At 53.2% G+C, this 243,793-nt stretch overlaps 3 protein-coding genes and 1 long non-coding RNA gene across 9 annotated transcripts; 3 read left to right on the top strand and 1 right to left on the bottom strand.

Annotated features, from left to right (window-relative positions):
* Positions 1-2,438: 2,438 nt before the first annotated feature.
* On the bottom strand, positions 2,439-17,444 carry LOC129506765 (uncharacterized). Its single transcript, XR_008663857.1, has 3 exons — positions 17,321-17,444; positions 9,653-9,766; positions 2,439-2,582 (listed from the first exon to the last, which is right to left on the bottom strand). It is a non-coding gene; the product is annotated as an uncharacterized LOC129506765 (long non-coding RNA).
* On the top strand, positions 17,437-41,741 carry STARD10 (StAR related lipid transfer domain containing 10). The gene is made up of 6 exons (XM_055320749.1): positions 17,437-17,656; positions 37,657-37,804; positions 38,396-38,499; positions 39,130-39,247; positions 41,020-41,072; positions 41,322-41,741. The coding sequence occupies exons 1-6, from the start codon at positions 17,450-17,452 to the stop codon at positions 41,565-41,567; spliced, it is 876 nt and encodes a 291-aa protein (XP_055176724.1). The 5' UTR covers positions 17,437-17,449; the 3' UTR covers positions 41,568-41,741.
* A 1,965-nt stretch (positions 41,742-43,706) lies between these two features.
* On the top strand, positions 43,707-112,134 carry ARAP1 (ArfGAP with RhoGAP domain, ankyrin repeat and PH domain 1). 6 transcript variants are annotated; one of them, XM_055320742.1, is made up of 35 exons: positions 43,707-43,850; positions 61,614-61,697; positions 66,870-67,421; positions 80,595-80,764; positions 81,298-81,365; positions 81,925-82,061; positions 82,203-82,358; positions 82,746-82,815; positions 83,115-83,235; positions 83,645-83,835; positions 84,396-84,502; positions 89,666-89,865; positions 92,025-92,110; positions 93,310-93,492; positions 94,562-94,736; positions 95,904-96,038; positions 98,111-98,246; positions 98,522-98,624; positions 99,425-99,620; positions 99,892-99,943; positions 100,054-100,217; positions 100,312-100,524; positions 100,826-100,931; positions 101,376-101,523; positions 101,611-101,697; positions 101,785-101,853; positions 102,167-102,284; positions 103,652-103,765; positions 103,976-104,121; positions 104,653-104,685; positions 108,513-108,595; positions 109,331-109,381; positions 109,560-109,623; positions 111,066-111,215; positions 111,500-112,134. In XM_055320742.1, exons 3-35 carry the CDS (start codon positions 66,913-66,915, stop codon positions 111,515-111,517), a joined length of 4,359 nt encoding a protein of 1,452 aa, XP_055176717.1. In that variant the 5' UTR covers positions 43,707-43,850; positions 61,614-61,697; positions 66,870-66,912; the 3' UTR covers positions 111,518-112,134. The 6 variants fall into 6 exon arrangements, with proteins under 6 accessions (XP_055176717.1, XP_055176719.1, XP_055176718.1 ...); XM_055320743.1 differs by lacking the exon at positions 43,707-43,850 and adding an exon at positions 56,696-56,711; XM_055320744.1 differs by lacking the exon at positions 104,653-104,685.
* Positions 112,135-122,330: 10,196 nt separating this feature from the next.
* On the top strand, positions 122,331-215,507 carry PDE2A (phosphodiesterase 2A). Its single transcript, XM_055320572.1, is given in 30 exon segments — positions 122,331-122,946; positions 150,708-150,792; positions 183,354-183,443; positions 187,269-187,357; positions 194,741-194,850; positions 195,688-195,743; positions 200,745-200,804; positions 201,422-201,554; positions 201,740-201,792; positions 201,956-202,030; positions 202,140-202,181; positions 202,726-202,794; positions 203,040-203,170; positions 205,932-206,043; positions 206,526-206,565; positions 206,711-206,774; positions 207,189-207,261; positions 207,395-207,572; positions 207,754-207,866; positions 208,518-208,595; positions 209,463-209,649; positions 210,638-210,791; positions 211,146-211,233; positions 211,490-211,537; positions 212,562-212,636; positions 212,765-212,864; positions 213,113-213,225; positions 213,606-213,644; positions 213,780-213,886; positions 214,127-215,507. Coding segments are annotated over 30 exon segments (2,844 nt in total). The 5' UTR covers positions 122,331-122,875; the 3' UTR covers positions 214,338-215,507.
* Positions 215,508-243,793: the final 28,286 nt, after the last annotated feature.

Genomic DNA, 243,793 nt, shown 5'->3' with positions numbered 1-243,793 from the left:
TCAGGCTCCTGGTGCATGGAGCCTGCTTCTCCCTCTGCCTATGTCTCTGCCTCTCTCTCTCTCTCTCTCTCTCTCTCTCTCTCTCTCTCTGACTATCATAAATAAATAAAAAATTTTAAAAAAAGAATAAATAAAAAGAAAGAAAGGAAGAAAAGAAAAGAAAAAAGAAAAGAAAATGAGAAGACAGGGCAGCCCCAGTGGCGCAGCGGTTTAGCGCCGCCTGCAGCCGGGGGTGTGTGTGATCCTAGATACCCTGGGCCAGGTCCCACGTCGTCGGGCTCCCTGCATGGAGCCTGCTTCTCCCTCTGCCTGTGTCTCTGCCTCTCTCTTTCTCAATGTGTGTGTCTCTCATGAATAAATAAATAAAATCTTTTAAAAAAATGAGAAGACAACTTACAGAATAGGAGAAAATATTTGTAAATATTTATCTGATAAGGGTTTAGTATCCAGAATACATAAACAATAACAAAAACAACCCATTACAAAAATGAGCAAAGGATTTGAATAGACATTTCTCCAAAGAAGATAAACAAAGGCCAATAAGCATATGAAAAGATGCCTAATTACTCATTAGGGAAATGCCAATCAAAATCATAATGAGATAGCACTATACACCTACTAGGATGGCTATAATAAAATTCTAAAAAATAAATGGAAAATAACAAACATTGGCAAGAATGTGGAGAAACTGGAACCTTCCTGCTTTGGTGCAGCTGCTGTGGAAAACAGTTTTACAGTTTCTCAAAATATTAAACATAAGGGGTGCCTGGGTGGCACAGTCCGTTGAGCATCCAACTCTTGGTTTCAGCTCAGGTTGTGATATCAGGGTCATGGGATTGAGCCCTGCGTCAGGCTCCAGGTTTTGCTTAAGACTCTCCCTCTGCTCTTCCCTTGTTCTCTCTCTCTCTCCCTCTCTCTCTCTCTCAAATTAATTAATTAATTAAAAAAAAACCTACCATCTGACCCAGCAATTCCACTCCTAGGTATATATCCACAAGAACTGGAACCAAGGACTTGCTTACATACCTATGTATACATAGTAACATTATTCACAATAGTCAAAAGGTAGAAACAACTCAAGTTGAATGGATAAACAAAATGTGGTATTTACATACTAGGAAATATTATTCAGCCATAAAAAGGAATGAAGTTCTGATATGTACTGCAACACGAACCTTGGAAATGTAGACTGTGAAATAAGCTATACAAACAAGGACAAATATTATATGATTCTACTTACATGAAATAGAAAAAGGCAAATTCATGGAGACAGAAAGATTAAAGGTTGATTACCAGGGGCTGCGGAGATGGAAGAATGGGGAATTACTGCTTAATGTTTGCAGAATTTCTGTTTGAGATGATGAAACAGTTTTGGAAATAGTAGTGATGGTTGCATAACACTATGAATGTCGTTATACCACTGAACAGCACACAACGGTTAAAATAGGGGCAGGGCAGCCCCGGTGGCGCAGCGGTTTAACGCCGCCTGCAGCCCGGGGTGTGATCCTGCAGATCCAGGATCGAGTCCCACGTCGGGCTTCCTGCATGAAGCCTGCTTCTCCCTCTGCCTGTGTCTCTGCCTCTCTCCTTGCTCTCTCTGAATGAATAAATGGATGAATCTTTAAAAAATAAAAAAATAAAATAAAATAAAAAATAAAATAAAATAAATAAAATTGAAATAAAATAAAATAATAGGGGCACCTGGTGGCTCAGTCAGTAGAGCATCTGGCTCTTGATTTCAGCTCAGGCCATGATCTCAGGGTCGTGAGTTCAAGCCCCACATGGAGCCCCATGTCAGGCTCCGCACTCAGCACAGAGTTTGCTTGAGATTCTATCCCTCTGCCCCTCCCCTCTGCTTTCTCTCAAATAAATAAAATCTTTAAAAAAATGTATATATAAAATTTTAAAAATAAAAATGGTAAAAAAATAAAAAATGGTTAAAATAATATTTTTGTATATATATTTTATCACAATAAACAAACTCTAAAAATAAACTAAAATAAAAATAAAGGACACAAAGCAAAAAGATAAGCAATAGATGAGGAGAAAATACTTGCAACATGTATATCAAATTAGTAAAATCTAGAAGATATAAAAAAAATTCCAGGAGTGCCTGGGTGGCTCCGTCAGTTAAGTGTCTGCCTTCAAGTGTCTGCCTTCAGCTTAGGTCATGATCCTGGGGTCCTGGGATCAGCCCCGATTTTCCGCTGTCTGCTCAGTGGGGAACCTGCTTCTCCCTCTCCCCCTCTGTCTGCTGCTCCCCCTGCTTGTGCGCTCTTTGTCAAATAAATAAATAAAATCTTTTTTAAAAAATAAAATAAATGAAAATAAATAAAAATTCCACAAGTCAACTAAGGGACAGAAAACTCAATATAAAAGTGAAACGGACAATGACTCTTTATTTATTTATTCATTCATTAGAGACACAGAGAGAGAGAGAGAGAGAGAGAGGGAGGCAGAGACACAAGCAGAGGGAGAAGCAGGCTCCATACCGGGACCCTGATGCAGGACTTGATCCCGGGACTCCAAGATCAGGCCATGGGCCCAAGGCAGGCGCCAAACCGCTGAGCCACCCAGGGATCCTGAAACAGACAATGACTCTTATCAAAAACAAATGGTCCACAAAAACTAAAACTATACATAACAGGGGAACTATAAGTTAAAGTATGAAGGAAATGTCATTTTTCACTCATCACATTGGCAAAAATTAAGAAATTAGGGGCACTTGGGTGGCTCAGTCAGTTAAGCGTCACACGCTTGGTTTGGGCTCTGGTCATGATCTCACGGTCTCAAAATCAAGCCTCAAGGTGGGCTCTGTGCACAGCAGGGAGTCTGCTTGAAAATTCTCTCCATCTGCTCCTCCCCCAACTCATGCTCTCTCTCTCTCTCTCAAAGAGAGAAATAAGCCTTTATAAAGAAAGAGATTAATATTCAGAGTTGGTGAAGGTATGGGACAATGGAGCCATCATTCCTCTGGTGGGAGTGCAGATAGGTCTAACCTCTTGGGAGAGCACCTGGGCCACATAATACACACACACCCACAGACCCTTGGACACAGCTATTGTACTCCAATGTAGGATAGGCTGAATGGCTACATATGTCATGGCACATCCACAAGATGGAATTCAATGCAATCCAAAGGAGGAGCCAGATAGGTATTTCCTAACATTGAAAATATATGTCTGAAAGACTTCATAATGCTTCTTATAATCCAACAGATTTATTTTTTGTTTCTACTGTTTGTTTTGTTCCTAAGTGAGAGAAAAAGTTCAGACTGCAGTTTGCAAGCAGTTTTCACAAATGACACCTGTGGGAATGGGTTGGCTTTATTCTTGGTACATGGAAAGCCAAATGGAATATGATCATCACACCTTTTTTTAATTTTTTCTAGATGTAACTTTGCAATCGTAATGACATCTGGATGTACTGTGTATGAATTTTGATTGGATAAATGCAAGAATTTGTTAATCATCTTGAGGCAAAATTACAGCTGTGTTTTTTTTAATATTTTATTTTTAAGTAATCTCTATACCCAAGTTGAGTTTCAAACTCACAACCGTGAGGTCAAGAGTGGCATGTTCCACAACTGAGACATCAGGCACCCTTATGGTTTATTTTTATGTTTCTCTTTATTATTTTTTTAAAGATTTTATTCTTTCATTCATGAGAGAGACATAGGCAGAGGGAGAAGCAAGCTCCCTGCGGGGAGCACGATGTGGGACTCCATCCCAGGATCCTGGGATCATGACCTGAGCCAAAGGCAGACGCTCAACCACCCAGCTACCCAGGCGTCCCTTTATGCTTCTCTTTAAATAATTGTTTATGTCTATAACCAATGGCTTACCAAAGATTATAAATTAGAAAATAAAAAGAACTAAAAATGAGGAGCACCTGGCTGGCTCAGTCAGGGGAGCATGAGACTCTTCTTTTTTTTTTTTTTTAAGATTTTTATTTATTTATTCATGAGAGACAGAGAGAGAAAGGCAGAGACACAGGCAGAGGGAGAAGCAGGCTCCATGAAGGGAGCCCAACGTGGGACTCAATCCCAGGTCTCCAGGATCAGGCCCTGGGCCGAAGGTGGCGCTAAACTGCTGAGCCACCCGGGCTGCCTGAGACTCTTCTTTTCTAAAAGGTCACATGAAAATGAAGGAGAGAAACACAAACTTCTTTGGCAGATGAGATACGGCAGAAGTAGGGTGGCAGGAAGTGGCAAGAGGGTCCTTCATAAGGAAGTTAAATCCTCAAGATGTTGAAGTATGTTTGGCTTCAGATGGGTTCAAGAAAAAAACCAGGCACAGCCCTAGAGGAAGCTTCCTCCCACGGTACTCACCTTCCTTCCCAGTGAAGGCAGGTGGCTATGAAATTCCCAAGGCATTTGAAGGGACTAGGGACGGAGGGGGTAGAGATACCAATTGGAAAGGCTTCAAGGGAAGGGACCATAGGAGAAGGAGAAGGAGGAGACAGTTGGGAAGACAGTGGAGTCTCCTCTACGGCCTCATTGAGGGGCCGCCCTTTATTGAAGGGCCAGGGACAAGGGACAGAGTAATTCAGGCCCAGTTTTTACCTGCACCTCCCTCCATTCCTCCCAACTTTCTAAGATTTTAGGATGCTGACCCATGTGAAATGCAGCTGATTCAGTGTGATGCAGTTTTGAGGAGATATCTGATCCAGGTGAGGAGTGTCCCCACCCATCTTCTTGTCAGAGGTATTCAGAGCCTAGTTCTTAACTTGAACACAGCAGTGAGGAGTGGTTTCAAAACCGAAACCAAAACCAGAAGCAGATGTCCCAGAAGCAGGAGAAATTCTTGAGCTGGAGGGGTTTTTTTTTTGGGGGGGGGATCATCAGCATATGGATGGAAATGAATGGGGTCATCCAAAGAGTATGCAATGAAGAGGGGGCTTGTTGCAGCATCTAGAGAACTGTATTTCAGGGTGTCCTAACCCAATCAGCCGAAGACCACCAGAGACAAACCCATAGTCCAACGAAGTCAGGTTTATTGACCCATGCTATGAGGAAGACAATACACCAGAGGAACCACAGGGTGTCCCACCAAACACAAAAGAGAGAGTCATCATAGGATTTGGGAGAGACATAGCAGTAAGTGAAATTTCAATGAAGCAATATTCTGATGGCTCAAAGCAAGAGAGAGCTATGTGTAAAGGGGCCAACACCCACTGCTACGTGGAGGCAGGGGCCTGTCTCCTTAGAAACAATAGTTTAAAAAGATGTGATTTCGGGGGATCCCTGGGGGATCTCTCTCTCTCTCTATATATATATATTATGAATAAATAAATAAAATCTTTAAAAAAAAAAGATGTGATATCTTATGTTCAGAAATCCCTTATCTGAATCTCTGCATCTGGGTTGTAAATCTTGTCCATTTAGTGAGTTAGATACTCCAGGCAGAAGTTTCATTCTTACTTACAGAATTTCAAACAGCAAAATTCCTGATAGTCTATGATTTTTTACTTTTTTAAAAAGATTTTATTTATTTATTCATGAGAATACACAGAGAGAAGAGAGAGAGGCAGAGACATAGGCAGAGGAAGAAGCAGGCTCCATGCAGGGAGCCTAATGTGGGACTGGATCCCAGGTCTCCAGGATCAGGCCCTGGGCTGAAGGTGGCGCTAAACCACTGAGCCACTTGGGCGGCCCAGTCTATGATTTTAGAAAACAAAGTTGCTCAGTGGGTAAGAAAGAGGTAGTTACCCAAAGGAGGGGATTGTTATCACATTTTATAGCTGCAGTATGTCCTTGGGAAAAATAGTACCTCCTGTTAATTTTGCAGCTGACTTATCTCTGTCTGTTATTCTGGCCTGTTAAATAGCAGGGTAGACTTTTACAGTCCCAACTAATGTTTAGGTTTCCAAGGCACAAACAATGGAAGAGGAATCTGAATGAGTAGGCAGCAAGAAAATCTAAATTGTAAGTTTCATAAAGCAGGAGGGTGATTATTGTATTGGTGTTGAATGCTGCTAAAAGGTCTGCTACTATCCAATACAGTAACAACCAGGTGATTTAAATTTTAATTCAAAGTGATAACTGCAGGACTGCCTTTCTGGCTAAGTCTGTAGAGCATCCGGCTCTTGATCGCAGAGCTTGAGTTTGAGTTCCACTTAGTTATAGAGATTACTTAAAAAAAAAAAAAAAAAAAAAAAAAAAGGTGGGAGAGCCTGGCTGGCTCAGTGGGTGGGGCATGCAACTCTTGATCTCAGGGTGTGAATTGAGCCCCATATTCATTGTAGAAATTACTTAAGAATAGAATCTTTTAAAACTGTATTTAGGGGCAGCCTGGGTGGCTCAGCGGTTTAGCGCCGCCTGCAGCCCAGGGTGTGATCCTAGAGACCCTGGGTCGGGTCCCGTCGGGCACCCTGCATGGAGCCTGCTTCTCCCTCTGCCTGTGTCTCTGCCTCTCTCTTTCTCTCTCTCTCTGTGTCTCTCATGAATAAATAAATAAAATCTTTAAAAAAAATAAAGCTGTATTTAGTTAATTGTTTGGAGGGGGGGGAGCAGGGGAATAGGAAGAGAGAATTTTAAGCAGGCTCCCACTGAGCAGGAGGCAGGCTCTTACTACTTTGAGATCATGACCTGAGCCAAAAAATCAAGAGTCCCAGGCTCAACCCACTGAGCCACTCAGGCGCCCCGAAAAGTAATTTTTAAAAAAAGTAATTATATTAAACTGAAATTATTTTTAAATTAATTAAATAAAAATTGTTATTCCTCCATGGCACTTAGTCACATGCCAAGTGTTTGCGCTAGTTTGTGGCTACCATAGTCACCGGGCAGATACGGAGCATTCCCATCATCACAGAAAGTTCACTGACCAGCAGTGAGAGAAGTGGGAGTCCCCGACGGGGGTGACCCCTAAGTGCAGTCTTCCAGGAGTGATGGGATTGGAAGCCCTAAGCGAGGTGCAGACAGTAGTGAGTAGTAGTCTTTCTAAAACCCAATCCTAAGCACTATTCTCCTATAACGGCTACTGTGTAACTCACGCGTGCCTGGAGCCCACAAGCCTCCGACCACTGGGCTCTCCTGCTTCACCGCATCTCCCTGCTCCCGCAAACCCTGGTCGCCAAACTCCATCCCCCAGCATGCCCCGAGCTGTCTTCAGCGACTCTGGCTCTTTTGGCTTCTGGGAAATGTAGTTTTTAAAGTGTTCCAACTCCAGAAGGGTTCTAGGCTTAAACTACGACTCCCATAAGGCAGCGCGCGGGTCTCGGCGGTCCACTGTACCGTGTCCGCCATGTCTGCCGTGACAGATATCAGAGCTGACTACCGAGGTTTAGCGGAGCGGAGGGGGGGCTGAGATGCTGGAGTCCCCAGAAAAGAAGGATAGCAGCCGCGCGGGGCCTCTTCCTGCCACTTCTCAAATCGCCGCCGCTCTGCGGCTGCGGGGTTGCCTCACCCAGAGTGGGACGCATCGGGGCGCCAGGGAGCCCTTGTGACCGGACTGCCACAACCGCTATGGAGGCGCGTCCTACTGAGAGCAGCCTAGGCCATTGGACGGCCCCTGGCGGCAGGCGCACGCGCAAAGGCTGGCCCTCGCGGCCCCTGTAAACACCGAAGAGCGCCTGCGCTAACGTAGCGTCTCGGGATCAACACGTGGGGGCGCCTCGGCGAAGAGAACAGTGAAATAAGGGGTAGCCTAAAGGTTTTGCGTTCTTTCTGTTGTCCTTTTTATTATGGTTTATCAAGCACAGACCCCGTCATCACCTCCCTTATTTTGATCCTCGTAGCAGGGTGGTGGGTTTTGTGGGTGTTTTGGTGTAATGACATTCTACTAATTTCACTGCAGGGTTTTTACAAATGGGACAACAGGTCAGAGAAAGTCACACAGCCAGAGTCCTAGCATAATAGAGTGTGACAGGTGAGGGGGGTAGTGTTAAGGGGCTAGACCCTGGATGGGGAGGAGTGGGAGGACCTGGGGCTTCGTTTCAGAGCCTTGCAGGAATTGGACATTTGGGTGACCAGCTGGGGCCAGTGGCAGCTGGACTGGCTGGATGATGAGGAGAGGGAGTGATGCTCACTGAGCTGAGGCTGTAGGAGCCACTGTCCCTGCCAGGTGGAGCGGCCAAGTGGTACCCCAGGCATAGCATCCCACCCACCAGCATCAGGCAGCTGCCCACACAGAGAAGTGAACGTTTCTCTGTCCCTTGTAGGGGTGGAGCTGGGCTCTTCCCAGCTGTTTCTCTCTGCAGTGCTTGCTCTTAGAGGTTCTGGGAATAGGTGCATGGAGGACCTGGGAAACTCAGTTCTAGTTGCAGACGGAGCCTTCTCAGGTGAGTCATGAAAGGCAAATGTTTGTAGAACTAGACATCCAAGATTCTTCTCACTTTCAAGGATCTAGTTCTCTGGGAGAGAACTTACTTTAACACTTACCTGTTTTCAGCAGGGGCAACAGGCTAAAGGAGAAAAGGACTCTGTTAAGGACACACAAGGAGTTGACATAGAACTGAACTAGGATAGGGATCTTTCCATTACACTACAGTGAGCAAACGTCTTCATCAAACATTTATTGAGTGTCTAATGTATACTCTGAGAACAACTACCTTGGGGTAGCAAACAGAAGCCAGGATTGCAGTCAGACCTGGCTTTTAATCAGTATTCAACGTGACTGTTACCCTGGGTGAGTCATAACCTCTGAGCCTCAAGTTGTCTGTAAAGTGGCAGTAGTAAGACTTATCCAGGGTGTAACTATGAATTAAATGAGCTATAAGCTGTTTAGCATATAGAACACCACCAGGCACATGGCACACGCTCAGTAAACATTAGCCACTGTTGTTACTCATAAGTGCAGGTTGAGAGCCAGGCAGGAGGAGAGAAGCTGCAGCCCCGGGTCTGCTCATCTCCAAGATACTTCCCCTCCATGCCCTGGGAGCCTGTGGTTCTGGAGGGGGTCAGGGGACGATGGGGACCCACATCCCCATTTCCTCCTCTGGCACTGAGAACCTGGCCATGAACAAGAGCCTCAAAGAGTGTTTACACCTCCACATACAACATGATTCCCTTCCCTACAACCCGGGATCCAGAGTTAAGGTGATTCTTGCTCAAAGCTACACATTACATACAGCCCTGGACAGTCAGACCAGAACCAAACCCCACAGTCTTAACTCCTTCAGAGTTTGGGGTCTTGCACAACCTTTCCTCCCTGACTGGCAGGGGCTTGACCTGTGTTTCCCTTGATCAAAGCAAGAACTGGAGGGCTAGGAGGGGCCTGGGCAGGCCTGACAGGTACCCTGCCCCCAGCCCAGCCTGTTAGATGATAGAGGCCTGATCCAGTGGTCATTTCAACTCTGGCCCAAGGCTCCACAGTGGAGGTCTCCTTCAAACCCCTTATTTAAAGAGGAGGAAAGAAAAACCCAGAGAGGCCAAGAACTCACCAAAAGCCCCACAGTAAGGTAGGAGTGAGTCTGGACCAGAACTCAGGTCTCCTGATATTATTAGATCAGGGTTCTGGCTGGCAATCAATTTGGAGCCGGTAGAGCTTGGCTCCATCTCTCCCTCCCAATGCCCCCTCAGCCCTGCTGGACCAGCCCCAACACTGCCACCTGGGTGGGCTCTGGTTGGGGAGTGCCAGGGTGGAGGTGGGTGCCTGGAGAGGGAAGGGGAGGCAGAGTAGAGGACCTGGTCAGAGACAAGCCCAGGGCTGACCTGGGGCAGGTGTGCCGGGGAAGCTCTTCTTGGTGTGGTGGCTGCTGCAGTATTCTAGGGCCGTTTTCATCAGTCTGAGGCAGCAGAGGATAAAAATACCGTGGGAGCACACTCCTGGAGGAGGGGAGCAAAGCAGATTCAGGAATGAGTCACAGAACCCAGCCCTAAATTTAGAAGGTGCTGAAGGAGGCAACCTCCCCCAGGGGAGCACCGTGGAGATGCTCGCTGACCCAGGGCCCCAGGGACCCAGGGTGGGGGGCAGTGGCTGGCAGCAGCTGCCTGCACAGCCTTGCCCTGTAATGAGAAAATAGACATTTTAAGTTGCTGCTTAGGCATTTTACTGTACGACAGCCCTGCTCACACCCAGGGTCTGGACGTTTAGATGAGGACCTCAACTTAGGATTCCCACCACAAATTCCTGCTTTGCTCTTCCTGGTCATTTAAAATGACCACTCAGAGTCGAGCCCATGAATAACCTAGTGACCTCAACCCTGACCACCTTATAAGTAATAGGTTCTTGCTAGCCTGCTCTCTGTCTCCTGCTTGCCAAAGAAAAGGATGGAGGATTGCCCTTTCCCTGGCTCACTGGGCCCTTTCTGGGATCTGAAAGTAAATCTTGTAACCCAACTTCCTTTGTATGAGTATATTGAAACCGTGCCTTCAATCAAAAGGGGCCCAGGGTTTTCACTTTCCCGGAGTGGGAATTCAGATCCCGAGGGAGCTACCAGGCAACCCTGTGTGGGTGGCTCATGCCTCCTCATTCAGCAGATCATAATCTACATATTCTTGACACACCAGCTCCAAGTTTTCTAACACATGCCCCATGAAAGCAGAGCCTGTCCGAGGCCTGTTCTACCTATGGATTTTGACCCCAGAATGAACCCCAAGCCAAGACAGACCCTTCAGCCCCATTCCCAGACAGAGTTCCTAGTTGATTGGGGAGTGGCAGGGTGGAGGTGGCCTTCCCCACATCAGCCCTTCCTGTGGTCCTGAGAACCAGCCCTTGGAGTGTGGACATCTCGGTTCTGTCCGGCCTGCTGCCTGGTCATAGCCAGGGTCCCCATGTCCTGCTGCTGTCCTAGTGTATAGCTATCAGATACTGCAGAGGCAGATCTTTGGATGCAAGGAGCTAATGTCATTGAGCAAAGGCCTCCCAAAGGAGACCAATCCAGGCCTTTGCCAGCTGTTTCGGGATGGGAGTGAAGATGGGAGACAAATTGTCATAGTGCTCACCTCTGCTTCATTCCCAACCCCCAGGCTCCAGATGAACCCAGGCGGCTTCTTTTACTCATGTCAGAAGAGAGGGGCCTTCAGGTCAAGGAACAAAGGAACAAAGATGCAGGAAAGAGGTCATGCCTTGGGGAGAGATGTCAGACCTCAGGGGAAGGTGGAAGGGGGCTCAGGAGCTGTGGCACTTATTGAACACTCATTGCTTGCCAGGCACTGTGCTAAGAACGCCACATGCATGAACTCACTTCATCTCCATTGCAATGATGGAGACCCTACTAATCCACCCATTTTAGAAATGGGAGAACTGAGATGCAGAGGGGTTCAGTAACTTGTTCTCCGTTGCACAGTAAAAGGTTTTAAGCCAGACAGCCTGGCTCCCTGGCTCCCTGGCTCAAGCTCTAAGCCATCATGCCAGACTGCTGAGCAGGTATGTCACTGCATCTGCCCTGCTTCCTCTCCCATCCTCCCTCCTCACCCTCCAGTCCCTGCACCTAGTGCTCTGGGAGCTGCCCTCTGGACCTGTGCGGTCTTGTTGCCCAGGGTACCCCCAGGCTTGGTGGAAGGAGGAGCCCAATCATACCCCCACACCACGTAGGACTTCACAATATACAGAGCCCCTGGCCTGCCTCAGCCTGTCGGGGGTGGGGAATTGTGTGCTATAACCACTTTGACAGGATAACAGGCCTACAAAGGTGCCCAGGGTAGGTAGAGTCTAGAGTAGAACCCTGGGGACACCCTCTATGGGAGGGCCCTAGACCCAGATGGCCGTGCCCACCTCTGCACACTGAGTCCCCTTCCTGAAGATGTCAATTGGGCACTGCCGCCTGCAGGAACCCAGTTCGATTGCTGGGTCAATGCAGTCTTCCAAATGCCCTGGAATTTCCTGCCAGAGGCTCCTGATCCATCTGTCTGACCCCAGGCCCTACCCGAGGCTCTGCGCTCAGGCCCACAGCAGTGGGGGTAGAGGCGCCCTTGTGTGTCTTCAGGAAGGACAAAGTTGTCTGGCCCCAAGGTAAGGAATCCATCACTGGGATGAGAGCCCCTTTCCTGGCAGCCCACACAACTTCCTTCTTTTGGTTTCTTCTTATTTTTTGATCTGAGAGCTGGGCCCTCAGCATCCTGACTCCGGATAGTTTCTACCTGCTGGGACTAGAGGGCCTCTGGGGAGCGCTTAGGATCACCCTTTGGATGGTGGGAAGGGGTTATGACTTTTCCTGAGTGGGGAGGCTCTTCTGATAGGCCTGCCTGGGGAACTGGGACCTGTCCAGGGACATAGCCTGGCCCATGTATAACATAACTTCCCCCACACCCCTTCTCTCCCACACTCAGGGGACCTCCACAAGGACACCAAGGATGGCTTCTGTTTCTTGCTGAGCCTTATTTTCTTCATCTGTCAAATGGAGCTCATGGTCCCAGTCTGGCCTTCTACCTAAAGTTATAAAAGTCAAATAAAATGAGTGTGGAGGATTCTTACTCTGGCCCAGCGCCTCTTCACAGAGAGGCCGTGTGTGTGTGGTGTGTGTTGCGTGCGCGCGCACATATGCATGCACATGTAACCACTGTGACTCCCCGGGTGCTGTCCATGCATCCCTAGGCAGGCCAAGGACTGAGGTTTGGGGAGGACTAATGTGCCACTGGGCAGAGCTCCGAGGCTTTAGGCTGTGGTTGTGGCAGGGCCTCAGGTCACAGGTTGCCAGATGACGCAAATATTGGGGGCATACTTATGCTAAAAATGATTCTTTGCTAATCTGGAAATCAGATTTCACTAGGTGTCCTGTGTTTTATCTGGCAACTCTACTTCGGTGCTCTGGGTGACCTGGTGGGCCCCAGGGTGTGTCTCTGTGCCGGGCTGGCCAAGCAGGAGACTGAGATGCTGTGTGCTCGTGTGGGACTGTGACAGGACACTGGTGTGATGGTATGTGGCTATGACAGTGTCACCAGGAGAAGCCAGGATGTGGGTGATTGCCAGTAAGCTCTCTGTGACTCCCTCAGGCTCCAGCTGCTTCCTCAGGGCAGGGTTTGTTTGGGCTGTTTGCTAATGAGGCCCAGCGGGGGTAGAGACCCACCCTGGGCAAACACTTAGATCCGGCTCCAGGTGGGACTAGTATGCCTATTGCCTATTGCCACCTGCTGAGAGACTACTGTAAAGGAGGTTCCCTCTTAAGGCGGAGCCAGCCCTGGGGGCCTCAGAGCGCTCTGTCCTGGGCCCTTCCAGAGGGGCCTCTGGAACCACCTCTCTACTCAGCTGCTTTCTGGTGACATCACACAAGTCACTGGCCAGTCTTCTAGAACAGTGCCCCCAGGACACTCCCTCGTTGCCCTGGGCAACCTGAGAATTTCTCCACCCAAACTGGCAGGCTGGGTTACCCCTAAGGAGGGGGTGGGGGGAGAAGGGGCCAGGGGGGCCTTCTCCTCATCTCCCAGAGGGGAGATCGGGGCAGCCATCCGTCTGTCTGACTAGATGGTGAGTAGGAGGGAGCACCCATGAACAAGTCAAGACTGGGGGGTCCCTCATTGTCCAGGAAACTGGGGAGGGTGGAGGGCCTAGGCAGAGGTTGAATTTTAAAACAGAGAGAATGGTGACTGTTGCCAATATCACCCCCAGGGGAATGACAGGGGTGGCATATAATGGGGAGTAGGGATGAAGCCTTGGGTTAAGAGAAGGGAGACCTAGGTTCTTATCTCTGCTTTGTCCCTGCTAGCTGGGCCTTTGTTTCCCTGTCTGTACAGTGAGGGGCTGCGGACAGATGACATTAGTCTGAGGATCTTTATTTCTGATGGGGACACAGGGAATTTGAGGGGAGTTTTAGGGACCAGGTCATGGTCACTGACCCCTGTTCCAATTACTGTCAGAGGGTGGTGAGCAAAGTCCAGTGTGAATCTCCGAATAACCCACTGCTCCCATTCCAGGAATCATAGTCCTGAGGTCCTAGAGGTCCCCATAGGAGTTCTGACTTCTTTGTGACTCAGGGGTGTCCCTGTGCCTCTCAGGGCCTCAGCTGCTCTCTCTGGGAGGGGCATGTGTAAACCCCAGCACTTGCCCAGTGCCTGAGCTAATGATTCCTCATGTTCCCATGACACCCCTCAGTTTGCTAAGCACCTTCTCCTCATACAAGCTCCTGCCTTCTACACCCACTCTGACTCCTGCTCAGTGATACCCCATCCTGGGTCTTGGGATCCAGACAAGAGACAGACCTGGGCTGTGCCTTGGGGGCCCAAAGAAATACCTCAATCCACTTCTGGTGGAGAGGGCCCTAGGGCTGGGGCAGGGGGCTGCAAGTGGCAGAGCAGGAGTATGCCTTGCCAACCTTTACTACTGTTTAATCTTTCATGAGAATCTTAACCACCATCATATCAAGTATGTTAACACTTTTTTGTTGGAAACATGCCATTTTTGGACAGTATATCTCTCTACCTCCCCTCCCAGTTGCATTTTGGGTTATTTGGGGGTGAAACTGCTACATGTACAACTCTTTTCATTGCAATAATTCTCAGAGAGTAGGTATTTTTCTTTCAGATGAAGAAACAGAATTAGAGGACCTGTCACCTGCCCCTGGTCACACAGTTAGGAAATAATGTAGCTTGGATTGGACCCCAGGTCCACAGGCCCTTCACACTGCCAGGCTATGGGAAGCTGGCGTGGCCAAGTTCTAGAACTCCTCTCCAGACTCCTCCCCTAGGTAACCTCTCCCAGCCCTCTTGGGCTCACTGTTCTGCCCTTAGGCAGAAAGGGCCGTCCTCTCTGGCTAAGGGGTATTTGCCAGTCATGGTTGGGAGGCTGTCATAAACCCCTGAGCCAAAGATGCCTGAATTTGGGGGGGCATAAGGGAGGACTTGCAAGGGCAAATGATGAGTGATCCTGCCCATCCACTGACTAGTTAGCCAGGCCCAGCCATCCAAGTAGGGGTAGTAGGCCACTTTCTTCTTCTGACTCAAGACCCAAAAGATTCATTCTTAGTTAATCTACTTGGTTTCTGCCATCTGTACCTCCCTGAGTTTATGTCTCTCTGACTGGCAGCTGCCCGTTTGCCCTTGCTGCTGCCACCCCTGGACTGGGGGATGGGTATGAAAGGTTTACTGCCCTGTTAGTGCCTGCTGTCTGCTGAGATGTTATTGGGGCCCTAGGAAGGCAGGATCCACCAGGCTGGTGTTCCCATCTCTTTTCTTTATGATAGATCCCGGAGGTTACAGTTCACAAAGGCGGCTCTGTGGACTCTTCTTTGTGTCTCCCACCAGCCTGGGTGTGAGGCTGTCAGATAAAACCACTGGGGCTGGGGGAGGGGCAGTGACCTGCGTAGAGCTGGGGTGTATACAGAGGAGTTACATAGCAGAGAACCATAGCCCTGGCCTTCTGAGCTCACAGCCAGCTCCCCTGCCACTCAGTCCCACACATTTAAAGAATTTGGATTAGAAGGGGTGGGAGTAATTATCTGACTATGCTACCCACATACTGGGGATCTAAGGTGATCACACCTCATGGGGACCTGCAACTCAGTTTACAGGATTTACTTTGCAGAATATCCCTTGAGGTCACCTGCCATCATGGCTCCATGCTCAGCCCCATTTGCTTGTAAAATTGGGCCTGATTCACAAAGTGCTTGGAGCGATAACCACTATAGGAAGAAACACTTCTATCTGTGAACCCACTATGACAACTCCTCATCTTTCTCCAGCACCTTTAAGGAAAGCGATTCCATCCCAGAGCTCTAGGATGGTGAGCCTAGGAGGTTATACATTCTGATTCCTTCATTCTACAGATGGGAGGCTAAGGCCCAGAGAGGATGGAGCAGAGCAGAGAAAGGAACCCTGGGGTGGGAGGAGGCTGAGACCTGGGTACTGTATAGGATGGCCATGTACTCACTGTGTGACACTGGGCAAGTTAGCTGCCTATCTATGTGAGCTCCATGGGCCCCCCTGCCCCTCTGTGGTCAAGGGCCACTTGCTGGTGTGAGTGAATGCTCAGCCTTGGGCCATCTGCCACACTCATTCTGGCCCGGCTTCAGAGAAGTTGAACCATTGACCTCAGTTCTCTAAAAGTAGCTTCAGGCAGAGCTGGCACTAGGACCCAGGGGCCAGATGTCAGCCTCCCAGGCTGGAGGGGGTGGCTAGAGTGCAGGTGGAGGTATCTCCTTCCACCCCCCACCCCCCCACCCCCGCACCGCGGCTTTGGAGCTCTGGCCAGCTCTGCCAGCGGAGGGACAGAGGCTCTTGAAAACCTAGTCTAGTCCATGGGAGGTGTGTGGACAGGTGCTTGGGTGCTCAGGACAGGTGGTGGCAGACAATGGTCAGTGTCCTGGGCTGGAGGGGGTCCTGGTTAAAGCTCCCAGCCTCGAGTGACTGGACAGATGTTGCCCAAGTCTAGTCAGTCTGTGAACCTTGAGGCTAGTGGGTTCTATCAACTTCCGCCCGGTTTGCGAACCTCACTGGGAACTGGGTTAGAAGTGTGTAGGCTTGACGAGCCTCGTGGTTGGTGGGGGATGCAAGCTTCGGCATCTCTGAGTTGCTTTTGATTGTGGCGGGGGTGTGTACCCCTGTTTGGGTCTCTGGAGTGCCGTGCGGGGGTGTCTCTGGGATGTCTAGGGAAAGCGTGCCCGTGTGTAAGTAGGTTGTTGCAGGGGTGTAGAGCTGTGAGTATGGGAGGGGGGATGGAGAGAAGGGGCTCACAATTAACTTCCAGAATCCCTCCTCAAACACCTCAGGGCCCCTCCTCCCAAAGTCCACCCTCACTTGACCCCTTTCGGCCCCGACCCAACCGCGGGTTGAGGACTAGCGCTCCCGGGGCGGGCGGGGGCGGGCGCTAGGACCCTGCGGGGCGGGGCGGGGCGGGGCTCTGAGCTCCGTCAGCGGTACCTCCGCAGCCTGGAAAATACCAAGCCCCGGGGAGCGGAGCCCCCGAGCCCCCAACCTAGCCCGGAGGGAGGGAGAAGGGAGGGGGGAGAAGGGAGGGGGCGCGCGGGGCGGGGGGGCCCGGGGCGGGGCCCGGCGGCGGGACCCACTGCTCCTCCCCCCGGAGCCCCCGCGCGGCCCCGGTCGCCTGGGCAGCGGCGGCAGCGGCGGCGGCGGAGGCGCTCGCACCCCCGGCCCCGGCGGGCCCCGGCGCAGCTGCGGGCACAGGTGAGCGTCCGGCGGGGCGCCCCCCCGCCCCCCGCCCCCCGCCGCCCGCCGCCCCGCGCGCACCCCGCGCTGGCGCCGCTGCCGAGTTAGTTGAGCCGCTCGCGCCGGCCCGCGGGTCGCCTGGGGTCCTGGTCTCCGCTGGGTCCCCGAGAGCCCTCGCGGAACCCCGCTGCGGCCCCAGGGGGGTCCGGGGTCGCTCCCGGGGGTGCCCCGCCGCTGCCCTGTGCTAGTGCGCGCTCGCCAGGGGGCCCGTCTCTGCCCGTCTGGAACTCTCCATCCGCGCAGGACCCCGGACCGCCCCACCCGCGCCCCCAGCGCACTGACTCTCGTCCTCAAACCGGTCCTGCAGGTCCCAGGAAGGTGGCGTCAGCATCTGCAGCCGCGTCGACGTTGCCGGAGCCTCCGCGGAGGACCCAGGAGAGCCGGACCAGGACCAGGGCCCTGGGCCTCCCCATGGAGAAGTCCGCTGCCTCAACAGAGCCCCAGGGGCCTCGGCCAGTGCTGGGCCGCGACAGTGTCCAGGTGCCCGACGATCAGGACTTCCGCAGCTTCCGGTCAGAGTGTGAGGCCGAGGAGGGCTGGAATCTGACCTACAGCAAGGCCGGCGTGTCTGTGTGGGTGCAGGCTGTGGAGATGGATCGGACCCTGCACAAGATCAAGGTAGGGTTGCCCCGACCCACGTGCAGCCTCCACTGTGCCCTTCCTGCTTCGGACAGGGAGTCTCCTGCTCCTCGCTGGGGCCACAGACACCTCGTTGTGCCCCTGGACTCAGAAGGAGTCTCCTGCCAGGGACCAGGAGGAGGCACGGTTTGCAGGGCAAAGGCTCATCACGCAGATGGGCCAACTGAGGCCTGGAGAGGGGCGTGTGCCTCACTCTGGCTCCCTCAGCCCAGGCTTCTTCCCGGGAGGTGGGCTGCTGCCAGGCTTGTCTAGGAGAGCTGGCTCTTTCTGGGACGCTCTGCCCCTGCAAGTCTTCACCAGTCCCTGACTGCTGTTATCCCAGACAGGGAAACTGAGCCCTTCTTTCCCTAATTCCTGGTTCTGTCCCTACACTCTGCAGCCCTGGGTGCCAGGGGCCTGATTCCTTCCTGCCTGATGCCCTGCTCTTCCTTCTTCCTTCCCTGGCTACTCCCAGAGTCTCCTGCAGGGACTTAGGACTGTGGTTGGCAGAGCCTTTAAGTCAGGGCTTGGATGTCTCTTCTTTATACAGGGCCAGGCTTGGGGAGGAGGGGGTCAAGGGAGGCCAGCAGGTGCAGGGCAGAGGCAGGTACATCTCCCTCAGGACCTACAACCCTACTCCTCACAGCCCTGTGATTGTCCTCTTTGCCCATACAGGATGGGCTTAAGGTATGGGTCCCCAGGAGCCCACCTCGCCTGGGGGACTAGATGGGGCAGAGGCTGGTGAGGACTCTGGTCTAGAGACCTCAATAGCTGCCCCCAACACATCTGGCATTGCTATGAGTGCCACATTTCAAGGGGAGCAGGTCTCCCTTCGATGGGCTCCTGGCAATGGGTTGTGCCCTTCACCTCCCTTGCCTTTCCCTTGCTGTCTTTTTGCTGCCCTCCTCCTCCACATGGAGAAGTGTATTTCTGTTGGGGAGGGGCGGGGGAGGGCACTGGACTCAGAGGGCGCCTCTGCCCAGGACCCGCTCTCAGACTTAGCTCCGGCATCTTGACTTCACACCAGGGCTGGAGATGTCTGACTTTCCCTCTCTGACCCCATGTCTTTCTGCTGCACTATATCCTCGTCATTTACAGTTTTGTCCGTCTGTCCCATATGGCCTTCTGGCTCACACTTTCTGCCTTCCTTTCTCCCCTGCTGTGAGTCTCTATCTGCATCCCAGCTGTCTATCTCTTTTTCTCTGGCTTTCCATGTGTGTCTCCCCGTCTGGGACTCTGTCCAGGCTTGAGGGCCCAGGGCTACAGGCTTCCTTGGTCCTGGCCTATGTCTGAGGCTGAGGAGCAGGGAAGCAGAGGGCAGCTAGTGGGTCCCAGCTTGGTGCTCTCTGAGGGCAGAGATAGATCCTACCCCTCTTTGCATCCCTAGCATCCAACACAGATATAGCAGGGATGTTGACTGAATGAAGGATAGAAAGAAGGAAGGGACAAACTGAAAGGCAAGCAAGGTTGTTGCAAGAACAAGGTTATTTTCCAGACTGTAACCTGGGAAAGGTGTAAGGTTGTCCAGAAGCAGAAAGTCTGAGCTAAGTCCAGTATACTCCCACCCTCTGTGTCAATAGGGCGGAGCTGCCTCCTCCATCTGGCTTGGTTAATGAATAAACCCAGCCCAGTCTGGGACCAGAGCTGGTGGGTCTTGGGGCCAGACCGCCACAGTTCTGACCCCCTTGTGGTCAGCTCAGACCTCTCAAATGGCCTTTAGGAGAGGAGGGGACTTGGGAAAACTGGATGTTGTGGTCCCTAGCCAGGACCTGGATCCTCCTTCCCTCTCAGACTGAGCAGAGTTTGGAGGTGCCAAAAGGCCCTTTGCAATCCCTGTTTCATACTCCCTCTTAACTGGGGTGCAGGTGAGGACACTGAGACCCAGAGAAGGACAGGGGCCAGCCCAGAGCCACATAGCCAAATCTTAGAAGAGCCAACTTGGAACCCAGATTTCTAGTCTTCCTAGCCTGTCTCTGTTCTGCTCCCCACAATGGAGGTAGAGTTGGGGACAGGAGGTGAGAAGAGCTGGGGCCTAGGATGGAGGCTGGGGCCTTTGCTATGGGCATCCTAACGGGCCAGCCGCCCACTCCTGATTCCCTCAGCACAGCCCAGTGGGGCTCTGAGAAATGAGCAGAGGTCTCTGGGCACTTTAGCCTTAGGTTCCAGGATTCCCAGGTTCCATGCAGTGAATCTCTTTTCTGGTAGGAGCCCCTACCCTGAGCCAAGCAGAGGCTGTGTCTCTCTCCACCTGCAAGTTTACCCTCTGACTAATCCTGGGCAGCAGTAGACTTGTCTTCATGCTACAAAGAAACTGAGGCCAAGAGTCACTTGTGTCAGATCACAGAGCAGTGGAGGCAGAAGTAGGACCCAGGCCAGCCTGGCTCCAGAGCACCTGCCCCACTCTGCTTGGGCTCACAGTTAGTCAAGATCATAGCATTTGACCCCATCAATGACTCTTTGAAGTACGTAGTGTTCTCATAGTTCCATTCCTGTTTGATAAATGAAAAAGCTGAGGTCCAGAAAGGGGAAATGGCTTGCCAAGGTCACAGCAGTTCTGAAGCCAGAGTCCCCAGGGATGATTGGGTCACTCCAGGCGGCCGGGACCCAACCACAGGTGTTTGTTGATCTTTTGCCCCCTTACCCCATCGTGCCCCAACCTGTCGTGGGCCTGCCCCCTGAGCTGGGAAAGTAGCCTGCCCCCAGGGCATGCCTTGTTCTCGTGATCCCAGGGTGAGGGTGGGGGCGGGGTTCCGCCTGTCTATCTGATTGGTTTCCTCCTCATCTCCCTTCCCCTAGATTTATCTTCTCCCTTTGCCTGTGTTGAGTGGCCCCTGCAAGCCTCTGGAACTCTCAGCTGGGCATTTGGAGCCAAGACAAAGGGAAGGGGCTGCTGGAGGCCACCTCTGCCCTTTTCCTCCCAACTGGCCTCCAGCCTGGCCTGGCCTCTGGTCTGCATTGTGCCTTGGGCCCTGGAGAGGAGGCTGACACCATGTCCTGAGAGGGCAGGCCTTGTCTCAGAGGCACATGCTGAACACAGATCTTGGGTCCAAGGTAGAAAGCAAACCTAGGTTTGTCAATGCCCAGGCCAGTATCTGGGTATATGAGAAATGCAAAAAGGGGGGGGGGGTGGTCAATGCAAAATTAATCAGGGCCAGCTCGGGCCCAGTCCTGGTGGTATCCTCTTCTGTGTATGACCTGCCCTTCTCTGGGCTGTGTCTCTGTCTGTGTCATGGGCTCTAGGAGCCTCTGAGCTTAACACCTGTGTTGGGGCCCATGGGAGAGAAATGAGGAATGAAGGGACAGAAAGCAGGACGTGACATGGCCTGCCAAGCCCTTCCCTGGATCCTCATGTGCTCAGGCTCTCTGATGTTGCAGCCTGCCGAGCATAGTGCTTGGCTAGCCATGTGAGAGCCAGAGGAGACCTGGCCCTGTCCTCAGAAGTTTCCAGACCCTGGTGAAGAGAGAAATGACCCTGGTGAAGAGAGGAATGACAATTCCAGGTGACCCCTGCCTACTACACGGGGCAGATGTTCATAGGCAGACCACAGAAGCAGGGGCGGGGCCTTGAGGGGCTTGGTGGCTAGAGCAGGGGTGGGAGGTCTCTTGGGGGAGTGTGGCTGAGAACCTGAGGTTCCTCTTGCTACAGGAAGCTGGGCTGTGGGGACCTGTCTTCTCTGACTTCCTGTCTTACTGCTCCTCCCCTTCTGCTCTGGAGAAAGATCCACGGCCCCTCCCTTCCCTATCTCACTGTCCCCTTGCTCCCACATCACAAGACACCCCCACCCCCACCCCAGGTCCGTTCCCTCTAAGTACCTCATTAGCTCCCCATATAAAATGTGGGATTATCTTATGGATCCCTAAGGTCCCTTCTCATTCTTAACAGTCTTAACACTCTTAACAGACTCAAGAGGGTCTTGGAGAATATGGGGGCAGGCGCAGATGTTTTCTTTCTGGCTTCCCATTGAGTCTTCACAGCTGTGTTGTGGTGTGGGTCTTATTAACACCATTGAACAGATGTGGAAACTGAGGCTTAGAGCAGGAACTCACTTGTGCAAGGGAAAAACAGAGGTGGCTAAGGTGCAGGATCAGAATTCAGATGTTTGGGTCTCCAAAGCTGAGCTCTCTCTGCTCTCTTGGGCTTGCTTACAAGCACCATTGGGCCCTTTTGTCTTCAGGACCCCATGGCTCCCAACATACCCAGCTCTCCTGCCTCAATCTCCCTATGCAGTGTCATTGTGGGAGGGCACCTAACTAAGCAAGAGCCCAGGTCCTCAGCGTGACCTTAGAGGTCACTTCAACTTTCTGAGACAGTCTTATCTGTGGTGGCAAGAATGTGGGTTAATCTGGTTTTAGGGTTTTAGACTCAGTGAGTTCAGGTTCAGGCTGGTACTCTGCCCATCTGGGGCTCAGTTTCCCCATCTCTACAGGAAACTGCTGGGCAGGTGGTTTGTAGAGGCCATTTGGGCCTTAGACCATGATTAGAGGGGTCTATACTGCTGGACATAGAGTAAGAAAGCGAAGGCCTGGCTACTCTGTGCCCTCAGAGAGCTCTCTAGATGGGGCACTTGAATTCAGGGTTTGGACCTGAGGACCTGTCCTGGCTGGCTCTAGCTCTGACTTGGCATGGGGGCCACTGGAGGAAGGAACTCCAGAGCTGTCCTCAGCAAACAGGCTCCCGGAGAGCATGACTCCAGAGCCAGGGTCAGGATCTTCAGGTGGGGGAAGCTCAGAGAAGGGCAAGGTCAGAGGTGATTGGAAACTTCAGGGGAGTCTTAACTGGAGGAGGTGTCTGGGCAAGGCGGAAGCGGTATGGGAGAGAGAGAGCACATGGTCCAGAGTCCCGGCCACGTGGCCCTGAGCAGGTTGCTACCACCAGCGAGGCTTTAGCTTCCTCATGTATCAGATGAGGATAGTAGTGCCACCTGCCTGTCTTTGGGTACTTCATTCATTTGTTCGCCAATTCAGTGAACATTCACTGATAGCCTCTGTGCCTGGCCTGTGCAGAGGTTAGGGACACAGAGGGGAATCAAGGTCCAGTGCTGCTTTTAAGAAGCTCCCTCAGGGTTGGGCAGACACTTATTGCAGGAGCTATGGAGATGCAGCAGGGGCCTCTGAACTGGCCTTGGGGGCCAGGGAAGCCTTCCTGGAATGCTCAGGTGATACCTCTGGAATTGGGTGGAGAATGAGATGTACAAGTTCGATAGCATTGGGAGCATTCCCTACAGAGGAGCAGCCGTGTGAGGCCCGAAGGGGAAATAGAGCAGTGTATTAGGAGATTGGCAGGTGGTTTCCTAGGGAGCTTGGAACTGGGGGGGGGGGGGCGGGGGGGTTGGAGGTGATTAGAGAGCTGGACTCAGGCTCTAGGACGTGCATCCTGAGGTACCAGGGGAGGGTTTTCAGTAAAGCAAGTAGGAGGATGCTGTATTTGTGTGGACAGAGATGCTGAGGCCCCTGCTAAAACAGAGGCTGTGGAGAAGGGATCCAGAAAGCTTTAGGAGGGATAAATGGATGGGACTTGGCAGCTTTAGCATAACCCTCTGCAATGTGTTGTGCAGGCTGGGGTGTGAGATGGTGTGGATGTGCAGCCCCCTTGCTGCCTGCCTTGGGGATGAGGAACCTTGTGAGATGAAAGTGGGTGTCCCCCAGGGGCCAGAAGAGCCCTCAGTCCCCACGGGCTGGCTCTGTATGTCCACGCCCATCTCCCCAGGCTCTGGCTTTTAAACTTTAACGAGCCCCAGCTCAGTTTCCAGCCGAGAGTCTTTAAAGTTTCAGGAGATGAGAGAAAGGAGGGAGTCCTGGAGACAGATGGGTTTTTTTTCTTCTCCTGCTCTCCATGCCTGGCTGGGCCACCTGGAGCCAGGGCTGTGGGCACAATGACTCCAGAAGCCTGGCAGTGTTTGGTGATCTGGGACCTTGATTGGGCCACTCCAGCCTGTTCCTGAGGGACCAATGGCCACAGGCCTGGCAACCAGGTTGCCACAGTAAAAGACAGGCTAGAAACCTCATTCCAGCCGCAACCCTTTACCTTCATCTCTGACCACCAGCAGCTGGGAGGAAGGCTGTTCAGAGCAGGTGTTAGGTTAGATGGGGCCCCTACTCCTCTTGGGGTTTCCCTTTTTCCCCTCCAATGTGCTTGGGCTGCCCTCCATGTTCTGGGACCCTGGACCTTCAGAAACACAGATGGTGAAAGAAGGTGGCAGGCCCCGGACTTAGTGCTGGATCCTATGCCAAATACTGGCTCCTCTCACCTGTCATGAGAGAGTGTGGGGTAGGTGGCACAGGGCAGCTGGAGCTAATCTCTGAGGCTTTAGCCTAACACACTGGCCTCCCTGCTTTTCAGCCTGGGCTCCTGGAAGGCAGATACTTGGTACCTCTAATGTCTTTAGAGTCCTTTTGTCCTGGGCAGGTGAACAATGCCTGTACAGGCACTCTGCTCCTGGCAGCACACACACAGGGCAAGGGATAAGTACTGTGGTCCTGAGCCATTTAATCTCATCCTTTGGGTTTCAAGCCACAACCTGCATTTGCTCCTCTCCGATATCCCATCTATAATCTGGACACCTGCTCCCCAATCTTTGGTCCTTCCAGATTACTTGGGACCTGATTCTGGACTAAAGAAGGCAGAGGCCTGACAGCCAGAGGGGATGGAGTTCCCTTGTGTGGCTCCAACTTTTATTCATTCAGCACATTTTTATTGAGCACATACTATATGCCAAGTAGTATGTTCTATCCAGGAATTTAGTGGCAAATCAGACAGATCAGACCCTGCTGTTCTGAGCTTACATCCTGAGGAGGAGACTAGAGAAAACAGAAGCAAACAGATAATTAAATAAGATGCCAGATGGTGGTTGTGTGTTATGAGGACAGGGTGATGTGATAGGGCTCATCTGGCCTCTGTGTGCATCTTCTGTGTGTAGAGCTGGATTGAGGATGACTGTGTGTGTGATGTGAGCCTCCTCCCAAGTGCCCCGGTGACAGCTCTGGGCAGATACCTGCTGAGGGTCAGTAAGTCGCCCTGGGTGTGTGTACGTGTACGTATGTATGCGCGCATGTGCCTGAGCGTGGGACTGTGTGTTTCTGTGTCTGGCGTTCCTGTGTGTGTGTGAGTCACGCCCCCTCACTGCAGCAGGGTTGTTTCTGATCCAATTATGTCTCCTCAGCTGTCTCCTGGCGGCTCCAGCCTGGGGCTCAGTGCTGGCTCCACCAGTTTTCCCCTCCCTGCCTCCAGCCGGCCTCCTGGCCTGCCCTCTGGGCCTACCTCTGGGTCGCAGAGTCTCCTCTTGGGGTGTGTTCTCTATTCTTGTGTCTGATGGCTACTGCCTCTGCCTTTTATGTCTCTACTTGTCCCTTTTCTTCCATTTCCCCCCACCCTGTCCCAGTGATTTATTCAGTCAACAAACCTCTTTTCATGCCTCCCACCCATGTTACCAGCCACTGTGTGGGTGCTGGAGACCTGAAGGTGGATCAGACCTGGGCCTGCTCCTGAGGCCTAGTGGGGAGACCGATGAAGATGAGGACAGCCCTCCAACAGAACTGGGGCCGCAGACTCCAAGGCTGACAGCATGGTGGGGGCGGCATGTGGGTGGGGCCCTTGGAGCCCAGCAGGAGCCAGGCTGCAAGCTGAGCAGTTCTCTGTGAATCCCTCAATGCTCTAGGCTCCCAGAGGTAGGAATGTGGACTGAGAATGAGGAGTGGAGGTGGAGCCAGAGTGAGGAGGACATTTTGGAGTTGGGATCTGTACCAAAGGCAGAGAAAGAGACAGCAGGGACTTTCGAGCTGGGCAGTGCCACCATCAGCTCTGGGTGGTAGAAAGCTCCCTAGCGGCAGGGGGAGCACTGTCCTGGGAGCCAGGAGACCAGAGACAAAGATGTGGCTGCAGTGGTCCAAGCAAAGATGAGAAGGCCTGCCTTGGGTTGGAGAAGAGGAGCTGTTGGAAGGTTGTGGCCACGCAGAATCCCAGGGATGGGAGTGAGGGACGAGTCCAAGAACCATGCCTGGGGTCCAAGCTCTGGAGGAGAGTGGAGGGCAGTGGGCCCTGGGGTAGATAATACGGCAGTAGTGACCATGGTGAGGGGGAGCCTGGGGGTGATGCCCAGGAGGCTGTTGAAGACCGAGTCTGGAGCTTCCTAGAGAGAGTGCTTTGGGGGCATTAGGCCCCTGGCAGTCTCTGAAGCCCTGGGAGGTGTTTATCCAATTTGTCTTTGTCTTGGTGTCTGTGTGTCAGCCCTGGCCCTTGTCTTGTCTCCCTAGTCACCCCCTATCCCTCCCACTTCCTACAGGCCCATCTACATTCTGCCTCTCTCAGCTCTCCCGCCTCCCCTAGGGCAGGAGCTCCAGACCAGGAGCTCAGCTTCAGTGATGTCAGAGCAGGATGCTCCTGACTGCTGCAGAACTGGGACCTGCTGGTCTGGAGGCTGAGGGGTGTGGTGGGGGTCCAGGGAAGCTGCTGGAGACCAGGGATAGGGAAGGGGCAAGGAGGCAGAGCAGCACTGAGTTGCTCAGCCCTCGATGGAGAGCTGCAGACTCAGGAGCCAGGTCTAGGGGAGGCATAGCAGCACCTCCCTCCCCAGTCTCATGGGGGCCCCACTCTTGGGGAAGTGGTTTGGAGGTATTTGGTGCCACATCCCCTACCCTTCAGCAGAGAGGGACACAGAGCTTGTCTGTTCCTTGTGCAGGTGGGAATACTGAGCCAGAAGGTGGGGGAAGGAGCCTCTGCACTGGGCCCATCCCACGTGCCTATGTACTTCCAGCTTCCCTCACTCCAGACACAGCCAGCCACAACAGCCCCAGCCCCAGGGACTGTCCTCACCTGGCCAGGTGCTTGCTCACCTGGGATTCCTTGGGTCCTCCACAGAGCAGAGCCTGGCTTGGGTGGGACTGTGGTTCCTTTACTTTTTTGGTACACCATTTGCAAATGGATATAATCTTCCCTTCTCCCAGGTAATTGAGAGGATGGAATTAAATGAATTTGTAAAGCTCTTAGCACAGAGCCTGACACACCATTAACATGTGCTGAATGGATGAATGAATGAAGAGTCTGAGGTACCCAAGGGACAGCTCCAGTTTCTCCCGCGTCCTCCTTGTTCACTCAGGTTACCTGGTGGAACCACTTGAGCCCTCTCCTTCCTCCAGCCAGTCCAGGCTGTCTCCAGTCCCCAAACTCATGCCAGGATCTCTGTCCGGAGCTCTTAACCTCTCCTTTTCATCTGAGTGCCATCTGCTCCTCGTTTATTCTTTAGGACTCCACTTAAGTGCTCTGTCCTGTAGCTGCCTCCTGGCGTCCCTCTTCCCCTGCCGGCCCCCCATCATTGCCTGTGCAGTCTGAGGGCAGAAGGGCCCGGGTCCCCTCTGGTTCCACTCTCAGCATGATCAGGTGATGCGGAGCATTTCCAAACTAAATCGGCTTCAGCATGGGCAGTCTTAGGCCCCAGCTCAGCTCAGCCCAGGCTTCTGGGTCCAGGGAACAAAGACCTCTGGATTCTGTACAATACTTTCAACTCATGGGAGAAAAGTATAGGTTCTATGTCTTGTACAAGCTGTGTTGTATCAAGAATCCAAAGTGAGGGGATCCCTGGGTGGCGCAGCGGTTTGGCGCCTGCCTTTGGCCCAGGGCGCGATCCTGGAGACCCGGGATCAAGTCCCACATCGGGCTCCCGGTGCATGGAGCCTGCTTCTCCCTCTGCCTGTGTCTCTGCCCCTCTCTCTCTCTCTCTCTGTGACTATAATAAATAAATAAAAATTAAAAAAAAAATTTAACAAAGAATCCAAAGTGAAAAATAAGCCACCCAGAGCTTCAGTTCCTGAGTAAAACTTTTCCTTGGTTCCTCCCAACTCATTCAAGGGTGTAGATAATTTATACACAGTTTAGACCTTGGCACAGGTACAAATTTGTATCCTCTATTGTTCATTTAATGTTGCAACGGTGCATCTGTAAAAGTTTCTAATATTGCTACAGAATTATTAATTCACAAACATTTCCTGCAGCTGCTCCCTGCCTGTCATTATGCTAGGTTCTTAGAGTTTAGAGTCAGCCTTGCCCTGGGGGAGCCCACAGTTCTCAGTAGCTGGGCAGTCATCCTCCAGGTGATGTGGCTTAACCCAACCAGGCCCAGCTGTGGGTGGTGTTCTGAGTGGTTCTCAATATATTTTGCTAATTACAAATGCAATAATATAGTCATGAATATTGTAACAACTTTTTTGTGTGTTTTTTCCTGAGATCCTGGGGTTCCAGGAACTGAGTTAAAAGGCATTTTTATGATTTTAAAAATATATGCCAAATTGTTTTTCAGAATAGTGGAACAAATTTTTGCTGTCTCTGTGTAAACTGTTTTATCATATATTCTCACAAGCAGTGGGTGTGTTCTATATTTTTGCTAATTTACTAAATATAAATTGGCACCTCAGTACAATTTCAGTACAATTTCAGCAAGTCCCAGAATCTTCCCTGAAGCCTATCTCTGACACCCTCTACCCCTACACTGCATTTTATGCATAGATGATGACAGAAGGAATAATCAGCCTCAAGAGCCACAGAGATTTTAACAGGAGTCCGGGAGGTGTTCATAATGACTCTTCCTTCTGAATCCCACAGAGGCACTGAGGATCACCGGCCATGGCCCCTGCACTTCCTCTGCAAGTCAGAGGAAGCCTACACAGGCACAACTTCTTTGTTGGCTCATCTGTCCGTCCTATTCAGAAACAGTTCTTTACTAAACCGTACCTGATACAGGGGATGCCAAGATGAACAAGGGGGCCATAACACTGCAGGCAAATCACTGTAGATGGAGGGAAGGCCTGGGAGTGGAGGAGACAAGAAGTAGCCCCCCCCGCCCGCCGACCTGAAGGATTTAAGGACAGGGAGGCCTTCAGCCTGGCTAAAGCTCAGAAACAAAATAGGGCAGGAGCCAGAGAAGGAAAGTCCTGGGAAAGCAGGACTGATGGGAACTCTCTCCTCCTGCACCCCACTCCCCACTTTCTCTGACCCCTTGGGTCAGTGCCCTTGAGCTATTCTTGAGATTTTGGGGGGCCCTGGAGGAAGGTCTTAGAGATCTCCATTCTGGGAGCCCCAGAAGCCCAGAGACAATGCAGGGGCTTCATTGGCTTGGCTTGATTCTGGCCTCTTGGGGCCTTTGGGAGAGAGAATGGGGGGCCCTGTGAGGGGACCCAGAGCAGAGAGAGTAGAGGGGCTGCTGAAACTGAACCTCTCACAAGCTTATGACCCAGCTCAGTCTGCATCTCTCCGCCCACCTGGGGCTAACATGGAGTCGGATGTGCCTGGCTGTGAGGGCTGTGAGTGGGGAACTGGTACGTTTGGGTTGGGCCCTGGTGGAGGAGGGCCGCCCACCCCACTCTCTGCCCGTCCACTCTGTAGAGGGATCTAGGACATTTTTGTTTTGTTTTTTTTTAAACTTTGTTCCCTGGCCCTGTCTATCCTGCCCTTTGGGGATTAGCAAGAAGGTGCTCCCATTGGCAGGGCCTGAGAAGTCAGGGGGAAGCTGCTGGGCTTGGGCTGGAGGAAGGGCAGCTGCTCCCTGGGCTTTATGTACGAGGCTCATTTAATCCTCATAGCTCCATTCCAAGGGGAGGATTACCCCTCTTTGACAGAGAAAGATATGGGGACTCAGAGCTGGAGTCCTTTGCCCAAATCAAGGCCAGAAAGGCAGGACGCCTCAGGGCAGAGGTCTGTGTGACCCAGACAGGCTGGACCTGCTGAGGATACTGAGCCGCTCAGGGCAGCGCAGTAGCTGGAAGGTTCTCGGGTGGGGGAGGGGTGGGGTGGGGTGGGGAGGTGTCTTCTAGGTGCAGAGCTCCAGGGCTGAGTTTTGGAAAATTATGACTGTCTTTGAGCTCATTGAGGTTTGAGGGAAGAGTCAGGAACTCTGTTCCTCAGAAGAATGAATGAGCTTTGCCTTCCTGGTCAGCAAGCCATCTGAATCCAGGGAGCTCTGCATCATAATCATCAATTCACTAAGACATAAGACAGTCTCCAGTTGCCTATGAGTTGTTTGAGCTGGGCCAGTCCTGCCCCTTGATGAAGGTAGCAGAAAGTCTTGACACTTTGGGGTCAGGCACAACCAGGTCCTGGTTCCCTGCTTCAGCACTGTTAGCCTGGAGGCCTTGGCCAATCCTTAAAACTCTCTGGGCCTCAGCTTCTGCATCTGTAAAATGGGGATGATGATACCCACTGGGGTGTTGGGGGGATAAGAGACAGTATTTGTACAGGATATAGCTTGGTGCCCGTGACAACTGGCAGAGGCAATTTGACCTAAATTTCTGGTCCTGTGAGGTTCGTGAGCCAGGTGCTGTTGTCTCCTCTGTGATGATGAATTAGGTAGTGATGTTGAACAATTACTACATGGTCATGGTTATTGAAGTTGTGGCTATTGTTCAGGGCTATGATCAATTTGATACTGAGTGCCCCACCTGCTGTCAGGAACGCTTCCTTTGATTCAAATATGGTTCTGTTGGGAAAAGATGATTTACCTAACAGTTATTCCTTTTACAACACTGTCTACTAAAATGCAGCTTGGTAAACAGCACAGCCTGGGGGATGTTACAGAGTCTGCACGAACCTTACCTTCCCTGGGCCTCACTTTGCCCAGTGGTCACTGAAGGATAGTGGAGGAAGAGATCACCTCCTGGGTCCCTGGAACTTGGGGACAATCCTTGGGTTCCACATATGCTATGGGCAAGGATGCTGGATGCCTGCTGTGTGAAGTCTCAGGGTGAGGGCCAACCTTGGGTCCCCCTGTCTGCCAGTTTGCATGTTACTGCCCTGGCCTTTGGCCCTGAGGGCTGAACCGCAGCCCGATGGAGGTGACCTGACTCCCCCCGTGTTGGGTCAGCCATCTCCCCGGATCTTGGGAGATACTACAACCCCTTTCTCTACCACTTCCCTCCCTCCCATAGAGATTTATCCTTCTCTACAGCTGAGCCCTGGAAAGGCCTCCAGAGGAGCACAGGACAAGGGGTGGGAGAGAAAAGGGGGGCAGCATGAGATACAGCTTGACACCCAGCAGTCCCTCTGCTGAAATGCCCTCTCTCCTCATGGTACTTCCATTCCTTTTCCATTTAGGCTTGTTGCCCTCTGCTCCCACAGTTACTGTGCCCCTCTCCCCCATCCCTGCTCCTTTCCTACTGGGACTTTGTGTTCTTGTTCCTTATGCCACTCACTCATTGGGGCCTCTGGTTCACTTCTGAGTCCCTACTGCCCGGTTGCAGGCCTGGTACACAGCAGACTCCAGAAAGTGGTGAATGGGTGGATGGACAGATGGGCAGGGCCAGGGTGAGAAGCACCCAGGGCACAGAATATGAGGTGGCACGTGCAAACGGGACCTGGTGCTGTCTTGTGGAAGGGTGCTCATGGCAGCCTGCTGAAGTCATGGCAGCTACTATTTTTTGAGTATTTACTATGTGCCAGGCATATTATGTACATTATTTAATTTGATCACAATGTCCCCATGAGAGGTTCTATTTTATCCTCATTTTTCATGTGAAGAAACTAAGACTCTGAAGTTGGTGCCCAAGGGGAGGAACTGGAATTGGAACCTGGGAGTGTCAGACTCAAAACCTGCTTGAGTCTTCCCCAGTGGCCTTCCTCCCTCATCCAGTCCCTCCACCATGGCTCTGTGGACTGAGGGTGCTGACGGTTGAGGGTGTGCAGATCCCAGAGGTCTTGAGCACTGCCAGTTTTCTATTTCCTAGGGCTGGGGAGAAGGGAATGCAGGGGACACAGTCTGTGGTTTCCCTGGTGTCACCTGCTCCCTCTGGGCCTCAGTCTTCTCAGCTGCAAGTCAGCTTCCCTGCTATAACAAGACTGGGAGGGTTTTGCAGCTCAGCATGGCTCCTTCACTGAGCAACCAGGAATAACCCCCCTCTAGTTCTGGTTCCCAGGGGGAGCTTCCCAGGTGTCCAGCCCAAATGACTGATTGCCTAGGTCCCAATGGCTGTGGGTCCCAGAGCACCTGGCCTGTCCCCCAGGTGCTCTTCAGTGACTCACCCCTCCCCCACCACCCCTCCTGAGGCCTCTTAGAATTACACCTTGCACATGTGGTGGCTTGCCACTGTAGGCAGGAACAATGCTGTATGTAATTTACCCCTTTTGGCACAGCTGCGCTGCCTCCTGGGGGCTGTGGAAAGAGCACAGCTAGGAGCCAGGCGGGATGAGGACGCCCATGGCCACTCTCCACTCTTCTCTGAACCACCCACCCAGCCTGCCTGTTTTTTCACCTGCAGTGCCACTGCCCTAGGCCAAGTTTCCCACTCTGCCAGGAGGGCACCACTGCTGGCCTTCTTCTCCAAGAGCCTGCCACCAGCCTGGGAAACCTTTAAAGTTTCCCTATTGTTATGTTATGTTATGTTATGTTATGTTATGTTATGTTATGTTATGTTATGTTATGTTATATGTTATGTTATATGTTATGTTATGTTATTTTTAAGTAAGCTCCATGCCCATCATGAAGCCTGATGTTGGGCTTGAACTCACAATCCTGAGATCAAGACCTGAGCTAAGATCAAGAGTTGGATGCTTAACTGAGCCACCAGGCATCCCTCCCTCTTTATTTGTTTATTTATTTATTTGAGAGAGCGAGCCAGCATGAGAAGGTGGGGGGCAGAGGGAGAGGGAGAAGCAGGCTCTCTGCCAAGCAGGGAGCCCAATGCGGAGCTCGATCCTAGGACCCAGGATCACAACCTGAGCCAAAGGCAGATGCTTAGCTGACTGAGCTACCCAGGTGCACCCTTCCCTCTTTATTTAAAAGATGAAATGTCACGCAGAGTTTACACTTACCTGCCAGGTCTGTCTCGTGGTCATGCATGCCCCATCTACTGCCTGCTGTCTGAGGGGGAGGCCTTTGGTCCTGAAACCACAGCAGCCCCTAGCCCAGGGGAAAATGGGCGTGGGCCACTTCTCAATGTGTACCTGCCTGCAACCATGAGTGCACCTGGGCCCTGGGGGCGCTGAGCTTGGCCAGAGGGAAGAGGCAGTCCCAGGTAGGATTCTCATCTAAGCAGAACTCTGTTGACTCTGCCTCTCCACACACTCACTGCCCAGGATAACACCTCTGAGGACTTGCAAAACCAAATCAGCTAGCAAACTTGGCTTTAGAGAAGTTCTCTTTCCTCAGAGGCCACACTTGAGTGCTCCTTGATGGCTAAGAGTACAAGAAAATCCGGTTTTGAATCCCTGCTTGGCTGCTGTCTTTGCTGTCTGGTTCTGGCAGGTTGCTTCATTTTCTGGGTCTCAGGCTCCTACTCTGCAGCACAGGAGTGATGCCAGCTCATAATTTAGGTAAAGAATGAGTGTGTGTTGAATGTCTGCTGCAGCTTCCAGACCTCCATGCGGCTGTTTGCTAGAGGCTGTCTGGATGCTTCTGCTGCTGCTGCTGGTTTGACTTCTGCTTTTCTTCTCCAGCACCTTTCTCTTCCTCGCATCCCTTCCACCGCTTGGGTCACTCACTCATTCATTCGTTCACTCCTGTGTCATTAGTCTCTTTCAGGTCGAGAGAGTTCCTGAGTCCTTCCTTGACTTTCACAACCCTGACACTCAGCAGGGGGGACTTTTGTACAAGTTCCTTATTGGGGCTTTGTCTGATTTTCCTAATGATTAGATTTTGGTTATGCATCTTTGGCAAAAATGGCAAATAAGTGGTGTGTATATTCTCTTCATTGTGTCCTGTCAGACAACACCCAGTTGTAACTTGTGTTGTTACTAATGATGTTCCCTGTAATCGCTTGATTCAGAAGGTGTCTGTTGTGCTTCCCTACAATGAAGTTACTCGTTTTCCTCTTTTTTTTTAATTATTTATTTATTTATGATAGTCATCACAGAGAGAGAGAGAGAGGCAGAGACATAGGCAGAGGGAGAAGCAGGCTCCATGCAAGGAGCCTGACGTGGGATTCGATCCCGGGTCTCCAGGCTCGCGCCCTGGGCCAAAGGCAGGCGCTAAACCGCTGCGCCACCCAGGGATCCCTCGTTTTCCCCTTTGTAATTAATAAGTATTTGATGGGAAGTTACTTGGAAGCTATGTAAATACCCTGTTCCTCATTAAACATTCAATTTATTTACTCATTCATACCTGTGTATACTTTGGTTTCCTGTTTTCTTCAGTGGCATATAATTGTTATCACTATTTTAATACCTAGGTTGTCCCAACGTCAGCCTGTCGTAGGTGCCCAACTGCCGAGGTTTGACTTGGACTGAGGGGTTCCCCAGGATGTGGGATTATTGATGCTGAAACTGGGAAAGCCTTGGGCAAACCTTGACCAGTCACTCACTGAGCCAGCGGGAGCCCCTTAACGCTGGATCCTGTGTCTGCTGTGCAAGGTCCCTATCTTTCTGTGAGTGTGTCCTTACTTTCTGGCACAGTAAGAGGTTCTAGGTTCTGACCTAGAACCCATCCCCAGAATCATGCATTTCTCCACAAAGACCTGGAACCAGGGCCTTTTGAGTATGAGGCTACACTGCCCCAGGGAGACTGGAGCAGATGGAACTTGGCTTGCCTATATGCCTCTCTCTCTCTCTCTCATCTGCCTCTGTGCCTGTTTGTTGGCTGCCCTCTCTTCTAGGGCCATCGGCAGACACTTACCTTCCAGACAGCTTCTCTGTGCAGCCGAACGCTCCCTCCACCTGGCAGAGCCGACCTCTTCCTTGTGCCTTCCCTGGGCAGTTTAGGGCACCTCTCTGCTGTCAGTTTGGAGTCAACTCTGATTCTTCAGTGCTCTGCATAGGGCTGGAATTGGGGCCTGGTAGTTAAATGATTGGACCTAGAGTCATACCCCTTCATGGAGCAGAAGAGCAGAGAGGGAGGAGGATTTAGTGAATCTTTGCAGGCTGGAGCCTGTCCTTGAACTTCCTTGTTTGTTTTTTTCTTATCTATGTTTCTGTTCTTCTTCTTCTTCCTCTTCCTCTCCTCTATCTTTTGCTATTTTATACCTGTATTTGACAATATTTAGTTCTCATCCACATTAACTGTCTCTAGACTTTCGAAAAGTGGTGACAGGTACATGGGTAAACAACATACAGAGCTTGTCTGATAAATCTTCATTCTTGTGTTTTCTGCACAACTGTACACCAACACAGTAGGGAACATTCCTTATTCCCTTGGCCCAGGCAGCTTTGTTGAGCCTGGTGTCCATGTACACATCTTGAGTGCCCATCTCCTTCATGGCAAATTTCTGGATCCCTTTGGGTGCCTGAGGGGCAGGCTTTTTGAAACCCACTCCATGGATGCGCTTGTTGATGGTGTATTCTCTGGTCACTACCTCGTTGATGGCAGAGCCGCCCTTCATCTTCTCACCGTCCTTCTTTGCAGGAGCCACTCTGCCAGACCCAGATTGGAAAGCGAACTTTGATTTTCTTAATTCTAACATGAGGCTAGCACCTCAGAGCCTTTCTGTGAGAACAAAATGTGGTAATGTGTATAAAGTACTTAGGCTAGGGGACCTGGGTGGCTCAGTGGTTGAATATCTACCTTTGGCTCAGGTCATGATCCTGGGTCCCAGGATCGAGTCCCAAATTGGGCTCCCTGCGGGGAGCCTGCTTCTTCCTCTGCCTGTGTCTCTGCCTCTCTCTCTCTGTCTCTCATGAATAAATAAATAAAATCTTAAAAAAAGAAAAAAAGCACTTAGGATAGTACCTGGCAGGGAAAAAAAAGGATGAGTCCTCTGCTGGTGGCTGGAGGAAGAAGGGAGCTGAGGGTAGAAGCCAAAAAAAAAAAAAAAAGGATAGTACCTAGCATGTGGTGAGTGCACTTCTCGGTATCTCTGGGGGACCTTTCTACTTAAATCTTTTCATTTTCGCAGAAGCAGTACTAGACATTTTAGAAAGATAGAAATACTGCAAAAAGAAAACCATCATATTCTCATCTAGAGATTGCTGCTGTTAACACTTTAGTGATTGTTCTTCCCAAGCTTTTTCTGTGCATATATTCCCTGCCCCCCAGTGAGATAATACTGTGCATTGCATTTCATAGCCTGCTGTTCTTCAGGCAGCAATCCACTTCTTAGGTTTAGTCAATTTTCAGCACATCTAATACTCAGATCATATTCATATTTCTTCAGTCATCTCCAGTATACCCTTTATAGCTGTTTTGTCCATGCCAGTATGCAATCCAGGACCACACTTTCTATCTGGTTCTTGTGTCCTGTCCGTCTGGTTCAGTCCTTCTGTATGATACTGACCTATAGAAGAGACTGGACCCGTTGCCCTGTAGAATGCCTCACCATCTGCCTTGGGTTGTATTCTTGTGGTGAAATTTAGCTTGTTCTCTGTCCTCTGTATTTTCTTTTTTTTTTTTTTTTTTTTTTTTTTAAAGAATTTTTTTTTTTTAATTTATTTATTTATGATAGTCACAGAGAGAGAGAGAGGCAGAGACAGAGGCAGAGGGAGAAGCAGGCTCCATGCACCGGGAGCCCGACGTGGGATTCGATCCCGGATCTCCAGGATCGCGCCCTGGGCCAAAGGCAAGCGCGAAACCGCTGCGCCACCCAGGGATCCCTGTCCTCTGTATTTTCTGCAAAGTGAAGCCTATCCAGGGCTTGACCCATTCATTGGTGCCTGGAATACCCAATAGGTAGTGATGTGCCCTTCCTGTGGCCTTTCATCACCATTAGTGGTGCCAAGATTAGAGAAAAGGCAATGTGACTCTCCCTCATATGGTTGCATAGATCTCTCTCTCTCTCTCTCTCTCTCTTTTTTTTTTTTTTTTTTAGTAACATGTGTGGTTCCCTTGGCACTGCCTGAATGCTCAGCTCTGGGAGACCTTTTTAAACTACATGAGAAAACTTGTCCAGTTGCTGAGGGGAACTTGATCCTGGGGCTTTGGGCTGTTGGGTAAAAAAAAAAAAAAATCACAGAACAAGGACATGAACCAAGTTTTATCTTGCTGAGTACAAACTTAACAAAACCTAGTTCTGTTTTTACTTGCTCCTAGACATATGATCTGGGCTATATCTCAGCTCTGCTGTTTACCAGCTGGGTGACCTCAGGCAAGTTACTTAACGTCTCTCAGCCTTAAGTTCCTCCTTGGATTTCTTGTCTGACAGAGTTGTTTTGAGGGTTAAAATATGTATATATGTATATTTGGCTCTTTTCTCCCCTAGATGGAAAGCTCTTTGAGGTCAAGGCTAAAAATTAAGAAATTCAAAGATGTTTGGGGTGCCGGGGTGGCTCAGTCAGTTAAGCATCCAACTCTTGGTTTCAGCTCAGATCATGATCTTAGGGTCCTGGGATCGAGCCCTGCACCCTGTATCTGGCTCCATACTCAGTGCAAAGTATTCTTGTCCCTCTCCCTCCCCATCTTATCCCCCCTCCCACATGCACTCTCTCCTTCTCTCAAATAAATAAATAAAGTCTTAAAAAAAATCCAAAGATGTTTGTTGGATGAAAAAAATAAAAGAGTATAGCGATGCCTGGGTGGTTCAGTGGTTGAACGTCTGCCTTCAGCTCAGGGCATGATCCTGGGATCAAGCCCTTCGTAGTCGGGCTCCCTGCTCAGTGGGGAGTTTACTTCTCCCTCTCCCTGCTTGTGCTCTCTTTCTCTCTTGTTCTCTCTCTCATGTGCAAGCCAGGGGAGAGGTGGAGGGAGACAGATTCCCCACTGAGCAGGGAGCTTGATGCAGGGCTGGATCTCAGGACCCTAGGATCGTGATCTGACCCAAAGGCAGATGCTTAACTGACTGAGTCACCCAGGTGCCATAAAATCTTAAAAAACAAAACAAAACCCTTCCCTGAGAAGGAGACTGGGATGAAAGGGGAGCTTTGCTGGGGACCGAGCTGGGACGAGATGGTCTCTGGACACAGGAGCTATCTGTCTCCCGGCACAGGTGGCTTCTGGGAGGGCTGGATAGGACTCATGGCAAGAGCTAAGCCCATGCTGGCTCAGAGGTTGCCGTTCTTCCCCGTTCTCCTTCTCCTCCCCTTCTTGCTGGTCCCCCCTTTGGTCTCCTGGCCAGGGCTCCAAGCCTTGTGTGACCCTGACAACCCATGTGTCTGTCTGCAGTGCCGGATGGAGTGCCGCGACGTGCCTGCTGAGACACTCTATGACGTGCTACACGACATTGAATATCGAAAGAAGTGGGACAGCAACGTCATTGAGACTTTCGACATCGCCCGCTTGACAGTCAACGCTGACGTGGGCTATTACTCTTGTGAGCAGGCGCCCGCATGCTGATCCCAGCCAGGCCCCTAGCCCAGCCCATCTCCCAGCTTTCCTCTTTGTGGGCACCCCGCAGCCAGGTGGCTTGGAGACCTGAGTGCTAAGATGTAGAGCCGCCCTCCCTGACATTCCTGTCCATTCCCAGGCCCTTGGGCACACACATACACTCACATATACACATGCGCTCCCACGTGCATGTATACACACTCCACACATGTGTACACAGTCGTGTATGCACCCCATAGCCGCAGGCTACACATGGTCTCACATTTTCAGATGCACTCACAGTAATATTGTTCGCCCACATACTCACACTCGCACATACAAACAGCCTGGCCAGCCAGGTAAGGGCCATGGGAGGTTGTGAGCAGGAATGGCCGGAGACAAGAGGGGAGAGGGTTCTGCTCCGTCTCTTTCCCAGTATCAGCTCTGAGACTGTGGTCTGGTAGGTAGAGGGGTGCCTGTTTGGATCAGCGAGAGGTGGCAGCTAGCTAGGCATTTCTGTGTCCCTGGCCTCAGCTGTGCCCTCCCTTGCAGGTAGGCAGGCCAGTGGCCTGGCTCAGCTGTCCCTTGTACTCCACAGGGAGGTGTCCAAAGCCCCTGAAGAACCGTGATGTCATCACCCTCCGCTCCTGGCTCCCCATGGGCACTGATTACATCATTATGAACTACTCAGTCAAACACCCTGTGAGTCTACCTGCCTTCCCCGCTGGGTGGGCAGGGGAAGGTACCAGGTATGGCGGGGCCAGCAGGCCTAGCCTGGAAGAGGCCTCTGGCTGCTATCATGACTTTCATGTGACTTCAGCTGAGCATGAAGCTCTCTGGCCCTCAATTTCCTTCCTATATAGTGAGAAAAATGGCTCTTGTCTTCCTGCTCAGCTCTCAGGCAGATGAGAAGAGGGTGATGTGGGCCATCACTGTGGGCGAGTGGGATGGGCTGGCTGGGAAAGGGGGTGAACGGGGTGAGAGGCAGGGTTCTCTGACACTCCCTGAGGCTAGGCTGCCTTGCTCTCCATGGCAGCAGGACAGGCAGGTAGAGCTGGCCTGGGCAAAGATGAGTGTGTGTGTAAGTGCCCATGTGTGTGCTCATGATCCCTGACTCCAGATTGGAGGCTTTCCTGGGGAGAACAGGGAGACCTGGTCTGAGTCTTCCCTTTCTCCTCACCCTGGCATCAGGCCTGGCCTGGAGCAGATGCCAAGGATTGTGAACTAATTAAATATATGCGTGTGTGTGTGTGTGTGTGTGTGTGTGTGCTCACAAAGACACTTCTTTTGCCCCAACCCTGAGTCTCACCTCCCTTTGCCTTCCATTCCCAGAAATACCCGCCTCGGAAAGACTTGGTCCGAGCTGTGTCCATCCAGACGGGCTACCTCATCCAGAGCACGGGGCCCAAGAGCTGCGTCATCACCTACCTGGCCCAGGTGGACCCCAAAGGTGAGGGCTCGGCCCTGGCAGCCTATACCACAGAGGTTGCAACCCCATCTACTAGGGATCATAAGGGGCCTCTGTTAGGAGCTGTTTTATATTTTGGGGCATCTTTGTCCAAAATATCATTTGAACCAAGGTTTGAGACTTTATAATGGTTTGAAAAGCAAAGGCCACGATGATCGCTGATGCTCCACGACAAAGCTTGGAGCTCTTTCCCTGGACGCACACGTGCCCATGCTCTGACTTGCTTACTGCTCACTGGCTGCTCTCACTCCATTCACCTTGCTGGCTCCTATCCTCTGCCCATCTTGGAGGCCTGAGTTTTCCAGGCCTCAGTCCTCTTTCCCTTGGGAGGGCTCGCTATTCCCAAGGCTTCTGTGGCCAGCTAACTTGTCTGTCTGCCGGGATCCAGAGTCCTGTGGCCATTGGCCCCTGGACTCCTCCTTCTAGGTGTCTTCCAGGACCTGAGACTCATTGTATCCCATGCTGAACTATCTCTCCCTTGGTTGTCCCTTCTCCTGAGCCTCCACCCCCTAGTCACCCATGCCAAGAACCTGGGGGTTGACCTGGGTACCTTCTACTCAGCTCCAAATCTGGCCATCCCTTCTTATCAACTCTACCTCCTCAATAGCTCCTGAATTTGTCTTTTCTCTCCATACTCAGCCACCTTGTCTGTCCATACAGCTACCAAGGGATTTTTCCCAAACCTCTATTTCCTCATGACTCTTCTGATTCAAAATCTGTGACTTTCTATTGCCTACAGAGGGAAGTCAAAGCCCCCTGCCCAGGTTTCCCAGGTGCTCCCCACACCTTACATGGTTCCACCTCTCTGTCTAGGCATCGCTTTCCCTCAGCCTCGAAACACCTCTCCTCCCTTGCTCATGCCCCCATGGCTGCTTCAGATGTCCCTGCCTTTGTCTCTGATACCCACAGTCACCCCTGGCTCCCTGCTTGGTGGGCCCATCCCCCTCTAGTAGTGCCCTTGGCACACCATTGGGCCCCAGACAATGAGTTGTTCTTTGGGTCCCCAAGACTGTCCCAGAGTAAGTATCATGGAGTGGATGTGGAATGAGTGAGTGAATGAGTGAAGGTCTAGAGGATGGGTAAGCCCTGAACATCTTTGCCCCGGTGTGCCCAAGCCCCACCGAGGGTCCTGTGACCCAGGCCCAGGGCCCCTCAGTACCTCACTGACTGTGTTGGGTATCAGAGACAGAGTAGACACTTGAGAATGAGAAAGGGCGGACAGCTGGGCTGTGTATTCCAGGTCAGGCCAGGGTGGGGTGTTCAGCCAACAGGCCTATGTAGTAGCTAGACTGCCTGGGCAGGGGGGCTTGGAAAGTCAGGTAGGTGAGGGGCTGAACATTAGGGGCACTTACAGGTTGGATATGAGAAGGGATGTCAGTGAAGATGAGGTGGCAGGTGAGGGCTTGGTGGGTCAAGATTTCAACCCACTTGGGTGGCCTCTGGTCACCTTGGACTCTGGTTTTCTTCCATGTAGTCCTCTGGGGCTCAGCAGAGGGACAGGTGGGTGTAGGGGCTGGGTTTGGGAGAACACAACAGAATTGAGACTGGAGACCTTGGGCTGAAATGGAAAGAGAAAATGAGGATGATGCTGTCTAATAGGACTTGCTCCACAGCCCCCCTCCCATGGAGAAGAGGCTGGCCTCTTCAGAAGCCCCAGGTGGGAAGGAGGGGGCTGGTGGTATATGTTTGGTGAGGCTGGGTCCCTGAGGCGGCTGCTTCCCTTCTCTCCTCATTGCCCTTCCTTGCTCTCATAGGCTCCTTACCCAAGTGGGTGGTGAATAAATCTTCTCAGTTCCTGGCTCCCAAGGTGAGTGGCCTTGGGACTTTAGGGTATGGAAGCTGGGGGAGCCGGTTCCGCTGGGGGGGGGTGGGTCAGGGACATAGACTGGGAGTCAGGGGGCGGAGTCAGGGCTTAGGGGCGGAGTCACGAAATGGGCCTGAGTCAGATCTCCCGGGAGCTGGGGACCCAGCCTCTGGAGGGCGCAGGCCGGGACGTGGTGAAGACTCAGTCCCGCTCCGCGTGCACCCCTGACTCGGCTGTGCGGCGGCCCCGCAGGCCATGAAGAAGATGTACAAGGCGTGCGTCAAGTACCCTGAGTGGAAGCAGAAGCATCAGCCGCATTTCAAGCCGTGGCTACACCCGGAGCAGAGCCCGTTGCCGAGCCTGGCGCTGTCGGAGCTCTCGGTGCAGCACGCGGACTCGCTGGAGAACATCGACGAGAGCGCGGTGACAGAGAGCCGGGAGGAGCGCTTGGGTGGCGCAGGCGGCGAGGGCAGCGACGACGACACCTCGCTCACCTGAGCGTGGCGCCACCGCAGGGACCGAGACAAGACGGAGTGGGGCCAGGGGTGGCGGGTCCTCCCGCGCCTTCTCCCCTCCCCCACCCCCTGCGCCTCTTAGGGACGCTGGGCTCGGGCCCAGGCTGGCGCTGCGGCCTGGCTGGACACAGCCCCAATAAACGATCCCACAGCCTCAGGTGGCTCGTCGCTGTGCCTGCTTCCCACCTCCCCGGTGCACGACCACCGACCACCGCCGCCCTTGATCCCCTTGTTGGAGAATTCATTTTGTTAATTTTATTGTTGGTCACCTGGCCTTTGCTCCTTTAGGCAACCACTCATTTCCCCATGTGTAGCTGGGGATGTATGTCAGGTTGTCACTCCTTCCTCCTGTCCACGGTGTGTTTTCTTGTGTCTAGTCATTAGTTCACGCGTCCATTTGCCAATCCTTGTTGCCTGTTTGTTCTGCTACTTGCTCCAGGCTCTTTGGCTACCTTTAAATGCTCTAAGTAGATCTGGCCAGAGGCCCTGGATCAGGGGTCAGAGGGTGAGATTCCACCATGTGACCTTCAGCCTAAGGCCCCATTGGTACAACCTGTGGAAATAGAAGGTCCCTCGCTCTCCAGCCATCACAGAAGGAAGGGGGAGAGGTTCCGGGGTCTCAGTCACAGGGCTACGGGCCTCAGAATGGAGATTGGGGCAGCATGTTCTGTGGAAGGAAGGTTGTGGGTTGAGATGAGGGTCATCAGACTCCAGTGCAGTGGAAGGACCAGGTCCTGTGATTCGAGACTTCCTAGGTCACTTTGAAGACCTCAGGCCTGCATTAAGAAAAGGTGGGGCTCCCAGTCCTTTGCAAATGGTCAGAGGCCAGTCGCCTGGTACTGTGTTCTACTTGGCTGCTTTGAAGTCTAGGCTTTGAGATATGGAGGGATTCCTGAACCGCACCTGTTCTCTGTGGCCTTCAGGTACCCTCTGCTGCCTGAGAGACACTCCTGCTATCAGGTTGGGAGGAGGAGGTCTCTATGCATTGTCCCTCTCTAGTGTTTTTGTACCCCATATGAATTTGGGGCTGGGGAGTTTTCTCCAAGGTTTAGCCCTGTCCTCCCCTCCTGGAAAATGACTTGCCTCAGCCTTGTCAGGAAAATACAACCTATTGGAGTTGACTTTTCTAGAGAGGCAAGGTGACTGTCCAGTGGAGGGTGGGCAGGAGAGTCTGTAACTCACCAAGACTTGAGTTCCATTCCCAGGCTTGCCCAATACTGGCTTTGTAACTTTGGACAAGTCCTGGAACTTCTTGGAGCTTCATATTCTAATCCCTAACCTGGGGTGATGATTTTTGTCTTCAAGGAGAGGTATGAGGATTGAGATAAATGGAATAAGTTGCCCAGCACTGTGCTTAGCATGTAGTAGGTGCTCAGATTAATGACTCTAATCTCAGAATCAACCCCATGCCCCATCCTCCTGAGAGCTGTTCTTTCAAATATGTCCATTGGGCATTTGGAGAAATAGAAGCACAGAGAACTTAGTCTCTGACTTGACTGGCTCCAGAGGTGACAGGGACACAGGCAGGACCCAGAAATTCCTGTCAAACCCAGGGCCCTTACCTGTGTATGTGCCGGCAGGATGGGCAGGACTCTCTCCGATCTCAGCCAGCGAAAGTCGCTTGGTGCCAGGACCTTAGGCTGATATGCAGCCTTCTGCCAAAGGGTCCTTGAACCCTTTGACTGGGTAGGACTCGTCCCCACCACCCTGCCCCTGGGGGATGTGAGCCGGGAGAGGGAGGTGGGATGTCCTCCGAGAATGAGGTGGGGAACGACTTCCAGGAGAAGAAGCTTAGGGACCTAGGTCGTCCTGCCTCCAACTGCCCCTTTCCACCCTGCGGATTCTGGACCTCTGGGCCGGAGGGGGGTTGGGAGTGAGCGGCGTGGCTCACTCCCCCGGGGGAAGAGTCACCAGGAGAAGGGTGGCAGAGACTCAGGGAGAGGTGGAGACTCAGCGGTCGGGGAGGTGGAGGTAGATCCGAATCTCGTGCGGGCCGCGGGAGGGGCGAGGCGGCGCGCAGACCCCGGGTCGGCTGGGCGGGCGGCGGGCGGACTCGGGACGGGGAGTGGGCGGGGCCGGGCCGGCCGGGGCGGTCCTTGCCCCTGCCCCGCCCCCTCCCCGGGGCGTCACGTGGGGCGGGCGGAAGCACCCGGCGGGGTGGGCGCGCCCGGCCTGCGGCCGCGAGTTGACTGCGGCGGCGTGAGTCAGTGGCCGCGCCGGGACCTCGCGTCCGCGGCTCCCAGCGTGGAGTCTTCGCCCACAGCAGGTAAGTGCGGCTGCCGGGACCTCCCCGCCCGCCGCCCCTTCGCCAGGTGGTGACCGGAGTTTCCCCATTTCGCAGAAGGGAACGCCGAGGCCGCGCCGACTGTGCGCCCGGCGCCTACTTCCGCGGGCGTTTTTCCCGGGGCACCCTCTGCCCTCCTGCTGGTGATGGGGTGAGGGCCGCCACCTGAGGATGCGCGGTCGGGCCAGCGTCGGCGGGGAGGAGGGCGAACCGGCCGGGCAGGGGCCTTCCAGCCTTAGCCCTCTGGCAGGAAGATTCCCAGGAGCCGGAGCCAGCCCGCCTTCGGGCGCCTTGCTTTTCTCATCTGTGAAATGGAGGCTCCCGCCTCGTGGGCCGCGGAGACCCTTACAGCTCTGCACTTTAGTATGACCCTGTGCCCTGGACCTGGGGCTCCAGTGACCTTGGGCAGACTACTTCCGGTCTCTGTGCCTCAGTTCCCCACCAGTAAATGGGGGCATGGCCTCCCAAGAGCCCCCACCTGCCCTAGTTGCTGGAAAGAGGAGGTGTGTGTTCACTGAATGGGGTCAAGCCGGCAGTGGGTTATTGGCACTGGAGGACGGGCTTGGAGCGCAGCTTGCGGGGCATCGGGTGGGTGTTCGGTCCCAGATCTCACAGGGTGGTGTTTAGCCTTGAGGAACTCTGGTCAGGAGCAATCACAGTATGGTTTCTGGCATATGCATTTCCCTCCCACATTGCTCCTGTCCTGGGGAGCCGCCTTTGATCTCCAGGCTTGGTCCCAGGGGCAGGGGCGCTGCGCTGCTGCAGGGTGGTACAGATTTGTGGAGGCGCTCAGCTCAGGTAGATTTGGCTGTGTGCTGAGCACCAAGGTCAAGACTGAGGCACCCAGGATGTCTGTTCTTGGAGAGCAGAGAATGCCAGGTTAGGGGAGACTTCTCAGCCCACTCATTACAGGGTAGAAAGATCCCAGCAGAATCTCGAAGACAAGTGCAGACAGGTACTGAGATAGAATCAGGGACTGAGACTCTGGAGGCCCAGGGAAGAAGATATGACTGGCATGGTCCTTGGCAGTGAAGGGACAATTAACAAGGCTAAGGACCATCCAGAAGACAGCACAGCTTGTGCAAAGGCAGGACCTTTCATGGTGTATTTGAGGAATGACAAGGAGTGGGTATGGCTGGAAGGGTGTAGTGAGAACTCTCCCCAGTGTCCCATGGCTGGTTGGGGATTGTCCAGACCTGGGGCCAGGGGACCTTGCCTCCCCATTCACCACTTGCTCACAGGAGTCAGGCAAAAGGGGGTCATTCCAGGCAATCCTGGACAGGGAAGGTGGAAGTGGGCAGAGGCCACTCAGGGGCCCAGATTGCCCCCACGATTCATCGCCCCAGCCACATCCCCACCACCTCTCAGGCTCCAGTCATGCTTTTCTGTACCTGAAACCTCAGTCCTTTGTGTGCATTGCTTGTCCTCTCCACCCTCCCTCTTCAGAAATTGTCTACCCATAAAAAATAAAAAAAAAAAAAAAAAAAAAAATATCTCCTAGGTCCTTTGGGACTTCACAGGTGGGTTGCTTATTGCCTCTTCTTGCCTTGTCTTTCAATCTGCATAGTGGCACAGCTTGTGAAGGGTCTTCTTGGAGCTCTGTGGGGGAAGGGCCGCAGAACCATGGGGATGACTGGGACTTGGGGTGGTCCCTGTACAGCCATCAAACATGTGACTCTGCAAGTCCCCAAACTTCTCAGAGCCTTCATTTCCCTATCTGCAGGATGAGGAGAGGAGCCCTGGTTTCATGCTCCAGAGAGAGACTGCTAGGGCAACTATTGGGCCTGAGCATCAATCTTGTCCCCTGCAATGAATGTTTGAATGTAGGAAAGAGAGAACCTGGAGGGCAGGGGTTAGTTCAGAGGGGTAGGGGGCCTCAGAGTCCTGAGGGCTAGTGGTGGACTAGCCTAGTACTAAGTCTAGAGCATCAGCTAAAGAGAGGGGAGTCCCCTCTGTTCTCTGGGCCCTCTCCCCTCCCTACCCCACTCTTTAGCCAAGCTCAAAGCCAGCCGGCTGATGCCCAAACAAGTAGCCTCTGTTCCCAGGATGGGGGGAGGGGAGGCAGGCCCTGGGCTCCAGGCCCGCCTGTCCAGCGCTGACCCTGCTGCGCACCCGCCCCCCCCCTGCCCTTCACTCTGGATCTTAACCCTTGGGAGCCTGGGGTGGGCCCTGGGTTGCTTCAAGGCTCATGCCCCTTGCCCATCAGCTGTCCCCTCCACCCAATTTTAGGCTCCCAAGGGTTCTGTTGCAGCAAGAGGGGATGCAGTAGGACATAAGTTGGAAATGAAGAAGGAAGAAGGGAATGGAGGTGGAAGGGAACTGGAATAGTTATGGTCAGATACTCAGAGACCATTTCGCTCAGAAGTTTTTTCACAGATGGAGAGACTGAGGCCAAGGGCCAGAGGTCAGACCAGGATCACATAGTGAGCCCTGTGGGGGTCAGGACTGATCTGACCTCTAGTGTGGGCCCTCTCAGGGAACGGAAGGAAGCTCTGTTTGATTTGAGTACCTATCACGTGTCTGATGCTATACATTTGCATTTTATTTAACCTCATATCATTCCATTAGACGGAGATCACTGCCCAGTAACATAGGGGGGAAACAGCCTCAGAAGGAGCTGAGTAATCACATCCGTGAGAAATATGTCAGTAAATAGGCACATAGCACTGAGGTAGGCATTTTATGTATGTTAACCAGTTTCATCCTCCCTAAACAGCAAATAAGTGATAGAGGCAGGATCAGGACCCAGGCGTTCCTTTGCCTTCTTTGGCCTGATTTCCTCTTCCCCAGTCTGACCTTCCCCTTTGAGCTCAGTCCAGGGTCCATACAGTGAGGGGCTGTCCCCTGGGTGATGGCCAAGGCAGCCTCGAGTGGAGTGTGACCCCAGCCAGGCTGACCCGGCCCTCCCTGGGGATTGGAGTCCAGTCCCTTGGGTGGGCTCTCTTACCTCCTCCTCTGATCTCAGCCTGGCTGGCCTCAGCCCCCTTCACAGCCCTGCACAGAGGGGTGTTTGAGGAAAGGGTTCTGTGCTAAGGGGGCTGCTGCATGGATCTGAACAGCAGGTAGATACGAGGGAGCCTCAGAGATCCCCTATAAGTACACTCCCCACAGATCTCAGGGCCTGCCCATAACTCAACACCAGGCCCCCTGCCAGCCCTGATCAGAGAGGACATCCTGTCTGCTTACCCCTGGCCCCATGAGGCCCCCAGACCTGTATGCTCTAATGAGGGCTCTGGGGAGGACAGCCCAAAGAGGCTGATGACCCTGGGTGTCAGGGACAGCCCGGGGCTGGAGGGACAGTGCTTGGTTGGTCTTCCACCCAACCTTCCTGTGGAATTTTTCTCTAGCTCAACCTTTGGAATGTAGTTGAGAAAGGAAAAGATCTGTCCTATACTCAGGACATCTATTCCAGACTACTGGGACAATCAGAGTGGCTGGGAGGGGAGGTGGAAGTAAGTGACCAGTTCAGGGATTCCTGGGTGGCTCAGCGATTGAGCATCTGCCTTCAGCCCAGGGCCTGATCCTGGAGACCTGGGGTCAAGTCCCACGTCGTGCTCCCTGCATGGAGCCTGCTTCTTTCTCTGCCTGTGTCTCTGCCTCTCTCTCTGTGTCTCTCATGAATAAATAAATAAAATCTTAAAAAAAAAAAGTGACCAGTTTAGTAACAACAGTATTATTGAATAGTAGTATAATAATAGTGGGAGTGGCTACTGTTTCTTGGAAGCTTACTATGTGCCATTCACTGTGGAAGCATTTCTTTGGGCTGATGTAGTCCTCAGCAGTGGTGTCGCACGGTGGGTACCATTCCCACTCTATAGATGAGGAAACAGGCCCAGGAAGCTTAGGTGATTTGCCTAAGATGACCCGTTACAGAGAAGAGCTGGGAGTCTGAATTTCTCCCTCTTTGCAGTAGACTCTCTGAGCCCTGGGAGACACTGCAGGTGGAGGAGATCCAAACCCTCCTCTACCCTGCGAACTCCCAATCTGGGTTGAGGGCCGCATGGTGGGTGGCATTGCCGGCAGCCAGCTGTGGGCATCCTACTTGTAGTCGAGACTGACCTCCCTCTAGTTCTGGGCCCGACCTAGCACGGGCGCCTCTTGGAGGGCTGCTTGCTGCTCTCGTCCTGTCCTGTCCACTTTGGACTTTGTGGAATACGGTGGCTCTCCCAGACCCCGTTTTGCTGGTGAGGAGACTGAGGTCAGAAGCTAAGTGACTTTCCTCAGCCGAGGAAAGGGAGAGCTGGAACTGACACCGGGTAGAGGCCCCAAGGCCAGCACGCTTCCTCCCTGCCTGGGCCTGGTCGGGGCCTCCTGGCCTCCGAAGCCCTGAGCTTCCCCCAGACACCGCCCACCTGCCTTATCACAGGCCCCAGTCTCTCTCCCTGACCAAACTGAGCCCTCTGAAGGGACCTGGGATGCGGAACAGCCGGATGTCAGTGACCGAATGAACAAACCCGGGGGATGTGGTTCCAGAGCCGTGAGGCCAAGAAGCAGGGACCGGCTGTGGTCAGGAGTGTGGTGCTCAGTCCCTGAGGGGTCCAGAAGAGGATTTAGGGGGCAGAGAGGCAGCCCCCCCCCCCCCGCCACAGGAGGGAGGAATGGGGCAAAATCTTCCTTCTCCTTCATATCTTTATTGTTGTGAGGGCCAGGGGGATAGAGGAGTGTTGGGACCTCTTGTGGCCACACCTCTGTCCCCATTCCCAGGGCAAGGAACTAGAGGTCACACCTGGAATCTTGGCGGCTCCTGGGGGAGTCTGGCTTGGCCCTACTTCCTTCTGGCCCGGGGTGGTACTGGAGTGGGACGGCCCCCCACATGGGGGAGCTGCCATTGCGTCTTTCTACCCCATATGCCTGGGCCTTCTTTGCCTCCTTCTCTCCTGCCTCAGAGGGCACTGCCTTGCCCCTGGCATTCTCCTTACCCCTCCTTTCCACTCCAGTGCCCAATGCCAGGGCCAGGTCTCTGAACTCAGCGTCCCTTGACTTCAGAGGGGGAGCAGGAAGCAATAGGTGCCACATCAGTCCTCTAGGTGTGAGCAGATCAGGAGAGGAACATATCAAGCAGAGCAGGTGACATGGGGTGCAGGGCCTTCTCCCCTCCTCTCTATTCCCACCCACCCGCTCCCCAGCTGGGCAGCTGGGATCTTAGGATTCTGAGTCTGAGATTCTAAGCATTGGGGATTCAGGGAGTCTAGGGTTTTTTGTGTGCTGGTGATTCCGAGCTTCTGAATATCCAAAATTCTGGGTTCTAGGAGCCTGCCAAGCCTTGTATCAGGCTGGGTAGCCTCTGAGTTGAGGCTGAGTCCTGTGCCACACCTTGGCTGGCTGATGCCAGACAGACGAGGCTCAGAGTTTCTCAGGGCTGCTTCTGGTGGTCAGTGGCACAGCTGGTCTCCAGGCTTTGTGTGTTCTGTGCACCCACCACCCACAGCATGAGCACCCAGCTGTCGCCTTTCAAGAAATCTGAGAACCAGACCCTGGAAGGGACTAAGTGGTAGCAGAAGAGACAGCCATCTTGGTGGGGAATGAGGAGGGTACAGGCAGAGTCCAGGCCTCCTCTTCATTTGTTGGTAGAGGGGCTGTCCTCTTGGATACCAGGATGGGCTTGAGGGGAGGCCCAGGGAGGGCTGATGGCTGGCTGGGTCATGGAGCAAGGGCTGGGCCACACTGATGGGTGAGCCAGGTCCTCCTGGGGTCAACATGTTCCGGTCTGGGAGGGTCAGAGCCAGGCTCAAGAGCCTGGTGGACAGAGACCTGCGTCTGGGAGCCCTGAGGGAGGCACTGCACTGCCCGTCCTCAGGAGGGCCTTTGAATATTTTGCAATGCTGCTACCCTCACCCGCTCCTTCCGGTGCCCATCTGAGCCTATGGGCACACCAGCTGCCCTCAAAGGGGCTGCCTTGTGGGAAGGAGGCCTGTTTCCCCCCAAGCCTTCCGGCTGGGTGTGTTCCTTCCTGGGCTGTGTTTCCCATCTCTTTCCTGCTCCACATGCCTCTGGGCAGGCACTGTGCGTGGGCCTGTGTGGGCACTCTTGGGCCCAGATGCATCCTTGGACGACCTGAGATTGTACCTTTGCACAGGTGTGATCAGCATTGGACATCCCTGTGAATCGGGGTATGAGGTGTGCTGGACTTTGCACTCCTTGATGGGTGAGTTGGGTGAGGCTTTTATCCCTCTGAGTAGGGACCTCCCTCTAGGCAGGCCACTGAGTCTGCAGCCAAGCTGCCATAGCTTGTTCTCAAAGCTAATCCTAGCCTGGTGGGGGAGAAGGGACCTCTGGAGAGCAGGGCTGGGGACTAGGCTTTACCAGGCAACAACAGGACAGCTTTGGGGTGGGGTCTTCCTGGCTTACTGAAAGGGGTGCTAAAGGCCTCAGCTAAGGGCTTACGTCTTCCCTCAGCCTGGGGCTGTTCCTCCTATACTAGCTCCTCAGCTCCGAAGATGGATGTACTAGGCCTAGGGAGGCCAAAGACTCGGGGAGCATCTAGTTGTTCTAGTGGTTCTGTTCCAGTTTCTGTTTCAGGACGTGAATCAGGACACTTATTTGCCTCTACTGCCGGTGACCCGAAAACCCACATTTCTCAGTGTCGGGGTGGCCTAGCCTAAGTGGAGTGGGGGGGGGTTGCTGCAGTATCTCTGAGATCACCTAAGGGGACTGTCTCCTCCCAGTTCTTCCAAGGAACAGGCTAATGGAAGGGAGTCCAGTCGGGTGTGGTGGGGGAGGGCTAGGTCCTGGTCCTGACTTGTCGTGTGGCCCTGGTTAGTTTAGTTTTTTGGACCTCTTTGGGGTTCACTTTCATCTCATCTTCTGGAAGAGGGGAGGGTTGGCTAAGGTGGTTCCTAAATGCCTAAGGAGCAGGTGGGGGCAAGTGGGGAGCTGGGGGAAGGCAGGCCTGGGGTGCAGCAGGCAGGAGACCAGAGCTGTAACTGGGTGGGCAGTAGAGGAATGGGAGGTGTCTGATATAGGAGGCCCGAGGCCGGGCTCTAGCCACACTCCAGCCACTGGTTGCAGCATGACCTTGGGCGAGTCATCACTTGCCTGGGCACTTGCTTTCCACGTATAAAATTGGGAGATGTTCATGCAGTCAACAGATATTTACTATCTGCCAACCTCAGGCTGGATGCAGGGGAATCAGACCCTGGTCCTGCTTTCAAGGAGCACCCAGCCATATCTATGGTGAGAGAGTCACAGAGAGTGACTTCCCAGTGTGATCAGGGCTGTGGCCATGGGACTCAGAGGCTGCTTCCTGGAGTGGATGGCTCTGAACTTGAAAAGCAAGGTAGGGAATGACGTTCCAGGCAGAGGGAATGGTATAAGCAAAGATCTGGAGGTAAGGTGGCAGGCAGTGGGAGTGGAGGGAATGAGATGGAAGAGGAGTACGTGGCAGGAGCCAGTGGGTAGAGGCAAGGCAATAGAGAGTCATGGAAGGGGTGGGCAGAGCAGAGGGGTTGGGGCTGGTCTCAGAGACTCCTGGAAGTCTAAGAAGGTTCGGAGCTACTCTGGCAGCACGAGGGGGTCTGAGAGTCAGCACTTAAGGCTCCCTGAGCAGTGTTTACCAGGCCAGCACAGCAGGAAGTGGCTGGGACAGCCTCAGGTAAGAGAAGGGGCAAGCCCAACTGCAGAGGGGACCGAGGAACCTCAGAGTTGAATCCTTGACTCCTAGATCTCTGGTCTGAACCTTGACAGCACCTCATCCAACCATCCGTCTCCCTCCCCACGTCACAGGCCCCTGTCGCAAGCTCCTGACTGGGGTAAGCCAGGCCTTTGTGGTTGTCCATTCATCCATTCCTCCAGGGCCCAGACACTTCTAGCCACTGGCGATAGAGCTGTTAATGAGACAGTGCTCCTGTCCTCTGGTTGAGGAGACTGATGATGAGCAAATAAATATGCAGTACAGTGAGAAGTGGCATCCGAGGATGGAACCCAACAGTGTTAAGCTGAAAAATGACAGGGTCAGGAACTCATGGGGGCACATTTTTAGGTAGCGTGTTTAAGGAAGGAAGGCCTTGCATTTGAGAAAGTGCTGGAAAAAAACAGGGGGGGTGAGTCATCAGATATCTGGAAGAGCACCCCAGGCAGAGGAGCTCCAGTGCCCAGCTCTGAGGGTAAAGCTCACAGAGTGGGTTGGAATAACAGCAAGGAGACAGAGGCAGTGGGCACAGGCCATGCAACCTGGTACGCCATGTGCTGGTTTTGGCTTTATTCTGAGGGAGGTGGGAAGGCACTGAGGAATGAGCACTGGTCAGATTTGGGCTGTTTCGAAGGCATGCATTTATTCCTTGCAAGCCTGCATGGTGGAGCTATTGTCATCTCCATCTAAGAGATGGTGAAACGGAGACTCAGAAATTTCGTGAATTCCCCAGTCTCCCAGCAGCTGGCACCCCTGTGTCCCTGCATTCCCACCTGCCTGCCTCCAGTGATCCATCCCGGAAGCACCTTGCTGCCTGTCGTGGCTTCCTGCTGTCCAGACACAAGGGCAAGTGTCTTCACGTTGTCTACCCAGGCCCTTCTCGGCCTGTACTCATGTCCCTTCTCTCTTGCCCACCTGACCCTTTGTGTCCTCGCTGCTCTCTGCCTGTCTCTGTGCTGTCCCCTCTGAGGAGATGTTGTAGAAAGAGGGCCTGGGCAGCCCTCGGGTCCGATGCTGGCTCCTGTGTTAGTTTAGGCAGGTTACTTAACCTTTCTGAGGCTTAGTTACTTTCTCATCTGTAAAGTGGGCTAAAACCACTCTCTTTCTAGACTGTCATGAGGATGATATAAAACAGTCCACACACTGTGTTTAGCACAGTGCCTGGTAGATGGTAAGCATTCTGTAATCATGACCTTTTGTTGTTTTAGGCAAGTTTGGCCGGGTCAGATAAGAGGGTTAGAATGTTCTCTGTGAGCTGGAGAGGAGAGTCCGAGTCAGGGAGTCTTCCTCTCTTTTGTCTGACTCTAGAGGGGGGAGGCTGAGATCACACATATCCCTGGCCAGAGCCTGTGTGGCTGGTACCCGGTCTCTCTCTCCTTTCCAGCCCCTGCCTGCCAGTCTGGTCACCTCTACCCAATCAACACAGGCAGCTTCCCCTTTCAGGTGCTAGCAGTGAGGGATCTGCTTATTCTCTGGCTTCTCTGTTCCAGGGACCACCCACGGAGAAGGCAGTTTCGGGTCCCTATTCTTTGGGCTCCTAATTCTCCCATGCGGGGGAGCCCACCAAGGCTCTCTTCTTGGGTGGATAAGCACAACAGCTTCTAGGGTGGTTCTGAGAGGAGTCAAGCAGCTTTCTGTCCCCATCCCGGGCCAGGGCCAGGGCCAGCCCTCAGCCCCTCTGAGGGTCCCGGCATGTGACTCTGGTTCTGTCCACTTCTGCTACCTGGGAGCCTTATTGTCAGCCCTGTGTACTCCCACCTGCCATGAGGTCAGCCCTGTTTCTGCCTCATTGATAGTGTTAGGAGCCCCCTGTCCCCACCACCCCTGCCATGGAGCAGTGGACCCAGAGGAGGATCTTCCTGGTGTCACGCTGTAGCACCTCTGGCCTTGCTTTGCCTGAGAAGCCCCCAGCACAGTAGGGGACTGTCTGTGCCTGAGAACCAGACCAGAGCCCCATGTGCTCCTGCTGGAGCTGCCCAGGTCTCCTCAGATGCTGCGCCTCAACGGTGAAGGGCTGGGGCACAGGGAAGGTTGGTATGGGTCAGGGTTAGGGTTAGGGTTAGGTGAGGCGCTCTCCCTTGGGGGCAGTTACAGGCTGGGCTGAGGGGTGTGCTGGCTGAAGGGAGGGAAGCAGGAGGAGGGCCTAGAGATCCAGGCCTGCCAGGGAGGCCTGGGGCGGAGGAGAGCGGGGATAGAAAGGGAGTTGGTGTCAGAACAAAGTAATGAGGAGGCATAGGGGAAATGGGAGGGCCCAGAGTGATCCTGAGTGATTCTTTCAGAGGTGAGAGTACGTGGTAGGTCAGGGGGGATTCGTATGTCACAGACTTTGACAAGGCCTAAACCCCGAATCATTGAACTTTCAGTTTCGTTAATTTGCAAGTGAGATACTCTGCAGATATTTACGCTTCATTCCATATCTTCCTCTATATCTGACCCTCTCCAGGGTGGGGCTTGGGCATGAGAGGGACCTCAGATGAGGTTTGGGGGAAGGTGGGTGATGGTCAGGGCTAGAGTAGGGTCAGATGCTGTTTAGATGACAAACCTTAGGGACCCTGGAGTCTCATGTTTACTAATGGTCCTCAGTCCATTTCCCATTTGAAAGTCCCTGGGCTGTGCTCTGTTGCTGGCCTCTGCGTGGGGGGCACCTTACTTGCTGCGCTGCGTCCTTGACCTTTGGGAGGATAAGACCATGGTGAGGGGGAGTGGGCTTTGGGTCTCAGTTTCTCGTTCTCTAGTGCACATGACCCAGGAAATCAGTTTTGTTTATGACTGTACTTTCTCTTAGTGGTCTGCTCATGTTACACTTAAAATCATAAAGCCTCTTTTTTTTAAAAAAAGATTTTATTTATTTACTCATGAGAGACACAGAGAGACAAGCAGAGACAGACACAGAGGGAGAAGCAGGCTCCTTGCAGGGAGCCCGATATGGGACTGCATCCTGGGACGTTGGGACCACAACCTGAGCCAAAGGCAGACTCTCAACTGCTGAGCGCTGAGCCACCCAGGCATCCTATAAAGCTACTTTTTATTTATTTTTATTTTTTTTATTTTTATTTTTTTATTATTTATTTATGATAGGCACACAGTGAGAGAGAGAGGCAGAGACACAGGCAGAGGGAGAAGCAGGCTCCATGCACCGGGAGCCCGATGTGGGATTCGATCCCGGGTCTCCAGGATCGCGCCCTGGGCCAAAGGCAGGCGCCAAACCGCTGCGCCACCCAGGGATCCCTAAAGCTACTTTTTAATAGTAATTTTGAGGAACAAACTGGGACTTAATTGTCATAGACCTAAGATACTTTCATCATTTTGTCATCTAATTATAAAAGTGAGGCACAACTATAGAAACTTTCAACAGCAGGGATCCCTGGGTGGCTCAGCGGTTTAAGCGCCTGCCTTTGGCCCAGGGCGAGATCCTGGAGACCCCGGATCGAGTCCCATATTGGGCTCCCAGCATGGAGCCTGCTTCTCCTTCTGCCTGTGTCTCGCCCTCTCTCTCTGTGTCTTTTATGAATGAATAAATAAATAAAATCTTAAAAACAAACAAACAAAAAACTTTCAACAGCATAGACATGAAGGTTTTAGAAAATGATAATCGTTTAAGATTAGGGTGGGAGGGATCCCTGGGTGGCACAGCGGTTTGGTGCCTGCCTTTGGCCCAGGGCGCGATCCTGGAGACCCGGGATCGAATCCCATGTCAGGCTCCCGGTGCATGGAGCCTGCTTCTTCCTCTGCCTGTGTCTCTGCCTCTCTCTCTCTCTCTCTCTCTCTCTGTGTGTGTGTGACTATCATAAATAAATTAAAAAAAAAAAAAGATTAGGGTGGGAGTTAGGGCTAGTCCTGAAATGAAGTCAAGGATGTCTCCTGTCCCCTAGTCTTTAATGCATCATGGTCTTGAATAAAACTGGTTTTATTTATTTTTTTCTTGTAATGCTGAACCGGTGGCCCCAAGAAGGCTGTTAAAATGTTTTATGTCTCCCCAGGCCCACTGTGTGAGAGTGTGCATGTTGTGCTCTGTCCAAGAGTACCTGATTGTGGGGGACAGCGTGAAGTGAGAGCTGGGAGAGGGGATACTGAAACCTAGCCTGTCCTCCTTGCTGAGCTGCGTGTCCTGCTGTGGGGCTCCTGAAGGAAGAGGCATTTTTTTCTAATTGGCTTAGAAGCCGCACCTGGGTTGGAGGTAGCCTTACTTTCCTGGGAGAGCACGTGGTGGGGTGGGGAATGTGCAGTGCCTGGGGCCACCCAGAAAGAGGGCAGGGGGGCAGTAGGGTATCCAGTCTGGAGCCCTGCAGGGGAATGTGGCCGGAGGCAGGGTGTGCTAGTCCTTGGTATCTCGGGGAACAGAGAGCTCCAGGATGCGGAGCAATCCAGACAGGAGCCTGGATACAAGGCCAGTGCCAAGGTCCCCTCTGGTCAGGACCGCCCAAGGCCTCAGGCTAAGGAACAGGAAGTGTCTGTCTTAGCAACAGAGGAGTGAGCAGATGACGAGTGAGCGTGGCCTCTAGTACATACATGGTGACGTGTCATAGTTATCTGGGTGACAGCTCTGCTTCATGGAGGGGGAAACTGAGTCTCAAAATGTCACATGACTTCAGGCAAGGAGTGATGGAGCCAGGACTGGAACCCAGCCTTGCCATGCATCCTGGGGGAAAAGGGCTCTAATGCTTTAATGTAGACTCACCAGGGGCTCACCAGTGGCCCCCAGCTCCCCACCAGGTGGCTGAGGCAGCTCTTTATGCACCCAGGCCCTGGGGCCCTGACTCAATCCTCACCATGCTGAGGGCTGCTCCCATCTGCCTCTGCCATTCCTGGGACCCCAGAGATGAGTCACACCACGGATGGGATGGGGCAGGAATCTGGTGCCAGGGCAAATGCCAGGGCAGAGATTCGGAGCTGCGGCAAAGCAGGAGACTCCAGTATAATTCTTTGGGTCTGGTATGCAGTGGCCACCGATCCCTGAGAGAAAGAAGGTAGGCTTCTTGGCCCAAGGATCAGTCAGCTGCCTGCCTGAGGGCTGCACCTGATGCCTTGCCTAGCTGGACTGGAGGGAGCTAGCTTCTGCAGCGGGGCGGGGGCGCTTCTGCACTCCTCGAGCCAGGAACCCAGCCCCCACCTAGTTCCTCATATGGGAGGGAAGTGTCTCCAAGGCCTCTTGCCTGGGTAGTGCAGTCCTGAGAACACCCAGGAGGGCGGCAGATCAAATGTGGTCCTGCCCACAGGTATCACCTGGTGATTGGGTTGGGGTTGGTGGTGGGGGGTCCTGGGCATCGTTGGGCTCTGGGGCAGTTGTACATAGTCAGGCTGTTGGGAGTGTGGGACCGAAGGGTGTGTGTGTGTGGTGGAGGGGCAGATCTGCCCTGTGGCTGCCGGGTGGGGTGAGAGGTGTGTGTCCCTGGAGGCTGTGAGAGGTATGAGTTTGTGGTATGGGCAGGTTGTGGTTTGTAGACCTGGCCTGGCCAGAGCTAGATGTGTGCTGTTCTTGGTTCCTGTGTGGGACGCTCTGAGGGGTTTCCTGAGGTTTGGATGCTGGAGTCTATGCTGAGTCTGCCTGGAGTAGTGGGGGTTGTGGGAGTGGGAGGAGATGGCGTGCAGGGGAGGAGGGGGTGAGTGGAGGAGTAGCTCAGGCTCCGGTGTGGACCCCGCCTCCCTCTCACTCCATCCCCCCATCACTGGGCCTTCCCTTGGACCCAGAGTGCAGCTCTGTGCAGAGGGGGCCTGAAGTACTCCAGGGGGTGTGGGGGGTGCAGCGGGGGAGGGCAGGGTCTTGGCTGAGGGGGCTTCAGAGCTGAATGTGGAAGGAGTTAGGACCTTTAGGGCCACTCTGACTCAGGCCTAACTCACTCATGCAAATCAGAATGCAAAGGAGGCTCACACCCTCTTGGGAGTCCCCAGACCTGTCTGGGTGTCACTACTGTCCTCTTTCATCCCCGTCCCTGCCCCATTGAAATCACCCCATCTCTGGACCTGCCAGGTCCTTTCCTACCCCTGAGCCTTGCCCGCTCAGTTTCCTTTGGCTGGAAGCGCAACCTCCTACTCCTTCCAAGCCCAGCTCTGGAGTGCCCTCGGGAAGCCTTTCCAACTCTACCAAAGAGAGGCAGTCACATCTTCTGAAGGCCCCTGTGGCTCCAGCAAGTGACCTGGGCAAATTTCCACTTCCCACAGCTTCCTTGAAATGGGGCAAGAGTCTCAGGCCTTGAGATTGTTATGAGGACAAGTGAGATAAAGCTGACAATCTGGCAAGGGCTAGGCATGCAGTAGGCACTTAGGAAAAACGGAGGAAGTGGGAGGGTGTCTGCCCTTGGCTAAGGCTCTGGGCTGCCCTGCTGCTGGACTGGCGGGAATGGCGGGACTGAGATGCCAGGCTGGGCCAGAAGGGCAGTGAGGTTTAAACTGTGGTGGGGTTTGAGTGGTAGTCAGAGGACAGAAGGTGAGAGCTTCGCCTCCGGCAAGCAGACCTAAGGAAGGACTGGCTGCCAAGGATTAGTGATTCTGGATGACCCTTACCTCTGGACTGAGTGCCCTTGGGTCAGCCAGGCCCTGGACTCCACTGTGGAGGGAGGGGTGGATAAAAAGGGGTGCAGGCTCTCAGAGTACCCCAGGCCAGATGGGGGTTAGGCGCAGACGGAGCCCCATGAATGGACCAACTAAGATAAATGGGGAGTAGCGCTCTGCTACATGGCTCGGCTTCCGCGGTTTAGGAGCCCAAGCCCAGTGGTTAGGGAGCACTTGCTGGAGAAGGCAACAGGAATCAGTACCTGAAGGTGGGATGTGGCTCATTTGCTCACTGTCAGCAGACATTTTCCGGGGTCCCATATGCTAAGCTGGTGCCTGGTGCAAAAAGCAACATGAAGGGCATTCTAGGCCAGCCCAGCCCGGCTGGGGCTTCTTTTAGGGCTTCGTTTACATCGAGTCACTTCCTCTCTGTGGGTGTTGTTTCTTCATTTGTAAATGTCACTGCTGGAGCAGGTTGAATGGGGGGGGGGCTTGCGGTTTAGAGCTGGGGTGGGATCTTAGTTGGCATAGCAGAGGGGAGCTGGAGGGGGACAGGAGAAGCAGGGGCAGGTGGGATGGTGGGGTGTTGAAGTTTGAGCTGGGCCCTTGAGGTAGGGGAGGAGGGGAACCCCACAGCTTGTGGCCATGCTGTCACAACAGGATGACACTCCCCTCCCTGGTCCCTGCTTCCCTGGGGGTGGAGACTCAGTAATGTGAGACTCAGTAATAGTAAAAAGCTCCAAACCAGAGCCAGGATTAGAGTACAGTGAGTGTGGCACTTGGCATGGGCACAAAGTGTAAAGGGAGGAGGGTGGGCAAAAAGCTCAGTAATCAAGATAATATTTTTAAGCCGTATTTAAAAAAAACAAATCAAAATTGGTGAGAAAAATCCAAGATAAAATACCAAAATTTTAAATAAAGAGTATTGCCAATTCCTTCTTTGCCTCAGCCTCCCGTATGGCTCAGCAGGGCACTGCTCCAAACTTCTTTTTTCTTTCTTTAAAGATTTTATTTATCCACGAGAGACATACACAGAGAGAGGCAGAGACACAGGCAGAGGGAGAAGCAGGCTCCATGCAGGGAGCCCGATGTGGGACTCGATCCTGGGTCACTAGGATCACACCCTGGGCTGAAGGTGGTGCTAAACTGCTGAGCCACCCGGGCTGCCCATCAAACTTTTTTCAAGGAGCTGCCTCCTCTAGGAAGCCTTCCCTGACCCTCTGCCCTTAGAGGGCACTGTGGGCTGTTTTCACTGGCTGGATGGTGACTGACCCTCTCTAGCCTGAGCTTCCTGGAGAGCCAGGCCAGGTCTGAGGTCAGGCTTACATTTCCAGAGCCTTGAATGAGGCTGCTCCAGAGGGGTCAGTGTCTATCTCTGACTCTGCCCTTGGTCTAAAGTCTTTAGTGCAGGAATAGGAACTTGAGGGAGGCTGGGGGGTGGGGTGGGGCTGACCACTTCTGAGGGATGGAAGTGGTTTCCTGTTTCCCAGCCCTGGTCATTCCAGTGCAGTGTTGGGGCCATCACCAGTTGGTGCTGAGCCTTTAAAAGGGTGCCCAAGCTGTAGCTCGTGCTTACTTAACATTCATTATCACTTTTGAGTGGCAGGAAGTAGAGTGGTTAAGAATCCAGAGTTAGGGGGCGCCTGGGTGACACAGTCAGTTGAGTGTCCTATTCTTAGTTTTGGCTCAGGTCATGATCTCATGGTTATGAGATTGGGCCTGTGTTGGGCTCTGTGCTCAGCGCAGAGTCTGCTTGAGATCCTCTCTCCCTCTCCCTCTGCCCCTCCTGCTCCTGCGCTTTCTCTCTCTCTCCTCTAATATAAATAAATAAATAAATAAATAAATAAATAAATAAATAAATAAATAAATCTATCTATCTATCTATCTATCTATCTATCTATCTTAAAAAAAAAAAAAAGAATCCCCAGACTTAGACTATCCAGGAGAAATGAAATGTGAGCCACAAGTACAATTTAAAAAATTTCTAAGCTGTTTTAATGTATTATATTTAAGTATCCAAAATATTATACTTTTGTCAGATAAAAAATAGAAACAATAGAGATATTTTATCTTCTTGGTTTTTTTTTTTTTTTGTACTCAATCTTCAAAATCCAGTGTGTACTTTATACAGCACACTTCCATTATGTGGCCACACATTCAGTGCTTCATGGCCGTATGTGGCTACTACTGGCTACTATATTAGACAAAGATCTAAACTATATTTAAGCTGCCCATTCCTAGTTGTGCGACTTTGGGCAAATTACTTCTCTATGCCTCAGTTTCTTCATCTTGAACTGTGAGATATGTACCTCATAGGGTTGCTGTGAAGGTTCACTAAGTTAATAAAAAGTGCTTATGTACCTATATAGTAAGGACTATTTAGGTTGTCTCTTATTTTTTAAAAAATTGTCATTTGAGTAGCACTGCCATTTTTTGCCAGTTCTTTCTGAAGTACTAATTACCTAAAATGTATTTATTCTTATTTTTATTTTTTAAAAGATTTTATTTACTTATTTGAGAGAGTGAGCAAGAGAGTGCATAGAGGGGGAGGGAGAAGCAGACTCCCCACTGAGCAGGGAGTCCTATGCGAGGCTCCATCCCAGGACCCTGAGATCATGACCCGAGCCAAAAGCAGATTGCTTAACCAACTGAGCCACCCAGGCGCCCCTACCTATAATTTATTTTTGAAATACTTTTAAGGGCATCTATTCATGTCTCTCATGAATAAATAAAATCTTTAAAAAATACATAAAATACTTTTAAAACATATACCTTTTTAAGCCCCATCCTAAGAAGTGGTTGTAGAGTTTACTTAAGACAAATATCTAACTGGCAAATTAAAATGTTCACAGGTGCCCCCTAAAGCCATCATGCAGAGCCTAGCAGTCTTCAGTTGACCCTGCCCTGGTGGCCGGAGACATACTGTGGCCCAGAGGTGCCCATCTCCCCCCCCAATACCCCTACAGAACCCAGGCCATCCAGGCTTGCTAGTAGCTCGCCCTCAGGGACAGCCAGTTCTTTCTCCTCCTGCTTGGAAACACCCTCATTTGGCTTCCACACATATTTAGGAGCAGGGCCTCTGGCATCTGAGACCTCTGCCTCAGTTGCCCCCCACTCCCTTCACCCCATCCCATGGCTTCCAGCCTTAATGGAGAGTGTCCTGTTTCCCTGTGTGTCCCCAGCATCCCCCACCTCTCCTTGATAGGCTCTGCAGTACAGTGGGAGCTGTGTCTGCTCCTCTTCTGTGTCCTCTCTGGGGGCAGTTCCCAGCACAGCCCATGCCTATGCATCCCAGCCCCTGTCCTGGGGAGGACGAGAGAGTGGGAGTCCTGACTCCTCTTTGCAATCTGTGGGGCCACCACCTCTGGGCAGGCATGTCTGCCTCTTCACTCCTGCGGGAAGGCCTTCCTCTGGTCTAACCTCCATTGCTTCACCTGGACTCCATTAGGTTCCTTGAACCCTTCCTTCTTCCCCTACCATCTTGCCCATGTCTGGCTTCCTTCTCTTTCTTCCCCCTCCTCCTCCCCTTTCTTCCTTCTTCTCTCTTCCTTCCTCCTCCTTTCCCTCCTCCCGGCATCCAGCTGTTCAGAATGGCTCATGGACTTTCTCCTCCACTCCTGTCCTTGCAGGTTCCACCTTGGACCAAGATGAGGAGCAATTCAGAGTAGCTGCTGCCTCTGGAAGGATCCTTAGCGTCCTGGGCAGCCCAGCAGGTGAGTCAAGAGTTGGGAAGCAGGGAGCTGGGTTAGGTGTGGTGGGCTCAGCCCCAGCTTTGAAGTAGGGGAGGCTTCGTGGAGGCTTCGTGGAGGATAGACAGGAGGTCCCAGTTTTCATTTTGAAAATAGGCAGAGAGGAAGGGAAAGGATGAGACTAATGAGCCTCCCAGGAGGGCTTTGAAGGGGTGGGATAGGGCAGGGACCAATGGGTGGGGTGGGGAATATGGATCACATTCTTATTTATTAATTTTAAGATTTTTTTTAAGGTTTTATTTATTCATTGGGTGGGGGGGAGGCAGAAGGCAGAGGGAGAGGCAGGCTTCCAGTGGAGCAGGGACCTGATGCAGGACTCGATCCTAGGACCCTGGGATCACGACCTGAGCTGAAGGCAGACGCTCAACCACTGAGCCATCCAGGAGCCCCTATTTTAAGATTTTTGCTTATTTATTTATTTGACAAGGAAAGAGAGAGCGCGTGCACATGTGTGCACACAAGCAGGGAGAGTAGCAGGCAGAGGGAGAGGGAGAAGCAGCCTCACTCTGAGCAGGGAGCCTAATGCAGGGCTCCATCCCAGCAGCCTGGGATCATGGCTTGAACCAAAGGTAGATGATTAACTGACTGAGCCACCCAGGTGCCCCCACATTCTCTTTTAAATTGTGTTCATTTTTTGGAAAGTGATGGAAAAGTTTAAGGCATAGAAAGGTATAGTGACAGGTAACCCTCCCTCCTTGTTCTCACAGCTACCAGGTCTTCTCCCCCAAGCCAGGCAGTTTCTTGTGTACCCCATCTGGAGGTATTATGTGCATGTGTATGCATGTATGTATATGACTATATATGTGTACATATATGTGCATTTTTAATTTAGCCTAGATGTTTACATAAGAAAACACTGCTCTGCAAATTATTTTTCCACCTAACATCAAATCCTTAATATCATTTTATATGAACTTTAGAATCTGCCTATTGGTAATTTGGGGGGGATTGTGCTTTGTACTTGTTATAGCTTAACCCAGGAAGAACTGATGTCTTCATAATGTTGAGAGCTGGTTTATCCAAGAACATCCAATATATTTCGTTTGTGTCTTCCTTTGGGCCCGTCAACAGCCTTTTTTTTTTTTTTTTTTTAAGATTTTATTTATTTATTCATTAGAGACACACACACACACACAGAGAGGCAGAGACACAGGCAAAGGGAGAAGCAGGCTCCATGCAGGGAGCCCGATGTGGGGCTCGTTCCTGGGACTCCAGAATCATGCCCTGGGCTGAAGGCAGGTGCTAAACTGCTGAGCCACCCTGGGATCCCCCTCAGCAGCCTTTTTAAAGAGCTCACGTAGTTCAAAATGTAGGTTATAGATGAAGATGTAGAGTGAAAAGTCTCCCTCCCACCAGAGGTGGGTTTCCAGGGAAGCTGAGCTTCAGGCTCCTTCCAAGACCCTGGGAGGAACCCTGGCACTGTATCCATGTGGTCATGTGGTTTTGGAAATTTTTACAGAAGTAAGATATTTTTGTTTTTCCAATAAAGTTTTTAAATTTTTAAAAAAAGACTGTATTTGTTTATTTGGCAGAGAGAGAGAGAGCACATACATGGGGAGCAGCAGAGAGAGAGGGACAAGCAGGCTCCCTAGTGAGCAGGGAGCCTGATGCGGGGCTCGATCCCAAGACCCTGGGACCAAGACCCTGGGACCATGACGTGAGCTGTAGGCAGATGCTTAACTGACTGAGCCACACAGGCGCCCTTATAATTCTTTTTAAACTGAGATATGATTGACATATGATATTGTATTAGTTTTCAGGTATACAACATAATGATTTGATATTTGTGTATATTGTAAAATGATAAGACATTATAATACCTTTTTTTAAGAGAGGGAGGTGGGAGAGGGGCAGAGGGAGAGTGAGAGAAAGAATCTCAAGCAGGCCTCGCCCAGCGCAAAGCCTGTCATGGGGCCCCATCTCATGACCCTGAGATCATGACCTGAGCCGAAATTAAGAGTCAGACACTTAACAGACTGACCACCCAGGCACCACTCTGATATCTTTTTCTTAAAGAGGGAATCGAACATGTGTCAGCATCAGAACTCTTGAAGTCTGGCTATAGGTCTGCCCCCTTCTGTCCTCTCAGCCCTCAATTCTCCTTAGAGGCAAGGTCACCTTGTCTCTGATGTATCTTTTCAGAGAAATTTTATGTATTTACCATCACTGTGAACTGATCTATCCTCTCTGGTTTGTTTTTTCCTACATCAAAGGCAGAATGTTCTATATACTGCTCTACACCTTTCTTTAGCCATTAACAATGCATCTGGGAGGTCATCCCATATCAGTATGTAATGATAATGTTTCCTCATTTTTTTTTTTTAAGTAGGCTCCACACCCAGCATAGAGCTCACTCTAAGGCTTGAACTCACAAGCCTGAGATCAAGACCTGAGCTGAGACCAAGAGTCAGATGCTTAACCTACTGAGCCACCCAGGTGCCCTGAGCTTCCTCATTTTTTTAAGGCTGCTCAGTATTCTACTACATGACTACACTATAATGTAGTTATCCATTCCCTGTTTGATTGGTATTTGGGTTATTTCCAGTGTTTTGGTATTATACACATCGCTGTTACCAGTCACTTTGGAAGACTGCAGGGCAGGTATTGTCTACAGGTGGCTGGATCAAAGAGTAAAAGGACTTGGGGTTTTCATACCTATTGTGGTTTAATTGCCCTTCCCAGAGGCACACCCATCAGCTGGGCAGGGGAATGCCTCACCCTGTCACCACTTAGTGTGAGGAGGTTAAGTTCCTTTTCGTATGCTTAAGAACCATTTATATTTTCCTTTCTGTATTTTGTATTTTTTGCCCCTTTTTTTTTCCTGTTAGGTCATTAACTTGTTTATTTCTAGGTGCTTTTCAGTTTTCAGGAAAATCAATCCTGTGTCTGGGATATGAGAGGCATATGTCCTCTGACTTATCGGTTATCTCTTGGCTTTGTTTCTAGTGCATTTTTATCATGCAAGAATGTTTGATTTTTTTTTAAAGGTCTTATGTATTTATTTAAGAGAGAGAGAGACACACACACACACACACACACACACACACCATGGGGGGCGTAGAGGCAGAGGCAGAAGGAGAAGCAGACTCCCTGCTGAGCAGGGAGCCCAGTGGGGGGGTTGAGGGGCTGGATCCCAGGACTCTGGGATCATGACCTGAGCCACCCAGGCACCCCTGCTTTTTATAGAGTTGAATATTTTACTCATTACATTCCTAGGTTTGTATCATTTCTAAAAGGCTTTTGCCTCTTTCAGATGATATTTTAAATCCTTTCATGATCTTATTTTTTAAAATGAAATCTTTGTAATTTATCCTGTTGTAAAGTGTGAAGTAGGGGGGTCTGATTTTGTTTCTAGATTGTTCCACAGCTGTCCTAAAAATTTAATAATCCATCTTTTTTCACTAGCTTGAGATGTTACTTTTATTGGACATTAAATTCTTATATGTGTTTAGATCTATTTTTGACCTATTTGTTTTGTTTGATTCATCTGCTCAGGTGCTGGTAACATTTACTATCTTAATTACTGGCTGATTCTCACTCTTTACCTTTCTTTTCCCCCCACCTCCTGCTTGAGAATTTTCCTGGCTCTTCCTGCTTGTTTACTTTTCCACATGAATTTTTTTTAAGGATTTTATTTATTTATTCATGAGAGACACAGAGCGGGGGCGGGCAGAGACAGGCAGAGGGAGATGCAGGCTTCATGTGGGGAGCCTGATGTGGGACTCAGACCCGGGTCTCCAAGATCATACCCTCAGCTGAAGGCAGATGCTCAACCACTGAGCCACCCAGGAGTCCCTCCACATGAATTTTCAAATCTGCTTGTCTAGCTCTTCTTCCCTACCCCCAAAACTGTGTGGTATTTAATAGGATTCTGCATATTTATATATTAGCTTAGAAATAATATCTTCATGGTGCCTTCTACATGGGAACATACTGTGTCTTTCATTTTTCCAGGTTTCTTCTTTCTGTCTCTTCCTATAGATCTTACACAGTTCTTACTGTTTCTTTTGGTGTTTTTGGTTTTGTAATGCTATCGTAAATGAGGCTCTTCATCCAGGTTTCTACCTGGTTATTGCCTATAAATATTGATTTTGTTATATTAGTTTTGAATCCAGCTCACTTGTAAATTCTTTAACTTTTAATCCTATGATTAATAATAATCACTGTCATGAAATGGATATCCTTGATTCCTGACCTTAATGGAGATTTTTCCATTGTTTTCCCATTAAGTAAGGTGCCAATTTTTAGTTTAAGGAAGTATCAATCCATTTCTATGTTAGTGAAATTTTTGTTAAGTACACTGGATATTGTGTTTTATCATTTGCTTCTTTGGTATCTGTGGACATGATCTGGCGACTTTTCTCTTTTGATTTGTTAATCACCTTCTCCTTGTATCATCTGTCTCTTGACTCTGCCAGGCCAGGAGCTCTGGAGTGCAGAGATGCGACCTGAGTCCCTACCACCCAGTGTGAGGCTCTGTCCAATGAACAAATGAGTGGATGGCCTTTCCTATGCATTAACCACCTTGGTGGTGGGAGGGGTGCCTCATTCACAGGGCCAGGACCCCAGAGGCTGTGTGATGGTGGCTTCACTTAACTCCTGGAACATTCTGCTTCCTCCAGGAGCATGGAGGTGGGGTGAAGCTCAACCCCTAGATGGGCTTGCACGGGGACCAGCAGGGGTATCCCTCAACCCAACCCATACTCACTAAGCCCCTGGGCCTGGCCATGAGCTGGGAACTGGTGCCTCAGAAGGAACTGGGCCCTTGCCTGGGTCTTGCAGAGGGAAGTAGACGGTATGTGTGCCAAACACAGCCATTGGCCAGCCTTGCAGCAGTGGCCCAGGTTGTGGATGGGTCTTAGGAGTGATATCAACTCTGGAGGTACTGGAGGGTGTGCCAAAAGAGATGTGAGCTGGATGCTAGGAGGCCACAGAGGTGGAGGTGGTGGGTTTCAGGCAGAGAGAAAAGCCTGTGTGTTCAGGGATCTAGCAGTATCTGCCTTGCCTGGCACATGGGGATCAGAGGAGAAAGCTCAAGGACAGAGCTTTGGCATGGGAGAGCCACAGAGGGTTGCTAATCGGGGCACTATGGCCAGGCAGCCTTGCCTCTCACTTGTGTCCATCTGTCTATTCCAGGTCTGGACAGGCCCCTGCTGGCCGGCCTCTGCTAGCAGGAACCATGGCAGAGGCTGGGGATGCAGCATTGTCTGTCGCTGAGTGGCTGCGGGCACTGCACCTGGAGCAGTACACTGGGCTCTTCGAGCAGCATGGGCTGGTGTGGGCCACAGAGTGCCAAGGCCTCAGTGATGCCCGCCTGGTAGACATGGGCATGCTACTCCCTGGTCACCGCCGCCGCATCCTGGCTGGCCTGCTCCGTGCCCACACACCCCCGACCCCTGCACCCCGCCCCACCCTACGACCTGTGCCCATGAAGCGTCATGTCTTCCGCACTCCACCTGTGCCTGCCACCCCACCAGAGCCACTGCCCACGGCTGGAGAGGACGAGGGGCTGCCCGCTGCCCCACCCATCCCACCCCGGAGGAGCTGCCTTCCGCCTGCCTGCTTCTCTACCCCATCCGCAGCAGCCCCAGACCCCGTGCTGCCCCCGCTGCCTGCCAAGCGGCATTTGGCAGAATTAAGTGTTCCTCCTGTGCCCCCCCGCACTGGGACGCCACGCCTGCTGGTGAGGTGAGTGCATGCCATCCATGGTGGGAGGAATAGGGGTGGAAGATCCTAGAAAGTGGAGAGGGAGTTTGTGGCCTTTGGGGGTAAGAAAGGCACCTCAGTGGAGGGAACAGCATGTGTAAAGCTCAGAGGTGGGAAGCACCGTCCGGGGCCACTTTGAGCAGATTGGAGCTAAACTGGGGGGGTGAGTGTGGGGGTGGCTTGTGGTTGGCATGGTGGGACATTCTGGGAATGCCCGGTGGGAAGCCAGGAAGTTTTTAAGCAGAACAATTGGGTAAAAGCTAAATACTAAAAAGATGACTCTGGGGGCTGGTGAGGTTGGTGGAGAAGGAGGAGGCTAGGTGACTAGCGACAGGTCCTAGGCTCCCAGGAGAGGCAGAGAGAATGGATAGGACTTGGGGATGGCCTGGGTATAAGCAGAGAGGGCACAGGGAGCCACATGGCATCCATGTTTCCATCTTGGGTGGATAATGATGCTGTTCTTGATCTGGGAGTTCAAGGACAGAAGCATACCCAGGGAGCAAGTCTGGAGTTCAGTTTGGGGCCTGGTGAGTATGAGACGCTGGGAGATGGGAGTACATTCTGAGTCAGTAGGTAGCATGTGGAGGTAACAGTCTAGGATGATGAACTTGCCATGGGGGGAGCAGGAACTTCCCAGGGCCTGCTGCTTGTGTCCCATCTTCCCCCTGTACTGCTCCTGCCACACGTCCCCAAATCCTGGGGACACTTCTCAGGCCACAACCTACTCACCCTCCCTCTTCCTCAGAATTGTTTTCCCCGCTCCTGGCTCTTGGTACTCCTGTTTCCTTGAGTTTCCACCTACTTCTGTCCATTTTAACCTCTTTCTTTCTTTCTTTCTTTCTTTCTTTCTTTCTTTCTTTCTTTCTTTCTTTCTTTCTGTTCTTTCTTTCTTTTCTTTCTGTTCTTTCTTTTCTTTCTTTCTTTCTTTCTTTCTTTCTTTCTTTCTTTCTTTCTTTCTTTCTTTCTTTCTTTCTTTCTTCTTTCTTTCTTTTTTATGATAGTCACAGAGAGAGAGAGGCAGAGACACAGGCAGAGGGAGAAGCAGGCTCCATGCACCGGGAGCCCGATGTGGGATTCGATCCCTGGTCTCCAGGATCGTGCCCTGGGCCAAAGGCAGGCGCCGTACCGCTGCGCCACCCAGGGATCCCTTTAACCTCTTTCATATATACCCTCTGTTTTTGCCATGTGCTGGGGTGCCCAGCTGGGAGGGAGCATCCCCAGTAAGTACTGGATATGTGTTCGGGGGTGTATTGGAGATTATTGCAGTACTTGGACCAAGTCAGCCCAGTCTGGGAAGGCTTCTCGGAGGAGGAAAGGATGTATATAGAGAGGTCTCCTGGTCCCTATTGTTGGGCACTGTGCTGGGTGCTTCACTTACACGAACTTGTTTGGTCCCTGCTCAAGCCTTCTGGGGATTTGTGTTCTGTTTTCAAGCAGAGAAACTGAGTCTCAGAAAAGGGAGAGGAGCCCTGGCTGGATCCATGCCAAGTGCATGCTCAGGGAGCCCCTGTGGGGAGGGCCTGGGAAGCTTTCCCCACCCAGAGAGGGGCATTAAGTAAGGAGGCCTTGCCGGCTAAGCCAGGGCTGTGCTGTTTTGAGGTTTGATTGGTGGAAGCACAAAAGGGGTTTTTGCCTTTCCTGGGCTCACACTGTGCAAGATGGTGCTAGGGTCCCCTAGGAGCCTGGCTTACGTTTAGATTGGAGTTTCCTGGAGCCCTTCTGCCCTCTAGTGGCCATTCTCATACATGCATGAGACTTTTTTTTTTTTTTTAAGACTTTATTTATTTGAGAGACAGCACCTGCGTGACAGAGCATGGAGGGAGGGCCAAGCAGAGGGGCAAGGGGCAGAGGGGGAGGGAGAAGCTGCTCCAGCTGAGCAGCGAGCCTGACCCGGGATCATGACCTGAGCTAAAGACAGATGCTTAAAACGACTAAGCCATCAGGCCTCCTAGCCATGTCTGTTTCTTTTCATTCCATCGTTATAGAGGGGGCTGAGGAAGAGAGAGAGCATATGTGTGTCTGTCCATCTGTATCTAGGGCTGGGAGCAGGTGAACAAGGACAGGAGGCAGGGCCCTGTTCGTTAGAAGCTCACAAAGGCTAAGGGAGGCAAACCTCTCACTAAGACAGTGGAGGCCTGGATTCCTGTCTCGGAGCCAGAATACCTGGGGCAGGCCCAGCTAGCTGTGTGAGTGATGAGCAATTGCCCCTCTGGGCCTCTTTCTATTGGGTGCCCTCCTGGAACTAACATCTGTGTTCAGGGGAGTTGTTGGGTAGAGTAAAGGTCCCATCTATGCCCCGGAGTACCAGCCCCAACCCTCAGAGCCTCAGTGTGAACTTAGTCATTTAGTTAGCCTGTGGGGGAGGCCAGGCTTCCATGCTCAGGAGTCTGGGCCCTTTAGCTAAAGGACCCCAAATTTATTCCATGCTGAGAGAACTTGGAGACAGTTATTCTTCACAATCTGGGGCTATTTCTTAAGGCAGATTGTGATGGGAGGTGAGCTGCCAAGCCTGGCTTCCTTGTCCTGGGGTCTTCGACATTTGGAACTTTGGATATCTGTAGGTCCTAGCACCCTGACTTGCAAGATGTACAAAATCTTTAAAGCCCAGGACAGAAAAACTCACTGAGGGTGGAGCTTCATGTGTAGGTAACAGGTGAAGGCTGGGCAGGGAGGAGACAGGGATAGAGCCTGACTGGCTCTCCCTCCTGGCCCCTTCTTCTGGACACCAGGCTCCATGGTGCCCAGCAGAAGGCTATTCAACATGACCTGCTCCTGTCCCCTTTGTAGAAGTCCCTTCTTCCTGATATGGCCTTTGGGTCCTTGCTTGCACCCTTTAGTGATAGAGGTCTCACTTTCTCTGTCTTAGGACCTCTTAAACCAGTTCATGTGGTGTCCAAATGAGCACATCTGCGTGGCTCCCCATCACCAGCCTCCCAGCAGAATTTGGGATTATCTGCTGTGTGTGCATGTGTATACTCTGGAGATAGTGACTCCATGTGAGGGCAAGCCTAGCCAGTTTGTATTTGTGCACTCGCAGGGGTGCATGTTTGCACAAGCCATCAAGGAAGTAGTGTGTCTGTGTATTTACGTTTCTGCATGGGTTTTAAGGGAGGCCCTATGTGATCCTAATATGTATACGTGAGTGGGGGTTTATTCAGTTTCAGTGATTACTTGCTGGTGGTGGTATGTGTGTGTGAGGTCATCAGGGCCTGTGTGCACACATGCATGTGCCTGTGTCTACTGGCCTGGTGGAAACTCCAACAGTGTGAGTCCATTTGTGAATGCATGTGCTGTGGGTGGTGAATTGGTATGTGTGTTATTTGTGTACTGCCAGGTGTGAGCCACTGTGCTGCCGAGCCCACTAGTGTCAACTCCACTAAGACCAAGATTGTTGTTGATTTTGTTTACTGCTGAATCCCCCATACCTGGAATAATGCCAGCTGCCTAATAGGCACTCTGAAAGTATTTGTTGTGTGCAAGAGTAGATGAAGACTGCGTGAATTTCTGTACTGCCCAGTGCTGAGCACGTGTGCCACCCACACAGACTTGGCACCCACAGAGTGCCTTCAGCGCACACTGCACGTTAGACAGTAGGGTTAAGGGGCCCCAAGCTCACCATCCCAAATCCCTTCCCACTATACAACTTGGGTCACCCCAGACGTCTTAGAAAGGCAGAGGCCTTCATGGAGGCAGGCAGAAAATGAGCAGGGATGGGGTTGCCACCTCCTTGTCCTAACTGGGTCAGGACTCTCAGAACCAGGCTTACCATCCTGCCTGGCATGAAACAACCACTCCTCAGAGGGTCTACACCCCCCACCATTATTTAAGCTTATGATAGGGAACTTGTTGATGAGTCCAGAAATGCTGAGAAACTTTCCCAGAGTCGCACAGCCCAGCAGAGTGGAAGCCATTGTTCAGACCCTGCCTCCTGGCCTGGGGCCCCATCTACTTAGCCCCAGGTATCATAGATGTGAACCCTCTGAGCCTGCTTCCCTAAGTGGCAGAGGGGTCTTTTCTGATCCAGGGTTCCAGGGTCACTCCACAGAGCCCCTCTCAGATGACTCTGGACCTCAGTGTCCCCCTCTGATACCTGTTAGATGCCTAGAGATACCTCTAAAGAGGAGTATTTGTCCAGAGAGGGCAGCTGCCAGCTGGAATCCTACTGCAAGGCCTCCCACCTGTGCCCTCGACTGCCCTGCAGCTCAGCCTATCCCTCGTCTTCCTGAAGGCTGATCACTTGTTGCTGGGGCAGAACTTGTTCCCTTCAAAGAGCCTCTTTCTCAGCCTCTCTGGACCTCCTTTTTGGGGGTGGGGAGGAGCCAGCCAAGGCCAAGGTTTCCTGAGGGTCTTCTCTGTAAGGCCCTGCTAGATGGCCCTGGGGTGGCTTGTCCCATTCCAACTTGGGGTTGAGGGGGGGCAGCCTGGGGGCGGGGAGGAAGTGTCTGCCCCAAGGGATTCTGGGTGACTTTTCTCTTTCTCAGTGTTTTCAGGAAGTGTGTGTATTGGCCAGGGCGGCAGGGGGTGGGGGAGGAGGAGAGCAGGAAGCCAAGGGAGACCAAAACTGGATACACACACACACACACACACACACACACTCACTCACTCACTCCTGGACAGATTCAGTCTTACACAGAAACACATACTCAGACAAGTGATCACAGCCCCTGAGAGCCGTACCTGAACCCAGACACCGCCTCAGACACACCCAGGGAGCAGGGGCCTGGCTGTCTGCCAGAGCAGCCCCGGTCGGACGAGCCGCCTGCTTGGGCGCACAGCGCTGTGGAGCGGGAGCCGTGGGAGTCCTCCGGGTCCGGACCTGTGGGCATCTGAGGGTGAGCGAAGGGCAGCTTTGGGCCGGGCTGTCAGTGGCGGCCGGGGAGGGAGGCTCCTTCTGAGGGTCTGTCACCGCTGGGCAGGGTTTTCTGTGGTCCTCCCTCCACCCCTCCTGGTTTTACTCTCAGATTTTCTCTTCTTTCACTTTCTCCACATCTTCTGTTGCCCTTTCCTTTTCTCCCCTTCTCTTCTTCTTCCCTCTGCCCTGGGCTTTTCGGGCCTCCATCTTCCCATTAGCCTGTCTCTTGGGCCCACTGGGAGCCAACAGTGCCTCGGTGGGTGTCTGTCTATCGGGGACCTGGTGCTGATCTCAGTCTGGCTTCTCTCAGAGTCCAGTTCAAGGGTGTTGTGGCCGTGGGCAGCCTCCACCTCCCTTTGCCCTCCCACTGAGTCCAGGGTAATAGGGAGACCTGAGGAGGGCTGGTACTTGGTTGGTGTGGTTCCTATTCCACTTCCCTAGAGCCAGTAAAGTGGTGGGTACCTATGATGCTGGCGGGCTGGGTTGGCCTTCCCTCCCCCCAATTGCTGTGAATCCCTAATGAACTCAACAACCCTGTGCTTGAGTCACTTGGGGACACAGAAATGCCTCTAACTGGGTCCTATCTGCATCCAGCCCTGCCCTGTGCCCTTGGCTCATCTTTCCACAGGGCTCAGCAGATACCCACCTGCACCTTCTCCTACCAGGACAACCTTGAGCTGGACCCTCAGGAGGTAGGGGATGGGGTCCATACAGTCTTGGACCCCCTCGTGGGCCTTGCCCTGTAGCCCTCAAGAACCAGCACAGGCCCAGAGCTGGGAAGCATGAAGAGCTGCCGTGGGAGAGCTGGGCCTCCGCCGCCTCCTGCCCACTACAGCACTGCTTGCCTGTGGGAAAGCTCAGTGTAGGCCCAGTGGCAGACATGCCACAAAGGGCCCAACTGGCTGTGTGAGTGTAGAGGAGGGAGTGGTTGAGTGGACTTTCCTGAAGGCATGTCATGAGCACATTGGAGCTAATGATCTAGATCATTGTGGGGATTAAATACAGAAGCCTCCCAGAAGAATGCTTAGCACCTAGTGGGTACTAAGTGGTAGCTGTTGTTCCAGGGACAAGTGCTAAGAGTGGAATGAAGCCTTGGCTGTGAGGGTGGATGCTGGGTTCATTGGGTTCTGCTCTGTGGAGGGATGAGGCACTGCTGTCTTTCTCTAGTGATCGGGATGAGAGTGGGGTGCTGGTCATTCATCAAACTCTTCGAAGCCCCCTCTGTGTTGGGTGATGGCATGGAGAGAGGCTGGCCCGAGGGGGCTCACAGTATGTGCAGAGGCCGAGGGGCATTCTGCTGCAGATGACATCTAAGCAACGGGAAACCCAGGAAGGGCTTTCCATGCTGTGAGCTGGGCAGAAGTAACAGAACAGAACCAGGGGAGTGCTGGAGGGGTTGACCTTTGGGTCTCATGATGGAGAAGGAAGGACAGGGATAGTCACGGAGGAAGCTAGAAGCACAGGACTGAGGCCTGAGCCCCCATATAGCCAGGGCACAAATGAGGAAGTGGGCAGATGGGAAGGTTTGCCTCCGTGGGAATGGGAGGTGAGGGGGGGAGACAGATATGGTCAGATCATTGGGCCTCATCCAGTGAGAGCCCCTCTTCTGCTCCTGAGAGCCTCAGGTTAAGATTGGGCTGGGTCCTTCCAAGGCCAGTGTGACACCTTAGGGGGAAGGTCCTGAAGCCAAGACAGGATGTAAGCCTGGATTCTTGGTCCTCTGAGGTCAGTTCAGTGAAGCAAACATTGGTAGACACAACTATACTGAGTGATCAGAAGCATGGAGGCTGGAGGAGCCCCAGGGAGGCCCCAGCCCAGCCGGCAACATGAGAGGAGGCACAAAGTGGTGAGGGAGGATGTACTGTTTGGACAGAAAACGGTGTTCTAGGTAGAAGGACCAACATAATGCAAAGGCCTGGAAGTACGCATTTATGGAATACAGCTCAGGGAAGCATGGCTAGAAAGTGAGTAGGGGATGAGTTCAAGGCCAGCCTAATATTCAGACCGCCCCACTCTGTCGGCCCATCTGTCCTTATGGTAAAGCCTGATTCCTTTGGCCATATAGATTGATATAGACAGAAAGATCTGAAGGAATAGCCAGGGGCCACCGTGGGGGAGGAGCCCATGAAGCAGGTTCTTGGCCCATCCCTTGGGATCTGAGCCGCTCTCACTGCAGCAAGGATGAAAAATGTGCTGCTGACCTGCAGGAATGGCTTTTCTTACTGAATTGTCAGTAAGGCTGAAGACCAATCAGGGAAGAAACTGAGGCTCAGAGGTAAAGTGACCTGCTTTGCGAGGCCAAACACCGAAGGACAGTCAAGCTGGGATTTGAGTGGGTGGAGCAGGCTCTGCCTGGCTCTGAAGTTCCATCTCTTAGCTGGACTGACCACACATCTCATTTTGCCCAGGACAGGCCCTGTTTATACCTCTTGCTTGGACATAGTTACTAATAGTTTCTCTTTAAACTGTCAGAAACTTTCTGGTTTACACAATTTTTAAAAATACGATCACCCTATGATATGATCACCCTATTCTTACCCATTCTGACTAGGGACCCTCACTTGTTCCCCCAACCCCCATGTTTAAGGTCAGGTATGTGTATTTGCCCAATTCAATAAAACAAACCTTCTCAGGCTGAGATGCCAGACTGGGGTGAATCAGCCTCAGCCCCTGTCCAGGAGTTGCCTGATCTTGCTTTGGGCATCGTGGGGAGAACAGATGTGTCCACATGTCACTTGGATAGAGGGTTAAAGGGGCTGAAGGAGCAGGAGAGCCAGGGATGGTGGGTAGGTGGAAGCCCACTGAGGATAGGCCCATTGAGCTGGGTTCTTAGGTACACATGAGCTTTGTGTGGGCTGAGATGATAGGGAAGGATAGTGAGGAGGAAGCAAGCAGCGTAAGCAGAGGTTTGGAGTGGGAGGACATTGAGCACGTGCTTGTGTTTGGTGCTCAGGGCTGGGGCCAATCTTCTGATCTAATGGCTCAGAAGTCAGTGGGAAGCATCCAGCTCGGTGTCAGCTACAGATTGGAGCTGAGGCTGCTCTTGGGGTTGCAGGCACTGAGTGGCCAGGGCTCCAGCTGGGGTGGGGGCACTCTGTGGGCACTGTCCCTTCCTCTGGGGTTTTCCCACTATGCTGTGCCTTCCGGATACCACTTCTCCTTTCCTGGCCTGGCCCTGACTCAGCATGGCCCTGTCCTGTGGTAGGCAGGCAGGGGTCAGCCAGGAAGGTTCCTGGAAGAGGTGGCTAGAGTGAGGCCTGGAGGTCCATGGGGCCCTCCCCTTGCTTCCACTTGCTTGGCGCATAGCCATTTGCTTGCAAAGACTGTGCTGGAAGAGGAGCTGTTTGCACTGTTCCCTTTTCCCTTCTTGCCATGGTCACAATGGCCTTCAGAGAGAGCTGTGATCTCATTCCCTCTTGGATGGCAACTCCAGAGCTGCCTACATCCTGCGTTGGGTGGCCATTGTAAGCAGGCAGGCCTCAGAGAAGCTCTTAGATCCTGGCCGTGGACTCAGTTGACATGGTGGTTGAGTTTGCAGGCTGTGGTGCCAGGGTACAAATCCCAGCTGTTGGATCCAGGACAAATTACTTTGTATTTCTGTGCCTCAGTTTCTTTATCTATAAAGTGGGGATAACAGTAAGCCATACCTTACAGAGTGTTTGTGAGGAGGAAATCAATGAATCCATGTAAAGCACTCAGAAGACAACTGGGAGGGCACCTGAGTGGCTTGGTCAGTTGGACGTCTGCTGTCAGCTCAGGTCAGGATCCCAGGGTCCTGAGATTGAGGCCTGTGTCAGGTTTCCTGCTCTCCTTCTCCTGCCTGCCACTCCCCCTGCCTCTCTCTGTCAATAAGTAAAATCTTAAAAAAAAAAAAAAAAAAGGGGGCGAGAGAGAGAGAAGACAACTGGAAATATATACATACACAGAAAACTAATAAAAATTGATTAATCCAGGTATTCATTTATTTATTAATCCCTGCTGAGTGCTAGGCATGCAATAGTGAATAAGGTAGGGGTGGCACCTGCCTCTGGGACCCCACAGGCCAGAGACAGGCCTCAGATGGGCAGATCCCTCCCAGACAGGACAGGGATGGAGGCGGGAGGCAACTGGGGTCCTCAGATCAGAGGGCTGTTGCTTCTTCAGCTCCGAGGATGCTTTGTTGCCACCCTCTTCCCCTCTGCACTGGCTTTCAGTCCTGGGGGAGGGCAGGGAAGCACTTGACACTGCTTGGCATTGGAGGGGCAGAGCCCATCCCCACTTCTTCTGGGTCAGTCTGACTGACCCTGGCCCACAGCCTGGAATTCTGCTCTTAGCTGATCACAGGCCAGACCCCCTCTCCCCCAAGGCCCCTTCTTCTTGGGGTCTGGGAGGCCGTGTGTCATAGACTGATTTGCCCATCAGGAAGTCTCCAAGGGTGTTGCAGCTGACCAGCCAGGGTCACACCCTTGGACCTGTGGGTACTTACTCAGTCTCTAGGCCTTCCTTCACTTTTTTTTTTAAGAGAGAGATTTATTTTAATTAATTAATTGATTAATTAATTTATTAATTTATTAATTTATTTGACAGAGAGACATAGAGAATGAGCCCAAGCAGGGGGATGGGCAGAGGGAGAGAGAGAAACAGGCTCCCTGCTCAGTAGGGAGGGACCTGATGCAAGGTCCTGGGATCATGACCTGAGCCTAAGGTAGACGCTTAACCTACTGAGCCACCTAGGCACCCCTTTCGTCGCCCTTTCATTCACTTTTCTCTCAACCATGATGGCCAACCTCTCCACTTACCCATCTGTCCCCCACCTACCCATCCATTCAACCATTTACTTGTTTTGTCATCCATCCACCCGCCCACCCAGCATGCTCTTGTTGCTGACTCAGCCGCTTCCTGCACTGGGCTGTGGGGTTAAAGACTCAGGCCTGAAGCTGCCCCTGGCCCAAAGAGACTCACAGTCAAGCAGGGGAGACAGCCTGGTGCAGTGTCCACCAGGGGATCTTCTTAGGTCCAGCTAAACATTCAGGCTCTCAAGAGTACCATAGGCCCCCCTGGCATCTGGTCATTTCAGGAGGGAACAGCTGGCCGCCAGGGTAGCAGCAGGTCTTTCTCTGCTGTGGGGTCCTGGTAGCCGTCAGAGCCACAATTCACACAGCTGTCTGTGGCCCCCCCAGGGTACAGCTCAGGGGGAGGGGACCAAGATTCACAGCAGATAGATGCGAGGGCCACCCTGGCTTAGAAACATCTGGACTCAAGGGTCAGATGTTTTGGGGCAGCCCAGGTGGCTCAGTGGTTTAGTGCTGCTGTCAGCCCAGGGTCTGATCCTGGAGACCCGGGATCGAGTTCCACGTTGGGCTTCCTGCATAGAGCCTGCTTCTCCCTCTCCCTCTCCCTCTCCCTCTCCCTCCCTCTCTCTCTCTCTCTCTCTCTCTCTCTCTCTGTCTCTCATGAATAAATAAAATCTTAAAAAGCAAAAAAAAAAAAAGTTTAAAAAAAAAAGGTCAGATGTTTCTAAGGGCATGTCCCCTAATGACCCCACAGGTGTGGTTTCAGGTTCCTACATGGGATGTGCCCAGTTCCAAGCCACCACATTTAGAGAAGCCCGAAGCTCCAGCTTCTCCACCAGGTCGAGAGCCGACCTTCAGTTTCTCCCAGTCTAGGTACAGTGCCTCACTCATTCAAGCCGCTTTTGTCAAAGGCAGTGTTGCCAAGGAACGTGGCTGGCATGCCACCTTTAGCAGGTTTCTCAGGGGACAGCACGAGAAAGCTAACTGAAGGTCAGATTCACAGAAAGAGAAAGAGTTTCATTCATACTTTACCCACACGCGGAGAGGAGATGGTTAGAGCACAGGGTGATAGGGAAGTAGCCATGTGTCCTAGGAAGCACATGGACGGTGGAGTCAGCGTTCAGATCCTGGCTTAGATGCTAGCAGAATGCCTGGAACAAAGGAGGGAGATGCTTTAAAAAATGTCATTTGGAATAGATTGTTTAAAACTTGTAACGGTGCGGGGGAGGGGGGACCTGGGCGGCTCAGCCAGTTAAGTGTCTGCCGTTGGCTCAGATCATGATCCTGGGTTTCTGGGATTGAGCCCCACATTGGGCTCCCTGTCAGCCGGGAGTCTGCTTCTCCCTTTCCCTCTGCCCCTCCCCCGACCTCGCTGTCTGCATGAGCATGCATGCTCTCTGTCTGTCTGAAATAAAAAAAGATCTTTTTAAATAAATAAATAAAGCTTGTAACAGAGGGAAAGATGGGCAGGGTCTGGGGGAGTGTGAAAGAGGGGTAAGGAAAGACTTTGAGAGAAGCAGAATTTAAGTTTGGAGTCAAAGGACAAGTAGATGTTCTCTGGTCAGAGACCAAGAGGAAGGGATTGCTGGAGGAGGCAAGAGCAGGAACAAAGGCCTGCATCATGGTCATGCCCCAGCCCTTGCTTGCTCTTGTGGTAGACACACACTGCCAATCACTGCCAGGGACACTGGGGCAATGACCAGGCTGAAAATAACCGGTGAGGCGAGTTGCCCACCCACTCTGGTGTTCCTCCTTGGCCCCTGCCAGACGCTGGCAGAGACAGTGGGTGGGGCCAGGCTTCCGGGCTTAGGTGCCTTGTTCCAGCTGTGTCACAACATGCCTTGTCTTGGTTAATTCTCCCAAATACCCTGCCAGTTCGGTGATGTAGTCCCCGCTCCACAGAAGAAGAAACAAGGCCCAGAGACACTAAGTGCTTTTCCTTGGACACACAGGCTAAGACTGAGGCAGGGTTTTGTCACATATCAGAGGCCAAAGCCAGGAGATACTCAGCCTGTAGGGAGCAGTGTGATCTGTGCAGAGACAGATACACAGAGCACTTTGGCTGTGGGAGCCCAGGGGGCTCTGAACCTGGCCTTGGAGTTGGGGGAAGGTTTGGCAGGGAGCGAGGTGGTGATAGCAGAGATGAGGGCCTGGTGTGCAAGAAGAGTGTGGTGGGCAAACAAGCGTTAGGAAGGATGTATAGAAGAAGGAACTCACGTGCCCTGTTGGTGAGAATGCAAGTTGGTGCAGCCTCTGTGGAAGACAGAATGGAGGTTCCTCAAAAAAAAAAAAAAAAAAAAAAACCAACAAAAATAGAACTAGAAATAAATAGAATTAACTAGAATTAAATAGAACCATATAATCCAGTGATTCCATTGCTGGGTATTTACCCAAAAGAAATGAAAACACTAACTCAAAAGAGTATATGCAGCCCTATGTTGATTGTAGAATTATTTACAATAGGCAAGATATGGAAGCAACTAAGTGTCCCTCGATAGGTGAATGGATAAAGAAGATATGATATATATATACATATATATCTCCCACATAATATGGGATATTATTCAGCCATAAAAAAGAATGAGATCTTCATGCCATGTGCAACAACATGGATGGAGCCGGAGGCTATGATGTGGAGTGAAATCAGAGAAAGACAAATACCATATGATTTCACTCATATATGGAATTTAGGAAACAAAATAACAAAGACAAAAAAACAGACACTTAAATATGGGGAACAAACTGGTGGTTATCGGAGAGAAATGGGGGCTGGGAGAAATAGATGAGGGGATCAGGAGTACACTTATCCTGATGAGCACTGAGAAATGCGTAGGATTGGCAAATCATCATATTGTACACCTGAAACTAATTTAACACTGTATATTTAAAAATAGAGGAGTGTGGTGGGATCAGGTGAGTTTGAGGGGTCTGAGGGCACACAGGGCGTGGTGAATGTCCATGTCTGGGGCAACAAAGAAGGTGGTCTTGGCCCAGAGACCCACAGCTCAGGGCCTTAGGACTTGGTTTTTAAGGCTTTGGTGTGTGCCCTTGGTCTGGATGCCCATTTTGATCCTGATCCATCCACTTGCCAACAAATGCCTCCTTATCCCTAAAAGCTCAGGTCAAGCATCACCTCCTCCAGTCTTCCTTGACTCCCCAGGTTAGGGTGCAAACCACCCCCCAGCCCATTCTGGCTGGCACCCTCTTCCAGATTGGAGACCCTATGGGTACATGTGGCTGAAAGCTAGAGCTTTGGGGACAGGTGACCCTATCACAGCAATGCAGGGCCAGCTCAGGGCCAAAGAAGGGGCCTAGTTCCTTTAAGCTTAAGGAGCTTGGGGGATTAGGGGCAGGGGAATGAGGTGAGGGAGGCTTCTGTTGGAATTTGTGGAATGAATGAGCTTTGCTGCAGCTCAGGTGAGCTGGGGGCTCAATGGGTTTGAGTCTTGGCTCTGTCACATAGTGAGCCAGCCCAGTGGCTCAACTGCCTGGAGCTAACCTCCTGGTGTCCAACTTTTGGTCTCTTCCCAGCCTTCCCTCCAAGGAAGAGGAGCTAGTGTCACCACCACTGTCATCACCTCCCCAGCCAGAGCCTGAGGAGCCCCCGGCCACCTTCCCCCGGGTGCCTCTACAGCCCCTGTCTCCACCTCCCAGCCCCCCAGAGATCCCTCCGAAGCCTCTTCGCCTGCCCCCGGAGTTCGGTGAGTGCCATAGCCAGGCATGGGGTTCCCGGTGTGTAGCCTGGAATCAGGGCCCCTCAAGAGTCTACAAGGATGCAAGGATCGAACTTTCTTTTGGGCTCTGCCACATACACCATGTGGCCTTGGACAGGTGAACATCATTCTCTTCATCCTCAAAATGGAGACGACAGCACCCACCTCTGTTAAGTGCACATGGCAAACTTTTTGAGTTATTGATGATTTTGCTTTTCCTTGGATTGTCCATTTTTCTTGATTCCTGTTACTTTTTCAGCCTTTTTAGACAGCTCCTGACCCCCAAACTCGCCACCTATTAGACCTCCTCGTCTGGCCTCTTATTTGGCCACCTCCTATTACTGTCCTTTGGGGCCCTGAGGGTATAAATAACATTTCCTGTCGCATGTGCCTATTTTTGAAAGCCAGGCTGGAGTGGGATCTCTTTTAGGCTGAGGGTGGCTTTTGTGAAGCCAGGCCAGGGTTCCCGGGAGGGGAGGCTAGGTTCTTTGCTTCTGAGTATCCCCCCCCTCTCTTCTCAGATGACTCTGACTACGATGAGGCTCCAGAGGAGGGGCCAGGGGCCCCAGCCAGCCTGATGACCAAGAAGGTGGGGACAGGTGGTGATTAGGGCTCGGCTGTCAGAGTGGAGGGTGGGCTGCCCCCCCTGCCTTGCAGAACCTGAGGACCACCAGAGAAAGGGCCTCCAGTTCCCAGGGAAGCTTCCTTCCCCCCTTGTTTTCTTGCTGTGCAGAGCTTAGGATTTGAGCATAGGACCTGAGCTCTGGGCCAGGGGCCTGGGAGCTCTGACTTGCGGCCCCAGCTCAGTCTTCAGCCACGTCTGGATGGCTGTGTGGCCTCCTCTTTCCATTAGTGTTTGGAGCACTTCTCCCTTGTCTCCCTCCAACTTCCTTTCACTTTCTGGGTTCCCATGTCTAAACTCTCCATCCCTGAGTATTTTTCACTATCCCTTCATCTTTGTCTCCGAGGCTGTCTCCCTGGGTCCCTGTGCAGTCTGCTGGTGGGGGGAGGGTGTGCAAGCAGCAGTGAAAGTGCCGGGTGGTGTGGGGCGTGGATGGAGTGGACCGAGCAGGTGGGGCAGGCCCTGTGTGGGTGTGATCTAGGGCTCGAAGGGAAACATGATGCTGGGTCTGGGGGTGGGGGCGCAGGAGGAGCTCCTGGTGAGCCAGGTCCCACGGGCTGTGCGCGTGGCCAGTCTGCTGAGCGAGGGTGAGGAACTGTCTGGGGAAGACGACGACCAAGGAGATGACGATGAGGATGACCATGCCTATGAGGGCATCCCCAAGTAAGTGTCCACTCTTCTCCAGTGGTTGTCCTGCCCAGCCTCCCTCCTTTCCCAAGCATGGCCCGGCCACTCCACCTCTTTGGCTCCTCCCTGTGGGAGCTCCCATCCTGGGCTACTTCATTGCCTCTCCTCTTTCGCCAGTGGTGGATGGCATACCAGCAGCCTGAACTCGTCCCTGCCCAGCAGCCTCCTGATCCCCGAGCTCCCACCACACCCCATGGACGGGCTCTCTGGGGGCTCTGCCCCCATCACCTCGGTCATCAAGGCCGGCTGGCTGGACAAGAACCCACCGCAGGGGTGAGTGAGGCCTGTTAGGTCCCACTGGTTCTCTGCATGGAGATGGGGAGTGCTCTAGTATACTGGTATACTGGATCTGAAAACCAGAAGGGCTAAGGTTATTTGAATAGGTCTCTCTCCAGGCAGACTGTAACAATTGATCATCCCCACCAGACCTATGTTTTATTAACTTAAAATTGGGAAGTTCTACTTTGAGTCTGAGTTTAATCATTCTTGCTGTAGGTAAAGTCCATCTTCTCAGTGACCATTTGGGGTTCCTTCCTCCCTTGAACCTGTTCCTAACTTTATGGTAGTATGTGACTACCATAGAGGGGCTGGAGTAATCTTAGCCTCTCCTCTAACCCCCAATCCTGTGCTCTGCTTGTCCTTCTGCTTCTGCTTTTCCAGATCTTATATCTATCAGAAGCGATGGGTGAGACTGGATGCCGATCACTTGAGATACTTTGACAGTAACAAGGTGAGACCTGTGTTGGTCCCTGACGGGACCCTGCTGACTCTTGACACTGGATACAGGTGGAGTCCCTTCCCGGAGGAGTCCTCACCTGAGCTCCAGTCTGACTCCTTGAGCTGTGTCTTCCTGACACATTGGCCAGCTGTGGGCCGTGGTCAGGGTCCGTGCAGGGGCTGTCCCTGACCCCCTGTGGAAGATGGAGCTGTAGTTAGCCTTGGTTTCCACTGAGCTTGAAGGAACCGAGGAAGGGCTGGGCCTTTAGGTGCCGCGCACCCCCCACAATACAGCTTCCTTCTCTTCCCCAGGATGCCTACTCTAAGCGCTTTATCTCTGTGGCCTGCATCTCCCGCATAGCTGCCATCGGGGACCAGAAGTTTGAAGTGATCACGAACAACCGGACCTTTGCCTTCCGGGCAGAGAGTGATGGTGAGGTGTGGGGCGAGGAGAAGACTGGCAGTTTGGCCTGATAAATGAGGGAGGAGAACCAGGGCACATCTGCTCCTCCCACATTAAACCCAGAGAGGAGTCAATCCTCTACGACATAGGGTAGAGAAGAGGGCACTCTCCGACTGGCTCTGTGCGTGATATACCCATGGAGTGCTCAGAACCACATATTTCCATTTACAGGGGAAATAGGCTCAAAGAGGCAAAGTGGCCAGTTAGTTTGCACAGCTGGGCTTGGAACTGAACTTGTCCAAGTCAGAGAACTCAGAGATAGTCAGAGATGGGTGGGCCAGTCCAAATGGGCTTGCTGGCAGAGGCATTGCCTGAGGAGCCCAGAGCAGGGAACCCTGCCAGGCTGAGCTCAGGCTTAGTTTTTCCCCTTTGCCTGCAGTGGAGCGGAAGGAGTGGATGCAGGCCCTGCAGCAGGCAGTGGCCCGGGCTCAGCTGTCTAGCACTTACCCATTGGGTGTCCGAGGCTCAGAGTTGCCTGACCGGGCTGGCAGCCTGGAACTTCGTGGTTTCAAGAATAAACTGTATGTGGCCGTGGTTGGGGACAAAGTGCAGCTGTATAAGAATCTGGAGGTGCGAAGGGGTCAGCCAGTTTGCTAAACCACTCCCCTGCCCCCTGCCCAACTGGTCCCTTAGCCCTGCCCATTGTTCATGCTGCTCCCTCAAGCCTGCCCCCTGCCCATCCTGCTCCCTCAGCCCTGCCCACCCTTCTCCCTCAGCCTTGCCCCCTACCCTGTGCCTACCTGGTACCTCAGGCCTGCCCCCTGCCCACCTTGCTCCCTCAGGCGTGCCCCCTGCCCACCTGGTCCCTCAGCCCTGCCCCTTCCCTTTCCTCCTTCCCCTGACTGTTCTTAGCCCTGTGCCAGCTACCCTTCCTGCTCCTAGTTCTGACCGTATCCCCTGCCTGGTCCCTGAGCATTATCTTCCCATTACTGCCCTGCCTCCTGCTCCCTGTCCCTATTGCAACATGGCCCCTGAACCTGGGTCCATTTCCAGATTCCTGAGTCCTCTTTACGTCCTTCCAAGGCACTTTCTAGTCCCTAAGGTATGACCTCCCCTTCCTCTCTATCCCTTCCTGGGCCTTGAGCCCTGCCCCCAGGCCTTGCCCTCACCCCTTCCCACCTACCTGCTAGGAGTACCACCTGGGCATTGGCATCACCTTCATTGACATGAGCGTAGGCAATGTGAAGGAAGCAGACCGGCGCAGCTTCGACCTCACCACCCCCTACCGCATCTTCAGGTAAGCCTCCCTCTCCTCGCTTACCTGCGTCATCTCTCCCTGCCAGGATTCTCTTCTTGCTTATTTGGGAAACTGCCCCTTCTTCTAGGATGGATTTCTCCTCTCCCTTCCCAGCCCTGCCCACCCCCACTGGTCCTTTACCTCCACTCACTAACCTGCTCCACCTCTCCTTTCTAAGAAATCTCACTTTCACCCCTCCCTCCTTCCTCCTCATGCATTGGCTGCCTGTCCCCCTCCCTCCGTCACTCTGAGGCCATCAGCTGCCACCTCCAAGGCACTGTGCCATGCCTCAGTTCAAATCCTATGTATTAGTCAGCCTGGCTGCCATGCATGACAGGATAGCACAACCTGAGGGGGGCTTCAACAACCGAAATTTATTTTCTCACAGTTCTAGAAGCTGGAAGTCCAAGGTCAAGGAGCCATCAGGGTTAGTTTCTGGTGAGGCCCCTCTTCCTGGCTTGTAGATGGCCATCTCCTCACTGCATCCTCACACAGCTTTTCCTCTGTGTGCCTGGAGAGACAGAAGGAGAGGGAGAGAGAGAGAGAGAGAAACACCAGTCTTGTCAGATTAGAGCCCTACTCTTATGACATTATTTAACCTTAATTGCCTCCCTAGAGGCCCTGTCTCCAGATGCATTCACACTGTGGGGACACAAGTCAGTCTATAACATCCTGGGTCACACTACTGTGTGACCCGGGCAACTCGCTTGACCTCTCTGTGCCTCAGTTTCTTCCTCTGTGAGTAAGACCATGGTAGTCTTTGTGAAACTGTTACCTGACATGGTGTTTGATAATTGCTCTGTCATCACTAGCCCCCTCACGGCTCCGCTGTCATGTTCTTTGCCCTTAGCTTAGATCTCTGTCTCCCGCAAGGACTTCCTCCTGAGCTCCACACCTGCATGTCCAACAGTTTTGTGGATGTCTCCCCCCTCGCCTCCCTGCACCTCCCAGGCCCCTGACTTCATCCATGGGGACGCCTGCCTCTCCTGCTCAGCCCCACGCATGCCTGTCACAACCCTTACCTTACCTTACCTCCATAGCTCTCTCTCACCTCTGGCCCTGCCCCATTTTGTACCAGGCCAGAGGGGTCTCTGGCCCAGTGGTGGCACCTCCTCATGCTTTGGCTGCCTGTCTGTGACTGCCAGTGGGGTCTTGTCTTTCCTTTTTTTTTTATAAATTAATTTTTATTGGTGTTCAATTTACCAACATACAGAATAACACCCAGTGCTCATCCCGTCAAGTGTACCCCTCAGTGCCCGTCACCCATTCACCCCCACCCCCCGCCCTCCTCCCCCTCCACCACCCCTAGTTCATTTCCCAGAGTTAGAAGTCTTTATGTTCTGTCTCCCTTTCTGATATTTCTCACACATTTCTTCTCCCTTCCCTTATATTCCCTTTCGCTATTATTCATATTCCCCAAATGAATGAGAACATACACTGTTTGTCCTTCTCCGGTTACTGTGGCCAAGTTCAAAAAGGGTGTTGCCTGAGTTCTCCTCTGGGATTTTGATGGAATCTTGTCTCACATTTAGATCTTTCATCTATTTTGAGTTTATCTTTGTGTATGGTGCAAGAGAGTGGTCCAGTTTCATTCTTCTGCATGTGGATGTCCAATTTTCCCAGCACCATTTATTGAAGAGACTGTCTTTCTTCCAGTGGATCGTCTTTCCTCCTTTATAGTATATTAGTTGACCATAAAGTTCAGGGTCCACTTCTGGGTTCTCTGTTCTGTTCCATTGATCTATGTGTCTGTTTTTGTGCCAGTACCACACTGTCTTGATGAATACAGCTTTGTAGTACAGCCTGAAATCTGCCATTGTGATGCCCCCAGATATGGTTTTCTTTTTTAAAATTCCCCTGGCTGTTCGGGGTCTTTTCTGATTCCACACAAATCTTAAAATAATTTGTTCTAAGTCTCTGAAGAAAGTCCATGGTATTTTGATAGGGACTGCATTACATGTGTAAATTGCCCTGGGTAACATTGACATTCTCACAACACCAATTCTGCCAATCCATGAGCATGGAATATTTTTCCATCTCTTTGTGTCTTCCTCAATTTCTTTCAGAAGTGTTCTGTAGTTTTTAGGGTATATTTTGAGAACCATTTGAATGGTAAATGGTTCTCCAACCTTTTATTTTCAGGTTGTAGGTGTCCTTCTGTCTAAAATGAGTCTCTTGTAGACAGCAAATAGATGGGTCCTGCTTTTTTATCCAGTCTGAAACCCTGCGCCTTTTGATGGGGTCATTAAGCCCATTCACGTTCAGAGTTACTTGAACTTCTTCTTAAAGGGGAGTTTTAAGAGTCCCCCTTAAAATTTCTTGCAGAGCTGGTTTGGAGGTCACATATTCTTTCAGTTCCTGCCTGTCTTGGAAGCTCTTTATCTCTCCTTCCATTTTGAATGAGAGCCTTGCTGGATAAAGTATTCTTGGTTGCATGTTCTTCTCATTTAGGACCCTGAATATATCCTGCCAGCCCTTTCTGGCCTGCCACGTCTCTGTGGAGAGGTCTGCTGTTACCCTAATATTCCTCCCCATGAAAGTCAGGGACTTCTTGTCTCTTGCTGCTTTAAGGATCTTCTCTTTATCTTTGGAATTTGCAAGCTTCACTATTAGATGTCGAGGTGTTGACCGGTTTTTATTGATTTTAGGGGGGGATCTCTCTATTTCCTGGATCTGAATGCCTGTTTCCCTTCCCAGATTGGGAAAGTTTTCAGCTAGGATTTGTTCAAATACATATTCTGGCCCTCTGGCCCTTTCGGCGCCCTCGGGAACCCCAATTAAACGTAGGTTTTTCTTCCTTAGAGTGTCATTTATTTCCCTTAATCTGTCTTCATGGTTCTTTAATTGTTTATCTCTTTTTTCCTCAGTTTCCCTCTTTGCCATTAACTTGTCTTCTATGTCACTCACTCGTTCTTCCACCTCGTTAACCCTCGTCGTTAGGACTTCTAGTTTGGATTGCATCTCATTCAATTGATTTTTAATTTCTGCCTGATTGGATCTAAATTCTGCAGTCATGAAGTCTCGTGAGGCCTTAATGCTTTTTTCTAGAGCCACCAGTAGCTGTATAATGGTGCTTCTGAATTGGCTTTCTGACATTGAAGTGTAATCCAGATTTTGTAACTCTGTGGGAAAGAGGGCTGTTTCTGATTCTTTCTTTTGAAGTGAGGTTTTCCTTCTAGTCATTTTGCTCAGTGCAGAGTGGCCAAAATCAAGTTGTATTGGAACACGGGGGAGTATCACTGGTCCGTCTAGCTGGTCTTCTGGGGGAGGGGCCTGTTGCGCTGATTTTCAGGTGTTAGCACTTGGGGGAGCTGCTCTGCCCCTGCCTGCTGCAGGGCTCAGCGGGGGTTGTTTACCCCGTCAGGCCCCAGGAGGAACAGTCGCAGTTGCTATGGCAACTCTGGAAGCCTGGATTCAGCCTCCGCAGGAACTACGGGGCTCGGGGCTCTCGGCTCTCCGTCCGCAGGGCCTGGAGGCTCCGGGGCGGGGCCGCTGATCTGCTCAGCTCGGGGCAGGAGTGTCCTCGCTGTCTCGGGCCCTCCCGGCCTCTGCCTGTCCCGGGGGAGGCCGGATCCTGGGCTGTGTCCCGGCGCCCTGTGCTCCGGGGCCTGCGCTGTGGGATTTCGCGCTCCCGCCCCGCAGCCCCCTCCGCGGAGCCGCTCCCGAGCCCCTCCGAGCTGCTCCGGTCGGTCCCGCCGTGCGCGCTGCAGCCCTTAGGGAGCTCGGCGCACTCTCCCGGGCGCAGGTGTCTGTTAGTGTCCCCGGGAGCCCGAGGGCATCCCCGCTCTCCTGGGTCCTGCTCCAACTCCCTGCGAGCCCCTTTCCGCCCGCCCGGGAAGGTTGGTGCAGCTCCTGCTCCTCCGGGACGGGGCTCTCCTGTCCTGGGGACACTCGCCCCGGCCTCAGCCCGGCTCCTCGCGGGGCCCCTCCCCCTCGGAGGCCTTTTGTGTCTTTATTTCTTTTTCCGCGTCTTCCTACCTGATAGAAGCGCGGACTCTTCTCACTGTAGCGTTCCAGCTGGTCTCTCTTTACATCTCAGGCCGAATTCGTAAATTTTCAGGATGGTTTTAAGGTTATCTAGGTAATTTGGTGGGGACAGGTGATTTGGGGACCCTGCTCTTCCGCCATCTTGCCCCTCCCCCTTGTCTTTCCTTTTTGTTGAAAGCCAAGTTTTTATTTCTTGCCTTTGAGGTAATCTTCAATGACATTGTTGGCCTGAGATTCTTTGTGCCGTCATCCTTAAATACCGCACAACCGTGACCAACCAATTTCCAATGTTTTTCTTGTCTGTTGGTTTTACGGAGGTCTGACCATTCACCTGGTTTCTCGTCATCATCAATCTTAATTAGGTTGATCAGGTGTTCAGCACCAAGGGCCTCCACCAGCCTGACATGTAGGCTGAGACCATTGAACCTAGGAACACAGAGACAGGCTTAGTGCTTAGCTAAGGCCTTGACAGCTTGCAGATTCCACATGTCAGACCTTCGTGGATGAGCACGGTCCTCAGCACCTCTGGTCAAGCAGCATTAATGCCTGTCATGTCTCTAGCAGTGATGCCTTTTTGGGCCATGGTAGTGGGCTATAGGGATAGTCGAATCTTGAATGCACGCATATGTGGGGTGATGGTGGCAGGGAAAGAAAGAATCAGAAGAAGACATCTCTTTACCCTCTCCTCCACCCCACTAAAACCCTCCTCTGCTTCTCTCTTGTCTTCTGGGTGCACTTTGACCTCCTCTGCCTGGCACAACTTGTCCCTGTATGTCTCCCAGCCTCTTCTCTGCCAGTCTGCCCATCTTGCCCCCAGATCCTGGAATGCCCTGTGTGCCCCTTTGCACATGTTACTCCCTCTGTCTAGAAAACCTTTACACCTCTTCTCCTGGCTAAGCCCTTCTCATCTGTCAAGGCTTAGTTCAGGCATCATTTCTTCCCAGCAGCCTTTCCTACTCCCCAGCTGGGCTCCCCCAACCCCCACATGTCTCTTTGGCTCATGGTACCCTTGATGTTGTCCGTGCCCACCTTCCTCACAGACCCAGGATGCTTCCCTCTTCTGGTTATGAGTGCTCAACTCCTTGTTCTGCCCACGTCACGCTGTGCCTCTTCATGCCACCCCCAAATCTCTCTGAGCCCTCTCCCACCAGTGCCTTCCTCCTCCTGTGTCCATAGCTTCTCAGCTGAATCGGAGCTAGAGAAGGAGCAGTGGCTGGAGGCCATGCAGGGAGCCATCGCAGAGGCCCTGTCTACCTCAGAGGTGGCCGAGCGCATCTGGGCTGTGGACCCCAACAGGTTCTGTGCTGACTGCGGAGCTTCCCAGCCTGACTGGGCCTCCATCAACCTCTGTGTTGTCATCTGCAAGCGCTGTGCAGGTGTGTGGGGCTGGGGCGCTAGGCTGAGGCCCAACAGGGCTGGTGTGTCGGGATGGCAGGTGGCCTGTCTGGCCAGAGGGGCTGGAGCCCAGATGGTAGTCACATCACTGTGGATGAAGTTGCCTCTGTGCGCCAGGCTTTCCCACCGTGATTAGCTTGTAGTCCTGAGATTGGGAGGTAGGGATTCGACTGCATATGCCATGGGTAAGGACACTGAGGCACAGGGAGGGGAAACGGCTTGTTCCAGGTGGCCTGGCAAGTAAGTCTGAATTTGACCCCAGCCGATTGGGGTCCAGCACCCCATCACATCAGAGGGGTGGAAAGAAATGAGACAGAAGGGGCTGGCAGGGCTTTGCATGCCGTGGGAGATGCTGATGTTTCATCCAAAGGAGATGGGAGCAGGGGTGGGAGGGCCACATTCAGATTTGTGCCTCAGTCTCTGGCCGGTGGGTGGAATCTCGTTGGAGGGCTGAGACTGGAGAGCAGTGGGGAGGCTGTTAGTGGATACACTAGAGAGAGGAACAGGCTGAGGCCTGGTCTGGGGAAGCAATGGAGAGGACTCGAGAGATGTACAGGCTCTGTGGTGTAAAAGTCCCTGTGACAGATCAGATGAGGAGGGTGAGAAAGACAGAGGCTGGTACCCAAGAGCATTCATCTCACCACCTGCCATTTATTGGGGGGTCTGTGCTATGCCAGACACCTTGAGTGTTAGGGATTTGGCCCTCAGGGGAGCTGATGATGCCCAGATGACAGCTTTGGGCAGCTGGAGATGGGGATCCGGGGTGGGGGGAGAGTTCTGGGGAAGGCACTGAGCTCAGTGAGAAACCCTGAAGCCTGGGGAACATCTAGGGCAAATGTCCAAGAGGCCTGGAGCTGTGAGATCTGCATACAGGAAAGAAATGACTGGATTTAGAAAGGTATCAGCTCGCTGAGTGGTGTGGGTGACAGGTGTGAATGAGGCGCTCCCTAGGAGACTGCAGAGGGGGGTGAGGCTGAAGCCAGAACCAGGCAACACTCAGTGCTCCTAATACCCCAGCCTGCTCCCTACCCCAGAGGTTCTTCCTGGGACCTGTAGCTGAGTAAGGCTGCATTCTCTACAGCCCCAACTTGCCCTGCCCTCTTATTCCACAGAGATTTACTAAGTGCTCTCTGTCTGCCAGACTTTGTTCTAGGCATGGAGGCTAGACCCTAAAGCAAGCAGTCAGGGTTCCTTCTCTCAGGCAGCTTACATTCTAGTGGGAAGAGATGGAAAATACATATATGAACCAATAGAAATACTAGGTAATGAAGTGCTAGGCAGAGAATGTGTTTGTTGGGGAGCCCTCTCTAAGGAGATGACATGTCAGCTAAGACCTGAATGTGAGGAGGGAGGCAGCTCTGGGGAGATGGGGGAAGAGAGTCCAGGGAGAAAGAACTGTGAGTGCAAAGGCCCTGAAGCAGGAATGAGTATGGCTGATTAGAAGAGGGAGTGGCTGAACAGGATTGGGGTTGAGAGAAATTTTGAGATGAACTTGCAGAAGGAGGTAAGGAATTTAAATCTAATTCTAGGGAGCCGGGAAGCGGTTTAGTGCCGCTTTCAACCCAGGGTGTGATCCTGGAGACCTGGGATCGAGTCCCATGTCAGGTTCCCTGCATGGAGCCCGCTTCTCCCTCTGCCTGTGCCTGTGTCTCTCTCTTTCTCTCTGTATCTCTCATGAATAAATAAATAAAATCTTAAAAAAAATTCTAGGGAGCCATGGGAGGGGGTTATCTAGAGCAAGGATCTGAAATAAGGGGATTTGCATTTTAAGGAGATCACTCTGGGGGGCTTGGCTGGCTCAGTGGGTATGGGTAAGTGGGTATGTGACTCTTGATCTCAAAGTGGGGGTGGGGGGGGTGGAGGGTAATGAGTTCAAGGCCCATGTTGGTCCTAGAGCTTACTTTAAAAAAAAGAGAGAGATAAAAAACATCAGTGTGGCTGGGCTGTGCAGAGTGGCCTGGCAGGGGGCGGGGGGAGGGGGTTCTGCTGCAGGAGCCCAGGTAACTTTACAGTTCTGTGGCATCTGGAGCAGGGAGTGGGCATGGGAGTGGCCTCTCCCTGTCTGCCCCTGCTTGGATTCCCCTGCGGGGAGGGTGGGAAGGTAAGTGCTTGTGTGAAGGTGAGGGCCCTCTGTCTACAGGGGAGCACCGTGGCCTGGGCGCTGGTGTCTCCAAGGTGCGGAGCCTGAAGATGGACAGGAAAGTGTGGACAGAAACGCTCATTGAGGTGGGGAGGCCTTGCTTGTCACCTGGGTTTGGGGCCCGCTCCACTCGCCTGCTGCCTGGGTCTCCCCACCGCTCTCCCCCTGCTCACAGACCTCGGCCCCCTGGAGCTAGAAGAGACCTTTGCGATCATCTAGTGGGTGGGGATTTTGGAAAAGTTGATTTTTGGCAAAGTCAGCTAACTGGCCAGTGAGCTAAGAATGTTTTGACAGTTTTAAAGGGATGTTAAAAAAAAAAAAAAAAAAAAGGAATATGCAACAGAAACTGCCCTGCAGAGCCTAAAATATTTACTTCATCTGCACGCACAACCACTAGCAGGTCTGGGGGTACACTTACATGTGCATATGCGCCTGTCTACTTGGGGTTCCCAGGTACTGATGTGTGTGGGAGTTACACAGGAGAACCTGCAATGGGAGACTCACCACACAGAGCCTTCCTGACAGCCCCAGCCAAGCTGCAGACTGCAGTGCAGTTTGGGTCTCATCCCCTGAGAGGTAGGGTTAGAACCCCCTGGTTTAAAATGAGGACATTGAGGCCGGGGGAGAGAAGATGACCTGCCCAAAGTCACAGAGTGAGTCAGCTGTGGCAGGGTCTGTTGGTGCTTTATTCTCTTCTGTGAACTCAGCACCCTACACAGGACCTGACAGAAGGGCAGGTTGGGAGGCCCAGGAAATAGCTGTGGAACAGATGATCAGCAGAATGAAAAGGATTGATCAACTAGTCCCTTGATCACTAGCTTCCTGCATCTGCGCCCCCAGTATCTGCCTCTGCTCCTCCTCCCCTGAGCCCAGAAAGGAATGTCAAAGACGAGAGGTTTCCAAAATCCTTACCCACCCCATTGGCTGACAGGTTAGCTACCCACCACCCTCATCCCCCCGCCCTTGCTCGAGCTATGATAGTCTCAGGAATGCAGAGTTCCAGGTGTGGGACTGGGTAGGGGAATAGCAAGGCCCCCCACCAGGCACCAGAGTTGGGGCGTCCACCTGCCCAAATGTCTGCCTCTCATCCTGTCATTGAGCTGAGGAACTGGGTTTGGGCCCAGAGCCACTGACAGGCCAGGCTGCCCCTCAGCTTCCCCATGGGAAAATGCGTGGGTGGCCTGACTCACCCAGCCCCCCGCCTGACAACCTCAAAACAAAGATTTTACCAGACACAGGGCCCTGGCCATAGGCTGCCTGTTTCACCTCTTGCCCACACCCACAGCTCTTCTTACAGCTGGGCAATGGCCCTGGGAACCGCTTCTGGGCGGCCAATGTGCCCCCCAGTGAGGCTCTGCAGCCCAACAGTGGGCCTGGTGCCCGGCGGCGCCACCTGGAGGCCAAATACCGTGAGGGCAAGTACCGCCGCTACCACCCGCTCTTTGGCAACCAGGAGGAACTGGACAAGGTCAGGGCGCCTGGGCCTCTGGGCCCCCTTGAGACCACCCACTTTCTTTCTGCCCCCCTCATTGCTCTCTCTGCCTCAGCTTATCTCTTCCGTCAGCTTACTGTAATGAGTTGGCAAATGGGGAAACTGAGGCCTGGGGAGTGGAAGGGCCTTGCCCAAGCCACAGGGAGAGTTGGGGCAAAGCAAAGAGGAGTCAGGCCTGACCCTTGGGCTGAGTCCACATCTCCAGCATCTGTCTGCCTCCCTCCCCTCCTGATTCCTCTGTCTCCCAAACCGTCCTGCTCCTTGTGAATCCTGCCAAAAGGAGTGAACTTGATGGGGATGCTATTTCCTGTCAGGCTCATGAAAAACAGCTGGCTGCTCTGACCCACCCCCATCCACACCCCACTCAAGATGAGGCCTCACATGGGCCCCAGGCCCTGACAGGCTGGGAGCCAAGCCCTGGGCCCTGGTCTGGCTCAGCCTGAGTGGGGGTAGCTTGCTTCAAGGCAGGGGGATGCCACTGGTGACCTCTGATTGGCCTTCAGCCCCTCCCCCAAGCAGCCCCACCCAGGCAGGCTCAGGCCAGCTAGAAGCCCAGTGGGAGCCAGGCCTCCACCTCCCAGGAACCCAGGCGTCCAGCCCCCGGCCCAGCCCAGTCTAGCCCGCCAGCTAGGAGGGGCAGCAGCTCCCATTGGTCGGGAGGGCTGGGCAGGCGGTGAGGAATTCAAATGTGGGAGGAATTAGCTACAAAGCACCCCCCTCTGCCCTTCCACAAGGCAGAAGGAGCTTGAGATCCTCTAGAGAACAGGCTTGGCAGACGGGTCCTACGGGCTGCTAGTAGGGGTGAGCCCTGGGCCACTGAGATTCCCCAGCCTCTTGGGGCAGCCCCTACTCATCCTCCTAATCCCTTGGCCTTTCTCTTTCTCCCCCCTCTCCTCTCTTTTTCTTCCTGCCTCTTCTCTTTAAACCTGAGAATGGGCCTCCAGACTTGGGTGACTCCTTCCTCTCCTCCCCCAAACCCCCTCTCCCGCCGGCCCCCAACTCCTGCTTAGGCTGACCCTCCCCTCCCCCTTTTTCCTCCTCCCAGGCTCTGTGTGCTGCAGTCACTACCACAGACCTGGCTGAGACCCAAGCTCTCCTGGGCTGTGGGGCTGGGGTCAACTGCTTCTCAGGGGATCCTGAGGCTCCCACACCCCTGGCTCTTGCCGAGCAGGCAGGGCAGACACTGCAGATGGAATTCCTTCGGAACAACCGGACCACGGGTGAGTGGCTGGTGGAACCGTCCACCTCGAGGAATGGGACCTCCCTGCTGCCATGGTCTAGCCATTTGAAAGGGGTGCTGGGTGGGGGTCTGCCAAAAGCTGTGTATCACCCTGCTAGATCAGATATAAATACCACTTGAGCTGTGATTGCAGCTCCTTGAGAGGCCCTGGTACAACAGTATGTGATTTTGGGGTATGTTTGGGTTTGCATGTCAGTGTACATTTGTGCATCTGGCTTCCCCTTCATATGTGTGTCTCTGTGTCTGTCTAAATCCCTTTCTGGATTTGTGGGTCCCTCCCAGACCTGCAGTGTGGGCCTTCAGGGTGGCATCTGTGTGCCAATGTCTGTGCATCTCTCACCTGCTGTGGATCTGTTTCCTCGCACCTGGGGGCATTGAGGGATTTGGGGTTTGTGTAGCTGCAGAGTATCTGAGTTGCTGTGTGGGGGTTGCATTTCTTTGTGTGCGGGTGACCCACAACAGCAGCCCTGTCTGCTGTTTTGTCTGGGTGGGGCTCTGTCACAGACTGGGGTTGGGTCCCATTTGGCTATCACTCTCCGGATGGGTGAGAGGGGACCGTGGGGGTGAGCACTGCTGGTCATGGCCCAGGGCTGGCCTCTGGGGCCATATCCCAGGACAGAGGGTGGAGCTCAGCGGCCAGAACTCGGCTCATGGCCATGGGTGGGTGGGGTGTGCTGGGCTGGAGCAAGCCCAGGTGTCCAGGGAGGCACAGGAGACCACCCAGCTGGCTTGGGCTTTGGGACTGCTAGGAGCAGGGCTGGAGCCAGGCTACTTTCTTAGACTCTGCATTATCTGGGGCAAACCTCTTTCTGGGGATTGTTAATGAGTCTGCCTAAGACCCTTCATTCTAGTGTGCTTGCCCCGTGCCTCAACAGAGAGAGTAGGGTGGGCTGGGCTGGGGAGTCAGGGGGGCTTCCTGGCAGGGGAGGTACTGGAGCTGGGCCTTGGAATTTGCGCAAGTGGGGAGAGGTAGAGAATGATATGGACAAAGCCCTGGATTGGGTAGTAAAAGCCTGAGGGTGATAGAGGGCTGGTGACTTGAATGTAAGCTTGGATGCTCAACCCAGGTGGGGGTGTGGGGGAGACCCTGGGATGGCAAGCATGAGCAGCCATTCCCCGCCGCCCCACTCCAACACCTTCCCTAAAGAGGTACCTCGGCTGGATTCAATGAAGCCCTTGGAAAAGCACTACTCAGTTGTCTTGCCAACTGTGAGCCACAGTGGCTTTCTCTACAAGACTGCTTCTGCCGGCAAGCTGCTGCAGGACCGCCGTGCCCGGGAAGGTGGGTGCTGGGCCAGACCCCGTTCTTGCCATGACATTCTGGCATGGTGGCAGGGCCAGAGAAGCCAGGGCTGGCTGGGCTGGTGGACCCCTGAGGGTGCCAAGTGTACTCTGGCAGAGTTATTCTAGAGGGCTTCCGGGATGTAGTCCCTGGTACATAGTAGATGCTTAATACATGGGCCAATAGGAGTGGGAATGGGGCATGGTACTGTAGAGCAAGTCACTGCTAGAATTCCTTTAGACTAAAAAAGCCTTTATTGAGCACCTGCTGGGTGCTGGGGATCTGGCATTTGGAACCAGACAGAGCTGAGCTTAGAGCTCCACCCCTTTGACATCTCTGCCTTCTGCTTGCTCTCCAACTCAGTACAGTCCAGTCCTTCCCACATCCTATAAGGACCTGCACATCGGCGCTCCCACTCCATGACCTGTGATCCCTCTCCCCTCATTCACTCTGCTGCAGCTGTACTGGCCTCCTTGGTGTTTCTCAAGGACGTACATTCATTTCCACCAGGGCCTTTGCTTTTGCTCTGCCCCTCGCCTAAAATACTTTTCCCCAAAATATTTGCATAATCAGTCCCTCACTTCAGTCCAGTCTCTGTTTAAATATTTCTCTCTTTTTAAAAGATTTTATTTATTTATTCATGAGACACACACAGAGTGGGGGGTGGGGTGGGCAGAGACACAGGCAGAGGGAGAAGCAGGCTCCATGCAGTGCAGGGAGCCCAACATGGGACTCAATCCCTGGTCTCCAGGATCACACCCTGGGCCAAAGGCGGCACTAAACCGCTGGGCCACCAGGGCTACCCCAGTTTCTGTTTAAATGTTACTCTTTAGAGACTTCATCCATGGTCATTTTATCCAAAATAGCATGCCCTATGTACCTTACTTTTACCCTACTTCACACCACTTATCTGACATTGGTTAGTCTGTTTATAGATGTATCTGGTGATTCTCTGTGCCCCACTGGAATATAAGCTCCTCTTGGCCACCACTGTAGCCCCAGCACCTAGAACAGCTCCCAGCACAGAGGGCACTTGGCAGACGATGCCTGATGAAGAGTAACTGAGGCAGGTGCTCTTGGAAGGGCCCAGCCTGGGGGACAGGCTCTGGGACACACTGCCCTCAGAGGACAAATGTCATATCCTTGCAGACAGGACAAGAGACAGTGTCTGTTGTGGGAATATTGTTGAGACCATTGCTCTCTGCATCCTTGGCACCCCTCTGTGAAGCCCTCTAGCACCCAAAGAGATTTCTTTGGAACTCTGCTGTTCACTACCTCACTGCCCCTGGGGCACTGCCCCTAGTCTACCTCCCTCTGCCTGATAATGTCATTTATGTAACTGCCTGAGTCATCCTTTTTGCCCTGGGTGCCAGGAAGCTCTGAGCCAATGTGAAGCTCAGGGCTGTGAACCATAGGAGTCTGTCTGACTTTGCCATTCTGCTCTTTCTCCTGCCTTTCCTGGTCCACATTCCCATTTCTTTTCCTTGATGGGATCTTGTCACTTTCCTCAGAGCCATTATAGGAGGAGTCAGAGTATAGAGCAATGTGTGCCACTGGTAGGGGAGTATAGGAGTGTGGATGGGGCATGGAAGCTTCCTGTGGCATATGGGCTGGATTGAAGGATGAAGGGTATGGGTGGAGGGAACAAGGTGAGCAAAAGTGGGGAGGGTGAGGTGCCCAGGAGTGATCTGAGAGATGGCTGGAGAGGTGGGTGGGAGCAGACCCATCAGGGTCTTAAATACCAGTCTAAGGGATATAGGATAAGGTTGAGGGCAGGGGCATGGAAAGGTTTTGAGCAGAGGAAGGATGGAGTTGGTTTTACCTAGATCACTTTTGAATCTTGGAAGTGAGGCTAGGAACCAAGGAAAAAGTCATTGCAGTGGTCCAGGGGCAAGGTGTGGGCTGGGCTAGGGCGGTGGGCTACAGGAAGGAGGATGGACCTGGGGGAAGCTTTTGAGTTAGAGTGAAGAGGACATAGGTCAGGTGGGAGTAGGGGCCCAGGGAGGATACAGAAGTGTTTTCAGGGGAGGGCGGGGGCTCCCTCATGGCTCCCCTGCCCAACTTCTCTCCAGAGTTCAGCCGACGCTGGTGTGTCCTTAGCGACGGGGTCTTGAGCTACTATGAGAATGAGCGGGCGGTGACCCCCAACGGAGAGATTCGGGCCAGTGAGATTGTGTGCCTGGCAGTGCCCCCTCCTGACACCCACGGGTGAGCACCCCTGGGGCAAAATCACAGACTGTTGTTGCTATAAGGTCCAGCCCCCCATTGAGGAAACATAAATAGGCCCAGAGAAGGGCAGAACTTTCCCAGGGTCACACAGCATCCTGAGACTGGAGCCAGGTCTCCTTAGGCCCTAGTTTAGGGCTTTCCCACCACCTCTTAGGGGAGCCAAGGGCAATGGGCAGAGGGTGGAGGCAGGGTTGCATGGGGTGGGTCATGGCTGGGCTGGGCCATGACCTACATCCTGGCCTTTGTATCTACAGCTTTGAATACACCTTTGAGGTGTACACAGAGGGAGAGCGGCTGTACCTGTTTGGGCTGGAGAGTGCGGAGCTGGCTCGTGAGTGGGTCAAGTGCATTGCTAAGGTAGGCCTGGGTTAATGGGCCGGTGTGAGGAGTATGACCTCCTGGCTATTTCCATGTACCCCAGCTCCCCTACCTCACAAATGGAGGGAGCAGTCATAGGGCAGACTTTTTGGGCCAAGGGCCTGACATAACCTGCAGTCCCTAAGCAGGGAGATTAGGAGACCTGTGGAAGAAGGGCTGTGGGCCTTGCACTCCATAGGTGCTCAATACATGTTTAATGATGAATAGCAGTCAGAGCCATCTTAGAATGGGCAGTGCTGACTCCAGAGGGAGTGAGCTCCTGGCTCTGGAGGAAGGAGGCAGGGAGGCTATAGAGTTCTGCTCTGGGGACTAGAGCCAGGTGCCCTATGGGGTCCCCTGTACTGTGAGGGCCTGTGATTCCTATTTACTTGGTCACTGATCAATCATCTGTGAGCCTTGTGATGATCAGCCTTCTGAGCTGTGGGAATCCAGCTGAACCAGCCTTGGTCCTCGCTCTTTAGTGCTGGTGGGGGAGACAGACTGGGGCCCAGACAGCAAGAATACTGTAATCAGTGCTGCAACAGAAGGCAGAGCAGGGGCATCCCTGAAGGCATCTGGGAACGTTTTGCAGAGGAGGACACTTCTGGGCGTGAAGTGCGGCATGATACCCGAGTTCTTGAACTGTGCTGGATTCTGCCCTGGGGCAGAGAGAAGCGGCAGCTGGGTGGGAAGTGGGCATGTGCTCATAGGCCAAAGAGCTGGAGGGTCCCGGGCAGGCAGTGCTGTTGGCTGATGTAGCCTCCTTGGCTACCTCCCCCTTCCCCTGGCCTCCCCACCAGGCATTCATACCTCCCCTGGCTGAAGATCTGCTCGCCCGGGATTTTGAGCGGCTTGGGCGCCTCCCCTACAAAGCTGGCCTGAGCCTACAGCGGGCCCAGGAGGGCTGGTTCTCCCTCACTGGCTCTGAGCTCCGTGCTGTCTTCCCAGAGGGGCCCTGCGAGGAGCCACTACAACTTCGGAAACTGCAGGAGCTTTGTGCGTGGACCCAGCCCTGGGCCCCTAACTTTCAGGGCATCCTGTCCTGGGTTCCCAGGCCCCCAGCCCTTCCCTGGAAGTCTAAGCTCTACCCTGGCCAGCCCAGAAGGAGCCAGCCTGCCCTTTTCTGTCCTTTCCTGGCCTTGGGGTATAGCTTAGCAACTCCATGTATTGGGGGGTGGGTCCTGGGAAGGCATGTACCCAGAGAGCTTCAGGAGGGAGCCGGTTGGGGACCATGAACAGGGCCTCACCTTGACCGGCCCCTCCACAGCCGTCCAAGGGGACAGCGAGAACCAAGTGCTGGTGCTGGTGGAGCGAAGGAGGTGAGCCCTGGACTCCCTGAGGGGCGGTGAGAAGCCTGTGGCAGTTGGAGAGGCTTAGGAGGGGTGGCGCCTGGGTAAGTCGGCAAGTAACGGACGGTTCCCCGGTCTAGGACGCTGTACATCCAGGGCGAGCGGCGGCTGGACTTCACAGGCTGGCTGGGGGCCATCCAGAAAGCAGCGGCCAGCTCGGGGGACACGCTGTCGGAGCAGCAGCTTGGAGACTCCGATATCCCAGTGATTGTGTACCGCTGTGTGGACTACATCACGCAGTGTGGTGAGCCTCGCCCCCTCCAGGCCAAGCCCCGCCTTCCCAGGGCCCCTCAGGCCCTGCGAGGCCCTGTCCCCAGCTCAGTCCCACCCTTCTCCAGGCCTGACATCGGAGGGCATCTACCGTAAGTGTGGACAGACGTCGAAGACTCAGCGGCTGCTGGAGAGCCTGCGGCAGGACGCCCGGTCTGTGCGCCTCAAGGAGGGGGAGCAGCATGTGGACGATGTTTCCTCAGCCCTCAAGCGCTTCCTTCGAGACCTGCCTGATGGCCTCTTCACTCGCGCCCAGCGCCTGGCCTGGCTGGATGCCTCAGGTAGGCCCCCGCAGTCCTCGCCCTGCCTGAGACCCAGGCTAGTGCTGCTGGCTTGACCACTCCTGTCCCTTTCTTCCGCATCCCAGCTGTGCTCTGGACACTTGGACGAGGCATGTCCCCAGGGGACAAGCTCCAGTTCCTTGTCCCTCCCTCTGCTTCTCCTTCCTTTGTCTCTCTAAACAGAACCAGGAAATACCAGCCCCTAGGATGAGAGGAAGAGCTGCCAGAGGGGTGGGACAAGGGAGATGGCTGGGGGGGTAGGGGTGGGGCTTCTTGCCCTGATCTATCTCTCCCCACCCAGAGATTGAGGATGAGGAAGAGAAGGTCTCCAGATATCGAGAACTCCTGGCACGTCTGCCTCCAGTCAACCGCGCCACAGTGAAGGCACTTATCAGTCACCTGTACTGGTAAGGGACATTACTATTGTATGACTCTGGGGGGATGGGGTGGAAAAGATTCTTCTACTCCCATCCTGGCTGACTGCCCTCTCCTCAGAACCAGGTAGACCTGGGAACTGAATGTTGACTTTTGATATACCCTGATCTTGGACACTTTGTCTCCTAACTTACTTCCTACAGGGTGGGGGGAATAGAGGAGATTTCAGCTAGGACCCAGGGGACCTTGGCCAGATCTCCCAGCTTCCCAGCTCTGTTCCTCTCCAGCATACAAAACATGGCCAGAAAGACTATTCCTGCTTCCCCTTAACTAGTGGTTCACTTGGACCAGGACCTTCCCTGGCCTCTCTTCAGGGGCCAGTCATGGACCTGCTCGGAACTGGGAAGGTAAAGTGGGGCAGTTCTGGACTGGGCTTCTCACTCAAGACTGTCTGACTTCTGTCTTGCCCTGTCCAGTGTCCAGTGCTTCTCAGACACAAACCAGATGAACACACACAACTTGGCTATTGTGTTTGGGCCCACGCTCTTCCAGACAGATGGGCAGGACTACAAGGCTGGCCGTGTGGTGGAAGACCTCATCAGCCACTATGTGGTGGTGTTCAGTGTGCGTCCCTAGCCAGTGGGGAGTGAAGGGCAGGGATGAGCCTCTTGGGTGGCAGTGACCATCTGTCTGTGTCTCCCACCCTCCCAGGTGGATGAGGAGGAGCTGAGGAAGCAGCGGGAAGAGATCACTGCCATTGTGAAGATGCGGGTGGCTGGCACTGCCAGTGGGACCCAGGTGAAAGACAGGGCTGGGGGTAGGGGGCTCAGAATAGCTACCTGCACCTCCTCCTTGGATCGCTAGCTGAGCCCTGTCTCCTCACAGCATGCCGGTGACTTCATCTGCACAGTGTACCTGGAGGAGAAGAAGGCAGACACAGAACAGCATATCAAGGTGGGGGTGGGGACCTGGAAGCCAAGGAACCAGAACAGTCGGGTTGGGCTAAGCATAGGTTCAGGTGACCAGAGGAGCAAAGCTTCCATCCCAAGGGGGAGCCCTAGTTTGGAACCCTTATCTGGCTGGTGTCAGGGCCTCTCTTTGCCTCCTCCCCACCCAGTAACTCAGGACCCCTTAGAGACACTCCCCCAACACTCCAAGACTCCAGAGGACCTGAGAGGTGGGCTTAGCCCTTGGATCATACGTGAAATTGTGGCAGAGCAGAGGCCGGGACAGGGTAGGCTGACCTCTTCCATCTCGGCCACTGCAGATCCCGGCATCCATGACAGCTGAGGAGCTCACCCTGGAGATCCTGGATCGCAGGAATGTGGGCATCAGGGAGAGGGACTACTGGACCTGCTTTGAAGTCAATGAGAGGGAGGAAGCAGGTGGGTGGCTACCAGGACTGGTGCAGAATGTGGCACAGTCTGTTCTTGTCTGGGCTGCAGCCCCACTCTGTTCTCCCCTGCTCCCCAGTGTGGCGACAGTGGTGGTCAGGGGAGTTTGGGATGACCGATGTTGCTGTCACACTGTCATCTTGGGGATGGTGGTGATAGTGTGCTGGCAGGGGTTGAGGTGATGGCTGTAATGTGGTTGATGGAAAGGATGATGAAGGAGGTAGGTGGTATCAGCTACGATACCATGCTTTCTTGGTGTCAGTGAGGATGATGTTGCTTGCAAGGGTGGTGATGCTGAATTTGATGATTGGATTAGTAGTGAAGGGAGTAGTAGGTGGTGATGGCCATGCAGGAGGGGTGGGGTGGCACGGGGTGGGGTGGTGGTTGTGAGGGTGGTTGTGATGGTGGTGTGAGGGAGTCATGGTGGTGAAGGGGGTGGTAAAGGCATTTTATGGCGAAGCGTTGTCTTAATAGCAGTGGTGGATGAGGGTGCATCTGTTCATTTGTTTTCCTGTTATTTGCTGGGCTGGGGAGTCAGACTCATAGTCCCTCTGCTCATAGGGGTTAGTGTGGTCAGGAATTGACACCAGTGCCGTAATTGGTGGGAGAGCTGTACAACCAAGGCTGTGATAACTGCTGTGCAGGAAAGGGCCACAGCACCACTGGAGCTCGTAACAGTGTTGCTGGCTTTGGAGTCCCTGTGTTAGGAGGTAAAGAAGAGGAGTTACTTGGTAAAGGGGAAGAAAAGTGCCTCCAGGCAGTGGGAGTGGCACAGGCAAAGGCCTGTGGTGGCCATGGACATCATCCTTTCGAGGAGCTTGAGATGGCAGTGAAGGGGTTGTGTCACAGGCTGGGGCTGAAGACAGAGGCAGAGGCGGCCTGACCACAATGCAAAGCCATTGAAGGGGATTTTGGAGAGGTTGTTCATTGCTGTTGGGTAAGGAGAGGCGGGGGCAGGGAGTGAGACACATACTGGAGACCACATGGAAGGCCACGGCATTAGTCCAAGGGAAATGGTAACATGCAAAGAAAGGTGTGGCAACAGTGATGGACAGAAGCAAAGAGATTTGACATATGGAGGGAAGATGGGGAGGCTTTGTTTCTGGCTTGAATGGCTTGGGTGGGTGGTGTTTTGACACAGGAAAGATCACTGGCGTGGTTTCGGACGTGTGGGTTGGAGCAGCTTTGGTCCTAGCCAGATGTGTCAAGCCTGAAGCTCGGGTGTGGAGAGGGTGATCATGCTGGTGGTGTGTTGTGCTGCTGGTAGGCCTTGGGAGAGTAGGTGACATGTGTGTGTGCCAGCCCTCAGTGCTATAAGGCCACAGCAGGTGGTAACAGCAGGTGTGACCTCTCCCCAGAGCGCCCCCTGCACTTTTCGGAGAAGGTGCTGCCCATCTTGCACGGGCTGGGCACAGACAGCTACCTGGTGGTGAAGAAGCACCAGTCCATGGAGGCCATGCTGCTGTACCTCGGTAGGTGGTGGCCCCCGGTGGGTAGGACCCATAGGGATGGGCAGGCAATCAGGTCCCTTCTTTCAGAGACTGGGTGGGAACTGGTGGTACGGGGCTCGTTGGTGGCCAGGATAGGCTGGGGCAGCCTCCTTCATCCTGGGACCCTTCCCGGGTGTCTGTCCCCGGGCAGGGGGGTCAGGGCAGCCCATGCCCACTCCAGTCTTCCCCCAGCCAGCCACGTGGGTGACACCAAGCACGGCATGATGAAGTTCCGCGAAGACCGTAGCCTCCTGGGCCTGGGCCTGCCCTCAGGTGGCTTTCACGATCGATACTTCATCCTCAACAGCAGCTGCCTACGGCTCTACAAGGAGATCCGGGTAAGTGACCCCAATGGCTCCTGCCCTGCAATGAGCACTGGCACACAAGTGTGCTCACATACGCATTCACTAACATCTGCCAGAGTCTGCCAGTGGGAGCATCCCCGTCGTGGGGTCTTGGGATGGCATAGTGGTGGCGGAGAGCTATAGACTCTCCGGGAGCCTCCGCCGTGGCCCTTGGCGGCCACTCTTCTGTGCCCTGTAGCCCCACCAGGCTCTAGTACCTGGATGCTATCACATCAGGCTCATGCCGCCTCACCTGTGCCTGGGCCTTGTCACGGCACCCACAAGAACATGCTATATCGTGACAGCCCCCACAGCCCCCACCTGTGGCCCACACATGCCTCGCCACTTCACAAGTTGTATCTCCTCCATGCCCACTCTGTCCACATACCTGGTGTCCTCCCAGATCTTGGACCCTTGTCCCCTTTTTTACAAACCTGCCACATCCCGCCATGCACCACTGCATACACTGTCCGGGCTCTGGACCTGGACCTCCTTCCTCCATAACCCTGATCCTCTATCAAACAGAGCCAGAGGCCGTGGAGCGGGGCCCCTGAGACCGTGAGTAGCTATGAGCCAACTGCCAGCTTCCTTACACCGCCTGGGGGCCAAGTGAGCCTGGTGGGAGCCTGGGGACACAGGCAGAGCTCTTGGCTGTCCCCAGGCATGGTCCCCTGATCCCTTGCCAGTCAGCACTGGCTCCCACCTCCATCCCCAACCCTGCCCCACAGTGCTTTCCCCAAGGCAGAACCCCCATCAGTGTGATGCTTTACAGTTTTCCAAAGGACTCGATATAGAGGCTGTAGAGCCAGTAACAAAGGCCCCTAGGTTTGAATTAGTGCTCTGACCCTCATATCCTGCCACCCCTGGAGCCATCCTCTTCCCAGCCTGGAGAGAGATAGTTTCAAGACTATCAGAATGTCTGTGCTACTGCCCTGATTCTAAAAGGCCAGGGTGGGACTACATAGGCTTATGATACAATCCTGCCTGTGGTAGGAGTTCCTGCTCAGCCTCCCTGGATGCTCGCCAGCCCTTATGTGCACAGCTCTGGGAGGGGAGCTTATCTACTCCTTCCTCAGGACTGCCCTATCCATTGAGGGGTAGTTCTGCCTGGGAGAAGGCCCTTGCTCAAGTTCAGCTGAGAATCTGCCTCCTGTGATGCCCCTGTGGGTCCCAGCTATGCCGTAGGGGCCACAAAGCATAGATGCCCTGCAGAGATGGGCAGCAGAAATGTTTCCATGCCCAGGGTTCTATCCTGAGCTCCCATAGCTGGCCCCACCAGTGCCTCTAGCCCTTCCTGCCCCTCCCCTCTCCTGAGGACACTGGATAGGCCTAGCTGCCATGGAGGGAGCAGAGCAAATAGAGCAGGATCCTCACCTCCCTCTCTTTGCACATTATACATCTGTTAATGCAGCCTGGGCTCCTACAGACCCTTGTAGGGAATGCCTCTTCTTCTCTCCTTTGCTTCCCCCTATGATTACTTACTTCTGGGTCTGTTTACCCCTCCACTCAGTCTCCCTTGGTTCTGGGATGTTACTTCCCTGACCGTCTCTTTATAGGGGTGCTTAGGCCCCTTGGAGCAGAGCAAGACCATCAGTGTGGGCAGAGGGGAAGAAGATGGCTGAGGCACCTGGAAAAGCAGCAGCTGATCCCTTAGCATGGAGCGGAGAAGGCAGGGGAACTAGAAAAAGGAAAAAGATCTAATCTAATGTTTATCAAGCTAGGTTTGGTGCCCAGCCCTCCAGATACTAGGACATGTAATCTCATTATTGTCCTGTGAGGACAGATATTGTGCCCATTTCACAGGCGAAAAAACAAGCTTCAAGTGACTTGCCTAAGGCAGTCTCTAGGTGGAATAGCCTGGGATCAAACCCAGATTTGTTAGCCTCAGAGTTCAGGTTCTATTCCTTGAAGTACAGGAATCAAGGACTCAGGAGCCAGGCTGATCTGTGCAGGGCCAAGTAGTGTTCTCTGACAGAAGCTCCAGAAGGGTGTGGTTTGGCTACCGAGGTGTTGGTAGTTCTGCTGTTTGCTGGTTTATGGAGCAACAGACAGAAATTGGGACAACAGCCGGCAGTTCAGGATATGCAGACACCCAAGCCTAGTCCTGGGCATCTTCTGTTGTTAAAGACCTTGAGGCACCTAGGAAAGGCACATTCTAGAAAAAGCTTGGTTCCAGCAGAGGTCTTTGAGCATCAAAGGGTGAACTTTATTCTCTTCCAGTGACTTCATACCTTAGAAATGCTGGAAACACGAGCTGTTTGAGTAGAAACAAAGTCCTACAATGATAGACGTCCCCTCCCCGTCTCAGCCACACTCCTGTCACACACGTACCATGCATACGCCGCACACTCCAGGGCCTGAGGAAATGGAGGTCTGAGGATTGTTTTTTCTAGTTCTCAGGGAGTCACACACTGGTTTGAATTCCTTGATTCCCACAATTCTCTCCACGCCCTGCCTGGAACTGTCTTGTCGTTCCTATGTCACACCCACGAGGCTGTTCCTTCCACTGTCAACTCACTCTACCCCTTGCTTCTAGTTCTCTTTCCCTGGCACCCACAGCTCAGCTTCTTCCAGCACCTCAGCCTGCTTTCCATTCTGTCAGTCTCCTGCTTTCCATACTTGCAGCCTAGTTTTTCTCCTACTGAGTCCTTTCTCCTGTCATGCCTGGAGCCTACTGTTCTCCAGACCCGCAGACTAATTTCTTTTCTTTCCTTTTTTTTTTTTTTAAGATTTTATTTTTTTTATTTATGAGAGACACACAGAGAGAGGCAGAGACATAGGCAGAGGGAAAAGCAGGCTCCCTATTGGCAGCCCGATGTAGGACTCTATCCCAGGACCCCAGGATCATGCCCTGAGCCAAAGGCAGATGCTCAACCACTGAGCCACACAGGCTCCCCCCACCCACCCTGGCAGACCAATTTCTTTCACAACCTCCTAAGTCTCAAGTCTTTTCATTCCCACTCCACCTGGCTCCCTCCAACCTGTCGTCTGACTTCTTCAGTGCTCTCGGCCTGGCTTCTTCCCTGCTCTCATGGAGGTTTGCCTCCCCGTTGTGTTCACCCACACCTCGTTTGCCCTATATCTGCAGCCTGATTTCCCATCCTGCTGCCCTGTTTCCTCCCTGCCTGCACGCCCGTTTGCTCCAGCCCTCTTGGGCATATGGCCATTGTCAGGTCAGGTGCTATGTGCAGGAGACATAGGGCTCCCTCATCAGAGCCTTGGTTATCAGGGAGGGTCATGGTAAAAACAGGGCAAAAGGTCCCTAGTAAGTCCTCTTAAACTATATCCCCTGTGACAGCAGCCAAATTTCCACTAATCCCAAGGCAGCCCATCCTTTTGTAACCTCCCAGGGAGTCCACCAATCCCCGGACCTTTCCACTTCCCTGGCCATCCTCTAGTCCCTTCTTTTTGTTCCTGTTGAGGAGCCATGCCTGGGGGTGGCTGGGAGCAATGGTGGGGACAGGGTGGAGGTGGCTCAATATTTGATGCCCAGTGTTGGTTGTAAGTGAGTCCCCTTCCCCTACCATCCACCTCGGTGCCCACCTGGTGCCTGGGGGGCCTGGTGGGGGCAGGGCTTTGAGCAAGTGGCTCCCAAAGCAGGTAGAAGGCTCATTAGCTTGACCTCCAATCAGCCTCTGCCCGGGGGGCCACTGCTCCCATACCTCTGCCTCGGAGCCAACCTGTGCCTTCTGAGCCCAGACCCATATGCAGAGGTAGGGGGCCAGAGGTGTACTTGTGAGTGCTCTGGTGCCCCTCCCCAGTATATCGGCCTCTCGCTTCCTGACCCTAGACCACTGGAAAGTTTTTCCTTTGGTCTACCAAACAGCCGTTCTGCTTCAGCTTGAGTCATCAGCCTTCCCTTTGTGGAACCAAAGAGCTAGTAACTGCTCACCCCACAAGTCTTCTGTTCACACGGTCAACCCTGGAGCCTCCGTGGGGTGGAGAGGGATGAGGAGTAAATAACTGGAGACAAACAGACCCAAGCAGCCAGCTGAGGCTCTCAGATCATATGCGCTCATTGGGTTTGGTACCAGAGGGTGATGTGCAGACTTCTCCCTCCACTGGTTCAGCCAGTGCTGTAAGTCAGTTCTCCAGTTTGCAGGATATCAGGGAGGGCCTGAGAATCACTGCCCTGTATCGTTCTGCTGGAATGGCCACTGCCTCGGGGACTGAGGGTTGACTGTCTGATGCTGCTGCAGGGAGAGAAGCCTGGGGGGCTTAGTTGGGCTGGATGGTGAACAGGAAGGGCTTGGTCAGGAAGGCTTCCTGAAGGAGGTTCCCTGTGCTGGGATGCAAAGGGGGCTAGGGAGGAGGGAGGTGCCCCATCACCCCAATTCCTGCCCTGACTGACTGAAATGCCATCCTTCTGCCCTCCTGCACCCCAGAGTCACCGACCTGAGAAGGAGTGGCCTGTCAGGAGTCTCAAAGTCTACCTGGGAGTGAAGAAGAAACTCCGGCCACCCACGTGGTGAGCTGGGGCTGAGGCCTGGGGGAGCTCATAATGGTTTGGGTGGGTAGGTGGAGGCAGCACAGCCGGAGCTTTGAACTTGACAGGGGTTGGTACCATAGTTCTGAAGGTGTGGTCTCCCAGACCAGCAGCAGCAGCACCACCAGGAAACGTCAACAGCCCAGATTCTTGGTCTCACCCCAGACCTGCTGAGTCATGGGTCCTGAGGAGTGGGGCCAGCAGTCTGTGTGGGACAAGCCATCTAGGGGACTCTAATGCTTGGTCAGGTTTTGAGAACCACTGGCCTAAATTGAAATCCCATCACTGACTACCTCTGGGACCTTTCTGTGCCTCACTTCCTACATCCGTGGAATGTGGTAAATAATGGTACACCTGTTTCAGAGGGTGGTTGTATGCTTTTGAGATGAAAAGTGATACATAGTCACTATTATTGCTATTAATTGCAGTCGTCAGACCTGGTTTTCTAACTTTCTCCTCTCCTCTGTGGACTGGGCCTGGTTGTCTCTCAGGGACTAGGGCAGGCCTGGGGGAAGCGGGAATGGGATGGGGAGCCAGGGGCCTGGGTGGCTGGTGCGGGCTGAGAAGAAGACACAGTGGCCAGAATGTGTCTGCTTGCAAGAAGGCCCTGAACTCTGCCCCCTGGCTCTGGCCTGGGCCTCTGGGCTCTGTCCTGGGCACCTAGGATGGGAGGCCTCTGGGGGATGCTATGTGACTCCACCTGCCCCTCCTCTGCAGCTGGGGCTTCACAGTGGTGCATGAGACGGAGAAGCATGAGAAGCAGCAGTGGTAAGTGAGGGCACTGGCCTGAGACCCCAGGCTGAGGAGAGACGGTTGTGTGTCCCCTCTGGTTGGGTCCCTTCACTGGCCACATCTGTGCCCTGCCTGGAGACCCTGGGCTTGGGAGACAGGCAGGGTGTTCCCTGCTCAGCCTTGGCAGCATCCAGATGTATGCCCTACCCCGCAGGTACCTGTGCTGTGAGACGCAGACGGAGCTCCGGGAGTGGTTTGCCACCTTCCTCTTTGTGCAGGTACCAGGTGGAGGGTGGGGTCCTAGGAGGCTTCCATCGTGGAGAATGGGTATGTTTGTTTCTTCACCATAAAGGCCACTAGTTGCTTCAAGGAGATTTTGAGTTGCTTTTAATTCATTCAGTTGCTCATTTACTCAGTAAACCCTGCCTAAAGTCCTATCTCCTCCAGCTCCAAGTCAGATGTGCAGACCCCTGCCCTCAGGCACTCCCCAGGTAGAAAGGAAAACAGACCTAGACGTGGCCTGTTACATGGCCCGGTGTGATCAGTGTATGGAGACAGAGAAAAGCCCGGGGACCCTACCTGGGGGAGGCGGTGGGTGGGTGGAGAAGGCAGCAAGGAGGGGGTGTCACAGGCTAAGTCTGAGGATGACAAAAAGCCTTCACCAAGCAAAGGCAGTGAGGGTGGGGGTAGTGGCTTCTAGGCGGAAGGAACAGTTTATGCAGAGGCATGGTAAGAGAACTACAGCTTGCCCAATGGGGTGTAAAGAGAGAAGCCAGGAGTGCCAGAAGTTGACACTGGAAAGGGAGTCAGGAGCCAGATCTCAGAGTCTTGAAGGCCATTCCAAGAAAGCTGAATTTGACCTAGTCAGCAGTTTGAAGCAAGAAAGTGGTGTGCAGGTTGGTGTCTGAGAGGGCTCGTTCTGGATGCGGCGCACAGAGGAGGACAGATGGGGTGGGTAAGGTGGCTGCTGCAGTGGGCCAGGTGGGAGCAAGCTAGCAAGGGCTCGGAGCCAGAGCAGGGCCGGGGGAGGAGCAGGGAGGGGGTGGGCTCAAGCCAATCGATTTTATTTTTTTTTATTTTTTTTTTAAACTTTTTTTATATATATATATTTTTAATTTTTATTTATTTATGATAGTCACAGAGAGAGAGAGAGGCAGAAACATAGGCAGAGGGAGAAGCAGGCTCCATGCACCGGGAGCCCGACGTGGGATTCGATCCTGGGTCTCCAGGATCGCGCCCTGGGCCAAAGGCAGGCGCTAAACTGCTGCGCCACCCAGGGATCCCAAGCCAATCGATTTTAAATCAGAGTTCAGAATGGTTTAGGGAAAAGAGAGACAGCACTGTACTGGGGTCCTGGGCTGAGTCCTTTGAGCCCTGAGCTTTCTGGTAGTCAAGCCTAAAGGGAAACAGGTGGATTCTATGGTTTTCTGGGTTCCTGGTGAAAGGCACACACATGTTCCTCTAGAACTGTTTTCTTGGTGTCAGATTCTTGGAGCAGTTTGTCAGTGGACCTGGAGGTAGGAGTTGTTGAGTAACATAACTGGCTGGGTTTTGCCAGGGATACAGTCATGTTCTCCTAACAGCTGCTTCTCATACTGGCTGGGATCAAAGCTGAGGGTGTCACCTCAGATCATAGCCGGAGGCATTTCTGGGAAGGGTGGGTGGATCTGGAGTTGAGTGTCCGGGTGAGCTGAGTGCCCTCCTCTCACCTGCTCCCCAGCATGACGGCCTGGTGTGGCCCTCGGAGCCCTCCCGTGTGTCCCGGGCTGTGCCTGAAGTCCGGCTGGGCAGCGTGTCATTGATCCCCCTACGTGGCAGTGAGAACGAAATGCGCCGGAGTGTGGCTGCCTTCACCGCAGACCCCCTTTCTGTGAGTGGCTTTCCATCCCTGTGGGCAGGGGGCTGGGACCTGGAGGGGGTCCTCCTTCCACCTCTCCTGATTGCCCTCTGGCCCCCTCCCTCCATCCTCCAACCAATCCTGGCAGGCTCTGTTGGAGGTGCCCCCTCTCTGCCCTGCCCTGGGGACCCCAGCTGACCTGAGCCTTCCCAGGCCAGCATTACAGAATAGCCGTAGAAGCCTCGGCAGGGCCCCTTTGGCCCCTGTGAACGTTCACAGGGTGCTTATGGAGTCTGGGCTTCTGTGCCTTCCCACAGCTCCTCCGCAACGTCTGAGCGCAGGAGCCAGCCCCTGCTGCTGGGACTCTGCCGCCATGAAGCTTTCCTGTTCAGACACCCTCACGCCCTACGTGCCTGGTGTGAACCAGCAGGGGGCGCATGAGGAAGCCGCAGCCTCCTCCCCCAACATCCCACGTCCTGACTGCAGCATGGGGTTCCCTGGCCTGGAAGTTGCAGGGGGGCGGCAGCAGGGTCTGCCTGAGGAGGAACCCCTCATCTGCTCTGTCCAGGTGCTCAGCCCTCCTGGCCTGGCCTGCTCCCTCTCCAGGGTCACCCACCCTGAGTTTGAGGGGTTGGAGACATGGGATGGGCATCAATGGGGAACTCTAGAGGACCAACATCCTTGCAGAGGCCCAAGGCCCTGGGGCCCCCGCTGGAAGGGAGCCCACCCCCTTGTCACAAAGTCCAGAACAGCAAAGAGTGGATGCTCTACAGGAACACCTAGCTGGGATGGGGAGGAGCTCTTGGGTAAGTTTCTCCGGAGCCTAGAGCTGGGCCCGGGGGGACTTCAGGAACCCCTTCCAGTCTAGGCTGACTGCGAGGGCCCAGGCTGCCTGGTGTCCCTTCCCCACTTTGGGGGCCTTTTGATAATATAAATATATCTGTATATTTTATCCTATGTTGCTGAGGCCTGTGATTGGTTGGGGCTTTTAGGTGTCCTGGTATAGGAGGGGACAGGAGTTCAGGAGGCCCAGAGGTGAGTGAGTGCCTAGTTCCCTGAGTGTGGGGGGACCTGGGCCTTCAGCTGCTTAGCCACTTGCTCCTGACCCCAGCCAAGACAGACCCCAGCTGGAGTGAGCCCCTTTCCCTGCTGCAGTTTAAAGTCTGGGCCAGGGCCTAGGTGTAGCATGTGAGTGGCTCAGGGCAGCCCCTCACCAGCCACTCTGAGACACAAGGTCACAGAGTCACAGGAGCTCTATTAAGTTAGGAAGAAGAGCCTCAGGTGTCCCTTGGTCCCTATGCATGCCCCTCCAGAGATTGGCCCCACCTTACACCAGGAAGCTGCCCTCACTGGGCACTGCCTGCTTGTCTCCTACAAGACGAGGCCCTGGCAAGTGGGGGAGATAACGAGCTGTTTAGAGACCAATTTGGGACTCCCTGGGAAGGTGCCAGACACCACATTCCTCCTTCTGCCTAGAGCCTCATTATAGCCTCTCTCCAGGGGCCCAGCAGGCAGAAGGGCTGACCTCCCAACCTTAGCCTCAGCCAGTAGGGGCTGGGCAAAGGGGGGTGGGGTGGAGATAGGTCACGTGACCTGTGATTCATATGATCCTGCCCTGGGGCAGGCCCCTGTGTGGATGGGGTCTTGAGGGACCTGAACTCCAGGTTCCTTGTTCCAGTCTCTTGAGAAGGGGAGATGGGTGCCAGAGTGGAATGGGTTTCCTGGCCAGCTTCACAGGCTGGGGCTATGCCCCTGCGTCTCCCTCGCTTACCCTGCCCTGGGTGGGCTACACCAGGCTAGGCTGACAGATTGAAAGTCTGACCACTCTGCCTGCAGCTAGGACGAGATTGTTGTCCAAGTGCTCAGGGGCTGGAATTCTTCCCTGGATCTGACCTTGGACTGACCAGCTAGTTCTGAGGCCCAGAAAGGGTGGATGAGACCGGAAATGCCCCAGTGCTAGGCTGCCAGTGTCCCGGCCCCGGCTCAGGGATTGGTTGCAGTGACTGAATTGGGCCACCAGGGGGCAGCCACGGATAGCTCAACCTAGCGGGTCCCAGAACAGGTTCTGGAGGCCCCCGGTGTGGCTGTCCTGGACCAGGCCTTGTTCTGTTGGAGTGTGGGGTGGGACCTGGCCCTGCCTTTGACTCCAAGGCTAGTGATATTCTGGAAGGCAACACCAAGTGCTTTGGACTCCCAGGATCTAGGAGTCAGGAGGAGAGAACAGCCTTTTTCTAAGTATCCACTGTGGCTCAGAGCCCCTGTGCTCTCTGCACTGTCTCCTCCTTACAGAGGAAGAAGAGCTCAGAGAAGGGAGGTGAGTTGCCCAAGGTCACAGAGCTCTCCTGAATCAGAACTGAGATCAGTTCTATCCCACTTTTGGGGGAGGGGGATTCCCACCTCCATATCCCTCCTGATGTCAACTCTGCTCTCTTTACTTATAATTGGCCCCTTATGTCCCCTGGGGAAGGAGTTAATGATAACTTAAAGTGCTTTCCCTTGGGACCAGGAATGACATTACAACAGGAGCCTCCAGGCCTCAACCTTAATGAATTATGGCAATGACAACAGTAGGATGAGTGGATTAGGGCAGGAGGTTCTACTGGTCTTGGTGACAAGGACTACTAGAAATGGGGCCTCTTGGGACCCTGAGTGGTTTATTCACATATTATTTGAGGTTGGGTTGGCGGGAGCAGAGAGAGGGATGGGGAGAGATGGATGTGTGAGGAGCCTCGAGCTGGACCTGCTGAGAGGTGGTGAGCAGCTCTTGGAGAGGAAGGAGGCTTTCTGGAAGAGGAGGTGCCCCCAAGATGGTCCTGAAACCTGGAAGTCTTGCCAGGTACACGTGGTAGGGATGGGTGCAAGCTGGGCTGGGGGTGGATTGAGGTATTGGGAGAGAAGGACCGGGTGACCCAAGTCTGGGCCTGATCACAGGGGACCACATTGAGCCCTGGGAGAGAAGGCTGTGGCAAATCAGCCTGGGTGGTGAGGGCACTGGGGATAGAGAGGAAGGAGGGAAGTGGGAGAGGGCTGGGTGATGCAGGGGGGATGCCTTTCTCTCTCTCTCTCTCTCTCTCTCTCTCTCTCTCTCTATCTGCCACCTCCTTCCTGCTCAACCTGCCCAGACTGCAAAGTGTTCAGCAGGCTTTGAGGGCCTCTGGGCCTCGGGAGATCCCTGGTTCTGCAGGAAGTTGATGAGGAAGATGGGCCCTGCCTCCTCCTTCCCCCAGAACCAAGGGATTGGAAGGGGGCCTGGAGCTAAGTCCTTCTTATCTGGCCCCATGCTCCGGTGGCTCCCGAGCCCACAGCTCACTGTTTTGGAAAAACATGGGTGTGGAAGCCAGCTGGGCAGATGCCGACACTCGCATCTATAAGCTCTGGAGCCTTGGCTGACATCCTGAGGTCTCTGATCCTCCCTGTTCTCATCTACTTTGGAGATATTAATAGTACCTACTAATGGGAGGATTAAATGAGCTAATAAGTGTAAAGTACCTAGCACTGTCCCTTGACAATCCCCTTCCCATTCATGTCTGGGGAGACATAGCATCCAGAGTCTTCTCCAGGCCCAATATATTTTACTTCAACAAGCACTTCTTCAACCCTACTGTGGACAGAGCTTTACTGGACACTGAGGGGAAGCAGATAAATAAGTGCTGGGGGTGGGGAAGCCCTTGTGGTAGGGGTATCGATCAGGAAAGCCTCCACAGAAGGAGACGAGGCTACAAAGATAAGCAGATTTCTGCAGGTGGAGTGAAGAGGGCAAGGCATCTTCAGAAGAGGGACCAGCATGAACCAGGGCCAAGGTGACGTGACCCTGCAGTGAGCAGCCACTTGTGAGTGCAGCTTAGTGCCCCGGGGCCTGTCGCCCATGCCTCTAATGTTGGGGTTTTGCCTTTCCTGTCTCTTAAATGTAACCACATCCCAGTCAAATGGGCTTCTTGGGGTCTTCCCCCACCAGAACAAGAATAATTCCTATTCCTTTAGCTAGCTTTGTGACCAAAGTGTGATCCAGGCCCTAATCTGGGGAATGTCTGTCTCACATATACACATTAGTACAACTGACATGAACCTCCCAACCTCTCCTCCAGTATGACACTTCCTTCAGGAAGCTCTTCTGTATTGTTCCTCTATACCGTGTGTCTATGCCCAGGTCACTTTCCCCCAGCTAGGGAAGAGCTACCAGATCAGGGTGCCCTGGTCAGCAGCCCAAGCTGCTCCAGCCCTAACGTGTCCCCTCTCCCATGCCACTCTCAGCTTGTGGAAATTTCCGTACTTTCTCTGCCCTGGTTACAGCTCCTACTGCTGTATTTATCACCCTGGAGACACAGTGGCACAGGCGCACACATGCTATACACACACACACACACACACACACACACACACACACTCATGCCCTGTACACATGTGGTGCCTGCACACCTCAGCCTGCGCTTCCAGATGCTCAGACACACACATATGGCACGTGTCTTAACGCCCCCACAATAAAGCTCTCTAGGAAAATTGCCCCCACCCTGCTCCCTCCTCCTCCTCCTCCTCCACTCTGTCCTCCCACCACTAAACACCTCAAAACACTGAGACCAAAGAGATGGGCTGGACAGCCCTCCCACCACTTGTCAGCCTGGGAGGCACATCCCACTCCCTGACTACAGTGTCCTCCTTCCCACCCTTCTTCTCTCCGTCTGTCTCCTCAGCTTCTCAATCCTTCACTTTTCTGTACCCCTGTCTCTCTCCCTGCGCCTCAGTCATTTGAAGTACTCTTGTCAAAAGAGGTAGAAACCACGCTTCCTCCTTGCCCTCCTTCCTGAGGCCCTCAGGAAGGGGATCTCAGGGGGGCTGATGGAGACAGAGGGACAGGCCAAGGGGACCCAAGGGCTGAGCCTCCAGATCCTGTCACTTCCGGTCCCTCCTGGACAAGGGGAGGGCTGCGTGCCTGGCACCATGGAGACCAGCGTCATGGCAACACAGCCTGGGTGGGCACAGCCTTCCTCCTCCTAGGGGCCCCCCATAGTCCCCTAGGAACTGCCAAGCAGCTCTAAGGAGATGAGCCTTGTGCTGGCAACCACCCCCAGCTCATACCAGCCCAAGAAACCCCCACCCTGACCATCTGTATTCGCATCCCAGCTTCCAGTGACACAAGTCACTAATCGCCAATGGGGTGGGGGGGTGGATTCTCTTGCAAACATGAGCTCCAGAGCTGGGGACTTTGGGTCTTTTATTGGCTGAGGGTTCATTTATCGATTGAGAGCCAGAGAGGGCAGGGACTTGCTTAGGGGAACACAGCACATCTAGTCGGGCTCCTGGCTTAGACATCACTTCTCTCCTCTGGTCTCCCACCTTTGACCCAGGTCAGTAGTCCCTGGGGCAAAGGGGTACTTCCAGCCTGGAGGGTCTCCAGCCAGTCCTAGTGTTGGCAATGAAAATGATGCAAATGATAATGCTGATAAGCCACAATGAAGTACCCACACCTCCTGGGCTAAGGCTTTGCATGTGTTCTCATTTAATCCTTTCAACAAACCCCACGAGGAAGATATTCTCATTTTATAGGTGAAGAAACCAAGGCATGGACTTGACAATGTCAGGTGACTAATAAGTGGTGTGGCTGAGAAGGAACACAGGTCCTTCCAGGTGGCGCAGGTGAGCCAAAGCTTCATGCCTGGTGTCCTCCCCAGCAAGAACTCTTTTTCTAAATCAGCGACAGACCGTGTTTTCAGTTCTGTCTTTCCTTCTGGAGAGAGTTTACGGGGAGGATCTGGAGCTTCGTCTTAGTTTGGCCTCAGGGTTTCTAGAAGCCAGGGCGGGTATTTTTCTAAGAAGATGGAGAGGGAACAGAGCCCTTCTTGTGTGGTCAGCCCTAGGGAAGACCTCCCTCACAGTCCAGCAAAGCAAGCTCACAAATCCCAGGACCTCGTAGGCCCTTCCACCTGTCCAAGCCCAGGCTGGAGTTGTGTGCTGGAGGGAGGAGACCCTGGCTCCTGTGCCCAGCCTTAGCTTGTCTACCGACCTTGATGGAGGCACAGTGCACTTGCCTCCCTCCTGCCTTATGTAATCATTCAAATATAGCAGCTGCCTTTATCCCACTGAGTCACACCCCCTCCCGCCCCCGCTCAGGTGCGGGGAGTTAAGGGGGAAGAGGTAGATTAGGGCTGAGTGGGCAGCTCAGGGCCCCCTGGGAGGAGGATCCTGGTGTGCTGCATTGGAGGGTGGTGGAGGTGAGGGAGCTGGGGCCAAAACCCCAGGGAGAGCAAAACCTTCCCCAGAGTGTGAAGCCCCAGGGGCCACTTCTGTTTTGACCTATCCCTGCTGAAATTCCACCACGGACTGTATCCACAGCCTTCTTTCCTAGACCTGTGCCTGGTGGAAGAAGTGAGGAGGAGGAGGGAGAGCTGGAAGATTACAAAGAAGAGGAGGTAGTGGAGTAGGGCAGTGGCCGGGACTCACTGGTGCTAGGTGTAGCCCTGCCTTTTACTCACTGTGGGGCCTGGGCATGTTTCTGCCCCCTTGTTTCCCCCCCTGCACCATAAGGAATGGGATTCCACTGGCTCTGACACCTTGTGCTGCCTGGGCCATATTCCTGGAGATGACCTCGACCTTAGGCAGAAGACACTTCAAAGCGTCTGGTCTACCTCTGTCCCAGGCTGACTTCCCTCTCTTCCTTTTTTTTGTCCATCTCAAGCTCACCCTCCATGGGCCAGCTCAGCACCCACCCCCCGAAATCTACAGGGCTACGGAAACAGGAAGGGTCACTAGGTTCCGGGTTGAGGGGCTGAATTTTGACTGCCTCACCCCTTTCTGAACTGGCCATCTGCTTCACCACTTTATTCCCCTGCCCAATGGGGGAGCTTACTACCCCCGTGTGAGGTCACCCTTTCTTTTATAGGGCAGCTCTGACTGATCCTGGACCTGAAGCAGGCCCACACAGTGCTTCAACCCTCAGTTTTGGGTCCCCAAAGCCATCTTCCTGAGGTGTTGAAGAAACCACACCACCTTACAGCTGTTCTGGAGCCTTTGTAGTTTTTTATTCCTTTGTCACCTGTGCTGTGATGGGTCTGTGCTTAGTGTGAAGACACGGAGCTATGCCAGGCTCCTTGACAAAGACAAGAGGAGCCATTGTCCTTAGAGTCCCAAGTGGCAGTTTCCTGGCTGAGGGGAAGGCAGAGAAGCACTGTGAGGTGGCTCCAAGCTTCCCACTCCCCCCACCCCTGGGCTTCAGTTGCCAAGACCCAGATGTGGGCCCATCTTGGCTCCCAGCCAGAGGGAGTCACCCAGGGGTTTTCAGGCGGAGCCTCTGTGAAATCCATGTTCTGTCAATTACCAGCCTTTCCCCAAGAAGGCTGAGGGGTCCTCTGTGGCTTCAGCCTGCCCTTGGGTCAGGGTGGGGACTGGTTCCCACAGAGTAGGGCAGTGGGAACCACCTGTGTCCCCACATCCACATGCAGCCTTTTATTGAGGACTTGCTCTGATGCAATCCTGCCCTGAGCTCAAGCACTGTCTCCCTTCCATATTCACCTGTGTTTCTTTCCTTCCTACTTTCCTCAACATTTCTCACTCGTACCTGGTGAGGCCACCCAAAGCCTGGGGGCTGGGGCTGAGGTGAATAGGACTTGGCCTGTCCTTGAGAAAAGTGTGATCTAGTAGAGGAAATGAGGTGACCCTGTGCAGGGGTGAAAGGTGGGACAGATGATGTGGGAAGAGGGAGGTAGCCAAAGGCTTCTCAGCCCAGAACCCACAGATCCCTCCTGCCTACCCTGTCCCCTGTGGGTGAGGAGAGGGTGTGTGCTGAGCTGATCCAAGGAGGCTAAGCCAGGATTTGGGATGAGTGGAGAAAAGAGGGAAGTGAGGCTGGGAACCAGATGGCACCAAGTCAAGGAGGGAGAAAGAACTGACCTGTGCTTAGGGAATAGACCTTGCTCTGTGTGGAGCAGGGGATGGAGATTGATTAGTCAGGTCCGAACATGAGCGACTTCAAATACCAGGCTAAGAAACTTGTCCTTTATCCTGAAGGCGCTGGGGAGCCATGCAAGGGTTTTGAAAAAGGGTTACATGACCAGCTAGATAGTCAGTGCCCCGTGCAGCGTGGAGTGGAATAGAGCTGAATTGGGGCAGGGGGCTGGAGAAAGACCAGAGGCGGGTGCACTCAGCTGGGCCCGAGGGATGGAGGCAGTGGACAGATGTGAGAGAATTACGGAGGGACAATTGACAGTGACAGAGTTGACATAGGAAGTGCAGGAGAAGGAAGAGGCAAAGCGACTTTGAAGTTTCCAGACAGAATTAGAACTTTGCTAATGCCTTTGATAGAAACAAAAGACAGGTTAGATGTTGAATATTTGAGTGCGAGGGGCCTCTGGGAGGCCCCGCAGATGCCCAGGAGGCAGCCTGTTCGGAGGGCTGGAGGGTCACTGAAGTCAGTGCGTCAGGGGAAGGCTCCAAGCTCCCTGGCGGTGGGGTGGAGAAAGGGGAGAGACAGGGCCCGGTGCTTCTGCGAGGAGCACCCATGTTGAGGGGGCAAAGGGAGGAAGAGCCAGCGAGAGAGACGCAGGAGGGGCCGTCTGGAAGGTGGGAGGGAAGCAGCCGCGCAGGAAGGGGGCGGGCGAGGGCTCTGAGCAGAAGCCGCCTTCTTTGGCAGCGAGGAGGTAGCTGGAGCCTGCAGTGCTCGCGAGGCCGTGGGCGCAGGGCGGAGGCTGGATCCCAGAGGCTGCGTCCTCCCGTCCCTTTGGGCAGCCCCCCGCCTCCCAGCTTCCTCTCCCCTCCCGCCAGCTCCCCCGACTAGCGAAAACCAGTGTCTGCGGGGCGGGGGCGGGGGCGGGGGCGGCGGCGGGGCCAGGGCCAGGGCCAGGGCCAGGGCCAGGGCCCGTGAGCGCGGCACGCCCGGATCAGCACCCGGGAGAGCGGCCGGGGCCTGCGGCGGGGCGGGGCGGGGCCTGCGGCGGGGCGGGGCCTGGGGCGGGGGCGGGGCCTGCGGCGCGCCCGGGGGCCTGGGGTTCCTGCCGCGCCCGCGGAGGGACGCCTTGGCCCTCTCCCCTTGCAGAAGCACGCCCCGCCATCCGGGCACCGCGCTACAGGAGCCCCTACCCCAAGATCTGAGGCCGTTACTCCCTCTCAGCGCCATCCAGTCAACCTCTTCAGGGTAGAGATGGGAGGAAGACTTTACCCGGACTTGACAGGCATTTCCAAAGCTTTACAACTCTCTGAGCTTGGAAATTGTGACCTCTCCTTTTGAATGAGAAAACTAAATTGAAGTTTAGAGAGATTAAATAACTTGCCCAGGGTGCATGGCAGAGCTGGGATTTGAACTTCCACCTGCCTGGGCTCTAAGTCCTGGAGTACCTGAGTACACAGGAGTCCTGGATATTGTGCCTCGTTCCTGCACGCTCCTTACTCCTGGGTCAGATGTGGAGTCTGGTGTGGCAGTAGGATGGGAGGAGACCTTCCCTCCTACCTGACTTGCTTGAGTTTATTCCCAGGAGATTTCTGAAGATGAGGCCTCCACCATCGTTTCCAGAGTGGGAGGGCAGAGAGGAGGCTAAGGGGTAGGTGAGGCCTCAAAGCACCTGCTTCCCCTGTGCCTGGGAGGTGCCCTCCTTTAAACACCTCTGACTCAGCTTCTTACTGCCAGGCTCTTCGGGGTGTGAAGGGGAACTGTGAGAGGCCAAGCCTGGACATGGTCCAGGGTCGGGGCTTTCTGGACCTGAAAAATGCCTTCCTAGCTGGCAGGCATGAAGCAAGAAGGTCCCAGGTATGAGTCAGGCTGAGAAAACAGTGTGGCCAGAGCTTTCAGAGGTCTGAAATTCTACCTTCTGGAGCCACAGTGGGAAGCAAAAGCTTTCTCATATTTTCTTTCCTGAAACTTCCAAAGCCACAGGTCAGAGGTGAGGTTATTGGTGAGGGCTACACCTAGTCCCTGTCGGCTAGAGTACAACCCCTTCTCCTGGGTCCCCTCCCTTTAAGACCCAGTGGTATCCTCTCTTACAGAAAAGCTCACCATTCCCCAACTAAGTCAGCGGCCCTTTTTGGGCACTACAGACTGTGCTTCCATCATACTACAAGTTGTACCCCCACACACACACATACACCTTGACTGGGTGCTGCTCCAAGGCAAAGAACAGTCTGAGTCACATCTAATGAAGTTGGCTAATGGTAGGTGTTTGTGAATGAATGAATAAGTTGGTGGAGGAGCCAGCATTGAACCCCTATTTCCTGCCTCGAAGTGTGGAGCTTTTTCTTTTCTGTCCAAAGACTCTACTGAGACAGCTCCCTACCTGTCCCATTGCTAAAATGAGCCCATTCCATTGGCTTAATGCTCCCTCCTGAGGAGTCTTCTCTGGCAACAGAGCAGAGGTCCAGCAGGACTTCTCCCATGCAGATAGTCTGTGGACAGTGAAAACCAAGTGGGCAGGCTGTGGCCTGGGTGCCCACAACTCCTAGTAGAAGTGCATGCTTCTGGGCACCTGGCTGGTTCATTCCATAGAGCATGTGACTCTTGTTTGTTTTAAAGATTTTATTTATTCATGAGAGAGACAGAGAGAGTGGCAGAGACATAGGCAGAGGGAGGGGCAGGCTCCGTGTGGGGAGCCTGATGTGGGACTTGGTCCGGACCCCAGGATCATTCCCTGTGCCAAAGGTAGATGCTCAACCACTGAGCCACCCAGGTGCCCCGAGGATGTAACTCTTGATCTTGGAGCAGTGAGTTCGAGCCCCATGTTGGTTATAGAGATTAGTTAAAAATAAAATTTAAAAAAAAGTGCATGCTTCAGCATCAGGTCCCACGGTGCCCCAGCTAAAGAGAGCCACCAAAAGTGGACTCTGTGACAAGGCTCTGAGTCCAAAGGCCATTAGCAAAAGCACCCAGAGCCCCTGTGTACACAGCTCCATGCACCCCAGGACATAATACAAACTCTGTAAGGGAGCCCAGAGGAGCTGGTTCTGCCTGGAGGCCTGGCCCTGCCATACTTCAGAAGGATGCAGAAGTGTCCCTTGATCCTGAGGGCCTCTGTAATGGGGTACCGCAGGGTCTGGGTCTCATCCATTTGCTCCTCATCCCCAGCTCCCATTGTACTCTGCATTGTGTAAATCCATCCTCATACCTCCCTGGCCTCCTTTGCTTCTCTCTCTCTCTCTCTCTCTTCCTCTCTTCCTCTCTCTCTTCCTCTATCTCTCATCTCTGCTTCCCCCCCCCCTTTTCTTTTCTTTGTTCCTCTGTGTGTGTTTTCCCTATGCCTCTCTGATCTCTCTATATTTCCATCTTGATCTCTCTGAGGCTCTGATCTCTCTCTTCTCTCTTTCATGTATTTCTCTCTTTCCTGTCTGTTTCTCTCTGTCTCTGTCCTTTCCTCTGTGTGAGAGTCTTTCTTTTCCTCTCCCAGCCAGAGTCTCTCCCTACCCCTCCCTCCCTCTCTCCCTCTCTGTCTGGGCCTCTCTGTTCCTCCTCCCTCCTCCCTCCCCCTTCTGCATTATCAGACCTGCTCCAACCTCCTCCCAGAGCCAGCCTAGCGGCAGAGGCAGTGGCAGCAGGAGAGGTGGAAGCAACTGGGGCAGCAGCAGCACGAGATTGGGGTATTGAGTCCAGGCTGAGTTGGGGACAGGCTACCGCTCTTGGTCCCCGTGCCTACCGGGCCAGGCACCCTGCCTGGAACCCCGGGCAGGGTGGACAGGGCGAGGTGCCACCTTAGTCTGGCTGGGGAGGCAGACGATGAGGAGCGATGGGGCAGGCATGCGGCCACTCCATCCTCTGCAGGAGCCAGCAGTACCCGGCAGCGCGACCGGCTGAGCCGTGAGTACTATTGAGGGGCTGGAGGCTTGGGTGAGCGACTGCAAGAAGCACCATGAACCGGGGACCTGGGAGTGCCTGTGAGGAGCCGGGGTTGGCGTGGAGCTGAGCCACGTGGGAGGATCGATCCTGTTCCTGGGTGCCGGTTGCTGGACTATAGCCTGGGGGCCTCTGCACAGCGTTGGGGGTGTCTGGCATCAACCTAGAGGGTGATGGGGCTAGGGTCCCATAGAAGGGGCTGGGGGAGGGGTTGGTAATGAACCTAATTATCCTTTCAAGGGCTGGGGGTAGGGGAGGTCTGCAGGGAGTTCCAAGGAGCTCTGGGGGGCTGAGATAAACTGATTCAGAACCCTGGAGAAGGATGAGACGTCTGGGACCACGTGTGTGCGTGTGCGTGTGTGTGTGTGTTGTGTGTGTGTTGTGTGTGGTGTGTTTCCATGTGCCCGCACTCCCACGTGTGAAAGAGAGAGAATGAGGGAGGGAGAAAACAAACATGAATATGAACGAGTAAGTGGCACTGAAACAGAAGAGAGTCTGGGGCAATTGCCTTTCATGAGATTGGGATTCATAGCCACCAGTTTAGGCAACTTTACCCCCAAAACACCTGTCCCAGAGAGAGCCATGGCTGGTTGAATGAGGCCTCTGTGCACCAGCCTCATGTGTGTCCACATTTGGGGGGTACTTGTGCAGGTGAGTGGAGTAGGGGGTTCCGTGGAAGTGCCCCTCTACCATCTGAGAGCTGCCAACGTCAGGGACAAGTGACGTGTGTCTCCAAGTGAGTGGAGGTGCAAATCTGTGCCTGCACAGGAAGGTATGTGTATGTGTGTACATGTGTGATGTGCGAGGTGGCATGTGGGGTGGGCAGGGGTCTGTGGAGTCCTTGGTTGGATGTGCAGCAGCCTGTCAGGATGTGTGAGTAATCCTGTGTGACTGAAAGTGTTCATCTCTATAAGTGTGAGTGCAGGTTACATTGTGTGTAGGTGTGTATGTGTGTTAGTTTGAGTTTGTATGTTGGCATGCATGTTAATATGTGTGCCTACATCTGCAAAAGAGTGACTCAATATTGAATGTATTGTTTGATTCCATGTACACTCATGTTTGTGTTCTTGCTAGTGTGTGTATATTAGTGTTGAGCTGTGTGTGTACGTGTGTGTGTAGATGTGGATGTCTGTTAGTATAAGTGGGTGTGGGCGTGTGATCATGGTGCTGGTGGACATGAGTCTATATTGGTGCTTGTGTGGCTGGTGTATGTGTATGTGTGTATCTGTGTGTGTATTCATCCAACTGTGTGTAGGTGGATGTTTCCTTCCCCTAGTGGTTGAAGACACAGCTGGGACACTGTGGCCCACTGAGGCAGGGCGGGGGTGGCTGAATGTGCGACCACCTCTGTGAGCCCAGGACAATTCATTCTGCACCCTGTGGGGAGATGAAGAAAAGAAATAGGCAATAATGGCTCTGCCCTCTGGGGCCTCCTAAGCTTCCTAGACATAAAATAGCTTGAGAATAATTAAGTATAAAGATCAAGATCAAGCTAACAGGTGGGGGTGGAGTGGGTGCACCACAAGCAAAGGCCCTGGGTGGGGATGGGGCATGTACCTGGAGCAGTGAAGAGGCTGAAGGGGTAGGCAGCAGCCACATCCTATAGGACTTTGAACTCCAGACCTCTTGGGCTTTATCCTGAGGGCTCTAGGGAGCTTGAGAAGATTCTCTGTGGTGGGGACAGAATCAGGTTTGGGTTTTAGAAAGCTGCCTCAGTGGTACCGTCAAGGTTGAACTGGAAGAGAAAGATGGGGCAAGGAGACAAGGTGGAGGCCATGCCAGTGTGGGCATCAGGGAAGTCTGGAACCTGGTGGACCAAGGGAGCAGATGAAGGAAGAAATTGGAGGGCATGGGAAAGACAATGAGATGGGGAATGTCAAGGTGACTTGGGCTTGGACTCAGTGGCAGGACTTCAGATTGTCAGGATGTTGGAGGGGAAAGCTCTTGGAAAGCTCAGGCCAACAAGGTAGCAGAAGAGGACCCCAGAGGGTTTCCAGCCAGGGTGCAGAGGGTTAGAAATTATGGAGTCGACTCTTCCCAGACAGGGAAACTGAGGCTGTGGCTTTGTCAACCTCCTCTGGCTACAAGGCCAGGGCTGAAGCTCTTCATCAGATGCAAGCCTCAGTCTTCTTCCTCAGGCCCCGCAGGGGACTTGTTGGTTGCCTGAGCTGGGTCGGCTCAGTGAGGGTTAATCGCCTTTATCCTCTCTGCAGCCCCCAGTTGCCCCAGCCCACCAAACAGCTCCTGCCTCTCTGCTTCCCACTCTAGCCTCGGGTCCCCAGAGACTCCTGATGGCTTGGCTGGGATCTAGCCAAATAGGGGAGGCAGAGCGCCCAGCAGTACCCGCCTTCAGTCTTAATGGCCTGGGAGTCTCACCCTGAGCCGGCCTGCTGTCAAGCCAGGCCTGCACTCCCTGGCTCCTGCTGCTCGGGCCTATACAACCTACCCACTCAGCATGCTCCCGTCCTGGATTTTTGTGCTTATTCGTTCATTAATTCACTCAACAGCAACTTTGCAATGCATGCTCAGTGCCTGCTGGCCTGGTCACTGGGGGACCAGAATGGACACAGCCCCAGACCCTGCTCTTGGAGACTGCTGGTCTGATGAGAGAGGCAGGAGTGGAAACATACAACCTTGCAGTGGGAACAGTGCTGTGCAGAGGGAAGCCCCATGAACTGTGGAGCCCGCACCAAGCCAGGGCTTCAAAGGAGGAGACACTTGAGCTGCACCTTCAAGGATAGATGGGAATGGCCTGTGTGGGGAGGGGCAGAGGGGACAGTACATGAAGGTGGGTAGATGTGATAAAGTGCTATGTGATCAAGGGACAGAAAGAGTTTGGGTTGGTGGGAGCAAGAAGGGAGTGGAGAGGAGGAAGAGAAGACAGGAAGGGCCAGATTCTGTAGACTCTCAAATGCCAAGTGAAGGGGCTTGGCCTTCTCTTCATAGGACTAGTTTGCTAAGGAAAAGCTTTTGAATAGGAAGCCTCCCCTAGAAAGCCCTCCTCAGTTTCCCCTCCTTCTGACTCTGTGACCCACCCAGGAGTCTCCCCGATAGTATGGCATCAAGCTTGTGGCCCAGACTCGGCCTTCCCCCATGATGCCTCTGTGTGCGAGGTCCTTACCCAGCTAGTGAAGGAGCTCCTCTAAGGCAGGAGCCATCTCCTCATGCTTCCCAGCACAGGGCTGGATACCTGGGCTCAGTGCAGCCTCCCAGCGGGAGAGAACATGTAGAGCATCTGAGCCACATTCTAGCAGTAGCTTTACTCCTCTCTGCAACTTGCCTAGGATCTATCCAGTTCTGCTTACATACCCCCTAGGAGGGGCTGCTCATCCCTTTCCTATTGAGCAACCTTTCCCTTGGAGTGTTATGTTTGTCCTGGACTCCTCTATAGGGCCTGGCTACTTGGCCTTGTGTCCCTTCTCCATCCTGGGTCACTAAAAGTAGGGCCAAGCTGGGGCATAATGGTTCAGGAATGGTATGAACACATCCTGGGCAGAGAGTGGGCCTTTATTCACACACATATGGTAAAACTGAGATGGAGTGGTCCCTGACCCCTCTCCAAAAATAATAGCTAAGAAAGGGAGTGAGGATAGACAATAGGAAGAACTTCCTACCAGCACAGAGGAGTGTGGAATCTCCTGGCTTTCTGAGAGTGGGCTGTGGGCATGAGGGGGAAGTCTTCCAGGACAGAAAGGGGAATTAGAGACAGGCCCTCTCCAGCCCTGCCCCTCCTGCAGGTGAGTGATGTCATCCAGGGAGAGGGGGATGGCAGGGGCTGAGAGAGACAGAAGGGAGATCAGGATCAGTTCATTCATTCAGCAGATATTTACTGCCATGCTACCCAACCAAACATACCAGCTTTGTGGGGAGCGGGACAGAGCAATGGTCACATGGAGGAAGGCCCAGGGTCCCCCCCCCCCACCTCTGCTAGTGTCTGGGGAAGGTCTTTAAGAGGAGAGGCTATTGGGGCTGGCCTTAGAAGGAAGAGTCACTTCTTCAGACAGAACTGACAGCTCCAGGAAGAGCCAAAGCCTTGTGCAAGGTCTTGAGAGCAAGCATGGTTTTGTTTATGTGAGGACTGGAGGGGTTCAGAGTGGCCTAAGCGTAAAGTGCAAGGGTAGGAGGAGGCCTGGACAGAGACAGAGAAGTGAGAGGATTGGGGCTAGACTTAGACTACAAGAAACACTTTCCATAGCCTAGGTGCCCCCCCCCACCCCCACAGCTTTAACATGTAGGCATTGTTAGGAATTTGCAACTTCTTGCTCTCCCAGCACCCCATCAGGGCTGCTGAAGGGCTCCTCCTTGCTTAAGAATGGCGTTTTCAGTGAACAGAGACCCTGAAAATGGGGGAAAGGCAGCAGTTGAATGTGAACCCCTTCCAGAAAGTGCCATGCAAATGAATGCAAAATAATATGCAAATGAGCCAGCCTGGGCTTGGCAGCTTTGTCTGAGAGGATGAGACATCGCCCCCTTCCATGCTTGCCTCCCACCCCCTCTGCCCCAGCCCCCAGGACAGCCAGAACAGCCTTGTCTGCTGCTTTGAGTGCCCCAGCTTCTCTGAGCCACAAGATTGTGGCCTCAAGGTTAGGGGCCACAGGCTCCCTGTCAGCACCCCCATCCTCTCGGGAAGTTGATATATTTAGTAACGGATGTTTTCAACACATTTATCTCCCATTGTTCGACTGCCCACTCCCTGGGAAAGGCCAGGTCCCCAGTGACGTGACCCACTTCTCGGATTCCCTGAAGTCACCCTTCTCACTGCCCTCCCCGAAAAACAGGAGACAGTTGGGGCCTGGTGCAGCAGAAGGGATTTAAGTCAGGCATCTGGGAGGACTTCCCAACAGTGTAGTTGCTGAAATACGTGGACCTTGAGGTTTCTGGGTTCTGACTCTTTTTTTTTAAGATTTAAAAAATTTATTTATTTGAGAGAGAGCAAGAGTGCACAAGTGGGGGAGGAGCAGAGGGAGAGTGTGAAGCAGACTTCCGCTGAACAGGGAGCCTGATGGCGATGGCGATGGCAATGTCAGCTCCATTCCAGGGCTCCGGACTCCCAGATCATGACCTGAGCCAAAGGCAGACACTTAACCAACTGAGCCACCCCAGGCTTTGAGAATAGAATAGAAAAGGTGGTAGATGGGTGGAGCTTCAAACATCAGCACCACTATGCTGTAGCTATGTAGTCCTGGGCAAGCTATTTACCTTCTCTGAACCCCGTGTGAATAGTGGAGTGGGAATATTAATACTTTCCTGGCAGGATGGCTGCGAAGAATCTGGAAGTGGAGAGCTTAGTGGCAGGCATGCAGCAGGTGCTCATAAAGGTTAGCTGTTGCCATTATAAACCACCCACACTCACCTACACTTTTAGAAAGATTTGGTGGGGGCCTGGAGAAGGAGAGACCAGAGCTAAGAGCCCAGAAGCTGTCATCGTGTGGGAGACACAAAGAGGTCTGAAATGGAGTTGTGGTGGGAATGGTGAGAAGTGTTTGCTCTGTGGGAGGGGCTGAGGGCCTTCAGAGACATGTGACTACCTCCCTAAGCTGCCCTGACTGGCCAGGGACTAACCCCCAGAGGATACAGTGAAGGAAGGGGCTTAAAGAGGAAGGGGTTAAGCCAGTGGCCACACCCAGAGCAATCTGTGAGTCATTCTGGGAGTTGTAGTCTGGCATGAATTTGCAGTAAGCATACTTAGTCTGGCCTCCTTGCGTCCAAATGCACACCCTGCTGCCGAGATGGGCTGGGGGATGCAGGGCCCAAAGGTGGAGAAGTGTCGATCCCTCCCTCGGGGACCACTCAGGCTGCTGTGTGTTGGGCAAGGCAGGTGGGGGTAGGGATAAAGGGATTAAGCCATAATTAGGACTCTTCACGCATTCACACAGAAGTTTACAGCTTCCAGAGCACTGTTTTCACATCTATGATCTCATTTAATCCTCACTACAAACCCAAGAGACTGCTGTTTTCTGGTGAAGAAACAGAGGATCAGAGAGGGGAAATAACTTGCCCAGAGGCATTCAGCCGGTGACTTTTGGAGCACATGTCTGCCCACTCCCAAAGTTTCTGCTCTTCCCATGAAGGGCAAAAGCCAGGCATTGAAGGACAGGCAAGATACAACTAGACATCTCAGCAGAGGAACAGAGTTAAAAAGACCTGACTCGGGATCCCTGGGCGGCTCAGCGGTTTAGCCCCTGCCTTTGGCCCAGGGTGCGATCCTGGAGTCCCGGGATCGAGTCCCACGTCGGGCTCCCAGCATGGAGCCTGCTCCTCTCTCTTCCTGTGTCTCTGCCTTTCTCTCCCTCTATGTCTATCATAAATTAATTAATTAATTAAAAAATACATATATATATATATATAAAAAAAGACCTGACTCGGGGACAGAAGGCAAAGACTGAGTCCCTTGGGGTATGAGCCTAAGAAGTGAACTAGGCGGAACCCAGACAACCAATTCCAGGCTGAAAATTTGGACTTTTTTTTTTTTAGGATTTTATTTATTTATTCTTGAGAGAACAGAGAGAGGCAGAGAGAGAAGAAGGCTCCACGCAGGGAGCCTGATATGGAATTCAACCCCAGGACCCAAGAATTACACCCTGAGCCAAAGGCAGATGCTCAACCACTGAGCCATCCAGGCACCCTGAGAATTTGGACTTCTTATCATGACCCACCAGGATCTTCCCAAGAGTTTGGAGCAGGGGTAGGGCCTGATTAGAGCTGGACTTTGGGAAGATTGATCTTGCTGTCTGGGCTGAATGGTTAGGGTTGGAGAAACAAAACAGCCTGAGACTTCTCAAGTTCATCCATGGTACTTCCAGTACCTTGCTCCTCCTCTTCCTTTTCCTCTTTTTCCTCCTCCCTCTACTCTGCTCCCCTCTACCCCAGCCTGGGGAGTGAAGACTGTGTACCATAGAGCTGTGCTGTAATACCACCTGTCTCCAACAGGGGTTGCTGTCACAGCGGGGTGGCAGCCCAGATCATCCTTGTGTTTGAAAGGCCAGAGGGAGAAAGGGGCTGGGCAAGGAGCAGGGATGAAGGGCAGAGGAAGAGTAGCCCATTGTTCATCACTCCCACTGAGGCCGGGATGAGAGGGCACTGCTGACATGGCATAGGGAGGAAGGAGGGCTGAGGAGGGACTGGACCCCACATAGCAAAGACAGACACGTATTTTTTCCTCACAGTTCGAGAACAAGTTTAGATTTGGAAACAGATCTAGACTGACATTGCAGTTGGAGTCTGGGTTTCTACTGGATTGTGATTTGCTTGATCCTGAGATGAGGGATAAGACCGATTGGTTTATTTGTGTTTCTGTGTGTGTGTGTGTGTGTGTGTGTGTGTGTGTGTGTGAACAGGAATATGAGCTTCCAGCTGTATATGTATGTATATGGGTGTGAAAGTATAAGAGTGTGTGGGTCAGTGTATAAAAGTGTGGACATATTCATATGTGTGAATATATGAGTGTCCATTTTTATGGCTAATTATTGGTAAATGGTTATGTGTATGTGAGTGTGGGCACCTCTGTGTACAGTATTAGGTACATATGTTCTAATAAAACTGTATGTGGGTGTGTATCTCCATGTATACGGGTATCTGTGTTTCAGTGTAAAGGCCTGGGTGAGTGAATGTGTGGGAAGGCGCATGACCCTGCTCTGCTGACCCAGCAAAGCCATGCCCAAGGTCTGGATACTCAACGCTTTCTCTCCTGAGTCCCATCTGTCTGACGATAGAGACAAGGGCTGGAGAGGCTGTCACGTGTGAGGCTGGGCTTCCCTCAGGAGACTCTAGGACCCCCTTCTAGTCAGTGAGGGCCCTAGAGGAACATGGTGTCTTTGTATTCAGGCTCAGGTCGGACTAACCAGGATCCAGGCTGTCACATGGAGATGCTGGGCATGGCCATTCCTGCACCCCACTAGGAGAGTTTCAGGGACTCCCAGACCAGTCCTTTTCTATAGATACAAATCCTGAAACCCAGAGAGGAGTAATGATTGACTCAGCATCACATAGCAGGATCCAGAGTGAGATGGCAAGTCTTGGAGCACAGAGAGGGGTGTGTCTGGCCTAGAAGGCCTCTCTCTGTCCAGCCTCTGGAGCAGATGGAGAGCTCAAAGTAGAGATCCAGTTCTGTGGCATGAAGCCCTTCTCCTGCACCTGGGCATTTCTACTCCTCCTAGGCCTCAGATGCTGCCTTTGAAGTTTGTACCAGAGCATCTGCCTGCTGTGAGACTCCTCCTGAGAACTTGTGAAGTCTGTCATTCCCGAAGCAATGGAAATTCCATGGAGAGGAGTCCAGCAGTGGAGTGGGACCAGGGGGGAGGGGCCTCAGCTTTGCATCAGATGCATTTTTAGGTTTTTACTCTTCTAACATTCAAGGCTTTTCCTCTATTCCCTCCTTGGGCTCTTAGTACTGAAACAGTGCTGGGGCAGTGGAGGATTCCTGGAAGCCCAGCTTGGCTCAATGCGAGGGGGCAGGGCAGTCCCATTGTCCATGGTGCAGGGAGGTGTGAACAGGGGGGCTGGGCAGCCTGGTTAGGGAAACTGCAGATGAGACTTCCCTAGCAGAAAAGTTGGTTGTAAACTCCCTGAAGTCTCTTTAAGCTATAGCTGTCATGGAGGAGCCAAAGAAGGACACGCCTCAGCCGACTCAGCGTGGGCAAGTTTGAGCCCCACCGCACTTTTCCTGGTGGCTTGGGAAGCTGGAAGCAGGAAGATTCCCTTCCCTGGGAAAGGAGAGACATTGTCCTCCTGGAAGTTTGGGATTGGAGGCAGGGGGGCTGGATTTGAAGACACCAGTGGAGCTGAGAGTGTGATGGGTAGGAGACAACAGCCTCACTGGCCATGGCATGGAGGGAGCAGACAGGGAGATAGATGGGCAGCTAGCTTCCTTTGGGCTGAGCTATGGTGGGCTCTTGGGTTGGAGGGGCACGGGAGGCTCAGAACTGGGCTCTGGGTGGCACAGGGGCTGAGGCTCCCTGGTGCTGTGGGCTGGGCAGGGATTGGGTAGAAGAGGAGAGAAGCAGGCATCCTTCCCACGCCAGAGAATTCAGTCATCTTAAAACTCCAAGTAGGGTGCAGTCTGGGGGTTAGATGGAGAGAACTAATAATTACAGAGTGTCCCTTATATTTTTCAAATTATCTCTTTTAATCACCTCAACAATCCTTCAAGGAGCTCACACTGTTTTGTAGAGGGGAAACAGATGACATATTTATGCAGTTTCGTTAAAGGCAGTTTGATGAAGGAACCATTGTGGAGATGGGGCAGGATGAAGGGGAAGAGACAGGGCATGTTGAGGTACTCTGGACTAGCATCTGTGAAGCCCAGGGGGCTGGGAGAGTGCTGTAGATCTGAGAGCCAGAGCCACAAATAAAGGGCTGCCCCACAGACGCTGTCAAAGAAGAAAAAGAACGGAGGTGTGGGGGAACAAACGGGTGATGGGAACCCAAAGTCCAGAGAGGGTGCCAATTTGCCCAAGGTCACACAGTTGGCAGGTCTCACGGCTGGGACCAGAAGCCAGGCCCTGCTTCTGCACATGCATTTTGTCATGTTCTCTGATGTTTGGTTGGACCCAGATACCACCAGCGCTTTCTGAGTGCACCCACAGGCACCCATTGGTCTGCTATCAGGCTGGAGCTACTTCTGCCGTGACTGCCCTGCCCCACCTGAGTAGTGCTGGGGCTGCCGAAGAATGTTTCTCAGGACTTGGTGTGCCCTGGGCCCCCACTGAGCCATCTCACTGATCCCACCCCTCCTTGATGATGCCCTCCGGTGCCCTGCTCTGTGCTTGTCACCCTGGCCAGGGAGGCGGACTGGACAGTCCTTGCCCTCCCCTTTGTTAGAGGAAGGCAATGGGCCTTATGGGGTGAGTGCAGGGAAGGAGGAAAGCCCGTGCTGGGGCTGCTGACCAGGAGGAGACTTCCCTGAGGAGGTGATGCTGGGTCTTAGCCCTGAAAAATAAATAGGAGTTTTCCAGGTGAGGGAGGAAAGGAAGGGGATTCTAGGCAAAAAACCAGCACAAGCAAAAGTGTGAAAAATAGGAAGTCACGATGGGCTGGGGGAAGGGCCCAGTAGCAGAAGCCCAGTTCACACAGGGAAGCCAGGAAGGGTGTAAGCAGGGTCATGGTTAGCTTTGGGTTTTGAATTAGAGGGGCCAGTGAGGAAGCTGGTGTGGAAACCCAGGTGAGAGGCAAGACGGCTGTGTTGGAGGTGGCTGGGGACAAGTGAGCCATGTAGACAGGTCAGAGGAGGAATGACATACCCCAGCCCCAGCTCACCCATTGGAGCTATGGCCCTAGTTCTTCGGTGTCCACCCACTAATGCAGGGATGGGTGGCAACTCTAGACTCTTCTCCAGGAGCATCCCTCCCTGCCTCATCCTGCCTGTGGGTTCCACACTCTGGAGTACCTGCCCTGGCACCCATAAGTCACCCCTTCGGACTGTAGCCCCCAAGAGCAAAGCTGTGTCACTGTTGTCTCTTCTCTTGATAACACTTATGACTTGTTCATTGCCAAGTCAATAAAAGTCCTTCCTTTTAAGATCTTCATCCTGGAGTTTGATCTCAGTCCTTCTTGCTATCCAGAGCCTGGGCTTTGGTCTCCCTGGGAGATGAGTCAGTGAGATGGCTCCCCCCTGGTGCTGGGGGGCAATTTTGGGCTTTGGCCCAGCCAGCTCATCCATGTGCCTGTGTGCCAGTGGGGACCCACTTTCAGCCTCTGCTGGGCCTCAGGTCGCTGACTCATTATCAGTGTTAATTGGCATCTCTGGTACAGCCTTCCACCCCACTAAGTGCCGAACAATCATTAGGTGCTATTGTGTGCAACTGGATTCCAACTGTAGTACCCTCCTGCCCTAGGCTTCTCCTGGGTCCAGCTGCCTGAGCCAAGGGACCGAGTGTCCCACCCACAAACATATAGCTCCACGCATGGAGAAACAAACAGAAATAAACACAAGAAAAATGCAGCAGACACAGAAGCCCACACACAAAGAAGCAGACCACGGTACAAAGACACGGAGGGACCTACAACACACACACACATAACACAGACATCAGTGTCTACTGAGAAATAGAGGCAGGATAAACCTAAAAAACTGACCTAGTAATGGAATGAACTGAAACACCTGTGCACACAACCCAAGTACACACACATGCAACACAGACACACATTCAGCACACAGAAACACTCACACTTAGCATAGATACAGACTAGGCTAGCTTTGGTTCCCCACGTGTGCAGCCTCTCTCACCTCTGGGCTATGGCCTATGCTGTTCCCTTTCCCTGGCATACTCTTCCTGGAGGCCCCCTCCCTTCGTGAGTTAATTCCTATCTTTCTGTACGTCTTGACATCCCTTCCATACTCCCCAACCTTAGAGGTCCCCCCTGCTACATGCATCACTATCTTCCAGTCAGTCTTTGATAAGTCTTGGGATGAAACTTTTGCCTGTGCCTGGTGAGGTGGTGGCTGTGATTGTGAGTGGGCTGTTAGGGCTGAGAAACTGAGCAGAGAGGAATTTTGGGAGGGGGAGACGGAGTCAGGAATAACAATGAGGAGCCCTGGCTGCTCAGGGCCTGAGCAGGCATTTAATGCACAGGCTGGCCATAGCCAGATGTCCTCTGCCTCATTTCTTCTGAGACTCTGCCTGACTTCTTTTGTGTTTCTTTTAGGCTTGCTACCCAACCCAGTTCTCTCCTTTCCAAAGCCAGTCCTGCCTCTTGCCACCTCTCTGAGCTCACACATGCTCTCTTGCCCTCTTCACTTGAGTGTACCCTGCCTCTACAGCTAAGCCTAGGGGAAACCTCATGGTTCAATGCCTAAGGTCAGAGGCACATTTCCCATACATGGTCTCCTAAACCATGCCATGTAGTTTGGTAAGGGGTGCAGTGGAAATAGAGTGCAGTGGTGATGAGCATAAGCTTTGAGGACTGTATCCTGGTTCAAATCTCAGCTCCTCCACTTCTTGGCAGCAGGACCTGTGTGAGTTCTGCCACCTTTGCTCCCTCATCTGTGAAAGGGGGATGCTAATAGAGCCCACCTCATTAGGGCTGCTGCAAGGATTAAATGAGACAAGTGTGTGGTGTACTTGGCATGCCGTTTGGCTCCCACTCTGGGCTGTGTCAGAGCTGAGGGAGAGCTAATGAGATCAAGGATGTGCAAGTGCACCCAGGAGGTGCCTAGTGAGTCCTTGCTAATTGGAACTGAGTGAAACAAACATGTGTGTGGGTACCTACTAGGTGCCTCCATGGTTTTTGTACCTCCTCTCCTCAGTTTCTGCATGGCTGCTGATTCTGCACAGCTCTTATGCTGGGGCGGGGGCCTTAGAAGGTGGGGCTCTAACTTCTTTTTTTTAAATTTTTTACATCCATTTTATTGATTATAATTTACACACAATAAAATCACCAATTCAAAGTGTATGATTCAATGAGTTTTAGTAAATGTATACAGTCATATAACTGCCATTTCAATCAAGAAAGGAGTACTATTTCTCCAAACTTCTCTGTGCCCTTTGCAATCAGTCCCCCACCCACCCCCCGGGGCTGTGTGTGTGTGACTTTTTATAGGGCTATGAGAGGTGCTGGGTTTTCCTTGAACTGACAACCTGGGCACATAGACTAGAGCTGCTTTTAATATACTGGGAAAGGGACGCCTGGGTGGTTCAGTGGTTGAGCGTCTGCCTTTGACTCAGGGTGTGATCCCGGGGTCCAGGATGGAGTCCCACGTCAGGCTCCCTGTGAGGAGCCTGCTTCTCTCTCTGGCTATGTCTCTGCCTCTCTCTGTGTGTCTCTCATGAATAAATAAATAAAATCTTAAAAAATATATATGCTGGGAGATGCCCAGGAAAAGCTCGCCATTTCTGGGCCTTTGTTCCTGTGGCCTTTGTACCTCCTGACAGAGGTAATGAGGCCAGGGAGGGGAAGGGATGCTCAGGTCACAATTTTCTGAGGGTACACTGGGTCTGACGGCTGGGTCAGTTGGAAGTGGTGGCCTCAGAAATCCACAGAGTGGATGACAGAGAGTAGACAGTTGGTGCTCTCACAAACCTGCCTCTCCTCGGATCAGGTGAGTCCTGTGGGCCTGATGGGAATGGCTATGTGTTGATCCAGACTGGAGCAAAGGCCTGCCCAAGATGATTCCATATCCCTCCCTATCTCCCCCTTCAAGGGGCCTTAAACCCCTCTGGATTAGCAATTCCCTGAAAAGAAGGGGGCACTTTTGTTCCCCAGTTCTAGAACCAAATATTAAAGCAATTATGTAACTAGCAATAAATTACTTAAAGTAGTGACTCACTCAGCTTAATTAGAGCGAGAGCAGGGAGGGATTAAGGTATTTTTAGAGCACACACCTCACTCCCTCCTGGGGAGGGGAGGCCTCTGTGCAAGGTGGGGGTGGAGAAAGGGCTGGGAGCTCATGGAAGCACCCCAGGTGTCTGCAAGGAGATGAAAGCTGATCTTACACCCCACTGAAGTCTCAACAAAGAGAGGCCAAGTCAGAGCTGTGGCAGGAGGGATTCAGATCAGACTCAAGGAACACTTTCCAAAGATGCTTATTGGAGAACTGGGACAGGTAAACTAGATGATGAACTCTTTGAGGGCAGGAACTAGGTCTGTGACCTGCATTCCTACCTTTACTGGTTATGGCTGCCTGGCCTTGGGCAGGTTCCTTTGTCACTCCAAGCTTCAGTTTCCTTCACCATTAAATGGGCATAATAATATCCACCTTAACACATATTGTAAGGATCAAGTGGGTTAATGTGCGTAAAGAAAACTCCAGTGCTGACCTAACAGGACAAAAATCTCCAAAAAGGCATAAGTAAGTCTGTTTTTTCACTGCTTTATCCCAAGCTCTATTCACAGGGCCACACATAGTAGGTGCTCAATAAATGTTGAGTGAATGCGTATTAGTTTCATTTCCCTTCTCCTACTCCAAATAGTTTCCTTGTTTCAAGGTTTGTGGGTGAAAGACCTAAGTGAGAAGAGGGTAGGCGTGCCTCACAGGTGGAGACTGGCCTTTCTCCCCCAAATTGAGGAAGAGATGACTTAAAACAAAAAAAAAAAAAAGCGACTTCCAGAGACAGGCCGGGGAGAGTTCAGGACCACGGACAGCCCCCCCGGAGTGGGCGTGGTCTTCTGGTCGCTGGCTTCCCTGCTGGGATGGGAGGGCCCGGCCGGACTCTGCTCCGCAGCTCCAGGTGGGAGAAGGAGGAGCCAGCAGTCCGGTCTGACCGGAGAGATCGGGACCCTCACTCACCATCACTGGGAGTGAGTTCACGGGAGGAAGGATGAGTGCGGGATGGGGCATCCTGATAAAGCTTCCCAGAGGAGGGGATGGGATCAGCTGAAAAGATTTAGGCAGAGAGACTATCCTGGAATCTGTAAAACCAAGTAATAATTCTGACCCTATAGGCTTTCTAGGTGGATTGAATGAGTTACTTTTTAGGAATGCCTGGCACATTTGCCTGCTTGGAGAGGGCACAACATATGGGCTCACTTCTCCCGCTTCCCTCCACACCTTCTCAGCCCTTGTGACTCCTCAAAGAGGAGGGACAGATGACTCCCTGCCCTATTGGAGAGTGCAGGACATGGATAATTGCTCTGAGATGCTGGGGTACAGGACTTACTATTCAGCCCTTCACGGACTCCCAGCTCTGAGGCTGGACTGAGCTGGACGCACAGTAGGTGCACAGGACAGATCGAGGGAAGGTCTGTGACCCTCCTTCCTATCAGAGCATTGGCAATCTGAGGGAAGGACACAGCAGGATGGGGGTGATGGAGTTTAATCTCTGGTCTTCCCCCAGGCCCACAGCTCCAAGACTCCTGCCCCTAGTGGTGGCTCTGATCAGTTCTGACGAGCTCTCCTCACACCTCGCTGGCCTCCCAGGGCTCCAGCGATGAATTAGTGATGACAGCTTTGCACCATCACTATGACGACCAGGCCTGTTCTTAGCCTCCAGTCAGGGTGCAGCGGCAGAGGCCAGAGACCCCTTTGGCTCCGGGCCTTTGTACTGGTGTGTTTGACAGGGGCTGAGCCTAAGGGGGAAAGCAGGGGGAAGGGAGATGGGGATGGAGCAGGGACCAGGGCACGGGGGCTCCATCTGGACTAGACTAGCATTCCTTCAGATTGCTGGATCCAAAGGAACCTTGGGGACAATGATTTCCTTCTTTCCTGCTTTCTTTTTCTTTTCAGTCCTCGCTCCTTTTCTCCTCCTTTCTTTCCTTCCATGTTCTCTAAGCCTCATCCCTGTGCAACGCCCTGAGCTGCCCACCTCTTCTCCCTATCCTGGGAATCAGGCCCAGCCCAGCCCTCTCCCTTAAGAGCCCAGGGTGAGATGGGGACATAGACACATCTTGGTCTGGGCTTCAGAGAGGGTGTGTGGGAGCCACTGGTGGCTCTGCAAGGGGGGCTGGCTTTGCTCTGCCAGAGGCTGTGCAAACAGCTTTGCAGAGAGAGTGATACTTCTGGTCCTGTTGAATGAGATTTTCCGTGGAAATGAAGAGGATCAGAGGTGAATGGGTGAACCATGAGTTCAGAGATGAAACATAAAGAGGGATGGGGGGTTGACAGAAATCCAGAGCAGCCTACTTGTAGGAGGTGTAGCAGGGAGCAGAGGAGGACTGGAGTCTGGGGAAGGACTGGGAGGCAGTGGTTGCAATGAGGAGTTTGCAGTGTGCCCCACAGGGAAAGAGGAGCCACTGAAGAATTTTTATTGTTGCCTGTTTGATTTTAGGGATGGAAAAAGTGAGGCAGAGAGAGAAAGAATGTGATTTGCTCAAGCTTACTGAGGTGACTAAAGTCCGGCTGAGGCTATGAGCTCTGTCAGGATCCCCTAGAACCCAGCTAGGATCTCTTGCCTCAGACTTGCTGGCCAGGATTTATCCAGGTACCTGCTACCTCCAAAAGGTGAGGAGGGCCCATAGGTGATTTTGCCCCTAGTGTGAATGAAATTTGCATAGGCAAGGGCTATGCTTATGGCCCTCCCTGCCTGCTGTGTGGTGGTGGTAGTGGGGGAGGATATTCAAGGAAGGGCCTGGGAAACCAGGGGCTTGGCTGAGGTCAGCACGAGATTATGGTCAGAAGTTGATGAAGGTCAGAAACTCGGGCCTTTGGGCTCCCAGGCCAGGCACTATGCCCAACCCCTTACTTTGCACTCCCAGGGATCTCTGGCTGAATCGGGCACCCCTAGATGGTGACGGCATCTCTGAGGCCCTTATACTCTCCCCAGGCTCTTCCTGGCCCTGGGGCCTGATATTGGGTCTGCTGTGGCTGGAACTGATCAAGGCAGAGAGAGACATTTAGCCCCGTTATCCTGATGGAGAAACTGAAGTCTCAGGGCAACAGTGACTCACTCAGGGTTACTGAACAGGTCAGTGCTGGGCTGGCCTGGCTGCCTGGCCCTTAGCCTGTCTCTACTCTCCCCGCTTTGTAGCTGTCCCCTTGCCTCTCTTCCACCCCTATATGTAGCATAGCTGGGCCTGCCAGCTTTGATGGATGGCCCCACAGCTCAGCCTCCCTCCCGTTCCCTTCCGGATGCTGGGCCGTTAGCCTTCTAATCACCAGTTCTGCCTGGTGGCCGCCAAGCCATCCATCTCCCCGACTACAGCTTCACCCAGCACACATGGGGGTTTTTATCTGAGCGGGGGGAAGCAGTGCAGCAGTTCCCCCTTCTCTGAGATTGGGCTGAGAGTGTGGCTGCAGCCGCTACTCAAGGGAAGCCGTGGGTTAGGGAGCAACCTACAGCTCCTTGCTGGAGTACCAGAAGGCCCTCCTTCCAAGGGTGCAGATGTGCACACATGCTCACAGGAACAGTAATAAAAAACTTTCATGTATCAAAAAATACTGTATGCCAAGCATTGTGCCAGAGTTCTGCATGTATACTCTCATTTATCCTATTGGCTGTGTACTATTGGTAACCACACTGTAGGGATAAGGAAACTGAAGCTCAGAGGGATTAAGTGACTTGCACAGGTTCACATATCCAGGAAATGGAGAAGCTGGGGTTTAAACCCAAGTGATATGGCTTACATCTTGTGTGTGCAACTCCTTTGCTATACTGACTTATTTATGCATGCACACATGTACAGATGAACACATGTACGTGTGCACACACTCCATCCATGTATGAACATGAACCTCCACCTTGCCCTTTGCACCAACCATCCACCTGGGCCAGTTCCTGAGGAGGAAGGAGAGTGCTGGGCTGAGGAAGAGATGAGGAGTCCCTTCTCATTGTCCCTAGGCCGCCCCCAGAATCACTCTGGCAGTGACACTGATCAGCTGGAGGGCTACATGGAGGAGGCAGCCTCCAGGCATCAGGAAGAAGAGTCTGGGAGATAGTTGATCAATAATGCCTGCAGCGCCTGGAGGGGAGAGAGAGAAGAGGGAGCCACAGTCTCTGCCTTCTGCCTTCTGGAGGCAGGAGAAGCTGCCCCAGCATGGCCCTGGGCCAGAAAGGCAGGGTGGAAGGAGGCTCCCTGGGCTCTTCTCAGGAGTCAGCCCACTACCAGGAGCCATGGGTTTGCCACGGGCCCAGTCTGGATTACTGTTCTACTATTTCTAGCTATGTGGCTTTACACAAATGACCTCCTGCCCCTGGACCTCAGTTTTACCAACTGTAAAGTCAGGCTAATAATACCATAAGGATTATAGATGAGAGAATCAACTGGGTGGGCCTGGCGCCTGGCACCTGGCACCTGGCAGGTGGTCCCTGATGGCAGTCCCCCCTTCTCCCTTTAAAGTTGTCTGAGATTTCATTAGCAGAGAGTTCCTTCCAGGAACTGGGGCTCAAGGGAGTGTGGCGCCATGGGTCGATCATCTGGGCTGCAGCCCAGGCCGGGAATGCGTGCATGTGTATGTGGAGTGTGGCTGGTGTACAGCAGCCTGCTCCCCTGTGTCCCCAGCTCCACCTGGTCTCCTTCTCCTTTTCTCTCCCCTTCCTCCCGTTGTCCCTACACCTCCCCCCACTCCCCTTTCTGCTCCCCATTATCGGCCCTGCAGCTGAGAATCATACTGCCAGTTCCTGGGCACCTATATGCATCTAGGGCTATGGAGACGCTCTGTCCCAGAAGCTGCATCCAGGGTGGTGCTGTGAGGTGCAGGGAGGGTGAGAAGAAAGGCCGGGGCCAGGAGCTGCAAGAGGCAGGGGCAAGCCTTCAGAGCCCTAGGAGACAGTTTGAGGAGATAATGAATGTAAGGTGCTTCACACCATCAGGGGCACATAGTAGGTGCTTAATTAGACTGCATCTTCTTCCTCCCTCTGGAGTGTGGAAAGAGCAAGGCTGATGCTGACGGGGGCGGATGGGGCGCCTCTGGAGGCACATGAGCTCCCAGAGCGGCTGTCAGGTGCAGCTGACAGTGTTAACAATCCCTGGAGCAATTAGCAGTGAAAGAGGGGGAGAGAGATTAGTCCCTGACACCTGACAGAGGCTAGCCTGGTGCTGTTACCCACTCTGACATGGGGGGAGCGCATCCTGTGCTGGAAGGAGTGGTGGCTAGAGCGGGGCTGGAGACCTCCCCCCTCACCCCACCTCCCTCTGGGAAAGGCCCCCCAACAGGTCCGGATCGTCCCCTTCCTGGAGCAGCTGTCTCCGCTGCTTCCACCAGCCTCCCCAACTTGCACTGGCCCCCAGAGACCTGGGTTCAGGTCCTCATTCAGGCACTTGCTGATTGGTGGTGGTTGGTTAGCGTGAGTCACTCTTCTGTTGGAGGCCTCAGTCTTCTCATCTGCAACAGATTACTGTGAAGATCAAATGAGATGTCATCTGTTAAGTGCCTGCCACTTCCCTGTCCCCAAGGAGCCAGGCCATTCTGGGTTCCCCTGAGTCTGCCTTTCCTAGTCACACCCCTGAGAGGGACAGGCGTGGGTCATCTCTTCACCAGATGCTGTCTGCTCCATCTTTGAGTTCCCAGTGTCCCCACACAGGGTTGTTGAGGAAGAAGAAATTTAAAAAGTCCCATCTTAGTTTCTGTCATCTTCTTCACTCTGGCAGGGGGACACGACTGTCTGTCTGTCCAGCTGTACGTTCACAACGGGTAACCAAGGAGTAGTCTGACTCTGGTGAGGATGGAAAGAGCTCTGGACCGGGATTCCCACCGCCTGCCTTCCTACTGTTTCAGAGAGGGCCTTGCTGTCTGATGTTGGGCAAGACCTGTTCCTGAGGGGAGAGAGAAACATGGGGCTACTAACCAGGCTCTTTTCTGAGGACCTAGATGATTCTGTGTTCTGGGGGAAAGGCCAGGTGATGGGATGGTGGTACAAAGCTGGTGACGGCCCTGCCACAGATGGGCAGACACAGGAGGAGGGGCCGGCTCAGGACTCCTGTGACTTTGGTGCCCTGGTCCTCATAGGGCCGAAGTCCTGCCTCTCTGCTGTTCCTCCAAGTCTGTGCTGCCCCGCCTGCCCCTCCATCCCTAGTCCTCTTTCCCTTTATTATCTGACTCTACTGCCTCCTGCCTCAGGCTTATCTCCTCCTGTCACACATCCATCCATCTCTGTCATTCCCTGCGACTTCCTCCCACTCTCTGGCACACCCTCTCCCTTCCCTGGGAGGCAGGCCTGTCTGGGAGTCAGTCCTTCGCTGCCAACTGTCTAAGTAAGTGGTCTCTGCGACTCTGACCAGCTCCGGTGGCTTCCACCTTCCCGCAGCTTCCTTTCCCTGATGGTGCCTCTCGCTGTCTCTGGACTCTCTGTGTCTATCTCTGCAAGTGTCTCTCTGCCCTTCCCTCTGGGTTTCCGTCCTTTAGAGCCTGCCTGGTCCTGCCCCTTTGCCTCTGTCCTCCCCTCGCATGCCCAGCCAGGGCAGCAGGCCCAGCCTCTGGCCCGGAGAACGCAGTAGCCTACCCCCCCCTCCCGCCGCTGCCTGGGAAGCCGGGGAAGCCCCCGACGGTGCCCTCCGCCGCCCCGCCCTGCGCCGGCCTCGTTGCTAGGCCTCGGGCAGGCAGCACCTGGCTTCCATAGCGACGGCTGCTTAGAAACGAAACGCCACATCTCCCGGTCCCACCACGGAGTCTTTGCGAGTCTTTGCGGATCGGATCGAGCGCCTCTCGATCAATCAGGACAGGAAATGTGGCTGGCTCTAGGCTGCCTCCAGCCCGGGAGGAGAGAGAGAAGAGGGAGCCAGTCTCTGCCTTCTGCCTTCTGGAGGCAGGAGAAGCTGCCCCAGCATGGCCCTGGGCCAGGAAGGCGGGGTGGAAGGAGGCTCCCTGGGCTCTTCTCAGGAGTCAGCCCACTACCAGGAGCCATGGGTTTGCCACGGGCCCAGTCTGGATTACTGTTCTACTATTTCTAGCTATGTGGCTTTACACAAATGACCTCCTGCCCCTGGACCTCAGTTTTACCACCTGTAAAGTCAGGCTAATAAGACCATAAGGATTAAATGAGAGAATCAACTGGGTGGGCCTGGCACCTGGCAGGTGGTCCCTGATGGCAGTCCCCCACCTCCTCCTTTAAAGTAGTCTGAGATTTCATTAGCAGAGAGGAGGGTGATGGACGGTGGTGTTAGCAGAAAGGTGGAGGCTAGAATGCACCTTACATGTGCAGGGGTTTGCTGGGACCCTCTCTCTTCTTACCTGGTACCCACAGAGGCTCAAGCCCCCAGACCATCAGGCTCTGGGGAGCATGGAGACCCTGGTGGAGTTCTGGCTTGCCAGGCGGTTAGAATAATGGAATCCTGGACTCCTACACTCTCAGTACTCCAGGCTCTTGCATTTATAGAATAGAAGAAGCACAGACTCTTGAAATAAAGGGACCTTATAATAGAGGCTTGATTTTCTTAGAACACAACGCTCTGGGAGTTCTTGGAACCTCAAAGCCACGAATAGGGGCCTCCCTCTATGATGGTTTCTGAGTTGGCAGGGAGTTTTCAGAGCATGGGGCCTTGAGGCCCTGTTGCTTAGACTTTCTTGTGCCTCAGGATCTCTCATGGGCTCAGCTCTGAGCAACCCTGGTGTGTGCGTATGTGTGTGTGTGTGTGTGTGTGTGTGTGTGTGTGTGTGTATAGGGAGGGGCCTGGGGTCAGGGACCAACTGCAGCCTGAGGCCCCTCTGGAGCAGGGCCAGCCCAGGAATAGCCGGCAGAGGAAAGCAGAGTGGCTCGTAGGCTGCAGCTGTCCAGGCAGGGCTGGGTGAGTTTGGGCAGCCACCCTTGGCTAAGGACCAGCCTGCCCTCCTTCATCCACCCAGCCTGCAAGTCAGGGCTCAGGAGGACGCATCTCCATGTGGCACTCCTAAGGCTGGAGTCAGAGCACCCCTCATGATCCTGCAGATTGGAGGGCAGGAGGCTCGAGTGAGGGGAGGAGACGAGGAGACGGGATGTGGGTAGAGGTGTTGGGGGATGAGAAGAGGGGGCTCAGTGAGGGGGATGGGGCTCAGTAGAGGTTGCTGAAGAGTTTCTTAGTGCTGCACTGTCTCTGCACCACCCCGGGCTCGCGAGGATGGTGGTTGGGGTTAGGGGAGTCTGAGCACCTTAAACCCATTTGCCTTTCCGGGGGTAGGCTGAGAGCCAAGATCTCTTTTTCCCACCTCTTCCCAAAGCTGGAAAGATTGGTAGAGCGGCTGAGAAAGCTGGGATCTGCCTCTTCTTTTGCTCATCTTCCTTCCTGGTTTCCATGGGAATCGTGGCTCAGGATGATGAGGGTTTAACAGGATGGTGCTGTGGGAGGAGTCAGCATCAGGCAAAGCCATCCCACATAGGAAGGGGTTGGCTGCTAAGAAAGTGAGCTCCCTGTCCCTGGGAGTGTGCAAACAGAGGCTAGATTGCCAGTCAGGGTGACTTTAGAAAGGGGCAAGGATGAGGGAAGGTAGCTGGGAGGCCCCTACCCTGGGACACGTAGGCTTTGTGTGATTGGCCCAGATGGCCCAATCTTCCAGACATCCCTCTGCCTTATTGAGGGGGTCGTGATTCCTTGGGCTCTGCCCCTGGATCTGTCCCCCATTCCTACTCTCTGTGCCTGGCCCTGAGCTGGATGTGCACATATGGAACTGAATCAGACCCATCTTTTCCTGGAGGGGCAACGGGTCTGACTGGGGAGGCACCCAGGGAAACAAATACAGTTGGGCAGGAGGAGACCAGGCTGGAAGGCAGTTTCTACCAGTGATGTATATACTCAACAGATGTCCTTTTGAGCAATTCCTCTGTTTGAGCCTTGATCTAGGTGCTGGGGTCACAGCAATGAACAAAACAGGAGTCCTATTCCCTGGAGTTGACAGCACAGTGGGAAGGCCAGCACCTGGCAAAGCGCAGAGGGATGGGAAGTGCTGGTTGGTGGATCCCTACAGTGAGGAGTGTGGCCTTAAAGTGTGGCCTTAAAGGGCTCCTGCTTTACCCCGCAGGCGTTGGGAGCCATGTGAGTGTGGATGAGGCTGCAGAAAAGATTAGTCCAGCAGGTATGGGCCTCAAGGAGGAGGCACAGGTCCCTGAAGGAAGCCCTGGGGCAGACATGCCCACCTGTGCCTCTGGGTGTGAAAGCTTGTTTATAGTTATAGGAATGTGTTTGTGTGCGTGTGTGTGTGTGTGTGTGTGTGTGTGTGTGTGTGTGTAGGAACGGTAGGAGTATGTATGTGTATCTGTGGGAAGATGGTGAGTGTGTGTAGGATTATGGTGTCCCAGGGAGGCCTTGTGTGGTGGTGGAAGGTTTTTGGGGTTTGCAGATGAGAGGGAGCACATGCCAAGGCCTCACATGTGCCAAGGCCTGAGTCCCATGGACCTCAGCCCAGATATAAGCCTGCTTGCAGGTCCTGGACTAGTCTGGGCCAGAATCCTATGAATTCCCTTGCCCTCTAGGGTCATGACCCTGGCCGCCTGCTGCAGACAAGACAAATGCGTATAAAAATAACATGGAAATGGATGAGACCTGTGGCTGACCCACCCCCATCCCCACATCCCCTGGGCTCGAGTTCACTCAGCCTATGCTCTTCCCCACTCACCTGCTTCTGGGGCTCTGGGAGCAGGCCCTGCTCACCCCGAGCCAAAATCCATATTTCCCCAGTACCTGCCTGTGGCCAGACCCTTTCTCTGTGAGGGCTACCCACACTTTAGGGTCATAGCCAAGGGACAAACAGCTGACCCGGGCTGATGGCCATGACAGCACCTCCGTTAGGAGTGATTTTGAATGTATACATACTCACACATTTAGATACACATCCACACATGAATGCACATATTTGATACTTGGACACTTGTGCATACCTACAACTGTTCACGTATACATGCATGTGAGCAACACACACCTACATACATATACCTGTGTGCACACACATACATAAACACACACTTCATAGATACACACACATATGCAAATTCAGCTATACCACAGAAGTATCAGGCATCCTCACAAAAAAACTTACAAACCTGTAGTCCTACCCTCTCCCGCCTTCACCCACACCATGCTCACAGTCCTGGGGGCAAGGCCTTATACACCTGCACACACCACACAGCTACCTAAGTGTGGCTTATCCCCATACTCTCTCCAGGGCTGAAGTGTTGAGGACAGGCTGTAGATGGGCACAGAACCTGTAGAGATGTCAGCTTCCTCCAGGACGCTTCTTGGATTGTCCTTTTGCAGGGCCCTTAGGATGGCACAGTTCATGGGCTCCACACTCCAAGTCATGGAAAGTCTGTGTCATGGACACTTTCTCCTGAGGAGCCTCCCATACTGGGACCCGGTCCTTGTTCACAGTCCTTGGGTCTGGCATGCCCAGGCAGGCCTGTCTACCCAAGAAAGCTGCCTTGTGCCCAGCTGGGCCTACCTGGATGCTGCCTCCCTCCACTTGAGCTGCCTGAGGCCTCCATGAGAACCAGACCAACTCTTACAGTTGCTGAGAAGTCTGAGGCCAGAGAGGGCCAGAGCCTTGCCCGAGGCCATCCAGTATTTTAGGGCGGGTTCAGATTTGAACCTGGGCTTCCAGGAGTCTGAGCATGGTTAGCAGCAAAAAGATAGATGCCTGTCAGGCACCAGATCAGGCTTATGGAGGCAGGATACATGGGCATGGGGAATGACAGCAGATTTCCGGCCTACTGGAGGACCTGCTGGTGACACTGTGTCAGCTAGAGAGATGGCAAGCAGACAAGTCTGCTCTCCTGGCCCAGGTGAGGAAGTGCTTTGTGAGCACAGTGACCCACAGGGGTGTTGTTATTATCAGGAACAACAAAGAGCTGGTTTCTGGACAGGGCCTGAGGTCGGGGGGGCCTGGTACCCAGGTTGACAGGCTGCTGGCTGAGTCACTTTTTCCTAAAAATACTCAGTAGCTGGGCCACTGGGCAGCCCGAAAGGTGGGGAGATGAAAAGAAGCATCTAGAGAGGCTAGGCCAGGCATTCCTGGGGCTGGGCTTCCTTGTGGCAGAGACAGACAGAGGGTTCAGGGACTGGGAGTATGGAATCCTCAGTCACTGCCTTGTTGGGGGCAAAAGGAGAGGTCGGAAAATCTGTTTTTCTCACATGCCTTTCCTCAAGATGTGGAGCATGAATTTGGGGCACAGATTGGAGCCAGATGGCCCGGGTTTGAATTTTGGCTCTATTACTTACTAGCTGTGTGACTATGGAAAATTTACTTGGTCTCTCTGTGCCTCCGTTTTCCTTATCTGTAAAACATGGCTAATAAGACATGGCTAATAACAGACCTTCTACTGTTATTGAGAAGCTGAAATGTAAGGTGCATAGTAAGTATTCAGTAAATATTAAAGCCCCTCTCACAGAGAGTCCCCCAGCTCCAGGGGTATACACTCAGCCTTCAGGGGCCAGCCCTGGTCCTCGATTCCATGGGATTGAGTGAGGTCAGCCAGAAACGAGAGGCATCTAATCCTGGGTTCTCAAACCTGGCAGCAAATTAGAATCACCTGAGAACATTTAAAAATATCTGGGATGGGGAGTCCCAGGGAGGAGCCAGGGTGAGAACCCAACACGGAATCACAGAATGTAGCGCTAGCAGACAGGCATCTGTAGGGGAATGGAGGAGTTCCAGCCTTGGAGGAAGGGTCACTTCCTGGCAATGAGGGCTTGGGCATGGCCTGTCACTTTGCCATCTCAAAGAGCCTTGGCTGCCTCTTCTGGGAGTGGGCTGGATGGAGAATTTCAAGGATTACATGGGGGATATTTTTGAAAGAGCCTCGGTATCCTGCCAAGCATCAAAATAAAGAAGTGTGTTTATTGAATCTAGTGTGTTAACATTTCACAGATGGGGAAAGTGAGGTCCAGAGAGGTTCAGTGGCCTGCTCAGAATCACACAGCAAGTCTATGGCAGAGTTAAGGCTCAGACCCCTTGGAGGAATGCTTTAATCTGAAGGATTGATGCAGAATGAATCTCTCTGAGTTGAGGGAGACATAAAGCATGGACCTGGGGCTCCAGCCATGGAGCTATAGTGTAGGATGACCAAGTAAGATTTGAAAAATAATTTATCATGAGGTGAGTGCTGTGGAGCTCTTGCCTAGAGCTGAGAGCCGAAGAGATGGTGGCTGTGCCAGGCCAGGGTCAGCTCTTGACTGCAGGGTCTGACATGGCTTCCGCTGAAGAACAAACAGCTGTGGCCAGTGGCAGTAACAGATACCTCCTGGGTACCTGTGTCCCAACCAAGGCTATAAAAGCCCAGAACTGACAGGTGCTTGGAATTTGCCGAACCATTTGTGTGCTGGGCTCAGACTCGGTCCTTATATAGCCTTTACACTGGTCACCCCCTTTACAGAGCAGGAAACTAAGGCCAGAAAAGGAAGGGAGGTCCTTTTCTGGGCCAGAACCTTTACACCACCTGAGCCCAAGTAAATTTCTAGGGTATTAAAAAGTAGGTCATATTGGCCCAATTTGAAGGTGAAGTAAAATACATTGACTTGGCCTGGATCACTTAATGACAGAAGAGCTTCCCACTCCTCTCTATGTCCCCAACATGATTCCCAGAAAGGAACACAAGAAGGGGGACCCAGAGGACTAAGGTAGCATCAAGGGAAGGCCTCCTGGAGGAGGTGGGCCTCTGGCCCCTGAATGATAAGCAGGCTGATAGGATCTGGAGAGTATCAGGGGTAGGGTGGCATGGGTAAAAGTCTAGAGGTGAGAATGAGTCAGTCACCCATCTGAAGAGAGGAGGAAGTATAAATTTAAGGACCGGTGGCAAGAGGTTCAAAGCTGGAAGATAAGTCAGGGCTAAATTATAGAGAGTCTGCTATGTCAGACTGAGGATTTGGGCTTTATTAATTTGTGGCAGGGAGTCTTTAAAGGTATCTGAGCAAAGGAAGAAGCATGTTCAGAGCTGGGCCTCAGAATCAGAGGGAGGGCCTCCCCCCGAGCTGATGGCATCCCCAGGGCCCAGCCCAGCCTATGTGCCAGGTGCCTGGACTGTGTCCAGGACTGGGCTCAGTGACTCAACGTTGAGGAAATCACTCTCCAGGGAGAGAGGGCCCAAATGAATCAGCCCAGTGAGGTGGGGAGGCTGAGGGGTTCACTGAGTCACCCTCCAAGTGGGGAAATGGGGTGTTGGAGAGAGGCGGGCCCCCCCGCCCGGCAGGGGGAAGGATTCAGGTCAGACCACAGTGAGGGCTGTCAGGGGACTCTGGCTGCCTTCCCACCCTTATGGGGTGGATTATCCAGGCAGTCTTGTGAAAGAGACGGCAAAACTGAGGCCCAGAATGGAAGGGAAGCTGATCAAGGTCATGCAAGTCGCCGCCAGGGGCAAAGGCCAGGTGTGATCCAGAGCGCTCCCTCCAGTTCAGACACGTCCTGGCACCCCAGCGGATCTCAGGCCTAGTGGAGGCTGGGAATGGGGTGGGTCCAGGCAGAGAGCTGGCCCCGTGACCCCTCTTCCCACGGCCGCCGACCCGACTGTCCTCGCCAAGCAGACGGCAAATAAGGGCCGGGCTGCGCTGCCGCGACAGGACAGCAGGGGGCGCAGAAGCGTCACGGCTGCCGCAGGCGCCAGAGCACAGAGGCCGCTCTGCGGAGAAGAGCGCTCCGGACGCGCGGGTCCCACTAGCGAACTGTGGACTGTGCAGCCCTGCGCCCTGCACCCTCTCCGGCTTCCGGGGACGCCAGCGCTGACCTGCCTGCCCAGGGCCGGCTCCCGGGCCCCTACCCCGCACTCCGGAGCGGTGCGCCTGTCCGTGCGTGCTCTCGTGGGTCTGTGCGCACGTGCCCCCCTCGCAGACTGGCTACTGCCCCAGGCCTGGCCGTCGCAGGGCGACCTCTAAAATTCTCCCCGACTTCCCCGTTTCTCCCGGAGAAGATCCAGCCCGGGGCTCCTCGCACCGGCTCAGCGGCCCCTTCCCCCCATCCTCCGCCTCCCGCCCCTCCCGTCCCTGCGCGGGTCTCCGGCTCGCGGCTCGGGGCTCGGGGCTCTGGCCGGGCCCCAGGACTTTCTAAGTGTTGGGGAGAGGACGTGATCGGACGAGAGAGGGGCTCCGAGGGGCGAGGGGCGCCGAGGGGCGAGCGAGGCCGAGAGCGGGCTACCTGGTGGGGGATCCTAATAGCGGACAAGCTGGAAGAGGCTTGAGAGCGGAGAGAGCCGGGGTGAGAGCCAGGCGGGGGGCGCGGGGGCCGCGGGGCGGACGAGCCGCGAGGTGCAGCCCGCGGGGGCGGGGGTAGGCGGGGCCGCGCGGGCGGGGGCGGGGCCGGGGCGGGGCGGGGGCGGGGCCGGGGCGGACCCTCGCGCGGACCCGGCGGAGCTGTCGCGGACGCGCTGACCGAGCGCAGCGGCCGGGCCGGCGGGCGGGCGGGCGGCTGCGAGCATGGTCCTGGTGCTGCACCACATCCTCATCGCTGTTGTCCAATTCCTCAGGCGGGGCCAGCAGGTCTTCCTCAAGCCGGACGAGCCGCCGCCGCCGCCGCCGCCGCCGCCGCAGCCATGCGCCGACAGCCTGCAGGTAGGGGGGCCCCGCGCTGGGCACGAGGAGGGTGTCGGGTGAGCGCCCGGCCGGGCCGGTCTCCCAAGGAGCGTGCGGGCCCGGCTCCGCGGTCCGCTCTGCCCCTGTAACCCTCCTCAAGGCGGGGCGCCCTCCCCGAGCCCTGAATTCCACTCCTGTGCTGGGACTGCAGCCCATGCCCGGAGCCCTCGAATCCCAGCTCACATTCCAAACCTCACCCCAGACTCTGAACCCCTTTCGGGTCCGGGACTGCACTCCGAGCGCTCCCCTCCCAATCCACGGTAGGACCCGGGTCTCCACTGAGAGCTCTGTGCAAACCTGGAACCCCTGCCTGCCAGATGAGTGGATGGCCCCCCGCCCAGACCCCTCAACACCCTATATATATATCGGACTCCAGGTACACCTAGAACACCTGAGCCCCCAGCTCTCAGCCAGGACCTCTGTCACAGCTGGAGCCTCACCCCAAGCCCCTGAACATCTACTCCACAGCCTCATCTGTGCCCCCACCCAGATTCCCAACATCTGGACTTCAGTCCTCACCTGGGACTGTACCCCAGAGTCCAAACGCCTCTTTCTATCATAGCTTGTGTCCTCTGCAGGACCCCCTCCCACCTGGTTCCTGCTTTCCTACACTCCCTCCCTCCCTCCCTCCCTCCCTCCCTCCCTCCCTCCCTCCCTCCCTCCCTCTCTCCCTCCTGTGTAGGAGATCCTCTAGTCTTTTAGGAGTCTCACCCTCACCTCTTATTTCTCTCCAGTGTGGCGGTCCCACTTTATTCTCTGCTTTCCCCTCTAGCTTCTTTGAGTCTTTCTGGGCATCCTCTCTCTCTGCCCCTCCATTTCTCTCTTTTGGTCCCTTTGCCCATGTTCACCTCTCTCAGTCTGTCCAAAACTCCAACCGCCCCCCCCCCCATTTCTCTAGGTCTCTATCTTTGTTCTAGGGTCTCACTCTGTGATTGTACCTTCCCCTTATATCTGCCTCTGCTTTGGGGTGAGGAAAGGGCAGGCTCAGAGTGCTGGGCCAGTCCCCAGGACCTTCACCTGCCCCATGTTGTCAGGCATGGCATGGTGTGGGCATTGGTGGAAGGGACTCAACATGGAGAGCAGAACCCTTGGGCGGTGCCTGGGGATCTAAGGTGGGTGGGGATTGTGCCGTGGAGCACTGGGGTTCATAACTTACAAACCCCCCCATCCCCACTGGCCTGGTCTTGACTGGGAGCAGGTGGGGGCTTGGGTTGGGGGAATGGGGGAGTAGACTGCCATCTGGTGTCAGTCACCTGTGGTGGGAGGTTTCCAGGGCTGGGTGAGTCTACGGTGTTTGTGTAGGATGGGCCATGTTGCGTGTGTTAGGTGTGCCTTGTGTGTGATCATATGTGATGTGTCATGTAGTATTGTGTGTGGCATCACCAGTGGACTTATTTGGGGGGATTCACGGGGACTTATGGTGAGTGTGAAGATGGTGTGTATGGTGTTGCATGCTGTGTGCAGCTAGAAAGGCTGCATTGTGAGTGTGGAGTGGTAGCTGTATGTATGAGTGTTGTATGGGGGGGGAACATGTGTGTATGTGGTGTGTCTGTCTCTATGGGGTGGAGTTGTAGGGCCAGCCTGCATGGGGGGCGGGGGTTGTCTGTGGTTGCGCATGTTATTGGCTGTTGTGTGTAGCCAGGAAGAGCCACTGTGGGGGCCTGATGAAAGGTTTCATTGGACATCTTGGTGGAGGGCAGTGGGGGTGGGGGAGCTGTGTGAGTGTGTTTGCAGCCTAGGTGGCTTAGAGTCACGGCGGTACATCCTGGACTTGCTTGGGAAATGTATTAGGAACCGCGTGTTGGTGTTTGAGTGTCATGTGTCTGTGTGATGGCTGTTTGTGCAATAGGGAAGAGTGCCGAGGGGTCCAAGGCAAGGGGCTGGTTGACTAAGTGTGTATATGTGTGTGTGCCCACATGCAAGTGGGAAAGAGGAGGCAATGTACGGGCAGGATTGGCGATGCCAAGGGTCTGTGTGTGTCCACAAACATGTGACATTAGGTGTGCACATTATCTATGTGTGTCTCTATGTCTAGATGGTGTGTGTGTTGAATTTAATTGGATGTGTGTGTGTCTGTGGTTGAGGAGGTGAGTGTGGGTTGTGTGAGGTGCGTGGTGGGAGGTTGTGGTGTGAAGTGTGGGTATGTGAGCTGTGTGACTTTTCAGTGTGACGTATGGATTATGTGATCTTTTCTCCCCGTGAGCTGTTTATGTGTGGTGTGTGCTGAGGAGTGTGTGAAGGGTGTCAGTGAGCTAGTGGTGTGTATATGGGGGAGGGGTGAAGCAGTGTTGAGGGCTGTGGAATGTGGCACAGGGGGCAAGGAAGTGTGTGCACAAGGTGTGTGGGGTGAGGAACGAGGTATATAATGTTTGGGGTGTATGGAATCCAGCAGGTGCTGTTCGTGGAATGATGTGTGTGTGCAGGGAGGGCTTGGCTGCCATCTTGTCCTTGCTTCCCTCCCAGTTAGGTCCCCAGAGACGCCTAGTGACGTTCTGTGATGGCCCACCCTAAGCTAAGCTGCCTCTACCCTTTGCCCTTCATCCTCCTCACTTTGACCAAGGCCTTTGTCTTGGGTTTCCGGCTGAGCAGGCGTTGGACAGGCAGGCTGCGGGTGATGTCGTGGTCTGGGAACCTTTGTTCTTTTCCTTTTGGTCTATGTCGTATGTTGGGCTGGGCTTTGGAGGAGGGCGGGGAGAGGATGCACGTGTTGTAGGGTCACTGTGTTTACTACCACCTCACAATGCTCCACAGCGGGGAAGGGTTCAGGCACAGGCCATGAGGCCTGGGTGGTATCCCGGGTGGTGCCTCCTTGGTGCAAGAGCAGCTTGGGCTGGGCACGGCGCTGGGTGAATTTGCCAACCGTGAGGTCTTAGTTCCATGGGTGGCCTGCTATCTTTTCTGGCTCACATCATCTCTGGGGTGAGCAGCCAGGCATCCCCTTCTGCATGCCAGCCTGTCCTCTTCTGTTCTCTGTGTGGCCCTCAGGGAGCATCCCTGGGGCTGGGAGTCAACCAGGAAGGCCTTAATATATCTCCTTTTGTTGACCTCACAGATCTGACAGGAGGAAGAGTCTCTGTCCTCACAGATACCCTTGACCAAAAAAGGAAGCCTGGTCACACTTTAGTAGCGACCCTCTAGTCTGATAGGGGAGATGCCAGTCAGTAAGGAGGAGCCAGCTCAAAGCCTCCAGAGAAAACAATGAGGAAATCTTAATGGGCAAGCTGCTGACGGGTATTTGGGAGGAAGAAAGACCAGAACCCCTGAATGTTGGAAGACATAGACTAACAGTTATCCAGGGAGGGGGCCAGGAGCAGTGCCTCAGCATCACCTTCCAGAATGTTCTCTGCTGTGAGTGGGCTTAAGCCAGGCCTAGAAGGGGGTATGGAATAGGCAGAGAAATGTGGCCTGGGGCTAAGGAAGATTCTGGTTCAACTGGAAAAAAAGATCTTGATGGCAGTTGATCCTTCCCAAGCAATACTGTCTGGCTTTGGATGGCCCATCCCTGGGGCCAAGCTTTCATGTCGCCTCTCCTCAAGCTTTCACGTCACCTCTCCCCACCCTCTTTGTCTTTGGCCAGAATGACTGTCATCGTCATCATCATCTTTTAGTCAGCTCTTTCCAGATTCCAACCTCCTTTCACAGAGGTCTCATTTAACAGATCAACTCATTCACTTGTCAAAAGCATTTATTGTGCACCTGCTACACACCAGGAAGGCACAGGTTGACACAGCAGTGCCCAAATAGGCCTCCTGGGGCTCCCACCTCCTGTATCGGAGAAACCCCATCTTCCCAGCCCAGCCACACTGTCAGACCCCTAGACCCTGGACACACGACCCTCCAGTCTCTTTCCCCTCACTTCTGTGAGGCTCCAGGTGTGAGCTCCACTGTGTTAGGCTCTGGCTCCCAATCAGAACACAAGCTCTTCAGAAGGTGGGCCGGGTCTGCCCCTCCCATGTGTCTGGAGCTGGGCTCGGCATCGTCCAGATGGCCACATCAATCTTCAGATGTCCATAACCCAGGTAGGCGGCCCATCTGCCATCTAGAGAAACTGAGGCCCAGAGCAGGGAGGGGATTTTAGGCCGCCTCCTTTTTAGACCCTCCTTTTACCAGTGCTACCAGAGACCAGAGAGGTCAGGTGACTTATCCAGGTTTCATGATTAGGTGGCAGGACACAGCAATTCCGTATTTCCCAGAAAACAGCTCTACTGGTCACCAGGCTGGGCTCCAGCCCCAGCACCACGCTGCTCCCTGGCTGGCCTCCGTGCTGCCTGTGGCGTGTAAATGATTATTAATGACCCCCCTGGCCAGGAGACAGGAAACGTTTCCCAGCCACAGCTGGGGACATGCTCCTGGCCAGCCCTAGCCCTCCACACCCACCCCAGCCCTGGGGTCAGCACCGGTGTTATCTCCATCCCGCCACAGCCTTCCCTGCTCCTCCTGCCTAGCTGCCCCGTAGCCTTTTCCTTGCAGGGCTAATGGCCAAGAAGAGACAAAATTTTCTGTTCCACATCTCTGTCTTACCACTTTCTCCAATCTGATTCATCTCCACCTTCTTCCCTGCCCCAGACCAGCCAGAAGTAGCCCTCCTCCGGGAAGTCTTTTCGGAATGCGCTGCGAGACCCATCAGTGGCCCTGTTCTGGGCCCTAACCATCAAATCTCCCTTTTGCAGACTTTGATCCCACCCTGCTGGCCCTAAGTCTGAGCTGGGGACTTCCTGTGGCCTGTCCTCAATTGCTGTCTTAGGACTGACACCTGGAGGATCTTCCCACATGCCTCCTCCAGGAAGTCCCCAGCCCAACCTGGGGACTCTCACTTCCTCCAAGCACCCCAGCCTGCCTGTCCCTGCCACACACTGTGTACTGCAAGGCCTTCATAGGTGAACATTTAGTGAGTACCTACTACATGCCCAACAGAGAGAGGAGGTAGAGATGGGCACAGTGTGGGCTTTAAAGCTCTGCCACACACTGCCCCATGTCTGAGCAACAGTGCTTCTGCCCCGTGACAGCCATGCAGACCTAGATAGCAGGGCTGATGGTAAGCAGGTGATGGGGTGGAGGTGGGGAGCACAGACGAAGACCAATGCTGGTGGGTGGCGGGGAGAGGACAATGCTGGAGAGACTGGGAGGTCGTGGGGGTGCAGAGCAGTGACCCCCCGATTCAGTCCAGAGTGGGAGCGAGGGCAAATTGGGGAGCTTCCAGGAGGAAACTTATCTAATTTGAGAGCTGAGGGATGAACTACAAGAAAGTTCTGGATAGAGAAGGAGCAAAGGCAAATGTGAAGGCTTGCTGGTGACAGACAGACGGAGGGAGGTGTGGTTCTGCAGTCTGTGGATCTGTGGAGCTAGATCCTGGACTGCCAGGGTGTGGAGCCCCAGGGTGGGGTCAGGTCTGCGTGTGTGTGTGTGTGTGTGTGTGTGTGTGTGTGTATGCATGTGTGTATTTATGAAGCTAGTGACGAGGCTGGCAAAGTCGGTGGGGGCCAAATTGTATAGGACTTATAAATGAACGGATTTGGACTTTTCCAGAAGGAACTGGACACTAGAGGGGGGGCTGTCGAAAGCAGGTCGAGGACTGCTCAGTTCTGCTTGTTAGGAAAGCCCCTGGGCCATGGGTGGAGAGTACACAGAAGGGGTAAGGTGGGAAGCTGATGCCCTGTGGCCCAGAGAAGGGCGATGAAGCCAGGGCAGGAAGGTACAGAGGATGGAGAGGAGGAGACGGGACCCTCGAAGGTGGAGGGAGCCACTCAGCAAGTGGAGGTAAAGAGAGGAGGGAATGCAGCCCTGGGTGTCTGGGGCGGCTCTCCAGGGAAGACAGGGCAGATGCCCAGGACTGTGTCAAGGCCCTCAAAGGTCTGAGAGATCTTAGGACGGTGTCCCAGGTCAGGAGCTCTGAGGCAAAGCAGAGACCTGGACCCCACTCAGCTCCAGCATCCTCTTCTGCAGCAGGGAGACTTGGGAACTGCCCTGGGCAAGTAGTGTTCGGAATTTAAAAATTAAAACAATCTGTGAAACGTAATATTTAATAAAATTCAAATCCAAAATGTATGAGTACGTTCCAAAACGAGTAAAAATGTATATTTATGAAAATGCTAAACATACTTGATGGTTCTAATATCAATTGTAAGCCTCAGTTGCTTCCGTCCACTTTGGATCTGACTCCCTTGAAGCTGCTGCCTCAGGTGTGGCTGACGCCCACCCCCCCATCTCAGGGCTCCAGGACCTTCCAGTCTTGAGTTCAGGGCCCCTCCTCTGGGGAGCCCGCCCTCTGGCTGGTGGCTTCAGGTGGCAAGCATTTTGCTTTTCCTGCCCCCCACCCTGAGGGAGTTGGCCCCTTGAGCTCCCCGACCTGTGGTTGTTTTTATTTAGGGGGCCATGGTACAGACCCGGAGGAGGGAAAGGTGACAGAGTCATGCAGGGATTGGAAGGTGAGGGTGCTGAGAGATGGGGTGTCGGCTTCAGTGCCCAGTGGGGTGGGGGCACAGGAAGACTTGGGGAGGGCCAAGAGGAGGTGCAGGAGGAGAAATGACCAAAATTAAAAGAGGAGCAGCATTCCAGCACAAACATGGCTATTTCCTAATGTCAAAGTGACAGTTTCTGGAACACTCGAATGTTGTGGTCCTGTCTTGCAGTCTTGGGGGTTGGGCATTGCTTCGCACTGGGCCCTTTTCTGGGCTGCATTTTCTCACCTGGAAAAGGAGAAAGTGTGGGGTCAGAACTCCAAGGGGTGTATGGGCTCTAGATCTAGGGATGCATGACTCTGAGATTCCGGCATTGTCAGTCTGTGGGCTTCTAGCCTTCCACGACTCTTAGCTCCCAGCCAGAGCTGTGTGGAAGTGTGGTTGTGTGATTCCGACGTTCTGTGACTTGAAGTTGCTGAGACTCCAGGAGCCGAATAGGCGGGCATTCTGTGGATCCAGGATTCTAGGATTTGATGATTTGATGATTCAATGATTCTAAATGGGGCTGCTGGGAAAAGCTGCAACCACCTGCCTTGTTAATGTCGATGTTAGGTTATTAAAAACATAACAAGAAGCAATGGAGGGAGCTCAGGATGGCGGGTGGCCCCCACCCCCAGGTAGTGAGAGGGAGGAGGAGGGGCCGAGCCCATGTTGGGGAAGGAGACCCTCTTGGCCTGGGTGACCGGGGGTGACTGGGTGACGTGAGCAGATTCTCCTGCCACAGCAGAAGTGGTGTCTGTGCACGTGTGAGATCTGCCACTCCCTGAGCTTACAGGATAAGGGGTCATTTCCTTCATCCCCCTGCCTCCATTCTTCAGCTTTTTCAGATTATGGCAGAGAGAGGAATGCCCTTTCCTCCCAGTCCCTAAAGTCTCTGGGCAGAAATGTCAACAGACAGCGGAGGAAAGAGAGGCCTACTCACTACTGACCCCCCTTCCCCATAGCCCTGGCCTGAGGGGGAAAACAGGACATGAACACTTCCTGAACACGGACGTGGAAATGCACGAACCCCTGCTTGTGAGGGCCCCAAGTACAAAGGGCCTCCGACTAGGGCAGAGGCCAGGGCAGCCAGAGGAGCAGTGTGGGCATTGGCCTGTGACCCATCAGCATCTCTTGAGCGCTGGCCAAGGAGGGAGGACCCTGCTTCTGTCCTGGAGGTGGCTGTGAGAAAAGCTTAAGGAAGGGAGGCCCCAGGCTAAGGGACCTGGAAAACGGATGACCAGTGGGTGCTCCCTTGTGGCACAGGCCCAGGGCGCCGCCTGGCACAAGGCCAGGCTATTTGTCCAGGGGCCTGCTGCCTCTTGGGTTATGCACATGCCTAGGTACCTGTGCCAGGGTTGGTGGCGGTGGGGGCAGGGGGGCCTCTAGGCAGGAGAGAAGGATCTGTGGCCTCTAGAGAGCTCACCCCAGCTGAGTGCCTCAGAAGCCTGGTACCAACTGCATGAGTCCCAGCCTGGTGGGCTCACAGATCAGGTGAGGGAGGCTGGGAGCTGGCCCAGGTCACAAAGCATAGCAGGGTCTGACACCCACCTTCCTGACTCCCAGCGCTCGGTGCTCCCCCTTGCCTACAGCTTCCTCCTTTTCTCCTGGACCACCTGGGAACCAGGAACTGAGGCGGGACTCCTCTAAGGGGGCAGGGCCCTTTTATGTCACTCCTCCATCTTTCTCCTCCAGCAGGCCAGAAGGCAGGTAAGGCGGCAACAGCTGCTCCCTGCCATCCCCAAGCTTCCATTGTCTATACATCCTGTCCTGGCCCCAAGGATAGGGTCCCCATTTGCCCGACCCACACAGCCTCCTGAGTTTCTCCATTCAGGCTCTCTCTCTGTCCTGCATGTCTCCAGCTCTGGCTGGCTGCGTGTGTGTTAGTCCCTCTCCGAAGATTGAAGATCATTAGACTTGGGCAGGCCCTAGGAGATCATTAAGTCCCCTGCTTTTATTCTTCAGATGAGGAAAGTAGCTCAGAGAGGGGACGGTCCTGCCCCAGTGACACGGGGGACTGTGGCTGGGCCCAAGGTGCGGGAGCACGCTGCCCTTGGTGTCAGGCGGCTAGGATGAGGCCCGAGGTTCTGGCTGCCTGATGGGCTTCTCTTTTCAGCCCTGAGCTGTCCAACCTCTTCTTTGCACAGATTGCTCTCTTATCTGCCACTGTGCCTGCTGCCTAGCTGAGCCCTACCTTGGGTACACCCTGCCCTTGGGGCATAGACCAGAGCTCAGGACTCTGTGACTGGGATGAGCAGCCATGCACACAGGGACACAGGCACCTGTACATACAGGAGGACATACAAGTCCCAGGTGAAAACCCATATCTCATAGTTAGGAGGCTGTCCTGGAACCTGATGTTCTCTTCTTGTGAGACACCACACACCTCCATTCAGAAGCTCTCCGGGACCTCTCTGCAGACTGTCTCCATCTCACTAGCCTCTTTGTGACAGCTGGGTTCTGTGATCCTAGGTTCCTCCTGTGTGACAACAGGGTGATGGGTGAGTCTCCTCCTAGTCCTAAAGCCCTTCCTTCAATGTTCCTTCCTGCTGTCTCCAGGAGGGACTCAGCTTCCTGTGGCTGGGTGGGGAGAGCCCTGAGATCCCCAGAGGACAGTGGGACAATGGGGAGGCAGTGACAGATGAGACATTTTGTCTTCCCCAAAGCAGGCTCCACCCTACCCCAAACCTCCTGGCTGGTGTCTGGGGCACAGCCCTGGCTTGTGCATCCCCTAGGACTAGGGTCCTGGTCTGACCCGGCAACCTTGACCTCTCAGTGAAGAGGTCAGAGGATCAGAGCCACAGCTGCACTCAGCGGTTCTCTAACTGAAGGCAGGTCCCCAAGACGCCAGCAGCATATTGATGTGTGCTGCAGATTCCCAGGAGGGGTGAGCTGGACTGCCCTGCCTGTGGGGCAAGCAGGAAGGTGGTAAACACTGACACAGGGTAGAATTATGGAGGAGCTGTGAATGCCTGGCTGAGACTCCCTTCATCCTGCCTACCTTCCCCATGCTGGAAGCTGGTGATGGGGAGCCAGAGAGCACTGGCAGGGGCCTCCCCAGGGAGTGGTGGAGAGGCCAATGGTATTTGGAGAATCACAACCAGCACTGCCTCCTGTCAGGGGAGGAGGAGGCTGGCCCAGGGCAGTGCAGTGGGTAGACAATTAGGGGTGGAAAAGAAGGCTGAGGCCCATGGACAAAAGGACAGGCTTGGGGTTAGGTATTCAGCTTGGCCCTCGTCATTTCCTCTGCCGGACATGGCTGGGTTAGTGGGGTCATCGCACAGAGGGAAGGAACGGGCCGGGACCAATGCATACCAGGCCCTACAGTAGACTCAGGCACATGAGTGGCCTGGTCACACCCTGGGCTGCAGTCGGCCCCCCGTCAGAGCCCAGTCAAGCGGCCACAGTCACCCTGGGAGATGGCCCCATCTAGACCACTGCCCCACACGCGGACCCAGTCTTCCTGTGCCACACTCAGGTCTGGCTGTAGGCATGGCTAAGTAGGGAGACCCCACGGGACACAGGGACTTGTGGGACCACCAGACACCCTGCCACAGCCACACCACAAGCATCCACATGCCAGGTGCAGCTACTGTCACCCCTGTGGTGACCCAAGGAGAGCCAGAAATTCCAGCAGTCTTGGGCAGTTGTCCAGGGCCTGGGTGAGAAGAAGGGGGCACCAGAAGGTAGGGAGTGCAGAGCCCCCCTGCCCATGCCAGACTGGGCCCTCCCCCCAGTTCGCTGAGTGCCCAAGCCTGTTTATTTCCTAGCAGGGATGGGCGTCTCATCCCTCTCCCCCTCCCCGTCCCCACCACACGCTTCCAAAGCTGCCAAATCAAATCAGCCCCTGCGCCCGCGCCAGGCTGGCATGGCGGCCAGCAGCTGACTGGAACGAAGCCAGGCTCAGAATATCCCGCCGCCTGTGCCTGTCCGATGCCGATGCCTGCGCGTGCTTGTCGGTGGGGGCGGGGAGGGGAAGCCAGCCCCTGGGCAGGGCCTTTGAGAGGCTGGGCTTTCTGGGTGCCACTGGGGTGGCCGGCTGCTGGAGAATGGCGGCCGTGTGCCTGCCAGCATTCGAGGAGCTGTGGCACCCAGATTTGGGGGGGCCAACTAGAGCCCAGAAGACCGGGCACCAGACCAAGGGTTGGGGGCTCACCCAGATGATCATCACAGCGGCCCTCGCTGGGAGCCCAGCCCGGTTGCCTATGTGAGCTAGACATCTCATTGTACAAATCTCATTGTACAGGCGGGGAAACTGAGGCTTGCAGAGAGGTAGTGCAGTTCCCTGGGGAGAGGTGGAAGCGCAGGGGGCTTCAGCAGGGGTAAAAAGGTGGTTGCTTCCCCTCCTGGGGAGGCCGCGGCCACAAGAAGCAGGCCAGCTCTGTGCTCAGAGCCAAGGGCAGAGGACACGCCAGAGTCCGAGATGCCCATCTGAAGGAGGGAGTGAGAAGGGAGTGTGGGGAGAAGGCAGGGTGAAATCAGGCGAGGCCCCCTGATAGGCCCGGGCCTGCTGGGGGTGGGCGGGGTGTGGGGGGAGGCTGGAGAGAAGGGGAAAGACCTGGCAGGCCTCAGCCCCTGGCCTTCTTGTCTCTGCAGCCAGCCCGGACCTCCTTGCACAGGAGCCAGTGCCCCCAGGGAATAGAGACGCCCTACTGGAGGTGAGAACTCAGGGGAGGGAGGGCCGGGTGGGCTTGGAGGGGTGGGGACACAGGCTGGGGGTCAGTCTGAGCATTGTCCCCACCCCTGGGAGGAGTGGGAGGCTGGAGCCGATTCTCAGCCCTGCCCCCTCCAGCCTAGGGTCACCCCACACTGAGAACACGGTCCCTGCCCGATTCCCGCCCACTGAGGAGAGATGGAGAGTCATTTCAGACTCCTCTCTAGGCCTCCCCACCCTCACCCAGGGTGAGGCACCCAGTTCCTTGTTGATCCTCTGCCGTAAGTGTTTTCTGAATTCCTCTCCTGCTCTCCATCCCTGCCCCTGGCCCCACTCCGGACTGGCCACCTTTCCCCTGGATGGCTCAGTGGCTGGCTGCTTCAGTTGCCCCACTCCCCATGTGGCTGCCAGAAGGCTTTCTAACATGCAAACCTGAACTTGTCACTTTTCTGCTCAAAAATCCATGCTTCCCATCCTCCTGCTTCCTCTGCAGTCCCAGCCAGGCCACAGTCCTCCCTTTATCCATCCTGCCTCCCCAGAACCACTCCTGCCTGTCTTCCCTCAGCTTCCCAAATCTTTCTGGGCTCAGCTCTAGCCTCCCCTCCTCCGGGAAGCCCTCCATGGCTCTCTTACTCCCTCCTCTGAGCTCTCCTGCCCTGACAGTCAAATGGGGCATCCTTAGTCTGGGCTGTTGGCACCCTGTTTTTTCCATTATGCAACTCTATAGGTCTTCCCCTCTGAACCTCAAGCTCCTTAGCCTGGGGACTGTGCCTTCTCCATCCTCCCACTGAGGATGAGTCTCCCACTGCCCTTCAAAGGGTGCCTGATGAAGGCTCAGTGAGCTCATTTCCTTTGAGATGAGGGATGCCGTCCACAGCCCTGACCACGCCGTTGGGGTGTCTCATAGGAATCTTCAGTGCTCAGAGGGGTCTTGAGCAGCAGAAATGGGGTGGGCTGGGGACTGTGAAGATTGGCACAGAGGAGGGTTATGTCTAACGTTGGATCAATCAGCAGGACTGGCATGAGCCTACTCTTGTGCCCAGGCCTGGCTGAGAGAAAGGGGAGGCTCCTCTGTGCCAGGAACTTTAGACACACTTCCTTGTTCAATCCTCATCACCTCCCTATGAAGCAGGCACTGTTATTATTCTCCTTTTATGGTTGGGGAAGCTGAGCCACAGTGGGGTCACACAGTGAGCATATGGGGCAGATCTGAGTGTGGGTCCAGATGTGTCTCATGCCCAACGCTTGCTCTCTCCCTGCCCTCGGGTAAGATGGGAAAGAAGATATCCATGCATGGCCTGGTACACACAGGGCTCAGCATGGACTCTCTGCCCAGACGTGGGGTCAAGCCCTGAGAATGTCCCTACAGCTGGGAGCTGGGAAAGGGGGGACAGGCTAGAAAGTCATTATTAATTTATTTATGGTCATGGCATTCCCTGTGGGGCAGGGCTCCCCACCAGAGCCGGGACAGATGGTGTTCCTAGGAGCCAGCAGTGTCTCAGCAGCTACCGCCACCTGCCAGGAAAGCCTAGATTTGTCATCCTCCCAGGAAGCCATGAGGGGAGAGGGCTTTGGAGAAGCTGAGACCCTCCTTGGTGCTGGGAACCAGGCCCCAAGGGAGGGAGCCAGGCCCAGATTCCTTGTTTATACCTCAGTGCCCCGTCCCCTTTGCCTGGCGCAGGCCCAGTTCCCTGTGAGTGCCAGTTCTGCCCCTCCTGTCCAGCCCACCAGGAGGCTTCTCTGGATCATCCCCATTTGATCCCTTTGCTTCTGTTCTGTCTTCACATTTCCTTCAGTCCTGCTGCCTCCTCCCCCAGATGGCGGGTGAGCTAAGCTCTCCTGGGAGAGAGTGCTGGGCACTCCCCAGTATAGAAAGGACAGGACTGGAGAGAGTAGGGATCTGTGGGTGTTGCTCATACTATAGGGACAGCTGGGGGGAAAGAGGGAAGAGGGATGGGGAGACTGATGAGGAGCCTCCCCAGTCGGGGTGGAGGCTGGGGGAGACAGGATGGCCTCATCATGACTGGGGTCAGATGGGCATGAGTTCAGGTCCCAGTTTCACTGCTTTCTAGGTGTATGACTGTGGGCCAGTCCCTTAACCAGCCTGAGCGTCAGTTTCTTCACCTGTCACAGGGAATAAGAAGATCTGTCATTACTGGACACAATCACTATTACTGGCCATAAACACAGCAGAGCTGTTAGAACAAGTTACAAAGTCTGTGTGAGGTGCCTGGCCCACAGCAGACACTTAGAGGGAGTTGGCACCCTCCCTGCTTCTCGAAAGGCTGAGATCCTTGGAGGGAGGCCTAAGCCAATGGGTTGCAGCGCAAGGCTGGGCCTGGGTAAATGGAGGTTCCGTGGGCATGGCACGTTCTCCTGGCATCGGCAGCACGACAGCCAGGGGAGCAGGGCTGCCAGCGCCCATCCCCATGGCTGGCATCTGTTCAGCACACTCTCTTGGGATGGCTCCCCGGCCCCTGTGCCAGCCGGCCAACTTGGGGGAGGGCTCTTCACGTTCAGCCTGGAATCCTGCTTCAGGACCAGGGCCATCGCTCTCTGGATGTCGGGGCGGAGGCAGTTCAAGTAGTGAACTGAGCATGCTGGGGTAGGGCCCTCCCTGTGCCAGCTCTCAGGGCCTTGGGAGCCCTGACTGGGGCAGGGGCTGGGGGAGAGGCAGACATGGACGATGGCATGGGTGTCCTCACTAAGTGCACTGATGCTCTGCCCAGCATTGGCTCCTTCGTTGCTGCCCAAGAGATGAGTAGAGAGCACCCGCCTTGGCATTGCCAGCCCTGCCTGCTGGGCCCCCTCATGTCCACCCATTGCTCCCAGACATGGCGCTGCTTACTCCCCAGGACACCAGCAAATCCTGGCCTCCCTGCCATGGCTTGCACTGACCCCTTTCTCTAGAATGCCTTTCCCTTCTTTATCTACCTACTTCCTTCTTAAGCCTCAGATTAGATGTCACCTCCTCTGTGGAGTCCTCTCAGATTGCCCCCTCTGCTCTGGTCAAGTCAGTCTCCCCTCTTTCCTGAACACTTACAGCCCTCAAGCTTCCCTGAGCTTACAGTTGGGTAGCTTGTTAGCCCATGTGATTATATATCCTTTCCCACATAGTTGTAAACACAGGGGGATATAGGAACCAAGGCTGAGTCTCCCTTGTCTCTCCTGGGCCCACATGAGACCTGGCAGAAGCCTGTACATAGTAGGTGCTCAATAAAGTTTCTTGATTAAATGAGAATGACTGTGTGAAAGTTGGAACAGTTCCAAGAAAGGAGCAGTTGCTGGATTGGGAGCAGTTTTGGAGACTTCCTGGAGGAGGTGGCTTTGGAACTTTGAAGGATGGGGAGGGCCAAGGCCATGGACTGATGAGGCCAGAGATCAGCTGGATAGTCAGAGAGGTCCATGTGGTCAGTCTCTGAAAGAACCACCTGAGGATGAAAAGGACAAGCCCAGGACTGGGAACAAGCAGATAGAGGAAGCTGGAACAAAGACTGAGGCCCAGAGGGGGCTGCAGGAGGCTGGCTCGGTGCTGAGAAACCACATCCAAAAACATCTCTGTCCCTGGGTCCGGGACTTGGTGCCACAGTCTGGGGTGAGGCTGAGGCCACCGATGGGGAATAAGTGGGCCCAACATGATGGGATAGTAGGCAGGAGCTGGGGTGGTCCTGTAAGGTAAGATTGACATGGGGGCTCAGAAAGTTTTCGCAAGTGAAAAGAGCAGGGTGTGTAAGGGTATGTGGGCAGGATGTCCTGCGTCTCCATGAGAGAAGGCCCAGCATGTCCACAGACGGGGACACTTGGGATGAGGCGGGAAGGGCTGCTTTCCAGCAGGCAGCATTTCCTGGCCTGTGTTTAAAATTCTTGAGTGAGTGCTCCTAACTGGCAGATGTGCCAGCCTCCTCCTGGATTCTGCACATCAGGATTAAGTGGCCTTGATGATGCCCCATGGCCCCAGGGGAGCTGTTGCCAGCAGGTTGGCCACAGCATCTGGCTTCCGTGAGGGTCCTGAGGCCCTGCCATCTGCCTGGGCCCACCTGTTGGGCTGCACAGGCTCGGGCTGTGCGGGGACTTGAGGCCGGGGAGGTGGTGTCAGAAGCCACCCAGGCTGTCTCTCTGTCCATCCATCTGTCCTCACCCCTGACCAAACAAGGATCAGGTGGAGATGCGCAGACACAGGTCCCGCAATCAGAGAAGCCTAGTCTGGAGGAGGAGGCCTCAAGAACCAGGGACTTACCCCCAGGAAAGACACAGGCTCAGACCGGGCCGGGCATTGGGCAGGCCAAGGTCCGAGGAGGCTCAGAGAGAGGCAGAGACTGGCTCAGCGGCTCAGGGGGGAGCTGAGGCAGTGTTGGGGTAGATGCGGGGAGCCCCAGGACAACGTGGCTCAGGCGGGCCCCTCCCCCACCAACCCTGCCTGGTCCTTGGCTGTAAACACTGAGAGAACAAGTTCCGTTTCCCGGGAAATATTTATCTCAGGCCGTGTGGGGAGCGTGTGCTGGCCTCCCTGTGGCCTTCCTGCAGGCTGGCCTGGGGCAGGAGGTGAGGGGGCTTGGCAGCCGCCGTGGGGGGGGGGGCGTCTGCAACCTGATGTCAGGGCCAGGAAGGGAGTGCCCCGGAGGCTTCTCTGGGAGCCAGAATTGGAATGCTGGAATGGGGGGAGGGGACAGGAGAGGAGAGAGACCTGGTTTTCTCCAAATCCCACACCACCGGGGCCCCTCTGGCACATTCTTGTCTCCATCTCCTCCTGATTCCTGCCTCTAAGCATTTACTCCTGTCTGGTGCTCCCACCTGGGATGCCTTTTCTTCCTCCATCTCTATGTGCCAGCTCTACGCTGGCTTCCTCTGGGAAGGCTTCCCTGATTCTCTACTCCTCTAACCCTTTGTCCACCCCTTCTACCTTCTGTCCTGCTCTTCTGGCTTCCAGCAGCTTCAGACTGAGCCCCATAGACCAGTTAAGATCTTAATCTCAAGCTGTTGGGATAGTGTAGACAGCCTCTTTCAGACTGCCCCAGAGTCCCCTTCCTGGGTCCCCTGGGAGTGGAACAGGGCCCCGAGGTCACCTTTCAGTGGAACCAGTGCAAATCCAGGCACATGGGGAGTCTGGGTTGATTGAGTGGGAGAGGGGGCACAGAGGGCCTAGGGTTCCTGCTGGCCAGCTCTAGGGCTTTGGGCTGTGTATCCAGGCTGGGCCAGGCCTGACTGGGGCCCTGACAACAGGAAATCCTTGAAGGAACAAGCAGTGGCTAAGGACTCTGAGCACAACAACAGGAAATAGCCTTGACATGGGGCAGCAGCTCTAGTGATTGTGCCCAGTGAGGTGGGGGTGGGCGACAGCTTATAGGACCCGGGTGACACTGAGACACAGATTGTGGGGCAGTGAGTATTCTACTGAATATGTGACACTGAGCTTATAATGTGTGTTATCAAGTATGTGACCTCAGTCATGGGCTACTGTGTGGGGAGTGAGTGAGTCAGAGCATGACACTGAGTGTGTGACACTGAGTGATACCAAGTGTGTGATGCCACTTGTCAAAGACCGTGAGACAGTGGATGTGCCATGGTGATACTGTGTAATATTGGTTGTGTGATGCTGAATGATACCAAGTATGTGACATCGAGGGTGTGACACCATGAGGATCAAATATGTAAACACAGATGGATGACATCATGTAATAACAGGTGTGGTCCTTGTGGCTCAAGCGTCTGACACTGAATTGTGAAACCATGTGTGTGCCCCAAGCCTATGTGATATAGTGAGGCTGAGTGTATAGCCAAGGGTATGACATGGAGTGACACCAAGTGTATGAAAACCTGTGCGTGATGCTGTGACTCTAAGCCCGATGCTGAACGTGTGATGCTGTGTGCAATGGCTGTGATGATGTGAAATGTGACCACATGACACTGTGTATGATGCTGTCACAGAAAGACCCCACTGGGTTCAGGCAGGGAAGCAACACAGTCCAATGCATGATTTTGAGATTGCTTTGGTTGCAAAGTCTTTGTGGGGGGTGAGTTGGAGGGGCAGAGAGGAGGTGGGCAGACAGGTTGGAAGCCATGGCAGCCACCCAGGCAGGAGATGGTGGCGCCTGGGCTAAGGGGATTACAGAAGAGTTGCAGAAAGATGGATGAACTTTGGAGATATGTGGGAGGTTGAAATGACAGAACTTGCTGGTGAATGAGATGATGAGCCAGAAGGAGAAGCAGAGGATGGCTTTCGGGTTTCTGGCTTGAGGGACCAAGTGATGGATGGTAGAGACGTTACTGAGACGGATGAAGACTGAGGGGAGGCCAAGGTTAGGGGGTTGAGAGAGGACAAGGAGGCAGAAGTTAAGAGATCTGTTTTGGATCCAAGTCAGACATACATCCAGGTGAAGGTGCCCAGTGGGCAGCAGAGGCCAGGCTGAGGATATCTTTGGGAGGTGGCCCGGGTGGCTGGGATGACCTAGGGAGAGAGCACAGTGAGAGTAGAGGCGAGGACTGAGGATGGACGGAGTCCCAGCCCCACGTCCACAGACTCCATCATCTAGAGGCCTGGGAGGTGAGGAGGAGCAGCCAGGAGACAGAGGAGGCGTGGCCAGGAAGGTGGGGGATACTGAGACTGTGACCCATGGGAGGGGAGAGGGTTGGTGGGGGGTGGCTGCGCTGTCAGGTAAGTGGACAGGGGAGATGGTGCTGGACTGGGCCCGGCATGACCCTGACAGGAAACACATCAGTGACAGGATGGGGCCTGAACCAGCTGGCCTGGGTGGGTGCTGAGTGGGAGGTGAGGACAGAGCATCGTCAACCCTTTGGAGCTCTTTGGCTCCAAGGGATGTGGAGAAGGGACGTGGTCACTGGAAGAGGTGTGAAGTCAAGGGAGAGTAAAATTTTTAAATTATGGAATATTTGAAATACACATAATAGTAGAGAGACTAATACAATAAACTTGCCATATACCCATCACCCAAATTTCATAGTTATCCAGATTTGGGCACATTTAGTTTATCTATCCCACCCTACCCTACCCCACCTTTTTTTTTCATTTTTTTTTTCCTGGAGTATTTTATTTTTTTAGATTTTAATTCTGGTAAAATATACATAACCCCAAATTTACCATCTTAACCATTTTATAGTTCAGTTGTATTAAGTATGTTCACATTGATGAGCAACCATTCTCCAGAACTTTCTCATTTTGCAAAACTGAAAAGTATACCCTTTCAACAACTCCCTATGCCCCCAGCCCCTGGCAACCACCAGTCTGCTTTCTGTCATATGTTTGGAATCATACAGTATTTGTCTTTTTGTGACTATCTTATTTCACTCAGCAAAATGTCCTCCAGGTCCATCCATGCTATGGCATATGTCAGAATGTCCTTCCTCTTTTTTTTTTATATTTTTTTATTTTAAAAATTTTTTTTTATTTATTTATGATAGTCACAGAGAGAAAGAGAGAGAGAGAGGCAGAGACACAGGCAGAGGGAGAAGCAGGCTCCATGCACCGGGAGCCCGATGTGGGATTCGATCCCGGATCTCCAGGATCGCGCCCTGGGCCAAAGGCAGGCGCCAAACCGCTGCGCCACCCAGGGATCCCCCCCCCTTTTTTTTTTTATTAAGATTCTATCTTTTTTTTCCCCTGAGAGACACAGAGAGAGAAGCAGAGACATAGGCAGAGGGAGAAGCAGGCTCCTCGCAGGGAACCAGATGTGGGACTCTATCCTTGATGCCTGGACCCTAGAATCATACCCAAGCCCAAGGCAATCAACGCTCAAGCACTGAGCCAACCAGGCGTCCCAGAATTTCCTTCCTTTTTGAGGCTAAATACTATTCTATTGTTTATATAGAGCACATTTTGTTTATCCATTCATCCATTGATAGACACTTGAGTTGCTTCCACCTTTTGACTCTTGTGAATTATGCTACCATAAACATAGGTGGACAAGCATTTCTTCAAGATTCTGCTCTCAGTTCTCTTATATGTATATCCAAAAGTGGAATTGTTGGATCATATGGTAATTTAAATTAAATTTAATTTTTTAAAAAAAGATTTATTTATTTTGAGAGAGAGAGAGAGAGAGAGAGAGTGCGAGTGCGAGCATGTGAGGATTGAGTGGGAGGGACAGAGAGAGAGAAAGAGAATCCTAAGCAGACTCTGTGCTGAGCACAGAGCTGATGCGGGCCTCAATCTCATGACCCTGAGATCATGATCTGAACAGAAGAGTCAGAAGCTTAACTGATTGAGCCACCCAGGTGCCCTATTTTTAATTTTTGAGGAACCACCATACTGTTTTCCACAGCAGCTGAGCCGTTTTATGTTCCCACCAACAGTGTACCAGGGTGACAATTTCTCCACCTCCTCGCCAATACTTCTTTCCTATCCTTCCCTTCACCCACCAACTCTCTTCCTCCCTCCCTTCCTTCCTTCCTTCCTTCCTTCCTTCCTTCCTTCCTTCCTTCCTTCCTTCCTTCCCTTCTTTCTTTCATGGCCATCCTAATGGGGAAAAGTGTATCTTACTGTGGTTTTGATTTGCATTTTCCTAATGATTAGTGGTATTGAGCATCTTTCCATTGCTTATTGACCATTTGTATATCCTCTTTAGGGAAATTTCCATTCAAGTTCTTTGCCCATTTTTAAACCAAGTTGTTTATTTTGTGGTTGAGTTTGTAGGACTTCTTTATATATTCTGGATACTAACCCCTAATCAGCTGAACGATTTGCAAATATTTTCTCTCATCCTGTTGATTTGGTGAAGGTTGCTTTGCTGAAAGCAAAATCTTAAAGCAAATCTTAAAGCAAATCTCAGACGTGATGTCATTTTTTTTATGTCAGGTGGAGTTTTTTAATGTCAGAAGGTCCCGGGTGATGCTGAAATGTGAAATGTGACAGTACAATGCAGAACCAGCTTGGACGTGTGTGCATGACACTACATGAGGGGGACTTTGTGGAGCATTAGAAACATGATAGCTATATGACACTGAGGATGAGCCATCCTGAGTAAAAGCTAGTGATAGTACCACTGTGTGTGGCCCTGTGATACTCAGTGATGTGTGCCACTGTGGAAACCGTGAAATGGCTGTGAGTCACTGAGTATGTGGGACATGCCATGTGAAAGTGACAGTGATCCTGTCTCTGTGTGTCATCTAGGGGTGATGAGTATGACACAGAATAGGACACTGCATGGGAGTGAGAGGGGTCATGGTTGTGCCCTTGGCAATGAGGGTGTGTGGGATCCATGTGGGATCAGCCCCAACCTCAGCTGCTGGCCATCAGGGAGAGGACAGACATCAGAGTATAGATAAGGAGAAATGCCCGACCTGGACAGAAACAGTGTCTGGGCCAAGTGTGAGTTTTTGTGAGGCTTCCCCCTTTTTCTGAACTCCCCAGGAAGGCTTCCTGGAGGCAGGATGATGACACTTCAGCAGAATAAGCAGGTACCAGGTAAGAACAAGGGCTATGGTGTCCGACAGTCCTGTCTGGAGCTGACATTTAGCGAGTCATTTTATGTCTTGAGCCCTAATCCCCTCAAGTATAAAATGCAGCTGTTGGGAGGATTACACCCAACAGTGCTTTTAAGTGAACACAGTACTTGGTACTAGGTTATTGCTCAGTGGTCTCTAGGGGAGCACCACTCCTCATGTCCCTGCATCCACGCCCCTAGTTTAACTGGAGCACCTGCAGGGGTACAGAATGGCTTGCTAAAGGAATGACATCCTGTCCTCCTGTGCCCACAGCCTTCCTCTCCCCTTCTCTTGCTGCTTCTGTACCCTGCTTAGCCTGCACCCACACCGCCCTCTCCCCAGCTCCTGCTGTCCTCACCCACTGTCGGCCTCCGATCCAGGCTCTTTCAGCCTCATTCAATTACATGCAATTTGCTCCAGAAAAAAAATTCATAATGTGGTGAATCACACTAGTAGGGGATCTGACCCAGGTGGGGAGGCTGGGGATGGGTAGGAGGTCCACTCCGACAGCTAGAGGCACAGGTGTAGTTGTACCTGTCTCTCAGGACCCCCAACTACTCCCTTGGACTCCATTCAGTCATCCAGAGTCCAAAGCTGACTGGGTTCACTTGTGTCCCTGGGAGGGTCCCTGACCCTCTCCATGTCCCAGTCTCCCTCTATGATAAAGGGGGTTTGGGCCGTGGATGGGGGTTTGTCTGAGTATCTGGTCAGCATGTGCCAGGTCTAATCAGTTCCCCTCCCGGCTTCCCAGCTTCTGTAAGGCCTTTTGGGCTTTGGAGAAGGAGGGCTTGGAGGGGGGGTCAAATGCATAGGGCCCCAGGGGAAGGGGAGGGATGTTCTCAGAGCCTCATCTGGTAAAAGGCCACCCTGGTTCCAGAGTCAGAGCCCCTTTAGTCCCAGGCCACACACCTGGAGTAGCGGCCAAGGAAAGGGAGCTGCTCTTTTTTGGTGCACATCTTGTGCCTAGCACAGATGCTCCAACAGAGGTAGAGTGGTGCCGAAACCCAGCCTGCCCTCCTCCACCAACCCAGGCCCCTTGGGGCTGCATCTAGCTGGAGAGTTGGGGTGGCCTCTCTCTAACTCGCGCAGAAGTGGCCTCACCCCCAGCTGGGAGCCAGCTTAGGCAGGAGCTTAGGCAGGAGCTTTATGGTACCAGGGTAGTCCTCTCAGCAGCTCATGGAGAAGGCACTGTTTTACAGATGGGGAAACTGAGCCCAGGAACGTTAAAAGATTTGTCCACTGCCACACAGGTGACATGTGGCAGGGTAGGCATGTGAGCCCTGGTCTGGCACAGTGTGGTGGAAGCAGGGAGGAGGGCACACAGGAGGCAGAAAATCAAACCCCTCCATGTGTACAGACACTCATTCACTCAGCCATACACTCATTCACTCATTCAGAGACAAAACCAGCCACACGCTCATTGCACACAGGAAGGCTCACATCACACACACAGGGACACAGGTCCCCTGCACATGCAGAGCACTCAGGCAGATGTGGACACAGGGATGCTCACAGATTCACACTCACACACACTCACAGAATCACAGACTCATGTGTTTTCACATAGACATTCTTCTGATGGCCCATGGGGCATAGTCTGCTGTGGCTACGTGACAACCTGCAGAGACACACATTATGGATGACAGATGGGCAGGCCACATACATGCTTGGGTCACCAGCTAAGTGGGAGCTGCCCATAACGGGAGAGAAAAGATCAGTTTTGATGACTGTATCAGTTTTGTCCAGTGTATCCAGAATTTTGCAATCGAAAAGTCACACAAAAGCGATTTTAATTTTCATTTCCAAGACAAAATTAATATAAAGCTGGGAGTGGGGGCTCATCATCTTTTTACCCAGGTTTTGAGTCTCTAAAGGACTTGCACAGATTCATAGACACAACAGTCCCAAGAGATCTCCTTGGGGTCACATGTTTACCCAGCCCAGGATTGTGTGTGTGTGTGTATGTGCGTATGTGTGCGCACATGCACACATGCTAGTGTACCCATTCGGTGGCTCCCGGATCCTTGGGATGTGAGAGAGAGTAGAAGTTCCAGAGACTCCGGATGTTTGTTCTCTGGCTTCCTGGGCCCTCCAACGGCAAATAACTTTGGATGCCAGACTGCCTGCCCCGGGCGGGGCGGGTAGGGTGGTAGGGTTGTGTAAAGTGCCTGCTCCTGCCTCTGGAGCCTAGCTGCCTGGTGCCTTGCAAGATCTTACAGAGTGACTGGGGCCTGTGGCCAGCTTTCCATGAGCCTGTAGGCCCATCACCTCCCGTCTCTAGGGCTGTTTCCCCATCCAAGAACTGGAGGCAGGGAGGAGATGAGACTGGATGGGCCTCGCCGTGGAGACAGAAATAGAGAGAGAGACATTCCAGGCTTAGGGTACAGAAGAAAAACAGATGCGGGGGACAGGAGATGGAAGGGGCCAGTAGGGGCCAGGCTTCAGGGCAAGGCATGGGGCCCCAGAGCCTGCATCTGCCGGGGGTCCCTGCAGCCCAGCCCTTGCTGAGCTGCTGGTGGGAGTGTGGCAAGGTGGTGGGGATGAGAGTCATGAGCGCTGGAGGACAGGACCAGGCAGAGGAATAGCAGAGCAGGGCAGGCCAGCAGAGCAGACCAGGGCTGGGCCAAGAAGGGCAGGAGGGTGAGGAGAGGCCTGGAGGTAGAGGAGATAGAGGAATAAAGGAACCCTCCCCTGGAGAGTGGAGGGAGTAAGGTTGGAGAGCTGGGTAGGAGCTGGAGCATGGGAGCCAGCAGGAATGGACAGTGGCCCCAACGTGAGATGCTGAGCACTTGACACAGAGCTCCCAACAGGCCTGGGAGCTCAGAGCCTACAGGCCCAGAAGCTAGGGCAGTCATTTATGCAAAGGAGGGATACAGCCAGGTTTCCGTTTTAACGAAGTACTGCAGGTAAGGGTTGGGGCAACTCAGAGAGGCCCCACAGATGAGATGGGAGCCCAGAGGCAGGGGCATGCCTGAGATGAACCCGGCCCAGAAGATTCCTCACTCCAACCCCCAATAAAGACAGACTATTTTTAGGGACAATGAAAGTGCTCATACATTCCTGCAGGGGCAGGGAGAAGAAGAGGGGGGCCAGGAACCCGTGCAGGGGGAGAGTGTTCCCTCCAGCTCTGACTTTGCCTTCAGGGTGCCCCCCTCAGTGGTTGGGGAGGCTTTGCAACCCTGGCCAGCCCTGTCCCCAGAGCTCTTGCATCCATCCTTCTGCCTCTGAACTTGTCTGTGTCCCAGTCTCTTTCTCATACCCCTATCTGCCCCCCTCCCTGCACCCCCCCCCGCCCCACCCGCCTGCCTTGGGATCTGGGGAACAGCTGGGAAGGGCCAGGCCCTGAAGACTGAGCCAAATACAGTCATGGGACCAGCAGTGAGACAGTGGGAGAAACACATACCAGAGAATAGGCAGACAGTAAGAGGGACGGACACAGAGAGGCTGGGGAGGCTAAGAGGCAGGGAAAGAGCTCAGGACAGAGTTAGGGAGAGCCCCAAGGCAGGCCTCGATGGCTGTGGTGGCTGCACTGTGCCCTGCTCTCTGACTTGTCCCAGAGGAGATGCTCTACCAAGCTCACCCTCCTTCCACCCTCACCGGCACCTCCCAGGTCAGCCCTTCTTTCCTGTCCTCTGCAGGTCCACACTAACCCTATGCCAGGCAGGTGCCATCCCGCATTCACCTCCCATTCTGGCACAGAGAGATGAGAAGCCCTGCCCCTGGCCTAGCCCCATCTCACACCCGAGAGGGGCTCAGCCATCTCCCGGCTGAAGCAGGGAATTGGAGGGGCTCCAAAGGCAAACAGTGCTCAGAAGGGAGGGAGCCTAGTGTGTCCTGAAGTGCCCTGAACTGGGGCATGGGCCTCTTGAGTCCCGGTGAGGCCCTGGGCAAGTCCTTTCCTGCCTCTCCTTCCCCTAAGCTATTCCCATCAAGCTGGGGTTTAGGCTCTGTGAGGCCTAGGGCCCTCTAGACACTGGTCCTGCAGGAGTTCTCAGGAGGCCTGGGAGGAGGACAGGCAACCCACCCTGGAAGGCTGCCTAGAGGAGGTGACATGAGTCATGGAAGAAAGTGATAGTGACAGTTCTCCTCTCAGGGAAGAGTCCCTGTGTCCTGACATGCTGTCGCGAGCCCCATCTGCCCTGGGAGATGATCCTGAAGCATTGAAGGATGCTCTGGCCAATGGAGTTGCCTTGGAAAGGCTTCCAAAAGCTCTCAACACAAGGCACCCTCATTCCTCAGGCTCCTTCTCTAAGATAGTCATTGTGCCAGTCCTGGGAAACTTTGAGAGCTCTCAGCTGTCTTCTGGTCTGTGGCCTCCAGAGGTCATGGGGTCCACACATCTACTCAGTGATGGAATGTATCCCTCACAGCCCAACAGCTCTGGGCACTCAGGAGTCCAGGTGATCATTTTTCAGCTCGGCTAATACCTCCTGACACCTGTGATGGGTTGGATGAAGCTGGTGCCTGGGGAGGAACAGGACACAACCTCTGGCCTCTCAGAGCTCCCAGTCCGATAGGAGAAGCAGATGGGAAGTAGTGGCAATGCATCGGCGCATGCCATGCCCTGGTGGGGGAAGCACAGGTCTGTGAGTGCCAGGGAGGAGGGTCAGATTTGCCTGGGATGGGAGCAACAAGGAAGAGTTCCTGGAGGGAGACCCAGAGAAGGAAGGTTAGTCACTCGTTCATTCGTTCATCGGTTTGTTCATTCATGCATCCAGCTGTTCCTTTGGTCACTATTTCCTGAGAGACAGAAGTTTTTCTGACACTGGTCCAGCGGGTCACTCTTCTCTATCCTCTTCTGCTCAGGCCACTGTATCTGCCTGTTAGAGACCCCTGGATTTGCTTCGTCCAGCTTCCCAACCATGAAGACCGTGTGAGGGGTGCAGCTGAGGACGGTTTGAAGACATTCAGGGACAAGGAACCCAGAGCTGTAGACTAACCAAGCCCTTTCCCCATTGCCCCCATCCTTGGGAACAGGAAGCTCACCTCTTCTTTCTCTCTTATGACCTGACTGACTCACAGTGAGTTTACATCTGCTTCCTTGTGACTATCTCGCTGTGACAAGAGTTGAGGCTGGAGAGGCACCAGGTGATCAGAAGGACTGGGACAGCTGTAATGAGGGGGATGCTGGTGATGTGCTGGGGAAGAAGGCTGAGGCATCAAGGAGAATGTGGGCCATGAGGATATAGGTCACTACTGACCCTGCCATGTGGACGAGGTGGTTGAAGGTGGGGAAGCCAGGACAGGCTTGGTCTGATGTCTGCCTCCCAGGGCCATCTTCCCCTCCGCACACTCAGCTCTTGGCTCCCTCCGTCTGCCGGCTCTGGCCGGTCCCTTATCCCCTCCTTTCCTGACTCCAGACCCTGCGCTCAGGACTGAGAGGTTCCAGAGAGTCAGGCCCCCGACAGCTGATTGTTCACAGGAGCCTACCTTCCCACCCCAACTCCTTCCTTCCTCTCATCCTTCATCCCTCCCCAGACCCAGCCCCCGGGGGATCCAGGGGAGCCTGGGGGCAATCGGAGGGTGTGTTGCAGTAGAAGCTGAGTCTGGCCCAGAAGGGGTGGGGGGGGGCAGGGGGATCCGGTTGCGCCCGCCGGAGGGGGAAGAGCCAACGGTGGGGGGCCGAGCTCATCCCGGAGGCGGGCCCCCTGCGTGCCGGCCGGGCGCCAGGACTGGGCTCAGGTGTATTCTACAGTGCACGTGTCTCCAGTGTGGCTCCGAGGCTGGAGACGCGGCCCTGTTGGAATAACAACTGAAGCCGGAGTCTGCGGAGGGCGCGAGGAGGGGGGGCGCCTGGGGGGGGCGGAGGGGACTTGGCGAGAGGAGGGAGGTCGAGGAAGAGGGGGGTTGCGGGGGAGGACGGAGGAAGGGCAGGCCTTTCCCTTGGGGCCGGGCTCCTGAGCTCCAGGTGGCCCTTGTCTGTGTCACCCCTCTGTCCCGGTTCGCGCTCTCCTTCCAGCAGCCCCGCTTCTCCCCTCCTTGGGGACGTCCAGGGAGGAGCCCCCCTCCCGCGGCAGAAGCGGCTGAACCACCTCCCGCCGCGCTCAGGGGATGGGCGGGTCTCACCTGGGCGATGCCCCGCCCCTTGCTCCCCACCCCCGAAAACGGAAAGATCAAAGCAGGCACCTCCTCTAATATGGCACGGAGGTAGTAAGGTGACAGATGGCGACTACGCTTATCATGATGGGCATTTTGTAAAGTGTATAATTGCGGAATCGCAGTCTTGTACACCTGAAACTAATGTGATAGTGTATGTGGACTCCTCAGCAGTAGGACAAAACAATCCTCCCAGGGCTGGCAGGAGGATTGGAGATAGCGCATGCCCCTGGGTCTCAGAGCGGGGTCCCCCGGCCAGCCGGGGTCCCCCAACAGCAGCTCTGAATGTGTTGGAAATGGCAACTCTTGGCTTCATCCCAGATGTACCGTATCAGAAACTCTGGGACACCTGAGTTGGCTCAGAGGTTGGGCATCTGCCTTCTGCTCAGGGCCTGATCCTGGGCTCCTGGGATCAAGTCCCACATGGGGCTCCCTGCACAGAAGCTGCTTCTCCCTCTGCCTGTGTCTCTGCCTCCTTTCTCTCTTGTGTCTCTCATGAATAAATAAATAAAATATTTTTTAAAAAATTCTGGGCGCGAAACCAGCAAATTTTATGTTAACCAAACCTCCAAGGGATGCTGGTGGGCATAGATGTTTAAGAGCCACTGGTGGCCAGCTGTAATACACGGTAGGTGCTTGAGAACCATACGGTCCCTTCCCCCAAGCCTGACGGCCCACTCAAGTTAGGCTCTGACATTAGTGTTAGTCCAGCTATGGCCTGGGTCTCTGTCCTGTTTCCCCCTCAGGATCACCCAGCCTCTTTCCTGTCCTCTCTTGCTGCTGCTGCTCAAGCTTATCCTTGTTGAGGAGAGATCTGGGAGTGCAAGATCTAGCACTCACTGGCAGCTCTTCTCTGAGTATCTAAGGCATAAGTGTCTGTTAGAGGCGGCTCCTGGAGCAGCTGGCAGACATGGGTGGGAGTGGGAGAGGGGGGAGGGACTGCCTCTTGTGCTTCCTCGCCATCTCTTGACTCTGCAGGGCTGGCCATGCACAAGGGCTGTGAGGAGCCACAGAGGAAGGTTGGGGTGTTGGAGCTCAGGCCAGAGTCTAAGGCCCAGACAAAGGGGCTTCCATGCTCTGAGCCCCTAGGAGACTTCCTTTAGGGGAGTTTTGTTGGTCACCCTGACACAGCAGCTCAGCTTGTTAGTGCTGGGCACAGAGAGGTATAAGTTCTCATTGGCCCTAGAAGGGCCCCCATTCTTCAGAAAGATAAGAGATTGTGTGTATTGATTACCAAAGCAGAGGGCAGGAAGCAGAGGAGTGTAAATGGCATCTGCCCTGGCACCCCCAATTTCTCCCATCATGGCTGTCCTCTTGGGCTCCCCCATTCTGTGAGTACCCATCTTGGGTCAGATGCTTTCTCCCCAAGATCTCAAGGGGACTGCCTGGAGGTTTGGGGGAGGTGTGGACAGGAGAGATAGGAGTGGGTGGGGGCTGGAATGTGCAGGAGAAAGATGGGAGAGAAGCCATCTGAGAGGAGAGGGGATGTGGGGTGGGTAAAGATGTTGAGACTTATGGAGCCGTGACAGGAGAGTAGCCTGTCTGTGACAGAGATTGGGGTCAACTAAGGGAGGCGTGGCAAGAAGAGAGATCCACTAGGAAAGATTGGGAGAGACGGGGCTGACAGAGACACAGCCTGGAAGGAAGGGGCGGGGGAAGGAATAGAGGCAGAGAGGGGCTCCAAGACCCTAGAGATCTTGAAGGATGCTCATGCTTTAGAGAAGGGACACCAAGTCCCACAGAGAGACACCTCCTCCCCCACCCCGCTGCCCTAGCCCACAGGAGAGCTAGCACGAGCAAAGTTGGATAACTCTGTATGGCCAGTCCCAGTAATGCAGCTTGAATCTTGGGGGGACTTGACCAATGGATCTGATGTTATTATCTTCTTCTAGGCTACCAAGGGGGCCACCGTGAGGCTTCTTTCCCGAAAGAGAGAGGTGGGTTCTAGGCTCCAGGGAGTGGGGAGAGCAATAGGAGAGTTTAAGAGCTGGGAAAAGCCATAGAGACTCATGAAGACAAGACAGGAGAGCTGCTGTGACAGTGACCCTGACCCTCAAGATGGGCATCCATCCCTGCACAGGTAGCACCAGGAGAACTAAGGCCGATGTCTCCGGCTTCATATAGTCCTAGGTATTGAGAAGGAGTTAGAAGTAATGTAGTCTAGACCCTGCCCCTCCCCAAACAAGTGCAGACATGCTGATCCAGCCACAGCACTGGCTCTAGAGGAGCCCTGACTCCTAACAGGGGGTACCTTTCTTGGTACCTGGAGTGAAAGGCTTGTGCCAGGAGAGCACAGCTGCTACCGTGCTGGTCCCTGGTGCCTGGTGCCTGGTGCCGACTGGCCCTCTCCCCAACCACAGAGCTGCAGGTAGGGAGCCAGCGAAAGCAGGAAGTCTCCAGCCAGCCAGCCAGCTTCAGTGAGTTAAACCACAGAACTGTAGAACTATCTGTTGCAGAGCTGGAAGGACCCATTTTTATGAATGAGGAAACTGAGACCCACAGGAGGGCAGAGGCCTGCTGGGGTCACCGAGCTTCTATAGTCAGTCTGGGACAGGCCTGGAAATCGCTGCTGCTCTTTTCTACACACCACACATTCTCCCACGGGGTCTGGAAAATTGCCTGGTTGTTAGGCTGATATTTACACTGATGTTTGTTCCAAAAAAAAAAAAAACACAACCCTGAGAGGGCAGGAAATGTGACCTCCTTCACCCCACTCTGAGCCTGGACTGTGTGTATGTGTGTGTGTGTGTGTGTGTGTGTGTACACTCATGCCTAAGTATGTATCTGTGTGTGCACGTAGTACGTACGGTTGTGTTTTTGTCTGCACGTATGTGTGTACGTTGGACAGAGGATGCGCATTAGCCACTCCCGTCGATTCTCTCCTCCCTTCCCAGAGGCAGCCCCTCTGCTCACTGAGCCCCCACACCATGGGCTTTGGGATTGGAGCCATTTCCTGCCTTGAGTTGATGCAGCAGGGGTGAAGTTGCTTGGAGATCTGGGGAAGATTCAGGGAGGAGGTGGCATTTGAGCAAGGCTTGGAGGCCCCTTGGAGAGCCAGGTGTGAGAGTGGTCCTCCCAGCTGCAGTTCCTGCACCCCGCACCCCCATTCTTGGGGCAGGCAGGGCAGGGCCGGGCCAGGTTGGGGATAGACAGAACAATGCCAGGCAGAGAGCCTCGAGCTTCACTGGCCATACCTGCTTGCAGCTCACTCTGGCCAAGGCCGGGGAAGCCCCTTTCAGCCACTGCCCCTTTCGTCTCCTGTCCCCACCTTCTTCCTGCCCTTAGTCTGAAAAGCCACAGAAAGCTGACCAATCTGAACAAAGGCCAGACAGGCACCCACCAATTCCAGTAAAGGACAGGTCAGGACATCCCCCAATCCAAGTAAAGGGCAGGTAGAGGAACAGAGGGGCCCACCAATTGGAACAAAAGACAGACCATCCTCTCTAAGCCACCTTTGCAGGGGCAGCTGGGGGCCTGATGCAGAGCTGGAGCCAGACTGGGGCTGGAGATGCAGAGATCTGGGCTGCCAACTGGCTCTGCCCGACTCGCTGGCTGACCATAAATGGGACATTGCTTTTCTTTGAATCTCGGTCTCCTCATCTGTCAAGTGAGGAGACTTAGCTGTCCTAAGCCTCTCCCCCCTCTCCCCGTAGCAGAGCTCAGCCCATCACCTGGGCCTCTCTTCTCCAACTTCCACAGCATACACACATCACACTCCACCAGAGGCCAAGAACCCCGGGGCTCAGCCTGTCTACCGCCTGCCCCCCGACACCCCACCCTGACCTACCTCCAGGCAGAACAGGCCTAAACTAGCACCACCCTCTGAGGCCCTGACCTGGGAGCCTCAGCCCTAGGAGTACAGGTTGGCGGACTTAATTTGGGGATTATTTGGGACATGAGCTCTTTCTCCCCTCTTTTAGTACAGAATTGACCTCCAAAGGGCACGGTAGCCTACATGTATACCCTCTGTGCAGCTGTCCCCCTGTCACCACCTTTGTCCTGCCCTTAGTCTGAAAAGTCACAGAAAGCTGACTGATCTGAATAAAGGCCAGACAGGCACCCACTGATTCCGGACATATTGCTGAGCCCTGGCCCTGTGAGTCCAGAAGGACATGGGTGCACCTGTGAGAACCTGTGCGCATGCCTAGAGGGTGTCTGAAGGCATGCTGGGTGCTTCTGTGGAGAGGTGACTCCGTGGCCGTGTGGCCCAGCATAGGTGGCATGCTGAGGGTGTGTGACCTGTGATGAGGCGTGCCTTAGGGTTAAAGGATAACTGATCCAATTGGGGAGGTTATAATGTTTGGAATCAGCAGCTTCTGATGTCCGAGGGCAGAGACCTGTCTCCGTGGCAAAAACGCATCTTCATCCTTGAGCAGTGGGAAGGATTAGAGGGAGGCTGGGTGTGGGGAGACCAATGCCAAGTGAGCATTTGGGGAGAAAGTCCATGGCTGCCGCCCACTCCTGGGAACACAGGACTCCGTGGCTGAGGGGATGAGGGGGAAGACCGCAGCCATGAAGACACATGGCTGAAAGCTGTAGCTGACGCCTGGGCCCCAGGCTTCTCCTGGAGCCCAGCCCCAGAATCCTCTCTGTGGCCTCTCTGAAAAACGGCCACTGAGTCTATTCTTGCCCACCCTTAGGGATAAGCAGCTCACCTCCTCCCTCTCTTCTGGTGGCTTCTGCCTGCGTCCCACTGGGCCAAGGCGAGCCTCCTTAAAAGCTCCGGGTCTCCAGGCTGTCCCTGGGGCCACAGAGTCCTGTCCTGCTGCTCAGGAGAGCCTGAGAGATTGGAGTTAAAGATGGAAGCCCATGGGTCTGTTCTGCTGTAAGCTAGGCACCCCCCAGGTTCTCCAGTCTCAGTCACACGCAGTGCTTGTTTCTAGATCCTTCCTTACATGGATCACCTGTGACTGAGTCTCATCTTGTCCTTACTTGGGACACAATGCACTGGGGATGATCTAATCAGCCTACAGAGTGGGGGGAACTGCCATCTTCCCTATTTGGGCTAACAGATCTTTATTAATATGGCCTGCAGCTTCAGCATTTTAATTTATTTCCAGCCACACATACACTATGGGCTCATGCTGAGCTTGTGGTTCACTAAGACCCTCAACCTCATAATATTTTCACATAAATAGGGGCCAAGCCATATCTCCTTCCTCCTGTGGTTGATCATTTTGCTTTTTGAACACAGACCCAGCCATCCACAGAAGAGAACTTCAAGGGCTAGCGGGGAGGGCATGGCTGAGTGGACAGTATGAGTCATGAGCCTGCTTTGGCCCTGGGTCCCCTGTTCCATTACCTTTCTTTTTGATCCCTGTGGCTCAGCCAAGTTAAAAGAGCAAGAAACATGGACTTTTTTTGTCTCTGTTCCGGCTGTCCAAGGACAAGGCCTGTTCCTGGGATGCGAAGGCTCTGAGGCAGTCAAGGCTGACTTCTCCTTCCTCCTTTATCTTGCCAGAGGCTGGCCCAACTGTGTCTCTCCCACCTTGTGAGCTCATGTACCCCTTGGGCTCTCGCTACTCCCAACCGAGGATTCAAATTTGGGGTTTTTGGGTTTGCTTATTTTGCTTTGTTTTAATATGGAAGGTGGTGCTCTCCCTACTACGCCAGAGTTGTCCTTGCGGATGGGGGCGAGACTACACTTGACCTCTTGACCTACTGTGAGCACTTTGCAGAGTCTCTGGCCCTTCTCTGAGCCCCCTTTGGTCCATCTGTAAGATGAGTGGACTTGGAGATACTAGGGCCTTAAGACTTCTTGGGTTCTGAGATTTTAAGAACTTGGGATCCAAGTGTCTGAGAGCCCTGGGCTCTGGTTTACAGGGAGAGTTTATGCTCCTAGCTGCATGGGCAGATGGGGCTGCCCTGGTCTGCCTGAAGAAGGCCCTCACTGCTCTTTCCTCTCTTCCTTCCAGGATGCTTTGTTGAGCCTGGGTGCTGTCATCCACATTGCAGGCTTCCGGCGGGCTGTCAAGGAGGCCCTCTCGGCCGTGCTCCCCAAAGTGGTAAGTGCCTGGCCCCGCAATCCCCTCACCCCCCAAATCTTTGCCCAGCTCCTTGCTGTATCTTCCATATAGTCGAGAAGGAAGGAGGAGGCAGGGTCTCTGCCCAGAGGACTCTCCTAGGGAAGTGAAGGGTTTGGGTGAGTGTTCCGAGAGGGTGTCCTGGAGGAGAAGGGCGGGAGCTGAGTCCCAAAGAATGAACTTACATAGGAATTCTGAACTGTCAAAGACAGAAGGGAACTTAGAGCTTAATTGGAAAGATCGTGTCTCAGATAATGGAAAGGATTCCCCTAGGATAATAGTTAGAACATAGTGGAGTCAGGTGGGCTTTGGGATATGTAGCAGAAGAGGTTGAGGGTAGACATGCAGAAGAACTTTCTTGATGCCAAGTCCAGCAGTGCTTGGAGTGAGGCACAGCTTTATTGAATGAGTCTCTGTGAAGTTGAAGTATCCTGCCTGGAGATGGGAGGCTGGACAAGATGACCTCTAGAAACCTTTAGGCTCCTCTCTCACCTATCCCAACATCGTGGATGATTGGAGATTGGGGGCAGGTGGAGGGTAGCTGTTTGGGCCCATGGTAGCCTGGCCTCCTTGGTTGTCTGGGCCCAGAGTGCCTTGGTGAAGGGACTGTGCCTCTTTTGAGCTGCCCAGGCCATTCCTCAGCCTGGCTCTGTTGGCCACTGCTCACCCCTTAGGCAGTAGGATGAGCAAACTGGCCCTGAGACCCGAAGCTGCCCTGTCCCAGCAGTCAGACTAGTGGGGGAAATCTGAACCAGCTGAAGGAGCACAGAAGACTTCCTGGAGGCGGAGATGCCTGATGTGGGTCACCATAGCCTGGAATCTTCTCTTCCCTACTCTAGATAGCAGTCAAGGGCAGCCTCTGCCAAAATGTGACACCCCTCATGCCCCACCCCCACCCCTGCAAGCCCACTGTATCTGAATCTGCTTGATAAATGAACCTCCAGAGGCCCAGAGAGGGAGGGTGCCTCACCCAAGGTCACACAGCATGACAGGGACAAATAGGGCTTGGCACCTAAACCCCATTCTCTCTCCTCAGCTCTGCCTTCTCAAACCTTCTAGAAGTTCAGAGCCCAGGAGGAGGGCTAATGAGTGAGCTTTATTGAGTGTGAAATTGGTAGGAAGTGGGTGGTGTGTTGGCGCCCAAAAATAAATTCTCCCAGAGAAGGCGAGGACTGAGGCAACATCTGGCCTGGGATGGAGAAACATCTGGAAAGGAAGGGGTGGGGGGATGGTTAGCAGGTCAGCAGCTACAAGGCTGCCTTGGGCCCTCTGTGGCCATTGAGGCTGCCCTGGGAGGGGTCAGGAGGAGGTGACTAGTTAGGTCTTCATAGGCAGGGTACCTGGTGGCTCTGCCAGTACAGATACCCTGAACCAGATTAATTGTACCCCCAGAGCTGGGGGCTTGGAAGACAGCTGTGGTCCAGGCAATTAGGGTCCAGGAACAGTGGGACAGGTCTCCCTTAGCTCATCCAAGAGACCTGTACAAGCTAAGGGAGCCCTGTCTTTGGGGAGCTGTGGTTTAATTGGGTGGAGGGCCTCGGCACAACCCTTCCCCTGAAGGGGTCCCTCCCCCCACCCACTTCCCCCACACCTCCTCAAGAGGGATAGAGACATGGAAGTGTGATCTGCCCTTTGTGAGGGGTGGGTAGATGAGAGGTCTCAACTGACCACAGGGAGTTGGGGGAGATGGGAGATCTGCTCTTCCCCCCAGAGAAGGGAGGGGGGATAGGCGGTTCTGCTCTGCCCCCAGGGAATGGGGGTGGGGGGAACTGGAGGTGTCTGCTCTGCTCGCAGGGAGTTGGAGGGGAACTGAGAGGGTTCCAGTCTGCCTCCTAGAGAAAGGAGGGAAGACGGGGGATCTGCTCTGCCCCCAGAGAAGGGAGGGAGATGGAGGCGGCTGCTCTGCCCCCGGGAAGACGGGAGGGTGGGGCAGTGGGGGAGGGGTCTCCATACTCCCCCTCTGTGAGGAGAGCCAGCACCTGGCTCCCTCATCAGCACCCATTGTGGCAGGCAGCCCTGAATGCAGATGGTGCTGATGTGTCTGCGATGGTTCCCTCCTTCTCTCCAATAAACTCAGCTAATTTTAACCCACAGGGCTGAGAGTGAGGGGGTGGGAGGCAGAGGGACATCCGGAAGTGATGAGGATCTGTCCTCCCTGCTTCCCCACCCCCTGTGTAGCCACTTCTCTCTCTCTGCCAGGGCCAGGCTCTCCGTGTGACTCTGGGTGCTGGGGAGTGTGTGTGGGGGGGTCCTTCTAACATCTTTGGGCTAGATGCCTCCAGCCCCTCCCAGGCTGCTGCAAAGACTGGAGGACCAGAAGGAGGTAGGGCAGAGATGAGGAGACCTCCAGGCCTGGCCTGTGCCTGCCCCTCTCACTCCTCTCAGGCCCTATCCTCCCCAGCCCACACCACCAGTGAGTTGGCTGCAGTTCTCTGGAAGTGGGACTGGAACAACTCCTGGGACTTGGGAGGGTAGGGACAGCCAAAGATAACAAGAGTGGCTGGCAGGATTGTGGGCTCTCACAGTGGCCAAAGAGTAATTGCTTCGACTGGATTCCACACTTAACTGCCAAACTTACTGCAGTGGGTCTTCGACACCCAGCTCCAGTGTCATCTCTTCCAGAAGCTCTCCCTGATAGCATCAGGAGAGAGGAGAGCCCACACACACCAGCCCCCAAGAAAACAGTGCCCCTCAGGATACTTAGCTGGGCATGTGGGTGCCCCCAACTAGGGCATGGTCTCTGCTGGGCAGCACTGGCTTCAGTATCTCCCTCTGCACCCAGCATGCGGTGCGGTGGGGCACTCGCTGAGGCTGTGCTGATGGGGTGATGGGAGTTGACTATGGATCCCTCGGGGTAGCCAGTCCTGCTTGGAAGGAATGTGGCTTTTTACTCATGGGGTGGGGGGGGGGTCGGCGAGGGCAACCGCTTCTGCCATGATGTGCCCCAGAACCAAGGCCAAGTGTCAAGACGGCTCTGGGCCCTTGAGGAGGGCACATTGGCAAGCTGAAGACTTGACAACTTTGAATAGAGCTTCGATCTCACTTTAGGGAGTGATCATTCCAGAATATGCACCTGCTCCTACCTCTCAGCACTCACAGCAGCCTCCCCTCAGCTATGTTTATGGGCCCTGCTGACCCCAGGGCCACGTCCTGTGCCCCCTGGCCCTACTGTCAGTTCCATAAATGCTCTGTGCTCTTTACACTTATCTGCTACTCAGCCGAGGCCCAGAAGCCATTCTTCTATGCCTCCCCTCATTCCCCAAATGTGTCTAATTTTCACTGCATTACAGCTTTAAGGTCACTTCCTCCAGGAAGTCCTTCTGGCTTGAGTCACAGTGTGCAGTTTCTTGTAGAATTGTTTGTGTCTCTGAGGTAGGAGGGAAGCCTCCAGGGCATTCTGAGCCCCCTCCTGCCATACAGCCTTGGATGGACCACTGTTATAGTTTGCTGAGGCTGGAGGCACAGCAGGGAAATACCTTGGGGCGGGTGGTGGATGGGATTTGTCTACACTTTCAGCCTTTTAGATTCTCTCCCTGGCACTTTGGACTTGGGGTGATAGACAAGGAAAGCCAGCAGGGTCATGGGTCACTGCCTGCCCAGAGCCCCTCCAAGAGGAGGGGTAAAGTGTGAGTTCATAAAGGAGTGTTTCCATGCTGGCTGCCCGTTAGAATTCCCTGGGGAGTAAAAACAGTTACTTGAGCCCACGGCCACAGGGTCTGTGACCTTATCACCCAGATCCCTCTCTCGGCTGGGACAGGGCAGTTAGGAGGGCTCTTCGCAGGATCTCACCAGTGCCTTCTGTCCTAGGAGACGGTCTACACCTACCTACTGGATGGGGAGTCCCGGCTGGTGTGTGAGGACCCCCCCCATGAGCTGCCCCAGGAAGGAAAAGTCCGGTGAGCCATTCTGTATCCCATTGTCTCTCATACAATCAAGTATCTCAGGCCTGGGTCGGGGGTGGAGAGTGGGGGGTGGAGGGGACTTTCCAAAGCCATCCAGTCTGACTCTCCCCATCCAGTTACCCTCTGCTTCCCTGCCAGCTGGGGGTCCTTGGCTGGGTCACTGACTCCCCATAGAGGGAAGAAGCAATGTCTTTTCTTGTGCTGTGTTGGGGCAGTGGGCAGCACAGGGGAAGTGCCAACTGGTAGGTGTTCTTCTAGAAACATAGAGAGCTCTTCTAAAGTGCCACAGTCTCCTCAGAGCCCAGTCTCAGAAGGGCAGGGCTACAGTTTATCATTAGAACCCCAGCAGGCTATGAGAACCACCTGGGAGGTTCTCACAGAATCACAGAATGTTAGACCTGCAAGAGCACGTGGTGTCAACCCTGTGTCTGAGCACAGGGGGATCAGAGACAGTGTCCTGCTGTGGGTTCTGAGCCCCACTGCCTGGGTTCAAGTCCCAGTTCCCTTTTACTACCTGTATAATCTAGGGCAAGGTGCTCCTCCTCTCTGGGCCCCAGGTATCCTGTTTGTAAATGGCGATAATGACAGTACTCATCTCACAGGGTTGTTGCGAGGATTAAATGTTTAACACCAGCACTTAAAACCACATCCATTAGAAATGCTAAGTGTCTGGTTTTGTTTTTGGCAGGATAGAATGTTGGAATCCCTGATGGTAGGCACACCTGGCTCGCTGCTCTGTGGTCCCCTGATACCTCCTAGCCTATTGAAGTCAGCCTCCTTATCTTCCATCCTGAGACATGTCCAAGGCCTCATACCTGGTGTAAGACAGAGCCAGGCCTGGGACACAGTCTTCTGGTTCCTGGCCATTTAGGGGACAGTCAGGGGAAGTGGAACTTGTCAGATGAGAAAGTGTTGGCAGGCAGGAGTGCTGGTCCAGAGGAGGTCAGGTCACAGAGGACATGGTCACTGCCTTCGAAGCACTGCAGGGCCATCATGGGCCTGGGGAGCGCTAGGTCAGGAGCTGAGGGCAGAGTGGACATCAGTGGGGGTTACTAGAAGGCAGCACTCCACCCCCCAGGCGAGGGCTTTTCCAACAGGCCAAGTGGTTCAGAGATAATGGCTTTTTGAGGTAGTAGCTGAGGCCAGTAAGGCACTCTCTTTTCCTAGAGGCCATGGGAAAAAATTGCTGTTTGGGGATGCCCGAGGTCCTGGTGCTGGGGATGCCAGGGGTCTTGAGGCCCCTCCTGGCACTTGGAGTTCTGGATTCCTAGATGCTGATCTCTCTCTAGCCCTTCCTCATGGGAGGGGGTGGTGCCTCTCCAACAACCCAGAGCCTTCCCACCTCTTGCTTTCCCATTTGGTCCCCCTATGGGATGGGTGGTAGGTGATACTGTCCCATTCAGCATCTCCTGATGACTCCTTCCCTCAAGGACTGTGTGAACCAAGCTAGCCATGCCACTCTCTGGCTTCTACTGCCCCATCTGTGAGATGGCAGGATAGGGCTGACAGGTCTTTGGAATCTTGAGGAAAAAGAATGCTATAATGCTATCATATCCACTTTTCTCCTCAGAGCCAGCACCCCTACTCCTAAGAACTTTGCTTCCTAGGAGCTTGCTCCATCCAGGAAGTTTCCTTCAAGTGGACTGGGGAGGCGTTCCTGGGAGAGGGATGCAGGGCCATAAGCTCAGAAGGCAGGAGGGGAGCACCCTGCAGGGTTTGCTCTGTTCCTTCTGAACCGGCAAATGCTCCCCTGAGGCTTTCTGCTGTGAGATGGGGTGGGCGGGGGGTGTCTGTGGTCCAGGCATCTTGGAGAGGTCTCAGATCTCCTGCACTCTCAGTATTCCCCAATGTCCCCTCCCCACTCCAGACCTAGTAAAGCTTTTGGAAAAGATACAGGGTTAAAAAAAGGGGGGGTGGGGGCAGCGCTGGTGGCTCAGTGGTTTAGCGCCACCTTCAGCCCAGGGCAGCATGATCCTGGAGACCTGGGATCGAGTCCCATGTCGGGCTCCCTGCATGGAACCTGTTTCTCCCTCTGCCTGTGTCTCTGCCTCTCTCTCTCTCTCTCTGTGTGTGTGTCTCTCATGAATAAATAAATAAAATTTATTTAAAAAAATAAAAATAAAATAAATTAAAAAAGGCAATTAAAAGTGAGTGTTCCAGTACAACTAGCCCAGAGTTCAGTGGAGATGAAGAGGTATGTGCTGGGAGACAGGGTTCAGAAACCCCAGGAGTCGTAGAAGAGCCTGACAAGGGGCAAAAGGGGATGCACGCACGTCCCAGGGGACACAGAGATCACAGTTTATTCAGCCAGCAAGGATTAAGGGTGAAGGTTTAGGCCAGTCCTCTCTTCTGAAATCTGTGCTCCATCACTGCCCCCTCTGCCCGTGTCTGGTGCTGAGTCTACCTCCAAGGCCAGGGCTAAGACCTAGCTAGGTATGTGGAAGAGGGAAGAGCACTGGAATGGGAGTCAGATAGGCCTGGAGTCTAGCCCATCCCTGCCTCCCTGTATCCGCTTCCAAATCTGTTTTCTTCTCTCTAGAACAGAGATAACAGTAGGCCCTGTCTTTTGATGTAATGAGATGACAGATGCCCAGGACCTGGCACAAGTCGGAGCTCAGTGGTTGCTGGTCACCCTCCACCCCCAGGTCCCAATGTCCTCATTGGGGTGACCTTGAGAAAACTCCTTCCCTTCTGACTCCCATCTTTTTCTATAAAGTGAGGGTGCTGGGTGCAGGGTCTTTCCAATGGTGACCCCTGTGATTTGGGACCCAGCAGGAGACTGGGCAGCTGCCTCAGGCTGAGGTGCAGCTCCAGCCTCTGGCTGTGCCCAGTGGAGGGGGCACTGCTCCAGGAAACCCTGGAGGGCCGTCAGGGCTGGGAAACAGCAGCAGGTGTGAATAGAGGTGGGTCATAAAGACAGATAAGGCCCAGGAAGAAGGGGCAGAGGATGTGCTCGGTGTGGTGTGACAGTGGCAGGGGAGATAGTCCAAGGGGGATGGGGAGGCCCCTCCTGCCACCACCCCGTCCCCTCTGTGGCTCACAGGGGCCCAGGTTCATTTCCACACTGTGTTTTGGGTTCCCTACCCCCTCATGCTGGTCACACCTCTTCTCTTGAGCAGAGTCCTCCCCTGTGTGGCTCCATCTCACTCATCCAGCCACATTTCCCTTATCTCACATGACCCAGGCCCAGCTGGAAGTGCTCTAGGAAGCCTGCCGTATCACTCCCCCAGCACTGAGAAGGATCCAGTTTCCAGAAAAGGTGTCTGGGCCGCAGTGGCCTCCCTCTGGGTTGGGTCTTTCCACAAGAAGAACAATGGGCTGGGAGTTGGGGGACCTGGGATCCAGGAAGGAGTGGCTGTGACCACCAGGCCAAGGGTCCACTCTGGGCCTCCATCTGTTCCTGAGAGTCAGTAAGATGGGACACTGCCCTGGGTGAGGGTTGGGCCAGCTCTGAATTCCAGGGCCCAGAGGGAAGAGCCTCCTGGAAGGTGGAAGGCTGTCTGTGGTAGGACCTTCCTGGAAGTCAGCTCCCTCATCTTGGTGCCTCCTCAATCCCCCAGCCTATTTCAGTCCCCAGCTTGCCCGCCTGCCTCCTCTTAGTGTGTCTCCTGCCATCTTGAAGCCTCTCACTATCTGCTGCTGGGTGTAGCGTGAAGTCTGGGGCCTTTCAGCTGCCAAAGGGACACCATCACCCACACCAGCCCAGCTGCTTGTCTCCCTCTGCTACCATTTGGGGGTCCTGGTGCCCCACCTTGAGACATGTCTTCCTCAGAGCTGACCGGGTCCTCTTTCACTGCAGAATCTGTGGGTCCCTCTGATTTGTCTCAGGGGACACAGGGAATAGTCTCTTCCCATCCCTGGAGTCTCACATTCTGGGAGAGGACAGGGGACAGGAGGGTCCAGGTCTTGGCCCAGATCATAATTTGTCTCCAAGAGAGATGAAAAGTCAGAGCCAGGTTGAGGCCCCTGGAGGTGGGGGGTGGGGTGCTCTGTAAGAGGGATGGGGCCTCACCAGAGAAGGGGCTCAGAGGATTGGAAGGGGGCCTGGGCACTCAGCTCTTTCCAGGCCATTGACCCTACCTACAGAAAGCCTTTTTCTCTACTCTTGCCACTAAACAAATAATTGTTAAAGGGACGGAACTGTCATAAAGTCCACGCCCGTTCCTCTCCCCACTCTGTGCCCATCTGTCTTTATCGTCACTGGGGCAGCCATGACCACCCAGGCACTGGGGCTGAGTCATTAGCTTTCAGCCTGGACAGCTGGCCCCTGGGCGTGGAGTCCCCTCACCCTCCACCATCGGCCTGGCAGCTGGGACAGGAGGATAGAGGAGTCAGGAGGGAAGATGTGGCAGGGCACAAGGTCCTAAGTTGAGTCAGAAACCATTGGAGTGGGAGTATAGACACAGCCCCCACCCCCATCTCAGTTGGGGAGATTCAGCCTGGGCACTTCCCTTCCCTTGCCCTTCCAGTCTGTGGCTGTCTTAAAAACCCCCAGAGGGGCTACAGTTCTGGAAAGGGTGCAGCCGAGGAAAGGGAGCATGGGCATGGGCTGGGATGAGCATGGCCCAGCATAGACCAGCCTGGGACTGCGGGATGTGGCCTGGCCAGGTAGGGCAGATTACAGAGCAAGGTGCCAAGGTGCAGGGACTCCAGAGGGTTTAGTCCAAGGGGCTCCATGAATGATCTGGGCAGTGTCAAGGCTGACCTGCCCCAGCCCAGCCTTTCGTCTGCTGCTGTCCTGGGACCCCTGAGACCACAGGCTCTCACTGCCAGGACGTTTCCAGTCTCTCAGATCCTCCCTGTCTAATGAGAGTTTTACCCAGCAGCTAAACAGATTAACCTGAGAGCAAACCTGCCCCTTACCTCCCCCTATGCAAGTCTGTTCTGGGGCTCCCAGTGCCCTCAGGATCACGCCCAGCTCCCCAGGCCCTCTGCAGCCTTGCTCCCTGCGATCCAGCCACACTAACCTCCTTGCAGTAGGGAAATCCAGCAGACACACGGTCTTTCTCTCCTCTGAGCCTCTACACATGTAGTCCCCCTGCTTGCACATCCCTTCTCCTCAGCCTCGATAACCTCTGCATGTTCTTTAGGACCCAACTCCAGCATCGCCTCCTCCAGGAAGCTTTCTCTGACACTAATTCCATGCAGGACAGTTATGAGAGATGCATGGGAGGTGTTTCACCCATTGAATGGGGGAGGTGAGGAAGAGGAGGTAGTTAAGGACAGTTTGTGGACAAGCTACAAGGGACCTGATGGGTGGTTGTGCCACTTTCTGTGGGGGAGAGAACAAGTTCAGATTGGGACTGGGTGCCTTTGACAACGTCACGGACATCTAGGGCAGGCTTCCAGGAGGCCTTGGGGTATCTGGGGTCCTATCTGGGGTCAGGAGTTCATGAGAGTGGGGGCTGGGGAGTCATGGGGCTGTGAGCCCAGAGGAAGAAGTTTTGTGCAGAAAAGAAAAAAGACTGAGGGCAGACTCCTTTATCGGGTTCCCCAGGAGAAAGGGGATGAGGCCAAGGCAGCTCTGGTCAGGGCAGGGGGTTGGGATGGTAGGAATGGGGGAGTCAGGGGTCAGTGGGTTGAAGCGGCAGGTTCACTGACCAGCAACATAGGAACCAGCGCCACCTTGTGGTCACCCAAAAACCAGACTGCAGGAAGCCAAGTGGCTGCATGGGTTCAGCAAGAGGGGGTTTGCCTGGGGGTCACCAAGGAAGGCACCTGCCCCCAGGAAGCCCCAGTCTTTAGCAGTTTAGTCATCAGGAAACATGGCTGCACTGCCCTCCTGCCACCCTAGATTCCTATTCCTTCCTGGGATGAGGAAGGAATTGGCATAGTTGGACAGCGCAGAACGGGAGCCTAGCACTCTAGGAGCCTAATGGTCCAGAGTGCGAGGGTTAGAGGGTAGGAGGCACCATTGGTTCTTGTAGATTCTAGACCAAGAGACCGGGAGGGAGTGGATCCAGTTCAGAATACTGCACAATCTCTACCAAGATGCTCAACCTCTTTGTCCTCAATTTCTCTAGAAGCTGTGACCTGATCAGGAGACTTGTAGGCCGCCCCCTCTCTTTTTCCTCAACTGGCTTTTGCTTGGCTCCCCTGAGTGACCCCATATGCTCCCCAGGCTTCTCTTCTTTTCAGGCCAGGCAGTTCCTATAAACACAATTAAGTGGAGGCAACATGAGGGATGAGGAACCCAGGACAATTAATCATCAGGGAGTGACAGTTGGTGAAAAATCAGGCACTTAATTAAGCAGGAAGAGCTAGAGGCCAGGGGAAGGGTGGTATGTGTGGTGAGGGCAGATAGAAAGTCGTTCTTCCTACACCATCTCTCCTCCCTGCCCCCTTCATCACACCTACCCCCATTCACACTAATCCTGTTGGAAGCTCACGCCCCCTCAGGTCTTTAGAAAGATTCTAGCACACTAGTTAAGAGTATGGACTCTGGGCAGCCCTGGTCAGCGGTTTAGCGCCACCTTCAGCCTGGGGTGTGATCCTGGACACCCGGGATCCAGTCCCACGTCAGGCTCCCTGCTTGGAGCCTGCTTGTCCCTCTGCTTCTCTCTCTCTCTCTCTCTCTCTCTCTCTCTCTCTCTCTCTCTCTCTCTCTCTCTCTCTCTCTGTCATAAAAAAAAAAAGAGTATGGACTCTGGTGCAGACTGCCTGGGTTCAAATCCTGACTCCACCACTTATTAGCCATGGGACCTTGGATAGGTTCTTAACCTCTCAGTGCCTTAGTTTCTCCACCTGCAAATGGAAAATGATGATAATATTGAATTCATAGGATTGTCAGGAATTCTGAGTTAATCTATAGGAGTTGCTTGGACTGTGCATGGCACATAGGGAGTGAAGGATAAACTCAAGTTAGGACAGCTATCTCTGGAGTCCTCCTGTGCTTAGCACTGCAGGTTGCTCTAGAATGTTTTCTTTTTCTCTTTTCTTTTAATTGAAGTATAGTTGATATGCAGCATTACACTAGTTTCAGGTGTATAGAATGGCCTTCTGAGGATGGAGATGGTTAGTATTCTACTCTCCTCCACACTCTGTCTTCCTGGGAGGCTTAGAGAGGTAGGTCACTTGCCCAAGGTCAAGTAGTAGCCACAGCAGGATTTAATGTAGGCAGCCTAGCTCTGAGTCCTTGCTTTATTTGCTCTGGGGGACCTGCACTAGGCCCACACCCACCAGCAAGAGGTACCAGGAGCCAGATGCTACGCGGTCAGGTCAGGGTTCCCATCTCTTTTATTTGTGTCTACCCTACAGCAGGTTAAATTGTCTAGATCCTTGCAGATGTGCAGGGTCCAGCCTGCTGTGTGTCCCCAGGCTGGGGTCTTCTCCTTTTTAATCCAGGGACTGAGAGATGGGATGGCATCCTCTTTTCAGAGAGGCTGTGGTCTCCCGGAAGCGGCTGGGCTGCAATGGATTGGGCCCCTCAAATCTGCCGGGGAAGCCCTTGGCCAGGCTGGTGGCTCCACTGGCTCCTGACAGCCAAGGTAAGGACTGGGAAGTGGGCAGGGGCAGGGAGGGACTGTGCTCCTGCTCCCGAGATCACGTCTGTCTTCTATCCCTGTCTTCATCTCTGTCTCCATCTTTCTCTTGCCTGTGTCTCCAGCAAATCCTCTAATTCTCTCCCTCTTGTGCTACTAACCTCTCTGAGCCTCCGTTTCCTGATCTGTAAAATGGGGATGAGAGAACCTACCTTGAGGGGGTGTTTTGAGGAGGAGCAAATGAGATAATGCATGTTAAGGGCCTGGCACATACGAGGGCTCAGTGGCCAGTGGCCACAGTGATCGTGTGCTTGTGTCTATTGCTAGATGGGCTGCGTTGTTGTCATGCTCTCTCTGTCACTGTCTCTGTTTTTCTTTCTCTTCCTCTCCACACCCCCTGTCCGCCATGTCTCTCTGCCTCGTGTCTCAGCCTCTCTAGGTCTCTGTCCTCTGTCTCGATGTGGAAAGTGCACAAGACTGGGAGTCAGGAGACCTGACTTGCTGTGTGATCTTGGGCAAGTCACTTCCCCTTTCTGGACCTCACTTTCCCAATCTGTAAAATAGGGGTGCTCAGCCTTACCTGCCTCCTGCCCTCTCAGGGTCGCTGGGGGTGGTGGTCACAGGAGAATTGTGAAGTGAGGGGGCTTCCTTCCATGCAGGGGACATTGCTGTGGTTGTTCTGTTGCTGCCTCAGGACCCCCTGTCTCTCTGGGTCTCTGGGTCTCTCTGTGTCTCTGTCCCAGCCTCTTTGTCTGTGTCTTTGTCTCCCTCCCTGGGGTTTGGCTCTGTATCTCTGAGCCTCACTGGCCCTGCAGGACCACCTCATTGCCCTCTCCCCCTCAGTGCTGGTCATGCCGCTGGTGGACAAGGAGGCTGGGGCTGTGGCGGCCGTCATCCTGGTAAGAACAGTGTGGGGTGGGCTGGGGGAGACAGAGCAAGTGCAGTGGATGGAGCCTGTCTGGTGTGTGTGTGTGTGTGTGTGTGTGTGTGTGTGTGTGTGTGTGTAGAGCAGCAAGCTGGGCCGGAGTCGGGGGAAATGGGGGCCTGGGAGGAGTTTGGGCTTCCCCTCACCCCAGCGCTCGGGCCTACCTTGAGTGGTCAGGACAAAGTCGTTGGCCAGGTTAGCCACATTCAGAGACATGCACAAGCCCCATTTGCACCTCTCAGCCCCCTGTGAGCTAGAAGTGCAACCCTTGCTCCCTCTTTGGCATCCTCCCCTCCGGGTTAGAGGCAGGGGGCTGTGTCCACAGAAGGCCCGAGAGACACAGACACCGAGGAAGGGTGGATTGCGGTGGGGGGGGGGTTGCTGACAGAGAGTGGGACGGCCAGTCAGATTCCGGAGGCAGGAGGGGGGCTCCGGGAGGGGCTCCCTGAGAGAGCTTGCAGCCCCACGCCAGAGGCGGGGCGGGGCGGAGAGAGCTTCCTGGAGGGGGTGATGGAGGGGAAGGGGAGATGCGCTGCCTGGGAGGGGCGCCGTCTGGCCGGAACCCAGGCCGGGGCTCCCCCGTGCCCTCTGCTGCCCCCTGGCGCAGCTCCCGGGCTTTCTGCTCCGGGGGCAGGGCTCGGCTGAGCCTGGCGGGGCTGGGGGGTGAGCGTTCACAATCACTGTCCTGTCCCCGGGACCGAGGGTTGGCGCCCCCAAATGGCCATTACTGGGAGTAGGCTTCACCGAGGCCGCCACCACCTGGGTGGGGAGCAGCCCGGGGGGCGCGGACAGATGAAGAGTGGGTCCTCGTGCGCCCGTGGGACTCCTCCCGAGCTCATTAAGCCAGAATGAAAGGTTTCCGAGGCGCCTGACCTTTCCGGAGCTGCTGGCGGGGGAGGGCAGTGGGAGTGGGGGGGCTGCGGGGAGGAGTGCTGGGCTGGGTCTCCGGCGCCCCATCTGCCCGCGGAGGGAGCCGCCCGCACCCTTGGTTTCTCCCGCAAGCTGCTCCCCACCCCCAGCTTCTGTTCCCGCAGGGGACGGATCTGCTGTTGGCACAGAGCTCTCAGCGAGGCTTCCCTCCCTCTTTTGGTCCCAATCTGGGCCAGAGCTGGTGGCTTGGAAGAGGACCAGGGCCGGGGCAGTGGGTGGAGGTGGGCGGTGGGCGGTGGTACCTCGGGCGCCCACCTCTGCTGAGGGAGCAGAGTCTGGGAGGGACAGTGAGGGCTGGGCCAGAAGGCAAGCAACTGCAGCAAAAGGGACATTTGGAGTTTGTTCATCTTGCGGCAGGAGGATGGCTGCCATGACTGCTGCTCACCTGGGCTCAGATTGGGCGGGGAGCCCAGGTTTCTGCCTTCTCCTGGGAGGGAGAAAGGCCTGGGTGTATAGGTTTTGTGTGCTGTTGGGGGGGAGGTGAGTCACATTACTTAAACTTAGTGCATCCTAGCAAAACCCTGCTCTGGGCATCCAGAGAAGTGAGACTCATTACTGCCTTCTAGAAGCTCCATCTGGGGGAAGGCAGGCACAGCCTCAGACTACCAGTGGCTAAATGAAATAAATGCTGCTAACAGGTGCTCTGGTGGCAGAGGCTGGAGCCATAAGGGGTGCCTCTAGTGGAGGTAGCACTTGATGGGGCTTTGGAGCATAGGTAGGAGGTCCACTGGCAGAGAAGAGGGGAAAGGATATTCTAGGTGGAGTAAACAGCATGAGCCAAGGCAGGGTGGGGAGAAGGGTGGTTGGAAGAAGAGTGATCCCGGTGAGTCTGAGGTATGGGATACATGCTGTTGAGCAAGATGCTATCTGGGGCTCTGGTTGCCAGGAGAGGTTCCTGACAACTATCTGCCCACCTCCTCAAAGACCCTGAGCAGTGAATAGCTCCTTTTTTAAAGAAAGAATTCTCGAAAGGTACTTAAATTATTCACAGTCTGCCTCTCCTCCAAGCCTGGTAGAAATGCACTTCCCCAGGACACCCTTTCCCGGATGCAGGCATATGCATCTGAGAGATCCTGTCCTGCGGGATCTCACATCCTTTCAGAGGCAGCACAGGTGGCCCCCTACCTCCTAGCTGCATCCAGATCCTGAGGCAGAGGGTACAAAGGGTAAAGGGGCTGCCACAGGGCAGATATTTTGGGAGGGCTGACTCACAGCTACATCCTCAACAACCCCATTCCCTTCTCTGAGTCTCTGCTCTTGGTATCCATTTATCCATCCTTCCATCTGTCCATCCATCCACCCACCCATCTATCAACTGAAGACATATTTCTTGAGCATCGCCAGGCATTGTATGCTAGGTGCTGCAAACAGCAGTGACTGAGCCCCGCTTTCACAGTCCATACAGTCTGGAGGGGTTGGGAGACAGGCATCAAGCAAGAGTGCAAAATAAGGCTAGGATTGCGAATGTTAGCAAATGCTGGCAAAGAAACGGGGAGCCTGAAAGGAATAGTGGGGCCTGATATAGATGCGGGCAGTGGCGGAATATGCCAGCCAGGTGCAGGGCTGCCTGGCGGAGTGCTGGGCCTCTGCGGCTTGCAGCTCCAGGTGCCTTGATTGCAGATTCTTTGTGTGGAAAGAGTCTTTAGCTCTGTTCTTCAGTTCTGGGATAATAAGTCCCAGGAGTGGGCGGCCCTTGGTCTCTGGCATTTGATGCATGATTTGTGCCCATTCTTCCCTCCGGCTGTGCCGCCTCACCAGCTCCTTACATGAGGATGAGGTGTTCTTGCAATTAGCCATGTTGGGCTTGGTGAGGGTGAGGGGTGTGGGGCTGTGCTGGACTTTCAACTCTCTCTATAGCCCCAGTGCCCACTACTGAGTGTTTCCACTGGGCCCCAGACACACTCCCTGATTAGCAAGAGTAGGTGGCAGTGGTGTTCCTGTTGGTGAGTATAAAGCCATGTGTGAGTGCTGGGGACTATATGTTTGCATATGGGGGGCGGGGCAGAAGTGTGTGCATGGCTCATGGGTATGTGAACTCAGGTATCCTGTGTACAGGTATGAATGTGCACCTAAGGATGGTGTATATGCTGTGTGGGTGTGTGGATATCTTTGAGTCTGGGACTATACTCTGTATGTGCGTGTGCACACACGCCTGAGCATCTCCATGGGAAAGTGAGTGTATGGGCGGGTGCTGAGGTTTTTCGGGAGAATGTGTACATGCTGGGTGGGAATGGGCTGAGGCAGCCCAGGAGCATGTGCTGGGGTGGGGTGGGTCCAGTGGGTGGAGAAGGATTTCTTTGTCTCCAACCTTCTGAAGCTCTCATTCAGTCTCCCAGCTCTGTATTGGCACCAAACTATATTGCCAACCCAGCAACTGATTGTCCCCACAGACCCAGAGGGGTCCGAATCTTCCCTTTTTCTGAGAGATGGGTTCAGGTGGAAGGAACAAGAAGGATAACCTCCTCCACCTACTAACAGTAAAATACCAACATGTTTATGAAAGCCATACACAAATGAACTATGCCCCCCGCCTTTCAACATCCTTTCCCGTGGGGGTCATCGGTGGTGGCACTTCTTCCAGAGCTTAACCTTCGACACCATCTTTGGTCTACAGATGCTAAAGTCTGTCATGGATCCCCAGTACAATTAAGCTAAAGTCCAGTTCCTTAGCCTTGCTCTCAAGGTTCTTCCCTCTGTGGCAGAATCCTGCCCCTGCCCTGGTTCTCATATCCCCATGCCACCTACTAGCCGCACTGCCAGGACAGTCTCCTGTCTGCCATACCCTCTCTTCAGGCTCCCTGTGTCGTCCCCATACTTCAGCACCAGTTCTTGAAGCCTCACAGATGCCTTCCCCCTCTGATCCCCCACAACCCTTAGGTTCCCACCCAGTCTGCCCTCTCCCACGTCCTCAGGTATGAGGTTCTGCACCCCACCAATTGCATCCCCCACTCCATTCCGCCCCAGCCAGACTGTGCGCTTTCTGAGAACCCGCTGGGCTCCTCCTCTCCATCTGCTCCAGGCAGGGGACCTAGAGCAGAGGCGGGCGGGGGCTGCTGAGTGGGGAGGGAGGATGAAGGAGGGACCCCAGTGCAGGCACTGTGGGGAGCCCTGCAGGTGGTGAGAAACCCTGAGTAGGCACAGGAAGCTGGTGACGCAGGTGGGGAGCCTGGCAGGGCTCTCTCTTCTTCCCTCCCTCCCTCATTTTTCTTACCAAGTGCCCAAGCAGTGTTGGGAGAAGAGCTTTTACAACATATATAAGATGCGCTAAGGGTGTTCCTCATGATTGCACAGGGAAATTGGAGTGGGATAGGGTGATGGAGGTTGGGGAGTGGGAGGGATGGGAGGGGATCTGGCTTGGGGAAGGTATGGGCAGAAAAGGGGAGGGGATGGTTGATCCTGTCCCAGACTCTGCCACTTTCTGATATGTGACCAGGGGCAAGGCAGTTCAACCTCTCTGGGCCTTGGTTCATGTGCAGAGTGGAAGCTTGCCTCCTGGGCTGGTGAGAATCACATACACGTAGGGCAAGCACTTTACCACTCCAGTTCATTGATTCGCTCATCCTTCCTCCCAAGTCCTTTAGGCACAGCAGATGCATTGTAAATGTTGAACCTCTTCTCTTACTGCAGACTCAGGGGCAGCTCAAACCCCAACTCCGAAAGGATGGAGCTGGAGGCTGAGGCTGATACCACCAATTCCATAATCAGGGCCTAAAAGGCTCCATGGGCTAGGAGAGGGAAAGGGGCCCAAGGTCACCACCCTACCCTCATTAGACACCTGGACTGTGCTATTGATGGGACAGTGTCTGAAAAGGCAGAGATCAGAAAACTTCTATTTCTTTGGATTAGCCCTAGAAGGCTTCCTGGACAAAGGGGTTTTCCTGGAGCCATCTGCTTGGTCAGAAGGATAGGCTTATCACTGAGGCCCGCAGACTGGAGTGTGTATGTGTTGGTGGGGACAGGTGTGTGCTGGGCGTGGGGAGGGCACTGTGGCAGGGACAGGAGGCTTGGGGAGGTCACAGCCAGTCCTCCTCTCATATTCCTTTAGGTGCACTGTGGCCAGCTGAATGACAGTGAAGAGTGGAGCCTGCAGGCAGTTGAGAAGCATGTGAGTGGGGGTAGGGCTGGGGTGCAACTGGGGCTGCTGAAGACCCTTGTCACAGCTGGTGGGAAGATGATCTGGCCAGGGAGCTGGACAGACCTGGGTTCCAGTGCACCATCTTTGGGCTATGTGACCTTGAGCAAGTCACTTAACCTCTCTGAGCCTTGGTTTCACGTCTGAAAATGGGGATAAGGATAGCACTGACCCATAGCTTATGGTCCGGTGAGATAAGGCAAGTCAAATATCCCGTCAGTACTCAGGAAGGACTAGGCACCTAATGACATGGAGGGTCTTTCCTGAGATTTTATGATTTTGTGACTTTAACAAGGACTTATAACTCCCGTGAGTGCTAGAGACGCGGAGAAATCTGGTCCTGCCCAGTTTTGTAAGAGCCTGGGGGTGGGGGTGAGAGTGTTCATGGGCCCAAGGACGCTGCTGGGGCAGTGGGAGCCCACAGGTGGGTGGAGCGCCGAGGGCTGAATCGTTCGGGACCGGGCGGGTGGGGGCGCGGGGCTCCGCAGGACCAGGGAAGGGTTTGCGTGGAGGCGAGGGGCCCCGAGGGCGGCGGGCGCGGTACCCGCGGGGCGCGGCGAGTGACTGGCTGCCTGCTCGGCTTGCCCCAGAGCCTGGTGGCCCTGCGAAGGGTGCAGGCCCTGCAGCAGCGCGGGCCCGGCGCTGCCCCGGGGGCGGTCCCGAACCCCCCGGCGGGCGGTGCGGCGTACACCGACCGGGACCGGAAGATCCTGCAGCTGTGCGGTGAGGACCCGTGCTGCGGGGGGGCGGGGATGAGGAGGGGGGACAGGGTCTAACCTGGAGGGGAGGGGCCTCTGCGGGGGCGTGTGCCCGGGGTTGGGGACGGGGGTCCCCCGGCTGGGCCGGCAGGTGGAGCGTCCTGGGGGGAGCCTAGGAGCTTCTCTCTGACCCGCGTCTCGCCACCCCAGGGGAACTCTACGACCTGGACGCCTCTTCCCTGCAGCTCAAAGTCCTCCAATACGTGAGTACCCGTGCTTCTCCCCGCCGTGTCCCTCCAGGGACCCAGGTCCCCGTGAACCCCCCTCTCGGTTCAGATTCCGGCGCCCCGCCCTCTCTTCTACCGTGGGGAGTGGGGGCGGCTCCAGGCCCCCGGTGAGCCCCCTCTCCGTCCCCGCCTCTCTCAGCTGCAGCAGGAGACCCAGGCATCTCGATGCTGCCTCCTGCTGGTGTCCGAGGACAATCTCCAGCTTTCCTGTAAGGTGAGGGCCCAGGTCCACTGTGGGGCAGAACAGGGAGCTGGGGAGACCCGGTTCTCCGAGGGGAACATTCTTGCCCGTCCTTTAACCATCCCTCCACTCTGTCCCTCAGGTCATCGGAGATAAAGTGCTGGAGGAAGAAACCAGCTTTCCGGTGAGTTCTGCCTCCATCCTCAGTGTTGGAGTCTGTGGGAGCAGTTAGGGACAGCTCCACACTCCAGGGATCTGCCCAGAGAGACTGAGATCTCTGCTAGAATCTCTTGGAATTTGATGGAATTATCTGGATCTTGGAATCTATTTAGAAATGTTATGAGAGATCACAGCCTCTCATAAATAGAATCCATTAGGAGAGATCTCTAAACAATATAGAAAGGCTTCTTTGCGACCACTTTACTTCTGTTGGAGTATTTCTGGATTTGACTCTCTTGGAATCTGTTGAAATCAATGAGAATCCTTGGAGTTTGCTTTTCTGTCTTCTAATTAGGGAAGAGCCTAATGTCATGGAAAGGGGATTCTGGTCAAGAATCCTTCCCTCCACCCCACCTTCCACCCCTGCCCCCGTCTGCTGACTCTATCCACCGTTTGGACTTACTGAAGAAGTTGTTGAAACTTCCAGACTTGGGAGGGGAGGGTTGAGTCCAAGGTCGCCTGACCTTGGAGGGAGCTAGGCCCTAACTCAACCTCTCCTCACTCCCCAGTTGACCACAGGACGCCTGGGCCATGTGGTGGAAGATAAGAAGTCTATCCAGCTGAAAGATCTCACCTCTGTAAGCCATGGCCTGGCTGGACTGGGGGAGGAGGCAAAGGGACAGGGTGTCTGGAAGACGGCAACCTGGAGATCGGAGAGACAAGACCCAGGGACTTTCTCCCAAGCCACCCCCATGTGTAGTACTTCACATCCCACAGGAGTCCCTTAGAACTGTCTGCTGCAGAATGTAGTTGAGTGCCGGGGGAAGGAAGGAAGCGTACTCCCTCCCTCCTTCAGTGCCCCGACACACCTCCCCTTTTGCAGGAGGATGTGCAACAGCTGCAGAACATGTTGGGCTGTGAGCTGCAGGCCATGCTCTGCGTCCCTGTCATCAGCCGGGCTACAGACCAGGTGGTGGCCTTAGCCTGCGCCTTCAACAAGCTTGGAGGAGACTTGTGAGTCTTGTTAGGGTGAAGTGGATCAGGAGATGGAGCTGAGTGGCTGGGCAGGGATTGACTAGGGTAACAGTGAGGGAAGGGCACCAGGCAGGGGATCCCATCCTGGCAGTGGTGGACCAAATGATTTGCTGGTGCAAGAGACTACGGGATTATGAAGGCGCTGGACCCTTGTAGCTACTGCTGGCTGAGGCACAGGTAATTGGTGACTCTCCATCACTGATTTTGGCTTATTTAAAAATCATGTTGAGGTCCAAATGAGTTCCCCTTCTCTTTGCTCACTTCCTCCAGTTTGGATTATCTACTCTTAGAATACTGGCCTTTCCCCCACTTGCCATCACACTGTTTGGCACTTCTGCTGGAAACTGCCTGATGGAGGGGTGGTGAGCTCTGGTATGGGGAACTCTCTGGGACCCACAGAGTATCATTGACACTGTGGAGAGGCTAAAGAGAAGAGGCTGGGGGGCGGGTGCTGGCTAAGCTGAAGGACTTTAGAGACACTGACAGGGCAGCTCTGAGAATCATCGGGCACAGAGGGGTGGGACTCGACAGAGTTGGGTAAAGAGGCTTAGGAAGCATTTCTCAAGAACCAAGGTCAGATCTGGGGTCTCAAAGTGGTATTATAAATAGATTTCATGTCCTACTCCAACTCATTACGTGGTAGTAGCTGCCTGAAACAGTGGGTTGAGAATGGAAATGAGTTTAGTGAGAAGCAGTGCTGTGACTGGTGAACTGTGTCTGTCGTGGGTGCAGCTCACCCCTGATGCCACACTTGGTCCAGCTGGCCTAGCCGTGTGTGCCTGAATTGTACAGGTAGGGAAGAGCAGGCAGGTGAGGGGGGAGTCCTGACTCTGGGATGCAGAGATATATTGACAAAATGCTTGACCCCTGGGGCTCAAGCAAGGGAACTGGGCTTCAGGCCCTGGAGGTCCTGCAGAAAGTGAAGACTGGGGATGTTGGGACTCCAGAGGTGTCAGAAGCCCAGGGACAGTATCACGAGGGTGGGGCAGAGATCTGGGAGTCATAGGCCTGAGTAGCAGGACTTGCCAGCACACAGAGCTCTGTAGGCAGGTGGATAGGCCTGGGGAAATGAAGACAAGGTGAAGCAGAACCCGCTGAGGCAGGTTGGATGTGGGATTAGTGTCATTTGTGCTTGGAATCCTAGTGGTGGGAGCATTTACACCATTCAGTAAGCACATGTTGGGCACCTACTGTGTTCAACCCTGCACTGGTCAGGTGGTCTTGGAGAGACCCTTGGGGAGGGGAGTGCAGGAGGCTCCTGGGGAGTAGTTTCACAGGGGCTGTGACTTTTGGCTGCTGGCTGGGGGACTGGGCTCTGAGATGGCCCCACACCCAGAGGAGAGGTGGCATCAGAAGGGAAATGAGACAGGGCTTGGTGGCAGCTTTGTAGCCATCTCTGGGTCCCACATATTTCAGGAGTGAGTGCAGAATGAGTACGTGAGCTAAGGTGGGGTTCAGCTCAGAGCAGTGAATGCAGACAAGCTGCCTGGAGCCCAGAGAACAGGGACTCCAGAGTCCCTTGAGCTGGGAGTGAGATGGGGCTGGTGGCCAGGGAAGAAGTAGAGTACAGTTAAAACATTTAGCAAACACCTCCCATATATCTCCCTGGCACCAGCTCTGCACTGGGTGATACAGTCATGGTCCCTGCCTGCAAGATACGAAGTTTATTTTCAGGGCCGAGAGGGAGGAGGGTGGGAAAGGTATTCTAGGCAGAGCGAACAGTGTGGGGGGAAATGTGAAAGTGTGAGAGAGCCTGAAGTTTTCTTAGAGTGATGAGGATCTCAGTATGGCCGAGTACGAGAGACACCCATAGATGAGGGGACAGAGGTGAGTGGGACCAGACTGAGGGGCCTCAAATGCTAGGGAAGGTGGGGGAGGTGGACACAGGGTGCTGGGTGTAGGGATCTAGGCCCAAAGCATCGGGCAGCAGTAGGAGTGGGGGATGTCCTAGCAGAAGAGCACTGAGACCAGCCAGAAAATGGGGAGAAGCCTGGGCAGGGAAATCTGGGGGCAGAGAGAAGGTCAAGATCTCTGAGGCAGGCTCCTCCCCCTCACTCCCAAGACCCCTGCTCGGAGAGGCTAACCCATGTCCCCAGTGCAGATCCTGCCGCAGCTTGGTCCATCCCGCCCCCACAAAACTCCCTGGTGACAAGTCATTTGGTGGCCAGATTGCATGACCTCAGCAGGATTGGGGGGGCTGTCTTCACAGATGAGAGCTAGCTCTGTGAGTAAGATGGGCTCCTCCTCACAACCACAGTAGGATTTATGGAGGCACCAAATCAGGGCCTGCAGAGTTGTGAAGATAGGACCGTGACAGGAGCTGGACAAGATGGGGTAGTGCCACTGCCGCTCCTTGAGGCTGGTGGCCCCTGGGGAAGAGCAGGAGACTACCCAGCTCCGGCCCGGGGAAGTCTCTAATCTGAGGGAGGAGACTTAGCCTCAGTTGGGATAAATCTGAAGTCAGTGGAAGGGGATGTAGCCCTGGCTTCAAGGAGCAATAGTTTGAGGAGGAAATTTTGGTCTGAGGAGGATTAGAACCTTCCCCTTAGGGAGCCCCCCTGTCTGAGGGGGGAGCTGGTTCACGCTGCCTGTGCAGCAAGCAGCCCCAGTAGAGGGGAGTGAGTGATGGTTAGCTGCTGCGTTTTCTGAGTGGGCTTCCTGGAGAAATGGAAGCAAAGAGAAACAGCAAGAGAAGTCTGCTGTCTGCTCCCTCTCCAGTGACCCCTGCCCTCTGCCCTAGGTTCACGGAACAGGATGAGCGAGTGATCCAGCACTGCTTCCACTACACGAGCACCGTGCTCACCAGCACCCTGGCCTTCCAGAAAGAGCAAAAGCTCAAGTGTGAGTGCCAGGTGAGTGACCTACTAGGAGCCTCTCTTGGAGGGGACAGAGTTGCCCGGTCTCAGCCCCAGAGCGTCATCCATAAGGGAAGAGCCCCTGTTTTTCTGGACTGATGGCACCAAGGTTACCTAGCCCTCCCTAGTGCCCTGGAGGCTTCTTAAAGAGGGAGGTGGGTGGTTCCTCAGGCCGGCGCCGCTGGCGGCAGGCACTGTGTGGGATCGCCCTCTAGTGTTCATCCTGGGAACTACAGCAACATCTGGGCAGTTAGAGCCGGGGGTGAAGGAGAGACTCCGATTACTGCCCAGCGGGGCTGCACTTCCCGCTCCTTCACTTGGTAGCCAAATGATATAATTAGACTCTGGCGGTCCCCAGCCTGACCAGAGAGCCCTAGAGGAGAGATGAGAAGCCCCCCAGAGCCATTGGAGGCAGGGGACTGGAGAGGGTGACACCTCTGCAATGCGAATCCCTGTGATCTTCATTTTCTCCATTCCAGGCTCTTCTCCAAGTGGCAAAGAACCTCTTCACTCACCTGGGTGAGTGAACTGCCCTCCTCCAGGCCTGGCTGCCCGGCTGCGCGGTGGGCACGGGACCAGCGTTCTGGGGAGGAGAGGTCAGAGGGCTTGGCTGGGCACTCTAGTCGGGTCTCACCACAGCCCTCCACGCTTCTCCCCCCCACAGACGATGTCTCTGTCCTGCTCCAGGAGATCATTACAGAGGCCAGAAACCTCAGCAACGCTGAGATGTAAGCGAATCTACCTCAGGGTGGGGCGAGACAGGCCCCAGCCCTCCTCCCCGCCCCCTTGTTCCTTTTTCTCTCTTTTCCCCTCTCCACTGCCTTCCTGTGGGGCCCTGTCTTATTATGTGTGATCCTTTATTTCATGCCTGTGTCCCTCCCTGGTAACGTCCAATGGCAGCAGAGACGGGGCTGGCTTTCCTGGCCATAGGTCCCCAGCTCCTAAGACGGTGCCTGGCACACAGTAGGCACTACAAGGGAAAACAAATCGTTGGGATGAATTAATGCCTGGAGCCAGCCAGCTCTCAGGAGGGTCGTATAACGGAGCACTCCTTCCAGGCTTCAGAGATCTGGGGTCGTGAGAAGTGGGGGTGGTCGGAGAGGGGTGTCAGGGCCCTGTGGACCAAGGCCGTCTCCCCACAGCTGCTCCGTGTTCCTGCTGGATCAGAACGAGCTGGTGGCCAAGGTGTTCGACGGGGGTGTGGTGGATGACGAGGTGAGCACGGGCGCGCGCAGGGAGTGCGGGGCCGGGCCCAGTGCTGGGCGCCCCGGAGCGGGAGCGGGCGGGACAGTCGCTGGTCGGCTCCGTGGCCGGTCGCCGACTCCTCCACCGCATCACCTCCCTGCAGAGCTACGAGATCCGCATCCCCGCTGACCAGGGCATTGCGGGCCACGTGGCAACTACCGGCCAGATCCTGAACATCCCGGACGCGTACGCGCACCCGCTTTTCTACCGCGGCGTGGACGACAGCACCGGCTTCCGCACGCGCAACATCCTCTGCTTCCCCATCAAGAACGAGAACCAGGGTGCGAGCTCGGGCGGCTCCGGGAAGTGGGGCGAACGCGGCGGGGGCGGGGCGGGGCGGGGCGGGGCCTGAGCAGGATCCGCGACCCTTCCCCACCTGGGAAGGCCTGGCTCACCCTGGCCCGGAGGGCAGACGCCGCCGGACACACCCCCGGCCGGTTCTAGCCCCTCTCCGGTCCCCAGAGGTCATTGGTGTGGCCGAGCTGGTGAACAAGATTAACGGACCATGGTTCAGCAAGTTCGACGAGGACCTGGCGACCGCCTTCTCTATCTACTGTGGCATCAGCATAGCCCATGTGAGTGGGGACAGGGGCCGGGCGGCACAGGACCCTTTGTTCTCCTCTCCACGTTGACTGTTCGGTCGGGTCCATGACTCGGAGCTCGGTTCCTGGGTCGCTGTACAGGCTACAGTACCTGCTGGTCATCTCTGGCCTGTCTCCCATCCAAAAATTGGGGATACCATTTACTATCCTCTCCGGTTAGCCTCCTAGGATCATGGAAAACACCATTATTGCCCACCCCGTTCCCAAAGCAACCTCAACCGCAACCTCAAGCCAAGCCCCTAGTCAGCTTCTTTTTGAAAAATGTTGGGTCTCATTGTCCAGAGTTGGCAGCTCTGACTCGGGAATGCAATCACTAGGTTCCTGAGGCTCTCCCACCTCCTTGCTTCTCCTTCCCTGCCATGACTGAAGACTGGGGCAGGCTCAGGAGGGGATACAAAGTGCCATGTCAAATGCCAACAGAACCTGGGGAGGCAGAGCAAGGGGAGGGAGGTCTGGGTGAAAGTGGGAGGGAGCTTGCTACTCTGGGCTGGAGCTTGAAGGCAAAGACTAGGGCTAGCATGGGATGGGAAGGAGGGTTTCTATCTGACCCCTTGTCCCAGTCTTGGCCATTCTGAGATTTCATAACCATCTCACTTGAGCCCTATCATTCCCTTTCTCCTCTAGTCCCTCCTCTACAAGAAAGTGAATGAGGCCCAGTATCGCAGCCACCTGGCCAACGAGATGATGATGTACCACATGAAGGTGAGGCCTGCACGGAGCCCTCCTCAGGATCCCAGGGTCCCCTGCAGCCCACCTGTTTCTTCCCTGCCTTCCCATTCCTCAGGGGTCCGGGACCAGCCTGGGTTTTCTGATTGCCCTCTCTTGAAGATAAGAAGATAGACCCAGAGCAATGCCTGGCCTCCTGTTCTCCTGCTCTCCTTTAGGGCAGCCTCTTCCAAGCAGTTTCTGGTTCAGCCCCAAGGCTGGCAGTAGGACCCACCTCAAGGAAGTACCTGGTGCAGCCAGGTGATCCCCATGTCCAGGGATAACTCCCATCTTGAGAATTACTGAAGGCTAGGAAGCTCACTCAGTGACTTCCCACAGCTTCCCTAGGTACAGTGCTCCTGCAGTCCTTGGTGACCTGCTGCTATTCCATCTCAATCCCAGACTCTGTTTCAGAAGAACTGCCTCGGGCTTTAGTTCAGAGTGTGTGGTGGTCATTTCCTTCTCACCTGTGTCCAAATCAAAGGGTCCCAGACTTTGCGGATAGCTATGATCAAAGCTGTAGTCGGAAGGATTAAGGTTAGATTCTGGGACGTTCTACCTGAAAGAAGGAAACCTCCAGTTAGTGTCTGTGAAAGGCTGGCATTGTTCAGGGGGTATCATGAAGGGGTGTTCTCTGTCTTTGCTAAGGATAGGCTGTTACAGATGAGAGTTCTTACAGGCAAGAGGGCACAGTAGGTGGGCTATACAACAGTGACCTCCTGCCCAGTGATTCTCCATGGAGTGGATGTCCTGAGGGGGATGCATGCCGGCGTGAAACGCCCCTCCTGCTGTGGGACTTTGAGGGTGAGGATGCTGGGTGGGGGGTGGAGGCCATCTTTTAACACAGTGGTTGGTCCCCTCTAGGTCTCTGATGATGAATATACCAAACTCCTCCATGATGGAATCCAGCCTGTGGCTGCCATTGACTCCAACTTTGCCAGTTTCACCTATACCCCTCGCTCTCTGCCCGAGGATGACACTTCCATGGTGAGCTGGCCCTCCCCGACTTGACTGCAGAGGCAGAGGGTGTGCAGCCAGGCTTAAGTTAGATGTGGCTAGGAACTTCCTGGTGAGATAGTCATCACCAAAGGCTAGAGAGCCTCCCCAGAAATGGAGTTGGCATGTGGTCTGCCAGCATGGGCCCCAGGGCCTGTCCAGGACTCAGGGCTGGACTGGGTGATTGACAAGGGCTGCTCCAGAACCAATAATGCCCAGGGCGTGTGGCCTCAGGCTTGGCACCTCCCCCTCTGGTTTTCAAAGATTATGTGAGCTTCGTTCCAAGAGTTCTTAGATCCCATTTCTGAAAGTTTATGGCTCTGAGAATGCTTGGCCTTACCATATAAAATTATCACACTTAATCTTAAATAAAAAATTAAAACTAAAAACTCAACTAAACCTCACCCCCAAAAAATATCAACATAAATTCCTAAAATTTCCCAAATCACAATTCATAACACATCCCAACAAAATAAACCTTCCCAAAACATATCATCATCCTTCCATTTCCAAACACCAAAACCCCTCTCAATCCCTTCACATTCTTATATATCCTAAAACCCATCTTTTAACTTTCAAATCACAAATACCACATAACACAATCCTTACATTTCCTTTTAAAATATTCATCACTTCTATTCCCTAATATTTCTTTTCCTCACATTTTCTCTTCCTACTCCTCCCATCTACTTTCCCTTCCCCCCCCCCCCAAAAAAAAAACACAAAAAAAAAAAAAAACAACACCCCAAAAAAAAACCAAAAAAAAAAAAAAACAAAAAAAAAAAAAAAAAAAAAAAAAAAAAAAAAAAACCAAAAAAAAAAAAACCCCAAACCCCCCCCCCCCCCCCAAATATAACCCCCCCCCCCTATATATTATATATTCCTTTATTTATATTTTCACATTTTTCCCAATTTTTTAAATGTGTATATAACCCCCCCCCCCCCCCCCCCCCCCCCCCCCCCCCCCCCCCCCCCCCCCCCCCCCCCCCCCCCCTTTCCCCCTGGCAGAGCCTGAAGTGATTCCTGGAAGAAGAGAGCCTGAGGCCCCTCTGCTGCCCTCTCTCCTCCCCCCAGGTTCTGTTTGATGGTGAAGAAGGGCTACCGGGATCCCCCCTACCACAACTGGATGCACGCCTTTTCCGTCTCCCACTTCTGCTACCTGCTCTATAAGAATCTGGAGCTCACCAACTACCTCGAGTGAGTGGGGGGACCGACCACCCTCCCCCCAGGCTGGCAGCTGCTAGAGTCTGCTTCCTTGGGATAGGGAGGCACCCCTGGTGTGCTAGGCACTTGACATCACCACCTCCTGGGATCCTCTTAATAGTCTCGCAAGGAAGGTTGCATAGCCCCGCTTTCCAGGTGGGACCTCCTCACAGTCACATACCACTGGAACAGTGAACCTGTCAAACTCCAAACCAGGGCTGCTTTCTGGGAAGGGGACCCGGTGTCCCGAGCTCGCTCCGGGTGGCTCCTGGACTTCTCAGGCAGCCATTCTTCCTCTGGACATGCAGGAAGGGGCTGATCTCCTTCTCCCCCCTGCCTCCCAACCAGGGACATCGAGATCTTTGCCTTGTTTATTTCCTGCATGTGTCATGACCTGGACCACAGAGGCACAAACAACTCCTTCCAGGTGGCCTCGGTGAGACTCTGCCCCCCTCACAGTGGGCACCCTCCTCAGGGCATCTGGGGGTCTCACCCCTCCAGCCTGAGGAGAGGTGGGAGCTAGTGAGACCAGGAGCTGGTTTAGAGGTGGGAGGAGGCTCTCCAAGGCTTTGCACGGGCTCTGAGATGAGAGGGTGGTGAGGGGCAGGGAGGACAGGGCAACGCCTGGCCTAATATAGCAGGCACTTACATGTGGATGTGAGGAGTGATGGAGATTTCCCGGGCTTTTCCAGAAATCTGTGCTGGCTGCACTCTACAGCTCCGAGGGCTCTGTCATGGAGGTACCACCATTCTACCCAATATCCCTGTACCCCTCATCCTCTTAAGGCTGATGATTTATGTAGTTAGACTGTGATCCAGCTCCTCCTGTTCCCAAGCCCTACTCTCCAGACAGGCCCTGAAGGCTGTAGCCACCCACCCCACAGGGCATGTCTGGCTCTTTTTGCTGGCTGGGCTTGGAGGGGTTCAGGTGTGGATGGGGGCATGAGTCAGCCCGCAGGTTTGGCCTGAGCCCAGGTTTTCACAAAGAGGACTTATATTTAGCAGGTCTCCCTTTGCATATCTGGGAAGGCCCTGAGCAACCCTCACCCCACCAGGTCTCGGATGGCTCCACCATCACACCCAATTTTACCTTAGGTTTTTTAACTGGGAGCTTCTTGGGACAGGGGCAGAATCTGAGATATCTCTCGATTCCCTGTACTGGGCACAGAGTTTGGCACAGTGTAGAAGCCAAACTTGCAAGGTCACCTTGCCTCACGCTGCCTCCCCCCATAACACCCCTCTGGGGTCTGCCCCCGCTTGCATGCCCCCAGTAGACAAGGGGCTCACTCTCTCCCAGGAGGCCGCATGGCAGCCCTGCCTCCGCCCTCTGTGCCCTGGGCTAAGCCTGCTCCTCCTCTGAATGACAGCCCGTCAGCATCTGGAGACAGGGGCCTTGCCCTTACCTCATCACTGCCTTTCTTTGTCAGCAAACAAATGTTTCCTGCATGAATTAGTGTCTAGGACTCCAAGGGATCATTTCAGAATCATTCTAGTTTGAGAGGCTCTCAGAGCTTGCATCGTTGTATCCCTCCATGTGACAGCCGAGGGATCTGAGGCTCAGGGCCTGCAGGGGCTTGCCCAGGGTCACACAGAGGGCCAAAACAGAGCCCAGAAAGGAAACTAGGTCCCCTGACTCCCTGTTTCTTCCTGTTCTGCTCACCTTGGGGGCTGGGGCTGTAGCAGGCTGGCTCCCTCTTTTGGGGTCAGCAGTGAACAGAGCCCCCCCACCCCAGCTGGGCCCCCATCATTCCTCTCCCCCTGCAGAGGCACCACTTCGCTCAGGCCATCGCCATCCTCAACACCCACGGTTGCAACATCTTTGACCACTTCTCCCGGAAGGTGATGGGGTCACGGGTGGGGGTGAGGGAGTGGGAGTCCAGAGCTGGCCTGAGGCAGGAGAAGGAGCTGAGGGAGCCGGTGGGGGTGTCTGGCAGGAGGCCTTGACACCTCCCCCAACCCTGGCCCAGGACTATCAGCGTATGCTGGACCTGATGCGGGACATCATTTTGGCCACCGACCTGGCCCATCACCTCCGCATCTTCAAAGACCTCCAGAAGATGGCTGAAGGTACCTACTTTTAACCTCAGGCCTCATGGTTGGGGAAGGATCAGCAAGAGGGTGATGTGCTTGGAGAGCATCTCCAGGGGTTTAGGCCCACTCCCTCTAGCATTGAGCTACCAGACTCAGGCAGATTCAGCACCAGCCTCTGGCTCCCATCCAGGGTGCTGGATTTCCTGGACCATGTGGGGTCGCCCTGGGGGCCTTGCCTTCAGAGAGAGGGGACTGGGTCCTTGACCCCTCCCTCTCCCCAACAGTGGGTTATGACCGAACCAACAAGCAGCACCATAGCCTCCTCCTCTGCCTCCTTATGACCTCCTGTGACCTCTCTGACCAGACCAAGGGCTGGAAGACAACGAGGAAGATTGCAGTAAGTGCTGCTCCTCCCTGAGAAAGGAGGCTGCACACCAAGCCCAGTTCTCTATGGCTCCTGCAGCCTAAACACCCTCTCTGTGCTGAGTTCAGCCTCACTAAATTTTGGGGAGACAGAAACCTAGACCACCTCAGGGCAACAGATGGGGAGATTCAGAGAAGGACATGGACTCACTGGGTGTCACACAGCAAGTCACTGGCTGGCGGAAGGTGGGCCAGAACCCAACCACTCCTCCCCATCTGGGGCCATCCCCCTGCCAGACTGTGCCTGAGCCAGAGCTGAGGATGCCTCAGTTTGCCATCTTGGGAATGAGCCGTAGAGGAGCTCAGGGGGACAGATCCCACGCACAGAGTGTGATAAGAGTGTTGGTCTTTCAGGAGCTGATCTACAAAGAGTTCTTCTCCCAGGGAGACTTGGTATGTGGGAATGATCTTGAGTGTCCAGGTTGCAGGGAGGGTTCCTGGTCTGGGGCTTGGAAGGGCTGGGTTAGTTTCATCCTTGTGCCTGATGGAGGGAGAAGGGGTCCAGGCCTGACAACCTGCTGCCTGCAGGAGAAGGCCATGGGCAACAGGCCGATGGAGATGATGGACCGGGAGAAGGCCTACATCCCCGAGTTGCAGATCAGCTTTATGGAGCACATCGCAATGCCCATCTACAAGTAAGAGAGCTCCAGGGACCTGCTGTGGGGCTGCTGGCCTGCCTGGCTCCAGCTGACCCACCCCGCTGCCTCTGGGCCCAGCTGTCTCCCACTGGCCCCTAAGTGGGGCCTTCATTTCATGCTCTCCTTGAGCATCCAGTCCTATGCCTCACACTCTTGTCTACCTATAGTATAGCCCTAATCTTCCTTGCTACTCACAGCCCGACTTCTGACCCTGTCCCTGTGCCCTTGCACCCCCAGGCTGCTCCAGGACCTGTTCCCCAAGGCGGCAGAGCTGTATGAACGTGTGGCCTCTAACCGTGAGCACTGGACCAAGGTGTCTCACAAGTTCACCATCCGCGGCCTCCCGAGCAACAACTCGCTGGACTTCCTGGATGAGGAGTACGAGGTGCCTGAGCTAGATGGCACCAGAGCCCCCGTTAATGGCTGTTGCAGCCTTGACGCTGAATGAGCCCTGCCCGGGACCCTTCCCTGCCCAGGCCTTCTCTTACAGCCCTCCACTGGCCTGGCCCAGTGCCCTGGGCCCAGAGCCACAGGTCCTAGGTTCTAATCCAGGACTTACCGTGCAACCCTGGGCAAGTACCGACCTTCCCGGGCCTCAGCTTTTCTGTCTGTATAATGGAAGCAAGACTTCCAGCCTCGCCAAGACTTTGTCATTTGTCCGCTGAGAGCACAGGGGTGACTGATGAGCAGTGGGCCCTGATCTGTGCCTCTGACCTTGTCTTGGCAAGTCCTCCCCAGCCACTCCTCCTCTGAGGCAGCCTGGGTGGTTTCTCCTGGTCCCCATTCCTGTCCCTACCAGATCTGGCCCTCTCCCTCTTCCAGGGTCCTCCTGTAAGGAGAATGTGGGACACCTGAGTGAGCAGAGAGTGGATCTAGAAACAGTCATTATCCACAAGGCTGAAGGCACGCCCTTAGGATTGCCACTATATGTATGGGGGCATTGGAACCTGAAGAGCTGTGGGGGCCCCACATGGAAGCTGCCAGAGGCCCTCCTCAGTGCTCTGGGCAGAGGACGCTCAGGAAGAAAGCAAGATGGGAATGGTGGGCAGGAAGGATACCGAGGCTAAAGACAGGCTCCAGTTGAGTCAATAATCCTTTCTCCTGGCTGTGTGACCCTGGGCAAATGACTTTCCTATTTGGGTGAGACAGGAGAGTAAGACAATCCATTTTCTAAGACCCCTTTTAGATCAAAGTCCCCATGGCTCTGTGGAGTCCCAGGAGAAGCCGTGGAATGTCCCTGCCACCCTCGGGCAAAGAGCCAACCCTAAGTCCTACAGTGGCCCCCTGAGTGTCCCCCCTCTCAGCCCAAGCCCTTCCCCATTTCTGCAGCCAGAGAGGGCTGCCTCAGCCCTAGCAGCAGGGCTCCTATCTTCTTCAAGGCCATATCTACCCGTGCCCTGGGGCTTGGGAGACCCCCATAGGGCCGGGCCTCTTGGGTCAGCCCGGCCGCTGGCTTCTCCCTTCTCTGTGTTGTTCTGTGTTGTGGGGTGGGGGGAGGGGGGCCACCTGCCTTACCTATTCTGAGTTGCCTTTAGAGAGATGCGTTTTTCTAGGATTCTGTGCAACTGTTGTATATGGTCCTGTGGGCTGACCGCTTTGTACATGAGAATAAATCTATTTCTTTCTACCAATCCTCTCCCGTGGGGCTATTTACAGATACTGTGCATGGAGATGGGGAAACAGAATTGGCATCAGCAAATGCTGTTTAGAACTCTTGGCTACCAGAGCCCCCACCCCTTGTGCCTAGCTCCTCTCCTAGGGTGGTCATAGACCTGTTAGGGTACTCCTGGATCAGTCCTCTGCCAGACTATAGGGGCTTAGAGGTGGATGGCAGATGAGGAGGCCTGGGCATAAAGCAGTGAGAAGACATGTTGGCTGGCAGAGATTGTGGACTGGAAAGAATTGAGGGGCTGAAGCAATCAAGGAGGCTGCCTGGAGGAGGCAGCCTAGAGCTCCTCCTCAATCCTCTGCTGGCCTATGGGTTATGAGGGCCTGTACAGCCAGGGCCTAGGCCTCTGAACCTCCTCCTGGCCTCCCCCATCCATGTGCTCATAAGTCCTGCCAAAGGAGTAGCCCTGAGTCTGTACACCAGATGCACCCTGAGTTGTGTCTGTGGACCTAGATCCCTGCCTGTCTGGTTGTGAGAATGTTTGCCCCTGCACAGAGACGCAGATCCCAGCCTCTCTGTCCATAAGGAGGACCATAAGGAGGCCCTGACAGGTGAAATCTCTAGACTGTGCCCACTCTCTTGCTTTTACCCCTCGCCCCACGTCCTCTCCCTGTTCATCACTTCCAGATCAGTAAAGCTTGATATATTAAGGGCTGAACACTGGGATTACCTTTCCTAGGAGGAGGAGGAAAGGAGGGCTGGGAGGAGATGATTAGGGCCATCCTGTGACCACCGGTGGTGCCCCGGGGGCCAGCCTTTGGGACCACAGAGCCTCCCTGTTTTTCATGGTTTGGTACCTGCCCTTCCAGGCTAAACAGTTTCAGGGCATCTTGCCTTCCCTTAGGAACTTGGGGTCCAGTCCCCACCCCTGCCCAGTTCCTGCTTTGGGCTCCCCCAGTCTGTCCCCATTCTCCTACAGCATAGGTCCCAGGCTGACCAGTGGGCCCCCAGGCAGGGGCAGGGCAGCTCCTGATAGGCCCTGGGCTGACAGGTTGGCTATTCTAATGATGGGCAGCTGACACCAGCAGCAGGACTCTGCCAGTGACCCCCTTCAACCTTGAATGTGTGTATGTGTCCCTCTTCTACCAGCTTTTGGGCAAAGGGGAAGCACAGCCTGTGTGCATGCTGCAGGAACTTCACTCCCCCCACCCCCCCCCACACATACCATCTGTTGTCTGTCCCCACCTCCACCCTCCCTTGAGGACATTTAATTCCATTGGAGGCCCATGCTGTGATGCTGTGACACATCCCTCCTTGCTGCCCAAATGAGTGAACAATTCACAAATATTTCCTGGATCATGCAGGACCCTGTGCTGAGGCCCAGAACTAACATTCCTTGTCCTTGGTCTGGAAAGTCTAACAGCCTGGCCAGAGAGATATGGTCACAGGACATGACAGCCCTGTGGGATTCTTGGCCATGGGGCTCCAGGCAGGATCATAACGCTGAGAAGAAACGCAGTGAGGTTTGGAAGATGAGCGGGTATTTCTTTCCTGTGGGCAAAACGGGACAGGCACTCCCTGTAGAAGGTGCTGCTCATACTCGGGCACAGAGAAAGGGAATGCCTGGCACACAGGGAAGATAGGGCCAGACCAGGGAGGGCCTTCAATGCTAGGTGGGGAAGTTTGGCTTTACTTTGGGGGTAGTGGGGAGCCAGGGAAAGTTTTCAGTAGAGGAGTGACTTGGATACGCATTTTAGATCCTGCTGGGAAGCAGAGAAAGGACTGCTGGGTGATGTAGGGCGGGGATCATTCTAGAGCTAGCGCTCTGAGCCCTGGGCTGGCCAGGGAGGCAGGAATTCTAAACATGTTTGATTGGCAGAACTTGGTGACCAATTGGATGGAGTGAGGGCAGAGGGAGGACCGGGAGTCAGCCTTGAATGGGGGTGCCTGTGGCTCCAGAACAGCCCTGGGTGTAGGGTGGAGCCTCTGGCTGGAGGTGAGCTCCCCGGGAAGCCGGGCGGGCACCTGGAGCTGCGGGGAGAACGGTGGGGGAGGGGTGGGAGTATAGATGGGAAGACCCGGGGGAGGAGGAGCCTCTGTGCGGGCTCACCCCGGCTCTCAGAGGGTCTGAGAACGCTAGATCTCAGCTTCCTGTAGCTGCCCAGCCCCCGCAACTTAATGGTTTTGTTTATATGAGACCTTACAATGATTCTGTGGAGCAGATACCATTATCTCATTCTGTAGCCAAGCAGCTTGAGGTTCAGGGAGGTCAACTAATCTGCCCAGCTTGAGATGTGAGCCCCGCCTCTATGACCCCCCTCCAATGGCTCTTTCTCTAGGATGGAGAAAGGAGATTCAGGAGGACAGAGTCTCTGTCTCCGTCTCTGCAGGACTGAGTCGGGGGGAGGGGTGGTGAGCAAGTGAGGCTGGAGCCCCAGAGAAGGTTCTGGGATCAGTTTTGCCTGTGTGTTGCAGAGGGGCAAGAGGAAGGGCAAAGAGGAACGAGGTGAAGGGTTTGGTGGCCTGTAGTGGAGCTCAGAGCCACCAGGTGGCACTCAACCCTTGCTCGCCTCACCTCCTTAGAGGTCTAAGGTGTATGTGTGTTGGGGGGGAGAGGGGTGGTCGCTAACTTCACTCCCATCCCTACACGCTCCTCTCACACAAACAGACATGTTCACACATACACCCAGAGACACACTCATTCTATCAGCAGACACACTCTTCAGGCTGACTTGATGCGGTCTTCATGGGGTACACTGTACAGACTCCATGGGGAAAATGTGAAATGTTTCTTGGGGGCCTCCAGCCCCTTTAGCTGCTCTCTGAGCAAGACTGAGGTCCATCAGTCTTACCTGGGTGAGACCCCTTGTCTGAAATGTGTCTGCCTGCTGAGTGGCCTCCCTCTGCAGAGGGATCCCTGGGGGAGGCAGGACCAGCTTTGTGATCAGGTGTGGGTGGAACCCTCCCTCTGGGCATACAGTAACTAGGAGACAGCACTATGAGGCCTGGCCCCATGCTGATGATGCCGCAGAGTCAGAGCAGGAGCTAGCTGGAATGTGCTGGGGCCTCTGGAGGAGGCTGGGCTCAGGGGTCTTGACCTTTGGATGGAAGGACTGGGGCAGGAGGTGAGGGCATTGCAGACAGGCCAGGAAAGCAGGCTGGGCAGTGGGAGGGTCGGGGGCTCTGCCCAAGTCCTCAACCTTCCCTCACTGCTCAGCCTCCCAGGGGTGTCTTTTTGAGATGGGGTGGGTGGGGCCCAGACGTAGGGAACTCAGGCCAGCCAAAGATGCCATGAGGTGGCCCAACAGGGTAGGGGCATGCCTCTGGGCCTTGGAGGACAGCAGGGAGTGCTATTTCCTAGCCTCAGCGGCAGTCTCCTGGAAGGGTCCTGAGCAGGAAGTGAAGGGGTCTCTGAGCAGGAGCTGGGCCCCAGGGCAGCAGAGCAGCCATGCATCCAAGGCTAGACTCTGCACGGTGCCTAGGAAGAGAAGAGAGTCGGTTGATGAGGGAGGGAGGAGGAGGCAGCATGGCTGGTTTGGGGAGGATCAAGAATGTCAGGGAAGGCCTCCTATCTGACAGAAATTCACACTGCTGGGTTCTCCTCAAACACAAAGCAAGAGTTGTCACCACACACCCAATCCCTCCAGGACTTTCTTTTCTCTCCTGGAAGGATGAACACTCGGATTCTTCCTCGCTGGTCTGTTTTCCTGTCTGCCAACTGGGATGACAAGGCCCCTCTGGAGGCCTTCAGGATATAGGAGGGTGTGCCGGGAAGGAAGCCACTCTCCTTCCAAGGAGTTGTATGGAAATGAAATCTGCATATAGATGCCATGGCCAGACTGTTCTCTGAGGGCTCACTAGGATGGGTCTGTACCGGAAGCAGAGTACACTGTCAAGTTTGAAGATTGGCAGGACAGGTGTGAGAATGGGAGGTGTTGCCATTGGACTGCGAAGATGGTGGCACTCTCCATTCCTAAGTCATCCCTGGAGAAACCATAGAACTGGGCAAGGAGTGAGAAATTCTGGGAACTAACAATTCTGGATGAGTTGGGGAGAGAGAAAAGTGAGAAGCTGGTTTGGAAGAAAGCACTTGCCTCACCCAATGTTGCCTTGGACAGTCAACCATTGCCTGTCCCCTCACCTCTGCACAAACTCCTGGTGCTTCTTTACCCCCTCTGGGCAGTGGCTAGAGGAAAAGAACAATCTCTTAATCAGGAGGCTCTCCCAAGGATGGGTGGGAATTATCATCCCCTTTAGAGACAAAGGAAACTAAGGCCCAGAAGCTCAGCTGGCAACAACCTCCTTCAGAGCAAAAGTTGCTTAGAGAGCGTCCCTGGGGTCAGATGAGGAAATGGAGGCTGAGAAAGAACAGGGACCTCTAAGATCATACAATATACAGAGGCAGAGCCGAGTACCAGCTCCCCTTCCCTGGCCCTAGGCTCTCTGCCCTGTCCCAGGAAGGGCAATCTTTGCTTCCTTGAGTCACCAACCTCAGGCCTCATTGGGCCCCACCCTGCAGAGCTGGCCCTGGTGAACAGGTTTGTTCCTCCGTATCACAGTGCCCCTGCGTCTGCCTAGGCCTGGGGTCAGGGAAGGGAGAGGCCAGTTAGAGCAGTGAGTGCTTTTTTCTCTCCACATCTGCCTCTGAACATCTACCTGGCTCTCCGCTTAGACTCTCCAGGCAGTGTGTGCCAGTCAGGTGCACGTGCTGGTTTTCCTCCTTTAGACTAGGAGCCCCTCAAGGGCAGGAAAAGATCTGCCTTGGCTCCAATTTCCCACATCCCTACTCAGAGTTTGGTGCACAGTAAGTGCTCAAAAGAGGCATGTTGATTGATAGAAAGTGACAGTCAGGACTGCAGTGCATGCATTGATCACGACTCAGCTGAACACTTGAGGGAGACCCTCTGAAAATCTCCAGAATTCTCTCTCTTTGCCCCCCTTTCATCTCTGGCACTCTGTCCTGGGAACTCTAGCCACTGGGTCTCTTTAGATTCACAACTCATCTTCTCAACTCATGGAGGTTTCTAGGCTTTACCAGGGATCCGCCTCCCTGCACTGTGCCCCAGAAACTCTCTCTAGGCTATAAGCTGGGCAACTGTAAGGCTTACCACAATTTTTCTTTGTCTTAGGATCTCATTCCTTGTCTGGTATCCAAATCCTTGAAAACCTTTATTTCATACATTCTGCCCATTTTTTTGTTGTTATTTCAAGGAGGCGGGTAAATCTAGCCTTTATTATTCCACCTTGGATGGAAGTGTGAGCCCATTTTACTAACTTTTATTGAAGCATAGTACTCCATCTATGAATGTTGACAGCCATTTGGATATTAATATTTTGGCTATTAGGAACAATGTTCCCAGAGACATTCTTGGGTATGTACAGATTTTGAGTACGCCACTGTATGAATATACATATATTCATCTATTTCTACTGTTGATGTCTATCTTCAAGCTTCCATCTGGAGCCATTTCTTTCTGCCTTTTAGTGTCTCCTTTCGTGCAGATCTGCTGCTGCTGAATGCTTCTGGTTTGCACTAACTTGAAATGTCTATTTCTCCTTCATTCTTTTAGGACGTTTTTGCAGCTGTTGAATTCTAGGTTAGGAAGTCTTTTCTCTGAGCACTTTGGAGATCACATTCGATTCTCTTTTGAGTGCCATTGGCTCTGATGAGAAGTCAGCCATGGGTCTTGTTATTACTCCTTTGACGGTACTGTGATGCAGCTCTTTCTCTGGCTGCTGTTAAGATTTTCTCTTCATTTTTGGTTTTCAGCAGTTTTATCACAATGTGCTTATGTACGGTTTTCTCTGTCTTTCTCCTGTTTGAGATGCATAATGCATCTTGAATCCATGGTGACTTTCCCTCCCCTCAATCCAGTCTTCATCAACTATAGATAGATAAGTATATTTCCCATAATTCCCAAAGCATGCTGAAAGAGTAGTCTATAAAATTTGCTGAAATCCTGTGATAATAAGAGAAAAATAGTGCTGTAGATATGAGGAAAATTGTTTTATATTGACCACTGGGTTCTTATCCTTGGGGTTCATACTCCCACTGCCTTCAGGAGAGAAAGGTCACCAGTGGTGGTCTCTGTCCTTAGCTCCTGATTTATAACCAAGGATCTGTCCCTAGCCAATATCCCTACCTAGAAGCAAGGCTTTCTACCCTCTGCCTAGTGGCTGGTGAGAAGGAAAAATCACTGTCTCTCTGGTTTATGTTTGCCTCTCATCAACACTTACATGGTAATGCAGGACACTTCAGTATTTCATTGTTTAGAACTGCTCCGTATCAGAATAGGATTTTGGAATTCTCTATGTGACAGCAAGTAGATCTCTGAGTGCTGGGTCCTAAGCTCAGTGAAATAAAGGGTAGCCAGTGGGTAGCCAGGGTTCCCCTCCCCTGCTGGATTTCTCACTCTTTGCTTTGACCATTAGGCTTCAAGTGCACCTGTATGGGGAGTTAGGGAGGCATTAGGCAGCTCTTTTCATACTGTGTCTCTATCTCTAGCAGCTCATTTGCTGTTTCAGTGGTGAATTCCGTGGTGAATCAAAGTGGAAGCACCTTTGTACCTGGTCTGGGTCATTATCCTCACCAATCTTTGCATCCAGACCAAACCCAAAAAAACACAGCCCAACTCACTGGTCCACGTGTCTTTCCTGAATCCTAAATATAACCATCTGATTGTCTGATCCCTTCTAGATTGCCTTCCTGTGGCAGAGGCTGGAAAACATTTCCCACATTCTACTACAGCTTAGATTTCACATGGGACCTGAGTTCTAGCAAGAAGGTGTCTAAAGGGTTCTGAGGAACACTGCACTGGTGGGCTCTACCATCAGGAAGCAAGACATAGAGAGCCAGACAAAGGAAAGGCCATGTTGTCTGCCCAACCCCCACAAAGGCCCCCATTCTATCAGTACATCCTCCACATGGTGGCCAGGGGCCATTGGCTATATTGTTCTGCTCCAAGCCTCTGGTGGTGGCCACCTGGAATCCAGCCCACCCTCTGAACTTGGCCTTGACCACCTGGATTTTCCCCAAATGCCCCAGCTGCTGTTTGGCCCACAACTGACTAAAAACCCGTACCCGGGCCTGCTCTTCCTCTCCCTGGGGTCTTCCTCAGTCTCCCCTGGCTTTCCACCTGCAGGGTATGCCCTGCCATCCAGCTATCACTTGGCATCACAGCTCCCATTGTCTCTGTCCCTTTGTTGGTACCATGTTTGCTCCCACCTCTTTTCATCTGTGAGCTCACAGAATGAGAGCCAGAGCTGCCCTGAGGATTATTATGTTCTCCGTAATATGCAGTGGGTATCTAATAAGTGTGTAAGAATGAAAAAACAAGCAAACAAAAGAAGGTGTCCTTGCTAAGACCTGGAGGTGGAAGTACATAATGGAGATTGATGACTGCATGCAGGTAAATAGAATCACCTGAAAAGCAGCTGTGATAGAGGCATCCATGGAGGGGTTTCTAAATGACAACCAAGCAACAGGTGGAAGGCAGGTGATGTTTCCTTTTTAATATTTATTTATTTATTTATTTATTTAGTTAGTTAGTTAGTTAGTTAGTTAGTTAGTTAGTTAGTTAGTTATTCATGAGAGACAGAGAGAGAGAGAGAGAGAGAGAGAGAGAGAGGCAGAGACACAGGCAGAGGGAGAGGCAGGCTCCATGCAGGGACCCTGATGTGGGACTCGATCCCAGGTCTCCAGGATCACGCCCTGGGCTGAAGGCGGTGCTAAACCGCTGAGCCACCCAGGCTGCCCAGGTGGTGATGTTTCCACTTGAAAACGGGTTGGGGGGATCCCTGGGTGGCGCAGCGGTTTGGCGCTTGCCTTTGGCCCAGGGCGCGATCCTGGAGACCCGGGATCGAATCCCACGTCAGGCTCCCGGTGCATGGAACCTGCTTCTCCCTCTGCCTGTGTCTCTGCCTCTCTCTCTCTATCTCTCTGTGACTATCATAAATAAATACAAATTAAAAAAAAAAAAAAAACGGGTTGGGCATTTTGACTGGCCCTGACCTTCAGCTATGTAGCCCCGAGCCCGATTCTCTTCTCCTTCTGTTTAACTCTATGTAGATCATGGTGTATACAACAAGAATCTCAACTGATCCCATTAGTTGTAATTACCAGTCTCCCCCAATAAAACATGAGCTCCTTGAAGGGAGAGACTAAGTCTGGCTCATTTCTATATCCTTAGTACCCAACCCAGAGCATAGGACAGAGTAGGCACTCAGCAAAACTGTACTGATTGCTTAAATGAAATATTAGTCATTGTAAATCCAATCCAAGCAACTGCATCTATTGAGGTATCTAGGGCTGGCCTTCATGTCAAGAGGAGTATCTCGGTAGTGATCGTGGACGTGCAAGAGTTATCTTATTCAACTAAGGAAAATAGTTTGCTCAGTAAAACCATGCCTGCATGACGAATAGTCAGGCTTCCCATCGGAGGAAATCATGTTCACAGTGGAGTCATGCTTGCATGACCAGCGCTGAACATCATTCAAAACAAACTGGCTTCTAGAACACTGGCAGGCTCTAGGATACAAAGTGATATTCACCGCGAGTGAGGCATGTACAAGTAGGACAGAGAAAAATCATTGAATTTATACTATATCATCATCAAATAAATTGTAAAATTTCACCAATGGAAAAGTCCTCACTAAATAAATGTCACCCCAAAGCATGTGTTTTCATCTCTCTCTTTTTTAAAAAGATTTTATTTGTTTATTCATGAGAGACACAGGGGATCCCTGGGTGGCGTAGCGGTTTGGCGCCTGCCTTTGGCCCAGGGGGCGATCCTGGAGACCCGGGATCGAATCCCACATCGGGCTTCCGGTGCATGGAGCCTGCTTCTCCCTCTGCCTGTGTCTCTGCCTCTCTCTCTCTCTCTCTGTGACTATCATAAATAAATAAAAATTAAAAAAAAAACATTGTTATTCATGAGAGACACACACAGAGAGAGAGAGGAGCAGAGACACAGGCAGAGGGAGAAGCAGGCTCCATGCAGGGAGCCCGATGCGGGACTAGATCCCGGGTCTCCAGGATCATGCCCTGGGCCGAAGGGAGGTGCTAAACCATTGAGTCACCCAGGGATCCCTGTTTTCATCTCTTAATGTGATCTGTGACTCCTTATTCCTGGGCTATCCTAGTGACCAAACACAGGCCCCCAATTTTTTGTTCTCTCTTATTCTCTTAGTAGTTTTTTCATGACATTCATGACATTCTTTTAAGTTCCTAGATGGGTTGACTTGGACCCTCTTGGGGGCTGGCAGATATCCTACCAAGGGAAGTATTTGTGCAAAAAGAGCTCAGGGGTTAAGGGTGTAGAATCTGACATCAGGCAGACCTGGATCAAATCTCAGTCCTGCCATTCTTTGCTGTGTGACTTTGTGTAAAGACTTACCTTCCGTGGGTCTCAATTTCCTCATCTATAAAGTGGGGATAATAAGCCTTCTGAAGGCCATCATGAGGATTAAACAAGAAAAGGCATCAAAGCCTTTGGCCCCTGTCAAAGCCTGATTTCTTCAGGGTGCGTTTCTGGGAATGAGTAACATAAACTTGTCTTTGGCAAAGGTTGAGGGATCATCAGACAGCTCCCGGGAAGGGGGCTTTGGCCTCAGAGACAGAAAGGGCAGCTTCAAAACAATTTGGAAGAGGTTAACTGTGCCATTCTGGGTTAGTGTATTGAATGTGTGCCCCCCGCCACACACACAAAATGTATGATCAAGTCCTAATCCCTGATACCTGTGACTGTGACCTTCTCTGGAAAGAGGGTCTTTGCAGATGTGATTAAGTTGAGGTCATCCTAAGAAGAAAATTTGGTCATGGAGACCCTGAGAAAGAAGGTCATTTGAAGATGGGATGGTACCACCACAAGTCAAGCAACTCCAAGGATTGTGGCCACCACCAGAAGCTGGGGGAGAGTCAAGGAAAGCTCCTCCTCCAGATCCTTCAGAGAGAGCATGGTCTTGCCAGCACTGACTTAGGACTTTTAGCCTCTAGAACTAGGAGACAACACATTTCTGTTGTTTGAAGCCATCCAGTTTGTGGTGCTTTGTTCCAGCAGCCCAAGACCAACACAGGGTGTGGCAGGGAAGGGTACCTTCAGGTCACTGGGTGCAAATGGATTAGAGGGAGAAGAGGACACAGCTGACCACATTTCAGCTTTTGTGTCTTTTTTTTTTTTTTTTTTTTAATCTTTTTTTATTTATTTATGATAGTCACAGAGAGAGAGAGAAAGAGAGGCAGGGACATAGGCAGAAAGAGAGCAGGCTCCATGCACCGGGAGCCCGACGTGGGATTCGATCCTGGGTCTCCAGGATCGCGCCCTGGGCCAAAGGCAGGCGCCAAACCGCTGCGCCACCCAGGGATCCCTCAGCTTTTGTGTCTTGAGTCCAATTGGCAGGACAGCCCAATCACTGGAGACCATCTGGAAGGTACACACAAACTCCTGGCTTCCTTGCCTTGAGATGGAACAATTCCTCAGTGCAGTCTTTGATTTACACTCCATGGGATCCCTGGGTGGTGCAGCGGTTTAGCGCCTGGCTTTGGCCCAGGGCACGATCCTGGGGACCCGGGATCGAATCCCACGTCGGGCTCCCGGGGCATGGAGCCTGCTTCTCCCTCTGCCTATGTCTCTGCCTCTCTCTCTGTGTGTGTGACTATCATAAATAAATAAAAATTAAAAAAAAAAGAACTTCATTTTGATTTACACTCCATACTTCCTTCTCTCATCAGACCAAGACTAGGCTTTTCTTAGACAGTATCTATCCTTGGCTCGTTCCCCTTTCCTATCCTGCCTCCCTCTCTCCCTTACAGGTTGTATCTGACAAGCACTCCCATCTCTGTCAACCATGCAGTCACTGTCACTCACAGTGTTCATTACAAACCTCCCCAGGCCCATCCTTGTGCTAGCTGCTAGGGGTGGTGGTGACACAGAAGCAGTGAGGCAGGGCCCTGCCCAGAGGGAGCTCAGAATAACCTGGGTAAAATAATAGTTGATTAATCAACTAGTTAATAGTGAAACACACATTTATGAAAACACACTATGTGCTGTCCCTGGATGGGCATTGGAAAGGCTGCAGAAATCAAAACCAGACACCAGGGGCTCCTGGCTGGCACAGTAAGTTAAATGTCCGACTCTTCAGAGTCATGAGATTGCACCCAGTGTGGGGCTCTGTGCTCAGCGTGGAATCTACTTGAGATTCTCCCTCTGCCCCTCCCTCTGTTTGCACTTGCTTCTTCTCTAAACAAACAAACAAACAAATAAATAAATTTGAAAATATTTTACTTATCCATGAGAGACACACAGAGAGAGGCAGAGGGAGAAGCAGGCTCTCTATGGGAAACATGATGTGGGACTCCATCCCAGGACCCTGGGACCATGACCTGAACCAAAGGCAGATGCTCAACCACGAGCCACCCAGGTGCCCCAAATAAATAAAATCTTAAAAAAAAAAAATAACAGACTCCAAACGCATAGGCTAATTGAAGGATAGACATTAATCAAATAGACTCACAGGTAAGGGCACCTGGCTGGCTCAGTTGCTAGAGTGTGTGACTCTTGACCTCACCAGGAGTTGTGAGTTCAAGCCCAGAATAGAGCTTATTTTAAAAAAACAGAACACACACACAGTAACAGACTCACAAGCAAATGTAAAATGGCAGTTGCGCCAACTGGGCCACTAAGGAAAAGTAGATGCTACAAGAGCCTCCGATAAGTGGATTTGACCTGGTCATGGTGGTCAGGGGGTCTTAGCAGAAGGAAAGCATCCAGGCTAAGGCCTGAGGTGAAAAAGAGCAGAGAGAACAGCAGATGCAAAGTCCTCAAGGCAAGAGGAAGCACAAGAAGGAGGGGGTCTTAGGGAGGGGGCAGTTGGGAGACTATGGACTGTGAGAGGGAATGTGTAAGATGGGGCAAGGGAGCCAGGCTGTGTTAAGGAGTTTGAGCTTTACCCCAAAAGGAATGAATATCAAGGGTTTGCAGTAGGTGGGTGATGGGTGACCTGGTCAGAAATTGAGATAAGCACTCTGGCTACAGCAAGACTGGGGGAGCAGCTGGGGGCCTGAGCAGTTAGGGAGCTTTGTGCCACTGTTCAAGTGAGCACGTGGCAGGAACATAGGCCGAGGTATAGAGGATGGGGAGGGATGCATGGATTGGAGAGACGGCCTTGGTGATGGGTGGGAGGTGATGTCTGGGAGGGAGAAAGAAGATCAATGATGACTCTTAGTTTTCTAGTTTGTACAACTTGATAGATGTTGGTGCCATTTGCTGGGAGAAGGCACCCTGGAAGAGGACCAGATTTGGAGGAAAAAACCCTAAATTGAGGCAAAGTTCTTTGTAAACTCTATGGTTGCAAGAATATCAGCTGTTACCACCCACTCATTAAAAAAAATATATTGAATAAATTCTTGCTATATGCTGAGCCCTGTGCCAAGTGCTAGAGATGAAAGGGAAGGAAATTAACATTTGATGCACAGCTCCGCAAGGCAGTAGGCTGGTGAGATTAAGATGGGCATCGTGGTGTGCCACAGACTTGGTTTTGAGACCTGGCTCTCCAGCTTCCGAGCTGTAGGACCTTGGGCAAATCACTTAATCTCTATGTGTCTCCGGAACATCTATAAAATGAGATTTACAGCCCTGTCCCCTAGAATGTTCTCTGGCTCTAGTGACAATACAACCCAGTGCCTTTAGCACTGTGTTTTGCACACAATAAGTGCTTAATATAAAGATGCTAGTGTTGGTAAACCTTGTCATACGTCATTTTATCTAATCTCTACCACAGCCTCTTGAGGAGAGAACTATCATTGTGTCTCATTTTACAGATAAGGCAACCTTGCTAATTGCCTAACCAACGGCGTTTCCCATCTTCCTCACTGTGAGAAAGCAGGATTTGTTTGGGTGTTCATCATTCCATATTCAGTAAAGCTGGCCCCCCTCTCTTGCCTCAGGGCATAAATCCTGATTAGTCTAAACTAATCATGGTAATTCCATTCCCCTATCCAATGATTGATTTAGGCAGTCATGTGATCCATTCCTACCTAGTTATGATCCTCAAAGTCCAGGAATGTCCCCGCTTTAGTACTAGTGGTGTTGAGTCCCTGGAAATCAGTCAGTCCTGGGTAGATTAGGATGGTTGGTCACCATACTGGCCACTGAGACCCAAGGAGACGATTTCTATGGGGATGGGGGGCGTCTGGAAAACTTTTTCCTTGCTAAGAATAAATGGTGAAGACATACCTGGGAGGATACACCCTTCTGTGCTGGAAGTCTTTGTTTCTCTGTACTATGCTTGGAGCTGCTGTAGCCACCCTGTGACCACGAGAGGAGATAAGCAGCAGGATGAAGAAATGGAAAACACCTGGGTCCTCAAGGACACCGCAGTTGTGGAAGTGCTCAGCTCAGGAGTTCTAGCTATGACAGTAGTAGAATATAATACCCTCTAATATCTCTCACCTGTGGCCAAAAGCATCCTAATGCAGAACAGCACCTGGCTGGAAAGGCGCAGAGCTGGGTCTAAGCCCATCTCCATCGTGGCATTTGTATCTTTTTTTAAAAAATATTTATTTATTTATTATTTATGATAGACATAGAGAGAGAGAGGCAGAGACACAGGAGGAGGAGAAGCAGGCTCCATGCCAGGAGCCCGACGCGGGACCAGATCCCGGGACTCCAGGATGGCGCCCTGGGCCAAAGGGAGGCGCCAAACCACTGAGCCACCCAGGGATCCCCGCATTTGTATCTTAATACTAAACTCTAGGACAGAGATAAGTTTAAGTTCTGTGAACAACTCCATTTGTCCAGCTTTTGAACGCGTTGAACCAGTGTTTCTCCAAATCTGTTTCTTCCACGGGATGCTCCCTGGACAAGGATTCCATCGTCACATGCTTTTGGGGGACAGGGCATGCTATACTCTTACCAATACATATTATTTTGGGGAAGTCCTGCCGGCAGGAAATCTGTTTATCTTGGGTTAACTCAGTGTTTCTCAAAATCATTTCAATGTGGAGTTGTTAGTTTCTTGGTGTTTTTGTGAAGCCCCATTGATAGCTCCCAGGTGTTCCAGAGAACACAATTTGGGAAATGGCCGGGTAACAACCGAAGAGGCTGTCTGGAGGAGGAGACCTCAGTGTGAGGCTCTGGTTAGGAGACCACATAGCTGTTTGCTCGTGGTTCGATGCGATGACTGGTAGGGGCCCCCTTCAGAGTGTCCCAGTTTGGGATTATCAACTGTGTGATCACTTGGCTCTGGGTGAGGAGGAGGGCTTCTTGGGAGAGGGGGGAAGTGGGGGCTCTTCAGGATGAGAGAGCTGGGTCTCCTCTGCCCACCCCCCAGCAGAAAAGGAGTGGCCAGAGCTCACTGGGCTGGCGCTGGGGTGAGTGTACCGTGTTCCAGGAAGATGAAAGGGTATGGAGTTAAGCTGTGGCATGTGCTGAACGTGTGACTCAGGGAGATGTGGGTGGTGGAGCAGGGCCATTAGCCTGGGTGGGCAGAGAGGAATAGCAGAGGCTCGCAGGCTTCAGCAACACAGGGGTGGTGTGGGCCCCGAGGCTGCACACAGCACCCACAGTGGCTGTCCCCTTGGGCCAGTACTACTATCTAGTCCAGGAAGTGGGGCTTGTCTAATGAGTGGCTTTGGCAACGGGAACCGGATGCTGGACGTGTAACCCACCTGGGAAGGCAGCGGCCCAGTCCTGAGTTTGTTAATCCTGCCCCCTCCAGTTCAAGTTTTTCTTTTGTTTGTGGTCTGTGTCCCTCATTGAAACTGAAGCTCTTTGAGGTCAGGTACTGTGTGTGTTCCCCCACCGTGGCAGCCACAGCACCTGCAGCAGTTCCCCAGCCACAGCAGAGGCTCAATAAAGAGGTGTTGAATAAATGCATGAGAGGGAGAGAAACAGCTTTCTAAACCGGAGGGGCATTAAGACTTAATGAGCCTCTACTGTGCGCTGGGGGCCTGCCAGCAGGCGTCTCCTTTGACTCACCTCTGGCAGAGATCACGGAGGGGCTAATGAGGAGCCAACGAATCCCATTCCTCTTCTGAGGCCCGTGCAAGCCCCTCCACCTGCAGGAAGCCTTCCCCGTCTGAGCCACTTCCCCGTCACTGAGCTTCCTCTCCTCTGAGCTTCATAAAATCCAGCTCTTAGCTGCATGCTGTTCAGCGTGGTGTTTCATCAGACCTCCTCCCACTTGACTGTAAACTCTTTAAGAACGGAGGCTACATCTCTGTTTCCAAGTCTCCCCCACAGCAGCAAGAGCTGAAAAGAACAAAAACAAAAAGCAACCCTGTGTACTTGTTAATTGATAGGTTTATCGTTAATGCTGGTTCCAGCCTGCCCTTGACCCAGAGCACTCTTCTGGTAGCTGGTCCTGCTGCTCTCTGTATTCTGTTTCCGCTGGGAATGCTTTCTGTTCTGCAATAGGACACCTGACAAGCAGGGTCTTAAACAATCAGGTCACTTAATTATCTCACACAGGAGAGGGCAGGAGACGGGCTGGGGCAGTGCTTCCAAGATGCCAGTGGAGACCCAGACTCCTGGTGACTTTCTGCTCTGTCACCTTTAGCATGCTGGCTTGTTGCCTCATGGTACAAGATGAAGTTTTAGGCTTTGCATCTATATTCCAGGCAGGAAGATGGGAGAGAGGGAGGAGGCTAGCCCAAGTGTCCTTTTGATCAGAAAAGCAAAAGCTTTCCCAGAAGCCTCTATAGCAGACTTAGGTTTCATTTTATTGGCCACACTAAATAAAAGAGCCTGAGAAAAACGGTTAGGTTCTCTGGACTCTCTAGTTAAGGGGGCAAAGGAAAAGTGATTTGAGAATGGGTGTTGCATTAGCCCACCAACAGTTATTGCTGTATACACTATGGAAGGAAGAGAGAAAAAATAATCAGGCTTGTCATTCGCTCAGACTGGCCATTCTGAAATCTCCGCAGCCCAAGCAAGATCCTGCTTAGATTTATTTGTTCCTAGGGAGACACTCTCCATTCCTGGTTACACATAAACACGGATACCTACGGATATAAAAGGCATAATCCATGCCTTTCAGAGCCACACAGTCAGGAGGAGAGGATGTGACGGGCTGACAGAGCTGTCATCTCAATAATGTAAGCTATGGCTTGTACATAGAAAGGAGAGGAATAGAATCTAACTCTGGTTGGGGGTGGTCAGGGAAGGCTGCACAGAAGTAGTGACACATGGGGTTACAATGGTGGCTAAGGATATGAAGAAGGGACTGGGAGAGTGTTCCAGATGGTGGGAAGTGCAGGGGCAGTGGTACAGTGATAGGAAGAGAGCACAGTGCGACTGACAAGCATCACAAAATTCTGTCTTGCTGGCATGTAGGATGCCTGATGGAGAGAGACGAGGCTGGCAGAGCCAGATCATGAAAGACATGGTGTCTGCTACTAGAGGCTCAGGTCACCAGCTTGGGTGCCTGGATGGATGGTGCTGCCATTTTCTGAGACAGGAATCACTGAACTTGGTAATGTTGGTAATGTTGACTTTGGAGGGCTCAAGCTATTCCTACTCCCCATGAGTTTCTAGGACAGTCTCATTCACTTCAGTTCCCATCATGTGACTCCTAAATCTATAGGTCCTGTTCAGATCTCTTTTCTGGGTGGCTCAGTTGTTTAAGTGTCTGCCTTTGGCTCAGGTCATGATCTCAGGGTCCTGGGACTGAGCCCTGTGTTAGACTTTCTGCTCAGCAGAGAGTCTGCTTCTCCCTCTCCCTCTCCCTCTATGCGCTTTCTCTCTCTCTCAAATAAATAAGTGGGATTTGAAAAAACACAGTGGGATCATGTGATAACCACAAATGATAACCTCAAATGCAGCTCTTATGCTGGATGTAGTGTCTTTGTTGGAATAGATCACTACAATCTCTGGCACTTGCCTTTAACTCTTTCCAATCCCATTAGTAAAGAGAACCAAAAGCAGTTCACAAATAAACGAGCAGTAGTACTCATTTACGGTCTTGCCCCAAGATCACAACTCTCCTTCTCTCTGTCACAAAGACCTTGGTCACCTTGACTTTCTGCAGAATATCACTCTGGTCTACCATTTTGATGAGGTCATGCTAATTGGACATGGTAAACACAAATATGGTGTTACTCTGGTGTTACTCTGAATATCTGAGTGAAAAAAACCCTACAAAGATTCATTGGCCTGCTACATAGGTGAAGGTTTAGGAGAGCTGGGTCTGAGGCATGCTGGGACATTCCCCCCCCCTTTTTTTCCCATTCATAAGAGACACAGAGGCAGAGATATAGGCAGAGGGAGAAGCAGGCTCCCCACAGGAAGCCTGATGAGGGATTTGATCCCAGGACTCCACATTCTGAGCCAAAGGCAGATGCTCAACTGCTGAGCCACCCAGATGTCCCTGTGACAACCTTCTGAGGCAAAGAACAAATTATTGCACCTTATACTCCTTATGGCTAAGCAAGATAGACATGTTTGATGGGTCCTTTGCAATTTAGAAGCAGTATATGCCACGTTGAGAGTAGTACCCCAATCCATTTATCAGGTAGTCAGAAGTCTACCAGTTTCAAGTGAGGCCCAGAGGAAGAGAGAATTCTGCATTAGGTCAAAATTGCAGTCCAAGCTGCTCTGCACCCTGGCTATAGTGTTAGAGCTTCCCATGGAAATAGGATACTGGATGGAGTCTCTGGCGAGCCCCGTAGGAGATGCATGGCACAGACCCTCTAGCTAGACCATGCCTTCTGCATCAGAGAACATATATTTGGGAAGCAGCTCCTGATGGACTACTGGCCCCTAGTAGAGACTGAACATGGCACCCTCAGAAATGCACTAAGTGATTAGGAGAGAGGAGCTATCCGGAGCGGGGTATTAGATCCATAGAGTCATAGTCAGGGCAGACAGGCATAGTAGCAATCCACTGTATGATGGGAATAGTGCATTCAGGCCTGAGGAGGTCTATAAGACACAAATGAGTCATGAGCAGGTGGCTCAGAGCCCCGTGTCAGTAATCTGTTGCAATGATGTCGCTCCTGCTCTCAAGCTCATGGCCTCATGGGGGCTTCTCTATGACTGGACAATGGAGAAAGAAAACATCCAGGTCTGATTTACATATGGGGAGGCTCATCTGTCAGTTGATGGGAGCCAAAAATGGACTGTAGCACCAAGCAGGGGTGGCCCTAAAAGGTAGTATAGAAGGAAAAGCTTCCTAGTGAGCAGAGCTCCAAGCAGTGCTTTCAGCCGTAAACATTATAGGGGGTAAGCTTTGGCAAAGACAAAGATACAAACTTCTGAGCAATAGTAAATCACTGGATGGCCGGTCAGGGGCTCAAAAGAAGCGTCATCAAAAGACAGGAAAGAGGTATGTGGATGACCTATGGTGGAGGAGATGTGAAGACGTTTGGGTCTCACATCTATGTTTACTAGGAAGTGTCCACCTCAGAGGAAGCGCTCAACGGCCAGGTTGTCAGGATGATTCCTCTGGCATATGTCAGCCTGCCTCTGGTCCTTAGCCTCTCCAGTGCTGGAGCAATGGACCCACAAATGAAGGCATCACAGCAGCAGGGATGGAGGCTATGCATAGGCTCAACAGCATGGGCTCACACTCACCAAGGCCTATCCAGCTGCTGCCTCTGTTGATTATCTAACTGATTAACTTGCCACCAACGGTCTCCAGCATTGCTCCATCCCTAGAGATCAAGCAAGTTGGTTATATCCTAACCCTTCTGACCTGGAAGGAGAAGGAGAAGTAATTTTTCTTTCTTTCTTTCTTTCTTTCTTTCTTTCTTTCTTTCTTTCTTTCTTTCTTTCTTTGTCTTTCTTTCTCTCTCTCTTTCTTTCCCTTTCTTTCTTTTTCTTATCTTTCTTATCTTTCTTAAAGATTTTGTTTATTTGAGAGAGAGAGAGAAAAAAAACAAATGGGGAAAGGGGCAGAGGGAGAAGCAGACTCCCTGCCCCTGGGATCATGACCTAAGCCAAAGATAGACAGATGCTTAACTGACTGAGCCACCCAGGTGCCCAAGGTAATTCTTTCTTATAGGAAATTAAACTAGCTCTAAGTGTAAGTTTGCCTTCCCCACCTATAGGGCCTCTGCCAGGACCAATTCAGAGTGACTATGTACCTGATTTCCTGACAAAGCACTCTGCCTTAGCCTAAGGCCCATATTTTATCATGAAGATGTGACAAGGGGCACATTCCCACAGGGTTCACTGGTTCTCTGACAGGAAGTACCTGGCCTAAAAGACTTAGTGAGTCCCCTCACCTGTGGATGCCACCTTGCAGGATTGGGTGCTGTCCTGGAGGCTATGCCATGTGTATCGAACTAACAGCTGGTATGTGGTGCTCTGTCTCCACATTCTGTTGGAATACAAGGGTTCAGGAACCAAGGGGTAAAAGGAGGAGTTACCATCTTACCATCATTTCCAGTGACCTACTTGCAGAAGTTTTGCTTTGTGTTCTTACAGCTTTAGGCTATGCTGGAAAGAAGTCCTGGTGTCCAGGGAGGGGCTCTTCCACCAAGAGACACAGGAGAGTTCCCTTGAACCTGAAGCTACAACTGCTGCCTGGTGACTTTTGGATCCCGTGCCAGTGGATCCAAAGGCAAAAAAGGATTTACAATGGTGATAGGGTATGATCAACTCTGATCTTCATGAAAGTTCAGTGTTGCCAACACTTAGTGGGGCGGAGAAGAGAATGTTCAGAACTCAGGGCATTCCCCAGGATGCATCTTGTTGCTTCTGTGCTCAGCAGTAACACTTCCTGGGCAACTGAGGCATCCACGGCCTAAAGAGGCAAGGCCACCAAGGGCTCAGAGCCCTCGGGGACAAAGGTCTAGATCCTCCACTTGGCAAGCAGCTAGACCAGCTGAACTCCTGGCCGAGGGCAAGGGAAATTTAGAATGGGTAGTGGCAGGGGGAACTGACAAGTTATCAGTGAGATATGCAAATTCAGACGACACTGAGAGATCCTTCCTCACCCAGCAGATGAATAGAAATCCCACAGTTGGACATAAATTTCTCTTGGGTGGCTTTGAGAGGAAGGCATACTCACACACTACAGGGGAGGGTGCAACATGATGTGACCCCTATGGAGGAAACATGGCAACATCTAGCAAAGTGACATATGCGTTTACTCATTTCTAGGAAACTATCCCAAATATACACTGGCAAAAACCTGAATTGATGTTGGCACATGACTGCTCACGGCAGTAGTATTTGTATTAGCAAAAGACCCAGAGGAATATCATCAAGAGAGCTACACTTCTTCTATGCGGCAGCTGTTGGGAAGTAGTTGGAATCCAGACAAAACATTGGCTGACTTACTTGTTCCTAACTAATGCGTTACTGAGTGCCTACTATGTGCTTATTAGTTTACATATATCACTCTGTTTAAACTCTTCAGTAAGCCCGCATACTTTCTGGAAACAAATTTGTATCTGTAATCTTTAACACAGAAATTCTAAGAATACACCATGCACACATAACCCAAAATGGCAACCATTCTTTTTTTTTTTTTTTTTTTTTTTTTTAATTTTTTTTTTTTTTTTTATTTACGATAGTCATACAGAGAGAGAGAGAGAGAGGCAGAGACACAGGCAGAGGGAGAAGCAGGCTCCATGCACCGGGAGCCCGATGTGGGATTCGATCCCGGGTCTCCAGGATCGCGCCCTGGGCCAAAGGCAGGCGCCAAACCGCTGCGCCACCCAGGGATCCCGGCAACCATTCTTTATGCACAAGGATGTTTACTACAGCACTATTTTTCAGAATGTTTTTTATGTTTTATCGAATTTAGGTAAGCATGCAATTGAAAAAACAAAAGGCAAGCAGTACAGAAGAGCTTATAACGGTATCAACAGTCTCCAGCTCTGCCCCTTTCTGCCAGTTGGATCTCTAGAGGCCACCCCTTTGAACCATTTCTGGTTTGATATCTTTGAGGTGTAGCTTCTATATCTTTAATGTGTTTGTGTGACTCTGTATTTACTAAGTTTAGACAGTGTGTATTGGCTTCCTGCTACAGATTAAACAAGGACCTTTTCAAGATCAAAAGCTACATTTTAATTCTCCTTAGAGCCCCAGGACCTGGCCCTGGGACTAGCAGGAAGAGAGTATTCAGTAAATACTTGTTTAAAAAAGAAATAACCTGGGTGGTCAAGGGAGGGAAGGCATGGGAAACAGAAAATCATTGGCACAAGGGCTGAGGCCTCTTCTTTCTCAACTAACAGGACCCTGATCTAATTCAAGGGTGGCTATGTCCCCAGCCCAAATTGCTTACCTCTCACACTGCTTTGTAGCAAGTAGAGACCATGTGACCTGTCCCAGCCAAAGGGATGTAAGTAAAAGTTGTTTAGAGCTTCTGGAAAAGGTTTCCAAAGGAAACTTGAGGCAGTTGCCATATCCTTGGGTTCTTTTCACCCTTCCTCTTTCTTCTTTCCTGCAACAAGGATGTGATTTCTGGAGGCTTAGCAGCCATCTTACCACCACATTCTAAAGATAGAAGACTAAAGCAATAGACAGAGCTTAGTTTTTGAAGATCTTTAATTTTATAACTTGGACTGCCTATCTCTAGACTTTATGTTACTCAAGACAAATAGTGCTTTTATTTGTTTAGGATCACATAATTAGTTTTTCTGTGGCTAGCTGCTTCACGTATTCTTAATGGAGGGATGTGGAAAAAGAACAGCTAAAATATGGTTGTTGATAGTACAAGGATGTTCTGAGAATTTTCTGTAATGAAGAGTTTAAAAGAACTATGAAAAAAAAATATATATATCACCCTTGCAAATAAGATTTCCAAAAAGTTTTACAAGACATCTAGGCTTTAGAGATTGTTGCTATGTCTTAGGACAGTATGGCTTCACCTCTAAAGTCTGTTTGATTGATTGTTGATGAGAAAAGCAACTTTTGTTCTTCTGAGTTGCTACCTAGGTATTTTACAGTATGATAACCCTATTTACACCCAGAGTCTGGACATATAGATAAAGATTTAAGTTTAGAATTCCCACTGTAAGTTCTCACTTTGTTTTTCCTAGGGCACCTGATGAAATAATCATGTATAGTAAATAAAAAAATTAAAAAAAAAAAAGGGGGTCCCTGGGTGGCGCAGCGGTTTGGCGCCTGCCTTTGGCCCAGGGCGAGATCCTGGAGACCCGGGATCGAATCCCACGTCGGGCTCCCGGTGCATGGAGCCTGCTTCTCCCTCTGCCTGTGTCTCTGCCTCTCTCTCTCTGTGACTATCATAAATAAATAAAAAATTAAAAAAAAAAAAAAGAAATAATCATGTATAGTTAAGCCCACACAAAATGACCTCTGCCCCAGCCACCTTATAGGCAATAGGTGCTTGCTGCTCTGCTATCTCCTGCTGGCTCCAGCCCTGGGACGGAGGACTGCCCTTTGTGTGGGTGTAGTGAAACTGCCCCTTTGAGCAAACTGACCATGTGGCCTTCACTTCCCCAAAGTAGGAGCTTGGATACGGACCATGCGGGGGCCTTGTACCATGGTCTCCATATTCTTAACTCTATATACCAATCCCAGTTTCTTAATACAATTTTCTTGATAATGTTTTACACTGGTGATGACATTTAAATTACCTCAGATTTTTGGAAGATACAAATATGAATTTTTTCTCTCTTGCTTTCTCTCTCTCTCTCTCTCTTTTATTTTTTGGCCAAGATGGGATCACTGGCATGGCACCTTCCTCAATATAAATGAGGGAGAAAAATAAAACCACTCTGCAGTATGTATCTATGTATTTTTTTTAGATTATTTACTTATTTATTTGTTTATTCATGAGAGACACACACAGAGAGGCAGAGACATAGGCAGAGGGAGAAGCAGGCTCCATGCAGGAAGCCTGATGTGGGACTTGATCCCGGAACTCCAGGATCACGCCCTGAGCCAAAGGCAGACACTCAACTGCTGAGCTACCCAGGAGTTCCCTATTTATTTATTTTAAAGATTTTATATATTTGAGGGAGAGAGTATATATATGTGCGCACCCCCCCACACACACACACACAAGGTCGGGGGACAGCGGGGGAGAGATGAGCAGACTTCACGCTGAGCATAGAGCCCAACACAGGGCTAGATCCCCCAATCCAATCCAGAGACCATGACCTCAGCACAAATTAAGAGTTGGACACCCAAGCGACTGAGCAACTAAGGCTCCCTCAGAATCACTTATTCAAATAAGGAATTTGAGAATCTTATCTCATTTAAAGCAGAGGCTGATGGTCCCAAGTGGAACTCAAATGTGAGCCAACCACGGGGAAGCCAAATGAATCTTCATGCAGTGGACACTTCTTAGCCCGCCTTACACCCTGTCAGGCCAAGTTAGACTCCAGCCATTGCTGCTGCGATGGATCTGGGTAGGCATGACCCCACAGCACTGGACCTCACCTGCATTGTGTTTCTCTCACTTTCTGCCCACGTCTTCTCTGAAGTCATGGTGAGAAATGTCTGTGGGAACTCACAGGCACTCTTTCATGCGTATGAGCCCTGGATGTGGGACAAGTGAACCCCCCCGAGGGGCAATATTTGTCTACTAGGAGATGAGAACCCGTGTATAAATGCTCCCTAATTCTGAGATGCACCCTATTTGGTCCTATGAGATCAAACCAATGCATCAGCTCAGCCATGCACTGGATTTTCCTCCTTCCCTGGGGCTAGCTCCCCAGTTCCTGTAATGACCAACTTGTTCTAGTTTGCTTGGGATTTCCCCCATTTTAGCACTGAGAGCCTCACACCTTGTGGACCCTTTCACATCCCCAGCAAACAGGGATGACAAGTTACCCTACCAGTTCCTCATGCCTGGACCATGGAATCATCTCCCAAATAAAGCCCTTCCAGGTAAGTCCTTGTCTCAGGCAATGACATCCATTTGAGTCTTGATTCAATGCCTGCCTGTCTCTGGGATCTGTTTGGAAATAAGGACATTTGGAAATAAGGACATCAAGTTGCAACTGGCTAAGAACATCTATAGAGCCCTGGGAAGTGAGAAACTACAGTTTATGTTTCCTGTTATTGTGGATTATTGTCTTGTGCCTTTTGCCAGATGTTCATGGGTATGAATCCAGACAATGCAGATAGAGTCTTATTTATGAGCCTGCCTACACAGAGCAGATGGAAGAGCTCTTGTGCTTCTGTCTACTGGAATGAATGTTTCGTGTTTCTGGGTTAGAATTTCACCTGATTCGAAGCTGGAGTGTTTTCTTTCCGTTCAAATTATGGCCTAGCTAAGTGAATTTTCCCTAGAGGTTCCAAGTGGCAAAACTCTGGACCAGAGAGGGTTGTTGTCCCCCAGAAACAGGGAACTACCGCCCCCTAGAGGATAAATATGTGTATGGTGGTTCAGAGAAGCTCAGGGCAGCTGTGTTTTTATGAATGTATGTCTAGTTTCTTCTCCTTAGGGGAAAAATGCTGCTGCTTAATCTTTAGATTACCTAATATTTTTTTTTAAAAAAGATATATTCATTTATTAGAAATAGAATCCTGAGTAGATTCCCCGCTGAGAATGGAGCCCCAAGTGGGGCTTAGTCCCACCACCCCAAAATCACCACCCCACCCCACATCACAACCCCAGCGGAAATCAAAAGTCTGACAGCCAGCCAGATGCCTCTAGAATGCCTAATAATTTGAAAATTTCTTTGGTTGTTTGGGTGAGATTTTCTTCCCTGTGTGAAAGCCCCTCTGAATTGCGTTTGAATTCGTATGAAGTAAAGGATCAAGAGTGGGGAATCCAAGAGATTGAAACCCCAACAGATAGATTTGGTTTGCTTGTTTCTGGAGGATTCGTCTGGACACACTACAGGTGATATGAAATGAGCTTGATATCAGAGAGACTTTTGAATTAATTGGGCCTGCTCTGTAGAAACTACTTCTCAGAAAATACTTCCGTAACATATCTCAGTCTCAGTGAATTTCTTATTTGTGTGTGGGTTTCAAGAGATCAGCGCGCACTTATATAAATCTAAGGTAAAGGGATTCAGTGTCTCCCAGGGGGAAAAATTAAGAAATAAAGCCATATCTCCAATACTTTAAACATGCTAGCCTTTTATGAAAAGCCCTCCAGGCTGAGGGAAAAATAAAGAAAACCTTTCAAATCGCAGAACACCATGTTTACAAGAAGACTTGAGCTGTAAATTGCACTCTGTAATTTATGTTAATACATTTAAATAGATTAAAGAAATTAGTCTTCAAAAGGATGAATCTTTTAACGGTTTTTGTACTTAGAAAAAAAAATGACTTCCAGTGGAAAAAAAAGAAACTTCTCAATTGGGTAAAAGGTAAAATTTTACATTCTCATAAAATATGTGTAAATAACCCACGAAATCAACAAATACAAGTTTAAACACTATTGTTTTCAAATCCAAGCCCTTTCTTCAAAATGTTTTTGGATGGGAAATGGGAAAATCTAACTTTGGTTTAATAGCTTCATGGTCCCTGCTGAGTTACAAAATAAATATGCAGATCAGGCCCAATGATATGCAAATTCACACCAGGCCAAAAATTAGCACTAACAAAGATTTAACGAAAATCTTCAGTACTAAAACTTCTAATCGAGGTTCAGAGAATTCCATTACTCTATAAAATAAATATAAGGAAGCCCTTGATCCCCAATGCCAAGAGGCCTGTGTGCAACCACAGCCCAGGTGCTTCCTCCTGAGGTCTAAGAATTACGGGACTTCCTTTTGCTGTTATTGCACGTGACACTACCACCCAGCTTTTATTTCCCCGAAGACAAAGGGATTCAGCATGGTCTTCATTTGGATTCTCCTGTTGGGAAACCCCCAGGCTCCCTCATTTTCTCTCGAGTTCCCTTTTTTCTAAAGTAACTTGTCTCTTGTTTAATTATCTGGAGAATATTACCAGTGACTGACAATGTGTACACAAATCACTAACATTGCTCTTCAGCATCTTAATTTTGGACTCTTCAAGGGTGTTTTGACTTACTTTATGTTGATGACACACCTGTTTCCCAAGTCAAGGGAAACAAGCTACTGGCCTGCCTGAGAGTTCCAGATCCACCGGACAGACTAGTGATGCTCTGGGTGCTGGGAAATGCCTGGGTTAGCATGCACACCACACTCCCTGGTGGCTGCGGGGGTGGGGGGGCACTATTTGAGCAGATAACGGTAGACTATTCAATGCTAATGAGCAATCCCAGTTGCCTGTACACCCTGGAGGAGCTTCTAAGTGTCTGGATGAGGGCCGGAGTCTCATCCAATTCAAACAAACACCTGAGCTTTTTTAACTGGTACACAGAGAAGCTCTGTGGGTGGGAGGTCTTCTACCTTCTGCATAGACACCTTAGCTGGCGTATCTCCTGAATGTTTCTCCTCAAGGCTTTCTTTTTTTTTTTTTTTTTTTTAAGATTTTAAAATCTTATTTATTTATTCATGAGAGACACACAGAGAGAGGCAGAGACCTAGACAGAGGGAGAAGCAGGCTCCCTGCAGGAAGCTCGATGTAGGACTCGATCCCAGAACTCCGGGGACCACAACCTGAGCCAAAGGCAGATGCTCAACCACTGAGTCACCCAGGTACCCCTCTCCTCAAGACTTTCTAAGGAAATATCTCAAACAATTCAGTTTGAATTTTAAGACAAAAATGTTGCTTCCAGCTGAGTCGGTATCTGGTGTTTTAACTAGACCAGCTTTCCCTGCAGCACAGGCCAGGGGTATGTCTTCCAAGGACAAAAAGCCCTTCTCTGCCCAGCTCAGTGGTGTGGACCAACTACTGATTCAGTTCCAGCAACTCTTACACCCTTGGGGACTGTCTTCAGAATATTGGTTTTGTTGGACCAAGAATCTTGCCAGAAACCTAAATCACGGACTCTTGATTGCGTGGGTCCCTGAGAATCCTTGTGTTAAGAAGGAAGAACGTGTTCTGGATATGAATGTGCATTTTGTAAAATCCTTCTCAGTTTCAGAATTAATCTTAAACAAGTGTAACAGAAGCCCTCATGGCCAGAGCAGGGTTGGGTGGAGCCAATGAGGCTTTGAAATCTGCTGCTTGTGATTTGGAATTGAGGAAGGAAAGCGAAAAGGAAGCAACAGCCATCTAATCTTGCCTGTGGTACATTCTTTATCAGATGGAGTTCTTATTCCACCTCGAGGTATTTTGCAACAATGTGCCTTTATCAACTAGGAGGTTTATAGGCAAAGCTCTCAAATAAACAGATATAAAATGGGAAAACAAACACAAGGAAATTAAATGCTAACTTATGTGCCTTTAATATTCTCAGTCCAGGTAAACCCTTGGATAAGATAAATTATGTGGTGAATTTTAGCTAAAAGATGATATAGGTCTTCTTGATTTTACCACAGTAGGAAATGAAAATGCAAATGTAGTATTTTGGTTCCTGCAAGACTTTGAATTTAATTTTTTAATCTCCCCCTCCAAAAGTTAAATTAACTGGAAATACAAATTTCCTGGTTATTATTACTTACACTAATGTTTAAGAGTATGTAAATGTAAACGTAAGTATTCAACTAAATTTAATTCTTTTAAAGAAAGAGTATTTTAGGGACAGCCGGTTGGCTCAGTAGGAGGAATGTACAGCTCTTGATCTTGGAGGTGTGAGTTCAAGCCCCACATTTGGTGTAGAGATTACTTAAATAAACAAAACTTTATAAAATACCAGTTCTTTTTTTTTTAATTGTTTCTATTTTAATTTTATTTTTAAAGATTTTATTTATTTATTCATGAGAGACACAGAGAGAGAGAGGCAGAGGGAGAAGCAGGCTCCACGCAAAGAGCCCGATGTGGGACTTGATCCCGGTACTCCAGGATCACGCCCCGGCCCAAAGGCAGGTGCTAAACCACTGAGCCATCCAGGGATCCCTCTTTTTAATTGTTTCTTGTGCTACTGGAACCTATGTAATATTTACCCAATATGACAAATTATGGGAATCTATAGTTTTCATTTAGAAGTATATGTTTTGTTACCATATTTCCCTTACAAATCCTTATTTCAGCATAATTGATTGTTTAATGTCAAGTTAGTGTATTTTCTACAACCCGTAAAAGATTTTGAATCACAGGTGATAAACTACTAAGCTAAATTAATACAGTATGGGGCAGCCCGGGTGGCTCAGCGGTTTAGCGCCACTTTCAGTCCAGGGCATGATCCTGGGTCCCGGGATCGAGTCTACGTCGGGCTCCCTGCCTGGAGCCTGCTTCTCCCTCTGCCTGTGTCACTGCCTCTCTCTCTCCCTGTGTCTTTCATGAATAAATAAAATCTTTAAAAAATTTAATATAGTACCATTGTCTATCTGGAGATTTTGAAAGAAACAAAAAATTCCAGAGACAGAAAATAAAGCATGTGATTATATAATC

Source organism: Nyctereutes procyonoides, unplaced genomic scaffold (genome assembly GCF_905146905.1).
Source record: "Nyctereutes procyonoides isolate TBG_1078 unplaced genomic scaffold, NYPRO_anot_genome, whole genome shotgun sequence".
NCBI classification, from domain to species: Eukaryota; Metazoa; Chordata; class Mammalia; order Carnivora; family Canidae; genus Nyctereutes; species Nyctereutes procyonoides.
The sequence above is the reverse complement of the archived record's forward strand: the minus strand, read 5'-3'. Positions and strand labels throughout refer to the sequence as shown.

Excerpts from the sequence above, each read along its gene's own strand:
- STARD10 (XM_055320749.1), top strand. The coding sequence starts at position 17,450 with ATGGAGAAGTCCGCTGCCTCAACAGAGCCCCAGGGGCCTCGGCCAGTG. Across the intron at positions 38,500-39,129 it reads ACTACTCAGTCAAACACCCT|AAATACCCGCCTCGGAAAGA; the intron begins GTGAGTCTACCT and ends TTCCATTCCCAG. Across the intron at positions 39,248-41,019 it reads GGCCCAGGTGGACCCCAAAG|GCTCCTTACCCAAGTGGGTG; the intron begins GTGAGGGCTCGG and ends TTGCTCTCATAG.
- ARAP1 (XM_055320742.1), top strand. The coding sequence starts at position 66,913 with ATGGCAGAGGCTGGGGATGCAGCATTGTCTGTCGCTGAGTGGCTGCGG. Across the intron at positions 82,359-82,745 it reads GACAAGAACCCACCGCAGGG|ATCTTATATCTATCAGAAGC; the intron begins GTGAGTGAGGCC and ends CTGCTTTTCCAG. Across the intron at positions 104,122-104,652 it reads GGCTCTACAAGGAGATCCGG|AGCCAGAGGCCGTGGAGCGG; the intron begins GTAAGTGACCCC and ends TCTATCAAACAG.